This window comes from Trematomus bernacchii, unplaced genomic scaffold (assembly GCF_902827165.1).
Source record: "Trematomus bernacchii unplaced genomic scaffold, fTreBer1.1, whole genome shotgun sequence".
In the NCBI taxonomy this organism is placed as follows: domain Eukaryota; kingdom Metazoa; phylum Chordata; class Actinopteri; order Perciformes; family Nototheniidae; genus Trematomus; species Trematomus bernacchii.
In genome coordinates, this window is record NW_022988050.1 from 1,326,210 (window position 1) to 1,576,209 (window position 250,000).

A 250,000-nucleotide genomic window follows, 5' to 3' on the forward strand; every position below is an offset into this window, starting at 1 on the left:
ATCCACACTGGGTTTCCTTTCTGAAGTTTTGCATTTAGTTTTTAGTTTAAATTTCCCAAAACCAGAGCAAGAATGTCTCAAAACTTTGAATGATAATAGAAAAATAACTTTATTGATGGGAACTTGAACTCTCTCAGGAAGTACATAATGCACAATTTGATATCATGCTGAAATATATGTGCCAACAAAATCCATTCACATCACACCAAGGTTGGATGCCTTGAGCGTACTTTTACGCACACGTTTATTTACGCGTAAATTAAGCATGTGCAAAGAAGAAACTGTCTTTACTGAAAAATCTTCATGTCTGTTTAATATGATGTAAGAAACAGATATCTTTGTTTTGAAATGTCACTCATATGTTGCACTTAACTTGCATGTTGGCTTGAAACGCCACACTGGTGTAAAGTGGGAGAAGTCTCTCACTGGGGAGTAAAGTCACCCTTCGCTGCTCCTCTGCTGTGACCTGAGATGCCCCTCAGAGAGAAACTCTATTCACGAGACTCTTTTGCCATTTCATGCCCAAGTAAATGGTGACATATTGGTGCCAACTGATGCCCAGACTGACCAGCTGATACCGCTGTCCGGCTGGCATCAGGCCACCTGCGGGTCTATCTGTCCGGGAGAAGGCTCCGATATGAGTCAGGCGGGTGGGCTCAGTGTGGGTGTGACCTGATCGAAATTGCATTTAAAAAGGAACTCCAAACCCTCAGAGGTCAGCAAGATAAAGCAAGATGCAAGCTCATCTCTCCGACAAAGACAAGGCTGCAGTCAGGGCTCTGTGGAGCAAGATCGGCAAGTCAGCTGATGCCATTGGAAACGATGCTCTGAGCAGGTGAGTGCGTCCGGTTTATATCGGAATTTGTTTTATTTTATATATTTTACTATACATTAATTATATGTGTGATTCTATCAAATACTATTAAAAACTATTTTTTTATTCGTTGTTGAATCATTTACTAGTGTAAATGTGGGGTCTTTATTTACATTTAAAGACACGCAGTGACAGTAATGGCATTACATTTAAGGACGTTTAAACCGTTAAATTACATTGGATTCATGGCAGCAAAAACACTCTAAATTTAAGAATGATCTATTAAATATTAATACTATTACATTAGTGCTATATATATATACAGAAAAATACATTTAAAGTAAAAACATCATATAGAGTTCGTGAAGTTATTTGTCATTGGTTTGCTTTACGCTCAGTGTTAAGCGCTCCACCACCTAACGCCCTCTCCACCCCCACAGGATGATCGTCGTCTATCCGCAGACCAAGACCTACTTCTCCCACTGGCCAGACGTGACCCCCGGCTCTCCTCACATTAAGGCCCATGGCAAGAAGGTGATGGGTGGAATCGCACTGGCTGTGTCCAAGATCGACGACCTGAAAACTGGTCTGATGGAGCTCAGCGAGCAGCACGCCTACAAGCTGCGAGTGGACCCGGCCAACTTCAAGGTGAGACATTAACATCGTGAAAACAATGACATCATGATATAACATCTGTGCCGAGGTGATCCTTTTAACATCACTGTGAGGTTTGGATTGCTTGTGCGCGCTTTTACGCACATGTAGAGCTTACGTGTTAATTACGAATGTGTGCTGCTGTTGCATTCAGCATGATTTTCAGCGACATGGGAATGAAGTAAAAATAACAACTCTTCTGTTACAGTGAAATTAAATGTGGTTTTATGATTTTTTTTTTAATTTGCTTTTAAATTGTTTCCCTGCAGATCCTGAACCACTGCATCCTGGTGGTGATCAGCACCATGTTCCCGAAGGAATTCACCCCCGAGGCCCACGTCTCCCTGGACAAATTCCTCTCTGGAGTGGCCCTGGCTCTCGCTGAGAGATACCGCTAAACTGCACGCGGAGGGAAATGCCACATGCAAGCCATCCTTTCACTCATTGTGAAGAATTAGAGAATAAACTGCATGCCGCTAAAAACTGGCTTTGTGTCTTTCATGTCTTCTGAAATGTGTCTTTTAATTCATACAATACTTTATTTCTTGCAAGAGAATAAATGAAGAGAGCATCTACATGTTTTGTTCTTTATTTCATAAAATCCACATGGTTTTCAACTCATACAGTTTGACACAGAAGGAAGGGACAGGGTTTACAGGGTTATCATCACCTGCTGCAATACACACACAATAGATGCTGTTATGTTTTCATACCACTCGTAACTTACTGTCACCCAGAATGAGCCTGAAACAGAAGAGAGGCACCATGAGTTATAATATGAATAATACACGTTATAATAACAATACAAATATAATAAAATAAATAGTCAAATGCACGAATAACTAAAGAAAATATATAATATTATTATAATAATAATAAATCATGTTAATAAAATACTAATAACAAATAATGATAATAATAATAATGATTATTATTATTATACAATAAATAAATAGTAAATAATAACATGTAATAATAATTATAGTTTGATTACTTGTTTTATTATTAAATAAATACAAACATAAATACTAATAATATTAATATCTAATTATCATAATTATTAGATGAATACAAATAATAATGCTTTTTTTTTTTACAGTTACATCACCAGTGCTTTAACATAAAAGTGCAACTCCTTGAACACTAATCCAGCAACTAAACACACTTTAAAACATAAGAGACTAACTTATGAAGTATTATTTATTAATGTAATTATGTTATTGCATCAAGCCTCTCTCACCTGAGCAGAGCGGCGGCCACCAGGCCTCCTCCGATGGGTCCCACCCAGTAAACCCAGTGGTAAACCCAGTAGTTTGTCATCACACAAGGCCGGACCGAACGCTCGGGCCGGGTTCAGGACAGAAGCTACGTCCCCGAAAAGCATCGCGCCCCTGCAACCCACAGGACAGAAACAAGTATGTGTTATTAATGCCAGTTGCTTAATTTGTTCAAGACGCTAAAACATTTCTTATGACTGTAGCAGCAGAACTGATATAACGTTTAATCACCATTGTTTAATTTATGATATGTGGTGTATTTAAAAAATGTATTGGTCATATTAGTAATACAGCCAGAGATGGAATGTCATACTTTCAAACCATTGGAGATGTTAAGGCGTTGTACGTCGAGAAATATTACATTCAAAAAAGTGGATAACAACAGTGGAAGCTAAATTAATTTAGCTGCATTGACTTGTATTTAATTCCGATTCTGCCAGTGTAATTAAAATATTTTCAATTGATTGAGAAATGGTCATTATTTTAGTAATTATGTTGAAATAATAATTCAAATTTTGAATTACCCTTATTTTGAAATAACTCGTGAGGGAAATTTGTAAAAACAATACTGATTTAATTATGGAGACAGGTTACTTTTGCAACTTGAGTGCTTAAAAAAACGTATAAATGTCAATGTCTGCCACTTTTAATAATTAAAGTATTTTCATTTTGGGGAGGCTCTTATTTTGAAACTCTTTATCAGTTTGAATTAAATGCCAATTATTATCAGTGGGCTCCTCCCTGCACGCTGCAAAGTTGGATCATAAACCTAGAAAGTGGCAACCGACAAGGAGCTGATAACTGTCACGCATGAATAATTAACAGGGTGTCTGAACTGCTAACACATGTTTTGCTCTTATCTCACCCTGCCAGCACGTTGATGATGACGGTGCAGCCCACCAGGAAGGGGGCCAGCGGGGTTTTGGTCTTCTGGTTGACAGCCACCAGCAGCACCACCATTGTGATCAGGCAGGTCATGGCCCACCTCCCCAAAGATGGCTCCGGACAGCTGGCTCTCCGACTTCAGGATATCAAACGCTGCTCCTGTGGCGTTGAGGTAACGGTCTGTAGTGGGACCATCATCTGGGAGAGAAGATTCACGATTTTCTTTAGTTGGCTTTTCAGTGTGCTCAAACATGCATCCTTTTCAGACAGCCTGGTCTTTTAAAAGTGCATTCTCGTGTTACATTTCCCCTTAAGCTTTTAGGGAAAACACATATGCTGTGTAATCAAAACAGATAAGGAGTAACATCTTTAATATTAACCAGCTAAAAAGCTCTCAGCAGAATATATGGAAGATTTAAATGCCCAAAGTATAAATATAAGGTAAGTCTTGTCTGCATATCTGTGTCACAGTCCAACTTTCATGACATTTTTAAGAGCCCAATATCTTAGAACATTTTAACACCCACATCAAAAATTGCAATTGTCAAATAAGTTGATATTAATAAGCGTAATACCTTCCAGCAAAAGAAATATGGAAGATTTAAGATGACCAAAGTAGAAGAACTTAAGGGAAAGGGTTTGTTTTGCATAACCTGTGTCATTTCAATGAACATTTTTAAAAAGCACACGTATGTAGCTTTTTTCTCTTATGGGACAATCATGCTTATTTTAAAGCGACCATGAGGTTCAACTCAAATGATCAAGTAGTTTTTGTTGTGTTTTGTTTCAATCTATAAGTCATCCTTGCTTAAATAAAAGAAAGCACTTTCCTCGAAGCATTTCGGATGTAAGGGAACATAATTAGGTAGAAGACAGAGTTGTTTCAGAGTATTTCACCTTTATGAAGTTGATTAACTTTCAACTGACCTTGGCCCATTCCCGCTCCCAGCACTCCTCCAATCAGCTGGCTGGCCAGGTACGGCCCCACCATCATCAGCTCCATGCCTCCACACAGGTAGATGGCAATGGTGAAGGGAGGGTTGAAATGGGAGCCACTAGAGAAGGAGAAGCAGCACAGCAATGTTCATTTCCCTCAAAATATATGACTGGTCCAAAAGCATCTGACTTATTGGCCATCTCAAAGCGCTTTCCCCTCGGTGGGACTAATAAAGGTATTCTGATTCTGATTACATAATACACATGTCAGACATGAAACAGTGAATACAGCAACTTAGGGTGAAGTGTTTTGACCAAGGACACAAAGTTATGGGTAGTTTTTACTTAAGTACATTTTAGAGCCCTTACTTCTTTACTTTTACTTGAGTACAGAAATGTAGTCAGTACTTCTACTTTTACCAGAGTCTTTTAAACACGACAGAGTATCTGTACTTCTACTTGAGTAAAGGAGTGTGTACTTTTTGCCATCTCTGGGTTATTACTAGTCTTGACACCTTTACCTGATGTTATCCATGACCGCCACCATCACAGCCACAGCCAGTCCGTGCACGAGGGCCGGCTGCAGGCGTCCAGCCGCCGGAACGTTCTCAATGACGGACACACAGCCCACAAAAACAAAGAACATGGTCCCGATGATCTCGGTCGAGGCAAGGCTGGAACAGAGTCTCATATTTGTTTGGAGGTTTGGGCGCTGTTGGCTTCTTCCCCTTCTCCATCAGAGTGCCGTCTGTGTCCTCCATTTCCATTTCTCTCCCATTGCTTGCTCGTTGTATTTCTAAAAGACTCTTGCACCTGGCCCAGCCTGCAGACTAAGTCGAGGTGTTGGGCTTATTTATATGCAGCTGGCACACACTGGGATTGCATTGCATCATGGGTTATATAACATCAAAGGTGTTAGTAGTTTCAAGATTCGTAGTATTGGTTACAATCCCCGCCCCAAATAAGTCTTTAACACCAGGCCAGGTGATCCAGTCCACAGGTGATAAGGTTCAAAACAAGACACAGCCTGTTTCAAGGTGGACTTGGGCCAGTTCATAAAGGTGGCATCTTTCATCGTCATCATTTTGGATGCAGGTATACAAAGAGTAATAGTGGCCTATATAGATAAGATATAAAGTGTAAATTAGACTTTTACACTAAGCAATATAATCTTGCCTCAAGTATATTCACCAATACATTTAATTTACTTAAAGATCAGAGAAACTTGCATATTTCTCCTACTCTATACAGCATTACAAATCAGAGGGAAATGTTTGGATTTTCCATTCCACTACATTTATCAAAGAGCTATAGCTAGAGACACTTAACAGATTTAATCTTTGTTAAAGATTAAGTTAACTAATCTAAACTAAACAACGCACCGACAGAAGTCTGACTTTTTAGCTTAGCGTTGGTATTGCCCCAGCCATGCAAATGTGATTTAGTTTGCTTGTATTCTAACAGGGGCCTTATACAGTAATGCTCATTTCAGGTTTCAGATTTGTATGTAGGTTGTCTCTACTGTGACATGTCTCCATGCTTTTAAAGGTCACCTATTATGCAAAATCCACTTCTTCATGTCTCTTCTACATCAACATGTGTCCCCTCTTCTTCATGTCTCTTCTACATCAACATGTGTCCCCTCTTCTTCATGTCTCTTCTACATCAACATGTGTCCCCTCTTCTTCCTGTCTCTTCTACATCAACATGTGTCCCCTCTTCTTCATGTCTCTTCTACATCAACATGTCTCCCCTCTTCTTCATGTCTCTTCTACATCAAACATGTGTCCCCTCTTCTTCACGTCTCTTCTACATCAAACATGTGTCCCCTCTTCTTCATGTCTCTTCTACATCAACATGTGTCCCCTCTTCTTCACGTCTCTTCTACATCAACATGTGTCCCCTCTTCTTCATGTCTCTTCTACATCAACATGTGTCCCCTCTGTGTAAAGAGACTCTGAAAGTTTCAGGAAAAAAAGATTCTCTCTCTTTTTGTCCTGATCCATTTATATAAAAACCTGTCTGAAAATGAGCTGATCAGATCACCAACCAAGGTAACCCCCCCCCCCCCTTATCACCTGAATCTCCTCCTAGAGCACCATTGTGTTCTTTTTAACCAAATATCTCTCAGAGGGGCGTGGGGAGGGGCTCCTTATTTTCATCTAAAGTAACAGACAGAGGGTGTTTCTCAATCGCGAGTACGCTTGCTTGGTAGCACATGTCTGCCGAGCATCTTGCTTCAGAAGCGAGTCAAGAATACTTCCTGCCATTCGGAAAACAAAGAGTGGAACACGCTAGCAAGTGTGCAGGTGTGCGTCATTTGAGAGGCCCCGCCTTACATCTTCCGCCACAGATTTGGGGAAATTGGTCCGTGCGCAAAGCATTGTGGGGATTTTAAGGCCGCAAAGTCTACTCATGTGCAGCCTCGATATTTCTCCAAACGGAGTACGCCGGGGCTCGGTAGATTTCCAAGTATACTGGAGATTGGAACAGTACTTCGGCGGCACTCGATGACGTAGTATGCTTGAAATAGTGGCTCGGAAGCAGCTTTACTCGCGATTGAGAAACACCCAGAGAATCAGCACTTTTGAAACAGGGCTGAAACAGAGGGGATTATGGGTAATGCTGCAATGATCTGTTTGGTGTTTGGAGCCAAACACTTCAGAGACATGTTTTGTATATACCTATAATATATATTGATGAAAAACAGAATAATAGGGGACCTTTAATGTTCAAAAAGCTCTTTAAATTTTCTCATACTGCCTGTGCTGCAGCCCAGTCTGCTCTGATTGGTTAGCTGCCCAGCTCTGATGTGATTGGTCTTAGAGATGTGTCGCCCCTTAGCCTATCACGTACAATGTGTTGGAGCGCCAGCCAATAGAGTGCCACAGTGACGCGTCCTAAAACCCGGAAGCAAACTCCTTCCGGTTCCTTCGGGCAAACAAACTTAGAGGAGTGTTTACGTGTTTGGCGTAATGACCAACACGTACAACGTCCTCCACAACTTCTGTAGTCATATTCAGCCACTTGTTAACAACCATCGTTTTTCAGACACGTCAACTCTTCAGAAATCACCAGTGGGGTCACTGCTGATGTATTTAATGTCGTAGAACAAAATGTGATCTGTCTCTTATTTCCAGATATTTTCCAACATCCTATGGAGAAATTGTATTGCTTTTTGGCGAAGGAACCGGAAGTGGTAACATGCTAACTTACTTCCGGGTTTTAGGACGCGTCACTGTGGCACTCTATAGAAGCGCTAATGTTACATAGTGATGACATTACGTTACAGAAGTAAAGGAGTCCAATGGAGGCGTTTCAGGCAGGGTTGGGGGGGAGTGTGGGAGAGAAACTCCCTCTGGAGGAAACACAGGGATTTTAGCCTTTGCAGACCATTTACATGCACACAAACCTATATAACACACTACAGGAGAGGGAAAACCAAAAAAGTATTACTATTTTGATAATAATATGTATTACACCATCTTAGAAGCAACCCGGTATCACGGCAAGACGTGAACATGTGACGATCTACCATGCTGGGAGACGTGAATATGTCACGGTTTCGTCCCTTCAAACGTGACAGTTACACGGTATTGTTAACATGGCCCAACCAGTGGAGAAATACCCGGAAGTGCCAAGCAAATGGTCTACCGCGCCTATTGGTCGGTTTTTATTGTCAAAATGAGATGTTTTTAATTTATTTTTTAATCGTCACACTTGATTTCGCCGATTTTCTTGTTGCCCTAGCTGGTCGACACCTCTTTTAGCAGAAACAAAGGCTATATTAATGTATTAAATCGATGTTAATCCATGTGTGTGGATCATAGACTGGTGTGGATGTGGAATTAACTGACGTGACGTTGTGCGATTGCGTTGCCAGGCAACGCAATTTACAAACTCTTCAACTAAACCCTAATTATATTTTAAAACATTTTAGAAGGCCTCACGAAATACTTTAATGTAAATTAAAATGTAAATGTGAAGGGATGTGTGTAATGTGGTGATTGACATTATTCACCCACGGATCTATGGGTTGGGGGTATTGTTCTGCACGGACATTTTAGTTAACCGGACTTACTGTTGATGTGAAATCCGAAGAAAAAAATACGTTATACACCATAACGGTGCACAGCTGATATAAAAGGACTTGTCGTTTTTAAAGATATTACTGATTTTCTTTGAATATAAGAATGTAAATACTGAGTTGAGAGAATAGTCAGGGGATTTGGGTGATGGGAGACACATCTATGGATTCAGAATTTCAATAGCTTACTGTTAAATGACGGATATACCTTTCTGTCTGTGATGTTTTACAAATCAGATATTATAAGTAAAACATGTGAAATAATATAGCAATATCCTGTACAATTATGTGAAAACATGAATAAAACTACACATCTTCAGATGTTATACATACACAAGTGTCCTACATTAATAATACAAAGTTATTATGGCTGTGTGTACCTTGTGTGCACCGCCTAGTGGTTAAAGCACGTTATTGAATTAGTTGTGTATATGATATGTCAATGAACCTTAGAAAATCTTGAAATCTTGAAAGGGATATGCAAAATAGCCATTATATACAGTCTTTAATTAACTATTAGTAGAGAATAACGAGTAATGAATATACTTTATAGGGATCTGCAGATAAATGTTTAGTCTTCTCAAGCAGCAACTATCAAATATCTCTCCTGATTGTTGGCACTTGACAATCACCTTTCCCTGAATTTTACTCAGGTGTAACTAAAGCCTGATTTAAGGGTTGTTTATATTTCACATCATTAATCAGAATCTGCAAAGTAACTAAAATAAATGTAGTGGAGTAAAAATACCAGGTTAACCTCTGAATTGTAGTGGAGTAGAATTGCTGTTTTGTTTAGTAATGGATATTTTGACAAGGTTTTGACAAGACCTGGTGTAACAATAATCAAAAAGGACATTAAAAGAGCTCCAGATGTCAATGATCTAAACAAAACAGCACACCTGAAATGTATATTTAAATACTTTATTAAGGGCAGTGAATTTGTTTTTTCTGTATGTTTTTCAAATCAGTGTTATACAGTAAGTGTCACGATCTTATGAAGGACCCAAATGCAGCACTCGAGAAACCAAGGAGTATTGGTAATGTACTTTATTGGTAATACTACCAGAGCAGAGGAATACCAGCAGAACAGTATCAGCCGGATGATGTGCAGGCCGACGAACCAGAGGACAGCGGGCAGAAGGTGAGTCAGGGCCGGGCAGAGGGTCAGGGAGCAGGCGAGGCGGTCAACGTAGGTACAGGCAGGGTCAGACAGCAGGCAAGGCAGGATAGTCCAGGGACAGGCAGGATCAGGGAACAGGCAGAGCAGGCAGGTCAGGGACAGGCAGGGTCGGAACCGGGTGGGCAATCTGGTGACAAACGCGTGAAAGACTAGCATGAAGACAAAGTACGATCTGGCAATGGGTGTGTGTCTGGTGAGGGTTTAAATACTGGCAGTAAAGCTAATGGGTGCAGAAGAGAAAGAGAGTGAGCAAAACGTGGGTGTGGTTAACAGGTGAGACAGGTGAATGGAAAACTACTGGTGAATGATGGAGCAGAACTGTGACAGAACCCCCCCCCTTAATGGACGGCTCCTGACGTCCCTAAACACTAATCTACAGAGGAGGGTGGGAGGTGGGGTTAGTACTCATCTGAAAAAGTTCTTTCGGCCTCCTTCTCCTGCCCCCTGTGGGAATCGGCGTCCTCATCAGAAGCAGGCCCCTCACTGTCCTCCTCGGAAGAGCTGACAGTATGTGGAGAGACTCTCCTAGTGTCTCTGCCCGTCGATGTGATGGCCTTAGAAGGTTGCTCGGGATTGCGCTGATGGAACTCTCTGATGAGCCGGGGGTCCAACACATGACGAGCTGGAACCCAAGACCTCTCCTCAGGGCCGTAACCCTCCCAGTCTACCAGGTACTGGACTCCTCTCCCTCTGCGACGGGAACGAAGCAGTCGATGGAAAGTGTACGTAGGTCCGCCGTCAATCATCCGGGGGGGTGGTGGAGGAGGGACCGCAGGAACCAGTGCACTCTCTCGGACAGGTTTGATCCTGGAAACATGAAAGGTGGGATGGACCCGCAGAGTCCGAGGCAGTCTTAGCCTTACTGCTGCGGGATTGATTATCCTTATAATCTCAAATGGTCCAATGAACCTCGGTGCAAGCTTTTTTCGACTCCACCCGTAAAGGAATATCCTGGGTGGACAGCCATACCTTTTGGCCCACCTGGTAGACGGGTGCCTTGGAACGTCGGCGGTTGGCAGAGGAGGCGTACCGGTTGGCCCGAACGAACAAGAGTTATCCGGGCTTGATTCCAGGTCTGGCGACAGCGACGAATGAAAGCCTGAACGGACGGACAGGTAACCTCCCTCTCCAGGGCCGGAAACAGAGGGGGTTGGAACCCGTATGCACACTGAAATGGGGACAGCTTGGTGGCCGAACTGATCAAAGTGTTGTGGGCGTACTCGACCCAGAGCAGTTGTTTAGCCCAGGCCGCTGGGTGCTTGGAGACTATACAACGTAAAGCCGTCTCCATCTCCTGGTTCTTCCTTTCGGTCTGACCGTTGGACTGAGGATGGAAACCGGAAGACAGACTGACCGTGGCCCCAATGAGCGTGCAGAATTCCCTCCAGAACACCGAGGTAAATTGGGGACCACGATCGGAAACCACATCGGTAGGTAAGCCCATGGAGCCGGAACACATGGAGCAGGACCAGCTCCACCGTCTCTTTAGCTGAGGGGAGCTTGGGTATCGGCACAAAATGAGCCATCTTACTGAACCGGTCTACCACCGTCAAAATGGCAGTGTGCCCGTTGGACGGTGGCAGACCAGTAACAAAGTCCAGAGAAATGTGGGACCCAGGGGCGATGAGGGATAGGCAGAGGTTGTAGGAGACCAGCAGGAGCTTGGTGAGAAGACTTGTGTTGATTGCACACAGGGCAGGCATTAACAAATTCCCTGGTGTCCTCCTTAAGTGTTGCCCACCAGAACCTTTGCTGGACTACCTCCCGGGTACGTTGGATACCAGGATGGCAGGTGAGTCTGGAGTTGTGGGCCCACTGGATAACATCAGACCTCAACATCTGCGGAACGAACAGGCGGTTCGGAGGACAGGCACTGGGTCCCGGCTGGTCATCCAGGGCGGCCTTGACCCTCTCCTCCACTTCCCAGGTAAGGGCGGGCGACGAGCTGAGGAGTCGGAAGGATGGTGGTCTGAGCCTCTGGGAATGTTACCTCCCTCCCCAAACTGACGAGACAGAGCGTCAGCCTTAATGTTCCGAGAACCAGGGCGGTAGGAGAGGGAGAAATTGAACCGAGTGAAAAATAGGGCCCATCTAGCCTGTCGGGAATTCAGTCTGCGGGCCGACCGGATGTATTCCAAATTCTTGTGGTCGGTCCACACCAGGAAAGGTTGACTGGTCCCCTCGAGCCAGTGACGCCACTCCTCCAGAGCCAACTTCACTGCTAGCAGCTCCCGGTTTCCAACATCATAGTTTCTTTCCGCTGGTGTCAAACGCCTCGAAAAGAAAGCACAGGGATGGAGTTTTTGGCTGTCTGTTGCTCGCTGAGACAGGATGGCCCCCACCCCCATATCAGAAGCATCCACCTCCAAAACAAATTGTCTTTCAGGATCGGGTACTCGGAGGATGGGGGCGGAGGTAAACCTGGCCTTAAGGTTCTGGAACGCCTCCTCAGCCGAGGAGGACCACTGGAACATAACCTTAGAGGAGGTCAGGGCTGTGAGTGGAACGGCCAAGGTGCTGTATCCACGAATGAACCTCCGGTAGAAGTTGGCGAACCCGAGGAACTGTTGTAGCCGCTTCCGGGAGTCTGGAACCGGCCAGGAAGTGACTGCATCGACCTTGGAGGGATCCATCTCAATGCTCCCCTGTCCCACGATGTATCCCAGAAAAGAGACAGAGGATGTGTGAAACTCACACTTCTCCGTTTTAACAAACAGTGAGTTCTCCAGCAACCTCTTGAGAACCGCCTGGACGTGGTGCACGTGTTCCTTCAGAGTCTTGGAAAATATCAGGATGTCATCCAAGTAAATAAATACGTGTCGGTCCAACATGTCACGGAGCACGTCATTTACCAACGCCTGGAATACTGCAGGGGCGTTGGTAAGTCCAAAAGGCATCACCAGATACTCGTAGTGCCCCGAGGCAGTGTTGAAGGCGGTCTTCCACTCATCCCCCTCGCGAATACGTACCAAGTGGTACGCGTTACGCAAGTCCAGCTTGGTGAATATGGTTGCTCCCTGCAGCAACTCGAATGCAGAGGAGATAAGAGGCAGTGGGTATCGATTTTTTACAGTAATGTCATTAAGACCCCGAAAGTCGATACAGGGCCTTAGGGTCTTGTCCTTCTTCTCCACAAAGAAGAACCCCGCTCCAGCGGGTGATGAGGAAGGGCGAATAATCCCAGCCGCCAGAGAGTTATTGATGTACGTCTCCATGGAAACTCTTTCCGGAGCAGACAGGGAGTACAATCGACCCCTGGGAGGGCTGGTACCGGGATGTAGGTCGATGGCACAGTCGTAAGGCCGGTGTGTGGTGGTAGGGAAGTAGCCCTCGTCTTGCTGAATACTTCCTTAAAGTCCAGATATTCCGGTGGAACCCCTGTAACATCCGGAACTTGGCTGGGGTTCACCGAACGCTGAGGCGCGGCAGCCTGTTTCAGACAGATCTGATGACAAGAGGGGCTCCACCCCAAAATGGCTCCCGTCTCCCAGTCAATGTTAGGGTTGTGGCGGCGGAGCCATGGGTAACCCAGGATAAGCGGGATATGTGGAGACCGGAGAACATGAAACTGAATAGTTTCGTGATGGTTCCCGGACAGGAGCATGTGAACAGGTACAGTCTGATGAGTCACTGTCCCCAGCAGGTGACCGTCTAAGGCGCTGGCTGGAACTGGGCGAGATAAGGGAACCCGGTCTATTCCCAACTGCAGCATAAGCTCTTCGTCCATAATACTCGCGTCCGAACCAGAGTCAATAAAAACTGCAAGAGCCTGAGAGCTATCCGGTAATAGCAACCTGGCGTGGCTCAATGGTCTCTGAGCGGGAACAAATCCAGGGGTTTGGCTCACCAGTATGTTCCCCATTACTGCTGAGCCTTGCCTTTTACCGGGCAGCGAGAAACAAAATGGCCGGCCCGGCCGCAGTAGAGACATAGGTTACCTCGTCTGCGATGTTCACGTTCCTCCAAGGTGAGGCTGGTGCGACCCACCTGCATGGGCTCATCACCCCCTGGTTGCGGCTCTGGAGTGAGGGGAGGAGTCCCAGTCGAACCCGGATGTCGGGGCGCCCATGCATGTTGAACTCCCTCCGATCGTCGCTCCCGTCTCCGTGTCTGGATGCGCCGATCCATGCGGGAAGTCAGCTCAATCAGCCCATCCAGTGAGTTGGGCAGATCAAAAGACACCAGCTCATCTTTAATGTAAGCCGCCAAGCCACGCAGATAGGCGTCACACTGGGCTTCAGAATTCCAGTTGCTGAGGCGGCCCTTGGTGCGAAACCCAATAGCATAATCCACCACAGATCCATTACCCTGGCTCAGGCTCAGTAATCCTCCTGCAGCGTCTGGACCCACAGACACGGGTCCAAACACCTTGCGCAGCTCCGCGGAAAAAAGCGGGGAAAGAAGAGCAGGCGGGTGTCTGCCGCTCCCATTCAGCTGTGCCCCACAGTCGGGCTTTCCCAGTCAGATGATTGACCGTGAACGCCACACGAGCTGCTTCAGAAGCGAAAGTGTGTGGCTGCAGCGCGAACAGGATAGAACAGTTAGTAAGAAACGGGCTGCAGCCCTCCGGTTCCCCGGCGTAACGCTCCGGAGTTCCCACCCGAGGCTCTGGGGTAAATCCCATCGGAGAGAGAATGCAGAAGCGGGTGCCGGCGGCATGGGAAGAGGCGCTGGAGCAGCCCCTACTGCCGCCGCTAGCTGCTGCACAGTAGCCGTTAGCTGCTGTAGCTGCGCAGCTAAATAGGTTAGAGTCTGGTCGTGTGTAGAGTTAGCATGATGAGCCTCGGTGGCCAGGGAGGCTATCGAGGCTCCCTGCCTCTGGAGAGCGTCCTCAACTCTCTCGAAACGGTCTTTAGGTGAAGAGGAGTGCGCTGGGTCCATGTTCTGGCCAGATCGTTCTGTCACGATCTTATGAAGGACCCAAATGCAGCACTCGAGAAACCAAGGAGTATTGGTAATGTACTTTATTGGTAATACTACCAGAGCAGAGGAATACCAGCAGAACAGTATCAGCCGGATGATGTGCAGGCCGACGAACCAGAGGACAGCGGGCAGAAGGTGAGTCAGGGCCGGGCAGAGGGTCAGGGAGCAGGCGAGGCGGTCAACGTAGGTACAGGCAGGGTCAGACAGCAGGCAAGGCAGGATAGTCCAGGGACAGGCAGGATCAGGGAACAGGCAGAGCAGGCAGGTCAGGGACAGGCAGGGTCGGAACCGGGTGGGCAATCTGGTGACAAACGCGTGAAAGACTAGCATGAAGACAAAGTACGATCTGGCAATGGGTGTGTGTCTGGTGAGGGTTTAAATACTGGCAGTAAAGCTAATGGGTGCAGAAGAGAAAGAGAGTGAGCAAAAACGTGGGTGTGGTTAACAGGTGAGACAGGTGAATGGAAAACTACTGGTGAATGATGGAGCAGAACTGTGACAGTAAGTGTCATAGACAGTGTTACATTGCTATTATTATCCTTAAAATATATATAAAACAAAACCACTAATGATCTTTTTTTTTGGGTGTTTTACAGTTAATACTGTTTCTGCTATTGATGGTTTCATTTTTGTGAAAAATAATAAAATAATACAATTCAATAACGTGCTTTAACCACTAGATGTGCCTTTCTATCAGCTGTGCACCGTTATGGTGTAAATACAGCCTATCTACCAATTGGATCAAATATAAAAGTCAGCCGAATTAGTATTGATACTGCAAGGAGACGTATTGTGTGAAAAGAAATGTAAGATGTTGTTTAATTGCTGATATATTTATGATCCACGTCACGTTTTCAGTTTTGGCGGCAGTGCTTCCTGTTTGTCCAGAAGTCTTCTCATCAGGGCTCTATAAATACAGAACTACGGCAGATATGTCATATTTAATGCAGCCGAACCGTGTATTACAATGCCGTTATGTGATGACCTCCAAACAGAAAAGTAAGCAAACTCGGAATAAAGTATTATTTTATTTAAAAAAATGTTTTCGGATTTCACATCAACAGTAAGTCCGGTTCACTAAAATGTCCGTGCGGAACAATAACCCCAACCCATAGATCCGTGGGTGAATAATGTCAATCACCACATTACACACATCCCTTCACATTTACATTTTAATTTACATTAAAGTATTTCGTGAGGCCTTCTAAAATGTTTTAAAATATAATTAGGGTTGTAGTTGAAGAGTTTGTAAATTGCGTTGCCTGGCAACGCAATCGCACAACGTCACGTCCGTTAATTCCACATCCACACCAGTCTATGATCCACACACATGGATTAACATCGATTTAATACATTAATGTAGCCTTTGTTTCTGCTAAAAGAGGTGTCGACCAGCTAGGGCAACAAGAAAATCGGCGAAATCAAGTGTGACGATTAAAAAATAAATTAAAAACATCTCATTTTGACAATAAAAACCGACCAATAGGCGCGGTAGACCATTTGCTCGGCACTTCCGGGTATTTCTCCACTGGTTGGGCCATGTTAACAATACCGTGTAACTGTCACGTTTGAAGGGACGAAACCGTGACATATTCACGTCTCCCAGCATGGTAGATCGTCACATGTTCACGTCTTGCCGTGATACTGGGTTGCTTAGAAGACGTGGTACTTTTGATAGTTAAGTATATTTCTGCTGTTAAAGCTTATGTGCTTTTACTTATCTAGGCTTTTAAATGCATGACTTCTACGTACAACGGAGTGTAATTGGTATGTTACTTTTAATTAAGTTAAATATCCAAATACTTTTTCCACCAGTGACACCAAAAAAGGGTAAATAATTGGTCAAAATAGTGTTAAACATCCTGCAGGCCTGTAGTGTAGTGCCTGTTATGTTATGTTAGTTTGTCCTTTAAAGGTGGGGTAGGTAATTTTGGAGAAACCAGCTAGAGTGCGCTAGAATTTGAAAATACACAACCGGAAAAAATCTGCCACTTCCTTACAGAGCCTTATAAGAGATAGCTAAGATAAGATAACTTTAACAAGATGCCTGTGTGCTTAGTACCAGATTGTAATCATACCAGCAATGGGTCTTGCTCGTTCTTTCGCTTCCCGTCTGATGAAAGGACCAGGAGTGGCTGGATCAAGTTAGCTACCTAGCGAGTAGCATGCACGTTAGTTAGCATTACAGCCTTAGCCTTGTCATTTGTATTCGCCTTAACATGAAGTAACATTAACGGACCGTCCACACAGCAGCGTTAAAAAAATCTTGGAGGTGGGCGTATCTGAAGCTTGGGGATTTTTTGCGAGCAAGGCACCAACAACCAATCACATGAATCTCCCGCCCCCGACATACGAAGCAAAAGAGTTTGAAGTAAACTGGATATAAACTCCCCAAACAGGCGAAAACATACCACTGTCTCTGCCACCTCCCTCCATGCCTGGCTCCTCCGGTTTATATCCCGGTAGGTAAATAGGGACTGGTCATAAAGCACCGGGTGATTCCCTACCGCTAATTTCTCCTCCATTTTTTGGAATATGAGGAAATGAACTGCGGTATGTCACTCCCAGCTTACACGCCGTTTGATTGGCTAGAGCTTGAACTGTCAGATTTGCGTACACAGGATTTGATTGGCTGACGCTTCCACCTCAGCCTCAAAAGTTGAACATTGTTCAACTTTGAATCCTGAAAATCCTGAAAATCTCCGCTCGCCTGCCCACAATGCAGTTCGGCGAAAAGTGAGGGAAAGTGACGTCACCCCATTCAAAGTGAATGGGCAGAAGCGTTTCAAGATTTTTTTAACGCTGCTGTGTGGACGGTCCGTAAAGGTGGGGTAGGTCATTTTGGAGAAACCAGCTCGAGTGCGCTAGAATTTGAAAATACACAACCGGAAAAAATCTGCCACTTCCTTACAGAGCCCCTCCTCCAACACACACGAACGCGCACATGACCAATGAGGGCACGAGATAAGTTTGTGCACAGATGGAAGGCTGACAGGCAGGTAGGCCATCCAGTTATTTTATTACGGCTTCCACAGATGACATTTTTTAATGGATTTTTTGTCAAAGCACTTAAGATATTCATTGCTATCGGGATGTTAAGAGCATTCCATGGAATATAACAAAAAGTGTATCTCGAGCCGGTTTCTCAAACTTACCTACCCCACCTTTAATGTACATACTCATATGTTTGTGTTTATTGCTTTTTCATGCTTTTTTTAATGAAACCTTTGCCGTTTCTATATGTGATTGTTACATCCCTGCACCTACAAATAGATACAAGGGTGTGCATGGTATGCAAAATGTAAATGATACATCTTTATCATAAGTTTTGAAATGTATTGATTTTTAAAAGCTTTTTATTCTAATGTGATTCAGTTGATCTGAGGGCACCAGTTAATGATTATAATCTAGATTTATTACAGTCTACTGTCCTTGTAGGCCTACTGTATTTTCAGTAATCACGCATGGTTTTCCATGGAGGACTCTGACCCAAACCTGAGTCCAGAAGACTGTTAATAGGTAACAGAAAGTGTGATCATTCGTATGAAATTGTATGGAGTTTATTATCAAATATCCCGGGACGTTTTCCAGTTTTCATCGCGCCTGTGAAGTCTGAGTGAGGACAAGCTATCGGATCACAATCACATCATCAAACACTTTATTGAATCTTGAAATACAAAGATGTCTTTCAGTCAGAGCCAACCGTTATGGCCGGTTCAAGGACGAATATATTTGCACACATTTTACTGACAAATTTAAATATATTACAAATCAAATTATTAATTGTGTGTGAAAGTCCAAGTTTAAATAAGATGTTAATAAGGTTGGCCAGAATGTCCTTTGTCTTCCTCTTCAATAAATTACACTTTTACTTCAACCAAACTCGGGTCACCTGGTCACCAAGCAGCAACCTGCAAAAGAGTGATACAAGCAATTATTGGTCATTCACAACAACACTGAGAATTATTTACTATTTTGTTATGAACATGGATCATTTACTGAATGGCCGATCTGGCAGAGAAGAAAGGCCATAAAAAAACACACCAAACCACTATAAGATGCAAAATGACTATAACAAAATGCAAAACAACTCCACAGAGACTTACACAAAGGTACAATATGATTACCAATGGCAAAAATTCCCACAAAATGATCATGAAAGGACTGCAAATGTCCACAGAAGGAAGCAAAACTACTACATAATCATGCAAAAACAACCAAAAAGACACACACAACTAAAGAAACAGGATGTGAAGTGTGTCTATGGGGGCTTTCCCACTACCTATTCCCCCTTGTGGCCCTCTTGCTCGGACCACATCTACAAACGTGGCCTTCATTTTGATCTCAACTACAAAACTACAAAAATGTGTGACGGCATCTTGCTTGATTGCAAAGACAATGAGGTGACAACATCTGTGCAGTGACAATTAGGCAGAAAGCCAAAATATAAAAAACTCAGAAATTATTGAAAAAATACCCACAAAATGACTTAAAACAACCACAAAATGATACGAGTTGCCAACAAAGAGACTTTAAATGCCCTTAAACTGAAGCAAATCAACAAACAAAAAAAAGAAAAGAGGTTACCAGTGCCATAAATTATCCCCTTTTTACCCACGACCTTCATTTTGATCTCTACTACCTGCAGAAATGTGTGACTGCACGGTTGCAAGTTATCCGGCGGACATCATTTGTGCAAATACAGAAAGGCAATAATATAATAATATAAAAAAGTGTCTACAAAGATACTAACATAACCACAAAATGACTGCAATTGTTGCACCAATTTCAGTCTTCAGTCTAGTGTCTTTTACAGTACATGTCTGTGCCCATCGTCTCATCATCCGTCCAGGGTTAAAATGCATATTTAAAAGTTAGTTAAAGCTTGACTACATTTTAAAGGTGAGTAGGTTTAGAAGGTCAGACTGTAGTAAAGCTCTGTGGATCTACAGGAGGCCCGTTTTTGTCTCTGTGTTAGGTGAGACTGAAGTCCAGTGGAAAAGGAGGGATGGTGCTACTGTTATAAACTCCTTACTAAGTGTATTATGTAATCGAATTCAACAATGGGGCTGTCAGGTTTAATCCAGCCTCTTATCTATATACTCCTGTCTATCTGAACAAGATACTATGACCTTTCAGCATCACGTGAAGCATATACATGGAACATAAGACGTCACTATTTATATTTAACTCAACAAAAATGGTGTAATTTGCATTTCACATTAACCTGAATGGATATAGTGTGAGAAAATACCCCCCACTGTCAAACACATGTGAAATACTGCTTGATTTTAAACTATAATTATTAAAGGTGCCACATTGAGTTGTGCCCTTGTTGGCACATTGCTACACTTGTTTTAAATGCGAGTGGATCACTGGAAAAGCAGGATGTTAACCAATGTGCCGCCAAAATGTCACACTCTCATGTACAAACATAGCTCTGTAGCCCCTCTAGTGGCCAAAAACTCCACAGGACACCTTTAAGTAAAATATATTAAGACCCTGTTGAATAGTAACAATATCAAACTACTGTACCAGACGGATATCATGTACTGTTTCTTTACTTAAACCTCCTGTAAGGGAAGCATCATAGTTAGTTTGTAACGTAAATGTCCGATATAAAAATGGATTATGGGGAGGATAGATATGTCAAACAAACTCGGGAAGTTTACCAAGAAGCATTTCATGTTTATGTGAAACCAGAAGTCAATATTGACCTATTTTAATGTCGTTTAGTTGGGTAATATACCTACTAAACGCACGTACGTTAGTTATATAACAAACAAACATTGTCATTTTAAACAACACTATGTCTTTTAACCAGACAGTTTTTTTATGCAGGTGCTTGCCCAGGTCTCATTTGGCTGGACATTTTTGGGTGAACATAGATTAACGATGGGCACAGACATGTAAAAGACACCAAGACTGAAAATGGTACAACAATTGCAGTCATCTTGTTGTTATTTAAGTGTTTTTTTGTGGGCAATTTGAGTATCTTTGTAGTCACTTTTTAATCAAACAAACAGTTGCAGTAGTATTTGTTGGCTATACAAACCTGACTAAGACGACGGTGATCAGCGCTCCACATAAGGGTCCTGCCCAGAAGATCCAGTGAAAGCCCCACTGGCCTGCAACCGCTGCAGGACCGAAGGCTCGGACCGGGTTCATGCAGGCTCCAGACAGCTGGCCACTGAAACAACAGACAATATAGCTCAACAGTATGCTTAAAGGTCCCCTATTATACTGTTTTTCATCAATATATTATAGGTCTCAGATATGTACAAAACATGTCTCTGAAGTGTTTGGCTCCAAACACCAAACAGATCATTGCAGCATTACCCATAATCCCCTCTGTTTCAGCCCTGTTTCCAAAGTGCTGATTCTCTGTCTGTTACTTTAGATGAAAATAAGGAGCCCCTCCCCACGCCCCTCTGAGAGAGATTTGGTTACAAAGAACACAATGGTGCTCTAGGAGGAGATTCAGGGGATAAGGTGGGGGGGGGGGGGGGTTACCTTGGTTGGTGATTGGCTAATGGTTACACAAGACAAAACATCGTTATGACATCATAAAGTGGTCAACATCAGCTCATTTTCAGACAGGTTTTCATATAAATGGATCAGGACAAAAAGAGAGAGAATCTTTTTTCCTGAAACTTTCAGAGTCTCTTTCCACATGTTGATGTAGAAGAGACATGAAGAAGAGGGGACACATGTTGATGAAGAAGAGACATGAAGAAGAGGGGACACATGTTGATGTAGAAGAGACATGAAGAAGAGGGGACACATGTTGATGTAGAAGAGACATGAAGAAGAGGGGACACATGTTGATGTAGAAGAGACATGAAGAAGAGGGGACACATGTTGATGAAGAAGAGACATGAAGAAGAGGGGACACATGTTGATGTAGAAGAGACATGAAGAAGAGGGGACACATGTTGATGTAGAAGAGACATGAAGAAGAGGGGACACATGTTGATGTAGAAGAGACATGAACAAGAGGGGACACATGTTGATGTAGAAGAGACATGAAGAAGAGGGGACACATGTTGATGTAGAAGAGACATGAAGAAGAGGGGACACATGTTGATGTAGAAGAGACATGAAGAAGAGGGGACACATGTTGATGTAGAAGAGACATGAAGAAGAGGGGACACATGTTGATGAAGAAGAGACATGAAGAAGAGGGGACACATGTTGATGTAGAAGAGACATGAAGAAGAGGGGACACATGTTGATGTAGAAGAGACATGAAGAAGAGGGGACACATGTTAATGTAGAAGAGACATGAAGAAGAGGGGACACATGTTGATGTAGAAGAGACATGAAGAAGAGGGGACACATGTTGATGTAGAAGAGACATGAAGAAGAGGGGACACATGTTGATGTAGAAGAGACATGAAGAAGAGGGGACACATGTTGATGTAGAAGAGACATGAAGAAGAGGGGACACATGTTGATGTAGAAGAGACATGAAGAAGAGGGGACACATGTTGATGTAGAAGAGACATGAAGAAGAGGATTTGGCATAATAGGTGACCTTTAACATTTAGAAGTATCAGTGGCAACTCAAATACAAAAATAATGCAATGTGGTTTAATAGAGTTCTTCACAGAGTTTAGCTGCAGAATAAAAATATTTACCACCCGTTTCCCTGGAGAGTTTGTGTTAGGATTGGATTAACCCTCTATGGCATGACTTTTTATTTTGGGAGGAAAAAAATGTTTCACCATGTGTTTTCGGAGCTTAGGGGTCCCTGATATTATATCAATTATAAAATGTGACCCCCCCACACCCCTCAACCAGGGTGCTATCAGGGTATTGAAACACCAAGGATTTCTACAATTCAGAAGAAATAGAAAAAACAACTCTATATGAATTCAAAAGGTTTTCTGTGTGTGTGTGTGTGTGTGTATATGTGTGTGTGTGTTTGTCTGTCTGTGTGTGTATGTGCGTGTGTCTGTGTGTGTGTGTGTGTCTGTGCATGTCTGTGTGTGTCTGTGTATGTGCGTGTGTGTGTGTGTCTGTGTGTATATGTCTTTGTGTATGTGTGTGTGTGTGTGTGTGTGTGTGTGTGTGTGTGTGTGTGTGTGTGTGTGTGTGTGTGTGTGTGTGTGTGTGTGTGTGTGTGTGTGTGTGTGTGTGTGTGTGTGTGTGTGTGTGTGTGTGTGTGTCTATGTGTCTATGTGTCTATGTGTGTGTGTCTATGTGTGTGTGTCTGTGTGCCTAACCCTATCTTGACCTTCACTGTCCTCACTGTCAGACGGAATAGCCCTAACAGCCTGATCGTGTCCCTTCTGCCCATAACATGTGTTGGTGTCCATTTCCTGTAAATATCAGTCGATGGTAAAGTAAAAACATTGACTAGGTTTATCATTTTACAGCTGAGCACACTTGCATGATGTTGCCTGGAAAAAAGTGGTCCAAGTGGCACAGTGTTGGCCTGAGGCAACGAACAAAAGCACATAGTTTTAGCTAATTAATAAATACATAATAAGTCTTTAAACAATCAAATATACTTCTTTACGTATTCATGCACATGAATGTATTTTTTATTTTAAGTTGTGTGCATTTCTAACATGTTAAAAAGTGAAATGTATCTTACCAAGTGGTGGCCCTGAGTCCCCTGCAGCTTTGCTTGCAGAAAGGACTGGCTGCTCCACCCCCAGACAAAATGCCACACCCATATAATTCCCTCATTTTATTGGACACCAGCATGTCAGGTGACATTGTGTATATTTAAAAAAAATAAAAATATTTCGAGGGCCAGTGTGAGGTCAAAAAAAGTGGTTTGCTGCCTGAGGGCAACAGCATGCCATAGAGGGTTAAATATTAAACAGACCTTTCAAGGTAATAAAAAGAGTCAATAACGAACCTTGGCTTCCCTTTTATAACTGATAATAATAATAAATACATGTTTACGGCTGCAGGTGACTTTAAGGACACGGTATTCATGCCTTCTGTATATTATTTATAAGGGGGAGTTTATGTTCGGTATTTTAAATAACAGATATGTTTTTTAATGCTGATTCAAATATTTCTAGACGTTTTTAAATGTATGGTTAGGCCGACTGAAGGCAGGTCTATTATTACTCCACCAGAATCTCATCATGGTAGATTGGAGCATTTAGGAAGAATAAAGATATATATTAAACATGGATATTATTTAAGATTAAAATGTTAAATGTATGAGTTTGTTGAGGTTGATCCAACCAAGTAAAGGAATGTGATTCGATGAACAAAAAGACCACTATTTTTCAAGTTCTTTTCATTTTATTATGTGACTTTAATCGTGAAAATCCAAGTTTTTTTCTTGTACATGGTCTTAAATTTACTGCATCAATCTCAGCAGATGTCTTGGAAATGTACAAATGTAATCTTGGAAATTTGAGCGTTTTTTCCTCCATAATTAAACTTGCAGAAAATCTAACTGGACAGCTAATTAAATGTATTTTTGTCTGTCATGGCCTCAGCATTCAACATACAGTAATTCCCCCTTTCCTCTGGTTGTGATCTGTGGATAGATAATGTTGTGCAGGATTGTGGATGATCTTACCCCGCTAATATGTTTGCGCTCACAGTGAGGCCGATGCAGAACGCAGCCACTGGGGAGCTGGTCTTCTTGTTGACGGCCCCCATGCAGACCGCCAACGTGAGGAACAACGTCATTATCACCTCGGCCAGAGTGATTTTACCCAGATCTGCGGTCGGGCCCACGAGAAAGGATCCTCCGAAGGAAGCATTATAAATGTTATCAGGAAATACGCCCTGAAAGAAGAACAAATTCATATATAATATCCCTGCATGATACAATTATCCATCATACAATTGAATGAAGAGAATAGTTTTCATCTATTTTTCCCTTTTGTTTTTATTCTAAGCTATTAAGGATAGCACAAAATCAAGACCAGGATTAAAGGATGCTAAGGATATCAGTTGTTTCGTGTGTTTTTTTTGTCATAAAATGCCATAATTATCATTATAAGATACATCAAAACGTTTAGCTTAGTAAGTCAAAATTGGAAGATTTTAAGTAAAAAATGTAACTTATTTCGTCAAAATTATGATATTTTAGGACGAAATCTTGAAATACTAGGTCAATATTTTGAGATTTGATTACATACTTTCACGTTACTTAGTTAAAATCATGAGAAACTATTAATTCATCTAATATTTTAATACATTGTGAACCTACTTTGTCCTAATTGAGATACTACGTCAAAAATCTGACTTACTGGTTAAAAATTATGCAATATAAAATCATATAATTATTTTAAAATATAATCTTAAGAGATATTACGTCAATAATGCAATTTAATAAGTTAAAATGACGGAATACTTGCTTATTATCTTGGATATTTTACTAAATATGTTAAATGCTTTTGACTGCAGTAGGTAAGTCAACTTTGTTGCTTACCTTGAGTATTTCTATTTTCATTACAACAAACTTTTTTTGGGCAGAATTGGGCTTCCATAGTGTTCCTCACCCTGGTTAAAGCCGCCCCCAGTAGGCCTCCTAACATCTGGGCGAGGATGTACGGCAGCAGCAGGGCGAGCTTCATCCCTCCACACAGGTACACACTCACAGACACCGCAGGGTTAAAGTGCCCGCCGCTGCAAAAACACAATAAACGTTACTCTGTTATCTCTGGAATAACGTTATGAACTGATAACAATGACCCTTATCTAGCACACAAAGGCAATTCAAGGTCATTTTTTAAATCAAAATTATACTTATGAATAATAATCTATCTATTTATAGAAATGTGTCAGTGTGTGACAAATCATAAAAATCGTAAGTAATCTACTTAATATTATCTGTGGACTACATGTTAAGGCAAATTATCTTTAAATCAGTTAATTGAGATGAAAAATAATGACCCTTATCTATCAGTTGTATAACAGCTTGTAATAACAGCTGCAGGGTTTATTTGTACACAACTTTGTCAGTGAGTGACAGATAACCAACTTTATAAAACGTATTATTTACTGACATTTTAAAGCAAATTAACCATCATGTTAATTAAAGTTGACATTTAAAAGACAATAAATAATCAGTCTGCTGAGAAACCAACACAAAAATGTAACTTAATGAGTTAAAATGACCAGATATTAAGTGAAAAATCGCACTTACTGGTTCAACAATTTGCAATATTAAGTAACTTTTTTGTCATCATCCTTACTTTGTCAATATGTGACAGAAAATCATAAAAAAGGTATTATTATCTCAAATCAATAAGTCAATTTATGTTGTCTCTACACAAGATTTTTTAAAGACAATAAATGATCAGTCCGCTTTAGAAAACACAATATCTTTACCTAATTTTCCCAAACAGCATGATGAGCACAGCCAGTGCCAGACCATGAGCCATCGCAGGCTGCAGGACCCCGAATTGACCAATGTTCCCCATCACAGACGCACACCCCACAAACACAAACAGGGTCGTCCCGTACAGCTCGGCCAGGCACGGCTGCACATACTGCTCGAACATACTCGTCCTCTTGGTTTCCCTTTCAGCTGCAGGTTCCACCATCTCAGTTATTGTGAAAATCTCAGCCTTGTTTTCTGTGCCCGACATACTGAATACAAATGATGTCTTTACCTGTCCTGTGTCACTCACAGCTCACACTCTCTGATGATGGACACTTATAAGCCATTCTGAGGATGATTCATAAAAGACCTACGCACATCCCCATTTTTTCCCCTTCTGATGCCCCACCTTCCTGCAATTGTTTATAATCCCAAGAGCAATCAGGAGAAGCTCATAAAATGATGTATATATGTTTTTGAGAGATAAGGATGAGGGGTGTCAGCACAAAAGCAGCATGTTAAGTTTAAGGGGTACCACATATTTTAGTTCTCTATCAGTACAATCATTTTAATACATAAGGATTGTGTTGTTTTTTATGTTAAACCTATAAAAAACAGATTTTTGTTGCCACTTTTAGGGCAGTGGGAAAAAGCTATAAACTCATAATCAGTTATCACCTTCAAGATGATATGACCAGACTACTAGCTAAGGTTATTCTGAGTTTATACTAGGGTATAAATAGCAATACCTCAGATATCTGATTATAATAAATACTGATCCTATTAACTGATCATCATTTTATTTTTCCTTTATGAATTAGAATTGTAATCTATTCTCTGATTAGTTGTTTTTTATTTAAAATATTATAGTTTTACCGATATTTCATTTCTTGTGTGCCGTTTAACAATACAATAAAATAAAAACAAGTATACAGTATACAAATACTGTGTTACAAAAAGTTAAATAACCCCACAAAAGTATCAGGATAACAGAACTAAAAAGCAAAAGTTCTAATTAGGCAGAAAGTCACATTTCTTAATCATAATTGATGCATTAAAGTGTTCATTTCTTTAATCTTGGTGGCACTAATGTTAAGTACTGCTGTTTAGCTTAAAGTGGACCTATCATGCTATATTTGAATAATATAGTGTAGGACCATACCTATATAAGGCATATTTATACTTTTTTTTTTTCAAAATACCAAACAGATCATGCATTTTAGCCATGCCTCATTTTGCTCAATTTGACATTTTTTTGCTCTGTTTTTGCAAGGGCTGATTCAGTGAGAACAGCACCACTTACAGGCCTGGCATATGTACTACAGCGTCTCCAGCGCTTTCGAACGGCAATGGCCGTGGCTGTCTCCTCCTGATTGGTGGAGTTGGCCCAATAGCTGTAGCGCCACTGTCCTGACGTCAGGACAGTGTTCAAATCTGGATCAGTTTTTATCAGATCCGTTGCAGCCCCTTTTTTAGAGATTTGGGTATGGAGGAAAATAGAGAGGGTTGTGTTTTCTGACACTTGGTGAGTTCCCTGGAACACCGGGGACACATATTCATGTATAAAAGACGTACAAAAGTGCATTTTGCATGATAGGTCCCCTTTAATATAAAAGCATCCTAATTCTTCAGTTAACTCATATTTTACAATGATAATTATGAATAAATGTAGGCAGGGAGCTTTGCATGACATTCTTCTGGACGTGTTTCATTGTGGTGATAGTGAGGGAAGTCAATCCCTTGTTTGGCAAGACAGTAGTGACGGCCATCTTGGTGACGTGTGTTGTTGTGCAAGACCAGAGATGTAGTTCATTGAGCGGTTTCACACAAAAAAAGTCTTACTTCACAGTTTTACGGCAAAACGTTTTTTTTTTACTTGCAAAATTATCTTTTAAATTGACAAACATCATATGTGTAATTCGTGGCACAATTCAAACTGGGTCGAAAGTTAATATTTCTCTCGCCATTGACTTCAATACATAATTTTTCCGAAATAAGGTCCCATGGAGCTCCACCGGAAAGGGAGGGACTTCGCCTCTCTATAGGCTATGTTAGCAAACATATCCGACCGGCTAGCAAAATTAGCACAACAGGCTACTGGAGTTGTGTTTCTTTACCTGTTTTTTTTTCTGCGTTTGGTATTTTCCTCTTCCATATGTAAATTGTTTATTCCTCCATTGTACACCAGCTAGTTGCCTCATTTTCCAGTCGGATCTTCAGTGTCAGGAAAAATCAAATGCTTTCAGTTTTTAGGGAAAACAGCTAGCGATGAGAGCGGTGGGAGTCAACCAAAACAAGTTTCTGTCAGAAAACTAATGCTAATGTTAATTACTGCTGGTTAGCTAAATATAGAAGCTAAACATCCTAATTGATCAGTTAACTCATGTTATATTGATACATTAAGAGTAACATCAAATAACAGCAGTGGAGTTGAGGTATAAATAAGGAAAAAGTCAAGTAAAGTACCAACAATTACATTTCACATGTTAGCAAACACTTTACCCATCGACTTAGCAACATTAGCATAAGCAAATGCAATACATTTGATGAACTAAAACTCGTCTGAATAATGCTACAAAGCTCTTTTGAACTAAAGAAAACTGCAGATTCAGAGGATAATTTTATTATTGCTTCAAAATATGTATTTCTATACCGTTTATCGCATTTCAGCATCATTTCTACGCCGCTATACAGATTTTTTACTTTTTAATTTTGCTATATTGTGGTATATTACAAATGTTTACTTACATGTTTCACATACATTTGACCTACATAGTCATTTCTCTTATCTGTTAACGAATATTTATATTGCAGAGACTGTAATGTTATTGACGTTTTCCACATATATCAATAACGTTTTAGGAGTCTGATTGCAAGCAAACCTTTCCCATATGAGTAACTTAATCTGTTAATATAGACATATCAATTGAGGCGGTTTTGAAATCTGAGCTGAATATAAAGATGGATTCTTCCATGAAGTAATGGCCTTATCATACAATTTAGTTTATTGTTCACACAGTATGACTATAAAGACTTTAACAGCTTTTATAATGACGTCAGCTTGTCCCTCCCACTGCAGATAATCATTAATAATGATTTATAATAATAAATAAATGAACAGACCAAAACAGCATTACACAAAAAGGCTTTTTTTTATTCAACTGCACTTAACCAGCTTTCATCAGAAACTATCACAAACTAATCCCTCATGTCCTTTTTTCTGCTTGAAACAAGGCGCAAGAATAGAACAAATAATGCGGGAAAAATGTCAATTAACTACAGTATTAGCATGCATGTATTGTATTGAAATGATCCTGGAAGTAGAATTGATGAATAAATAAAACTAAAATGGCACATGGAAAAACAGAAAAGGACAAATAAATGACATCTGAAAACATATTTTCATTCATTTTCAACTCATGTGAGCAGGGTTTGAAATCCTATTTCTATATGTGCTCAATCACAGACAAAATCTGCCTGTAAACAAATGAATAAAACAAACCTGACCTATTTTACAGTAGAGACACAAACGTCTTCACGGTTCTCAGGCGGATCCTTCTCTTATTTTCTGACACTTAAAAGGACATTCAACAAATCACATTCTGCTGATGGCGGGAGTTTTTGCACCGGAACAGCTCCAAGGTGAGGGCTTGATCGAGATAAATCGTACTTCCTGTTTCCCAGTGTCAACCACCGTACTTCTTCTCCACTTGTTGATTTTGGCGCACACACATGTAGAGCATGTTCAACAGAGGAGCCGTTTAACACTCAAAATGCCAACTGTGACAGACCTGAGGAAACAGAGCATGACCTGTTCTTGTTAATGACCGCTCCACGCATTCAAACTGGGAGGATGGGTGGGAAAATATAAAACACTTCACACATATTAGTAAGTCTAAGTAAATAAACTAACGGACAGCATGGCGCCGTAGTGGTCGCAGATGACGCTGAGCAGTCATCATTTCATATTTCCAGTTAACATAGTTTCATTTTAATGGAGTGGTAATCTAAAATGTATTTTACCCAGTTTGAGTTTGTCCTTGGTGGCCCAGCAGATGCTGTAGTGTTGAAGAAGTTGTTGCAACAGCTCACGCTCATCCAGGAACTCAAGACGCTCAATTCTGTAAATAAAATATATATTATAAATATGTTAAAGAGACCCCATTATGCTTTTTAAGGTTTGTCCCTTTCCTGTTATATAGGTTTGTGTGCATGTAAATGGTCTATGGACTCATTTGTTTACTTCGTAGACATAGTGAATTCACTACATAACACTTGCACTCCTATTGGCTAGCGCTCCAACACATTGTACGTGATAGGCTAATGGGCGGGACACCTCTAAGCGGTTGACCAATCACAACAGAGCCGGCCAGCTAACCAATCAGAGCAGACTGGGCTCTGGTTTCAGACAGAGGGTGAAAAGAGGTGCTGCAGCACAGGCAGTATGAGGACAATAAAGAGCTTTTTGAACATTAAAGCATGAAGACATGTCCCAGTAGAGACACTACATACTGATATACACCTGAAAAAGAGCAAAATAAGTTGTAAATATTTCATCTGTTCAGAAATGGGATCATTTGTATCAGACTATATACACAGAAAGAGGGAAAATAACTTTAAAGGACTGCAATTATGTAGTGCTTTGTTAGTGCACAGGACAAAGGGCTTTATAAAATCGATTAATTGACGACACACTATACTCTTTAACGTAACCAGAATAGGTTATAAATCCAGAACCCTGCAACACATACTAGTTTATTGATGATCATAATGTTCTTTTCAGTGTTTGTGTCTTTCTTTCAGTTTTATTAATGCATGGTTGGCATACTTGAAGCGTTTGAGGCTTTTCCCCACTGACACATGACATCATTCTGCAACACTCAAACTTTAAATGCACCTTGCCACATCGTCCTGGGGCAGCATACTGTAGACCGTCATCATGTCCAGAGCATCAGACTGCTCCCAGCCGGTCTTAAGAAACCGCTCCCTCTGCAAACAACACAGTAAAATACACATTTAGATAATATTAACCAAATATCCATTAAGTTATCCATGGATAGCCATTGAGTTTTATAATTCTGATTGCACGCCAACCCTTTTCCATATGAGTCATGTGATCTGTTAATGAGTTTAGCTCAATATAAAGATACATTTCTCCATGAATTAATGGCCTTACAATACTAACGTTATCATAGCTCATCAAATGAATCTTACATTTTGGACCTGACTTACTAATAATAATAATACATTTTATTTAAGGCGCCTTTCATGATACCCAAGGACACCGTACAATTTGTTAAATATTCTAAGATGTAAAAGCAACAGAACATGATAAAAACACAAACAGAATGCCTCACTAAAGCCACTCGACTCATAATAATCCTTCAGAAGTTAAACCTCTGAGACTTTTTGTTGTGAAATATTGAGTCTGGAGGTCACCTGGGTGTCCAGAGACTGACAGGCCTCGACTCCTGCGAGGTTGCACTGGCGACGCTGCAGGTTCTCGATCATCACCTGGCCGAATCGATCGCTCATGTTCACCTGGAAACATCAAAAACACACACTTACTACTTTTGTCTATTCAAAGACCATTATATAGAAAACCAAGATACTTCTGTACGGTGAATAACAGAAGCAAACTACATTTTCTTTTGCAGTTTAAAGGTCCCCTAATATGCAAAATCCACTTCTTCATGTCTCTTCTACATCAACATGTGTCCCCTCTGTGTAAAGAGACTCTGAAAGTTTCAGGAAAAAAGATTCTCTCACTTTTTGTCCCGATCCATTTATATAAAAACCTGTCTGAAAATGAGCTGATCAGATTTTGGCCACTTTATGATGTCATAACGATGTTTTGGCTTGTGTAACCATTAGCCAATCAGCAACCAAGGTAACCCCACCCCCCCACCACCACCTGAATCTCCTCCTAGAGCACCATTGTGTTCTTTCTAACCAAATCTCTCTCAGAGGGGCGTGGGGAGGGGCTCCTTATTTTCATCTAAAGTAACAGACAGAGAATCAGCTCTTTTGAAACAGGGCTGAAACAGAGGGGATTATGGGATGCTGCAATGATCTGTTTGGTGTTTGGAGCCAAACACTTCAGAGACATGTTTTGCATATATCTGAGACCTATAACATATTGATGAAAAACAGTATAATAGGGGACCTTTAAAAGACGTTTGTTTTGTTCACCTGTTCGTAGTTGACGAACATGGCGGTGGGGAAGGTCTCTGCAGCCCAGTGAACGACATTGGAGGACTGCGAGGGCGTCATGTAGACGAGCACACACTCCGACAGCAGCAATGTGGGTAATCTGGAAGAGCAGCAACACACTTAATCACTGCAACAATACTAGAAACCACTGTAATTCTGCCAAACAAGCCTCTAAATGTGCTTCAATTTATGTTATCTGGATCCAGATATGCATCAAGGTAAACATAGTGTTAGAACTCTATATTCTCTACTCTATATTTAGCTAAGATAAGAGCCAGTCATAGTAAAACTGTTCATAAATACATTACATTTTGGCTAAGATAAGAGTAAAGCTGTTCATAAATTAATTCAATTGTGGGACAGTGGGATTTTCTTTTAGGGAGTTTTTCCTAGCAATAGTCTTAATGAGTTGTGTGAGGTACAGTGTATAAAAACCTCTGAGACAAATGTGTTAGTTCTGATATTGTTTGATATAAATCATATTTATTTGATGTTGGATTGTTTAAAACATTAATGGCTCAGGAGAGACAGTAAAGCCATTTCCTTTCCACTAAATTTCATTGAAAGATCTTACTGATTAACAGACAAGGAGACCTCTATAACCTATGACCTTAAAACTACTTGCACTAAAATCTATTTGTTTCCCAGAAGTATATAATACCTTCACAACATTAAGTGCGGGAAGGCAAAAAGTGATGACCCGCACTTTAAAACAAAGACTAATAAAACGGCCTAAACTCACACGATCACATCCGGCAGCTTCCTGAAGAAGAGAGCCTCCCTCTCAGTGAAACTTCCAATAGATAGATTAATGTACTACAGTGTGTTAAGGGATAGGACCAAAGAAAACATCAAGAAGGATGTCTCTGTCAATCATCCAAGTACTATAAAAAACAAGTAGCTCTGTCCACTGACAGCCATAAAATGATACTGTACTCCACCTAAAACCTTTATTCTTTTTTTAACTCAATATCAAAACTGTTTAGTTGGTAGCTTTAAAAACGTTGGTGTTTTCTCCATTGCAAATAACTAAATCCATGGCAGTAAAAGTGAATTGAAATAGTTTGTACAATGGTAAAACGATCCCAAACTTGATTAAATACATGGTTTGCAAAACATGCTACCACTCTCCTCAAAGCAGCACATTTAGCAATATTTTAACCGCAGTAGGATGACTTTTTAATACTCAAAACATGCAGTATCTGTGGTGTTTCCTTTCAAATCAAGCTCCTGACGTCAAACATTACATCTGCATTTCAGCCTTGCAGACACTCAGTAGAGTCACTGTGTTATCTAGTGTTACTCAACAAGAGGTAACACAGAGGGTGTTTCTCAATCTCGAGTAAAGCTGCTTCAGAGCCACTATTTCAAGCATACTATGTCATCGAGTGCCGCCGAAGGACTGTTCCAATCTCCAGCATACTTGGAAATCTACCGAGCCCGGCGTACTCCGTTTGGAGAAATATCGAGGCTGCACATGAGTAGACTCCGCGGTCTTAAAATCCCCACAATGCTTTGCGCACGGACCAATTTCCCCAAATCTGTGGCGGAAGATGTAAGGCGGGGCCTCTCATATGACGCACACCTGCACACTTGCTAGCGTGTTCCACTCTTTGTTTTCCAAATGTCAGGAAGTATTCTTGACTCGCTTCTGAAGCAAGATGCTCGGAAGACATGTGCTACCAAGCAAGCGTACTCGCGATTGAGAAACACCCTATGTGTAGACTCCGCGGTCTTAAAATCCCCACAATGCTTTGCGCACGGACCAATTTCCCCAAATCTGTGGCGGAAAATGTAAGACGGGGCCTCTCATATGACGCACACTTGCTCGCCTGTTCCACTCTTTGTTTTCCGAATGCCAGGAAGGATTCTTGCCTCGCTTCTGAAGCAAGTGACTCAGAAGACATGCTACCAAGCAAGCGTACTCGACATTGAGAAACACCCACAGATAAGCTCCAATTCTTGGATTTCTAAAGACACCCTGGGGAAACTAACTGACAGAGAGCAGAGTGAGGGTCTTTTTCCACCAAATAAAATATTCAGGTTTAATTCTTTCTTCAAAAACGTAATAATTGACTCAGTATGAAGCGTGATATTGGGATGAAACTAAGAGAGGAAATATATGAATTCACATACTCTGGATTAAGCTGGAACTTCTTCAGTTTCTCATCCAGACTAGAGATGTCTCTGAGGTCAGCTCCAATGATACAGTACCGGTCTGAGTCCAGGCTGTGGGCGTCTGAAACACAAACACACTGTGAGGAGTATGGAAACAATACGAGACACACACGTATATTTTCTGACCTAAAACACAAAATATTTGTATGGAATGAGTGTAATTTATTGGTCATTACCTAGTAGTAAGGAGTCTGTTGAGTGGGTTTCGATGAGGGGTTTTGACAGGGGTGGCTTCGTCCTAATAAATAAAAGAAACAGCAATATAATTCATAAACTTCGGATCACCAATAAACATTAAGCTGCACTACAATAACACATTTTACAGGATACACTATCTATATAGATAAAAAGCAACAAAAATCACTATATTTATATTCAGATTACTAGTTTATATAATCTATACCTACCTATAAAACACATAGAAGTATTCCTCACTTGGGAGTAAAATTATGCAGTCGAATAAAAATGTTTTGGTTAAATTATGTGAAGCTTATTGTGAATACTGATAGTCATTTTCCACACTAATAATATACTTTTAAATACTATATAATGGAATCGTTGCATTACATGTAATGAGAACACACTGGATTACTCTGAATAGATTTTAACAGTTTTAAATGAAGCTCTGCCGCCCTCTACAGTCTTTGACGCCACATTGCAATACCAAAGCCAGAGAAGGGAATAAAAACATCACACAGTCGTGCTTCCTAATGTTCATCTGCCATACTGACCACCTAAGGACATTGTTCTTATTAATATGCATGTAACATTATATTTTATAACCTTCATAATCTGATCTTCTAATGATAATCATAGCATGGTTGTCTTACTTGATATTGTGTATTTTTCTGGCCACAACTGTTGGAAAGTCAACTTCAAAGAATTTCCGTGGCATGAGGTTTTCATCCTATAACACACAAACACACACACATTAATTAACACACATTAATCTGTATACTAAAGGCACAAATAAATGTTTCCGATACAATAATATACATTCATTTTGACCCTCTAAATGACAGTGTACATAATGCCCCTTTTATCTTTATGAATAAAAAACAATATATATTTTTTGAGCAATGTCAGATTATTAAGAAATCTCCCACTTGTTACCTTTGGATAAATATTTCAAAAGAGAAAGCCTAAAATGTCCCTAAATCCGGGTTAAAGGCTTAAACTAAATAAGTTTGTGTTATACAGAGTTGAAAGCAACACGAGAGCAATGGGGAGTCACATTTAGACCAGAGTTTAGCACTGAGCCAGGATGCAAACCTTGAGTCTCCAGAAGGTGGTGTCCAGCCCGGCTCCCAGGTTGATCACCTGACAGTCGCACTGCGTCTTCCTGAGGAACGCGTCCAGGAGATGGTTCACTCCCTGAACACGGGCATAGTAACCTGTTGAAAAAGAGAGGGGGATGAGCTAATAACAACACATGCCGGGACAACATCACATAAAGAATTTCTCAGACCCTCTCTGGCTTTGAATTGGAGCATGCACCACATCAATCAATCAATCAATGTTTATTTATATAGCCCAATATCACAAATGTTACATTCAGGGAGAGCAACAGAGGAGGGATCCCTCTCCCAGGACGGACAGACGTGCAATAGATGCCGTGTGTAAATCGAAGAGATAATACATTTACAACATAGGTAGTCCAAATGTTTGGAAATGCGTGTGTCTATAATAAGAAGATGAATCCACGAGGATGTCAACAATCCTGTGGGAGCCATCAGTAGTATGATGAGAGTCAGGCAGGACCACAGTGACAGGTTCAGCCACGACTCGAAGTCCAGGACTCAAATCCAGAACTCAGGATAGAGGATCCAGGACACAGGACCGCAGCAACAGGATCAACCACGACTCAGGATCCCGGCGTAACGACATGGCTCCCTTCACTTAGCTAATGAGTTACTTCCAATTAAGAAAACAAGGTGTAAAATGAGAGTTTATCGCTCACCTCTGTTGATTTCAGGTGCCTTCCGCTCCCCTACAGATCTTACAAAATACTGTATATAAGGATCCTTCCAGTAGCTTTTACTGGAAGCAAACCTAGAACACAATTAGACATTTGATTAGTAGATGGCATCGATGATTAGGTATTAAGTACACCATTTAGTATTATTATGTATTCAATGTAGCCCTTTGAATATGAACACCAAGGATCAAGAACTGGCTCTATTGATCTGTCGAATTTTAAACCCCTATTATTATTTTTTGTGCACCATACCAGTGGTGAGTAAGTACATTTACTCAAGTATTTATTTAAGTACAATTCGAGTAAGGTGTACTTTCCATAAGCATTTTCCTTTCATGCAACTTTATGCTTCTGTTCCATTACATAAGATAAGATAAGATAAGATGGACCTTTATTAATCCCTGTGGGGAAATTCAGTTGTTTAGGACATGCAGGACTTTTACCCCACTACACTTATCTGACATTTGTATCCCCTTCCTGTCCAGTGAAAACAATGTACCTCCAGATGTGCTGCTTTTGAATATTCCTGATAAACTGAAAGATAAAGTGTTTATTGAGAAATGTGAAGTTTCCTGAGCTCATGAGAAGATTACTTTTAAGAGACAACAGACATGTGATGATCTTAATTCAGTATGATGCGTTTATGTGATTTAAACTAACATGATTCAAATGTAGCACAACCATACACATCTACAGCAGCACCATTCACATTAATGCATCAACAATATGAATCTAATATTCATATATAATGTTAAAACACTGACAAGGAACATTATACTTCACAATGCATTCCTTTACTGAAGGTTTGAGATGCAGGACTATTACTTATTACATAGTACGTTCAAAGTGTGGTATAAGTACTTTTAGAGGATCTGTATATTTGTTCTACCACTGTTCATACTATGGTCTGATCGACTGATCCATCTGACTGATATATCTCAGACCATTCCCATGATAAACCATGGGCAGCAGACTGTAAGCTATCTGCGCAGTTTCAAAATGTTGAGAGCCAAGGAGAACATTTAGCAATAAGACACGTTAGTTAATATTCGTGCATATACATTATATCCTATACTACTTTAACTTAAGGCACCTATTAAATGGCCATTGATTGCATGTTAAATAATGAAAGCTGCTGCAGCACATGTTACCTTTTGCAGATGGTTGCATCGTCACAGGTCGCCCTCACTGCTTCATCAGAAGTGTCCGAGTCTATGTAAGGCTGCCGAGCTGCCATTAGCGATTCTTGTCCTAAAGTTAACTTTTTAACATTAAAACTGTAAGCGTTCACCAGCTCGTCCACCTGTTTAACAAGGGCTAACTTAGCTACAAGCTAACTGGCTAGCTCTTTTTTGACAGATGGGGCTGTTTAATAAAAACGACGAAGAAGAAGAAAAAAGCTGTGAACGTAGTCGGGTTGCTCAAGTACTTCTGTATGATAAACAATGTATTAGTTGAATAACAATAAGCGATATTTAACGAGGGAGTAATATTTTGCAGGCTAATAACAACTCGCAGCAAGAAATGAATGAGCACTTCCGACCAGATGGTAAACACTTCCGGTTAATATGTTCAGAATAAAAGAAACCCTGCAAAAGTAAACAACAATGAAAATGTATGAAGTAAACCCCAATTTCACTTACAGTAATAAACATTATTTGTAGAATCTTTCACACAAAATGCTTTACTATTTGGGAATATAGAATAAAATGATCATGAAAAGAAGGTATTACTAATGGACAATTACATTACAAACAAGGGTTATAAACGGAATACATTGAAGGCATAACATAAGATAGAAAATAAACAAAAGGAATAATGTTAATAATTCTAAAGTCAGTAGCCATAGTGCCCATATTTGCAGCAGGCGTACATCAACCCTCTCTGCAGCATCAACATGACAGAAAGCCTTATTCATACCACCACTGTACCATCCTTGAAAAACATAATTTCTTGAGTTTTGACAATTTTAAGTCTTTTAAAAGTATGTGCTTTATTTATAAATGTTTACATGGACTAGGGGAATTCATCCACAAAAAAGACACTGGAAGCTGCACTAGGTCAGAAACCAGAGGAGACTGTAAAGTCCACCGTAGACGGACCACTTTTGGACAAAATGTACTTTCAATTACAGGCAGCTCATTGTGGAATAGCCTCCCAACTAAGTTACGGGATTGTCCCACTCTCAATAGCTTCAAAGGTCAACTCAAAGAATGGTTGAGAAACAAACAGACATGCAATCACCGCTAAATGCACTTTAACACAGGGGTATCTCCTCTTGCACTTTAGGTAGCTCTTGTATCTTCTCTTGCACTTTATATGTCGTTGCTGCTACATTGTACTGCCATGTGATAAATACTTGGGTACCACTTTACAATAAGACTACCCTTATAAAGGGTTTACGAATAGTTTGTAATTCATTTATTAATTAGGTTGTGAACACTTTATAAATCATTAATAAGCTTTTATAAGACATGAGATAAACAGGGTGACTGTGACCGGTTGCTTGCCAAATAGTGAGCCCACATTTATCTGTAATGCTAAGCCTTATATTGGCTACCTAGCTTACTTCGTCTTCTTCATCAGCCAGCATCCTTGGTATCTGTTGCTCACTGAGTTGATTCTCGCTAAGCAGCCAATATAAGGCTTAGTCATCTTGCCAAATAGTGAGCCTGTGTTGATGAAACTATGTTAGAAATTGTTTATAAATGGTTCTTAATGATTAATAAAGTGTTTACAACCTAATTCATAACCTAATTATAAACCCTTTATCAATCCTTTATAAGGGTAGTCTCATTGTAAAGTGGTACTGTCATTTTCTTAAATGTTTTATGTGAGGGACTGCGGGTGGAAATGAGCTAAAAGCAAAATCTGGCATATTTACGCTTGACACATTTCATTGTTTTTAGTGTTCATTAATGTGCAATGTCCCGGCTAAATAAACGATTAAATAAAACATAAAACATGTTTCCAGTCCCTTTCACATTGTTGTTGTCTTTTCTGTTTCTACATTAGTGGTTGAGATTTGAATGTGTTAAGTATTTCAGAGTGCACTCTCTGAATTATAGGATTCTTAATCTGATGTTCTGTGTTTTGCACTGAGCCTCATCTTTGGATAGATAGAGGCCCGGTTGATTATTATCCTGGAAATGAGGACAGTAAAAGATGCACCTGAAAAGAGGCACCACAATCAGCCGATCACTTTCATCTGTTTCATTCTGGAGATTAGTGAATACAGCCAGGATGATAAAAGTGAAACAATGTCTCGCTTTGAAGAGTTTTAAAAAGGGGGATTAACAAAGGGGGGAAACAATAAAATGTTGCTTTCATCAATTCCCATGTGAAATATGGAATCTACTGTAAGCCACTGTGCAACATTTCCTCGCATACATTGTTGGGGGGAAATCCTGCTATTATAAAGCCAATGTCACTGAGGATGTCACTCAGATAATTGAGATGTTCTTTGTGGCATCAGTGTGTCTGAATCTGTCAGAAAACCTGGTGCAGCATGTATAAAAAGAGACATGCTAATAAGACATTTTAGCATCTATTTAGATATCAATAAAGGTGAGAAACCATTCAGCTGCAAAGATCTCAGCTCTTCTCTCATGGAGAAACAAAGTGCTATGTGCTTTATGGACTGTTATACATCATGGCTGTACACAAAATGTGTTTTTACAATAATGTCTTAAAGCTGACGTTGCAATATTTAAATTTAGATTGACATCCAGCTGAAAGGCATCATTAACTGTGACTTCGATCTAATAGAACCATAATGCATTTGGCCTCTGAAAGACGCCTGTCTGAGTCATTTGAATGCTATCAGTTACCTAAGTTGAATACCATTAGGAGTCAGTCTAGCCTTATTGCCTTCTCAGCAAAAAGGAAGTGGGGTTTTACTAATGCTGTTTCCAGTCAAATGAATTCCATGGTACTTTACCTTTTAACCATCTGATTTAAAGGAAGACAATTTAGCATCGGTGCAGTACTCCAACATTTGAATTTTTATTAAAAGCACGTTTATTTTTATTGCTTTAAAAGCTGTTTTGAATCAGTGAAGTACTCAAAAGTCTGTTTTTATTAAATAAAAGTTGTTTAATTTGTATTTGTAGTAGAGGCTTTTTAACAGTAGTTTAGATTTTCTTTTTATAATAGTAGTTCTATGTCATTGTAGTACAGGCTTTTTGCATCAGTCCAGAGCTCCAAAGTCAGTATTCTTTTAATAAAAGTCGTTTTGTGGTTGCTGAAGTACAGGTTATTTTCAGGTTATTTTGCATCATTGCACTGCTAAAAAGTCAGTATTTTTTAATAAAGTATTTGTTTATTGTAGTACACTCGTTTTTCATCAGTTAATTACTCAAAAGTATGTTTTTTTAATATAAAAGTTGTTTAATTTGATTGTAGGACAGGCTTTTTTACATTAGTTTAGAGCTCCAAAATCAGTATTTTTATTAAAAGCACTAGTAGGCCTACAGCTTTTTTGCATCAGTGCACTACTACAAAGTCAGCATTTTTCATAAAAGTCGTTTTTTTGTTGTAGTAGTCTTTTTTTGCATCCCTGAAGTACCCAAAAGTGTGTTTTTTTTTTAAATAAAAGTTGTTTAATTGTATTGCAGAACAGGCTTATTTACATTAGTTTAGAGCTCCAACGTAATTTTTCTTCCTAATAGCACTTTTATTTTGTTGCAGTACAGTCTTTTTTTTGCACAGTGCAGGGCTCCATATGTTCTCCAGTCGATGTCCAGGGGGAGGTGGTGCTCCAACGTGACTTCCTGCCGCCCTCCTCCCTCTCTGAGCGGGCAGAGGCAGAGGTGAGCCCCGCTGCTGCTGCACTTCACTCTGGGAAAGAAAAAGCGGCCGACGGACGGATTATCAGCTCAGTACAGTTAGCTCGTCGGCTAACGGGTCAACACCAAAACAAGCCACCGAGGGGGAACCATGAAAACCCTCCAGTGAAAGTTAGGCACGGTTTACCCGAAGACTTTAATGCACGGAAAGGCACAAAAAAGGAGGATCCCGGATCATGCCTTCGGGAACGGGAAGGCTAGTTTAGGGGCTAGCGAGGCTGCAAACTATTTTTAATTGGCTTGAATGGCTCCTGCTTGTGTTCTCCTGTCATAGCGACAGTTTGGGGAATTAAAAAAGAAAGGGAGAGGCCCTTCATGACAAACCAAAAGCCCGGATTTTAAAGCGTAATTTGGGAAGAAAAGCTGCCAAAGGGACCCAAAATGAAGAAGCAGTTCAATCGGATGAAGCAGCTCGCCAATCAAACAGTTGGCAGGCAAGTATTCAAGTCACCGCTGGTTAATGCTTATGGGAAAACTAGTTAGCAAACACACTTTATTCTGCTTTTTCCCCATGCTTTTCGATTATTTTAACCTCATACTATTCCTTAACTTGCTTTCTATCAGTTTATGCAGATGTGGAAGAAGTACTTTCATCATTTACTTGAGTAAAAGTATAAGTACCATAGAGTACGAATACTCAGTGAGTAAAAGTCCTGCAATTAAGATGTTACTCAAGTAAAAGTACAAAAGTATTTGCATATAAATATACTTACAGTACCAAAAGTAAAAATACTCATTCTGCAGATTGACCCAGTTCAGAATCATCTATGATATGTATTGGTTATAATTATTGGTGTGTTTATCAAAGATGGTAAAGATGGAACTAAATGTGATTACTTTATTTACTGTAGGGTAGAATGTGAATTTACCTCAGTTGTAACTAAAGTCTGATTTAAGTGTTGATTATGTTGTTTACCTTTTTAAGTACCTAAATGTAGACAGTGGAGTAAAAGTACAAAGTAACATAACATGAAAATACTCACTGAAAGTACAAGTACATCGAAATTGTACTTAAGTACAGTACTTGAGTACATCTACTTAGTTACATTACACCACTACAGTTATGACAATGCAATGTTGTAACAAGAGAACATTAGTTTTCAGACTGAATGAATCCATTGCTTTGAAAGCCAGACATGCAGGCCTGCAGACAGTTAAACTGGATGTGGGAAAAGCTGTCCTTGATGTGTGCAATCCAACCAGATGTCCTCCTGAAAAGTCTGAATCAGCCATCTGCACATTAGCACTGTCTGCCTGGGAAATAAACAGCAACAGCGAGAAGCCCCATGAGTGTGCATTTTGCTTTCGGTCATTGACCCGCCCTGAGCTGAGTCACTTTCTTTCATTATAAGGTTTTATTCTGCTGTCAACATCTGTGTAAAATAGCATACATGTCTGACATGCTTTGGAAAACATACAGTAAGAAACCAATTCCTACTTTTGGATGATTTTACAGTATCTATACTATCAATACAGTAGTGGTTGAAGAAGTACTCAAATCCTTCACTTAAGTAAAACAACAAATAGTTTGGTCTTAAAATACTACATTACAAGTAAATGTCATGAATTACAATGGTACTTAACTAAAAGTACAAAAGTATCATAGGCTAAATGTACTTAAAGTATCAAAAGTACACTTAACAGTATTACATTTTTGTAGAATATCATTTTGTCCTGTTTGTGGAACCAATTTTAGATACTGGGTTGATAAGTAGCACAGTACTGCATTATATCATATCAGCATATCATGTGTTTTACATTCCTCTCTACAGTTTAGAGCTTTCTTAGAAATACTGATGCAGTAAAGGGTTATCATTTTACCTCTCTACTGTATAGGGATTGAGTTTGCTTTGTAAAATTTGCAAATTTGACTGTCAAATATGCTTAATCTAGATTAAAAGTAGAGATGCAGCAATACTAAGTGAAAAAGCTTGATGTGAAAGTAGGCCAATCTCATATCTGATACCATTATTTGAATAAAAACAATTCAGTACATTTATATTAACATATGTATTTAATACATCCTGTTTTACAAAGGTCAACCCTAATGTTGCCTTACACATAAAAGATCATAGTCTCTTCTACCTAGTGAAGCATACACCTTATGAATTATAAATAACAATGGGGTTGGCCAACATCCTAAACCAGGGATTCAAAAGGTCAAATAGGTGCATCCAAATATTGGCAGGTAAAATGTTTCATTAGTATGGCACTGATGACGTGTTAAAGCAGATATTTAGCTGATAACAGATAAAGGTGTGTTCCTAGTCTTTGCTGCACTGTCCATGTCCGGCCTCACTTGCCCCCTGAGCAGCTGAGGGAGGGGGGAGAAGGATTTACAGGACTCACATCCTGCAGCAGTGGATGTGCACCATAGCGTTCACTCTGTGCTGATAAAGAGGCAGTAAGAGCCTTCTCCATTTGTGAAACTCTAGCCGCTCCGGTTCTACTAGACATCAAACTTAAAACATATAAAATAGATTAATGTGCCTAAGTGATGCACAATTGTCTTTCTGTCTTCAATCCAAACTTCCCTCTCTCAGAACTTCTAACAGACAGCAGTATCTAAGCTATTAAGATAATACATCCCAACAATGAGGAAGCATTCTGCAGCTTATTAAGTAATACCACAGTGTTCCTTTGTGACTGAATATCCACAGCAGCAAAAGCTTCAGCCTGGGCTTGTGTTGACAGGGGGGGGGGGGCGAGTTAAGCCAGAGGATGTTGTGTGTGTGTGTGTGTGTGTGTGTGTGTGTTGTGTGTGTGTTGTGTGTGGGGTGTGGTGTGTGTGTGTGTGTGGTTGTGTGTGTGTGGGTGGTGTGTGGTGTGTGTGTGTGTGTGTGTGGTGTGTGTGTGTGTGTGTGTGGTGTGTGTGTGTGTGTGTGTGTGTGTGGTGTGTGTGTGTGTGTGTGTGTGTGTGTGTGTTGTGTGTGCTGTGTGTGTGTGTGTGTGTGTGTGTGTGTGTGATGGGTGTGGTGGTGTGTGTGTGTGTTGTGTGTGTGTGTGTGTGTGTGTGGGTGTGTCGCAGGGCAGACAACGCAGGTGCACCAAAGTACTGGATGGGTACCAGATAAAGCAAACAACAGGCTGGAACATACTGAATGTCAACGCTGAATAGGCATTGTCACCACATAGAATATAGTTTCTACGTTTAAAAAGCGTGATATATTTTAAATGTTAAAGGTGGGGTAGGTAAGTTTGAGAAACCGGCTCGAGATACACTTTTTGTTATATTCCATGGAATGCTCTTAACATCCCGATAGCAATGAATATCTTACCACTTGTTTTAAAGGGGCCTTTTTATGCTAATTTTCCTGTTCATATTAGTATGTAGTATGCTGCAGCACCTCTTTTCACCCTCTGTCTGAAACCAGAGCCCAGTCTGCTTTGATTGGTTAGCTGGCCGGCTCTGTCCGCCTCTTAGCCTATCACGTACAATGTGTTGGAGTGCTAGCCAATAGAAGCATGAGTGTTACAAAGTGATGACATTATGTGGAGGGAACTTTGGGAGTTTAGCCTTTGCAGACCATTTACATGCACACACACCTATAACAAAGCATAACAGGATATGGAAACCCCTAAAAAGCTTAACAGGGCCTCTTTAAATGACTGATAGTTTACATGATAACACACATTGTTTGTTGGCAGGATATAAGTTTCACTTTTTTGAGCAGTCATTTTTTCTGCTTCACTGAGTTTCGTTTTCCCTCAAATTCCTAGTTTGGCTTGATACTGAAGAAGATTCGCTTGATCGTTTATTTGTTTTATGATTCTTCGCTCACAAACTCATTGCCAGTTATTAAAATGCATATGTTCATTTTCTCGGAAGTCTTATTTTTATTTTATCGTTGCTTTCTCTTTCATCTTTAAGTGAAAACACGAAGGAGCTGCTAGAAAAAACAAATCATCAGCGGATCAAATAAAGCTCTATTTATTGATGATGTCAAGATGGCCCTTCATCAGGGGTGCAAACATTTAAATCTCCTGCTACTTTGCAGCTGGAATACTCATAACCTCCTCATTGCAGTGCACAGCAGTAATTTAGAAGTGGAGAGAGTGTAATGCAGAAAACAGACATTTGTATGTGTGTGTGTGTGTGTGTGTGTGTGTGTTGCATGCAGAAGTGGCTTGCTTTTTTTCGTATGGGTTAAATCCCTCTTGCACTCATACTGTATGCCCTTCTTACCGAGTGTCCTGTCAGCATTTGGCTCGGGGCGAGAGGTGAGCATACTCTGCTTTGGCCATTAACTTTTTGCCCTGTTTGTGTGTGTGCATCTGCAAAATATCTGGAGTTTGGAGGCCCTCTGCGCTGCCCCCCTGGGTTCCTGTGATTGTGCAAAAGGCAGAACAGTGTGTCCAGCAAGCAGCCGCTCGGAGGAAGTCTCTCCTTCTTCTTCTACAAACAGGAAGCTGCCTCCCGGAGACACGCCGGTGGTTTCTAGAGAAATCTGGGGAGAGATTGATGTGCAGAGAGGGTGAAACTGAGGTGCAGGGAGAAAACAGCATGTGACTCGCGCATGCCAGGGATCATGACTGGAAGGTTTTTGTAGAAGCTTTTTTTTAGTTGGCTATCTTTGAACTCTCTGTCCCAATACGTGCATTTTTTCTGCAGGTTAACGATAGATAGGGTATCAGAGGCAATACCTGCGTAAGGTAAACTAACAATCACACTCTAGCCTCCAACAATGAGGTCAATATTCAGCGTACATGGGATGTTTGAGAGTGTGCATTTGTGATCGCCCCTGACTGTCAGGAGAACAGCCTTTGATAAGTTATTTAAGATAAGATTTGATAATCTGTGTTTTCCAATCAAAGAGTGTGGACAGAGGCTGCTTTTAAGGGGGGGGTTCAAAGGTAAAAGGTTCAGTAAAGAGGAGGAGGGGGACTTTAAACCAGACAAACCTGCAACTAGCTACTGAAATGTAGTTGAAGTCACTCTACTGGTTAGTTGAGATGTTTATGTTGCATATACACTTCTGGAGCTGCAATGATTTTTCAGTTTTAGTCAACACTTATAGTTGAAATGTCACATTTTTGTAGAAAATATACATGTTGTGATATTTTGGTTCATGGACTTATAAAACGAGACATTTAAAGACCCGACCTTGGACTGTGAGAAACTTGTTCCAACAAATCTTCTAGTTTCATCATACAATCCTTTTTTGATACCTATCAACAACAACAACCTTCTTACAAGTAGTGTTGTGCAATCTAATGTGCATCTATTGTGTTTTTAAAGTCCTTGATTCAGTCCAGGAGGGAGACGTTTTGAAAGATCGTTTTTCCCCGCAGGGATCCACAACATGTCACTGTTGAATGAACCAGGATAGGTGACTCTGGGCGTTCCCCTGAGTCTCCGGGACAAAGAGGTGCGTCAGCTGGGAGCCTGTGTGGTTCTGCTGGTGTTAGAAGAGACCTGCAGTATGAGGCTAAGCTGCTGTTTGTTTGCTGTCAAGTCATTTGTGCTTTTTATCCAGATAATAAGTTGGTAGGATGGCAAAATGAGGATGTGGCTTATTTTAATTAGGTTAGAGACTATATTTGCCTCAGTCACAGGAAGCTATTTCGTAATCTGGACTTTTTGTTTGACATAATTTAGGTTTAAACTAAAAGAAAACATGGTGACAAATTGTTCCAGTTTTTAGGAAACTTAACACGACTTTCATGTTAAATTCCAGCCATTACATTTCTGTTTTAATGTTAGAATTAGAGAAATTGTCACAACTAGAGCAGGAACAATTGTTGAATTAAGAGAAAAATAATTACAGCTATTTAAAAAGATAATTGGGTCATATATTGAAATATTCGCTCATTTAAGCTTCTTAAATGTGAGGTTTGCTGCTTATTTTCTCTATAATAATACAGTAGACAAAATATATGAGGGTTCTGAACAAAAAAGCTGTTGATGGACTTTTTCCACAATTTCTTTGGACAGCTGCAGTTGTAAACAACATCAGACCTTTAGATATTCCTTAATAACATGTTTATTTACTGTTTCAACATTGCGATATAAATACCCACCAGGAAGGAAGCGTCCTGTTTAGTCACGATGCTTAGCCCTGATTTATCGGTGTCTACCTCCAGCTTTCACCCTCATGTTTTGCTCGTTGTTGCCCAGAGCTAATGTTAGCGTTAGCTCACATAATGATCCACATTACGGACCCTGTACGAGCTGAGTCACTCAATTATTCTCCTTTCATGTGCTTCCAGTATCCATTACCTTCGTCCTCAATCTGCCAACTGTTGCAGCGCTAAAAGGCCGACCCTCCCTTCTTCTTCTCTGATTGTGTTGAGTGTTCTGCTAACAGCCGCTCCATTGTGCTTATGGCTGCAGTATTCACTTACTCCCTTTCCACTTTAGTAGTAGATCTCCATGGTTACCTCCTGATGTAGTGTGCAGGGAGGATCTCACCTTGTTTAGAAGTCACAATGCATTGACAGCTCTTTCTGCTCCGAGGTCAGCTGATACCGGCAAAACAATTGTTGTTCTGTTTGTTGTTGCCTGTCCTCACAGCCTTTTTTTTGTGTGCCTCTGACGCTGCTGCTTTGTGGGGGTTGGTGAACATAAGTGTTGCTTTTATTATGCTCTAAGGGTCTTCACATGTTTTCTGATCATTCAGTTACAACCAGATAAAGGCAATATACCTCACCTGAAAGTCAGTAAGCAGAGCTCAATTAACAGTGTGTGTTAATGAAATGTATTCTGGCTACTATCCAGGATCATTTAAATATACAGTATGTAATTAAGACTCTTATACCCACATTAAACATACCTGTAATTAAAAACACTTTTCCCCAATTTTTTCCCAATCTTCTGATCTTTAAGAGACTAAACAGGGTTTTTTCTAGAAAAATATAGTATGAGGGCGCTGATCTTGTGTATATGATATATACATTTTTGCGGTAACATAACGCTCGTATACAGGATGGCGCCATGGACGTAAACAACAACGTGACGTCGGAGCTCCTTAAAAACAAAGCTGTCTCTGCCGCCTGACGCTCTGTTTGATACCACTCTCCCATCTGTCAGTTGAATATGAAGCTACAGTCGGTTAGCTTAGCTTAGCTTAGCTTAGCATTTTTCAAAGAGGCACCTTTTTATTTGTTAATAAATACATATTTTTATTCCATCAAGAAAGATAAAGGACCACATTTTTAGGGATTACTTTTCTGTGTAGAAAAACCTTCATAGGGTTATAATGTTATATTTTCTAAGCGTCCCTGCATAAATAAAGCACACAAATGTATGTCTAGCAACATTTTGTGAGTTTGTGCTTACATAATATAACTCTGGTTTTGATATTAGTAATTTCAAACACGTTAAACGCAATCAATGCAACCCCCATCATCCCAGGTATTTTCCTATTTGCTTTCATCCTTTTCTCTGTCACGATCTCCCTGGACGGAAGATCAATTAACAGATAATCAATGTGTGTATGATCCATAAGCGTGGATTTATGACAGGCTAATTCTGCTTGATTAATACAACTGGTTTTTAAGATTAGGCTCTTGACAGGACCACATAAAGAGTAGACATGTAGACTACACCAGAACATGGGTTCCATATTGTGGCGACATAATCTCGCTCTGCATGTGTGTGAGCAACTAAAATGTGTGTGTGCTTCACATTTTTCACCGCAGCTAGCTGGAAGTCTTGTCTGGTTTCTGTGGGTTTTGGGTCCACTCACTCACCAGCTCACTATGGCTCTCCTCCAGAGAAAATATTTCCGTTCATCCCCAGACTCTAGATTATTCTGCTTTTGGCACTTTTAAGACTCTTTAAACCCCCTACCCCTCAACATCTCTCTGTATTTATACTTCTTTCCTTAAAAAAAAAACCCCCCAAACTATCATCCCTTCTCCTGTCAGTCGCTCTCTGCCTCTGTGTTGTAATTGAAAGCAGCTGTGACGGGGTTACTATAGTTCATAGAGAGCAGCTTTTGGAGGAAGGCCCAGGCGTCATTTAAAGATCCAGTTACCCAAAATGTAGGAAAGCCACTGAATACATGCGACTTCAGTCAGAAGGCTGAACGTGCACTCTGAAGCGTTCATTAGCTTTGTCGTCACGGTGATAACTATGTCTTTCACGATCATATCAGTTAGATATCACAACTTCTGCTTGACTATGAATTATGTTTACAGCAAATAGGAACTAGCTATTGCTTTGCTGAATCTAAACAGACTTGCAAAAAAGATTTACAGCATATATTTCATTACATTATTTCTGCTTAAATGCTCAATAAGTGATTTGTTACTTTAGGGTTAATCTGCCTTTTATACCGTGTAGCAATAAATATAGAACAAAAACAACACAAATCTCAATTAAACAGAACCAAATGCAAAAAAATAAAACCTATAAGTAAATGAAGTAGCTGGGGAATAGTATCATATTATATCAATACCGACAAATGCAAATCAAAATAGTTATTTAAAAAATAAATGTTTTTTCTATACAATTACTTCTTATATAAAAAGTATTATGATTATGGTGTGATTTGCCAAATGTGTTTTGTTACTGTATGTCTGTAGAATAAGATTGATTGGGTGGGATGTCTTTGCAGCCACAATACTGCATTTAATATGATATTTTAACACATATTTAGCCTATAGCCAAATGTTTTAAGCTTGCAATTTGAATATTGGACTAGTCCATATAGAGAGGTGAAGTCCCTCCCTTTCCGGGGGACCTCCGTGGGACCTTATTTCGGAAAAAGTATGTATTGAAGTCAATGGGGAGAGAAAGATTATCTTTCGATTCCGTTTGAATTGTGCCACGAATTACACATATGATGTTTGTCAATTTAAAAGATAATTTACAAGTCAAAAAAAAATAAAAATGTGTCGTAAAACTGGTGAAGTAACACTTTATTTTGTGTGAAACCGCTCAATGAACTACATCTCCCGTCTCGCACCACACACCAAGACGGCCCGTCACGTTGGCACATTTCACGTCTTTCTTTCAGAATGAGGCGAAAAGTATTAAAAGAGGTGAAAATCACTCCAAGTCTGGGCTGTTGAGAGCTGTACATACACACAAGGGGAGTTAGTCGGTTCCGTAAGAGCCAGCATGCGGGACCGGGATTCTGGGATTTGTAGTCTTTTCTAGTTGCGTATTTTTCATAGTCTTATATTTCAACAGTTTTACGACAAACTGTGGACTTTTTTGACATGGAAATTATTTTTTAAGATTGACAAACATCATATGTGTAATTCTGGCACAATTCAAACGGGATCGAAAGATAATCTTTCTCTCTCCATTGACTTCAATACATACATTTTCCGAAATAAGGTCCCATGGGTCGGAAGATAGATGGGCGGGGACTTCGCCTCTCTATTGCAATATCGATTACATTTTGCAGCCCTACTTGCTTTTTGTGCTGAGTTTGCAAGTAAACCACCTTGTCTCCAGTCTCTGCCCCTGTTGCCTACAGAAGCCCTCGGCCTGTTGAAGGTGTTGATGAGCAGCAGGAGCTCACAGTGTGTTTTCTCAGCCTCTCCCTTTAAGTGAATCTAATCTGTCTGACCTCCTCAAGTCCAGCTATTGGTTCACTATTAATAGGCTCAGGCCGAGCTGCTGTGCACACAGGAGCTGATAGATGTGGCTGAAAGACACCAAAGCGTGTTGAGCATCAGAAACATGCCTTCCTGTTACTTAGAACAACACATTATTTAAAGGTGGGGGTATGTAATGTATTTCAGAAACACTTTTTGTTATATTCCATGGAATGCTCTGAACATCCCGATAGCAATGAATATATTAAATGCTTTGACAATAAATACGTAAAAAATATCCTCTGTGGAAGCCGTGGCCTGTAAAAAGCACGACCAATCATCTGAGCCGGCCCGGCTAAAATAACTGGATGGGCCTACCTGCCTGTCAGCCTTCCATCTGTGCACAAACGTATCTCGTGCCCTCATTGGTCATCGTGGCGCGTTAGTGTGTGTTGGAGGAGGGGCTCTGTAAGGAAGTGGCAGATTTTTTCCGGTTGTGTATTTTCAAATTCTAGCGCACTCGAGCTGGTTTCTCCAAAATTACCTACCCCACCTTTAAGATAAGATAAAGATAAGAAGTACTTTATTGATCCCAATTTGGGAAATGTTTTCGTTGCAGCAGCGTAAAAAGACAAGGCATTATACATTAGGGCAATGAATGACAAATGGAAAACATATCAAAAGTGGCATACAAATGGAAATAAAATAGCATTACAAATATATCATGTTGTGATACAAATGTACAGCAACAACATAAAGCAGGATATTATATGGACATAAATTGTGTAAGGAATGGATTATGACATATTAAATTGAATATAAATGTAAAATACAATAGGAGTTTAAGTCCAGTTATCAAGAGAAACTATGGAGACAGGTGATTTGTTATACAGTGTTATGTTTATTATCAGATATCATTTGAGCTTCATCATAAATCAGACACCCTTCATTCATCTCATACTGTAGGGGAGATATGTTTCAGTGCTACAGCGAAGGGACGGGGCAAGTAAAAGCCAAATGCAATAAATAAACTGTGACTTTAATGTCTGTGACTTTTAGCCTGTGTTTGTAAACTGTGTGATGTTTTTATTTGCAGTTGCTAAAGAGACATTTCCATGTTATGTGGGATTTAATGAACAATAAAGTAATAAGAATTTGAAATAAAGAGGCAAGAAGAACATAATAAAATATGATAAAACTAAATAAGAATACATCCATGGTAAAAAATAAGTAACGCATTATAAGAGAGTAAATTAACATGTACAAATAGTGACGTAGCAGCCAGTAATAACAGTCAAAAATGTGTAATATTGCACACTGACTTGTTGAGGCAACATCCAGAGTAAGAGACATGTTTTGCCTTCATGATGTTTCTTGTTGAGCTTTGGCAACAAACCAATTGAAGCGTTCCCACGTTTATCGAGGGTCAATACACCAGACAACTATTTGAGTGATTACGCTGAGCAGGAACCAGTCCTTTCAGGAGTGATATCATTCATTTATCAGATATTTTCACAGTGACTCTTCTGTGTGTTGAAATACAGCTGCATGACGTATCTGCTCTGGTTTTGCCTGTCAGGTGCTAATCTCTGTTGTCTTTTCTCACCCACAGAGCGGAGAAAACAGAAGTCCTCAGCGATGACCTCCTGCAGGTAAATCATTAATCCTGCAGAGCTCTGAATGGCTGCATCTGTCAGACAGTGGCTGTGTTACATAGTCCCTGTGTTTGTCCCTTTTTGAAGCAAATCAGTCTGGTTAAAAAAAAGCAATTCCCAACACTTTGGTTTCTGTTCTCAATACTTAAAGGGCACCTATTATGCAAAATCCACTTTCTCATGTCTCTCTATACATCAACATGTGTCACCCTCTGTGTAAAGAGACTTATGACCTGAATCTTCTCCTAGAGCACCATTGCGTTCTTTTTAACCAAAATATCTCTCAGAGGGAGCGTGGGGAGGGGCTCCTTATTTCATCTAAGTAACAGACAGAAAATCAGCACTTTGAAACAGGGCTGAAACAGAGGGGATTATGGGATGCTGCAATGATCCTGTTTGGTGTTTGGAGCCAAACAGATCAGAGACATGTTTTGTATATATCTGAGACCTATAACAGATTGATGAAAAACAGTATAATAGGGGACCTTTAAAGGTAGGGTAGGTAGTTTGAGAAACCGGCTCGAGATCGCTAGAATTTTGAAAATACACAACCAGAAGAAATCTGCCACTTCCTTATAGAGCCCCTCCTCCAACACACACAAACGCGCACTATGACCAATGAGGGCACGAGATAAGTTTGTGCACAGATGGAAGGCTGACAGGCATGTAGGGCCATCCAGTTACTTTAGCCGGGCCGGCTCAAGATGATTGGTCGTGCTTTTTACAGTATCTACAGGCTTCCACAGATGATATTTTTTAATGGATTTTTTGTCAAAGCACTTAAGATATTCATTGCTATCGGGATGTTCAGGAGCATTCATGGAATATAACAAAAAGTGTATCTCGAGCCGGTTTCTCAAACTTACCTACCCCACCTTTAAGAGTTCTCTTCTTTACCTGGAAACTCTGGCTACACTTCTACATGGACAGATAAGTTGTAATATTACAACATGAAAGACCAGGATTAGGGTGCAGAACAAACACTAAAACATTGAGATCTTCTGAAAACATCAAGGCTAGAAATAGCACATTTACCAGTGAAATAATGGTTTAAATGTATGGCTAGTAGATTTGCTTCACTTACTGTGGTAATCTATTACGTGCCTGCTTATAATTTGAACATTCACTAGCCCTTTGTTTGTGGACAAAAAAAAAGGTAAATTTTTAACCCTGCATTAGCATCTTCAGAACATTGCACATCCTGGCTGTATTTATTGGACAGGAAGAGTCTGATTGAAGATTAAAGAGCAGATGGACCATGTGTGGGACAAACCCCAAAGTATGCAAGCTTCATGCCAATGTAACAGCAGCTGATAACCAATTATAGATCCATTTCTGTGGTTGAAGCATCATAATCAGTTGGTTGAAGCTCTTGGTGGAAATTAAGACTTTGATACATGGTTCATAAACTCTTTTGCAGATAAACAATAAGGTCTCAACTAGACTGCACGATGTTAGTGAAGCTGTAGATATATGTAATGAGTTGGTGGATAATATTTGAACCCGGGTGACTATAGCTAACAATGCTATTTGGACCCGGTGACTATAGCTAACAATGCTATTTGCACCCTGGTTGCCGTAGACAATGTTTCAAGATTCAGGCTTTATTGTCATTAGCACATTAGCTAAAGTGGTAGATATGGCAATGAAAACGTAGGTCACAGGCTCCTCCAACAGTGCAACATATATATAGGACATAGAACAAATATAACAGATAAAATAGTGCAAGAGAATGTTTTGAGATGTGCAAGTAAATACATGTGGCTATTTACACCCGGGTGTGTAGGACGGCAAAACCGATCATAATTAATTTGCAACTAACATTACTATCCGCTGTTAAAGTTTCCCTAAAAGTAAAATTCAACTTGGCTAAACTAGCTAAGCACATAACAAGTGTTCATTTAGACCATTTCATTTGAATAACAAGCAGTGAGAAGTCATAGTTGTTGTTAAAAGTATTATTTGTGTTTATTTTCTCCGTGTATCCCACCAAAGATGTACAAAGTGACGTTCCACCGTTAGTTTCGGTAGGTCGTAAATGGCCAAATAGCTGCAGTGGGACTTTTTTTCCGCCCGGGTGCAAATAGACCCTCCGTTATTAGTGTTATATAGCTTTATGTCTGCGTGTGAAAGCCGCCGGTACAGGGATTTCCTCAGGGTGAAAATCTCCAGCCTCTGAGACGGCAGGTGGGAAAAAATATTGGCCGCTCAGCAAAGACATTCCTGGGATGAATATCGTCTATTGTGTTTGAGATGAAGGGTTTCATGGATGTTAAAAGCAGCCACGACGTCTGAAGCCATTTTTATCCTCGTGTTTCATCCCCACACCCTGTATTGTAGTCTGTGTATAAACAAACAGAGCTTTGAATACCATCCTCTCTCTCAGGTGTTCACAGCATGTATTTGAGTGACAGCTAGAACATCAGAGTTATACTTAGAGCTGTCATCAGTGGATGAAATGGAAGTAGACAAGAGGACAGTGATGACTAACCGCTCAGGGGGCTTTTCACCAGAGAGAGGACGTTGCTTTATGACTGACAATTGACTTTCTCTGTTCCTCAAAGACACAATTGTTCTGCCTCCGTCTGAAATCAGCCGTTGTCGGCACTGTTTCCTCACTTGCTGTCCGTTAGAGAAAAGGGGAGTACATTCTGAGATTGCTGCTTTGTTTCTTGCCCTATTTATCGTCAGGAAAACAGACTCTGGAATAGTTGGGCAGTGTTTTATATGCAAGCTATTTTAGACTTTTAGTTTAACTTTGGTGTCTGTAGTTTCGCTCAGACTCCCCCTTCTTTTCCCACTTCTTCTTTTCTTTTACTCAACAACAAACCAGGATTTCCCCCATGTCGTATTCCTTTAAATCGTGTTCTTCTGCAAAGTCTTGTTCTGAAATGAAACTGAGAATGCATCTGATATCAACGTTGATCTAATTTGTTATTTTATATTTGATTCTCAGCCCCTGCATTTCAAGACTTCTTTAGTATTTGGTCTTCCTGGCTGCCAAAGAGCCACCCAGCATTCTTGTGCCAGCTGTCCGTTCCTTCATCTCCTCGACATAGCCGCTGATCCACAAGGGGGGGGGGGGGGGGAAGATACCAAAGAAATGCAGCAGACCTACCAAGGAGCCTGCTTGCAAACACCCTGGTAGTTGGGTGTAACCTTTTATAAGGTGGCAGAAAGCTGCTGTTAAATGGAAACGTTGGCATTTTTTAATCTGGACCCTATTTCCCCATGTTTCTATGTCAGGACTGTATTTTCTCGCAAGATATTAAAGAGTCCCATTTATGGTTTTTGGTGTTTTCCATTTCCTCTAGTGTGTTACATAGGTTTTTGTGCAGGTCTGCAAAGGGTACATTCCCTGTGTTCCCTCCATTGGACTCCTTTGTTTACTTCAATAACATAATGACATCACTTTGTAACACTCGTGCTTCTATTGGCTAGCGTTCCAACACATTTTACGTGATTAGGTTTAGGGGCGGGACATCTCTAAGCGGTTGAGCAATCATAACGGGTAAGCAGGTAAGCTGGCCAATCAGAGCAGACTGGGCTCTGGTTTCAGACAGAGGGTGAAAAGAGGTGCTGCAGCACAGGCAAAATTGACTTATTGGAGAGGGAGAGTAATGCTTTGCAATTCCCCCAAATGATGTTATTGCAGCTCATTTAGCCGCTGCAGCTCTCCAGCTCAGTACTAGGCCAATTTCAAAAATGGCATTAGTCACTTTTACACCAAAACGTTGAATAAGCTCCATGTTCAAAAATAACATTTTCCCTTCAACACTGATGTCACGAATCCCTAATGCAAACAAAGAGTATTCTGTGTTTTGAGCACTGCATCATCCCACCCTTAATGCGTCATGTAGGTTTTTTTTAGTTCATTTTGTACTTGTCCAGACATGTTAACATCCTCTCTTAGGAACCAATAAACAAACACCGGCACACAGGCAGACGCCCTCCCTGTCTGTCCCGCTCAGTATTGGGATTCCCTCTGTGACGCATCATGGGATAGACCAAGCGTTAACCTCATCACAAAGCCGGAGGAAAATCACACCCTGCTGCCTGCGGTGCTGTGGACTTCTTGGCTTTATTTAATTTCTTGCGTCCATTTGGTTACAATGAAAGGAAAAGGAGTACTCCCGGTGCCTTGTAACCAAAACATTTCCAGTTCTCCCACATGGGAATTGTGTTCCTCTTGGATCACAGAAAAGGGGAATCCCCTGCTTGTTCTGTGCCAGGTACTTACTGTTCTTCCCAAGCTTATTAAAGTGTGTATGCGTATGTTTTTGACAGGTTTGTATTTGACCCAGCTGTTTTAGGAATGCCAGGGGCCAGCATGGGTCGGGAATGACGTAAGAGCGCGAGAACAGAGGGAGGGGAGGGGAAGGGAAACGGTATCTGCTGCGGAATTCCAGAGATCCCACTGCATTCTGTTTTTGGAAACACAATTGTCTGGTATTTGGTTGAACCTCCCTGTGCGTTTCTGCTCATTTCGCTCTCCAGACCTCAGTGTTCCCGTTTTATATTTGGAACATTGTTTGTGCCAGCGTGTTTTTTCCGTTTGAGACTTTCTGTTGTGCTTTTTAGTTTCACAAAACGCGATGACACACCTGCTCCGATCTCACGAGCGCTGCCAACGCAAACCAGTTCTTTGCATCGTCAGACTTTCAAGTAGACTCGAACAGTAGCGTGCAATCATCTATCAGCTATTCATGGAGCGGTGACAGCCTGCCTAATGTTGACACTGACAGTCGGGCACCTGGCATGACGAGGACAGAGAATAGTCGTCCCGCAGAGCGTCAGTCGGCCTCTTGTCTTTAGGCCAGAATAGCTGTGACTCCCATCAATGACAGTATTATATCTTAAATCTGAAAGCACAGAGTGGAGCTGTTAGTGCAGCAGACAGGAGAAAGCCTGTGTAATCAAAAAGGCCATTAAAAAAAAACCCAGAAAAAGCGAAAGCCCCCCCTCGCTCTCGGTCACAGCCCAGGGCCCGTTGCTATAGAGACACTTCCGATGAGTCATGTGTTTGAAAGATAACATTCCTGCAGGGACGAGCTTGTTTCCATCATGCGTGAACTTTGACTCCCACGTCTCCCTCCAGGCAGCTACAAAGTGTGTGTGTGTGTGTGTGTGTGTGTGTGTGTGTGTGTGTGTGTGTGTGTGTGTGTGTGTGTGTGTGTGTGTGTGTGTGTGTGTGTGTGTGTGTGTGTGTGTGTGTGTGTGTGTGTGTGTGTGTGTGTGTGTGTGTGTGTGTGTGTGTGTGTGTGTGTGTGTGTCTGTGTGTGTGTGTGTGTGTGTGTGTGTGTGTGTGTGTGTGTGTGTGTGTGTGTGTGTGTGTGTGTGTGTGTGTGTGTGTGTGTGTGTGTGTGTGTGTGTGTGTGTGTGTGTGTGTGGAGCTGGGCCCCATCAGAACAGCACACACACTGTTGTGATGGTTTATAGACACAGTGTGTTTGTGGTCATAACGCATGTTAGCCATGTGTGTGTTATTGTGTGTTCTGGTACTGAACCAAACATGGCAGGATGTAGTTCAGGCCAGGATTGAAGGGTTGTACAAGTGAAAAATGTCACTTTGAAATGTAACTTGTTCTTCTGTTAATTAACGCCTTTTTCATTCAGGTTAGTGTTCAATTTATTCAATAAAACAATGTTGGAAATCATTTTTTTTTAAATCGATTTAACGGTCAATTTGTTTTATCTTTAGCAGTATAGGGAAATCACCAGAAAGGCAGGCCTGAGTAATATCTGTTTTATATATCGCAAGTATTATCATAGCAATATTCAACAGATTACCCCTCTACAAAACAAGAAGGAATCAATATAGTATAGTCAGGCTTTGATAAAGATAACAACATATTACAAAAAGAGTGGGACAATAAGTTTGTGGAGTTATTTAATGATAATCCTGTAATATTGTTCTGTTATTTGATGACTTTTATTCAATTCTATCTCATCTTGTGTGTGAATTGCTGAACTTTTAACCAAATGCTGCTGCTACTTGCTCTGGGATGGCATAAAATGAAATCTGACATGTTTACAGAAGGTATTTGCTTAATATGTATCCTTGCGTATCCTTTCTTGTGCCCACAGATTGAACGGCGCATGGAGTTGGTGCGCGTCGTGTCGCACAACACACACAAGAGGATGGTGTCGTGTCTACAGGGACACATCGGAGCAGAGGCAGAAAAGAGACATGTAAGACGTCTGGCTTGTTATAATAAAACACTTGTTACATCTCCAGTTTTTAATAAAGAACCAGGATGTGTAATTTCATTTTTTATATCACCTCGCACACAATTTTAAAGATGTTTTTATTCGAAGTGTCCACAGTAGGCGTACAGTCCATGATTTCTCTTTTGTTTTCTCTACCCCAAACCAAATACGCCCCACAGTCCGTTCCACGCCTCTATACAGGAAACGGTCAGGTAACGACACAGATCACTTCCTCCGCCTCTCTGGTTCTCAGCACCGCTCGCTCCGTTTCCCATTCAGACATCTGTCATCTTTGCTCTTTATGCATGACACTTTTCAGCCTCTGGGATCCTCTGGTTTAAAAACAGGATGTTGAACACTCAGAAATGTTTTGCACAGATGTAAACCATGTCGCCGTTAAGCGAGCGCCGGTGTTGTCGCTTGACAGATGTCTCACTTCCCTAGTTTGCATCTCAAGTCCCATTTAACATCTCTTCCTCTTCCTTTACTGCTCAATGGAAAGTCCTTGATGCATTTCCATTGGTTTCAACATCAAATACTGAAGCTACTGTATAGAAATGGGTTCTTTTAGTGCTTATGCATTGTTTTTATACGTACTTTATGTCTCAATATAAGTCTAATTATTGCCTCTTTCTCACAGAAAAAGCTTCCTCTCACTGCACTAATCCCAGGCCATGGTGGAAGGAGGAAACCAGTTGGGAGAGGACTCCTTGATAGGGTGAGTTTAGGGAATGAGTGACAGGCTGGTTAACCATTGCTCCCTCTTAGCAACTGTTGCTAAAGGGAGCAGATGCACCCTGGAGAGTATGAAATATGAAGCCATGCACCCAGGGCAAGAAATCCACCCAGTTTTCTCTTAAAGGGACTTTTCTTTAGTTCCCTTATTTAGATGTTTCAATCGTGACCGAGAAATAGGTTGAAGCTGAGGATCTAGAAAGTGAATCCAAATCTATAAATCCATCTATACATTTCTATGGGAGAATGAGGAAGAGAAAATGCGTCAGATGGTAAACGTTATGCATTCGTGTGGACTTCAGCGTAGTTAAGTATGCAAAGAGGTCAAGTTACTAAAATGTCCTCCCAACAAAAGCCTCACATTGTTTAAAGTGTGACGTATAGATGACCCATATCAAATGTACATATCAGCACAACATATTAATTGGGGATTTTTGAAGGTAGAATACTTTTAACATATACTGTAGATATATTAAACCTATAAGCCACTTGTTTGGAATACATATAATAAAGAGAATATAATGTATAATGATCAATTATTACTACTTCCCAGACAGTGAAAACTACATGTCGTAGTAAAAGAAACAAGACAAATCTTCTAAATACAAAAATAGTTCAGAGCAAGTCTTTTATATATATATATATATGTTTTTTCAAAAGTAAGAGAAAAGGGACATGTGACTGCACTGCCAGTAGTTTGAATAGTGGCTTGAATGAAGTTTGTGTCAATCTCATGCACCTGTAAGTACTTACAAAGGAGCCTGGATTAATACTTTATTTTATTCATATTAACGGCAAATAATATGACTCACAGCTGTAAGTCGACCCGGACATGGTTTAGTTGTGTAGCGCTACTATGGTGAGACATGGTGAGACATGGTGAGACATGGTGAGACATGGTGAGACTCGGGGTGTTTCTCAATCGCGAGTACGCTTGCTTGGTAGCACATGTCTGCCGAGCATCTTGCTTCAGAAGCGAGTCAAGAATACTTCCTGACATTTGGAAAACAAAGAGTGGAACAGGCTAGCAAGTGTGCAGGTGTGCGTCATATGAGAGGCCCCGCCTTACATCTTCCGCCACAGATTTGGGGAAATTGGTCCGTGCGCAAAGCATTGTGGGGATTTTAAGACCGCGGAGTCTACTCATGTGCAGCCTCGAAATTTCCCCAAACGGAGTACGCCGGGCTCGGTAGATTTCCAAGTATGCTGGAGATTGGAACAGTACTTCGGCGGCACTCGATGACGTAGTATGCTTGAAATAGTGGCTCTGAAGCAGCTTTACTCGCGATTGAGAAACGGCCACGGTGTCTAAACAGAAAGAATCAGGGTCATTTCTTTCTGTCATTCTTCTCTAGTGGACTGTCTATAAACGCTAAACAATCGTTTGATTGGCTAAAGTGAATGATTGCTCTCCTAACTGGATTAGCTGCTTTAGCCGTAACCGTCAAAAAGAACCAAATGCTCTGTGAAAATAATCATTGATTCTCATTCATTTATCATAAACTGATCACAGACCTGTATAGAACCGTCACTCACACAGCAGTGAGTCCACTATGATGCCATATTCTTTGTAATTCAAGGCTTAGGAATCTGATTCCTGCAATAACTGTGACCCGAAACCCCTGATACATGACCGTGTGAGACCTGTCAGTAGGCCACTCTGCGTCCTCAGGCTATAGGCAGATGGAAATGACATCATCACAATAACCTGGTTTAGTTTTCACGTATTGATTTGGAGCGGCGGAAGAGACCGGACAGATTTTCATCCTTCTGTGTTGTTATATTTATCAGCAAATGTGTCACATCCGCTCCGAACAACAGTGCTAAAATGCTAACGAGGCCTGAATATGACGCCGTTGTGACTCTAACACCCTGCTGTGTGTGTGTGCTGACGTGTGTGTTGACAGGAAGATGATGGAAGTGTGCGGCGAGGCGGAGAATCGCCTGGCGTCAGAGCTGATGCTCCACGAGCTGCAGATCGAGAAGGACGTCCTGGATCCTCTCAGCCAGCTCGCAGAGGTCAAATAAAAACTCCTTCTGCACATAACAGCCACTAAACACAAGTGAAATATGTAAAACTCTGTCATGGCTCTTGGTTTGTGTATTTAAGTGCAGTCACACCCTCACTATTTGTGTAATATTGAACATTTAAACATCATTTTTATTCATTTCCTCTTGGAGGACACTGCCCAGTCACACAGTCACATTGGCGTGTTGTGGTCAAAACGAAACTGATTCCAGATCTGTTAGATAAATTAAGGAACTTTACCCTTCGTCACTAATGATTGGGGGTTTTCCAAACATGAGTAACTGTTAGCTATCAGGCTTGTGTATCTTTGTTCCCGTAAACTTGCATTTTTGGTTGTTTCTTGTACAACTTCCCCAAACTCCCACCACATTCACACTGTGCGTGAGAAACTCAGCGTTGCATCTCCTTCCTGTTGTCCGTGCGAGATGGTTTTGATAAAGCAGGATTCATGTGTGCAGGAATTGACTACTGAGATTTGGACTGGAGGCATTTATTATAAATAAAGGGAATACAATAGAAGTAAATTCAATTATTTATCAATGAAAGGGTATACAAATAAAATAGTTTAAATATTTAATAAATATACAGAAATAAATTTTTAATTAATTAATGTTTTTATTTGTCTTAATATTTCATTTTCTTTCTTTTTTCCTTTCTCTTTATATTGCCAAATTATTAATTTACTTATTTATTGTTTTATTTATTTCACTATATAGTAGGAGTACATTTTCCAATAGTTTCAGTCAACCTTTTAGAAATAATTGTAGGTATGTCCAAATGAGAAGAGAAATCTTCGAACAGTCATCCTGGAAGAAGAATCAAAACAGATGTCTCTGCCATTAATGATCCTCAGGCTCATTCAACATGACGTTGTTTTGTATAATTGTATAGGTGGACATTCCCAACATCCTGAAGCAGAGGAAACAGCTGGCCAAACTGGTGCTGGACTACGATTCTGCCAGAGCACGGTTTGTCACGTTTTATGAAAATTTCGTTTTTTTAAAGTATGACAGTAAACAGCTTCAGGTAGTCTAACTCCATATCCCATGTTTCCTTGTTTTTCCAAGATGGTTGCAGGCAACCAAGTCAATAATCTCAGGAACAAACACTCACGCACTGACGGCCAAGGCTGACCTCCTCAAAGAGGAGATGGACGAGGCCATGAACAAAGTGGAGCTCTGCAAGGTAACCAGCATGTTATCACAATCACAAATACTGTATGTATCCCCGTGGGAAATGGATGTTGTGACGGTAGCTCTTTTTTAGAATAAAATTATAACATTTAAATATTTTTTTTATTAAGAGAAGGTAAATTGTACACACATTGTACTTCAATATATAAAAACAAGACATATACAAAAATAAGTAGATTTAGAAACTGGAAATTAGTCTGATCATTAGTTTGAACTGGGGAAAAAATATCCACAGCAACAATCTGGACTTCCCAAGACCCTCGGGACCTCTGACCCAGTTTGCTGACTCACACACTGAAAATGGTGTGTGTTGTGTGTGTGTGTGTGTGTGTGTGTGTGTGTGTGTGTGTGTGTGTGTGTGTGTGTGTGTGTGTGTGTGTGTGTGTGTGTGTGTGTGTGTGTGTGTGTGTGTGTGTGTGTGTGTGTGTGTGGGTGTGTGTGTGTGTGTGTGTGTGTGTGTGTGTGTGTGTGTGTGTGTGTGTGTGTGTGTGTGTGTGTGTGTGTGTGTGTGTGTGTGTGTGTGTGTGTGTGTGTGTGTGGTGTGTGTGTGTGTGTGTGTGTGTGTGTGGTGTGTGTGTGTGTGTGTGTGTGTGTGTGTGTGTGTGTGTGTGTGTGTGTGTGTGTGTGTGTGTGTGTGTGTGTGTGTGTGTGTGTGTGTGTGTGTGTGTGTGTGTGTGTGTGTGTGTGTGTGTGTGTGTGTGTGTGTGTGTGTGTGTGTGTGTGTGTGTGTGTGCGCTGCGCTGCGATGCGTCAGGTTTTCTATCCAGGAAGGTTGGAGCCGTGTGTTTCCCCTCCGTTCTCTCAGAGTCCTGCCCCAGCATTAGCCGGAGGGTTTATGAGTTATTTCGATAACTCATCACTCATTCACCAATGGGTAATGTTTAGATGGATTTTAACTTCCCCTCGATTCTATTGGCTAACCGTTAAAAAGAGATGTCAAGAGATCAGAGATATGGAAAATCCACCCAAATGACCCCAGAAAGTGGGTTTCTTTTTCTAAATCTCTCTAAAAAGGTCAAATGTCACTTGTTTTGCATTCAATCTTGATACAGGGTACTTATTATATGTTATAGTTTGGATTCCTAAAGCTTTTAGTCTACTACCCATCATTCAAGGGTGGTTTTCACTGTAAGTAATGTTGGTTTTTTTTGGACGGAAACTATAATTTACATTTTTTTACTATGTTCAATCTGAATTTACTTTAAAATAAAAACAATCTATATTGATTCTGACTTTTCTACATCCAACTCACAGGTTTATCATTGCTTTGAGAAAACAGATTATTAATGTACCCCTTTTAGAAGTGAAGATATAGTCATATAGCTCGGGGCTTAACAGGTTAACACATCTTGGTTTTTCGGGGGGCGTTGCGACCGGCATCTCCTGAGGTAATACAGTGAATATGGAAATATATTAGCTACAAACCAAAACATCTGAACTAGTCCCTATTCCCTTCCCCCCACTTTAGGGGCCCTACAGAGACTCCTTCTGGAGGGAACTTTGGGAATTTTAGAGTTGCAGACCATTTACATGCCAAAAAACCTATAAACACACTACAGGAAAGGAAACCGCCTAAAGAGCAATCTTTCCCCACTTCGTTTTTGCTCCTTTCTGTCCTCTGGTTTTGCGCCTGGCCGACGCGCTCACACATCACACACACAGAGATATTGTTTGTTTCGGTACATTTATTTCCATGTTATCCTTTACATGTCTTTTCTTCACTGTTCTCTTCTTTTAACACAAATGAAAGTGTCTTACCAGACATTGATGGAGACGGTTACGTCAAAAACATAATAAGCCCTCTTTAATATTACATGAATCAGTGCTCTAACTTTTGTAATCTCTTGTTTTTTATCCACCAGGGACCAACTCGCTGCAGACATGTACAGTTTCTTCTCCAAAGAAGGGGACTATGCCCGCTACTTCTTCGTAACAGTGAGTACAGCATGTCATCAGCAAGCCACAAAAATGTGTGTGTGCATGAGTTTTGTTGTGAGAACACTCCAGCTGCAGAGTAACCGGGGAACACAGACTTGGCAATGCTTTTATTTACTTTCCTGTCTTTTACTGCTTCATCTTAATCGACCCCTAATCTTTTCTCTCTGTGGTTTGGTTTCTGTAGCTCTTAGAAGCTCAAGCTGATTACCACAGAAAGTCTCTCACTGTGCTGGAGAGCGTGCTGCCAACCATCCAGGATCAGCAAGGTGAGATACATGCAAACATGGCTTGATGCACTCCCAGCTATTTAACACAAACACTGCAGACAGAAAGACACTCATGCTCTGTGAGGCTCATTATATGGCACCTCTTACGTATTTCCTTAAGAATGCAACCTTCATCACCGAGGGGAACCGCCAATGTTTTTCTGTGGTTCCTGAGTTGTTTTGGTCTCTTGAAACACATTTTCCTGCGAAGGAGGTGTGAGACAAGTAGCTGCTAGGAGCTGCTATTCACTCCTCAAGCTACTGTACATTTCAATCACATCACTCTACTCTGTTTTCTCCCAGAAGCTTACCCAGTTGCGGTAACTGTCAAACTCTACAACTGAGGCCCAGATCTTAAAGAATAGCCTTTTGTTTTCAGCGCTCTGCCCTCCAAAAATAATCACATTTTCCATTTTTAAAACATCATCTCTCCTCTTAGATTTCCTAGAGTTTCTTGTGCCAATGTTACATGTGTCTCATTGAAGGGAGCTTGTTTTTTTTTCAGTGTTAAACACATGTGGTTTAAACCGGACGAGCCTGGTCTCCCAGCATGTGGCGATGACTCACGAACCACACACACACACACACACACACACACACACACACACACACACACACACACACACACACACACACACACACACACACACACACACACACACACACACCTCACTTCACACCCACCTGGGTTTTGCTAACAGCAACACACACCCCCCTCCCTGTTCACTAGCGTATTAGCTCACACACACACACACACACACACACACACCACACACACACACACACACACACACACACACACACACACACACACACACACATAAGATTGACAGTCACTCCTGTGGTTATTATTTGACGGCTCCCTGCTGGGGGGGAGGAGAGGACTGTTTACCAAAATCTGCAATTCAGATCAGCAAGAGGCCTGGAGCCGGGCCGAAATATAATTAGTCGCTTTGGATGAAAGCGTCTAACAAGTAACATCTAATGTAATGTAATGTAATACATATATTTATATTTCTTTAATGAATACCAGAGTAAAAGATGGATCTTATAAAATGACCAGGGACAGGTTGAATTACTTTAAAATTATTCGGTTACTAGATACCAGTGGCGAGCCGTGAGCTTTATACCTAGGCCCTCTGACCCCCACCAATTCCCTCGAAAAAAAGAAAAAAAAATAGTTATTACGTCACAGCGTATACTTCAGCGGAATATCAAAACAACGGCCCAGGGTGCAAAACGCATCAATGACAGCGACCCTCTACCACACAAAAACACACCTGTGAACCCAATTTGTGTTCTTGACATTGAAAATGATATTGCATTGTGTTTGTTACTTTCGTTGCAGTTGTATGTCTTAAGTGTAATTTGGCATGCTTTTATTTTGAAGGCGAGTTCACGCTGTTGACAGGAAGTTGTTGTTGCTAATGGAAACAAGAACAGTTTCACAGCGGGCGGAACTTGTCATAAAGTCCGCGATAATAAAACCCACCCATTTAGAGGGAAGATATGATTGGTCAATTGTACTGTCATTTGACATTACTCTCTCGTTCAGTTACTATAAGCGGGCCCTCTGTGAATCGCAGAGAGGGCCAGACGAGCTTTTTTCATGTAAACCCTTCACATTCAACAGAGACTGAACAGGCAGATTCGAAGGATTTATTTCTTTGGAAATGTTATTTTAAATACAATTAAATCAAGGTTTTTTTCGGTAAAACTAATGAAAAATATAAGAAAAATAATATTAACCCTTGTGCCCTCCTCGGGCATTTTTGTACATTTTTCCTGACTTTTTTTTTTGATTTGGTGTTCATTTCAGCTGTGTTACAGCTTTTGGCATGGATTTTTGCAAGAAGTCTTCTTTTGAGTCAAATTTTTGAAATCCAATGTCGTTTACTCTTACATGTTTGTATACTCCTCGTGATGCATTTTGCACCCTCTGGACCCCTTCGTGGCAAAAATGTACACGCTCATAGAAACTGCTATTAAATCATCATACATCAATATTTTATTAAACTTTTTTTCCATGAATCACTTGAACAACTTCTAACGTGCTCAAAACTACCAAAACATCCAATAGTTTTTCAGGATGTTAACCCTTTAAATGCCTGTTTCATTATTTGAATTATTTAATTTCTCTTAAAAAAAAACACAAAAATGAATTTCTTTCAATATAATAATTAGTAGAGGGATGGAACTTTGGTGGTTATTAGAGTCTGGGATGTGTCAAGATTAGCAACAAAATTGATTTGACTGCATTATTAATTTTTACGTAGTGTCAGATACTACCTTTGGACCCCTTCGTGGCAAAAATGTACACGCCATAATAACTGCTATTAAATCATCATACATAAATATATTTTTCTACTTTTTTTTCATGAATCACATATACAACTTCTAACTACTCCAAACTACCAACATTCAATCATTGGCAGGATTTTAACCCATTAAATGCCTGTTTCATTATTTTAATTATTTCATTTATCTCAAAAATGCCTCATTGACTTCCATTCAGACCACATTGGTGATCTCACTGCCATTGCAGTATAAAACCAGCATTTTGTAATGTCAGCATTTCATTAGAAGAAAGTAGTGATATTTGATATTTCTACTCTATTCCAACAGATTACACAAGTTTCTGTGTAGCGCCGATGCATTACATTCTTATATTTTTGCCAGTTATATTATGGAGCCGTGTGACTACCAGGGGGCCCCGAGAGTGGTGTGTGTGTGTGTGTGTGTATGTATGTATATGTGTGTGTGTGTGTGTGTGTGTGTGTGTGTGTGTATATGTGCGTGTGTGTATGTGTGTGTGTGTGTGTGTGTGTGTGTGTGTGTGTGTGTGTGTGTGTGTGTGTGTGTCATTTCCAGCAGCAGACTAGCAGGTCCTGCAGCATGTGACCTGGTGGCTCTCAGGTGAATAGAACAACCATTTTTTAGGCCTGTGCACAACCAGCACACACCTCTCCTCCCTCTCCGGTGTGTGTGTGTGTGTGTCTGTGAGAATCTGTAAGCATGCACAGATCATTTCATGGGAAAAAAAGGCCATCTTTTGAGGGATGTGTTTGATGTGTCTTTGAAGAGCTGCTTGATTACTCAAAAACAAAAAACAACTGTTAGTGTGTTTATGCACCTGGCTGCCAAAGATAAACATGCAGTTTGACCAAGGGCTTATTTCATTAGTGAGCAGAGAAGGAGAAAGACCTGGAGCAAAGAGAAGGAACTCAAATGAAGAAGCTTTTCAGTGCAGAAGAGACTTCAGAAATAATCTTGCAGCCTTCTTCTGCCAGCGAGCTGCAGGACTCATCTGAAGAAGACACAAGGTTCGAGGGGGGGTCTGACACTGAATGCTCTCTGGAGTCCAGCATTTCTTTGAGTTCCTCTGACCCTTCATCTGAAAGTGGAGAGGACACTGAGGGTCCGGCCCACCATCCACCACCACGGGGGGCTTTCTTCTCACAATCTGTGAGGACACCCTGGTTTTCCCCAGCTCCTGGGAGAACGACCTCCGTTCTTCTCTGTCCCCTCACTGTGGGCCGGACCCTCAGTGTCCTCTCCACTTTCAGATGAAGGGTCAGAGGAACTCAAAGAAATGCTGGACTCCAGAGAGCATTCAGTGTCAGACCCCCCCTCGAACCTTGTGTCTTCTTCAGATGAGTCCTGCAGCTCGCTGGCAGAAGAAGGCTGCAAGATTATTTCTGAAGCCTCTTCTGCACTGAAAAGCTTCTTCATTTGAGTTCCTTCTCTTTGCTCCAGGTCTTTCTCCTTCTCTGCTCACTAATGAAATAAGCCCTTGGTCAAACTGCATGTTTATCTTTGGCAGCCAGGTGCATAAACACACTAACAGTTGTTTTTTGTTTTTGAGTAATCAAGCAGCTCTTCAAAGACACATCAAACACATCCCTCAAAAGATGGCCTTTTGTTCCCATGAAATGATCTGTGCATGCTTACAGATTCTCACACACACACACACACACACACACACACACACACACACACACACACACACACACACACACACACACACACACACACACACACACACACACGGAGAGGGAGGAGAGGTGTGTGCTGGTTGTGCACAGGCCTAAAAAAATTGTGTTCTATCACCTGAGAGCACCAGGTCACATGCTGCAGGACCTGCTAGTCTGCTGCTGGAAATGACACACACACACGCACATATACACACACACGCACATATACACACACACGCACACGCACACGCATACATATACATACACACACACACACACACCACTCTCGGGGCCCCCTGGTAGTCACACGGCTCCATAATATAACTGGCAAAAATGTAAGAATTGAATGCATCGGCCTACAGTGGGAAAATGGTTTAATCTGTTGGAATAGAGTAGAAATATCAAATATCACTACTTTTCTTCTAAATGAAATGCTGACATTACAAAATGCATGGTTTTATACTGCAATGGCAGTGAGATCAACAAATGTGGTCTGAATGGAAGTCAATGTGGCATTTTTGAGAGAAATGAAATAATGAAAATAATGAAACAGGCGTTTAAAGGGTTAAAATCGAAACCGAAAATGGTAGTTTTGAGTACGTTAGAAGTTGTTTATGTGATTCATGAAAAAAAAGTTGAAAAATATATTGATGTATGATGATTTAATAGAAGTTATTATGGGCGTGTACATTTTTGCCACGAAGGTGTCCAGAGGTAGTATCTGATACTACGTAAAAAATAATAATGCAGTCAAATCAATTTTGTTGCTAATCTTTGACACATCCCAGACTCTAATAACCACCAAAGTTCCATCCCTCTACTAATTATTATATTGAAAAATAATTATGTTTTGTGTTTTTTCGTAAGAAAAAATGAAATAATTCAAATAATTAAACAGGCATTTAAAGGGTTAAAATCCTGCCAATGATTGAATGTTTGGTAGTTTTGAATACGTTAGAAGTTGTATATGTGATTCATGAAAAGAAAAGTAGAAAAATATATTGATGTATGATGATTTAATAGCAGTTATTATGGGCGTGTACATTTTTGCCACGAAGGTGTCCAGAGGTAGTATCTGATACTACGTAAAAAATAATAATGCAGTCAAATCAATTTTGTTGCTAATCTTTGACACATCCAAGACTCTAATAACCACCAAAGTTCCATCCCTCTACTAATTATTATATTGAAAAAAATTCATTTTTTGTGTTTTTTGTCATAAATAATGAAATAATTCAAATAATTAAACAGGCATTTAAAGGGTTAAAATCCAGAACATTATTGAATGTTTGGTAGTTTTGAGTACGTTATAAGTTGTTTAAGTGATTCATGAAAAAAAAAGTAGAAAGAAATGTTGATGTATGATGATTTAATAGCAGTTATTATGGGCGTGTACATTTTTGCCACGAAGGGGTCGAAAGGTTGAAAATTCGAGGAGGGCACAAGGGTTAAAAAAATATATATTTAAAAAAATATATATATTTTTTAAATGTTTTTAAATATTATTTTTTAGAATATCTTAGGCCCTCACAGAGGGCCTAGAGGGCCCTGACGGCTCGCCACTGCTAGATACACATTACATGGGAATTCTTCTCCGTTCCCAAAGTGCAAACTAATAACTGTCCCTGTTATAACCAAAACAAATATATAAAAGTGGTCTAATCTTCAAGATCCAACGTTGGAGATATTGCACCTTACACTAATAAATGGAGGTAGCTTAAAAAAATAAGATCTCCAAATGTATTGTGTATTCTTTCCAAACTCCTTAAAGGATTTTTAATGCAAGGAAATGCATGTTGTGTATCTACAGTTGCTTGCTTCAAATACACTAACAAACTACAGGTGTATTTCTTATCATGGAAAGTTTCATTGTTATAAAATTGCCATATTTTTAAGAAGTCATCAAAACATTTTCAAAATATAATCGAGTATATCATTATTTGTGTTTGTTACGTTACATGTATACGTTACTGCCCAACCCTGCACATATTCCACAACAGCATTAATCTTCTAACTATCACTGCGTCTTATTTCCCCATTCGTCCCTCTTTCTGCCTTCAGACTCGTGGACGGAGAAGCCAGCGTTCGGCACGATGCTGGACGAACACCTGAAGAGGAGCGGACGAGAGATCGCTCTGCCGCTGGAGGCCTGCGTCATGATGCTGCTGGAGACCGGCATGAAGGAGGAGGTGAGGGGGGGGAAGACCTGGAGAGATGGGTTTTTTTTTTTTGTATTGTTGACCCTGGTAGAATGGTCTCTTTAACTCCCTTTATTCAGGGTGTCCGCGGGGTCTTAAAAAGTATTAAAAGTTGATAAATCAATTTAGCGAACATTAAGGCTATTAAAAAGTATTAAACGGCATTTTCCAAGGTATTACATTGTAGCTTGTTGTCAATAAATATAAAATGATATAGTCAATGTGAGGTAAAGTGTGTCGCCAATGTAACCGGTTAAAACTCCAAGTGGCGATGAGGTCTTAAAATGTATGGAAAGGGTCTTAAAGAAGGTCTTAAAAGGTCTTACATTTGACTTCAGGATTCCTGCATATACCCTGTTATTGTACGTGAGGGTCTATGTATGTATGTATGCTTCCTGTGTTTAATAATGTCACAAATAAATCATATATAAAATAAAAAGACGTGGACATGCTTAAAATTAAATGATGTGTATAAATACATACATATCAACAGTAAAAAATATGTATATCTATAGAATATCTATAGGGTATAAAATATACAGGATAAGTTAAGAGCTGTCAACGTTAACTTGATAAAGCTCACTATCATTCCGGGAAAAATTAACGTATTAAGATATTATGCAAAGTAATCACATTACCACATTTGTCCCCAAACTTCCTCCCATAATTGTAGCGCAGATTTTTACCATGAATTACATCAACTTCTGATTAATCAGGATTAAAGGGGCCATATTTTGCACACAGAATCCAGGGATTTAAGCCATTGGAGACCATTTACATGCACTCAAACCTATATAACACTCTGAAGGAAAGGGAAAACCCCAAAATAAAAATCATAATAAGGCTTCTTTAAATAACAGCGAGGACACACATCTTAATGCTAGGCTATTCCCTGCACAGTATTTGATAATGTAGAATGAGTTTCTGTTTGCTTTAACTGACATGACTGCTCGTTTTGTGTTCCTCGCCTCACCATGAAAGTCAAAGAAGTGCTGGCGTAGGTCATTAAAAGTCACATGGAGCCGTGGCTGCCATTAGCGGCTCCGCTGGTCATTGACTTAATTGAAACCAAGCTTCCAACTTGTTTGTTCACATGCACATCTTAAGACTGGGAGATGGGCGGACAGACGAACTATAAACAAGGGAAACTCCAAAGAAAGTGTCACCAGAGACGATTTATGACAAGTTTGAGATGTCCCACCCTGATACAAATATAGAAAACAATAGAATCTACTTGTCTCCTGACCATAAATCCGACTCGTGTGTGTGTGTTTATGCAGAAAAGAGCCTGAGAGAGTGTAAGTGTTAACTACACGGCACATTATTTGTGGAGCCATTCATTCCTCTCTGTGTCATTATGGTGTGAAGACGGCTTTTGTTTGTGTCAGAGTAAAGAGTGGTGGGTGTGTGTTTGTTCGCCTGCTTTAAGGTTTCATTATGTGCAGCTGGCAGGGGACTTTATACAGAGTCTATGTGTAATTGCGTGTGAGGAAAGGGAGTGTGTAAGTTACAGTGAAAAGCACGGGGTCTCGTGTGCTCAGTGAATGCCGGCCTGTGTCAACTCTGTTGTTTGCTGGCAGTGTAACTGTGGTTTATTTATCTGTGTGTGTGTGTGTGTGTGTTTGTGTGTCAGGGTCTATTCAGAATCGCAGCCGGAGCGTCGAAGCTAAAGAAGCTAAAGGCAGCGCTGGACTGTTCCACTTCACAACTGGAGGAGTTCTACTCTGACCCCCATGCTGTCGCTGGTACGTCCCAAACTAGAGTCATTTGTTTATCAATTATTTTTCTTGGTTTGCTTGGACCAATTCTTTGACTCATTTAAATGTACAATTTTAATGAGATTGTTTTACTGACAGTAGAGCAGTTGAAATGTATTGACATGGTCTACAAGCCACTGTCTCAAACCTGCAAATTAAAATGTTTAAATGTTGTAGAAAATTATACGGTAGCTCTCTCCATTCCACGAAAACAGGTCGGTAGTAATCTTCCGACTTGTATGGAAGAAAATAATAATAATTTAGTCATATTTACAAAAAAAGGACTCTCAGGGCTTCCATAGATTTCAATAAAGAATTTAATCTATTTGATGTTTTATGAAATGGTTATAATTTCAGTTTGATATAATGAAATATTACCCCATTTTGTGTGGAAAAGTGGCTCAATAATTCTGTCTGTGTGGTTTCAGGAGCACTGAAGTCCTACCTGAGGGAACTCCCTGAGCCTCTGATGACGTTCCAGCTTTACGATGAATGGATACAGGCATGCAGGTAACAATAACACAGAAACACTGGGGATCAAATGAACCATTGTTGTATTTCTGTACAGCAATATGGATGCAATAGAATGATGGATCCAGCTTTCTCTAGACTCGACTTATAACAAGCTCTGCGTTCACATCTCTCTCTCTCTGCAGCGTGTCAGACCCGGACAAGAGGCTCCAGGCTCTCTGGGTTGTGTGTGATAATCTCCCAAAGAACAACAAAAACAACCTGAAGTGAGTACTTTCAAGCGTTGCCATTATGATCTTTGTCTCCTAGGTTTCATTTGTTGTAGTCCATGCACTGGTTTGAATGCATTTTCAACTTTTGCATGAAGAAAACCTGAAGCGAATTATGATCAAATCTTTAAAGCCAAAAGGTAAATGCTTGTTGAGGAGCAATAGTTGTTAGAAGCAAGAAAAGTTCAATGCAAGCAGATTGAGTGAATAAAAACACGCCATGTATGTGACTTTACCGTCCATGGAAATGACACAATGAGCAGCAGATTCAAATAGTTTCTGATGTAACCACACTCACAATAATACATGACACCCAGGTATTAAACAGATATTTTATATTAAAATAGTTTCTTTTCACCATTTGAGGTTCTTCTGAGCGATTTGACTTGTTGTCCACTCTTTTTCGGGATAATAAAAACCACTTTCTGCTTATCTTGCTGAAACAAATCCTAATAACTGCATATCATCAGTGGATTCAAACAAGCACTCAGTCACATTTTATTTTGCTTATATTCTGGCAATCCAGGTGATATTTGTGATCAATTTTAGAACCTGGTTATTGTTGAAACCTGTGTTGATTACCTCCGTGTTTCCCTTCAGGTATCTGGTGAAGTTTCTCGCCAAACTCGCTCAGGACAGCGATGTGAACAAAATGTCTCCGAGCAACCTCGCCATCGTCCTGGGACCCAATCTGATGTGGGCCAAAACTGAGGGGTGAGAGGGGGAACACTTCAGTTACTGTGAAAAACAAGGAACATGTATTCATCATCATCTCAAGAGGCCTGATTGTAGTACATGTTGGTGGAGAGGATGACCTGTTATTTAAAGGGGACCTATCATGCAAAATGCACTTGTGTACGTCTTTTATACATGAATATGTGTCCCCGGTGTTCCAGGGAACTCACCAAGTGTCAGAAAACACAACCCTCTCTATTTTCCTCCATACCCAAATCTCTAAAAAAGGGGCTGCAACGGATCTGATAAAAACTGATCCAGATTTGAACACTGTCCTGACGTCAGTAAAGTGGCGCTACGGCTATTGGGCCAACTCTCCACCTATCAGGGGAATGTGGGGTTGGGCCACGGCCGGCCATTGCCGCTCGAAAGCGCTGGAGACGCTGTAGTACATATGCCAGGCCTGTAAGTGGCGCTGTAGTCTGCCACAAAAGCAGCGAAGAAGACTTCCCGCCCATAGTTACCATGGTTACCCTTCTGTTTATTCTCCGCTGTGGCTTTTTTTCTCCCTCCCCGAGGCAAGCGTTTGCTCCTGCTGCTTTAATTCAATGCAATCCCTCCCCGTCGAGGCAAGCACTGTAATTCTCTCCGGTTAGTCCACCAGCAGATGACAAACACCCACCTCTCCGCCTCTTCCAAGGAACGAGGGGACCGTGCGGCAGAGTTTCAGTTTCAGTTTCTTTCGCCGGTCAAGATGTCCGTTAAAGTTTAAATCTTCCGGACAAAATTTGAAAAGTGCCGGTCAAAGGTCTTCTTTGTTATTTATTGAGCTTTAAAACAAATGAATAACGACTCTATATAATAAAACACGGAGGACGGAGATCTCTTTTTCTCCCCCTCTTCTGACAGCCCAGCAGCTGATCAGAGCACGTCTCCCCTCTCCTGCAGGGGGGCGTGGTCAGCAGAATCAGACCCGTAGAGATGCGAAATGAGGCATGGCTAAAATGCATGATCTGTTCGGTATTTTGAAAACAGAAACGTATAAATATACCTTATATAGGTATGGCCCTACACTATATCATTTAAATATAGCATGATGGGTCCACTTTAAATCAAAGTTAACTTTATTGTCAACCTTTCAGTTTGTGTGTACAGACAGAGAGATCGAAATACCGTTTCCCATAATCCCGAAAAATACAAAATACAAATATATATAAAAATATGTATAATCAACAGACACATTTATACATATGCACACATTAAAGACATAAATAAAAGCATGACTATCAATATATACAAAATAACAGTCACTTCAAAATCTGTGAAAAATGTGTGTGTGTGTGTGTGTGTGCGCACGCAGGAGTCTGGCTGAGATGGCTGCAGCGACCTCTGTGCACGTGGTGGCCATCATCGAGCCGATCATCCAGCACGCTGACTGGTTCTTCCCTGAGGGTAGGTCCTGTTTTATCTTTGTAGGTAATCACAGCCTATTTTACACCAGAGAGTCACAATGTTTATTTAGGATCCCCATTAGCTTTTGCTCTTGACAATGCGCTACTCTTCCTGGGGTCCGACACTTAAAACAATACAACAATAATACAACAACATTCAAGACATAGCCTTACACATCTTCCGGCGCAGACTGAAAACTCATCTCTTTCGACTCCACTTCGAGCGATAGAATTACTAACAAAGCACTTGTATACTAACAAAGCACTTATATACTAACAAAGGACTGGCTTATCTAAAGCCAGTTGAGTAGCACTTGAAATGTTTTAGCTCATTGGTCGAATGCACTTATTGTAAGTCGCTTTGGATAAAAGCGTCAGCTAAATGAAATGTAATGTCATGTAATAAGTCCTGACATCATTAACAACAATCTCCACCATCATCAACAATGTCATCCACTTTCAACATCAAACTCAGCCAAAGATGAGTGCACAAGACACCCACCAGTACAAAGCAGGAAATACAATTCAATTAGGGTTCACAGTTTACAAGGGGTACATGCTCATTAGTAGATGGCACTTCAATCTCTTCTTGAAAGAGGCTCTGGACTCTATGTCAGCAAAGTAGTTTGGCAATGAGTTCCATTATAGCTCGATAAGTCACAGAAGAGTTCAGAAGATGTGTCCTGGGTTTAGGTGCCTGTAGATGGCCTGATGTAGCTTGTCTAGTCTTAGGGTCATGCTTGTCTTTTGTGTAAACTATTTGATCATAAAGATACTGTGGTGTTTTGCTAAATTGGACATTTCTGAGAAATGAACACAATTAATATTCACTGCCTGGTGAGAAAGGAAATCAAGCAGAAATCAAACTCCAGTAGGCTGGGCAAGACACTTCACCCCAAATTGCTCCTGTGGGGATTGTCCACAGTATTGAGTATGTAAGTCGCTTTGGATAAAAGCGTCTAACAAGTGACATGTAATGTACATGCAGAGGGTGTTTGATACCTACACCTTAATTAAAGCAGATCATGAGCATCTGTCAAAAATCCTGACCTCACTTCCTGTCCAGTTTTCATGTCGTTTTAACTTGCTGTCTCCTCTGTTTTCCTACAGATGTGGAGTTCAATGTGTCCGGCATGTTTGCGATGCCCACGCCTGCATCCAACCACAACAACCACCTGGACTATGACTGTAGCACCATCGAGAGGAAGAGGCCGGGCAGCATGGTGGGACCAGAGAACGACTCGGCACGCAAAGAAAAGTAATCCATCTGGAGTTCTCTTACCTTGAAACCTTCTCGTTTCCAAAGCCTACAACATTAATCTATTCCTCCGATGAATTGCTTTAGAAATGTTGCCATTAATCCAGGGGCTTTTTCTGATCCCTCTCTTTTGCTTCCTGTAGATTTTGGGGTAGACTTAATTGAATCCTTTTAATCCTTAACACTGTTTTTAAAATCTCTGGGGTTTTGGTGATTCTCTCCTCTTTTTGATCAAAGCTTTGGTGTTTTTTGTTTCTCCCTCACTGTCTCCCCCCCCCTCGTGTAGCACTCCTAACAAGTACTCGGACCACACCCTGCGTAGAGGCAGTAACACCTTAGGTAGAAAGCAGCACACCTCACCTGCCTTCCAGCCCCCTTTACCCCCTGTGGAGGCCCCCCCCTCAGCCGAGCCCTCGCCCCCGGCTCCATCAGGGGGTCCGGGGCCCGACACCCAGCAGAGCCTCGCTCAGAGCCTCGCTGCCCTCGCCGCCGCGCAGCAGCTCCTAGCGCAGCACACGGAGGAGCTCAGGTAACACCGAAACACTGTGGAGAACGCATGCTGTTATTACTTTACTCCGGCCGGACATTAGCAATGTTTGCTAAAGCTGCCCCATTTACTGTTTACTGTGACAGTTGCTCAATGGGGACTGTCCACGACACTATAAACAAATCAACTCAACTTCAGTCAGTGGTGGAAGAAGAGCTCAGTTGTTCAACTTAAAGAGACCCCATTCTGCTTTACTTCTGTAACATATTGACATCACTTTGAAACACTCGCGCTTCTACTGGCTAGCGCTCCAACACATTGTACGTGATAGGCTAAGGGGCGGGACATCTCTAAGCGGTTGACCAATCACAACAGAGCCGGCCAGCTAACCAAGCAGAGCAGACTGGGCTCTGGTTTCAGACAGAGGGTGAACAGAGGTGCTGCAGCACAGGTAGTATGAGAAAAATAAAGAGCTTTTTGAACTTTAAAGCATGGAGACATGTCACAGTAGAGCAGGGGTGTCAAACTCGAGGCCCGGGGGCCAAATCCGGCCCGCGACTTCATTTTATGTGGCCCCGCAAGAGCTTGCAAAGAATATAATACGTTTATTATACGGTGACATGCCACTTTACAGAAGCAGGTTGCCCATAAACTACATGTCCCACAATGCATCTCGTTTTGTGACATGCGCACTGAAGAGACGTATTTGCCCTGGACTTCTGCTTTCAGACGTAGTTGGTAGTTAATTACTAAGTTATTATCCTATCCGATAATAATCCAATTCAGAGGCAATAGTGTAATATAATACATTATTTTATATATATATTATATATTTATATATATATATTTATATAGTTACAACCGGCCCTTTGAGTGCAACCATAATGCTAATGTGGCCCGCGATGACATTTAGTTTGACACCCCTGCAGTAGAGGCACTAAATACACATTTTAACCTGAAAATGACCATAAAAAGCTTTTAAAATTAGCTCCAAATGAGTGACTCTCACTGAGAGTATGTGTACAATTAATATCTCTTATTTCTACTTAAGTAACAGACCTGAGTACTTCTTCCACCTCTGATTATGAATGCATGTTTCACTGGTACATTACAGACATGTCCTCCTCTCTGGGTCACTTTGGTTCAGCTTGTTGTTTCTCGTGCAAAGATCTTCACACTCCTCCAGCAGCTTCAGATATGCAGAAGTGTCTGAGTCCATCCCACAGACACAACAATGGCCGCTGTCATTCTGCTAACGGTCACTCCCAGGGCCTCTCCACTTCCCATCCCTCTGCTTTCCCCCCAACTCACTGGAATCAGCAGGAACCTCACACTGACCGGCCCAAACTGCTTTGAAAAGCCTCGCATTTTACTGAAGGGTGTCTTTGATTTAGCTGCTGAAAGGACAAGCTTCATATCCAGACACTTAGCGCCATTCAGCATTCTCCTGGTCCTTAGACTCTGATAGACTTAGATGACACACCCAGATTAGAGCTGGGATGTTTGCCTTAATAAAGCGTTCCAGAGATATTTTTGAAGGCCGACCCGGATGTTAGCATCGCAAAGCCTCCCTCATCCGCAATTTGCTTTTTCCATTATCACATTTTTTATAGTTGCCGGTTTTGTTCAGCAGGATGTTCTCCACATATTAACACCACGTTATGATTTTTGATACGCAGAGTAAAAAGGTAACGTTAGACTATAAACAATCTACATGGGGTCGCACTTGCTAAGCTAATGGCGGCTAATGTTTGTCGTGATGACATTTGAGTTTTTAAGACACATGGAAGCTTTGGACATTCAAAAATGTGTTATTTACTGACTGATGGTATACTCTTTTCAGCTCGTGTTAACCACAGATCTTATTTCAGGCGTCTAACCAAAAACATGTTCAAAAAAAAAACGTTGACTTTGAGACGAGGGAAACAAAATGCTAACTGATTTCCGCTAACTCCATAGCTCTAACCCTCAGTGGGTGCTGTAGTATAGCCCCTACCCAGAATGTCAGACCGCTTTCTAGTTTAAAATACTTTTTATTATTTCTTTTATAGCATTTCAAAGCTGCGTGACCACACCCCGGGCCCGACCCCCCCGCTCCAGAGGAACGGCTCTGGAGCCGGGCAGCTGGGCACTGGGACCCCCGGGGCTGGACCCCTGGGGCCCAGTCCACATCTGATGCGCAGAGGTAAGAGTCTGTGTGATTATCTGCTTCAAATTGGTATATTTCTATTAAGAACGTCACACATCCAGGTTACAAGACGTTTGAAGCAACTGGAACTGAACTTAAGAGATTTGATCTTTTTAAATGTATAACTACTGCTGTTGATGTATTGTGATTTTAAAAAGGTGTCTATTATCATCTGGCCGGGGACAACAGCTGGAAATTAGCAATGTTGGCTAAAGCTGCCCCATTTACTGTTTTTTGTGACAGTTGATTAATGGGGACTGTCCACGACACTATTTTGATTGATTATGCAGCCCTACTATTAATATAAACCTTGATAATGCTAAGCTAACTGGCTAGCGGTCTGTAGCTTCATATTCACTGTTTAAACATGCATGGGGGGGGGGGGGGGGGGGCTGCAGAATATGAGTGTATCTTTCCACCAATAATGACGATCTCCACCTTCACCTCTCAGGTACCAAGAAGCAGGCTCCGCCCCCCCCCAAGCCGCCGAACCCCCCCCCCCTGTCAGCCCTGTAACATGACCAACCACGCCCCCCCCTCCTCCCACTGCCTCAGCCTCTCCCCCAGACCCGTGTCCTGCCTCTCCCCCTCCTCCCCCACCTCCCCCTCCTCACAGCCCTGTGCCACGCCCCGACGCCACTCCAGCAACCAGCCTCCCATCCAGGCGCCCAGCCACCCTCCCCCCGAGCCCCCGTCACCCGCCAGTCCTCAAACGCATCACGGGGGGCGGGGAGACCCTCAGAGCACGGAGCCCTCGCCCCCAGGCAGCCCCACCCCTCCAGACACCCCTCCACCCTCCACCACTGCTGCTGCCCAGGAAGTAGCTCCTCCGTCCCCGTCTCCCTTCCAGTCGGGGTCCCTCCCCCGGCCCAGACCCGTCCCCAAACCCAGGAACCGGCCCAGCATCCCCCCCCCTCCACAGCCTCCCCCCACCCTGACCGGAGACACCAACGGGATCTGTGCCACCGCCTACAAGATGATGGGTGAGTGTGTCTCGTGTGTGGAAACGTTTATAATGATAGTGAGGTGCAGGGATGAGTTTTTGTTGTAGTCTGAAACTGAGTTAGCGTCCCTCCGGGTCCATGGAGAACAAGCCAGCGGGAGTTGGTCATTGGCTTTAGGAATATTGCAGAAAGTAAGCTATGTTTATGATGCTATATGACACTTATGACACCACTTTTATGATAGTTGAACCATAAATGCAATTGCCAAAATGCAAAAGCTAACGTTAAGCTATGAAGGAACTACATCATGTCAATCAATCAATCAATCAATGTTTATTTATATAGCCCAATATCTCAAATGTTACCTTTGTCTCAGTGGACTTCACAGTTTGTACAGAATATCAGTATGACAATACGACACCCTCTGTCCTTAGACCCTCACATCGTACAAGGAAACACTTCCAGAGAGAAACCTCACAGTTTAAAGGGAAACATGGGAGAAACCTCAGGGAGAGCAACAGAGGAGGGATCCCTCTCCCAGGACGGACAGACGTGCAATAGATGCCGTGTGTAAATCAAAGAGATAATACATTTACAACATAGGTAGACCGAATGTTTGGAAATGCATGTGTCTATAATAAGAAGATGAATCCACGAGGATGTCAACAATCCTGTGGGAGCCATCAGGGAAGTAGTATGATGAGAGTCAGGCGGGACCATAGCAACAGGATCAGCCACGACTCAGGATCCCGGCGTAGATAGACACCAAAAAGACATTTGGGGGAAGCTGGGTTATTCGGAACATGAGATTACACAGGTACAGACAGACAGAAGGAAGAAGTAAGGTGTCCCCCGACAGTCTGACCCCTAGTTTCCACCGGGTCCGTCTGCGTCGCGTTACGGCTGCGTCGCGGTTTTGGTCCGACCTCCTCTAGTGTCATAACCCACCGGGCGCGTTTCAGAAGCGGAGCGTCGTGCGTGCAGGCTCGCAGTTTTTGTTGATTTGGGCATATTTCCTGGACAGGCTACTTTGTACAGACAAAGTTAATAATAACTGTAATATTCCAGTTATAAACGACATGAATCAAAGATGTGTTGCTGTATTTTAGTGGTAAAAAAATGCATTCATCATCATAATTATTCTATATATATAATGTACACAGTGCCTGTAAACCGGAGGAGAACGCTGGCATTTCTCCTCCTACTTGAAAGACTACGGAGGGATAGGGTCTGCAAAATTAGTTTAGGGGTAAGCCTACAGTATAGCAGCAAAACTAGGAGCTGAATCTAATCAGCCCTAACTATAAGCTTTATCAAAAAGTGATCTTAACGCTAGCTTTATCCTTTTGGCCTTTGCATTTACGCTTCAACTATCATAAAAGTGGTGTCATAAGTGTCATAGAGCATCATGTACATGTGTTTTCCGTGCTGTAGTTCCTTTACATGACTTCACGTCACCACCGCTAAGCTAAAGGCGGCTAACTTTTAGTGTGATGACCTCAAGTAGTCTCATTTATACACGTGTTTACATCCAACTCTTATTAGACACTTAAAGGCTTCAGAGATGCACAAGTGGGGGATTTACTGACATATTTTCTGTCTGAGAACAAAACCTTAAAAACTCTTGAGCTTGTTTTAAGCACACACCTTATTTCATGCATCGAACAAAGAACATGCTAAAATAGAAATTGACTTTGAGAAGAGGGAACCGAGGTAAAATGCTGACTCATCTCCAGGTTTTAGGACTCATTCCCGCACCACTCTCCTGTCTGCTGAGTAATACTAATGTGCTCTCTTTTCTAATAGTGTTGCATTGTAATACCTCCACAGGTTAAAGAGGCACCTGTTGAGGTTTGTTGTTAATTGAACTTTTCACCAATAGCACCATCACTTTTTGTTTGCCCCTAAAATCACACCCATCATCTTCATTTTGTGCAGCTGCTGCTTCATCCAGATATATCATGAACCTACGTGAAGCCCTGATGCTCGACTGTCACAGTGTATGAATATGTAGGAAGGGACCTACTGTCAACAGATTGTCCAAATAAGGTCATTAAGTCCCAAAAGCAAATATATGGGTGATTGTTGTCTCCCACCGTGGGTTCATCTATTACAGAAGTTCATATTAAATGCGAAAAAGCAACACCTCAGTTAATAATAAAATGCAACTTTATGCACCATGACATGTCTTCCATCAGGGCTAGCCTTCATCATCAGTCACTCGTCATCATTCACAGTCACTACATGTTCATCCGTGACACAGTGGGGGTTTGAAACCGCATTGAATACAAGTTTCACTTTCACAACTGAATTTACAAACTCTGAACTGTCAGCAGGTATCTCCTGATTTTTCATCAGAGGTGTTGTGACAATTATATATATATTTATTTTTAAACCAGTGTCCTTGTATCGCGCATGTTTAACTCTTAACATGCATGTTCTTGTCTTGTCTTGCTGAAGATAATGCACACATTCAGAAAGTATAACCAGCTTTTATCTAACATAACACATTCAAAACTTTAGCATTTTTCTCAAACTAAGTATTAAAATGTCACCTGTGGACTTGAGCACACCTTGTTCTCTACTTCTGATCACACAGCTAATGAATTCCAACCTGTTTTCTTTACATTTCCCATTTAATATCCACTCTGCACAGCTGTTGCCCTGCTTCTCTCAGTGTGTGGCCCCACAGCGCCCCCTGCTGCTCACTGTACGACTGCCTGCTGCTCTCTAAGCTTTGACCCAGCTGCAGTGAGAGGCATTAACGCTCTAAGTGTTTTCCAGCTGCAGAGAAGGAGCTGCACATGTTAGTGATTACGCTCATTGTTCCTGTGATGCAGAGGACCTTTATCTTCTGAGGACGTTTCTGCTGTGTTCTGTGTGAATGCCTGCATGCATCACAAACATATTACTTACTAACACAAACGGTTACTAAAATAAGCATTTTCTTTTTGACTAGTCTTGTTTAGTGCAGCTCAACTTCTGCATCACTTGTTAAATGTTGGACTTTTTGGCTTTTTTTGTGCATAAAGCATACATTTTGGTTCAAGTTACGGTGTTATTATTTTTCAATTTGGAAGTTCAAACTCATGAAAACCACAACATTTGATCAATTATACATTAAGGTATAAAATCATATATCTCAGTTGCTATTTTCCACCAGTTTGTGCTACCTAGTTTTATTGGTCTTATTGGGCAAATTCATCCAATTTTCCTGGTTTCCTGTTAAGTTAAGTCGCTGAATGAAATAAAATTGTTTTCATTTAAATTAACAATAAATTATTTATTTAGATATAAATAATGTAATCTAGAAAATAAGTACACATTAAATATTGATAATGGGGACTGAATTTGGAAAGGAGATTTAATTTAGTGGAAAATAATATAAATAAATAATTGTTTGTCCTCTGGGGATGTTGGAGTAACTTTTTTAAGTTCACAAGGATAACAAAAAAAAGTTTGATGTTATTGTTTTTTTTATTTACTTTCTTATTTTTGACTTATCCCCCCCCCCCCCCTCAGACCCGGCGATGTCTTTCCGAGGCCTGAGTCGAGTGTTGGTCCCTGAGATCGCTGTAGAGCAGCCGCCCCCCCCCCTGCCTGCCAACCAGAGACTGTGAGCTGGACACTGAGAGCACCGTCCTGTAAAGAGGAGAACACACACACACACACACACACACACACACACACACACACACACACACACACACACACACACACACACACCTCCCTCTCATTTAATCTGCTCGTCCCATATCTGGAACCCCAGGACTTTAATGTGACGCAACACTTCTGGAAACCATGACAGAGGTCTGGCTCTCGGTAAATAACGGCTATAAAACCAGTTTCACCAAACTGAAATGGGAATCCAATTTATTTGAAGAACTAAACTTGATTTTCTTGTCACAAGCATATTTCATTTTTATTGTAGCAAATCTAGGGGCTCAGGGCTGCAACTATCTTTTATCTTTGATTAGTCTGCTGGTTATTTTCCCAATGTATAGATTATTCTTTTGGTCTGAAAATAGTTTAAATGTCTTGTTTTGACAGTCCAGAATCCACAGATTAAGTCAAATCCATATTTAAGAGGCTAAAAAGAACATTTTCTGCATGTAAAATGACTATTTATGTTGTATTTTCTGACATTGTCATAGTTGGATCTGAAAGACATTCAATAGATATTTACTTTAACAATTTAATAATCCATAAATCATTTTTAAAGCTAAAAATACCAAAAAACAAGCTACTAGAATATGTAAACTAAGGTTTTTGGGAGCGCATTTCAACTTTTTGGGGACATCTTATTGACCAAATAATTAATTAAGAGACTAACCAGCAGATTCAAAAATAGTTGCAGCCCTTATCATGGGGGATATCATCGTATTAGACCACTCTTTATGACCTCCAGCCACACCACCACCACCACCACCTTCTTCTTCTCTGTTTTTAAATACTTAATTTGGAGTCACAGAATATTTAAATTACATTTTGCTCAGTTGAGTTCAATCTAAGATCTATCTAGTGATCAAAAAACAACAAAACTCCAAAACCAAACCCCTTCTTCTTCAGGTGTCCCAGAGTTGCCGTCACTCGCCGTTATTTACCCAGAGTCCTCGTGACCTCCATCATGGTAGCAGCCGGTGGGGAGCGTTGTGTCACTGAAGCCCCCCCGCTGCCCACGCCCGGCTGTCTCTACTCCGCAGACAATCACCCAGCAGAGGACAAAAAAAGGACTTCTGACTCACCGCTAACACGTCAGAAAACGAGTAAAGAGCGTGGGTACCGACCGCGGGGGGAACGCCAACACATGGACTCGTTTTGGACCTTGGTGTGAGGTTGTGTATGTTTTTTTTATGTTGAAAAAAGGCCTTAGATCAATAAATGAATTAAAGAAGAGGTATTTCTACAGCACAGGGGGATATCAACTAAAACAAAAGGTCAGCAGGTGACGGAGAAACCAAAAACTGTTAAGGTGTGACTGCGGGTTTCCAGTCGTCTCAAACACTTGATTTTTGTATGGCATCCCCTCACTCCTGTATTTATTTACCGATTTAACACGCATTCCCTGTGGCTTGACGTAATTAATGCAGTCTTTAAATGTAAATCATGCCTTAAGGGTTCCTCCCAGAACCAACATATATATATATATACATATATATTTACTGTATCGGCTCCTAGTACTACAGTATTTTCCAAGAAGCTGTCTTGGCATCAGTTTGTTTCAGGGACGTGAGGAAGGTGACCCTCTGCAATAGAAGTCTTGTATTGTTATTTAAATGTGTTTTTTGGTTGATTTCTTTGGGTTTTTATAAGGAGAAGTAGCAACCACCGGCCCAGCCTGAACAGTCAGTATTTGTTTTTGCCTTTTTCTGTTTATTTTCCATCGATCCGTGTGTGTTTTGAGCAGGCTGTGTGTGAGTGAATGTAGTGAAAGGTGTTTCCAGCCTGAACAGAAAGACGCACAAACAGCTGATGTTGCACCCGAGCGCAGGCAAGTGGTTTATGAGTGAAGAACTGGTTTAGAGAGGTTTTTTTTCTGTCTTTCCCACTGAGCTGAGAGCACGCAGCGCTGTGATCTCTCAGTAGTGAAGTGGTGTCAGATTTCGCCAGGTCAAAAAAAAATGCTTTATGAAAAAAAACGTATCTCTGTGTAAGCTTTTGCTCTTCGGCCTCAGATGTTCTGACCCAATACGGTACCAATGAAGAACGTCTTGGATGCTGCACCTTCCCTGAAAATGTTGGTTTTTTTCAGAGAAACTCGAGCGTTATAATCCCCCCCCCCCCCTTTCTTCTCTCTGCTGCCTTATCCTGAAGACGAACAAACGCCATTAAACTAAAAAGTGATAATGCTGCATTTTAAAGCGCCATTGTTTTGTATGTATGCCATCTGGTGAGCTGAAATATGGAATAAAAACATGTAATATGAACGCTCCCCATCAAGGGGTTCAAGAGTTTGTTTTTTACATGTGGGGGGGGGGGCACAATATTACAATATACATACATTTTACAAATATCAAAAAACCTTTTAAGGAGTTGAAGTATAATTATACTGTGGGTGTTTCTCAATGTCGAGGACGCTTCCTTGGTAGGACATGACTTCCGAGTCAGGTCCTTCAGAAGCGAGGCAAGAATCCTTCCTAGCCTCGGAAAATGAAGAATGGTGGAACAGGTGCCTCAAATGCGAGGCCCAGCCTTAAATGGAGCGCGATTTCCGCCAAAGATTTGGGAAATTGGTCCGTGCGCAAAGCATTGTGGGGATTTTAAGACCGCGGAGGATACACATGTGCAGCCTCGAAATTTCCCGCAACGAAGGACGCCGGCCTCGCTAGAATTCCAAGGATCCTGGACATTGGAACAGTCCTTCGGCGGGACTCGATGACGTAGCATCCTTGAAATAGTGGCTCTGGAGCAGCCTTCCTCGACATTGAGATACACCCTGTGACTTTATTCTGACACGTAATACGTTAATATAATATGTTGTTTTTTCGGACACTTTTGAAATACTATGCTCTTTAATTTTTCCCGATGTTTTTAATATACTATACCATGGTTTTTCGATTACATTTTACATTTTTCGACGTCATTTTTTTTCTGATATGTTCGACTATACTATAACTTTATTTCTCTGTTTTGGTATTTTTCAGAATTTTTGGAAATACTTCAATTTTTCCAGATTTTATTTATTCTGAATTATGAAACCATGTTGTTTTCTCTGATAATTTCCACATACTATACCATTTCCCCCGACATACTATACTATGTTGTTTATATTTTACATTTTTCAACATACTATACTATGCCTTTATTTTCTGATATTTTTTCCCTATATTTTATACATATTCACTACACTATGCCTTTATTTCGAAACACTAAACTATTTAGTTTTTTTTCTAGATTTGACACACATTTTTTATCTTATACTTTATTATTATTATATATCCATAATAATAATATAATAATAATAATAATAATAATATACTATGACTTAAAGGTCACCTATCATGCTATTTTTAGGCAATAGCATAGGTCTCAGATATATACAAATATATAAAAAACATGTCTATGAAGTGTTTTGCTCAAAATACCAAACAGATCACCCATTCTAGCCATGCCTCATATCCCTCTGTTTCACTTCCTGTTTCAAAAGTGCTGATTTTATGTATAAAGTTTAAAAAAATGAAAAAATGTATACAAAATCAAAAAGGAGGGGGCTGAGCTCATGCGGGACCCGGCAGCTACTGTCTAAACTAAATACTGCCGTGATGAAACGCCATATCATGGATTATCAAGGATTATTTCTGAAACAGTATGGAGCTCAAAGGCTTTCTCTCTTGCCGGTTATACCACAAGGTGAGTTCCTTTTCATTTCCTGCTTCTTCACACACATGCTCTCCAGTACAGGTTAGCTCTGAGTGTTAGCGATGCTAATGTAAACACCGACCATATTACATCCAAAACAGTCGGGCATTGTTTCTGATAGCAACGTTTCTGATAGTGCCGTGGGTCCACATTTCAGATATTACGTCATATCGGACGCAAATCTGGATCAGCTCCGTTGTAGCCCCGTTTTTAGAGATTTGGGTACGGAGGAAAAGAGAGAGGGTTTTATTTTCTGACGCTGCGTGAGTTCCCTGACACACCGGGGACACATGTTTATGTATAAAAGACATCAAAAAGTGCATTTTGCATGATAGGGCCCCTTTCACATACCTAAATATTTCAAATCTATATGGTTAATATTATTTGTATACAAAAACTACTCAGTCGAAACTAGAGCAACTTTCCATGGAATCAAATCGAAGGATAATAAAAGGCAGCCTGTAGACAAACTGTATTTATTTTAAACTTAAATATCCAGGGGGGGGGGGGATGCTACCAGCCGCACATCTTCACACAACGACTGCACCAACATGCGATCCATTTGGACAAAAAACACTGAGACTGCAGCAGCAGCTGGGGTCGCATTTTACAAGATCAGTCAGCTTGTCTACGACGGCATATTGGGACCACAGAGGTTCAAAAGTAAATAATAACAGAGCCAGAGGGGAGTCATATTTAGAGTTAAAGCATAGGATTATAAATTGAAAATATTCTTGGAATAAGTTAATATTATTAATACATTCATGAGGAAAAAACTAGAATATTGTGATTTTTTTAATTAAAATGTGAGCCTTTGATTTTGGGGTATTTCAGATTTCTTTGCCAATTTATGACTTTTTATTTACAGATTAATAATATGAAAAATGTAATTATAAAAGATGATATAATTACTCTTTCCTACTAGTTTGATCTCAAATAATGTACATGTTTTTTCACGTAAATGTACCTCTTTACTCACAAAATATATCCATGTTTTTTCACGTAAAAGAACCATTTAATCTCTTAAAATACACTTTTTTATGTATTTACAACTTTAGTCTTTGGATATTTCTTTCAGATATTACTCACCTCTCCTGGCTCTGTAATTAATTTATTTTAAAACTACAAATGTCCCTAAGACGCCGTTGTATGAGCCTGACTAAAGCAGCGCATAAAGAATAAATAACAAGAATGTCCTGATGACACACACTAGGTTTTTTAAAACACACATACGGTAAAAAATTAAATGAGCAGTGCATAGCAAAAACTGTAAATGTACAATCTCAACAATATTTCATCGACATAAATACAACACACTGTACTGTAGAGGAGTCACCATGACGACCAGGAAGCAGGAAGGAACCATTTACAGGAGGACGTTTAGATTTTCCTCCACATGCGTTTGACATTCATTCATCAGTTTACCGCACTGAAGAGTCTCTGCCTGAAGCACTCAGCTCTCTCATTTAAACCCAGAGACCCACGCTTTGTCAAACAGAGGATTTGTGAGCCAGGCTTCTCCACATGCTGATGTGTTCAGCATCGCCTCTCTGTGAAAGGTGGTCTGAGGATGTTTCAGGAATAAATATATGTTATTTCATTCAACTTGAAGTCCTTCGCAAGCAGAAAAATCGCAATGCTAATGAGTAGCTGTGTTTTTAAAGGGGCCCTTTAATGTATTTTGGGGTTTTCTCTTTCCTGTAGTGTGTTATAAAGGTTTTGGTGCATGTAAATGGTCTGCAAAGGCAAAAATCCCAAAGTTCCCCACAGAGAGAGTTCCAAAATGTCATCTGTTTTCTATTTTATTCAACTAAGGCCCTTAACAAAAACATATGTTGTTATTAATGGGAAAAAGTCAATTTAAAAAACGTACCCGGTCGTGTTATCGGATTAATCTAGAGTCCTTGCAGGCAATCAATCACAATGCCTATGAGTTGCTGCGGTTTTAACACGTTTTTTGGGGTATTTTCCCTTTTCTGTAGCGTGTTAATACTGTAGGTTTTGGTGCATGTAAATGGTCTGCAAAGGCTAAAATCTCAAAGTTACCTCCAGGGGGGGTTTGAACAATTTCATTTGTTTTCTGTTTCATCCAACTAATGCCCTTAACGAAAAGTTGTTAGAATTAATGTGAAAACCTGAAAAAAGTAGGATGTTTATATTAAAAAACCTTCGGGCGTTGTTTTGCTTCCATAGAGATTATTAACTGAACCAGTGGGTGTGGATGAATTTGACTTAATCTCCCTATATCTTTTTATTGTATTACAATGCCTATAATACAGTAGATGCCCTTTAAACTCACAGTATGATAGGATGATACGGTAACATATGTAACTCTAAATCAGTAATGTGGATACATAATGCTGGAATAAAACATTGATTTTTACCATTAGTAATGAACTCATGCTGTGTGTGAGGCAGTGAACGCACCGCTGTATGAACTCTCTGGCTCTGTACACGCTACCTAAACTACACCTGCTTCTAGATTCATCCGTCTACATCTACGCTTACTCTTTACAATTTTCAAATATGATCTGATAGAAAATATAAACTTTTATATAGTCAGGTATTAAACATCGCTAGTAACCTAAATATCCAGTTCTTTCATCGAGTTGCACCGGAGCTAATAGAGGGTTTAATTATTTGACTACCTGCTTTAAAAAGATAAGTAAATAAAGTAAAGACTAGTGTGCCGTGACTTCCTGTTCACACCTGAAATAACAGTAATGATGCACACAGGGCGCTCATTATCTGTGATTTTCTACAGTTAGATTACACTGTATTTCCTTTCTGTTTGCTATAGATGACGCGCTCTCTGTTCCCGTCGCTATGAGTGTCTCTGTGTGTGATCTTGGCACTTTGGTTGTTGGAGAGCAGAGTGAAAATGAAGCCGACATCTGACCATAATCCTCTTTTTTCTTCTTTTCTTCTACCAGGCCAGAGGGGAGGACAGTCTGGGGCTTCTGGGGTTTTCTGGAGTCTTGGTCTCACTGAGAGCTCTCTGCAAAAAGAAAAAAAAAGAAAATCTCATGTGATTTATTTCACTTTTACCGTGTTATCAGACTTTGAGCAGATTTATTCCACAGACGGCAGCACTTTGCAAAGTAATGATTTGGTAGCTGCAGGCGGCTGTCAGCTGGATCCCTAATTGTTCTGGAGGTTTTGATTATGCATTTATCACAATATGAACGGCTCACCTGCAGGAATAAGCCACATTATTTCTAGCTGCTTCTATCGACACAGCTGAGGAAAACAGCAAGCAAAACTTAATGATATAGTGTAGTTTATTCCAGTTGGAAGCACAATGGGCTGCAGCAACCAACACTACATATAGATATTGTAAAGATACATAAGACACAAGTAAACAATCTTAAAACAGATTAAATTGTAATAATTAAAACCTGAGCACTGGAAAATAACAATAAGGAAAACAAGGTGTTTTCACTTGAAATAAGTACAACAATCTGCCAATAGATAGACCCTCCAGAAAAACGCGATTATGCGATCGCATAATTGACCGCATAATCAGCAAAATGGCGCAGATTTTTAAAAGGGCGCATATTTATTAAAAGGTCGCATAATCCCCGCATTTTTCCACACAAAGTTGAGGGAAAAAAAGTTAACGTGAAGTAGTGATGTCATCAGCTCGCGCAGGTAAACAACACCGTAGAGTGAATGTGTGGAACTCACACGAGAGAGAAAACAACAAGATCAGCGCCATATAGATTATTATATACTATTATACTATTATTATTATATACTATTATACGGCTCTGACCAAGATGAACAAATCGAATCCATCTCATTTGCCTACGAACATTTCTGCTAAAGACCGGGCAAAGCAGTACGCCGATGTCTTGCACGAAAGTGGGGGGAAACTATTCTGCACCCCGTGCAACTGTGTGTTGGAGCATAAGAGAAAATCGACGGTGACGACCCACTTTGATTCATTCAAACATTCTAAAATGCTTTCTGCTGCTGCGGACAAGAAAGTCAAACAACTCACGTTCACCGAGGCATCAACCTCCAAAACCCTTTCGAGGGCTACAAGAAACGAGGTGAGTAGCCTACAAGATTGAAGCTGGTCAGATAACGAACGAGTAAATGAAAACAGAATGAGGCGGAGAAGAGTGTGTGTGTGTGTGTGTGTGTGTGTGAGAGAGAGTGATTAAAATAGCCCATATATAAATACATAAATAACACTTTGTGATGTAGCTTGCTTCTAGTATGCTTGTTTATCATAGGAACTCTTTAAAAGGGCTCACTTTCATTCAGTAGTAGCCTAGTAACAGGGTGTGGGAGAAGAATCACCTTTTTTCCGCCTCCCGCATATTTCGCAACTTTTCGCATATTTAGCATATTTCCGCATATTTCGCAACTTCACCGCATAAAATCACATGAAAACCCCGCATGTTTAATCGCATAATCAAGGATTTTAGCCCGCATAATCAAGGATTTTAGCCCGCGTTTTTCTGGAGGGTCTAAATAGAGAAAGTAGAGCTTGGTAAGATTTCTTGAAATAACATGGGATATTTAGATAAATCTGATCTTGTAATTAGCTGGGAGAACTCATTTTGAACTATGTTTGACCAGAATCAGGAGATGTTGTTACAATATACTGTACAGTAAGCCGCAAATTCTCATAAGTGTTCTGTTTTCTGATGTTAGTTGGTGATTTTTTTATAATTATGTAAAAAAAACATGTGTTTTCATCTGAGATACAACTCAAAATAAGATTTTTTGACTTAACAAGATGATGCATTGTCTAACAAAAAGACCCGATATCTCACTGCAGTGTTACTTCTGACGTTATTATGTCTTATATCAGGTGTAAAGACATATTCTGACTAGATACTAGACAAATATACTTGGCAAGATTTTGAGTTTTTGTGGTGAGCTTACCTCAAACTTGCCGATGAACTCTGCGAAGATGGCGAAGAAGGACTCGGTGTTGGCGGACTTGCTGTCCTCTCCGAAGAACGAGGCCACTTTGGAGAACTCCTCCATGGCTCGGGTCTGCAGAGACTCCAGAGACTGGATCGCAGGGTGGCTGTTCTCCAGGAAGCTCTGTGGGAACAACAAGGTCACACATTCAAGATTCATGACACTCATTATTACACATCAAAGTCAGCTAACTTGTCGTGAGGAATTGTCAGCCAGTAAAACTTTAAAATGTCCTCTTGCGGCTCTGAATGACCTTTCCAAAGTTTGAGAAACAACACTGATTTCTTCTCAGCTTTGCAGTCCAAAACAATTACAACAGACAGCCTGCGTTACCATCTGATTTGTTAGAGATTTAATAAAAGATGGGGCCAGCTAGCTTAGCATAAAGACAAGACAGGTTATATCTTGTTTGATTTATTTGTGAAAATAAAATGATAAATTATATTTTGGTTAGGGGTTTGTGTAACAGGCAAAAGTTGTAATTGAACACAAATTAAACAAACAAGATAATAAGTGTGCTAATAGTTAGTCCGGACAAAGCCAGGCTAGCTATTTAGCCAAGTTTCCAGTCCTAATGCTAAGCTAAGCTAAACTGTTACAGGATCCAGCTTCATGTTATCTATATAGACAAAGGGGGGATTGATATTTTCCTCTTATTGGCAAATAAGTACATTTCCCAAAATATCCAAATGATCCTTTAATTACATAAACTGTCAGTAATCAGTAGCTTCCGTGAACACATATATTTGTAATGCTTAGATGTCTGATGTGTGTGTATTATATATTTAAAGTTTTTGGCGTACACTCATGACGGAGGCGAAGTGGTCCTCGGAGGTGGGCGGGATCTTCAGACACGCCTTCCTGATGTCCAGGATGGTGGAGTGAAGGTCAGTCAGCTCTGCAGTGATGGCCCTCTGGTTCACTGAAGGCATATTCAAATATATGGAGGTTAGTTACAAAAAAACTTTAAAGGGGCCCTGTTATTCTTTTTTGAGTTTTCCCTCTCATGTAGCGCTTTGTTTAGGTTTTTGTGAGTGTAAATCAATTCAATTGGACTCCTTTGTTTACTTCCAAACTGTAGTGACATCACTATGTAACACTTGCGCTTCTATTGGCTAGCGCTTCAACACATTGTACGTGATAGGCTAAGGGGCGGGACATCACTTAGAGGTTGACCAATCACAACAGAGCCAGCCAGCTAACCAATCAGAGCAGACTGGGCTCTGGTTTCAGACAGAGGGTGAAAAGAGGTGCTGCAGCACAGGCAGTATGAGAAAAATAAAGAGCTTTTTGAACATTAAAGCATGGAGACATGTCACAGTAGAGACACTACAAACTGATATGAACCTGAACATTTGCATTATATGTCCTCTTTAAGCAACTGTACATTGTTCAAATATTGTAAAGAGAATCAATCAACTTGCATTAGATGCTTATTAAGTGTTTCATATTCGCAAAATGACTGCATTCTGCTACTAAGTGATACTCGGCTGAAACATCATCGTACCCTTGGCGGCCAGAGGCACCGTTGTGAGGTCTCTGGAAAAGTTGAGCAGCTCGGGGAAGTGTTGGCACAGAGACTTGGCCAGAATGTGGAGGAAGGTGGATTTCCCGTCTACTGTTTTGGTTGTGCTAAGCTGAAATAAATGAGGAAAGAATGAATGCTAAAAGCTAAAAGTGAAGGTAAGTCTATTGTGGTTTTAGCGTAGGAGTTTCCCCCTACCTCAGTGAGGAAGTTGATCTTAAAGCTGGTCGTCCGGTGGCTCTTGGGCTGCCCATTGTTCAGGTAATTCCCCATTGCAAGTACAAACTGTGGAAAGAAGAAACACTTAATGATTGCTTTTGAGGTAAATAATAAGCTAAACTTTCCTCTCCTTTCTCTGGGTGTTTACCTCCAGGATTTTGGCGAGCTTCTTGCTGCTCTTCAGCTCCACTGAAGCCTTGTATATGTAATCGTACGCGACCTTCATCTCCTCCGTCCTCTCCTGCAGGGTGGTCTTGAAGTGGAGGCTCCGCAGACGGGTTTTATACTCGGGAACCATCAGCATCTGAAGAACAAATTTGACTTAGTTCATTTCATCTTTCTTTTTCTAACTTTAGTTGAGTGTTTTTCATGCAAAAACTGAGAAAAAATACGAAAAAGTTTGATCTAAAATACGTTCTCTTCTGTGTTCACGACTTAAGGACATGAATATCTTTCTTGGTTTCTTAAAAATAAAAAATAAAAATATGTTAAGAGTAAAAAATAGGTGTTGCTAGGTGAAAAAAAAGTTTGTCAGGTTCACAGGACCTTTTCTTGCAATTCTACAGTCAATTTGTGAGAAAAAAAGTTGAAAACTTCGGACAAATTGCAACAGAAAATCTGACAAAATGTCAAGAAGTCTCCATTATAACAGAAGTGCCTCCATTGGACTCCTTTGTTCAAGTCATAATGGCTAGCGCTCCAACACATTGTACATGATAGGCTAAGGGGCGGGACTTCTCTAAGTGGTTGACCAATCACAACAGAGCCGGCCAGCTAACCAATCAGAGCAGACTGGGCTCTGGTTTCAGACAGAGGGTGAAAAGAGGTGATGCAGCACAGGCAGTATGAGAAAAATAAAGAGATTTTTGAACATTAAAGCATGGAGACATGTCCCAGTAGAGACACTACATACTGATATACACCTGAACATCAGCAGGAGAGGACTCTTTAAAGTAGAGACACTACATACTGATATACACCTGAACATCAGCAGGAGAGAACTCTTTAAAGTAGAGACACTACATACTGATATACACCTGAACATCAGCAGGAGAGGACTCTTTAAAGTAGAGACACTACATACTGATATACACCTGAACATCAGCAGGAGAGGACTCTTTAAAGTAGAGACACTACATGAAGTAGTCTTGAAACACTTGACAAGAAGTAAAGAGCAGGTGAGCTTCCTAATAGCAGTATAGTAGTTGTTCTGTCACTTTCTTCCATTTGCACATATAATGTGATGCTGAGAATAGCAAGAACACTTTACAGTAATTGCTTGCATGACGTCAATGCTTTTGTGACGTTTCTGTTGCTAGGTGCTCACTGCTGCATACACATGTATACAACTCTTTATTTGGTTTTAAAGAGGCCCTATTATTCTTTTTGGGGTTCTCTTTCAACACTTGCACTTCTATTGGCCAGCGCTTCAACACATTGTACGTGATAGGCTAAGGGACGGGACATCTCTAAGCGGTTGACCAATCACAACAGGTTTCAGACAGAGGCAGCACAGGCAGTATGAGGAAAATAAAGGGCTTTTTGAACATTAAAGCATGGAGACATGTCCCAGGAGAGACACTACATACTGATATACACCTGAACATCAGCAGGAGAGGACTCTTTAAAGTAGAGACACTACATACTGATATACACCTGAACATCAGCAGGAGAGGACTCTTTAAAGTAGAGACACTACATACTGATATACACCTGAACATCAGCAGGAGAGGACTCTTTAAAGTAGAGACACTACATACTGATATACACCTGAACATCAGCAGGAGAGGACTCTTTAAAGTAGAGACACTACATACTGATATACACCTGAACATCAGCAGGAGAGGACTCTTTAAAGTAGAGACACTACATACTGATATGAACCTGAAGACGAGCAGAATAGGGCCCCTTTAAAATGTGTTTATTTAGGCATTGTTAATCTCTGCAAACATAAGAGATCCTTGAGCAAGGCTCCTTAGGCTCCATTTACACGGAGACGAAACGGAGAACGAACCGAATTCGATATCAAAAAAGTCTTCCGTCCACACGGTATCGGCTCAAAAAACATTCACACGAGACCGCTCGACCCGCTGGAGACGCTGTAGTACATATGCCGGGCCTGTAAGTGGCGCTGTACTTCCGCCACAAAATACACCAAAAGCAGCGAAGAAGACCCCCCGAGCATGGTTGCCATGGTTGCCTGGTTGCCCTTCTGTTTATTCTCCGTGGTGGATTTAGCAACATGTAGTTCATGTAGTTCTCCATGTCCACTTGTTGTTGATGGTTGTGGTAGAGGAGCTGTAGATTTTGCACTAGCAGTAGCTACTGACCATGCTACAGCAGTGAGCAGCAGAGGTGGGGAGAGGTAGGGCTCTGGCTGTTTTGGCGGCCTCTGTTTCTCTTTTTCTCCCTCCCCGAGGCGAGCGTGTGCTCCTGCTGTAAAAGGCAGGTGCACCACACCCACTGCCACTAACTCTGAGCCTGGCTCCCGAGCAGGACGTTCTCCCCGGTAGTCCACCAGCAGATGAAAAACACCCACCTCTCCGCCTCTTCCAAGGGACGAGGGAACCGTGCGGGGGGGTATGCTGGAGGCTCCTGCTGGGTGCACTGTCCTGCGAGATACTGGGGACCTGGCTCGAAACACTCGGAACACTATTGTTGTTGTTGGCGAAACACATCAGCAATGACGCGGGTGACGCGGGGGTGAGCAGGAGAGGTGGGGAGAGGCGGGGCTATTGCGTATAGGGCGTACACACGGAGCCGTTTGGCCCCCCAGAGCGTTCCGTCCGCAGATCTACCCACCTTGGGACCCGTTATCGTTTGAGGGCTCCGTTTCCGTGGTTCCGTTACGGCCTCGTGTGAACGAACCGTCCATACGATAGAGAACTGTAGCGGATACAACCCGTTCCGTCTCCGTGTGAACGTGGCCTTAGGCTCTATCAGCGTCCATTACATATAAAAAGAGGTAATCAAACTCAAAACAAGGACCCTTTTCTGAGATGCTGTGAAGAAAAATGATCAGTAATCAAATGATATATCAAATTGTGACGGATGTGACTAAAGTGAAAAATAAAGAGCTTTTTGAACATTGAAGCATGGAGACATGTCACAGTAGAGGAACACAATATGAACCTGAAAATGAGCATTATAGCATCTAACCAGATAAAGTAAATGTAAGTTATTTTTTCTCAGGGTTTTCTTTAGTCTTGTGATTGTTAGTGTTATTTGTACCTGGAAGATGAACTGGTCTGGCTCGCTGAGTTTGGCGGGGTCCTGCTCGAACTGCTCGTACTGCTTGACCTCCTCTTCGTTGGGGGCGTACAGCAGCAGCTGCTTGATGTGAGCGGGCTCCAGACGCTCCGTGGTCATGTTCATCAGAACCTCACGCAGCTCAGAGGTGGAGAGCTTCAGGTGGGCGATGAGGATGGCTGCAGTGAGGAGGAGGATGAGGAGGAGGGAGAGAGGAGAGGAGGGAGAGGAGAGAGGAGAGGAAGATTTAGGTCTGTTTTTACACATCACAAAGATGAGCGCTGTGTTCCTGACTGAGACAGATCCTTTAATCCCACTCTGATGGTGTTTCATTTCTCTCTCTCTTATTCATTTGTGTACGGGTGTATGTAATGTCAGCAGGAACAACCTTGTTACTTTGGAAAGTGAATCCATTATTCATTGTATTAATGAATATATAACAGGGTCACATTTCATTTCATTTGTATTTGACTTTAACAATATATATTTTCCTTTTTAATAAACATGTTATTTGTAATCACTGAATTCAAAGTAATAAATAAGGTTGAAAAAAATCCTAAAATGTAATTATATCAGTATTTTAAAGTTACTTACTTAATTTTAATCTTACTTACAAACATTTTTTTTTCATTATTTTTCACATTTTATAAAACATGGGTCTAACCATAGACTGTATATATAAAGGGTTTTACATATAATGCCTTAAAGGTCACCTATTATGCAAAATCCTCTTCTTCATGTCTCTTCTACATCAACATGTGTCCCCTCTTCTTCATGTCTCTTCTACATCAACATGTGTCCCCTCTTCTTCATGTCTCTTCTACATCAACATGTGTCCCCTCTTGTTCATGTCTTTTCTACATCAACATGTGTCCCCTCTGTGAAAAGAGACTCTGAAAGTTTCAGGAAAAAAGATTCTCTCACTTTTTGTCCTGATCCATTTATATAAAAACCTGTCTGAAAATGAGCTGATCAGATTTTGACCACTTTGTGATGTCATAATGATGTTTTGGCTTGTGTAACCATTAGCCAATCAGCAACCAAGGTAACCCCCCCCCCCCACCTTATCACCTGAATCTCCTCCTAGAGCACCATTGTGTTCTTTGTAACCAAATCTCTCTCAGAGGGGCGTGGGGAGGGGCTCCTTATTTTCATCTAAAGTAACAGACAGAGAATCAGCACTTTTGAAACAGGGCTGAAACAGAGGGGATTATGGGATGCTGCAATGATCTGTTTGGTGTTTGGAGCCAAACACTTCAGAGACATGTTTTGTATATATCTGAGACCTATAACATATTGATGAACAACAGTATAATAGGGGACCTTTAAATGTGTTGCTCTGTCATCAAAACAGTGTCTACGTTGGTTATATCCTCAGAGAGTATGAGACATGACTCCAGTTTTCATACCGATACATTCATGTATAGTTCACAGCAATTTTTGAATGTCATGTTACTTATTATTTAATTTCTGTTAATATTGTGTATAATGTATAATCTTACCACCTTTAAAAAAATAAGGTTTCTTTAGGCTAACATGCTGTAATCCGTCTTAAATAACCCTGTTAATTCTCTCATAATTTGGTTATTTAAGCACAATTGTTTTGTTAATTGTGAATTGTTATCTGGTTTTAAAACAGTGCACTCATACTTAGAATGTTTCTTTTGGCTCTTATTTTGAAATATATATATTTCTTAATGAACCCTGATGAATCCATGAGAAGATTTTATGAGTGCTGGTCATGTGATTGCAGTCACTTGAAGTAGGTGTGATGGGGAGCCTCCCAGAATGCATTGGGGCCATAGATATGACAATCAGGGTTATTTGATCTATTCCCGTGTTGTTACTGAATGTTATTTTATTCCACATTGTGCTCCACAGTGTTTTAACACCTCTACCACAGTTTAACCCTTAAATATTACCTGTTGATACACAAAGGGATGTTGGTGCATGATGTTATGGAGCCTGATACAAGTATTTCATAAGGCTCTTGCTTTGGATCACCAAGTGAAGACACGTTTTTATCAAGAGAAATTAATTTATTCTCTAATAACAAATAGAAGAAGAAGAAGAAGAAGAAGAAGAAGAAGAAGAAGAAGAAGAAAGAGAAGAAGTCAGGGTATCACAGTTATCAATGTGGAATTAAAAAGATAGCAGCAAGAAAGACATTTTACAGTAGAACAAGAAACTACAAGATACAGCAGGTCAATAAGTTTCACAAACAAAATATATTTAAAAAAACAAACAGCTGAAGCATGATAATGTACTGCAGACTGTACATTTATACATTTTCAGATGCACATGGCACTCTTTCTTAGATGTATAATGAAAGAGAGTTGATATTAGGCGCTTTCACACCGGAGTACTTTTCCCAGGAATAGTTCCGATAGTTCCTGGGATTTTGCGTTCACACCAAAAAGATCTGGAACTAGAATTGCGAACCTTTTCACCCATTTTTAGTCCCTGCTAGAGAGGTGGTACTTTCCTGGGGAGAAAAAGTTTCTGATTGGCTGGGCGAATTGCAAACCACGCCCCGTAAAACTCCGAAAAATGTTGTGAAGCCGCCATTTTATTTGCTCGCATTAGCATTAGCATTAGCCCAGCGCACCAACGGAGAGAGACTAACTTATGGCAACACAAAATCAAACGTGATGAGGAGGTGTCGGCGCTTCTGGCGATTTACCCGGGACTTCGGGGGGTGATTTACTGCCACCCGAAGTCCCGGAGTCGGGGGGGCTCCGGGGACTTCGGGCGGTAGTATACGCCGTGAAGTTGTTTGCGGCCTGCCAGTAAACCCAAAGCAGAAGAAGAAGAAGTGACGTCAGCGGCTTCATTTGCATAATCCTCCCTCAGGGACTTATTCCGGTGTGAACGCGATCTACTAGATAGTTCAGGAATTAAAAAGTTCCGGGGAAAAGTACTTGGTGTGAAAGCGCCTTTTATTAGGATTTTAGATGAGAACATGCAGGTTATTGAGAAATAATTATGATCTGTTGCTGTAATATCACAATTGTTTTTCACAATAAGAGTTCTACGGAAGCCCTGAGAGGCAGGTGGGGGAAAAAAATGCCTTCTTGTATTTATTATATTTGTTTAATATATTGTATTAATAATTAACTTGTTTTGACAGATTAGGAAAGTATAACACAATGTTCTTATTAATGCTAAATTAAGCATTTTTTTTTTACTTGCCTCTCAGGGCTTCTTACCTTTAATTATACATGTTTAATTATACAGTAATATCATAAACAATACAAAACAAAGTAAGAAACTGTGAGCAGAAATACATTAAAACAAGTATTGAAAGACTGTCAAAAAGGCCAGCGGAGACAGAATATATGGCATTTAATTTGACATTAAAATGGGAATTTGTACTCCAACTGTGTGTGTAGTGAAGCTGATTCTTAAGAGATTTCAGTAAGGTTTAATATTCATAATATCTTTATAAATATAACCAAAATCATGCTCATTGGGAAGGTTAGCCATGCACCAACATCCCTCATAGTGTGACCACATTCTCAGGTAATATTCAACAGGTAACGGTGAGGAAAGTGGAACATTGTGCAGCACTGTATCACCAAAATAACCCCAGTAACAGTACAGGAAAACAGACCATAAGTCATCTTTTGCCCCAATGCATGCTGGGAGGCTTCCCAACACACCTACCTCATGTAACTGGAATCTCATGATCAGTAGTGATGGGAATTACGGCTCTTTGAAGGGAGCTGGATCTTATGGCTCCGTTCCTTTCCGAGAGCCGTTCAAAAGAGCCGTTTTTTTTTAAAGGGGGCGGGGTTAATAGGTTTATCTGCGAAATAATCACCAGGATAACGATTGACTGTATTGCCAGAAATCTACTTTTACTCACATAAAATGTATAACTTGCTACATCTCTCAGCCAGCCAAACTACTACTCAAGCAGCATGCGTTATACCATCATCTACGGAACATTTGCACTCAGGAAAGCAAGTTCCTTTAAAGGCGAGTGGATTTATGGCAGGCAGTGAACCAACGATAAAAAGAACGGCTCCCACCAAGTACGACTCGGTTCCCTTCGTTCGTACCAAAGAGCCGTTCAAAAGAATCGGATCGTTCGCGAACGTCACATCACTAATGATCAGTAGTCAGCAAATTTAAAAATAAGAGCGCCTTTTCAAGATAATTTCAATTAGGATTAACAAATCAATCGAGCCAAAATAGCTTGATGAGGATTATTTTAAAGATACATTTTTTTATTTACATTTGAAGAACAGGGGTCTACAAAATAATGCAATAAAAAATGCTTCAGTCAAGAAAACAAATGGGTAAACAACCTTCTTTTTTCAGCACAGTGCATTGAGTGAAATTATAGTTAAACACGTGAAATAATTAACAAAATGTGTCTGTTGTTTGCATCAGTTACGTTCTTTACATCAGGTCATAGACTTCATCCACATCATGCCTACGTTTCTGTACAGCCTTCAGTACAAAAGCTGTGTGTGACAAATCCAGTCTGATGATTGCATAGTGTGTGTAAACCCCCGTTGAGAAAGGGAAGCCATTATTGGGTTTGGATTGGCCTTGAGTCTCTTTGTATAGAGAGACCGTGAGCAGAAGTGACACACAGAGAGTTCAGGGTCTGAGTTTGTGTTCAATGTTTTGTAAACTGTGTTTCTTTGAGATTGGTGGTGTGAAAATAAATGACCTGGTTTATGAGAATCAGCGAGGACTAAATAAATAGATTATATAACCTTGGGACCAGTGTCAGGATTAAAAGATGTTTTGAAGAGGTGCATCAGGTCAATGGAGGAAAACTGGTCAGCAGGTAATACACTGACTTATAAATAATAAAATATATATAATAAAAAATAAATAATTAAATCATAAGAAGTAAGAATGTGCAAATAAAATATAATAAGATATTATTATTGCAGTATTATTATTATTTTTATGATTATTATTATTATTATTATTATTACTACAGCATTAATATAATTTTTATTGTTATAATTATAATATTATTTTTATTACATAATTATTATTAAGATTAAATAAATAAAAAAGATATGTATAGATAATAAGATTTTATTATTATTACAGTTTTATTAATTATACATTCATATGTATTCCACCACGTCTTTATATTTAATTTTACTATAACTTTTTATTGCACATTCTTACTTCTTATGTTCATATAAATATATTTGTTTAATTTAATTCTCAAATGCAACAACCGTCACAAAACTCACTTTTCCCCCAAATAAATAAATAATTTCTGATTCCTTTAGTGGACAAGAACCTCACACTTCAAACGACTATCCCTGGTTAAACCTGTCTCCTCGTAAGCCTTCGTTAAACGCTGCAGTTTGTGTTATTTCCCCGTTGTGTCAGAGACCTGACGCCTGAGCCTGCAGGAGTGCCCTGCGGCGGCCATGTTTTTGTGGTACTTACAGGCGTTGTAGGCTTTCTTATGAGACAGAATCTCCACCACGTCTTTCTTTTTAAAGTTCTCCGGCAGGAAGGCTGGCTCTGGAGGAGACACTGATAATATTAACAACAGTGTAAGGATCCGTTCTCCAAGCACCGGGGGGGTCTCCACACACACTCACACACACTCACTCACACTCACACTCACACTCACACTCACACTCACACTCACACTCACACTCACACTCACACTCTCACTCTCACTCTCACTCTCACTCTCACTCACACACACACACACACACACACACACACACACACACACACACACACACACACACACACACACACACACACACACACGCAAACACACACACACACACACACACGCAAACACACAGGTGGCAGGGTGATGGGTTTATAACACAGCTCTGCCATTTCTGTACCGCTACAGGCCATATCGAATGGGAAAGTATAATAAATAACAGTAAATTGCGTGTTTTCTGTAGCAGAGCTGTGTTATTACTAAACCCTTTCTAAGTATGAGAGGAGGGGGGGGGGGTTATGGTGCCTTATGGAGAATGGATTTGAAGAACAGGTGAATGGAGTGGCTCCAAAACAGGTTATGAAGAGCATCACAACTGTGAAGGTACAAACAAAACAGGAGATGTCAACAGATAAATACATTACTTTAAATGTAATTTAAGAACCCTGATGATTATAATGATGGTATATTAATAATGTATGACATGAAGCATGATGGAAATATAGAAGCCCTGAGAGGCAAATAGAAAAGTCTGGTGATCCTTGTTGGAGCTCCTGCCCCCCCCCCTCCCTGTGAGCCCACTGTGCTCTGATTGGTCAGCTCGCCCACTCTGTTCTGATGAGTCCACCACCGTTACAGCGGAACATCAGTGATTATGTGTTACAATGGTGTTTGTTAGCAACCAGAAAATGACACCAGTAATGACAAACAGATGAGACTGCTGCGTGGGGTCTGGGTGCCGTGTTGGCGGGACGTTGCGGGGCTCGCTGCTCCGCCCTTTGAGGATCGAGGAGCGGACAGTGTGAGCTGGATTACTGGTGTCGTTTCCTGGTTGCTGCGTGGGGTCTGCGAGACAGTGAGACACCGCGGAACTCAGCCTGAGCACACACACACACACACAACCTGGCTGTGTGCGGAGATCCGCAGAGCCGCGGCTGAGAAAAGATAAGGCTGAGTGAGTGTGTGTGTGTGAGGAGCTCCGCGGATTGGTCCATTTGGACCTGGGTATCGTTACGTCACGATACTCAGGAAGAAAAAAATGGAAAAAGAGAAATGTCCAACGAGGCGTTCTGGGGCAGCATAGACAGGTCTTTTCTGTGTTAAGAGTTTTACTCGCTACAGGGTGTACTTTGAGGGTTTGTGACTTTGCAGACCGTTTACATGCAGAAAAAGCTACATAACACACAAGGGGACGGGTAATAACCAGAACAGCATGACATGGGACCTTTAAGTGTTTGTGATAGCCAAAGCAAAGACATACGATAAACGATATGATAACACTTTCTATCACAAAATATCCTTACTGATATACTAGGAGAGTACACAGAGAAATAAAATATAATGTGATAGACAATGCATGTATTTATATCTAAGTTAGAAGTTTTATCCTGGCCAGAAAAAACAACTGGTTTAAAATCACAAACACAGGAGAGAAAACTAATTAGATCACCTTGTTTTTTTGTCACTTGCCTCTCATGGCTTCTGTACAATAATGATGCAGTAGGAGAATGAATGACAACAAGCACACAAATACTTACTGGATTGGCGTTGAGTCCCAAAGTGCAGATCAAGATCCAAATACTTCACCATGTCAGTGAGCTTGTCGTAGTCCGAGTCCTCTCCGAGCTAAACACACACACACACAAACACACACAAACACACACGCTTTAACCTCCAGCCACAAAGTCAAGGCTTGATTTTGTATTCAAAGATATCTGATAGGGTTATAAAGCAGGACCAAAACGTCTGATAAAAGATCCACCATGTATTCTATTAACAAAAACAAAATGTGTCCTACATGCTGCTGTGACTCATCAGAGAAACAACAGACTGCATGAGTAGGACTTTCCAAATATGGAAAGAGAAATGTAGGAGTGAGAAACTTCTCAGCCAAGGTGGGAAGATTCACAAGTTATTGTTTACTGTATTCACTGTAATGTAAGATTTCTTCAGACATGATTTTTTAATTGAATCACGTCTCTTCTCAGACTGATGAAGGGGACTCACCTGACCCCATATGGTCCCCTCAGAGTTCTCCACCTGCTCCCAGCGCAGACGCTTCACACTCATGTGGTTTGTGTCCGAGGCGTGGCCCGGTTTGGGAAGAGGAGGCGGCTCACAGGGGGGAGGCAGAGGAGGAGGAGGGGGCGGTGGTGCCTAGGAGATTATAATAATGTATCAGTATATGGTCTTGGATAGCACAAATGCAGCAGCTAGCAGCAGATCAACTACATAAATAGCAGGAAGTGTAGGTGATGCTTTAAAGGTCCCCTATTATACTGTTTTTCAACAATATATTATAGGTCTCAGATATATACAGAACCTGTCTCTGATTGGCTGAAACACCAAACAGATCATTGCAGCATCCCATAATCCCCTCTGTTTCAGCCCTGTTTCCAAAGTGCTGGTTCTCTGTCTGTTACTTTAGATGAAAATAAGGAGCCCCTCCCCACGCCCCTCTGAGAGATATTTGGTTAGAAAGAACTCAATGGTGCTCTAGGAGGAGATTCAGGTGATAAGGTGGGGGGGGGGTTACCTTGGTTGCTGATTGGCTAATGGTTACACAAGACAAAACATCGTTATGACATCATAAAGTGGCCAAAATCTGATCAGCTCATTTTCAGACAGGTTTTTATAGAAATGGATCAGGACAAAAAGAGAGAGAATCTTTGTTCCTGAAACTTTCAGAGTCTCTTTACACAGAGGGGACACATGTTGATGTAGAAGAGACATGAAGAAGAGGGGGCACATGTTGATGTAGAAGAGACATGAAGAAGAGGGGACACATGTTGATGTAGAAGAGACATGAAGAAGAGGGGACACATGTTGATGTAGAAGAGACGTGAAGAAGAGGTGACACATGTTGATGTAGAAGAGACGTGAAGAAGAGGGGACACATGTTGATGTAGAAGAGACATGAAGAAGAGGGGACACATGTTGATGTAGAAGAGACATGAAGAAGAGGGGACACATGTTGATGTAGAAGAGACATGAAGAAGAGGGGACACATGTTGATGTAGAAGAGACATGAAGAAGAGGGGACACATGTTGATGTAGAAGAGACATGAAGAAGAGGGGACACATGTTGATGTAGAAGAGACATGAAGAAGAGGGGACACATGTTGATGTAGAAGAGACATGAAGAAGAGGGGACACATGTTGATGTAGAAGAGACATGAAGAAGAGGGGACACATGTTGATGTAGAAGAGACATGAAGAAGAGGGGACACATGTTGATGTAGAAGAGACATGAAGAAGAGGGGACACATGTTGATGTAGAAGAGACATGAAGAAGAGGGGACACATGTTGATGTAGAAGAGACATGAAGAAGAGGGGACACATGTTGATGTAGAAGAGACATGAAGAAGAGGGGACACATGTTGATGTAGAAGAGACATGAAGAAGAGGGGACACATGTTGATGAAGAAGAGACATGAAGAAGAGGGGACACATGTTTATGTAGAAGAGACATGAAGAAGAGGGGACACATGTTGATGTAGAAGAGACATGAAGAAGAGGGGACACATGTTGATGTAGAAGAGACATGAAGAAGAGGGGACACATGTTGATGAAGAAGAGACATGAAGAAGAGGGGACACATGTTGATGTAGAAGAGACATGAAGAAGAGGGGACACATGTTGATGTAGAAGAGACATGAAGAAGAGGGGACACATGTTGATGTAGAAGAGACGTGAAGAAGAGGGGACACATGTTGATGTAGAAGAGACATGAAGAAGAGGGGACACATGTTGATGTAGAAGAGACATGAAGAAGAGGGGACACATGTTGATGTAGAAGAGACATGAAGAAGTGGATTTTGCATGATAGGTGACCTTTTAAGTTACAGTGAACACAGGTATTAAAGGCGTTACAACTGTGTTACGAACTGTGCTCGCCTGATCGAAAAGGTTGACTGAAAGCAAGGTAAAGCTGTGAGAATATTCTAAATATAGCATACACTTAAACTGATACTGACGTTTTAAAGTGTGTCTTCATACAGTAGGTGACCACAGCAATACATTTCTATACAAATACTGATGTTTGCTTTAGTTGAATCTTGTTTAATGAAGTAGTCTTCAAACACTTAACAAGAAGTAAAGAGCAGGTGAGCTTCCTAATAGCAGTATAGTAGTTGTTCTGTCACTTTCTTCCATTTGCACATATAATGTGATGCTGAGAATAGCAAGAACACTTTACAGTAATTGCTTGCATGACGTCAATGCTTTTGTGACGTTTCTGTTGCTAGGTGCTCACTGCTGCATACACATGTATACAACTCTTTATTTGGTTTTAAAAGAGGCCCTATTATCCTTTTTGGGGTTCTCTTTCAACACTTGCACTTCTATTGGCCAGCGCTTCAACACATTGTACGTGATAGGCTAAGGGACGGGACATCTCTAAGCGGTTGACCAATCACAACAGGTTTCAGACAGAGGCAGCACAGGCAGTATGAGGAAAATAAAGGGCTTTTTGAACATTAAAGCATGGAGACATGTCCCAGGAGAGACACTACATACTGATATACACCTGAACATCAGCAGGAGAGGACTCTTTAAAGTAGAGACACTACATACTGATATACACCTGAACATCAGCAGGAGAGGACTCTTTAAAGTAGAGACACTACATACTGATATACACCTGAACATCAGCAGGAGAGGACTCTTTAAAGTAGAGACACTACATACTGATATACACCTGAACATCAGCAGGAGAGGACTCTTTAAAGTAGAGACACTACATACTGATATACACCTGAACATCAGCAGGAGAGGACTCTTTAAAGTAGAGACACTACATACTGATATACACCTGAACATCAGCAGGAGAGGACTCTTTAAAGTAGAGACACTACATACTGATATACACCTGAACATCAGCAGGAGAGGACTCTTTAAAGTAGAGACACTACATACTGATATACACCTGAACATCAGCAGGAGAGGACTCTTTAAAGTAGAGACACTACATACTGATATACACCTGAACATCAGCAGGAGAGGACTCTTTAAAGTAGAGACACTACATACTGATATACACCTGAACATCAGCAGGAGAGGACTCTTTAAAGTAGAGACACTACATACTGATATGAACCTGAGAATGAGCAGAATATGTGAATGCAGACGTCACCTGTTGCGACTGCTGCTCCTCCTGAGGGGTTTCATAGGTTTTGCTGTGAGTGGGGAGGGTGGAGTGGGAGGCTGGAGGTTTGGAGAGCAGCGAGGATCCGGGGGGGGGGGCCTTGGTTCTGGTTCTGACAGGAGGAACTGTGGTCGTGGAGGGAGGGGGGCAGCGGGCCCTGGTAGCTGTGCTGGTGGTGGAGCTGGTGGTGCCTCTGCAGGACGAGCTGGCTGGGTCTCAGCGGCTGGGGGGATGGCTGGGGGGAGGGAAGGGGGGAGGGCTGGAGGAGGGGCTGGGGTTGGCTGTGCTGCCGGGGGAGGTAGCAGGGGCGGGACTGCTGAGAGGGGCGCAGGGTGGTGTGAGCGTGGGAGAGGCGCGTGGACGTGGTGGTGGTCTGGAAGCGCTGGTGAGATTTCTCCCCTTCGTCTCGGTGGTGGAGAGGGGAGCGGCTGGAGAGGAGGGTCCTGGGAGGGGGAGGAGGGGGAGGGATGATGGGGTGGTGAGGCTGGAAGGGCATCCGGCTGCGGGGGACGTGTTCGGGGGAGAATCGGACTGGAGGAAGGGGGTCGGTGAATTGCACAGGGGGCGGGATGAGACCCTGGAAAGGTGGAGGAGGCGGGGGGCTCTGGGTGGGAGGAGGAGGGATGGGTTCTGACCCGGAGGAGTAGGATGGAGAGGAGGGGGAGGAGCTGCTGTGGTCCTCACTGCTGCCGCTGCTGAGCTGCCGGGGCATGAAGCCCACGTCCTGGTCCTCCTGGAAACTCATCTGGGGGGAGAGGAGCAGCGTCACACTGATGACCATAATGTCCATCTCCTCTAACACAAATAAAAGACTGAAATCTATGCATTATGATTTTTCTTTTTAGTTATACTTTTGCTTATCAGTTTTTTTTAATGGGACAGAAAGTACGGAAGCCCTGAGAGGCAACTGAGATTTTGTTTTTTTTCGGATACAAGTTGTTATCTCTGTGTTTATGATATAATAACCACAAAAGAAAAAAGCTTTTGACAGTCGTGAAAGTGTTTTTGTTACACTCATTTTCAAATAGTTCCTATAGGACTACATCATTCATGTTTTGATCAATATATATATTTTTTTGTGATTCCAAAATAAAAGTTGCCAAAATTAGTAATTTAACAGCCATTTTTTTTAATTATCCATCCTACAATAACCTGTCAAAACCCTTTTCTCTGGTCCACATACAATCAAACTAAATAGGGGGAATTTAAAATGATATTAGTCAACAATGAAAAACAAGTAATTGAGATCAGACTTATAAAATAGATCAACCAACGTTTCTTTTCTCAATTGCTTCTCAAGTATTCTGCAGCAAAGCCATACACAATTAAATGAAATATTTTGATCACATGCTCTTAAATATTATCAGACCGATCTATTAATAGAACTAAATAAATGTGAAGTTTACAGTAAATACTAAAAAGCATAAAATATGTGCAACCCTTTTTTCTTTATCGTCTATTCTGCATCCCACTGAATGATGTACGATAACACGTCCCTGAAAGAGACAAAAGCCTTAATGTTTGTTTGATGATTTAACGTCAGCCAGCATCTTATTATAACCTTAGATAAAATTAGACTCTACTGTATAAACTGAGTATTTACTTACAGACACCCCTCTTCTTCTGAAACCATGACAACCTCCTTCATATATCTGTTCATGTGACACAAGTGTTCATTGTAGCGTACATTAGAGTGGCTCTAATGTCAACATGCAGCACTACAACGTAATTCAAATGCATAAATATGCTCATTTCAGAAGCTATACAAGCAAATGCACAACAGTAACATTTCCGGTAAATGCTGCTATATGTAATATGTTATCATCGCTGAAGTATTACATGTAGCAGCATTGCTTTAGCACATAACAGGAGGAAAATCACACCCAAAGAAATGTCACAATTCCTGGCCATGAAGGGAGAATAGTAGTACTGGCATGAGAGAGAGACTGTTAGTCATTCTGTTCACAATCTCCACGATACTAAGGTTTACTTTGCTAGTTGCTAGAGATATTAATATCCACAATATTCCCAGCCTCCTGATACTTGACATGCAAGGTTTCAAGAAGTTAGGATTGATGAGATATGAACTTTATACCATACAATAAGAATGAAAAATTCATATATTACAGTATTTCCTATTTTATTTAAGCTTTGGTTAGTTTGGATTTACCAACCTGAAACAAAAACAAAACAAACAAACACATCAAGTCAGCAGTAGACCAGCAAATTGGGTATTATACTGTAGGTGCTTAAAATAATAGTTTTGTCGATAGTCTGGTGTAGAAAGCTGTCTGATGCAAAGTCAAATATGAACAAATTCTTAATTTACCTTACACTTAAAGTAGTACAGATTTTCTTTGAGGTGTTTACAATACGTTTGTCTCCTGCCCTGTTCAAAGCAATATATTACTTTGCTTAGTACTTCTGTCTGTTTCTCTCAAATGTGGCGTGTCGATCCTTTGTCTACAGTAAGTCATATTCTGACTTTGGATAAGTACCTCGTACAAACCCAAATTATCCCTTGAATAATTTCTATAACAAGTAACAATGTACTCTATAATCGGGAACGACTACTAATGAGGCAAAGGGTACATTTTCTGCTGTAAATTATTATTCATTTATTTAACACCTCCTACCTCCACTACACAGTGTCATCCATCAAATGAATACATTTCAGCTATGTACTTCATAAACCTGCCCTTAAAACACCTGAACAATCCTGTTAGTCTGTACAACACTCTCTTACATTTTGGCTACATGGTCTGTTTTGGTTATAGTTGTGGTTTAAATATGAATTGTACGCCTTCAAGTGAAGATCAACTATGTATGGCTTGTCAATTGATGTACAATAGTAGAGACTAAGCTGAACACTAGTAGCTTTGAACTGTTCAATCTAACCTATCAATTTACCAAATGTATTTTCTATGTGTCTTCAATAAAAATATAAATAAAGACACCTGAACAATCTCTTTACTATAAAAATCAAAGCATGTCGTCTATGTGTATTTATAACAACAGCTGATAATGCAGTATATCGTTCTTCCTCACCTCTTCGTAGTCGTTCTCCCCGTGTACGAAGTCGTCCACTAGAGTGACTCGGTGTCCCAGCTGCTCGCTCAGAGCGTCCAGGAACTTGTCGGTGTCCCGGCTGCGAGGCGGACGGGAGAACGTGAACAGTTTCTTGCGGCGGGTCAGCGTGTTCGGCCCTCCGTCCGAGTGAGGGGAGGCGGGGGGGCTCTCCAGACACACGTAGGGGTTGGAGTCCACGCTGCTCTGGTGGTGGATCTCATACACCGGAGTGGGGAGAGGCTCCTTCCAGGACAGGGAGAGGCCGGATTTACGGTTACCTGTAGTAATAATAATAATAATAATAACAATAAAGCTTTATTTATATAGCACTTTTCATACAACACATGCAGCTCAAAGTGCTTTACAAAATGATACATCACAAAAATAGTGCTATTGAAGAACATAAAAGAACATTTCAAGTGGGGGGTTGCTAATAAAAAGCTAATCTAAAAAGATGTGTCTTTAGCTGGAGTTTAAAAATGTCCACTGAGTTTGCCTCTCTGATATTTCCTGGTAGACGGGAATCAAAGATGGCATCAAGTCACTAGTGCTTTTGACGCTCAAGCGTTTCAACAAGAGTATAATTAAGTGAACAAATGATATATTGTGCTTCTTCATTCCCTCAAGAAAATGTACGTGTTATATTTTAGGCCATGTTGTCGCCTTGGGGACCCTTGATAGGGAACCATGGAAACACATGGATAAACTGCAGGCTGGTTTGCACATATAGGTGGAGATCACATTCAGTGGTTTTCTCTCATGCCATGTTCGCATCACATTGGGTAAAACCAACTCCGTTAAACATCCACAATCATGTTGTTAATGTTCAAATCATCCATAAACACAAGGCTGGGGATGAGAGGGTACATTTTTTAAAGGGACAGTTCAACAATAAATCCAAAATTACAATCTACAAAACAATCTTGTTGAATCAGAGACTGGGTCAGGATTTCTGAGAGGAGAAGTTGCTGTGGAATTTTTTCAATTATTTTGTAGCTAAGACATTTTCATGGCCGACATCTCCAACATAACTCACACTAAAACCATTCAGATTGATAAAAAGCACTACAGGGAAGAGGGAAAGTATTTCGTTTTTGAGTTTATTAACCATATGTGTGCCATTTTTAGTAGTTCAACAGATCTTATGCCATGTTTGACTTATGTTTTGACTACTGTCCATCAAATTAACATGTATCCCCCATTCAGCAGCTTGTTTTTTTATGGCAAACTTCACAGGATTTGAACATGGCATCAGTAATGTGCCATTGAGGCTCAGAGATATCCATTGTTCAGATATCAATAACTCATTCTGTAATTGCACCAAACCTAAACGGCACATTGTTTATGAACCACTGGTGAAAGCATGTGTCTGAAAGCGTGTGTGTGTGTGTGTAAATGAGTGTGTTTGATGTGTGTGTGTCTGCCCCAGAGTACCTTTGAGAGGGGGGAGTGTGAGGGGGGAGAGAGGGCGCCCGTAGGCCTCGGTCTGTCCCGGGCCCTCGGGCTCTCCTGAGGAGCCCTGCAGCGCCGACACACTCTTGCCTGCGTAAACGTTCTCCAGCTCCGTGTAAACACCTGTCATCTACGGGTGGAGGCATGATCAGCTGTTAGCACACACATCGCCGCGCACATCCCCTTTGAAGGTCTGCTGGATTTTGCACTCACAGCCCGAAATGTGCGTAAAAAACTAGCAGACCTTCAAATGATGTGAGGCCAGAAAGCACAGATAACATGAAAGCTAGCAGGTATACCTACATGGTTGAGGTCAGGGGACTCGGGGAAGGAGGTCCCGTCTCCTGACTGCCTCTCCTCCGGGCTCCCGGATTCATCCACATGTATTCCTAAAGCACAATAAGGCATGAAGAGTGACACATGGACTTCCATCCACCCTCCCAGAGAGGAGAGAGGATGAGGTAAACAAGGTGGTGGAGGAACAATGGCGATTGAAAAGCATGAATGAAATCTGCTGGAGATATCACTACATGTCCTTCAGAGAGCTTGAACATTATAGAAAGCTGAGATATGAGGAGTTATTCTATGAATGTATGGTGGCCATTTTTACTCTCTTGTAGCCTCCATACATCCACAGAGGATTTACTGAACACACTATCTTTCCAACAACAGTTACAGACGTTCACACCTGGGAGCTGACGGGTGCAAACACTGCCTTATTAGTGACTGCGTTTCCGATGCCTTGCCTGAGGGAATACGAGTAGTTCAGTTCCTGCTGAAGGAAGCTCCTTTACTGTCTCAGATTTTCTTAGTTTGTCGAGTAATTCCACTAAAAATACGATTAAATGATACTGAATCCATAGCGAAGATGAGTTTTTATTACAAAACCAAATAACATATTAATTTTACCGTTTTAATTGTTGTTAAACCTTTAAAAACTTTTTGGGGTCACCAGGGTGGAGTGGCAACAAGTTGTAAACACAACGCTGACGAATCATCACCTATAAAGTCAATATCGTAATAATATTCTGTTGCAATTAAAAAATAATTATCCTAATATAAATTATCAACTGGGGAAGCTTCACGGTTATATCAACTAGATGATATTGCTTTCCTCTTAAGAGAAACATATAATAATGTTGTCTCAGTTCAGGTAAACATTTCTTCATTTCCCATTTGGGTGAGAAGTTTTTGATCCAGAATGAAAAGCTATTGAAACCAAACCTGCGGAGATTACACAGATGTTATGTTAAAGTGAGTCCTTCTTCTTGTGATTTGCAGCGTACCCATTCCCAGGTGAGTCCCGATGATGCAGTCGTCAGAGCTCCTCTCTCGGATCGGGTTGCGGAACGACGACCCCGAGATCCTCATGGAGCTGCTCCGCCGGTGGTGCTGCTCCGGGCTGACGCCAGGCTCCAAAACGGCTGCAAAACACACACATTTTTATTTCTTTGTAGTTTATTCTTTTTTTTGTTTCAACTTAATTTAATCAACATTATTATTTTTTTAATGTTTGGGTATTTTTTTTATTAATTTGATTTTTTTTAACATAATTATTTTTATTTTTTTGGTATTTTTTCTATTTAAATCAGCATTTTTTCTATCATTGTATTCTATTTTAAAATGTAGCATCTGTCATGAAACCCAATTTCCCCTGAGAGTAATAAAGTAATCTGATTCTGATGTTCTGATATTCAGCATCGCTTTTCGTTTTTGCAAATTATATGCACCTGCTCCTTTGTGTTAATTATAAAAAACAACCTTACAGTAAATCTAACACCAAGTTGTTGATAAAAAAACACCTTGATTTTCAATTAAATCACACATTTTTAATTATGTTTTTCCACTTCACATGTTAGGAACCATCAACCATATCCAACAAGCATCTTATTGACTGAGTCCTGATACTGTTTCATTATTTCCACGATGTGTTTTTTGTGCCTCACCGCTGCTCTTGAAGCCCAGGAAGCGTGACAGTTTCCCCTGGCAGCGCTCCTGCTCGTCGTACGTCAGGAGCTGGTAGATGAACTGCCAGATCAGCTGTTTGGCCGGAGTGTCCAACACCGGAAACACGTCGACAATCAGAGTGTCCACATTCCTGCAAACACACACGCACCATGACATCAAGTCAAATTCCTCGTATGTGTAAACCTACCTGGTAATAAACCAGTTTCTGATTCTGTTTCTCATTCTGACACACAAGGCCTCCGTTACACATCGTTTTATAACCAAACCCCATGCTTACTGCAGGGTAATTCATTGCCACATGATGTAAGGATTTGGCATCCATAACGACACATAAAGCTGAGAATGTGTAAGAGAATATGAAAAGGTGGGAGGATAACAGGGATGACAGTAATGCCTTCAGAGGTTAGTACTGTATGCACACTGTGTAGTATTGATGCTTTCCTTATAATCCTGCAGAATCACATGTTCGCATCATATGCAAATCTCTATCCATATGTCTTTCTCAACTCTTCACCCTCGAGAAAATGAAATCTAAACCTAATGGGAATCATCAACCCTCTGTTTAGCTTTGTGCATTTTTTTTGTCGTCGCTGCTTCGTGGTTTTGTATTTCTCTCTATTTTGCTGCATTAAGAGCTTTCTGCAGCCTGTTATATATCCAATATGGTAAAAATAGTTTCCCAGGCAACAGCTACATTTCTGTCAATGTCAGCGATCGGGTTAATGGAGTTTGAAAAATGCTGAAAACTTTCAGTTAGATATTTTCCTGCAGCCTCCTTCTTCTATTTGGAGCTTACGTCATAATAAGCTGATGTTTCCAAGTGAAGCTGCTTCGGGCTGTTCCGTCAGGATTCCTGACATCTTTCTTCTCTCTATACAACATCCCTGAGCTCTTTTCCATCTGTTCAATATTGCATTGTTGCGGTCTGCAGATGTTCTTGTTTCCAAATCCTTAAAGAGGCCCTATTATGCTTTTTGGGGTTTTCCCTTTCCTGTTGTGTGTTATATGAGGTTTTTAGTGCATGTAAATGGTCTGCAAAAGAAGTTAGTTTCTCTCCCACACACCCCCCCTCCCCCCTGCCTGAAACTCCTCCATTGGACTCCATTGTTAACTTCTGAAAAATAGTGACATCATTACATAACACTCGTGCTTCTATTGGATAGCGCTCCAACACATTGTGCGTGATAGGTTAAGGGGCGGGACATCCCTAAGCGGTTGACCAATCACAACAGAGCCGGCCAGCTAACCAATCAGAGCAGACTGGGCTCTGGTTTCAGACAGAGGGTGAAAAGAGGTGCAGCAGCACAGGCAGTATGAAACAAATAAAGAGCTTTTTGAACATTAAAGCATGGAGACATGTCCCAGTAGAGACACTACATACTGATATACACCTGAACATCAGCAGGAGAGGACTCTTTAAAGTAGAGACACTACATACTGATATACACCTGAACATCAGCAGGAGAGAACTCTTTAAAGTAGAGGCACTACATACTGATATACACCTGAACATCAGCAGGAGAGGACTCTTTAAAGTAGAGACACTACATACTGATATACACCTGAACATCAGCAGGAGAGGACTCTTTAAAGTAGAGACACTACATACTGATATACACCTGAACATCAGCAGGAGAGGACTCTTTAAAGTAGAGACACTACATACTGATATACACCTGAACATCAGCAGAATAGGGCCCCTTTAAACAGTACATCCTCTGCCCCCCTCCTCCCCTCCTCCCCTCCCTCCCCCTCCTCCCCTATACTGACCTGTGCTGGAAGAAGGTCTCCAGGGACTTGCAGACGGTGTATCTCTCCTGGATGGTGAGCAGGTGCTCCAGCTGCTGGCTGAAGGTCCGCCCGTGGACTTTGATGCTCGGGGGGAGGATCTCTGCGACCCACTGCAGAGAACTGAGGGCTGGAGACCTGCAAGGATTTAGTTATATTTTAATTCCTACATTTATATTCGCCAAATGATTGTTTCTCCTTTGTTCTGAAACACCCAGTGTCATTTAACAGAGGGGTCTGAGGTTTGGTAGCGGATTGATATGCATTTGTGTTTCAATTTAATGTATTATTATGATTTCTGTATACTTCATGTTATATCTTATTTATTATTGACTTTACTTTTCAATTTCTTTCCCTGAGTTTGCAAACCCCCCACACTTTTGTTCTATTTTGTATCCATCCAACCTACACACTCCCCTCCAGACTGTGTGTTTAGATCACACACTGACACACACACAAACAAACAAACACACACACCAAGATCAAATCAACACACCACCTTTCATAACCTTCTCTTATTGCTTGTCTAAATATTGATGACTGGCCTGTATTGACTTGTCTTCCTGTTAGTGTTTGCCTTACAAAAAATAATAGAGACTGAGGTTAGTGTGTGTCCCTGCAGACTAGGGGCTGCTGGGTAATATCAAATCCAAATGTCAGGTGTGTTGTTGGAGTGTATTGACCTGGAGCGAGGCATGGTGGAGGGGGCTCGGCTCGGGGATTCCTCCGGGTCGTTTTGTTCTGAGGAGAACTCAGACGGCCCGTCCTCCACCACCAGAGTGGGCATCGCCCCGCTGCCCTGAAGCATGGACACCACCTTCTCATGGGAGCAGTTCCTGCAAAGAGAGAGAGAATGTGAGAGGGACAGAAGTAAACAAATGGAGAGTCAAAGTCAACTTTAATGTCAATCTTTCAGTTTGTGTGTACAGACAGGTCGATGGACTTTTGGCTTATAGAAGATGGATTGAAGAAATGAAATCTATAAAACTCATGAAACCAAGGAATTGATATATCAAGGAGGTCCTTAACAATTTTGAGAGACGTGAAGAAATAAAATGATCAAATAATACACATTTTTAATATTGTTCTTTTTCCTCTTACGTTGTTTATCATCCTGCAGCCCACAGTTGTTCAATTTCAGAATGAAATACAATAAAATAATGTTAATGTAAGCAAGCCCAGCGACAACATGGCTTCTCTGAAAGTCACTGTAAGGCTCACACTTACTATTCTTAAAGGGGACCTATCATGCAAAATGCACTTTGGTACGTCTTTTATACATGAATATGTGTCCCCGGTGTTCCAGGGAACTCACCAAGTGTCAGAAAACACAACCCTCTCTATTTTCCTCCATACCCAAATCTCTAAAAAAGGGGCTGCAAAGGATCTGATAAAAACTGATCCAGATTTGAACACTGTCCTGACGTCAGGACAGTGGCGCTACGGCTATTGGGCCAACTCCACCAATCAGGAGGAGACAGCCACGGACATTGCTGTTCGAAAGCGCTGGAGACGCTGTAGTACATATGCCAGGCCTGTAGATGGTGCTGTTCTCACAGAATCAGCCCTTGCTAAAAAAGTGCAAATTGAGCAAAATGAGGCATGGCCAAAATGCATGATCTGTTTAGTATTTTGAAAAAAAAAAAGTATAAATATGCCTTATATAGGTATGGACCTACACTATATTATTCAAATATAGCATGATAGGTCCACTTTAAGTCAAATGATGGTTTAATGTAAACACAAGTTATTACATTTGTTGTTATCTTGAGAAAATGTGCTTTGTCAATAATGAGGTGATTAGCTTATGATCTTGAGATAACATGACTAAGAAATGGGATTTACAGGGATGTAAAACACCTGAGATAAGGAGCAAAGAAATCTCTCTGTTCATAGAAACCGTTCACCATCTGCTCTCTTTGTAAACACGACACTGATAGCTCCGACCTGTCTTGTTCTTTATTTTCTTCCTCCCTCTGGTGAACAACTCCCACAGTTTTGCCGATCACCTCCTACTGCTGCAGCACCGTGTTATCAGGCAGAGCAGCAAAATTATACAGCGCCAATCAAACCCGTACATCAGGCAGCCATGGGAACAGATTCTGCTCCCACATGGCGGCTATCAGGCTGGTGCAACGAGCCACACTGCGACTTCACACAGCACTGGCTCATGAATAGCTTCATAAACTGTGTTTTCTGAGTTCGTAAAAGCACAATTCACTCTGATACACCCTGCGATCCCACATACACTAAACAAATCAAAAAGGCAGGAGGTCAACAAGTTTTAAAGTCCACACAAGAACGATGACTACTCCTACAAAACATGGTTTAAATAAAGGCTGTGCTCAAGTGCTTCGGCCCAAACAAGGTTAAAGGTGAAGACAGTGGCTGCATTTCACTTCGGTTAAATGGATTCCTTGCGTCCCTCACTTGAGTCGTTTCCCTGCGACTAGTCCCTCCCACCAGGGAAGCATGGAGAGACGCAAGGAAACCACGAGAAGCAGGGAAATGAGTTTTAAGAGCAATGGGACGTCGTTTCCTCCGGAGTGTCACGTGAAGCGACGTCCGTTTGTGATGACGCCGCACAGCTGATCGTCTGACAGCAGCCAGATCAGTGCATGCGCTGCATCGTCCAATCAGTGAGCGATACACAGTAAGGGGGCGGGGCGAGTGTCTGAGGATTTCACCGGAGGATGGTCTGGTAGTTCCTCGATTATCGCTCCTCCGTTATCGCTCCTCGATCGTCTGGCACAAATAAGGCCACTGGGACGGTACTCAAGATGGCGCAGACAAATCAACTTCCGGTGATACCGAGCCCGAGGAGCAAGGAAATTAAAAATAACCGAAGTGAGACGCACCCAGTGACTTTCAGAATAGTCTGACATATTGGACATTTCTCACATAACTCCTGGCAGAAAAGCACATTTTCCAAAATGTTGAATATTTATCAGCTGTGTTTGATTTTTCCCACAGTATTTGACAATTAGGTTCATGATTTAATTGCATGTTAATGCTAGCACTTTCTATAACGCTCGTGCCTCTAATGTATTAATAACATGTTATATTTGCTGATAGCACTGTAAGACAAAAGCACTGATAAATAATGATAATAATCACAGGTCTTCAAGACAGTAACATATACAGCTACATAAAGTCGAAAGTAGAGATTGTTCCAGGTATTATCTGTAGTTTGAGACGGATTTGTTTAGAATTTTTGGGTAAACAAAACGTGTGTGTTGTTCTTGCAATTATTTAATATTATATTTTATTTATAAAAATACTACGGTATCAGTTTATTTCATTGTACTTGTTTCTACAATTAGTAAAATATCTTGGAGAGGAGGGACAGACAAAATACTACTAAGACTACTGCTTAAATACAAAATAATAATAATAATAATAATAATAATAATAATAATAATAATAAGTATAAAAAAAGCAAGAAAAATAATGGTAGCATGAAAAAAAGATTATAATAATAATATTGCTTTTCATTGAAGACAAACCTCATGTCCAGTCCATTCAGGAAGAGGATGCGGTCGCCTGTTTTCAGTCCACATTCCTCCGCAGGACTGTCTATAAGAGACAGGGAAGATGGCAGAAAATCAAACATCAATCAGGGTTAAAAAAAAAAGAAGGATCCTGGCTAACAAGGTGCGCTGAACAGATGGAAGATGGTGACTAATGTGATTCTGTCAGTCTGACATCCAACATAATGAGATGATCTTCATGCTTAATTGTCATTACATAAGGAAGCAGTGCTGTCAAAACATCCCGCTCCAACTGCACCGTCCTCCTCCATCGTCAACTCACTGCTGGATTTCACTCGCAATGAATCATGTTTGTTTTCTTTACCCCAAACCTGGAAATAACAAGCTGTTTGATTACGCAAAACTCACTTCACTTTGGCAGAATTACTGTATAACAATACATATACAAGTTAAGCTGATGCTTTGATCTAAACCTAGAAGAGATCCTGCGTTAGCTTTCAATAGCAAAACACTTTTAGGTGTTACATAAATCATATATAAATTATTATTTATGTAACATTGTAGGCCAAGGTGCAGCCAAAACAGATGAGTTTGAGTCTGCGATTGAAGATTCATATAATTATAGATATTAAACACGACTGTATATGTTGTAATATTCATGTTTTTATAGATACTAATATATTAAGTTCAATTCAATTTTAAAAGTTTACTTTTAGTTCTCCAAGTTGATTTTAATATATATATTTATTTATTGTATTTTATTCTCAAATAGAACAACCGTTAGAAAATCTAATTTCCACCCAATATATTATTATTATTATATTTTTACAAGTTGAAATTTCTATATTGTTATATATTTAATATTGTTGTTTCTTTTATATAATTTTGGTTTCATTCTAAAATGGAGCACCTGTGATCAAATCTATTTTACCCCTGGGATAAAAACAAAACATGTCTGATTCTGTTTCTGATTCATGTGATAATGTCATGTGTGCACATTCAAAGGCCACGAGACAGATCTTAAATCACAGTGTTTGGTGTTTTCTTGTTCATCAGAAAAGGATCTGTGTTCAGATGAGAGGCTCTGCACCCCCTCCTTCTCCATATCGTCCTCCATAAGGCCCACTGAGTCAGCGCTGCCGCTTCAGCACATGATGGTGGGAGATAAGGGTGGGCGGGAACAGTGCCGTCATCTCACACACACACACACACACACACACACACACACACACACACACACACACACACACACACACACACACACACACACACACACACACACACACACACACCACACACACACACACACACACACACACACACACACACACACACACACACACACACACACACACACACACACACACACACACACACACACACACACACACACACACACACACACACACACACACACACACACACACACCTGAGGAACCTGGTAAACTCCCTCACCAGTAAGTTCACAGCCTCTCATGTCTGGTGCTTTTATTTGGGAGAGCAATAACAGTTAATTAAAAAACATTTTACTGCTGGAAATGAAAGAAAATGGAAGTAATTAATATGCTCACTAGAAGCTCTTTCGCCGAGTTTTATTTTTCTGTGAATAATGTCTCTGGTAAAAGTGGTGTTTTTTCCAAATGCACCGCAGAGGAGATACACCAACACAAATGATTGATCAGATAATAAACTAGAAAATTGAACAACAAAGTGCAGATCTCTTCTAGGTGTATCTCCCAAACCTTAAAGACTTGAATGTCACTTAATTGTCCCTCACCGCATCCCTTAAAGGGGCCCTGTGATTAATCCCAAAGTTCCATCAGGAAGGAGTTTCTGGTGACATCACTGTGTAACACTTGTGCTTCTATTGGCTAGCCGTCCAACAAATTGTATACCAATTGATAACCATGTATATATTAGACATCTCTAAGTGGTTGACCAATCACAACAGAGCCGGCCAACTAACCAATCAGAGCAGACTGGGCTCTGGTTTCAGACAGAGGGTGAAAAGAGGTGCTGCAGCACAGGCAGTATGAGAAAAATAAAGGTTTTTTGTTGAACATTAAAGCATGGAGACATGTCCCAGTGGAGACACTACATACTGATATGAACCTGAAGATGAGCATGATAGGGCCCCTTTAAAATGTGTTTATTTAGGCATTGTTAATCTCTGCAAACATAAGAGATCCTTGAGCAAACAGTCATTTAAGAGCAGCTAATTATAAGAGTCCATATCAGCGTCCATTAAAGATGAAAAGAGGTAATCGGGCTGAAAACAAGGACCCTTTTCTGAGATGCTTGATCAGTAATCAAATGATATATAAAAGTGTGACGGATGTGACTAAAGTGCATGATAAGTATGAACATGAGATCAAATTATGTCATTTCTATTTAAAACACCCCGTTTTTTTTTATACCTCGTTTGTAATATATTGCATCGTGACAACTCAATTTACAACAATGTGTATTGAACATGAAAATAAACATGATGCTCAAAGTGTTTGTTCCTGCACAGAACAGCCTGTGCCGAGTGTTTTCCTATTACCCTTTTGTTGGTGAGTCACGTTTACACACACACACACACACACACACACACACACACACACACACACACACACACACACACACACACACACACACACACACACACACACACACACACACACACACACACACACACACACACACACACACACACACACACACACACACACACACACACACACACACACACACACACACACACACACACACACACACACCACACTCACCCACAGAAAACACACTCTCACACACACAGAGGAGGAATCCATCAGGAGTGTGTGTGTGTGTGTGAGTGTGTGTGTGTGTGTGTGTTTTTAAACCAGAATCAGTACCTGAGATCACGGAGTCGAGGCAGACGGGGGCGTGGCCTCGCAGCGTGAAGCCGAAGTTCTTCTTCCCCCGGTAAACACGAACGATCCTGAGGAAAGAATCAGATTCACAATCAGATTTTTTTTTTTTTTTTATCTTAAATTTTTACGGGCGAAATTGGGTTTTATGGAAGTTCCTCTTATATAAAATAAAGAAATACATTTATACAAGAAACAGGAGATACATTATTACATAAAAACTTTACAGAGAGCATCATGACATCTTTTGTATTTACTTTCGAGATAATGTTGTTTGTTTCTCACAATTTAAGCTTATTTTATGCTAAGAGCTTTTCCTATTTCTTCCGTTTCTGTTTTTTTGTACCTTCTCTGCGGGAGATCAAATTGAATCAAGGATTATTATTATTATAATAAAGGATTAAACACAAGGATTACAAACAGCGTCATGAAAAGTATTCTTGATTTAAGACTTGTTTTATTCTACGTTATTATCAACATTTGACTTCTTTTAACATCCTATTTTTCTCAACCACTTTTAAAGCAAGTGCATTTAATTGGCCCAAAAGGTGCTATATAAATAAAGTTTGATTGAGTGACTAAAATGTCAGCAAAAATCCCAAATGACCAAATATATTTAATTCAGAATGATAGAACAGACAGGTGGGAAAGCCTCACTTTTGAGAGCTTGAGATGAAACAATTAATCCTAACAATAGTTTCCAGCATTCATCGTGAAGTCCTTTCACTTTTCAGATGCTTAACATCCGTTGTGTGTTTGGGAGGATTCACTCTCTGCTGTTTACCAGACTGATTGTGTTTTCATGTGTCTCTTTCTGTAGGTGGGAGTCTGGTCGCGAACAAAACAATAATTTAGGAAAGGACATTCTTGTTATTAAAGCGTTGACATTTTGCTGATGGTGGTGCTTTGCTACGGTCCCCCCCCCCCCCCCCCCCAGTGGAGGAGAACAAGCAGAAACCTCCCGTTAAGATGAGACACTTATGGTTTCTATCCACCAGCGCGTTGCCTTGGAAACCGCGAAAGGGTACACTGCTTCGATATGTAAACAGGGGGAAGACAACAACAAAAAACCGAGGGAAGGAAAACAGACAGAGCCGTCCTTTGATAGACTACTGGCTGTTATGCAAGACCAGCTAAATGCAGATGTGTGTGTGTGTGTGTGTGTGTGTGTGTGTGTGTGTGTGTGTGTGTGTGTGTGTGTGTGTGTGTGTGTGTGTGTGTGTGTGTGTGTGTGTGTGTGTGTGTGTGTGTGTGTGTGTGAACACTCTTGACAAACTGAGAGACTTTCAGGCTGCTCAAGGCCTCTCCTGATTCCCTTCTTTCGACACCAGCTGTATCTACGATTTGACATGATTTCACCCCAGACATTTTGCAAAGGATTTTATTTATAACAACCCAAATTAAACAATCAGTCACTTTATAACAAAACCACTGAGTGTGCACTATGACAAATGAGTACAGCAGCAGGGAATCCATTAAAAAAAATCTTGAGATCACAAGTTAAATATTTAGTTTACTCGAGATAACAAAGATAGTTTTCTCTGGTTAATTTATGTCTATTATTAAGAAATCAAAAGTCAGATTTAAATGAGATAAGTAGTCATTGTAGTTGTATGAGGAGAGAAAGGAAACAGTAGCCTAAATCAGCACCATGAGCCATGGACAGCTCAGCTCAAAGAGGCTCTACTGTGCTCATTTCCAGGTGTATATCAGTATGTAGTGTCTCTACTTTAAAGAGTCCTCTCCTGCTGATGTTCAGGTGTATATCAGTATGTAGTGTCTCTACTTTAAAGAGTCCTCTCCTGCTGATGTTCAGGTGTTATCAGTATGTAGTGTCTCTACTGTGACATGTCTCACAATGCTTTAATGTTCAAAAAGCTCTTTATTGTTCTCATACTGCCTGTGCTGCAGCACCTCTTTTCACCCTCTGTCTGAAACCAGAGCCCAGTCTGCTCTGCTTGGTTAGCTGGCCGCCTCTGTTGTGATTGGTCAACCGCTTAGAGATATCCCGCACCTTAGCATATCACGTACAATGTGTTGGAGCGCTAGCCAATAGTAATGAGTGTTGCATAGTGATGTCACTATGTTACATAAGTAAACAAAGGAGATTTTAGCCTTTGCAGACCATTTACTGTAAGGCTGTTTACAGTGTCAAACATGTAAGGATAGCCATGTATATATAGCTTTGTCTCTAAGTGTCTATCTATCCGGATCTATTCCTCTCTCCATCAATCAATCCCAATCTGTATATTTCTCATTTCTCCTACAAAGACAAAGACTGACCTGAATGTTATCTCCAACATCCATCAATATATCTCTGTTGTATCTCTCTGTATCTCCTTCTATTCCCCTCCGCTACCGGCCTCTTAAACAAGGCCCGGCCCCCCCGCTGATACTTTACCTCTGCCACATCATAGACTATATGCATTACATTAATGCACACAATGTTCCTACTCCTTTCTGCACATATTCTGATTTCACATTTCTTAGTTTATATGCAAAAATCCATTCATAGCATTCTATTTCCCTGCAAACTACTGCTTTATTTATCTTATTGCTATTTAACTGTATTTTATTACGGTGTAAAAAAGATTTTGTGTTTTATATTAGATTTCTTGTTTTTTATATTTTATGTATGCACCATGACATCAAGTCAAATTCCTAGTATGTGTGAACCTACCTGGCAATAAACCTGTTTCTGTTTCTGATTCTGATTCTGATTCTATGTGTCTATCGCTATATTTTACCTTATTTTTTGAATAGCTATTAATCTTCAACTCTGTCTCTATCTCAATCTATTTTCCATCAATTTAAGTCTAGTTTCTTACACTGGAGAGACAGCAGTGTTACACAATACTCTAGAGAGGGGTGTTATTTGAGTTTAACATGCTTTTGTGACGGTGCCTTTTGACCCACATGACGTCAGTTCCTGTCTCATTTCACACAATCGGTCTTGCCTCCTATTGTAATGAGACCTGCCGGTGTTATCACACTTGACATATTCATATATCCTGAGTGAGTGGACGGAGAGACAGATCTCAGGGTTTAGATGGTGTGGGCGTGCACTGCCACCCTGACTGTAATCCTACACTAAGTCCACTGTGGTGTTATTAAGTGGACAGTCGTGTAATCAGTGTGTAAGTGGGTGGAGGATAACATGAGAGGGTGAACGGTCAGTGCAGTGCAGGATTAACACGTTGAATAGATGAAGGGATTTCAGGAGGGGAAGGTAGTTTCAGTTTTTAAAAAGGTCTGGTTATTTGGCTTAATAAAAACTGCGCTTGAGCTCTTTGTAACATGTGTCGTAGGGTTTGAAAACGTCTTCTTTTACACACGGATTTGGGGTTTCATGAGGTCAGCTTGCGAGTAGACGCTGAGGAAAACGTGAGGTAAAAGATGAAAGAATCTGAAGATGACAGGAAAACAGGAAGGATGGAACAGAGACACACTGTTGTCTGTTCTAGTTAGATTTGTAAGACATAATGCTTATGAGTGTCTGCATAATAAAGTGCATTTTTGGCATTAGATCAGAGATTAGGGATTGTTAGATTTGGAAGGGTTTTTCCATATTATCATAACTGTGATCTCTTGTGTGCAGTTCAATATCATGGTAGATGAGTGTAAACCAGAGCCTGGTCTAAGAGAAATACAGGAATTATTATGTAACAAATATGAGACGGTTGCATCCTTTAATTATGCACGGGGACCTTTCGATCCACGATGACCTCATTAAAGATCGTTTGTTTTCCTCTAAAAAAGGATGTTTACTATAAACAAATGTCTCCTATGTGTGAAAAAGATTGTTTTCCATGAAAATTAAAGTGATCCAAGTATGTTTAAGGGTCCATTTGGATTAAGATTGGGATATCACGAATCAGGATAAGCATGACATCCATTTGTTATATGATCCCATTCCCTGTGGAAATGAACCTGTGGATTACCTGATTTCAACACTAATCAGATCCTAACGGCCATAAGACTGTTGAACACCTGAACTCGAACATCCATAACATTCACCTGTTTGCAACTTACAAATGATGTATCTAATATATCATATTCCAATTACTTGTATATAGACTCTTATTGCACTATTTCTATTCTATTTTATTTGTATTCACAATCTGTTTTATTGTGTTGCACTGTTGGAGGAGCCTGTGACCTAAGATTTGCATTGACCATAACTACACTGTAGCTACGTACGAATGATAATAAAAGCCTTGAATCTTGAATTTAACAAAAAGAACATGTGTGCTCACCTCTGATTGGGTCCGAGGGGGGGATGTGGCGGTATCCCCGAGCTGGACTTCCTTACCCCCCGGTCCCTCTCCCTCTCCGTCTCCCCTCTCCCCCCTGGTTCCCCATCTCTTGGCACCGAGCTGGCCCGTTTGGACCCGTGGTGCCGGTCCGAATGATCCTCGCTCCGACTCCTCCGGATCCTTCCCTGCGGCTCGCTGATGCTCTTGCTGCGACAGAGCCGGTTGATCACGTTCTGGGACACGGACTCGTCGAAGCGCTGCCGGTGCTTCTTGGGAATGAAGATTCTGGCAAACATGGTGGCATGTGAGGGGGGGGGAATAAAGAGGGCGACTGTTAGTTTTCTGTCCTCAAGAGTTGAAAAAAAAAAAGGTAAGAGTATGGATCTACATCACAGATCCACCTCAATCCATTTCGGAAAACACAAGACCTCGGATTTTCCCGGTGAAATAAGAGTTTTTAAGTCAGAATATCCAGCTTGAGCAGATTCTAAAAAGTGATTATCTTTGAAGTCCACTCTAATTCAATTCAACAGGCTTGAAGACTCAAAGAAAAAAAGGCTTTTGACGGACAGCTGACGGGTCTCTCTCCCTCTGGACTTGAGTCCCCAGAGACGAGGAAAGAAGAGAAGTGGAACAGGAAGCCAGAGATAAAAGATCTTTCTCTGAGACAGTGAGGAAAGGTTGCCGTCACTCGCTGCCTGCCGGAGTCTCACTGCAGCAGCGTGCGGCACCAGAGCCAGAATACAGCGAGAGGGAAAAGGTGTGGGAGTGGGCGAGCATGGGATTTCTCTCTCTCTCTATCTCCCTCTCTTTCTTTCTCTCACTCTCTCCCACACTTCCGTCCACGCTTCACCTCTGTGTCACTCTGTCAGTGTGAGCAGAAAGCTGTCATCATCGTACTGAACTCACACCTTACCATTCTGACAATGAAACACTCAACGTGCAACAAATCCACATTTCTTTAAGCTTTAAGAGGTAAAAGACTAGGAAGGAATGCCTAATCAAATCAGTGGGTGGATATGTTTCAGTTTGAATAATTATTCTGATTTAAATTGAGAGTCTGGTATATTTCCAACAGCTTCAGCTCTTAATGGAAAAAGCTCAGCTGTTGACATTTTCACAACATACTAACAACAGCGAGGGGAACAAACAACACACTGGAAGCTCCATTTTCTTATATTTCCAACAATGCTGGATCCTACAATTCCCATGATGCAACTGGAATTCTTTAAAGAGGCCCTATAATGCTTTCTGGGGTTTTCCCTTTCCTGTAGTGTGTTATATAAGTTAGTGCATGTAAATGGTCTGCAAAGGTTGAAATCCTAAATCCTCCAGAGGGCGTTTCGAGAATATATGTAACACTAGCACTCCTATTGGCTAACGCTCCAACACATTGAACGCGATAAGGGGCTAAGGGGCGGGACATCTCCAAGCGGTTGACCAATCACAACAGAGCCGGCCAGCTAACCAATCAGAGCAGACTGGGCTCTGGTTTCAGACAGAGGGTGAAAAGAGGTTCTGCAGCACAGGCAGTATGAGAAAAATAAAGAGCCTTTTGATCATAAAAGCCCATAATTTGTGATATTGTACTGTAAAAAATAAGTTTTGAATGATTTATAAGCTAAGCTAAGCGGCTACTGGTGATGGCTGCACAGTTACAGAAGAGACTCTCATCTAACTCTGGGCAAGCAAACAAATAAGTGAATTTTCATTTTCTTCATTAAAGTGCCTTATCTTACAAGTCTACCATCAGTCTGTGATGAATTGCAGATAGTTATTATTATTATTTACTCTGTTAGCTTTACTCAAGAATCACATAATTAATTTGTCTCCATGGCAATCATGTCAATTAGGGTTAGGGACTAAAAAACTAAAGACTCAGAAATGCAGTTACATCACTATTTGTGCCCACATAGAAAAGGTGTTTATGGTAAGGCATTAGAGCAATTTAAGGAGAGTGTGGATATCCTCATGGGTATAATTATAAAACGTGTGAGTGAATGCCTGTGTGGGCGGCTGCCTTGTCTCTTTGCAGCAGTTCTGATCACTGAATGAAATGTTTTCTCTTGTCCTTGTGTGTGGGTGACGACGCATTTTGTTTAGTTCTCATTGTTTGTTTGTTACGCAGCCAGCCCTCAGTATGAAACAGCATGTACAGTACAGTACGCTTACCCCCCTCCCCCCCCCCGTTTGACTTTTTGCTAGTTTATTGTGCCACAAAATCCATGTTTACTGTTCTACTTCTCATTTTGTGTGAACAGAATGAATTGGAAACACAGCGTTTCAGATTCATTTAAGTCAGACATGTAGTGTTGTTAACATATTCTTTCAAAAGATAGTTTACAATTAAATCACCATTTTTCACATTCTTTTATTTTCCGACTTGAGGAAAATGCTATGAATTGCTCTTTTCAAAGTAAGGTATCATAAAATAGGTAATTCTTGTGAATGCTAATAAAGTAAGGTATCATAATTGCACTAATAATAACATTTCTTTACACAGTTTTGGGGGCTTTTTGGCGTTCCATGTATACAGCAGTGGTTTTCAATCAAGTTCCCATCCCCCAGAATTATCAAGTTAGTATTTGCTAATACCAAACATATGAATTGCTCATAAACTGTATGAAGATGAAGCAATAGATGCACAATATGCGGGCCATTGGTCGAATACATTTTGGTGTCTTATAATGTCGGCATTTGATTACTGTAAGCCTGACAGCTTAAAGTGGACGTTTGTGCTGTGAATGGGTTAAATGAGCGTGGCTTAATTAGGGTGCTTGTGTAGGTGTGACGCCATCCATTGTGTTAAAAACTCAGGGGGTGGAGGAGATCGATAGACAAACAGAAAACACCACATCAAGGTTTCAGCTGGGTCTCTCTGTGTGAAAAAGGTCTGCAAAGGCCAATGGTCCAATAGCTAAACTGACCCACTGACAGTTCTTTATTAAATCAACAGTTTGACTTTTTGGCAAATAATCCTTTTTGCTTTCTTTCCAATAGTTAGATAAGAAGATTAATATCCATTTCTGACGGAGTAAAGATGCTATCAATCTTAGCGTTTAACTCTTGGCAGGAAGAATAAATAAGAGTATTCTCAAAAATGTCAAACGAATGCTTTAGTCTCAGTTAAATAGTGTAAAACTGACTAAAATCATCTCATTTTGGAATAACACAAGAGCCTGAATCTAAATGAAGTGTGAACATTTTAGACTGCACTTGTTAATGGGAATGAAAGAGAACCAAACCCCAGCTGACACATGGAGCGAGTCAGAAGTTAATAATTTGATTCCATGTTTGCTGAATCACAGCGGCATTAACATCCAGCTGAGAGCGGAGACCCAACACAAATTTGCACCGAGTGTTTTGATTCCCACATACAGCAGTCTGAAGCTGATGTAGATGAATCAGACATGCTGCGCCGCCAGGGGAAAACATCACCAGTTGAGTAATTAGCAACAAACACGCCACTGAAGTCAAGAGAGAGACAGCAGCTACCACGGCACGTACTGAAGAAGCAAATTAAGAGGTGTAAAAACAACTTTGACAGCTAAATAAAGCAATTAGGACACACTTATTGCACAGAGACACGGATAGAGAGAGGGAACAGCTGCAGAGTGATTGTGATGCACCACCACGGTTCATTTCATTATCTGGAGTTTTATGAAAAGCTGTTCAGGTAAATATAGAGGACCTTAAAGGTCATGCTTTTTAGGTTATTACCCGTCCCCTTGTGTGTTATGAAGGTTTGTATGCATGTAAATGGTCTGCAGAGTCACAAACCCTCAAAGTACACCCTGTAGCGAGTAAAACTCTAACACAGTCTACGCTGCCCCAAAACGCCTCGTTGGAGATTTCTCATTTTCCATTGTTTACGTCCTGGGTACTCTGACGTGTGAATACCCAGAGGCCGCACCCTCTGCCAGCCTTTCAAGAAACAAAGCTTCCCAAACCTTTCAGCGATTCATGCCGGATATGTACAGCACTGAAGAACGATGCTGTTCCTACTTTGTTTGGACCAGCGGAGAGTTCGGGTACACAACCTGTAAGTATTCATTGTTGTTGTATTTATGATGTTTAAAACAAACAAGGTATCTACCACGACTGTTTAAATGGGTAAACGTTTTTCGGGCTACTAAGTTGGGATCGCGGAGAAATGCTCTCCGCAGACCCATGCTCACAGCGTTATAAACCTTTTTCTTACTCAATATCAAGCCACACTTATTGTTTTTACTTCGGCTGTGAGTGTTTGTGTGTGCTCAGGATGAGTTTCGCTTGTTCTCCTGTATCGCCGACACGGAAACCTGTCCGCTCCTCGCAGCAGCTGCGAGCAGCAACGAGCCTCAACGTCCCGACCAATCAGAGCACAGTGGGCTCACAGGGAAGGGGGGGGGGCAGGAGCTCCAACAAGCCGTTTAGGACAGAGAGTGAATACACATACTATACAGAGATGCTGTATGAGAAACCAATGAGATTTTGGAAAATTGCACAATATAAATCTATTCTAGTAGACCTCAACAATGGAAATATGATCAGTAGAAATGGCCATGACATGGGCCCTTTAAGACCTGTGCTGTTATTGCCTAGTGGGGGATAATGAAGTCCCACTTGCATGCGGATATTAAAGGTCACGGCTTCTGTTAACAACGCTGGTGTGAAGAGATCATTGAATAAACAGCACACCTTATCTCCACTCTTTAGTAGCTGAAGACATAGAGGTATTTTAAGATAGGCGTAGTAAGGAGTTCATTAGAGCCGGAACATACTGTCATTTTCATGCTGATAGTAAGAACATTTGATAAAGATGAAACAGAAGAAATTCTGATCCTTACAATTTGAGAGTTGCTTTTTGTACAGATATTAGCATGCTATCTTTCGGTGTCACAACAAATATTATTTTAAACATTGTAGATCAATAAAGGCATGATTCTGTCATGTCACTTCCTTTTGCTCCTCCTAGTTAGTGAGATCTAGGTCTGATTGTATTCTATATAGAAATACTGTTACATGTTCAACGTTTTTTTCCAAATTAAAGGTCCCCTATTACACTGTTTTTCATCAATATGTTATAGGTCTCAAATATATACAGAACATGTCTCTGAAGTGATTGGCTCCAAACACCAAACAGATCATTGCAGCATTACCCATAATCCCCTCTGTTTCAGCCCTGTTTCCAAAGTGCTGATTCTCTGTCTATTACTTTAGATGAAAATAAGGAGCCCCTCCCCACGCCCCTCTGAGAGATATTTGGTTAAAAAGAACACAATGGTGCTCTAGGAGGAGATTCAGGTGATAAGGTGGGGGTGGGGGTTACCTTGGTTGCTGATTGGCTAATGGTTACACAAGACAAAACTTCGTGATGACATCATAAAGTGGCCAAAATCTGATCAGCTCATTTTCAGACAGGTTTTTATAAAAATGGATCAGGACAAAAAGAGAGAGAATCTTTGTTCCTGAAACTTTCAGAGTCTCTTTACACAGAGGGGACACATGTTGATGTAGAAGAGACATGAAGAAGAGGGGACACATGTTGATGTAGAAAAGACGTGAACAAGTGGATTTTGCATAATAGGTGACCTTTAAGGCATTTAAGATATGCTGGCAATAGATCAGAAGTACAGTTCAGTACACTACAGCTGAGCTCAAGCAAGTCTACTATTATTACATACTGAATGCAATCCATCATCACAGGGAGTACAGCACCTTACAGAATGCTGCATTATACATCTATTGACTATAATTGAGACACTGGGCCCCCTAGTGGTAGCATCACAAACTGTGGTAATGGTTTGGCTTCTCCTCTCTTTACATGAGCTCTCCCTTCAGCACCACAACAACGCAACAAAAGAGCAGCAATGCAGCAGCCTATTGCTTCTGACACATTTCCCTCTCCTGCTGCTTGAAATATGTGTTTTTGTGAAGTGCAAAAGGATTAAATGAGCCAATTAAATACGTATAAAGGGGGTTCTTTTCCAGTTCTACACATTTAGATCAGTTTAAATGTCATGAGAAGTAATACTCTTCAAGTGAAATCTCTTTTTTATTTCAAATCTGCCTCTTATGAAACCCATAACTTTGTAGAATTGAATTTTAAATCACTAAAATTACCCATTTAAGAGTTACTTAACACCAAGCCTACAGGCAGCGTTTTCCCTCTCTGATTGCCAAACGGCTCGCTGCACCCGCACTGCGAGGGGGACCCAAGTTCCCATCAGCAAAAACACGTGGGTTTGCTATCCTGGCTCCAAGATGGTGGAATGAGCTCCCCATTGACATCAGGACAGCAGATAGCTTACACATCTTCCGGCGCAGACTGAAAACTCATCTCTTTCGACTCCACTTCAAGCAATAAAATGACTAACAAAGCACTTATATACTAATAAAGGACTGGCTTATCTAAAGCTAGTTGAGTAGCACTTGAAATGTTTTGGCTCGATGAAACCTGATGTACTTATATGATTCTGTTTTCTTCAAGTTTGTATCTTCTTGGTCGAATGCACTTATTGTAAGTCGCTTTGGATAAACGCGTCAGCTAAATGCAATGTAATGTAATGTAATGTAAATATGTTAAGTCTAACACCCAGCAGTGGAAATGGCTTGCTGTAGTTACACCTCACTGTGAAATGATGGCATGCTGTAGTACACATATACCTCACTGCAGCAAAAAAAAAAGTGGAACCACGAGAGGTCAGCAGAAACACGATTTTCTGTCCTTTTGTTGTCTGAAACCAGAGCCCAGTCTGTTCTGATTGGATAGGAGGCCGGCTCTGTTAGATAGAGTAAACCCCCCAAAAAGAACAATAGGGCCCCTTTAATGATATCATCAGCTGTTGAACACATACAGTATAGCCTCCCTCTTGTGAGAAAAAAAGCACAACATATTTTCTCCCTAGGTCTTTTCCCAAGTGGAGCAGCAAAGAAGCATTTTATTTGAGATTAGAATCATTTAAAAAAAATACCAAATGACATCTAAGTACAGAATACACACATAGTGGCCACGTTATAAGCCATCGCTTGAAAAACACACCATCTTTCTAGATGAAACGCTAACACTCGTGTTAAAGTAGCTGCCACTTCAGGGGAATGGCTGCTATCACATTTTGGGAACAAATCTGCTCAGTTGAAAAATAAAGGGCACGTATTTTTAGCCTGCTGTCGCTGTCTCTGCAGGTTTTGATCAGTTGTTGAGGGCTTTGCTGTGTCTCACTGCAGCCTGAGCACAGACTACCGGCTACAATGAGAAGTCTCCTGAGATATAAATAAATGTTCTGTAGTGATGTAGGTGTTGCATCCCACACAGCCTCTCTCTGTTTTCTATCTTAGCCTCCCTGCTTGTTGCCATCTATTCATATCACAGCACTAACATGTCTCTGTCTCTCACACAGGTACCTGTCTGTGAGAGTTTACCTGCTGCTATCAGCATTTTTTTATATTATAAAATCCAGATATTCATTCACCTCAAAATGCACAGGGTAAAACAGCCACATCATCACAAAAAGTTTTCCGCGTCAACTCTCCGAAACTAAATGAGTGCTCGGATTTGACCTCATTTATACAGAAGAGGGATCTATAATTATCTGAGGGAGGGTTGTGGAGGAGGAAGCAAGCAGGGACAGATATCTCAAAGGGAAGAATGACGAGCAGGAAACTACAAAGAGGAGACCTCATTTCATTTCAAGTGACTCCAGGTGAGTGAGGGGGAAATGAATGACATGCCTAGACACATAGTGTGTGATATGGTATCCTGCCAAGAAAGGCACAGTGGTTGGTCACACATGTAAGGATAAAGCCAGTGAGATTAAAATATATTTATCTGATTTCAAATCCTTTACTGTATGAGCCTCATTGGGTCTGTGTCCAGGAACATGTCAAAAGTAAGTATATTAAAAACGGTGCTGTTAAAAAAAGGTCAGCCATGTCTGAGCCACTGAATAAACACACTAATGTGGTTTTAAATGTGATGAAAAAAGAAATCAATAATGAAACTTCCTAGTAAGCATCCTAACATTTGCTATTTAAAACAAAACACAGTTATTATAATTAAACCTGAGGAGGACATGAATGTGTGTCCTACATTGCATTGCAATCTGAAAAGTGGAACCAGTGCAAAAGAGCCTGCATTCTTTCAATTGGCCAGCAGGGGGGAAGATATACTGGTGACAAAACGGAGCTAGATTGAATAGAAGTCTATAAGAAAATCACCCATCTTCTCACTTCATCTATTAACTCTGTAAACATGTTCCTGACAGGTTTATGGATTAAATCGCCAAGTATGGGTCACCTTTAAAAACAGCCTGATGTTCATTTGGTCGATTAAGGGCACAATGTATCACAATCAGAATCGGTTTGATTACCAATAGGTTTACACACACGAGGAATTTGCTTTGGTGTCATTTACTCTAGATGATTAAGCATTGAGTATACTTTGCTACCTTGTGATTGACAAGTTGCTAAAACAACATTCGTCAGCATTTTGTTGTAGAAAAGAGTCTCCAAGCATGTTTTTGCTAGTAAATATTAGCGTCAAAATTAAAGGTGGGGTAGGTAAATTTGAGAAACCAACTCGAGTGCGCTAGAATTTGAAAATACACAACCGGAAGAAATCTGCCACTTCCTTACAGAGCCCCTCCTCCAACACACACGAACGCGCACATGACCAATGAGGGCACGAGATAAGTCTGTGCACAGATGGAAGGCTGACAGGCAGGTAGGCCATCCAGTTATTTTAGCCGGGCCGGCTCAGATGATTGGTCGTGCTTTTTACAGCGCCACAGCTTCCACAGATGATATTTTTTTATGGATTTTTTGTCAAAGCACTTCAGATATTCATTGCTATCGGGATGTTAAGAGCATTCCATGGAATATAACAAAAAGTGTATCTCGAGCCGGTTTCTCAAACTTACCTACCCCACCTTTAAGATATTTATGTGAATTAGAGTTAATACATTTTTTGTTTTTTAATTCTTGTTAAAGTATTTTATTTTATGAATGTTTTAAATGAAGAGGCTGATAACTGGAATGTAAATACCTTCAATAAAGTATTACAAATAAGGCACCTTGCTAACCAAGCTAACCCCGGACAGCATTGCTCTTCCCCAGCTCAACCCTCTCGTCTAAATATGGTCACTTCTGGATAAAATAAAACCAAGATGGCGCTGGCCATAATGCCAAACTTGAGGATTCAAAACGGTAGTCTAGAAAACCAATGGGTGACGTCACAGTGACTACGTCCACTTTTGTTTTTTAAGGATCAATCAAAGTCACTAGAAAGCATCCCCTAGAACATGGTTTACAGTATACTGTCTATATGAACATGATTGTATGTTATACATCAAGTAGTAGTAAAGATATACCATCCGGCATAAGCATCCTTAGAGCCGTGTAGATAAAAAGCTATCTGTTTTTTATTCTTCCTTCATCACGAACAAGCAGCTCACATAAAGCACAGATAATAAATCTACCAACAACGATAAAAAACAAACTTATTCCAGTCTAAATTATGAATGTACTGGCTTTAGTACTGCTTGTGCTCATATTAAAAGCAGTTTGGGAGGCTCTTGTGAACCATGACTGTGTTTTTAAGTGTAGCATCTCAGCAGTAGTTGCAGAACGAGCTCCACTGACTCCTGCAGTTAAGATTAAACACCATCATTATCAACACCATTGGAACGGAAAGCGTTGTGCACAACATGCACTGTGGGGTCAAGACAAAGGAGCTGAGAAAAGCAGATTATGTGGATCATTTAGACGCACCATGATCACCCTCTAATCACTCATTTCTTTTACAATGCATGAATGTAAGTCGATGATTAAATAAGTGCACCTGCTTTGAAACATATCCCAATGACCATAGTGTCAGCGATGTCAAATCAGATCAGATCAAACGTATTCACAGACAAAGGTAACTCAAAGTGCTTCACAAACCAAACATAGACATAGTAGACATGAAAAAACACTTAATCCCAACGCAGCACTGAATAAAACAGGAAGGAAATAATACAAAACATTCTAATCAAATGGAAGCAAATGTGAATAAATACAATTCAGTTCAAAGCCAAATAAAACGGTGGGTCTTGAGTTAATGAGAAGACACACACAACCAGTACTCAGTTTAAAAAGGGAGCAACATTTAGCTCATAAGCAAGCACACACACAGCACACACACACACACACACAGCACACACACAGCACACACACACACACACACACACACACACACACACACACACACACACACACACACACACACACACACACACACACACACACACACACACACACACACACACACACACACACACACACACACACACACACACACACACACACACACACACACACACACACACACACACACACGTGGCGAGAGATTAAATCCTAGAAGCAGAGCATCACTCAACCTAATGACTTTGCTCACGAAAGACGCAAATACACTCACATGCCATTGTATCACTTACTGTGTTACAACCTGCAGTGTCCATTTTAATGTTGGCCACAATCAGCCTGAACAAACTCCTGATTTAAGGCTCGAAATTGCCTTGAAGAAAGCTAGGAAAACAACGAGGGAATAGAGGATTTCGGAGGCAAAAACATCAGCGGCAGCAGCCATCAGATTTCACTTCACATACATAATTACACTGATGGCAAAACCAGTGCAGGTGCAGACCCAAAGAAGCCAATAAAAAATGTACAAATTCTCTCAAAAATACACAAACGCATTTCCTAAAACCTAAGAGTCCAATTGAAAGAGTAAATACTCACCCCAGGCAATTCATCGTTTTAGCTGTCACCCATTGCTCAAAGAAAGAAACTAAGTTACACCGTCAAATAGTGAGCAGCTTCACTATAAGACTGCTTCAGTGCGGGCTCTCTGAGGGGGATCAAATATATGTTGGGACTTTACCAAGTGTCAGGGGAAAACGGCCACCATGCAGAGAGTGAGCAGAATAATGAGAATAAAATCCATCCGGAAAAAACACAGAGAGAGGGAGGGGAGGTAGAAGAGTTCGGGATGGGTGGGGGAATCGTAAAAAAACACAAAGAGATAATAATAATGTTGTTATTGGTGCTCGAGCAAATAGGAGTGTCCTTAAATATAAAAAAAGTTGTCAGTGTTTGAATTATTCATGACCAATTTAGCGCACAGAAATCCTGTCGCCTCATTTGTCATTTCAGGTAAGCACAGCACTCACTGACCTCATACTGCTGGAAAGGCTTTATACTGTATATTAATGCCACTAAAAATAGAACAATGTGGTGTAGTAGTGGATGAGAGCCAGCGTAGTAAGACAATAAAAGGTTTTGATTGGCTCTACTTGTGGAGGAATCTGTGGACAAACTGTCTGGGGATTGAGAGAACGTCTGGTGATTTTGGCGCAAACAAATCCTCTGGCTACCCGAGTGCTTTTTCACGTTTCCACTTCACAGAAACACACAAAACCTGTTGTGTGTTTCTCCAGGGACAGTGGATACAGAGCCACCGGTATTACATTATGTTTCCATGAAGCGAGTACTCAACTAAATCTGTCTGTGGCTCGTCATCACACACACCTCCATGCTGTGAGTTTCGCCTCACGTTGCCAAAACTCATTTACGGCACAAAACCTCTTAGTTCGGGCAGTTAAGTCCGAGTTTCACTAACACTGATGAAGCGACTTGGAGGGGGTCACTGTGGATTTACTGTGGAGTGGCAGATGGAGCCCACCTAAACCTAAAGCGCAGCTCTGAAGCGGCTGGCAGCGGTCGAGACCCCCGCGCTAATCCATCCTGCAGGACGAGCACCGGGAAAAGCCTGTTTACCCGTCATTATGACAAAAAAAACCTGCAGATAATTTTACTTTTCACTACTTGAAATATGACACATTTGGGGTGTGTGTGTGGGATACAGTAGATGGGGAGTAAGGGCTGCACAATTAATCGAATTGTATCGAAATGTCAATGTGGACTGGTGTAATGAACCCAGGAAACACATTAAATGTTTAATACAATATGTTTTAAATACCATCTTGAATGAAGTATTGTGGAGCTGCTGAGACATCCCAGTTTACAACTAGTACATATTCATTTTCAAAGGGCCTTTCATCTCATTTACAATGAAAATGAGAGACATTAAAAATTATTAATCCCTCCAATACTGCGAGTCATATCTCAAATGCCTTAAAAGTCAAAATAATACAAATTAGCACAAAATGATTTGTACCATGGGACCGAGACAGTGGGGGTAACATGGAAGAAGCAATTTTCAGACAACAGATGTCTTAGTCACACATGATGCATCTCTTTTTATGTTTACCAGTAGGCCACTTTGGTACATGTCCCCTCGTCTCAAAGCCTAGACTCAAGACGCATGGCTAGAATCCAGATAGCAGCCTTCTTTAAAGTCACCTCTCTACTTTCTACCAGCAGTTCATTCTGTCCTGTGTTTGGTGACCCATTGTAATGGAAGGTGAAACGCTTTGTCCTTACCGGATGTTGGAGATGAGCTGTCGGTGCTCTTCAGTGTTCAGGATGTCTGGCAGCACCGAGGCCAACCACTCCACTCTCTTCTCCGCTGCGTACTGCTTCAGAGCCGTGAAGAGCTTCTCTTTCACTTCGGGTTCATCACCTAGAATCTGTTCCACCTGATGCAGAACGGACAGTGATGTTAGAGGGGGGAGGCTGTCAACTCAAAGCCTGATTGGTACTGTGACAAACTTCATCTGCAATTAAAAAGACAAATTGCCTTAAAAAGGGCTCTTTAGTTTGGGTTAGATCTTTTTTACGTCCTTCCAAACAGTTTAATCTTCCTCCGTTTGTTTTTATTTCCTCAGTTTAAATGATTCAAAGGATTACACAAGTGAATTGAATGATATTACACATTTACATTTTTTGAATGTGAAAGTATTTAGCATATTAAAAGAAAACATCTGAAGTGTGCAAAAAGATGGTGGATATGAAACACTTGGGGTGTTTCTCAATGTCGAGGAAGGATGCTCCAGAGCCACTATTTCAAGCATACTACGTCATCGAGTGCCGCCGAAGAACTGTTCCAATGTCCGGCATACTTGGAATTCTATCGAGGCCGGCGTACTTCGTAGCGAGAAATTTCGAGGATGCACATGTGTATCCTCCGCGGTCTTAAAATCCCCACAATGCTTTGCGCACGGACCAATTTCCAAATCTTTGGCGGAAATCGCGCTCCATTTAAGGCGGGGCCTCGCATATGACGCACACCTGCACACCTGTTAGCCTGTTCCACCATTCTTTGTTTTCCGAGGCTAGGAAGGATTCTTGCCTCGCTTCTGAAGGACCTGACTCGGAGGTACATGTGCTCCCAAGCAAGCGTCCTCGACATTGAGAAACACCCTTGGTCTCAAAACTGAATTTTTCAGGTCTCATGACTAAATATGCAATTAATCTGGTTAACAAAAGGTTTATAGCAGTGCTACTTTATAATTCTGGTTTTGAGATATGTTGATTAATCCATCAGTAGACAAAATTGAATAAGTATTAGAAGACTACGTACTCTTCAATCTACTGTAGGTAAGCCCTAATGGATCATTTCCAATAGTTGTATCATTCAACCAATTGATTTGTAAGAACAAAGTCAAACCCAACTTGAACAGAAAAAGGAGTTAACCTGCACTGTTCAAGGTTCAAGGCTTTTATTGTCATACAGTATGTACATAGCTACACTGTAGTTATGACAATGAAATTATTAGGTCAGAGGCTCCTCCAACAGAGCAACACAATAAAACTGATAATAGTGCAAGTAAATACAATAAAATAGAAATTGTGCAGAATAGTCTATATACAAGTAATTGGAATATTGATATATATAAGTTGCAGACAGATGAATGTTATGGATGTTCTTTCAAAAGTTCAAAACCTACACTGTTAGCCGTGACTGTGAGTTTGAACGTACCCTCCTGTTGAACTCCAGAGCTTTGTGTTTGCGGTCCAGCCTCGCTCCGTCTCCTCCCACCTGACTGTCCTCTATGCTGATGCTGTGTTTCTGCCGCGGGCCGAGACACAGCACCCCCAGGCGGAGCGTCCGGCCCTGCGAGGCTTTGATCAGCGCCGCGGCCGTCTCGTGCTGCCGGACGGGGATCCCGTTCACCTCCATGACGTAATCCCCCGCCTTCAGACCTGCACGGCCGGCCGGAGAGCAGGGCGAGCAGTCCTCCACCAGCAGGGGGCAGTCTCCCACGATGGTGAACCCAAAACGACCGTCCGGACCCGGTATGATGTCCATCTGTGACGCAGGGGGAAAAAAAATTGTAAATGTATTGAAATTAAAAGGAATTGAACTCCCCAAAAGACCCTTATTGAATAATGATTTACCCCGTTATCTTGAACAAAATGTTAGCTTGTCCCACATGCCACTATGATAAATAATGAATCCAAAAAATAATAAGAGTCTCGATGTATTGAAGTAAATGTGGGGCCTTATTTAAAAAGCAGCAAAATCATATCACATCATGCATCTAAAGACTCTCACAAGAAACGTGCAGCTGAGATTGTTCGTGCAGAAGTGTATTAAATGTTAAGATTTTAGCAAATATGCACTTCGTTTGGAAATACAGAGCATACGATAAGACAAATAATAATTGGATTATACTGCACGATTTCTGTGACAGTGTGAAAAGGGATGTTTTATATATATAGTATTTCTGTTGTCAAATATGGCCACGACGTACTTAAATTCGTCAAACCTTTTCCACATTTTTTGTTCACCATAGAGGCATGCGGGGTTCAAGGATTCAAGGTCACACAGAGCGAGTGACGGACATACAATTAATCATATTGCGTGTGAAGAACACCTTTAGGAACAAACCCCTAAAGACTTAGGATCAATCTAGATGCACTGTTACATATTGCGGTATCTCCACAGGCATTAACCTACTTATGCATTATTGCTGTGATAGATTCAGGAGCTGTCAGACCTGCTGTATGCGGGACACCACTCCGATGCTCGGAGGGATGTTCTTCTGAGTCTGGGCGATGGCCACGACAGCTTGGGGGCCTAGCGTTGACACATTGTGGCCCTCGATCTCCAGGACCTGGTCCCCCGCCTGCAGCCCGGCCAGGTGAGCGCTGCTGCCCTCCTCCACCGACAGGATGTAGCTGGGGCCATTGCCGCCCAGCAGGAAGCCGAACTCCTCAGGCCAGCCCTGGTTGGACGACGGCATGCTGAGGACTTAAAGGGGGGGAGAAAATATGTAAGATAGGAGAGTCCTCACTCATGATCCAAGGACTTTCCAAGGGTCTTGCACTGGCTATACTGCGGACAAAAGCTATGAAATGAAGAAAACCCACGCATAGACATTCAAACACAAGCACTTACCCACTTTGGCCAAAATATTCAAGTCAAATGACATTTTTTGATCAAATAATCCTTTGCTTGCATTCAAAGTGACTACGTTTTTGTCCCCGGTCTCTTCTCCCTCCTGCTGTCTTTCGCATCTCAAGATGTACTCATGAGTGCGGCTCTGTAACCCTCTACCCTGAACCATGACACACTCAGCGGTCCCTGACCTGGTTCACAAACTCCAAAGCAGCCAATCAAATTAAGTCATTGCAGGGATTGTGACCTTAATTAGCTTTAGAGACAAAAGTTCCCGCAGCAATTCCATTTTTTTTAACTCCCTGCAAGTCAATCCTGTTGAATGACAATTATATAATAGAGCACACAACTGACAGCATGGATTTCAGAGCAGGTAAAAGGTAAAAAGTGGAATCAATAACATCAAATTGGCTTATATAGAGGCATTCTGAAATGTCAAAATGAGACATGGACAGTTCTCAAAAACATATCTAATATGACAAATACAGAATTACAGATATACACATGTTGGATTTTGTTAAATATGATTCAATATAAACCCCTCTGGCTCAGCTAATGTTGCTCCACAGCCATCACACAAAGCTGATAAAAGACTTACAGAAATCTTTAGATGGATACCGAGAACCCCGTCGGATAGAGTATCTGCCTTTTTTGTTTTGCAAAAACTTCTTCATCTTGAATGTCAAACAGCGGGCGGCCTGCTGGCAGCCAATCTGTCTCCTTAAATGTTATATCTTTAGAAAAAACCCAAGGACAAGTCAAACGGAAAGGGTGACAAACTCAAAACAATACCCCATTCTTCCACCCTGAAAACCACAGCAGTGTCCTCATAAGCAAAAGGTGAGTGTGCACGGGCAGCGAGTGCAATCTCTGTGCGAGTGTGTCAACGAATTAGTCCTGTTCCCTGATTCATCCTCGGGCCAGCCCGCCTGCACAGTGTTAATCAGAAAACTGGGACGCGTGCACCCAGGCACCTCGGTTCCTTCATAATTCTCTCTCCCAAACAGGGTATTGTGCGAGGCCTCATTTTTCTATAAATACACCAACATGTCTTTTTCCTCCTCCTGCTCTCTCGGCTAGGTGGCTCTCCGAGGGACCGCCCGTGGCCCAGAATCACTCTGAGTCGCTGCAGCCCAGCCTGATGAGGACTAATTGGAGCGTCTGCATGCCTGGGAATCTGTGCGTCCGTCCGTGTGTGAGCACAACGAAATGTGCCGTCCATTGAGAAGGAGGGGGGGCAATTTAAGACTTCAGCCTGTGGGATTAGTTGGATTATGAACTGAATCTTCAGTGCTCCTCCACCCCCCTGTCATTAATACTGAAGGAACACATGCTCCCCTCAAATAAAGAATGCAGACACTGACTAAAGTGGAAGCACACATTGTGAATATGACATTTATGACAAGTGACAGAAAGTACATAAAGTCTTTGAATCAGAACTATCTTTTTAAAGGGGCCCTAATATGGTTGTTGGGGTTGTGCCTTTCCTGTAGTGTGTTATATAGGTTTTTGTGCATGTTAATGGTCTGCAAGGGCTAAAATCCAATACCAATAACAGTACCCAATAATAAAGAGAACGGGTAAAGGCTGTAGACAATTAAAAAAATGGTGTGGCTGTAAAATCAACAATAGAAAAAATAATCATATAGTGAAAATACACAAAAGCTTGTCAATTACAATAAGAAGATGTCAATGTAATTTGTTAGCTTCACCCTTCAATATGAGAAACTACTGTATATAGTGCAGGATATTTGAAAAAAACATATTATTATGTATTTGATTGTATTTATGATTGATTGGGCACCTCAGATAAACTAATTGTATGACATATTATTTGTAGAGGGTGTGTCAATAAGAGCGGGTAACATGTTGCAGTCAGTAATACATTTATATGAGAAGTCATTACAGCTGATGAGAAAGTAGTGACTAAGTTATTGGAGTTCAAACTGTCATTAGTTGTAAAGCGTGCAATAAAGAACAGACAGTCCGGCTTCAACTGAATAATTCAACACAGATGCTGCTCGCTACAATCAAACTCCTCTTACATTACAGCGAAGACGTTTACTCACGTGTGACAAGACAGAAACTGACATATCACAGACAATCAACCCTGATAAACCCCCCTGTAATCAATTATTCTTCAGAGAAATCGTGAAGGGGTTTCAACGTATATACATTGTCCAATTATTGTTTGAAACATGAACATGACATTGATATAGCCTGATGTGTTTGCACGCGCGTTTGTTTACATGAGAATGTTAGCAACGTTTTAGCCAACGTGATGCTTTTAAGGAATTAATGAGTGTCATTTTGAGCCCAAAATATGTTTTTTATATAGTTTCCATTGTGTGGTTTTACTTTATTTATTCAAGATAGTATGTTATTTTGCTTGCACCAATTCGCAGGTCAAATGATCATTTTTCTTTTAAAATGTGTACTTGCTAAATGAATTTATGACAATAGTTGTAGTGATAATAGTAGTTATCATGACAGGCCTAATCATGTATACATTTAAGAATGTATCGGTTATCCTTTAGTCATGTTTTTAAATATTATAAACAAGGGACTTTAAATAAAATACATCTTCATTCGTCATAATTAAGGTGGAAAGCATTTAGAAAAAATGCATTGTGACCAAAAACACATCAAAATAAGAAACATATAATATTGTCCACACCTCACTACGGCCCACCAACACACCCTGTACCTTTTTAAACAGCATCCATAGATGTCCATGCAGAGCTCCAGAGTAAAGCTTTCCTGTCCGGCACCAAGAACTGTAATATGAGTGTTGTGCCATGTCAGCAACCAGACCCAACAGGTGTCCTGTGATGCCGTGTTGCATTGTGTGGAGCTCTGGAAGGCAATGACAGAGAAAAACAAGCCAAAGTAACTAATAGTCGGGAATTCAAGCATGCACTATAGCCAAAATGTTATAAAGGTATTCAAAAGGGTTAGATTTCAAGTCAAAATGGAAGGAAGTGTGTGCATTAAATAACCTTTAGCCTGTTTTTCATGTTTGAACTTTGTAGCAAATACATGCGTCAAAGTCAATGTTTCTCCTAATCATTGTCATTTGTCATTTTTGACTAAGATAGTGAATAAGTAATAGCTATAGTTTTAAAGTGTGGAAAAATAAGAGTCTTCAGGGAAAAGGCATATACAGTAAGATACCCTGAAATAAGTGACAGTGACAGTCTATTAATTATATAAATTACTTTTGAGCTTTAAAAAGTAATAGGAGGTTAAAGTAAGCATAGAACGTGTTAGGAATATGAATTAAGAAACCCCTTAATACAGGTGAAAGAAGTACTCTTCTTATTATTCACTTAAGTACAAGTAGCAATATACCACAGACTAAAAATACTGTTACAAGTAAAATTATTGCATTTAAAATTGTACTCAAGTAGAAGTAAAAAGTAGCATAGTACCAAAAGTACTCATTATGCAGAATGGCACATTTAAGATTTAACGTTTTAAATAATCACTCAAGGAAAGTACAAGTACCTTCATTTTTTACTTGAGTAAGTGTAGTTAGTTAAATTCCACCACTGCCCTTTAATATTTAGACAAACTTTACATTCATATCGAAATGGAGTTACAGTAGATACTCCCCCTCCTCCTGCAGCAGGTAAACCCAGCCAGCCCCTCAAACGTTAGCTTGGAATTTAGCTACATCGATGCTAAGGAAGTAGCATTGTTTACAGAGCACCAAAGGGGATGCTAGTGTCCATAGCGCTAACAAAAGAAGCTATGTTATCGTGAGATAAAACACTTACAGACAGCTATGTGTGACCAAGACTAAAAGGTGAAGGAAGAAGGTGAGTAAAGGACTTTAAGAGGTGAAGAAAGTGGGAATATCTATGCTAACGTTAGGTACTGATTTAGGTTAGCATGCTAACGTCAACTTGTCCATGTGGGTATTTTTAGGAGTGGTACATCATTTTGTTAAAAGTCGTGTTTACACAAGCAGATACACTGAATAGTAACACAACTTTTTGGTGAGTTTGCTACCTGTTCGTGTTGACTTTGCACCATTAACACCTGTTGTATTGTCTCTCTGAAGCCCCCAGGTGAGATGGATTTCCTCACCCTGTTCGCTGTCTACGTCACGGTGGTGCTGACATGTATAGTGTTAGTTTGCAAATACTCAGGCCAGCAGCAAACTCCATTTAGTATCCTCCTCAACTTTGTAGGAAAGGTAAGAGAAGATGCAGGTTGACTGTATTCCCATAAACTGACACTGTGTGGCACTGTTTGACTAATTTATAACAATATTAAAACATGATATTCACTGCAATTAAAGCTGACAAATATTCTCTGCACAGGTGTTTGCACCGATTACACCAAGATGGCTCCAGAAGTTTTCACAGAGGACCTTACACAGGCTGTTTCATCAAAGGTTTGTAGTTCAATTCCTTCGTTTTTTTTAAATAGATATCTTTTTGATTTAACTTTATATCACTTTTTTTATTTCCCTGTACAATACTACACACAATGTGTCTATGAAAAGTATAGATACATTTTATTTTCTCAATGTTTATCCAGTTTGGATCATCTCTGAATAAATCAAAAGGTGTTTATTGTGTATATAGTTTTTCATTTTCCTTTCATCCTTTGACTCTTGAGCTGCTCTGTGTAGAATAGTAGGCCTACATGCCCCCAATGTGGAATGAATAAAGGCTTTTTATTTAATCTTATATACCTGTAATATCATAGACAACAGTGTATATTTAGTTCCAGTTATACTCCTGCATATCTGCCTTCAATCTTTGTCATTTGCTTCTATTTGCAGGAACAACATGTTCATCTATCTGCACATCCTGATAGAGGCCGCTGTGTTTGCAGAGTTCACCTACGAGGTGTTTGGCTTCTGCAGGGATATGGACACCAGTCTGATCAGCCTGTCCGTGCCTTATATCCTGCTGGTTATCAAGAGTCTCTGCTTCTACCTCTGCATCAGGAGAGATCCAGGTTAATATTATACTAGCTTTCAAAGTAATTTGTTATTTGCTGCAATATTAGGAAATATTATACGAGACAGACGAGGGAGGTTAACCCTGGTGTGTTGAGGTGTGATATATTAATAACTCATATACTGTAAGCAATACGTTTGTGGTCTACATAGCATCAATCATTTTGCACTAAAACAGGCCTCATGTGAGTCCAAGTCTTGGGAATAACGGATCCGGCTAATGTGCCCTTTCCACTCTGGTTTGTTTGTAGCCTTTATTTAACCAGGTAAAATCCCATTGAGATCAACGATCTCTTTTTCAAGGGAGACCTGCAGCACATTGGTTACACATAAAAACAACAGAAAACAAAAAGGACATCATACAACATAATTACAGGGGTACAAATTACAACCTATTCACAATGACAGGTATCAAATAACATTTCATCCAGCCGCGCTTTAAAATGATGCAGGGGAACCAAAATGCTCAGTTTAAATTTGTTTGCATAGTGTTCCAAGCTAGAGGAGCAGCGCACATAAAAGCTTTAGTACCTAAAACAGTCCTAGCACTTGGCACATGTAATAAAAACACATCCTGGGATCTCAGGCAATAGCTACTTGCCACTCTCTTTGAGATCAAAGAGCATATATAAGTTGGTAGTTTACCCAACATGGCTTTATAGATAAACATGTACCAATGACTAAGCCTCCGTACAGTTAGTGAAGGCAGACCTGCCTTGGCATACAGGGTACAGTGATGAGTAAGTACTTTACAGTTAGTAACAAATCTCAGCGCACTGTGATAGGCGGCATCTAACTTGAGCAGGTAATGGGCAGGTGCATTCATATAGATCAGATCACCATAGTCCAGCACTGGTAAAAAGGTCACAGAGACTAGCCTTTTCCTGGCCTCAAGTGAGAAACAGGACTTGTTTCTGAAAAAGAAACTTAGCTTCACCCTCAGCTTTCTAAGCAGATTATTGACATGAAGTTTAAAAGAGAGGCAATCATCAAGCCAGATACCAAGGTATTTGTAACAGGCAACCACTTGTAGTACTTGTCCTTGCGTTAGTAACAATATCCAAAGTGGTCTCCGGTGTCTTTTTGGCTTTTGAAAATAGCATTACCTTAGTTTTATCAACATTTAAAAGACGCTTAAGCTCAGCGAGCTGAGTCTGAATAATATTAAAAACAGCCTGTAATTTAACAACAGCCTCCTTAATGGAGGGACCTGCACAATACATCACGGTATCGTCCGCATTAAAATGTAAAGTTGCTTCATCCACATTTTGACCTAAGCTGTTGATGTAGATGGAGAATAAAAGTGGACCTAAAACATTTGAAATGTTTACTCATAAGACAGCCCATCAAAATGAACACATTGCGCCCTTTCAGAGAGGTAGTTCACAAACCACCCCACTGCATGGCTGGATATGCCAATACTGGCCAGCCTCTGCTTTAAGATGCGATGATCGACGGTATCAAACGCTTTAGAAAGATCAATAAACAGAGCTGCATAACTCTGCTTTTTGTCTAAGATACCCGCAATATCATTCACCACTTTCATTGTCGCAGTGATGGTGCTATGTTGCTTTCTGAAGCCTGACTGATGTTTACATAGGATGTCATTTTTACATAAAAACACCTGTACCTGCTCAGACACTAGGCGTTCAAGAACCTTGGCCAGAACTGATCATTTAGAGATGGGCCTATAATTATTTAATAAAGTGGCCTCCCCACCTTTTGGTAGAGGAAGGACATAAGCTGACTTCCATATTCTTTGGAATTGTGTTTGTGCTGAGGGAGAGGTTAAAAAGAGAAGTAAGAGGTGGTGCAATAAAATCTGCAGCTATCTTTAAAAAGAAAGGTTCTACGTTGTCCGGACCGGCCGGTTTCTTAGGATCTAACTTGGTTAAGGCTTCATGAACGGCTTCAATAGAAAAAGGGAGAAAAACTGAAGGGGTTTTCCAAAACACGTTTTTCAGAGTCACAGACTGTGGTGTTCACAGCAGCAGAGTTAGTAGCTGAACAGTAACTGAACAGTGTCTGTTTTGTTCTTGGCACCAACCTAAAGCATCTGTCTTTTCATATGAGAAATGTTGTGTTGTTTGCATGCGTACTCCTGTTACATTTGCTGCTCAATTCCCTACAACGATCATTTAGTCTAAAAAAAAGCAATATTAGTCCATATTACTACTGGTTATACAGCCATGTGGATTGAGGGTGTGCATGAAATTAAGTATTAATTGGTAATTATTCATTTATATGACTCCAGTTAATTCAAAGTAGATACTTTCAGCCGTTTTGCAATAATGTGCAGAGATATCAATTTGTTCGTTTTGGAGAGATTTTTTGCCTTTTATTTTGCAGTTATATTTTTCTCTCCTCTCAACCTTGGCAGGCACAGTGACGAAGAAGAAAATCGCCAGCCAGCTGCACATCTATCCGTATGACAGGAGGCTGTTTCACCCGGGCGTCTCCTGTGAAACCTGCAAGCTCGTCAAACCGGCTCGCTCCAAACACTGCAGTGAGAACAGAAATATGAACAGGCAGCATAGTTAACATTGTAATGCATTATATTTGCAAAGCTTAGAATACAGAATCATACTCACTGTCTGTGTTTCAGGGGTCTGCAACAGGTGTGTTCAACGCTTTGACCACCACTGCGTCTGGGTGAACAACTGCATCGGTGCTCAGAACACACGCTACTTCCTGCTTTACCTCTTCAGCGTGTGCGTCGCGGCGGGCGATATGGCCGTTCTAACAGGAGACATGCTGCTTCACGCCGTCCTGAGGTCAGGGCTCCTGAGGGCCAGTTATATAGACGAGGAAGGCCAGCAGCAGTCAGCAGGGCCTCTGTTTGTTGTGCAGGTGAGACTCCATACTGCTGACATACTGCATGTCGCGGCTACCTTTCTTTAACCTCAAGACACGTAATACCTTTTGTCAGGGAATCATTTCGCCCTACATGTTTACCTTTCGCCCTCTGACGCAGCTGACCAACCTTGAGCAGCCGTTATCTCCCATAAGGAGGGGCTGCCCTAGCAAGTTGTTGTTCTTACCAGTTTATGACCGGGCAACTCTCTGTCAGAGATAGTTATTGTTGTGGGACACCTGGAACACATCCTTCTCGGGGTGTAGATGACCCCGAGCCATAAGCGACAACAAATGTGATTCAGTGTCCTCGGCTGTTTAGTCTATCTATTGAAGAATGTTGATTATTACTCTGAACTAGTTAAAACCTCGAGCTACAGGAAGGCTCTTCAGAATTAATTGTGGCATCTCAACCGTGTGAAGCTCCAAATAAACCGTCAGTGTTTGCCATCAAAGCTCCAGCTCTCCTCGTGTCTCTCTGAGTCCTGACTCCCATTGCTTCAGAAGTTTCCCCCACACCTTTCAGAATCAGAATACCTTTATTAGATCCACAGAGGCGAAATTTACATTGTTACAGCCGAAAAGAGCCAAAGACAGCTTAATGTTACCTAAAGCATACATAAAAAAGTATTAAAGATTTTTTTTTTTTAAAGAAATTAGAATCAAAAAAGTTACACATTTTACAAAATACACATCTCTCTTTCTGCAGCATCTGTTCCTGACCTTCCCCCGAATCGTCTTCATGTTGGGATTTCTGGTCTTTGTCTTCTTCCTCCTCGCTGGTTATGCTCTTTTCCATTCCTACCTGGCTCTCGTGAACCAGACCTCCAACGAGTGGTACAAAAGTCGAGGTTACGTGTGTCAGCACTGCCACCCGACTGCAACCGCTGACCATCTCTGCAGCCCGGCACCAGACCACTCTAAAAGAAACTACTACAGCAGAGGAATACTCCGAAACCTGGGAGAAATCTTCTTCCCTCCACATCCTGTTCACAAAAAAGACAACTAAAAGAAATTACTAGTCTGTGTTGTTATGCTGCATTTTTTGTACACCCCCTGGGGTCACTGTGCCTAAGAACTACTGCTGAATGAAAGAATAAAGTTTACGGTAGCAATTTCTTTACGAGCTCTGGTGTCTACCTCCCACACAATGTATTGTATTAATAAGCTCTGGCAACATTTACAGCAAACACAAAAGTAATTAGATATTTTGACTGCCAATTTAGAACATATTTTGTCATTCTTGTTCTGCCATTGACTAAAGTGTGAATGCTTCAAAAGCTGGAGCATATGTCCTGCCATTGTAATTGTTCAATATTTGTTAAAGGCATTACGAATCTGATTTTTAATGTTGTGTACTTATTGTGAACTTTATATATTTTGCATCCAAGTGGGATTTGAACACTTTTCCTAAAGACTAATGGGAGCTGTAGTTTGATGCTAAGAAGGGACAGTGTGCTTGGCTTTTTTGTTGAAGCACTTTTGTAGTTTTGAATACGCAGTTATTATGTAACATATTTCATTAATTGTGTTATTATTTTGAAAAGACACATATGTGTTGTGGGCAGGGCATTAGCTTGACCGGAAGTGCAGTTGTTTGGGTGTTGTTCTGTACCTGGCTTCTTTTTTTAATTCTTTGTAGCCTAGAATCAAAGCTTAGAATACGACGTGATTATGATATAATGTATTTAATGTATTTAATATTTGTTCTTGCATATTTAAAAAAAAAAAGCATGTTGTAAACAGTAAATGAGCTTAACCGGAAGGGAACTGTATGTGTTCCTTTCCCTTTAAGCCGGTGCGGAAGTAACCTCAGAATTGCTTCAACACTTTTACACCGAAGTGGAAGGTCAGGATTGTGTCAGCGACGTATCTCAACAAACTTATTTAAACAACAAAACTACCATTAACACAAAACTGGACGTAACTACAAACAGTAGTGCTGACATTAGCGACAAACCGTGACGTTGCGCGGTAGGGAACACGAAGTGTTGTAACGGCTATATAACGATTAAACAGTTATTGTATTTGTTTAGGCTGACAACACGTTACGGCTATTTAACTGTCGAACAGTTATTCATATTTGAACCTGAAATCACGTCTCTTGTTTACCCTAATGTCTGGGTCAAAATGTACCCGGTTAACCGGAGCTCTGGTGAAGCCGGTGCTGGACTCGGTGGACAGCGTCCTGTTTGACTGCGACGGGGTCATCTGGCGGGGGGACCAGGCTATCCCGGGAGCCTCTCAGGTCATAAACCTGCTGAAGGAAAGCGGCAAGAAGGTGTTCTTCGTCACCAACAACAGCACCAAGACCAGGAAGATGTACGCGGAGAAAATGACCACAATGGGGTTTAATGCGACCGAAGAGGAGGTGTTCGGGACGGCGTACTGTTCAGCTATGTACCTGAAGAATGAGTGCAAACTGGAGGGTAAAAAGGTGTACCTGATCGGAAGTAACGCGATGAGAGACGAGCTGCAGGCGGTGGGGATCCAGCAGACCGGGGTGGGAGAGGACCATATATCCGGGAAGCAGATAGACTGGGCCAACGTGGACCTGAACCCCGAGGTGAAGGCGGTGGTGGTCGGGTTCGATGAGCACTTCAGCTACACGAAGCTGAACAGAGCCCTGCAGTACCTGATCCAGCAGCCTGGGTGTCTGTTTGTGGGGACCAACAGGGACTCCAGGCTGCCCCTGGAGGGAGGCAAGGCCGTGCCAGGTAGGGATCTTCTGCACAGAAACTTATGGTGAAATATAAGGCCTCAATTGTGTGTCAGGTCATGAAAAAAAATCTGATAGTAGGCTACTAGCACTAGGCACTGGATACACACACACATATTATAGGGGGTTAAAGCAGGTTAAATCACTGCAGCACACATTAACAATAGTTAGTGGATCTTCTGCACACATCACTTAAACTGTTGGGGAAATATAAAGCTTACATTTTAGGCCAGGTCATGAAAAAAATCTGATAGTTCTTGTTTACAAGTACAAGCATGCCCAACTATTACATCTGCAGGGCCAGAGACCTGAGGCTATAACAACAACAAAAAGCATGCACTAAATTGTGCATAACATGCTCAATACAAAGTCAGACTTTAACTGTATAACATGTGACAGATAATAAGTATTAGGTCTACTTCCTGGAAAGACATGTCTTAAACTCACGTGCATCTCACCTGTCTGGATTTCTAAGCTCCACCCATCCAAAATGCTATGAGGGATCATTATAATTTAAAGCGAGGGGGAGTGTGTGGGAGAGAAACTCTTACATGCACAAAACCCATATAGGGGAACATCCCAAAGTGCATAGTAGGGCCCCTTTTAATCTAACTTGCCTAAAGCTGTAGGAGCTAGATTGAGTTAAAGTGTCCTCACTACTCCTCTTCCTCTCAGGTACCGGCTGCCTCCTGCAGGCCGTGGAGACCGCCGCCCAGCGCCAGGCCCAGACGGTGGGCAAACCCAACCGGTACATGTTCGACTGCGTGGCCTCCCAGTTCGGAGTGGACCCCGGCCGCTGCCTGATGGTGGGCGACCGCCTCGACACGGACATCATGCTGGGCTCCAACTGCGGCCTGAAGACCCTCCTCACCCTCACGGGGGTCAGCACGGTGGAGGACGCCGAGGCCCATCAGAAGAGCGGCTGTGCGGAGAGGCAAGGGATGGTGCCGGATTATTACGTGGAGAGCATCGCTGACCTGCTGCCCGCTCTGCAGGGATGAACCTGGACTGAAAGACTCCATTACTCACCAAAAGGGAATCTTTTTCCTTAAGATATATATGATTAAAATCTAGTACAAAGTTTATTAAGATATACATAATTTATCTATTTTGGAAATGTCAAAGCCTGCCAATTTAACATGGTATTAATGATTGTTTATAACATAAGAACAAGGATTCACAGTGTTGTGTATATCTTCCGTTCCTGGGGAAAAGGGGAAGAGAAAGTGTACTTTAAAGACTGTCTGTGATGCAAGTCAAGCTCGAGGAGGATGAGCACATAATATAATGTGTTGTAACATGTTTTGTTCAGGTTTACAGCTGTTTTAACGTCTATAAATAACAAGCACTGAGTCTACGTGTCTGACTTGAACCTTCTGTGTATTATAACCTTTATTTTCACACCTCAGCAGAAAATAAAAAAAGCACTGCAGATACATTAATGGGAGTAAGTCACAGTGTTTCATTCATGTTTTAAAGTGAACCAGGTCTTCCTTTTTACTTCTTGTGCTCTCTAACTTGTCCCTGAATAGCTGCTCAAATCCGTAATAAAGCTGAAATTATATTGACTAAATAAACGTCTGCTCGCTGTGGCTTTTTACCTCAAAGTGAACACCGAAAACCTCCCGTGCTTAAAGTCACCTTGGCCTGTCGTCGTCTGGATGCAGCAGCGATATCGCCTCTCACCTGATGAGAGAGGATTTCAACCTGCACCTGCCTCACCCCTTTGTCCATTGTCTGAGCCGGGGAGGGCGGCCAACTCCTCTCCTGTAAGTGTGTGTTTGAGTGAGGGGGGGACAGGATCATGTTAGAGAGGCATATTAAGTCATATTAGATATATAGAAAGGGAGGAAATAGCAGGAAGACAAGACTCCAAATGTGAGTTTGGCAGGTTCAGAGTTTTGTGTGAAGTGGGATTTGGGAGTGTGACTGGAGGAGGAGGAGGAGGAGGAGGAAGGGGGAGGTCTGCAGGGACAAAGAGAAGCTGGCCAGGTGTACTGAGTCTCAGTCATGACCACAGCTGCATGCCGGTAGCTAAGAGAAGGGAGCTGACCCAGTGAGGAGCCGTCAAGGGACTCAGGATGTTGAGGTGTTGGAAACATTCGGAAAACCGTTTGGAAGATGCAGAGTGCACGGTAAGGAATATACTTTCATTTAAAAAGCAACCACCACCGACTGTGGAAAGATGGTGATGGCGAGGCATGTTTGGATTTTGCGTACCTGCACATTTAGCTAATTTTGCCACAGGTAAAAGATACATGACAGGATGAGACTTACAGATATAGCTTTACAGACAGTTCATGTTGTTCTCCTACCTGTTGTGCAATATATACATTTATATATCTAGACTATTTTGTGAGAGTAAGTTAAGTGGGATTTCTGCTTTCTCTCAAATATAATGCAGGGGACACTCTGTTGTGCAGAACAACTCAAAAGAAATAATCATGACCACGTTAACTCAAAGAATACCTTCTACCTATTTTCTGTATTTTCTTGGAGGAAAAGTGCATCTACTCATGAAACACGAGTGTCGTTCTCACTCTTTGGTATGTGTTGTACAGTGAAAATCAAAATAAGTCCAATATGGTTTTAGGATCTTCTTGAGAATCCTGGTCATGATTTTTAGAAAGATATCTTCTAACGCCTTAAGCATCGAAAGCCAAGTGCCATCAAGAGCTATTATATTGGAGAGAAGGCAGACATGTACAACCTGTATTTCCAACTAAGCAACAAAACAATCTAGTTTGACGAATAACATTTTAGGTAAGAGATTTGAGTGAACTGTCCCTTTAAGTAGAAATCTCAACAGCAGCAGTGTTCCCACCCTGCTGCAGTTTGTTTACATCCAATAATGAGATTTGAAGTACTGTGTAAATAGCTTCTCCTTGTGTGTGTAAACCTGTCTTCAGGATGAGGGCTCTGCTGCGTCCCCTCAGTCCCACTTCCCACACAAGGCCTTCTGGGTAAGCTTCTCAGCGTCCCTGCTCCTGGTCATCATCGCCCTCGCTCTGACGGGGCACCTGGGGCTGTCGCAGCCTCCTGCAGAGGTAACATGACGATCGATAAACCCTCAGGCATCATTTCTAGACCTTATTGTCTTTCATGAATCAGTGTGTGTTTGTAAGTCTTTACAGTTGGTCCGGATCACAGCTTCAGATCAGACCGGACTTCTGATCAACCAATCGGCCGTCGTTGACTTGCAAAATGACCTGGTGACCTTTTCCATCACCTCACCTGCAAATCAGACGTCCACTGTGCTCTTTGATATCAAACATGTAGGGGATATGCATGAGATTTGGTTGGTTTTAATGGTAGTTTTGATAGAAAGCGCGCCTGAGTTTTCTGACTAATGGGAAGATGTCTTGCCATTGTGTTTCAGGGTTTGATATGTTACAAACCCATGGACCAGGAGAGCTGCTTCCTGCGAAAGATGGAGGAATCTGACTATAAAAACGTGCACTCCCTCCTCCAGGAGTCTACACACAAGGTATTTCTACATGTGAGAGCTGAACGCCGATTTGAAACAATAGGGTTTGTCCTTCAGTGCCTTCAGGACACATGAAACCACACAACTTGGGATGAAAAATGCACCTTTTAGTTCTGCCGTTTGTGAAGTCGCCGCCTCACTAATGTGTGAACTGACCTTTCTGTCAGTGACTCACAGTTGTATCTGAGCCAGGACCTGCTGGGTTTCATAGCTCCGTGCCGCTCTGAAGCTTTAAGGTTGCATATGAACAGCCGTATAGTCTCCCTCTCTCACCTCCACGGCTGAATTCCTCGGCACATCTGATCCCTGCAGGCACATCTGATCCCTGCAGGTCCCCTCGGCTGCTCGGGATCTTCTTACAGGCGGCTCCAGCAGATAGCCTGAGCCGTGGAGAGGGCACAATGGCAGCTCTGTGTGAGGGCTTTTTAGCTTTTAAGACTGTTCTGTTGGATTCAAATACAGAGTGATGCATGGTTAGTGAGGGACCGGCCTGAGTGCGTCTGCTCTGTGGCAAATACCTGGTTCTCTAATAGGTATTTGGTTCTGAATTTAAGGGAGCGATGCAGGAAAGTAGGGAAATATTTTAACTTATAGATGCCACCATGAAGCTTTACCAAAAGAGCACTTAAAATATATTTACAACACGTAAATATAGGCTGCATATGAGGCCATTTCTTATTAAGTATGTGCATACTTGATTTTGTTTACATATTTAAGCCAAAGGTTTTAACAACGGCAACGTTAGATACTTATAAAAACAACTCCTAAATCAGAAAATATAACAACAGCTTTAGAACAAATCTATTGTCGCCACGTTTTAAGGATTTAAATGTTACATAATCAAGATAATAGACATACAAAGTACTCGTTTAAATTCAGTTTGTATGGCTAGAAATGAAATTGGACGTTTGTTGTAATGTAAGTGTTACTGAAGTGAAGATTTCTGGAGCAAAAAAAATTTTTTTTGAGAAAAATGATTTCTTACATTAACACAATCATTTTTTGTGTTACAAGTTTCATGAAATGTTATCTTCAAATATGTAAATGATGCTTTTTTTTAAATTTGTTTAGGAGAAATCTACAATAGCAAATAGACAGTATAGTTAAATATCAACACCTTGAAATGTGTTTTTGAGGTTTTCTTTCCACAAGTCAAAAACAATTTGACCTTGCAGGTAATCCAAGATGACTGAGTTCATCCTCTTTTTGCACAATAGCATAATTTCCACCTTTAGTTGAGTCTCCGAGCATCTTTTCTGATCCCCTCTCATGGTGTCACGTATCTCATACAGCTCCTCACTGCTGTCATTCAATCTATGATGGGAGGGGGCCCCTTATGGATGGAGAGTAAACGCTCTCTGTCTCTATTCTGCAGCACAAAGGTCTTTTTCAGCAGAGGAGAGCTGGAGGTTACGTGACCCACTCGAGCATAAGAGCACTTTAAGTGGTTCGCTATCAGAGCTTATCAAAGGTGTAAGTGTTGCAATTACACACTGCCTTTGTGACTAATAAGAACGCAAATGTGTGTGTTGACCTCATCAGAGCAGATATCAGGCTAATAGCAACTCCAGTTTCAATCTTATTTATTCATTCTTACTTTGTCACTGTGAGTTGAATATGATTTCTCACCCTTATTAAATGACCCTGCAGCTCCAGACAGACACTCCTGGGTCTTCTGTTGAGATGTTGTGATTTGTCCTCAGCAGGGTCAGATCCAGCTGTCCAGGAATGAGACCCAGAGGCAGAGGGAGTTCCTAGGGGTGTTGGCAGGCAGTCCGGTGGACGTGTCCACGCTGGAGGGGCCTCTGCAGACTCTGTGTCAGCACAGCTCCGTCCACTGGACCAGGAGGGTCGACGGTGAGGACGGCAACACTTTATCTAGAGAGGAATGCTTTGACGTAAAACTCAAATGGTTAAATAAAAAATTGTAAACACTCTTGAATCACCAGCCTGGTTATAAAGTATCTGGGAGCCACACCATAGCACTGGGTGGCCTTTAGTGGCATGAATATTGACACTGTATGCAAAGAACCCTCTTCTGTTCATTTTCAGGTGTATATCAGTATGTAGTGTCTCTACTGGGACATGTCTCCATGCTTTAAGGTTAAAAAAGCTCTTTATTGTTCTCATACTGCCTGTGCTGCAGCACCTCTTTTCACCCTCTGTCTGAAACCAGAGCCCAGTCTGCTCTGATTGGTTAGCTGGCCGGCTCTGTTGTGATTGCTCAACCGCTTAGAGATGTCCCGCCGCTTAGCCTATCACTTACAATGTGTTGGAGCGTTAGCCAATAGAAGCGCGAGTTTTACAGAGTGATGTCACTATGTTACAGAAGTAAACAAATGAGTCGGGGGGGGAAGTGTGTGAGAGAAACTCCCTCTGGAGGGAACACAGGGATTTTAGCCTTTGCAGACCATTTACATGCACAAAATCCTATTTAACACACTACAGGAAAGGGACAACTCCAACAATAAGGCCCCTTTAAAGTAAGGCTCAAGAGTTAAACATCACTAAAGAAGGAATGGTCATATCAGCAGAGGTTCTGGATGTGTTTGTCAGAACCACAGAAGCAGCATGAAGGGAGCTTTTAAAAAGCGCCAGCTGGCAGCTCCATAGAGACCTCCTGAAAACTGAGACATCCAGTGACCTTTCCACTGTGGCAGTCAGTGATAGGCTGAAAAATCTTCACTCAACCAACATATGTTCTGCTAACAGAAGTACAACTATTATTCAGGCTGCTTTTAAACAATATTTGGTCTCTACATTTGTAAAAAAAAAAAAAATGCTTTTTATCTCTTTTTAGTGTTTAATTATCTGATGTAGATATTGTTTAATTTGTTTTGATTTGTTATGGCTAAAAAACGGAGAATACATTGTGCTTTACCCAGAACAAAAACCCCCTTTTTTTATATTTAAGTTCCTTATTCATGCCTTTAAGTTGTGACAGATCATTAGTCAATGCATGTGTTTTCTGCATTACAATTTGGGTAATTGTTACAGTTTAAGAGGTTAATAATCTTCATTTAGGAATTTTTAGGGCTGGCTTTTGGATCCTTTACATCACATGTGTCAAACTCAAGGCCCGGGGGCCAAATCAGGCCATTGGTGGATTTAATTTCGGCCCGCAGGATAATTTCTAATTACTATTAGATCTAGCCCGCCGGTATATTGCACGCACACCTTCACTCAATCCTGAGGGTCTCCTCAGCTCAGAGCCTGACCCCAAACATTGATGAACTTGCACCCAAGATGAGATGCCAAGTATCTGGCTTGAGCTAGCATCACAGAGCAGCACACTGAGTTTACATGGATGTTTCCTTCTGCACTTTTTCTCTCACGACAACAGGGCATGTTTGGTTTTTTCTTTGAGGGAAATAGTTTTGTTGAAGCTGTTGTTGGCCTGTGGAAAAATGTGATCATAAGAAATGACTCTGGAAAAGCTGCAGATAGAGCCATAAGAAATGAATGCAACTGATTATTTAATGTTTAATGTTGTTTTTATAGGCAATCATTGAAGCTTTGTTAGTTCCAGGTTTAATATGTGCAATAAGTTCATTTCAATAAGTTTTGCAATAAACATTGAACCAGTCCGGCCCTCGACTAGTACCCATTTTTTTAATGTTGGCCCACTGTGTATTTGAGTTTGACTACTATTCAACAGTAATGCCATGTTGTCTCCTTAATGATGACCTGTATCTTCTGTAGTCACCAATGTCTCTGTCTGGTTTTAGGCCCGGGGAATCAGAGGCTGGTCTACTTCTGCATCGACATCTGCTTCCCCAGCAACATCTGCGTGTCTGTGTGCTTCTACTACCTGCCAGAGTGAAGATCGGGGAGACAAAGTTGTCTTTTTAGCTCCTTCTACAAGAAAAAAAAAAAAAAAATACAGAACAAAAGCCAGCTTTGACTGTTTCCTCTGTGCCATAGACGCTAGAAACCCAGTGAAGCAGCCCAACCCGACAGAGCCTTCCCGACAGAGAGAAGATGGAGACAGGCTGTCAGGTAATCGCCAAAGCCCCGTCGTCACTCTCTTCATGAGTAATACCGTCTCTGCTGGGACACTTTGGAGATTACAGAAGAAAGATCCCCCTTTTTTTGCCTCCAATTGTATTTCCTGTAATCCACTGCTGCAGTATAATTATGCGTAACCGTTCCAGAGTGTTTTCACCTGTTCAATAAAAGACTGTTGTGTATTTGCGGCCAATTCTGTCTTCATTTGACTAAAGAAATAAGACTTTGAACAACTTTGAACAACTTCTTTACTGCAGAATCATTTCCTGTACATTTGATATCTCCCTAATCCACATTAAGAATGGTACAAGTCGTCTTTGAGTTAAGAGTATCAATGGAATTCACATGTGAGGAATACATCTATTCCAAGTTGCTGTAAAACTTGGTCCTTTTTATAACATAAATATGGTGCACCATTATAACAACTCAGAGTAATGAGGTTAAAAACATAGAGTGCTGCTGATTAATGCTAACATAGTGTATTTTAATCAGACTTACCACTTTCTACACGGTACAGAAGTGCTCCCGTGCATAATCTTTGAACTCCTGCAAAATGGTGTGCTTGATGGATTTGGACTCTATGAATGGACTTCTTAAAAAGACTTACGGGCATTTGGCAAGAAAGAGCAGTGTGGAAAACTTGGAACACAGCTGAGATTCATCGTAATGTTCAAACACAAGCCTCCACTTTCTCAAGGTGATCATCTCTGGGAACATTTGGTAATAATTCCCAATTGAGTCCATTGCTTTTTCTGTTATTCTTCCCTATTGTGCTAGCTCCTCCTCCTCCTCCTCTTCTTCATCTTCTTCATCAGCCCAGCACGCTGTCATTAAAGGCCAGACACGTCACGGCCTTCTGGTGTCCGCTGTACTCCCTCTTGATCTCCCCGGTCTCTACGCACCACAGACGAGCCAGGTTATCTGAAGAGGCTGTGGATGCAAACAGAAACAAGATGGAAACTACATTCGTAGAAATTGTAAATACACATTTTAATATTATCACTTTTTTCTGAAAAGGCTATAAAAGTCACTTCCTCTGTGCTTTAATAAGATAAAGATCAAATGTACGTTATTAATCCCAATCTGTGATTTGTGTTGTTGTTGTTGCAGCAGCATAAAACAAAACAAGGCTTTGCACGTAATAACAAATTAGGGTCGTAATAAACAATTCTAAAATATAAACATCTCAAAATAGAAATAGAAATAAAGCAGCATTAGAGAGTAAGAACATTATACAGATGACCGTGAAGATAACAAATCTATAAACTGACTGACAAATAAAAACACTATTGAAGGTAATATATAATTAAACAGTGTTTAAAGATGTGTTGGATCAAATGTGGCAAGACAAGGGGAGAATAGAAATGAGGAGACGTGTGGGATGTCATCAAAGTGCCCAAATGGCTCTAGGACTGCGGGAGTGTCCTGATTTGATTTTCACAAGGCTAAGGTTCTTTCAAAAGTGGCATTAGTCAAGTTTTTTGATAAAAGGTACTGACCAGTGACGATATACTGGGAGTCTCCGGAGAAGGCGCAGTCCCACATCCAGCCTCGGGACGTCTCCCCGGGGTTGTTGCTCTTGATGCTCAGCTCTGTCATCAGAGAGAAGTTAGACGTCCTCCAGATCTTACAGGTCTGGTCCGCTGAGCAGGTGGCTAACAGACTGGAGGGGATTAAAAAATATACAAATATGTGTTTGATCAGCAGGGACAATCAGAGAAAGATGTACAGTGTGTAAAGTAAGGAGGAGGGCACTCACGTGGAATCAGGGCTGAACTTGCAGCGCAGGGCGTAGCGTTTGTGTGCCGGGATCTTGGTTTTGGGGATGAGCTGCGTCACCTCGTCTCCTGCCCCTCCAGCCAGGTTCCACACATAACAGTTTCCCTGTTAGAGAAAATAAGAGACCTTTAATATACAGTATCCTCAAGGAGCTTCAAGGGGGCAGAAGCAAAACACAATATAGCCAACACCAAAAAGAAGTGCTATATTTTGAATATTTCCTATTTTCTTTGAAGACAGCATAGGTGGATATAAAGGCTTGCAAATGCATGACTGACAGCAAGGTAAGGTGCTGAAAACATGTAGCAAATATAGCAAACATTTCATACTGATATTGACTTTTTTTTTCTTTTAATTGGCTTCTGTGCCAGTACTCCCGTCTGCTTTTCAGAACTAGGGGCGTACCAATGGCGATGAACTGTAGGTGGCCTATCCTTTTAACATACCAATGTATCAAAACACAGCGCCATTTGCTGACTTTCTGAGTACTGACCGAGCTGTTGACCGCTGCCATGTAACTGGCATCCGGGTCGATGTGAACGGAGTTAATGGAGACCTCTGGCTCAGGAATCAGCTGTTCGTTGTGGTCCGTCTTCAGATCCCAGATATGAATCACTCCACTCTGATCGCCAACAATCAACTCTGCCTGAAAAATGTAACAACTCATGGTTTAATGCAAGTCTTTTCAGCATAAACTCTTAACTGTCTTACAATAATATATAAACAAATGCATATCCTAGACTGTAATTGATGTCTCACCTGGTTGGGATGCAGGCACACACAGTTGATTGGAGCGTTGACCTGGAATATCCTCTGACACTGCAGATTTCTTGACCTGGAGGGAGCATAAGGGATTAAAGTAAGGTTTTTTTAACACAGAGTGAATTTCCTTTAGCACAATGAGCTTCCTCTATAGTACCTAAGGTCCCATATGCGAGCCATGCAGTCCTCTCCTCCCGTGTACATCCAGCGTCCGTCCTCATGGAAACCCACAGACGTGATGTTCTTGCTCACGCCGTCGTAGTTTATCACAGGGTTTGGGTTGTTGGAGTTCAGGTCGTACATGCGGATGTGCTGATAACCTATTAACACAGAGTGGAATTTACTTATTAAAGGAGATATTCACTTAAATATATAATGCAGAAGACAGTTTGAGAATAATGTTGACCAACCTGCTGCTGCAATCATACTCCTGTCAGGTGTCACCTCAAGGGAATTTACTTGCTGGGAGCAATCGTTAAGAAAAGGTGCACTTTGAATTGCCTTGTGTTGGAAGGTGCTATATAAATAAACTTGACTTGACTTGCCTTGCCTTGCCTTGCCTTGCCTTGCCTTGCCTTGCCTTGCCTTGCCTTGCCTTGCCTTACAACCCAATCCAGTGATAAAGGCAAGAATACACAAACATTACAATTAAAAATATTTGGAGTAGATCTATACGATTCGAGATAATAAAACTTGTTATGGAATGACCCACATGTGTTTGTGTAATATGCATTCTGTACACAATCACCCTCATGTCACAGTAAAAGCACACTGTTGCTCTCAGTCACGGTAAGGATACAGAGTCCTGGTGCTGGACCGTCCTGGTGCAGATGCCGCTGTGCGCCTGCCAGAAGCGGACGGTGTGGTCGTATCCAGCCGTGGCCAGAATGACCGGGTCGCTGCCCACCGTGCCCGCGTTCACATTCATCTCTTCTGCTGCTGCTGCTGCCTGTCACTGCTCACAGAGGGAGGTAAGATTCAAGAGTTCAAAGGTTATATTGTAATATGCACAGCAGCTATAGTGTAGTTGTTGGGAAAATACTGAATGTACTCTTTCAATATCAGAGTAGCACATGATAACAAAAGCCCTACGTAGCTGTGTACATAACAGGATGTATGATTACCTAGAAGAGCGTCAGGACTGTTTTAGGCATATGATAGCTATGTGATTAACATGATGATTCAGCCTCTATGGAGATAGACATATGACAAGCATGATCATTTCTGACATGGAGCTAATCTGAACTAAACATTGAATACTGCTTTATATTCCTCCATCTTGGGACTGTGTAACTCCCTCTCTTGTATATCAGCATGTGAAGGACACTGTTCAGGAACTAGTTGTACCAAATGCTCTGTATGTGATGACTACTTCCATTCTTGAGAGGATCATAAATACATGGATCCTGAGATTGAAGACCAAGCCGGTGATGAGTGATATTTTTCTAACACTAGTTATGGCAATGAAAGTCCCAGGCTCCTCCAACAATGAATTGTAAATATATATAAAAGACGTACAATTGTGCAAAAAGAAACCAAATGGAAATAAAATACTGCAAGAGAATGTTGCAGGAGAAGTACACGATAAACATTTATTAATAGAATAAGATGAGCTCCAAACAGAATGTAAAATGTAATACTGTACAGGAATAAAACTGTTTGGATGGTAAATTGTAGTTTGGCAATTAACACCTTCAGACCCAGACTCCTCCAATTGTGCAACATGCAATATACTTAAGACATAAAAACAAGTAATACAATACTTTACTGTAATATAAATGAATATGTGAAATGCAAACAGAGGCATGAATAAAACTGCGTGGAGATATAAGACACAGTCAGCTGCTGCAGATTTCTGTCTCTTTAATGGTTACTTTAAACAGAAAGGTAGTTTAATGAAGTGCAATACTGTGGGAATAATACATTTAACTTGTGACATGCATGCTAACGTTAGCATAGCTAGTTGTTAAGGGTCATTGCAATGAAGGCAGTTAGGTAACAGCTATATTTCAACAGCTAAAACATTGTGACCTATTTCACTGTGTGATATTATTTGTGATAATTTATACTATCTTACAGAATAAAATGTAAGTTTTTATTACCTTCAGTTGTTGTTGGTGTTGACGTGAAAAATAGGAACGTCCCCGGCCCGTAATGTGTCCGGTAGGAACACACACTGATGATTCAAACGTTCCGCTTTGATAACCGTCGCTTTGCCGCCATCTTGTGACGTGTTGTATCATAGCAGGATAAATGGACCACAGTCGAGTAATGAATACCTGTGGCTTTTAAATTATCAATTATTTAACACAGACTCATCCAACCACTTAGAATAGTGTGTGAAGGCCTTTGTAAATTACATATTAAGATTTTCCTTTTGGTGAAATCAATTCCAGTACCAATACTAAAATATCCAGTTAATTAAATGTAGTTAACAAAAATAACAGCATGTTATGTGTACTTTAATCAGGATATTATTAGGAATTCAGAAAGATAGATGGTTGAAGTAATACTTAGTTCACAACATAAATGGGTAAGTAATTAAAATTATATTATGGTGGTCCTGTTATTTATGAGTGCGGCTGCTCATCAAACCATCTTTACACCATCTCTTGGAATAAAATCACTGTACATTTTACATTTATATATTCAGTTTAATATTTAATATTCCATCTGTCACATACTTATGCATATATAATACCTTGCTTTATATCTTGTTATTGTTCATTTGTAAATTCAACATGTAAACTTTCTACTTACTTGTTTATTTCTTGACTTTTAATTTGTATTGTACAATGCCATGTATTTTATGCTGCAACACAAACATTTCCCAAATTGGGATCAATAAAGTACTATCTTAACTTATCTTATCATACATGGAACAATAAAGGCTGATGGATCCATGAGATATTGACATATAACTTTATTTTAATGTATAACATATAAGTTAGTTCATTCAACAGTTTCAAGCAGTCATGCAAACAGTATATCCTTTAATACATATTTAAATAAATAAGTTAAATAAATAAATATATTATGCAAAGAATGTTATGTTCTCAAAACACAAATTCCACATGTATATAAATTACCATCTATTACATTTAAATCAAAATAGTACTGTAACTATGTGTTCTGGTCATGGCTGCTGCAGCAGGGCGGACATGTGCTGCTTCACCTCTCCTGGGTCGGCCACAGAACAGTCCAGAACCACCGCCCTCATCCCACTCTTCATCTTAATGGAGGGGAGGATCTGAAACGTTTCATTACAATATTTAAATATATAATAAAGCTTTATTTATATAGCACTTTTCATACAACACATGCAGGTCAAAGTGCTTTACAAAATCACACATCACAAGTTAAAAGTAAACAACAAGAAATTCCCTTCAGATTATTTGTTAAGAACTTTAAAAGGTACATGCAGCAAAATATAACATGTTATCAGGTTAATAGACACAAGGAGGTCAAATGTATGATAATAACAATTAAATAAATAATGGTTTCTCTGACAGATAAGACACAAGAGTCGATGCAACAATGTAAAATATAAAACCCCATAAAACAAAGTGAACATATAGGTACAACAGAAATACAAATAAAAAGATTAAGACCTATGAATAATAAAGACTAAAAGAACATTTAAAGTGGGGGGTTGCTAATTAAAAGCTAATATGATTTTCTTTTATAGGTAACACACATTATTTAATCAAAGAGCTACAGTACCTTCACGTATATCTTGCATCTCTCCAAAAGTAATTTCCACTTCATTGCCGTCCGCTCGTCATCAGTCAGATTGGTAAACTCCTCTGTCTGATGGAAGAAATTAAAATGTGGTTTATCCCACTTGAAGCATAGCTGCTTAAGATACCAGTTCATAAGAGAAAGGTATAACATATGACATGGATTTATTATATTTACACAGCAGCAAATTCTACTTTCCAGCGTAGATGTAAACACAAACGTAACACAGGACTCAAAGGCTTTATTGTCATATTCACAGTAGCTAAAGGTTAGTTTGGCAATTCAAATCTTAAGTCCCAGGATCCTCCAACAGTGTATTGTAACATAAAATATACTTAAGACTGAAAACTAGGTAAAAGAAATAGAAATAAAACGGTGCAAGAGAAGGGAGCAAGTGGCGCAACAGTGCACGTGAATGCAGAAAGAAGTACACCATATACATGTTAAATAGAATAAGATGAAACAGAATTTAAAGGGGACCTATCATGCAAAATGCACTTTTTGATGTCTTTTATACATAAATATGTGTCCCCGGTGTGTCGGGGAACTCACGCAGCGTCAGAAAATAAAACCCTCTCTCTTTTCCTCCGTACCCAAATCTCTAAAAACGGGGCTACAACGGAGCTGATCCAGATTTGCATCCGATATGACGTAATATCTGAAATGTGGACCCACGGCACTATCAGAAACGTTGCTATCAGAAACAATGCCCGACTGTTTTGGACGTAATATGGTCGGTGTTAACATTAGCATCGCTAACACTCAGAGCTAACCTGTACTGGAGAGCATGTGTGTGAAGAAGCAGGAAATAAAAAGGAACTCACCTTGTGGTATAACCGGCAAGAGAGAAAGCCTTTGAGCTCCATACTGTTTCAGAGAGAATCCTTGATAATCCATGATATGGCGTTTCATCACGGCAGTATTTAGTTTAGACAGTAGCTGCCGGGTCCCGCATGAGCTCAGCCCCCTCCTTTTTTTTTAATCAATTATTTTTCTTTTTAAAGCTTTAAATCAGCACTTTTGAAACAGGAAGTGAAATAGAGGGATATGAGGCATGGCTAGAATGGGTGATCTGTTTGGTATTTTGAGCAAAACACTTCATAGACATGTTTTTTATATATTTCTATATATCTGAGACCTATGCTATTGCCTACAAATAGCATGATAGGTGACCTTTAAACTTAAATACTGTCCAGTGGAAGAAAATACTGCATATTGTAGTTGTATTCAAGCATGGTAGAGTTGCTCGTGTTATACTCGAAATTCACCAGCATTACATATATGCTACGATTACAGAGGCAAACTTTTAAAGAAAGATGGACACCATTGGTGGAGGTAATAGGAGGAAACTAAAGGCTGCATACAAAAAGGAACTGGACTGTGTGACACCCCAAAATAATATAATATGGCTTCTTTAAAATGAGGAGAATATGTAGGATGACCTTATACTGTATATAACCTATCTTTTAATTCATTTTTGTTATAACTAGGTTATTTACGTTCTCAGTGTTGATTTGATTTCTATACGTTTTGTTTTTCATATTCTCATGTTGAATGTCTTGGATTTGAGACGTTCTACATGTTGTGGCCCCTTGTTAAAGAAACTGTTCATCTAAATTGGAATACTAATGGATGTAAAGGGGAATGTGAGAAAATAACTAATAAAGAATAAGTCAAATTCACCAGTATTTATCCCATTGCTCTCACGTTCTTTAACTCCCAGATGAAACCGCATATGATTGATGATCCTGCGAGGCGTTACTGACCGTGCAGCCGAGAGCCTTCTCTGCCAGCGGGCTCCTCAGAGAGCAGGCCTGCAGCGTGCCGGTGTGGTCCGTGAAGTCCATCAGCATGTCGAAGCCTGTGGTGCTGGAGAACATCTGATCCCTGCCCGGACACATCAGGTTGCTGCAGCTCACCTCCTCCTCAGTCACCATGAACTTACACCTGGTGCTGAGGAGGGTCAGGGAACAGATGATCAGAGGTGGCAAAAGTACACACATCCTTTACTCAAGTAGAAGTACAGATACTCGCGTTTAAAAATACTCTGGTAAAAGTAGAAGTACTGACTAAAGTTCTTTACTCAAGTCAAAGTAAAGAAGTATGCGCTTCGAAATGTACTTAAGTAACAAGTACCCATAACTACCATCTGTTTTAAAGAGTACCTGACCTTCCTTTATATTAATAGAACAATAATGTAATTGTTAGCTAATGAATGTTTCCATGCTGAACAATTTACCAGCGAGTCTTGATGAGTTTAGAAACAGAAGAGTTCAGGTCGAGTTTGGAGATGAAGCTGTATGTGATCCCGAAGAACATTTCAGAAATCTCCTGGGCCTTCTGCTTCAGCTGGCTCACGGTGTACACGTCAGTGATGGACTCCACTGCACACACAGAGGCAAACACACACAAACGTGAGTGCAGTCTTTTTGTTTATAGGTTGCTGATAGACTGTATATCTTATTCTTATTGATAACTCATTCCATAAAAATAGTGCGTTCGTACTCGAGTTGAAGTGCTTTCAGAACAAGCCTAAAAAAAACTTCTCTGAAGATGAATCTTTTTTAATTTACTCATAAACTAAAGTGTTAGTATTTCCCTAAATAGAGATTGATGGGCATTGTAGTTAATGATGTAGTTTGACAGGGACTACTTTCAGCCCGATATTTGGGTTGCGGTCGAATAGTCCATTTAGCTTAGGAACCTTCCTAACGGAGTGAAATGACCCGGAAGTCCCTCAGTGGCAGCCATGACAAGTGCCGTTCGAATTCTCTAGATGAAAGGAAAGGAGGTTTCAAACTTCCTTTATAACCTCCTTTACCTTAGGAACCACTGGACCTCCCTAACCTAAAGGAGAGGAGAAAATGCTGCCCCACAATGCCTTGCGGCCGCAGCATTTGCCGTCACGCAACAGTCGGCCGTTCACGGAAACAACCGATTATGACCGAGAAATGATATCATGAAAGTTACGGTGCTTATTAAGCATTTTAAAACGTATGTGGTAACTTGCCAAAGTGCTTTGTTTTGAACGTTCATCAGTATTATAATCAAAAAGAGAAATATGAACAGTCGGATTCTCTAAAGTACCGCAGTCTCTTCTCCTAAGTCCTTTTGAATTCTCCTATCCACTATCCCTTGACCCCGTGACGTTTCACTCAGAGGTCAAGGGATAGACGATAGGGATAGACGTTAGGAGCTGATTTTTGGACCATTCGACCGCAACCTTGGTGTATTTTTTACAGCACAAAGATGATTATTATGTGGGAATGCTTATTTTTTTAAATATATATTTGGACAATGATCTAGGTCTAAGGCAGGCTATACAGGCTATACAGGCTATATATATATATACACGTAGGATCAATTCATTGTGATTTTTGTTTCCTTACATTTTGCTATCAGAATATCACAAGGGAAAATTTGATTTTTAGCCATTTAGCGCAAATGAGAATATGTTACATGTATCAGGGAGTAGGATAACAGTTAGAAGTGCATTGCCAATTAACACTGTGACTTTAAAGGAAATGTAAAAGACAGAAAGTAAATGATAACATAGGGATTTAAAACACAAAGAAGGCTTTACACCAACATACAGCCAGACTTCTGCTCATTCTAATACTACAGTAACAGTATGAGAATGAGGGGGGTTCTTCCCAGTAACCCACCAGGCACGTCTTCTGGCTTCTCGTCCTGATCCAGAGCTCCAGACTCTGCCACCTCTTTGGCGTAGCTGAACAGCAGACTGGCCTCTCTGGTGTCTGAGAGCAAATTATGATTGACTTACAGTACACAGCAGGATCACAATGGAAATCGTGTTTTTGATTAATTCCACATTTAAAAGTTATATATCAGATGTTGTGTTTTTATAAACTGTTGCTGTAAAGCACATGTGTCAAACTCAAGGCCCGGGGGCCAAATCAGGCCCTTGGTGGATTTAATTTCGGCCCGCAGGATAATTTCTAATTCCTATTAGATCTGGCCCGCCGGTATATTGCACGCACACCTTCACCCCATCCTGAGGGTCTCCTCAGCTCAGAGCCTGAGCCCAAACATTGATGAACTTGCACCCAAGATGAGATGCCAAGTATCTGGCTTGAGCTAGCATCACAGAGCAGCACACTGAGTTTACATGGATGTTTCCTTCTGCACTTTCTTTCTTGAGACAACAGGGCATGTTTGTTTGTTTCTTTGAGGGAAATAGTTTTGTTGAAGCTGTTGTTGGCCTGTGGAGAAATGTAATCATAAGAAATGACTCTGGAAAAGCTGCAGATAGAGCCATAAGAAATGAATGCAACTGATTATTTAATGTTTCATGTTGTTTTTATAGGCAATCATTTAAGCTTTGTTAGTTCCAGGTTTAATATGTGCAATAAGTTCATTTTAATAAGTTTTGCAATAAACATTGAACCAGTCCGGCCCTCGACTAGTACCCATTTTTTATTTTGGCCCACTGTGTATTTGAGTTTGACACCCCTGCTGTAAAGCCTCACCAGGGTTGAGAGTGATAATAGTTTTTGCGTTAACCGTTGCTGTCATGCCGCTGCGAAAGCTGTCAAAGCCAATCTTTGCATCGGCTATGAAGAGCACTGTGAATGAAGAATACAAGTTAAAACAACAGAAAGCTATTTCAAACATAAACACAGAGTAACATCTCAGATATCCGCCTCCATGTTTCTCTCCACTACAGTATGCTAACGGGACGTGACAGGCGGGACAACAGTTAAATACAGATTCATTTTGTGGCTGGAAGTGAGCAGCAGCTGCTAACCTACCCGTCTCCTTGGGTATCAAAGTTTGCACGAGCTGAATGGCTTCTCTGTCCCAGCTGTGGGTAAAACAGAGGTCAGGGAGTTACTCGGTGGAAATCAAACGCACATGGAGTTCAGCAGGTTAATCTAAAGCTGCATCTCATCAAAGTAAATGTGCGGTTAACCTAAAGATACTCAGCGGTGATGCGAGGGGGGCCAAGGAGATGGAATATGGAACGAATGTAACACAAGTTATTCACTTTTCCAAACAGATAAAAGACGCACCAGACGAGAGGGAAGGAAGACACGGAGTCATCAAAGAGTTTCACTTCCAGCCTCTGCCCTTTGCGTTGGTCTGAAGTGATGAACTGCTTCATCTCTCCAATCTGAACATGTAAACAGGATCATCAGAAGTTCATTTCACAGTATCTTTCCTTTCTGTGAACAGGCGCAGTGATATTAAGAGAAGGGTTTGGCCTCTCTCTGAACTTCTTAAAATGATGGTGAATCAATGAGAACACTCCAAAGTAACCACACAGACAAAACAGACACAATGTAGTCAATTAGGCAATTTAAAAGATGTATATTTAGTTAAATTAGAAAACCCAGGGTATATGCAGGAACCCTGAAGTCAAATTGAAGACCTTTTAAGACCTTTTTTAAGACCCTTTCCATACATTTTAAGACTTCATCGCCACTTTGAGTTTTAACCGGTTACACACTTTACCTCACATTGACTATATACAGTATTGATTGTCCTTCCTCCTTATCTTCCAACCATTTGGACGCAGACTTGCATTTCCCCATAACGATGTTGTTTAACAACCGGCGTAAACGGACCTTCGCGCGCTATCAAGCAGTGAGCGTGCGATGTCCTGTTCAGATGACGTCAAACCCAACGGGATGCCATAAATAAACTACACAGAATCACACTACACACCTACGCAATGATTACATTCAGGCAGACTGTAGAATACAACCTCTTTGGACAATTTATATACTTATTGAAAACAAGCTACAAAATGTAATACCTTGGAAAATGCCGTTTAATACTTTTTAATAGCCTTCATTTTCACTAAATTGATTTATCAACTTTTAATACTTTTTAAGACCCCACGGACACCCTGAAACCATATATATATTTGCTTAGCATTCAGGCTCGTTGGAAAAAAGGTTCCTGTCATCACATTATTTAATACGATGTGTCACTGTTGTTTCTTTTGATGTGAAATATTATTTATTTAATTTATTTTGTTTAGTTAATTTACCTTTTTTTTTTTTTAAAAGAACCGATAATAATACCGTTAAAGGACCGGATCGATAAGCGGTATCGATAAAAGTAGTAGTACCGTTAAAACCTTAACGATACCCATCCCTACATCTAATGCAATCAATGTGTGAAAATACATTTTGGTTTTTCAATTTCTCTCGTTCTCTGTTGGAAAGAACACCTTCCCTAAATCAATGAAATCTCAAAAATGTCATCACCTGTTTTAAACATGACAGATTTGACATGCAACACTTGTTCAATTGCATATTCAGACACATAGAAAAGACTTCTGGGAAATGTAGGAAACAACATACAAAAGTAAAAGTAGAAGCAGCAGCTTGACAGAAATGTAGGATCATCAAAAAAGCAAATAACTAATATAGCAAAGCTTGAATGTATTAAAAAGTATATTATTATATCGCTTCTTCAATGCTATTCAATACTGACAGCCTGTGATGTTAAGGCGTCTTACCGATCTCACTGCAGCCAGTATATTTATCACCGTGCCCTCCAGCCTCTGCCCGTTGGCCACGATGTCTCCCAGAGAGTAGAAATCCCCGGGGTCTTTCACTGGGAGGTGGATCAGAGGCAGCAGCCGCTCGATGGAGCCCGTATCGGCACACAGAGACACCTGGGAGTGAACTTCCGTCACCATCAGCCTGTAGAAGCTAACAGAGCAGACACAGGCCTTTGAACATCATCATCACACAGTTACATCATGTTTTACACAGCATTACACTGGGTTATATATTAACATTATTACCCTCCGGCTGTTAAAAGCTCCAGAGAGTGACCATGAAGGAATCCTGTATGAAATCTGTATTAAAAAGTGATAATTACCTAGGTGTTGTGGGACAGAATTTGTCCCCTTTCTCCGGGTCTTTGCTGGAAACTAAAGGATTTTCAACAATGACTGAAAAAAATGATGAGAAAAAAGTCATTCACATTAGTTTTATGTTTTTGTATTAGATTTAAAGTTTTTAGGCATTTTTATCTTATTGATAGTATCTTATTGCTACATTTTGTATTATATCAAGACGTTTTTGTGTAGCTTAATTTGTATTCTACAAGTAAAGACATATCAAAAGCTGGCATGACCAAAGCTTAATTTGTACTATGACTAAATAAAAGAAAAACAAGATGTAAGCACTTGTGTTGCATCCCATAAAATACATTTCTATTTGCCCAAATCCAGTAATTTTGAGGAACTTTTCAAGCTTCTGGGTCTTTGACAGTGACTTCCTCACCACAGTCTCCAGTGCTGAAGCTGTTGGAGAGCCCGTTGACGTATAAGTCGTTCCCCCATGCCGTGACATTAACGAAGAAGTCAGGCGAGTCCTTGATAGTGAAGCCAAACGTGAATCTGTCCACACCGATATCTGAAATTCAGATGCATAGCTTCAGTTAGTGTTCAATCCTGAGTTGAATGGGAAAGAAATAGAGGGAAAAAAGCTCTATTTTCCAGAAGAGGGGGCTGGTGTACAACACAATGAGGTGCAGTGATGTTAGGAGAGTGTGACATTGAAATTAACAACTTTATGTAAACTAATATGACAAAAAATACTAACTTTTTCTGTCAGGGAAGCTTTTGACATCAGATTTCCCAATGACGATGCCTGCCACTTTCTGAAAAATATTTAAAAGACAATGAAAATTACAATATTGGACATTTTAATCAGTGATCAGTTAAAAAAACAAACTCAGAAAAACAGGCCACAATTATCCATGATTTAAGAACAATTTTCATGGCTTTTATACACTTGTTTTGTTTAAAGGGAGATTGTAGAAACACATAGATATGAAATAGCTGTATATCTAAACTCACCGGATGAGAGAGGTTGGGATGCAGCTCAGAGATGGCAATGAACGTCTGAGCAGCCATTTTATCAAATCATCCAGTCCAGTTTTTAATACATTTACAGTCACTGTAATGAGGTAAAACAAATAAAACAATAAAAGGTGAAAGTTGTGGTTTAATTCCAACTAGAACAAAGTTATTAAAGCATTTCTCAATTTCTAACATGGACAGCAGTTACTTGCTAAGTTTAGTTAAGTAGTTAGCTAGCTAAACAAGGCTAAAGTTAGTGTTAACACAGTGACTTGTTCACTCTTATCACACCTCTAAATGACCTGAGGGTTTTAACTATGTCTGAATTCACTATTTAGAATATTTTTAGCTTAGTTTCAGTTATACCTAAGACCTTTTTTTTTTTAATTCGTGTTTTCTCTTTGACTTTACCTGCTTTGTTTTCCCAAATGGTTATTTGTGTATCGCGGCAAAACTGTTGCACGGCACGCGACGGAATCTGTAGATGCTGCGTTCAAATGCAGTCGGTAGAAAATCGTAATTTCACGTTGTGTTCATCTAGGAAAAATGTACTGTTCAGTTTTTTTTTTCACTGTTTGTACATATTGGCTGTTTATGTTTATTTTGTATCTAATTGTATTTTCAATTCATCTGCAATTGTTTATGTGCTGCTGTGACAAAAATCATCATCAATCTTTTATTAGGAGCTACTAGTAAATGTTGCAAAAAGTCTGAAATTAACACTTCATAACAAAAGATGAAGTCACTTCCATCTCCACTTTATTACCATTATTTACTATTATTTACTGATTAACCACCTATAACTACTGTATGAAGCTTATGCAATCTCTTTTGTGATGAAAAGAGACCTGCATTCATCCAATGTTTTGTTAGACGTTAGGTGATGTTGCCTAGGATCAAATCCACAATTTCAACACACATTCAGTACAGTAAACATTATGAACAGCTGCGCAAACATGCAGGAAATGAGATTGAACAATACAACTGCCATCACTAGATTGGAAGCTGTCACTTACACACATTCACATCACGACACACATCATATATGTGAGTCATCTTTTTAAAAGTCTCTTCTTTGATAGGTTTCACTGCACCTAAGACTAAGATATCATGCACCTTTATAATCCACCCCTGTCACCATCCACAGCATGGGATTTATTCTCAGACGGATTTGCTGAGCTGAATTTGACAGTTTCCTGGTTTGTTTTGATGACACAAAGCTGTATTTGACATGTGATACTGTCTCACACACCTAAGCAGGAATCAAAAGGTGTAACAGTAAACCCTTATTTAGCTTCGCTTAGCCTTGTTCCTCTTCCCTGGTGACTAATCCCTGTGGTTTGGATATCTCATCCCTGTGACTAATGTTGTTTTTCAGGCAGTAATATGTCTGGTGATATAATTCTACGGTCAATGTGTTTTTAATCGCTGAGAGGAAAAAGTGCAGTAGCAGCTATAAAGGCTTTTTCAGCACAATAACAGAACAGATGAATCCCCAGCAGACAGTCTGGTGTGTTACGTTTCATCGATGTATTGACAGACTTTGAATAATGTTGTATAATGTGAACTGATTAAGTACATGGTAGCTAGGCAGAGGCATCGATTTGCTATTTGCACCGGTGCATGGCTATTCAAATGATACCAAATTTCAAATTCTAATTTCATTAGGTTTTTCTCACTACAGTTTGTGAGTCCATTAATCACAGCAGCACTGTAAAGCATCATCAGATAAATCAAGTTACTTTTGCTTCAGTGATTCATCCATAATGAATTCATGGCCTCGGTTTATCTGTCATCAATCATGCCTTTTCTTCCGATATTTGGTTGGGTTTTTCCAAACGATTTGAATAAACCGTTTGAATTTCTTTATGATAAGCAGACATCAGCATTGCTTGTCGCTTCTGATGGTGTGACTTTATTCAGGGCCTATACAGGAAGTAACTGCGCGGCTTCAAACATAGGCACTGAAGGAATCTGTTGTGATTGGATGGCCTTTTTTCTAGTGCAGGTCGACTCCCTGGAGGGCCTGCAGCTGTCTGACCATTGCCCGGCTATTAATCTATCATTTGACTGTGTGTGTGTGTGTGTGTGTGTGTGTGTGTGTGTGTGTGTGTGTGTGTGTGTGTGTGTGTGTGTGTGTGTGTGTGTGTGTGTGTGTGTGTGTGTGCGTGCGTGCGTGTGTGTGTGTGTGTGTGTGTGTTCTGTCCTTATGCATACCAGTGCATACAGTGTGTACTGTAGATCTACCATGTTCATTAACACATGTATTATAAACACAGTGCTGTTTTTTCAGTCTCAACCGTAAATGAGGCTAGTATAATGACTGCAATCAGAACTGACTTTTTGCAGGTGTAACGCTCAAATACCAGGTAATTAAAGTGTACAATAACACACCTTGTTAAGCTGACTGTGTTAAACAATATGCAACCTGTCCATCTTGACTAAACTAAGCAGTTTACTGGGCTGTTCTTTTCTGGGAATTCATTATTTTGCTGCTGATACATCAATCAATGTCTTGTTATACATGTTCTGCTTCTTAAGAAAACTGCAATTCAGCACTATACACACTGGGAATAATAACACAAACTTCATCTGGAGTACAGGGGCTCATACCAGACATTGAAACGCAACATTCGTAACATTTTTCATTAAGAATGTGACCATTTTAATTGCTTGTAGAAACCCTATTATGCTTTTTGGGGTTCTCCCTTTCTCGCAGTGTGTGGTTTTGGTAAACATGTCACAGTAGAGGCACAAAATACAATAATGAAACCTTAAAAAAATTGCATAATAGGGCCCCTTTAAGCTCTCTTTTGACATGTGCTATATGCTAATTGTGATTTTTCCACAATAGCAATTTAGCACATAATGCACTGATATACAGTAAATTAAACTACCATGTCATACCGGAACAGTTAAATTAGCCCCACCTCAACATTTAAAGCATATTCATGTATCAGTAGTAAAACCCTTCCCTATAATCTAAAAAAAGATCATAAAATACTGACCGAAGCCATCCTGTATCATCCTTTTAAGACTTTAAGAGAACTATGCTCATGGTACCTATATTCTTTTACTTTTACTCATACTCATAAAGGAGTATTTTTATATTGTGGTTTTACTAATAAAAAAGATGAATACTTCCTCCACTGCTGTTCATATTTAGCGACTGTCCACCGGACCTCCATGAGGGCACCAGACAGGATATCTGTGGTTCAGCTGCACTTCCCTGTGTAAAACAAGAGTGGAGAAGAGGAAGCAGAGACGTTGGCGACTGCTCAGATGCATGGCAACACAGAGCTAAGTCTTTTTACATCTGCAGGGATGACAAGGAAGTGACAGCTACATATTTCCGCCAAAATTTACTTTCTGTGTGTCCTTCTTTGTCTAAAAAAACTACGCCAGAGACTCATGTTTTGATCTAAATGACCATTTCTGATCCGGAACTGGTGTTTACACTATATCCACATGTGATGTCCCAAATAAACTCAAACAGGAAGTGGGTATTTAGTCGTAGTATTTCGCTTGGTGAACCAAAGGGATTCAGTTTGCACACACACATAGACAAAAGAGCTATTGTTGATAATGAAACACGTTTTTTTTAAATGGTACCAATCATCATTATTTGATTGAAACCCAACCATTAAAACAAATCATTCTGAACGGTGAGCAATATCTTGGCACGGTCTACATCCAAGTATAGCTTTAACAGTGGTTGGCAGCAGTTTGGCAGTCTTTATTGGCTTCCAGAAGTGGAAGACGTCCAAGTATGTACACTGTAATTTCCCTGCCACCTGTGTGACTAACTGCACTGTAAAGCTGTCGCACCGCGGAGTCTGCACACAGCCATTGAATCCAGCTGGGCTCCGGTCGAACAATGCCGTCGGTTTTCTCATCTCCGTGTCCAGAAAGAGGAGGGTGGGTGCATGACTGTGGAGGGAAACCTTTAATGATGTTAATAACGTGCTGTTGAAAAGCTGCACCAGGACAGAAATCAGTGGCATGCATGATGTCAGCTCCCATTATTACTGTATGCCACCATATTGAGGTAATGGGAGGAATACTGAGGCCAAGTTGTTGCCATGATTCTCTGTAAGCGAGGCAGGAAACATTACATTACATGACATAAAATTAAATGAGGGGAAAGTGACGTTTCTGTTGCAAAACATGACTAAAATGAAACAACTCTTTTCAGTTTGTTTCACAGTGAACATTCCCACACTGTTACTGAATGTAAAAAGGAATTATGTTTTAGTGCAGCTTGTGGTTTAAGCGCTTTTACTTCATTGTCTACACAAAACAGGTACCACCACTTACACGCCCTACTGAGGGATGATTTTTATCTTCCTGTTGTCTGGCTTGTACAGTTTTGGACTTCATCCAAATGTGTGGTGTCCTTGTATCGGTAAGAATGAAAGGGGGGATGGGCGGGCGGATAAGTTCAGTATGTGGCACTGCTTCTCAAACCCAACAAAGGAGATGGAGGAGCTGCTCATAGCTGGGAAACAATCAATTGTAGATGTGTTGAAAAAGCTCCAGAAAGACAGTATTATTGCTATTTGATGTAAGTGTAATGGGCAAATTATTTTTAAATGATTTAATAGCTGTCAAAATGTTTACCCTGGACAAAATTGATTGACTGTGGATCTTTTTTTTTTCCAATCTATGTTGTTTTTAAAATATTTTACTTTCTACACGTACACGCAAACCAATCAGCTTCCAATGTTTTATGTTCTGATCTGAATATGGAACATGTTGTATGTTATGGGATGTTTTTTGACAACAGCATATAAGATTGTTTGTGTGAAAATGAGCGTGCAATGCATTTTCTGATCCACGCTATGTGTTTTTACATATGTGTATACGTAGTTTCCAGTATTTAGTCACAGGAAACCACACAATTAAAACGTATTATCCACTCAAAATCCGGCCTGATAAACAGCAGCTGTCAATGTGAAGTTACCCAGAGACGTTTGTTTTCAACCATTCATCATTTCACCTACATCAAAGCCTCACAAACGTCTTCACACATTCACTGTTTAGGTAGTTCCCCTGAAAACCTCAGATAGAAACTCTCATTTTCTTCAAAATAAAAATAAATCCATCTTTGAAGTGATTTTTTTTTCCTCAAATTGAGGCGAGAAACATATTTCTTCAATTATTACCGAGTGATATATGAAACAGAAGCGTTCATTTCTTTGCAGCATTTGTTCCACTGAACAATGAAATCATTATACTCTGGAGCTTCGCCCTAAATGTGCTACAAAGCAGGACACAGTTTCACGCTATAATGGTGTTTATGAGTTAATTGTTAAATTACTTCAGCGTTGCTTTGTTTAGGTTCAGATTTTACGGCATGTGGCACTGATGTTCTGCATCATCTGTATGGCCTCCACATATGCACACAAGTGGCTTTTCTATTAATGTGATATTGTCACGGGAGAGTTTCATTACAGAGTGAAATATGCAATGTTTGAATAACAGTGACATCAACTATAGTCGAGTGCTTACTGTTTGGCATATAAAACTCATTATGTCGTATTATTGGACTTATCGTAAGACTTGGACTTTTAAAAGAAATCCAGATTAAGGCATGAATCATTCATAGGCTCCTTTTCTTTCCAAAAGTGGATAAAACACTTGATTGATTTCTTCATATAAGCTACTTCCATACATAGAAATGTTCAGTGAGAAGTTCAAGGATTAGGATTATAATATAAAACTGAATATGATTGATCAGTTTTGTAGGCCTTATCCATAGTTTACGATCATGATGTGGTTCTGTGTTTTAATGTTCTCTGTTTTTCACTTCCATCTTTCCTTTATACTTATTCTAGTCATGATCGGTTTCATAGGGATGAATAACAAATTATACATCCAGATCTATGGATGTTAGACTTCCTAAGATATCAAGGTTATTATGCACATTAACAAGAGATCTGTCTGTGCTTTATGTGCTGCAATCAATAGCCATATCTGTTTCTTAGTTATGAAGCTACATCGAGTAGCCAGTTAGCTAACAGTTAGCACCAAACTCCTCGTGGCACCACAACTTGACGTTTTTACACATCATTTTTTGTATAAAACCATTTTAAACCATACAGTCTTTGGTTTGAACACATGGCCTCTACAGGTGCCTTTAGGAAGACTTGTTTTCGCTTCTAGCAAAGCAAGGATAGCTGTTTCTCCCTGTTCTTAGTCTTTGCGCGAAGCTATGCTAACCATGTCCTTGCTGTGGCTTTGTTGTCTTGTCCATCATAGAGCTAGCAACAGGTTAGCATTTAGCACCTATTCAAAGTAGAGCAGTCTCCTTGCAAAAGGGAAACAGAAAAATATGGTATTTATTTTTATTTTGACTTCAAGCTGAGTTAGACAAACTTCTCCTTGTACATTTTTCCACCGCAGAAGTAAAACAAAACTTTTCTCTATTTCAAATACCTTAAAGGTGGGGTAGGTAAGTTTGAGAAACCGGCTCGAGATCGCTAGAATTTGAAAATACACAACCGGAGAAAATCTGCCACTCTTGATTTAGTATCCAATAATAGTAATGTCATTGTAAAGGCAATTCTATTGAGCCCAAAAGTGACAGATTGCAGAATAAGGCAAGACATCACTAAATCATATTTGTTGTTAAAGGTGGGGTAGGTAATTTTTGAGAAACCGGCTCGAGATCGCTAGAATTTGAAAATGCACAGCCGGAAAAAATCTGCCACCTCCTTACAGGGCCCCTCCTCCAACACACACGAACGCGCACATGACCAATGAGGGCATGAGATAAATTTGTGCCCCGATGGAAGGCTGACAGGCAGGTAGGCCATCCAGTTATTTTAGCCGGGCCGGCTCAGATGATTGGTCGTGCTTTTTACAGTATTACGGCTTCCACAGATGACATTTTTTTATGGATTTTTTGTCAAAGCACTTAAGATATTCATTGCTATCGGGATGTTAAGAGCATTCCATGGAATATAACAAAAAGTGTATCTCGAGCCGGTTTCTCAAACTTACCTACCCCACCTTTAACAAATTCGATAATAGTGAGTTATCTGAGAAGCAATGCTGCTCTTTGCAAGTACAAATTGAACGTGATTGTAAGATGGGTGCATCATGACGAATGCATTAAAGGAAGAATTCTGCAATGCCACTGCAGATTATGCAAAGATAATGAGTCTTGCATTGCATTGCTGCAGCGAGTCAATGGACGTAAGAGGGAGCCATGCCGCTCTGTGCCCTGTTGGATGTTTGGAGGCCTTCTTCAAACCAACTCTGCCATTAGAGGGAAAGGCCTATGTCTCATCTGTCTCTCTCTTTGGGATGGTAGCCTACTAACATCACATATGGAAGACATCATGCTGTTCCAGCTCTCTTCACCGAGCACTAATAACAGTGTGGCTATGGGTTTAATAAAAAGGAATGGAACGAATTATGGCCTCGTCCCAGCCATCATGTACTGCAGCGCTTTAGCAGCAGCCAGTCCAGACTAGCAAAGAGTAGGAGGGATGACAGAGGGGGGGATGTCACTGGGAAGAGCCAAGCTTCCCAGCAATAACCAGTCAGGCTCTAGGGTTCGATGTTGTGGTGGAGAGGAGGAACAGAGAGAGATATAGAGAGACAAGGCCTTTGGGCAGCACAGACTCTGCCAGGGGTAATGAAACGTCAACAGCAGTTTCACAAAGGACGTTAAGCCGAGTCTTGATTAAAATGGAAGTAAGAGTATGTCATGCTCAGCGTAATAAGTGAACAAATGGGAACGCAGGGAGTCTCTGGGGATTTAGCAGTGAAGAACCCACTGAGAATGAGAGGAAGATGTAGAGCTGCAGGAATGAAAAACCGGAGACATGAGTATTTAACTTTCACTGAAAGAGTGATTGATGAAGTTGGTGACTGAATATAATAGTCAGAAAGAAGAAAAATAATGGTCTCTACTTGTTGCTTTTATTATGTCTAAAAGTCTCCAGGAGTTCTTTAGTGCAGTGGTTTCAATCTTAGGGATTGGGACCCCATAGGGGGGGAACAAAATGAAAAAACGTCACAAGAGAAGGATGGGAAAGAAACAAAAACATATTTAAAAGATTTAGAGTCTTGTATAATCCTTGTTATTGTTTACAAATAGGTAGTTTTGCATCACTAAATCAAAAACGTACACACATGCATGAGGCATAAATACACATGTAAGGAGAAATATATTATATTATGAATAGGGGGAAAAGGACAAGCACTCACAAATGTTCTTAGCAGTCCACCTACACACACAGATGTGTCATGCTCCGTCGTCTTTAGTGTTTTTCTGTCGGACTGTTGCTATAATTTAAAACAGTGCAGGTTGTAAATCCTTTCGTGCACGCCGCTTCTTATTTGTAAATCAAAAATTATATTCTAGGAGATCTGAAAATAAATTCTGTAAATGTAATTGTTGCATCTCAAAAGTGAGGTAGACAAAAAAACACCTCATGGTCTAAAAACAGTTTTGGTTGTTAAAACTTTGTTCGATTTTCATTCATTTAATTATTTGGTGAAGGCAAAATGATCATTGTATATTATTTCATTTGACATAGTTGTCTTTGCCTCTAATAGGGAGCGAATTCACACTGACATTTCACCCTTTATGGGGGTCAGCCGCAACATTATCACCACTTTAATTGCCTCTTTTTGTAAATGTGAAAAGTCAATCTAGCTTGATTAAGAGAAAGTCAGAGCGGATGAAGACACCAGTGGAGCAGTTGGAAGTGAAAGTGGGTGCCGGCTCTTCCTGGGTGGGCAGATAAGACCCTAATCCTGGACTCAGTATGCAGTGACATGTCCGTCCTTAAATCAGCTGCCAGCGCAGGAGATGACAGGTTAGTTCAGACCTACAGCAATGCAGGGAATCCTAATGGCTCCATCAGGACTTTGCACTGTCTGTCATGTTGTGTTTCCTCAGAATTTTGACCTGTATGTCACCGTTTCAGCGCCTGCCTGAGATTGAGTCTGTGGAGGAAGCAGAATTATATTTGACCGGTGAGTGTCTGGGCTATTTTGGAGCTTAATCCAACCATTTTACAACCGTCTCCTTCATCCTTTTACTGCGTTTGGACACTTAAATGGACTCTAGTGGTCATTTTGTTGACATAAAATGACTAAGCTAAGTGTTGAGACAATGATGAGACGGGACCGACATCATTAAACGTTAAATGTCTGTGACTTTATTAACATGACATATTCTAGACAAAAAAGACAAGATTGAAATTAAGTTTAAATAAAAACTATACCAAACTCTGGCTGAATTTTCTAGCAGGTTTATTTTTAGCCGGGGACTGTCTGGGCTATACTGGAACTTTAATTCAACTATTTTGCTACCGTCTCTTCCTCCCGTTACTGTGTTTGGTCATATGATATGGACCTCCATGCCAGCGCACCGTCTCTTTCTGTCTTTATGACAGGGGTCTGTTACATTGAACCTACACAGACGTCTGTTATATTTGGATTAGAAGACCCCAGCTCGCCTGATTTGCTCTCCCGCTCTCTTTTTGGGACATTTACTTTGACCTCTAAGTCGTTTTCCCCTTCACTGTCAGTGACGTTATACCCCGGACCACCAGAGTTAGGCTTCTGGTATTTCACTCTGGCTTTGGGACTACATACCTACCGTATACTTTATGTAGGAATAATTACATGTTAAAGGATTTTTATTGAAAGCGCTTAATGCTGCTCTGTCTAGATTCTGCACACTGTCTCAATATCATGTCGCCAAATACGGCAGCTTGTACAGTGGCCGTACGTTTTAACATTTGACATGGCATTAATTATGGCGGGATTTAAGGAAAAACCATTAGAAGCGATAGAGTTCATGATGGAAAAAGGTTTAGAGGGATGTATCACAAGCCTTTTACCCATAGTTTGAAGCGTTGGGTCACTTGCCAAGCAGCCATATTGAAGGATTTGGAAAAACGTGTTGAAAGTGTTTTGATAATGAAAGGACAGATAATATACAGGAGTCGTCGTGAAGATGGTCGAATAAAACTGAATATTGATGGGCTTGAAAGCTAATTCATCTTTAAAAGATCATTTGGGAAATGTCCCTGCTTGTTTATATCAATACAAACAGATATATGTGTAAATGTGGACTCATTCAGGAGTAAGTGCCAATGCAGTGCTGATATTAACAACATAGTCCCTGTGTAATTGATTTCCTTTAGACCATGACTCCTCAGTGTGTCAGACTGGAGAGTAGCTGCTCTGAATGCAATGGCATGTCAAGTCGGCCAGAGATACATTTGTGTAGTAAAAAGATATATTAACTCAGACACACATGCATGCATGGACGGTTACATCCTTGTAATTGTGGCTCCATCAATATCATATTACCTGTTCCTTTAGCTGCCTATTGATCAGGCCTGCAGCGGCTGTTCGTGTGCTGGTTACGATGTGCTCTATTATCTGTGTGTAAGTGTCAGCCTCTCAGATCGGGGGGTGGGATTGACTTTGCATCATGGGAGGGCTCAGAGTGGGGGGAGTATGGTGTGTCCAGGCTTCACATTCATCTCTGGGAAGTCTTCGGTACAGATGGACACCAGTATGGCATATGGAGCATGCTATGGTGGCCTGCAAAGCAAAGTATGGATTAGGTTTTGACTGGTATGGATTTATCACACTAAAAAGGATGGTTTTGTATTGAAGGTGACATTCAATTCCAACAATTATTTTATTTGACTGACCATTACAATACCCAAAACAATAAGCGCAGCTATTTTGCATCATCCCTGACATGTTCAGTCTTGCATGATATTGATATAAGATTAATTCATAAGTAAACTATAGGGCAATACCTCACAGAGATGCAAGTGGCTTTGTAATGCTACTTAGGCAAAGCAGTGCTTTGAGCTAAATGCTAACATCAGCTTGCTTACCATAGAAATTTCCGTTTACCATCTAAATTAAGAGTGTTAGCATGATAGCATTTGTGAATGTTTACACAAAGTAGAGCGAGAGTCAAAGTAAGGAGATCCCAAAAGCCATCAAAGTCGTTAGGAATCGTATGAGGGCCTTGAATGTGTGTATGAAATTTGCTAGCAATGCGTCAGACGATCGCTTACATATTTACCAACTTTCTGACATTAGCATCCCAAGAGCTATGATGCTAGCATGGCTTGAAAACTACTACATTTGTGATAGTTTCAGGGCAGTATACATATGAAAATAAGTATTCCAGCACCCAAATGAAATTGTTAAAAGTACTAATGGTGCATTATATAGCAAGGGAGTGACCATGGTCATAGTTTGGAAACACAAGAACATTATGTTTGAACAATGAAGCTAAACTCCATCGATTAAAATTCCTATTTTAGATCCCATCCTGGCAGAGTAAGGACTCCCTGACTGCTTTCACGAGACAAAACAAGGAGCATAAATTCATATCCACCATCATTATTTGTGAAGAATGATAGTGAATTGCCAATATCAGGTTCGTATTAAAAGGTTTGAGTCTGGTATTTCATTCTGTCTTTATATTGCCAATTTGGGTATTTTTCTAGTCCAGACATTAGATTTATAACATATCTTTTAGTATAAAAATTCACCTTTATTATGGAACATGTGCAGCTGTAATGCTTGGTGTTTTGGTCCGTCTGACGAATAAGATGCCTGAGTTGACCATCAGTAACATCATAGCAGTCATTTCATATAATTAAAGTATATATAGAATAATGATCATAATTTATGGTGGTCTTTCCAACCTCTCATCATCTGCTAAGTGTTACGTAAGGTCATTTGGATTAATGGCAGAAATAATGGCTATGTAATTTTTCTCTATGTTAATTTCTGGTTTGTTTTACCCCTCAAACCAAAGGATGTCCGTCTGACAGAGCGACAAAAATAACAAAAACTTTAGCCTACAGCCATAATGGCAAGAAAACAAGATGATAAATAAGTCTATTAAAGAGAAATTATGACTTTATTTTCAGTGCATTCATATTTTATATTTGTAATGTGAATGATAACCACATCTGTGTGTAGTTATTGGTGGTCTTCTCGTCTTGTGTGTTTTGTTATTGTGAAGGGAAAGGAAAAGAAAGACGGAAAGTGTGTGTGGCCAACGATTTCTATTTTTCTTGGGTCTTCTCGTCTCATTTCTCTCTCTGGTGATGAAGGCCTGACCTGGACATTCCCCCTTTCTCCATTCCCGTCAAATGGCCCTTATCCATTCTTTCTTATTCACCCTTTACTTAACTGTGCTGTCTCTTTATATCTCTATATCTCCCTCTCCTCTACAGAGACACTAGTCTGTAAATCGTATGCTGGTGTGTGTCTGCGTTCGTGTTTTTTCTCGTGTGTGTGACAAGCCTCTTATTGAACGCTGACAATAAATCTCTGACCTCCTTGCAGCCTCTGAGTAAAGCGCTCTGATATTAAATAATGAGACTTGGGGAGGTGATCTGGTCCCCTGTCAGGCCCCCGAGGGCATGAGATGCGATATTGTTCCCATCTCTGGCTCCAAAGTTGGAATTAACTGCAGCCTGGCTCCCAGCAGTACACAGGAAGAGGACACTGCCCCCAATGTGCTCGGGTAATCGCTGGAGATAATAAAGCTTGATGATCTTTTCTCATACCGACGGATAATATTTGCTCAGAGAGCTACTGACATTCTCTGTGAACAAAGTGAGTCAGCACAAGTTCGCCTACGCTACGATAGAACATGTTTGGTTTTTTTAAAGGAAGATAAAACTAACAGGCTATGGTTTTGTAAGATATTTTCATTGTGGTCTTGCATGCACTGGAAAAATTGATATAATGTGGAGATGTAAAGAGTGTAAGTGAACAACGTAATGTAATTTAATTTTACATTATTAACAACAAATATGATTTAGTGATGTCTTGCCTTATTCTGCAATCTGTCACTTTTGGGCTCAATATAATTGCCTTTACAATGACATTACTATTATTGGATACTAAATCAATCATCTAAAACAAAAAATACAATTTTAATAGAAATAATTGACTATTACAAAACCCAAAGAGTAAAATCAAATTGTAAATTACTGAATAAATAAGAAAATCCAAGTACAAATAATTATAGTTTCTCCTACTTCACTATTGCAAGGTGTGAGCTTTTAATAATCTATAATATAGGTTAAAACCTTTAATAAACACTATTATTATTATTACTATTATTATTAATGTATTTAATATGAATAAATATCATAAAATAGGGCTTAAATGTTGTTAAATGACTGCTTCATAATAAGAAAAATTTACAAATAATTGATTACTTTTATTAAAAAAGGAAAAAGCTTTTAGCAACATACTTTCCTTGGAGCAAGAATTTCAACTTTTCCTCTCAGAAGCGTTCTTCGAGCTGCTGAAAGACGATCGGGTCCTTGAGGACATTCTCCGTATCCTCAGTGGGAATGAGAGGAAACTCCATCTGACCGGAGAGAGCCTTCAGAGCGGAGACCTGACTCCCCAGACATCTGTTACGTGGAGCGGCATCTAATTTACCTTTTGGTGCAGAGGGGAACACAAAGGACAGGAGGTGAAGGGAAGTATAGGGTTGGGAAATGGGAAATAGAGATGTGTGTGTGTGTGTGTGCGTGCGTGCGTGCGTGCGTGCGTGCGTGCGTGCGTGCGTGCGTGCGTGCGTGCGTGCGTGCGTGCGTGCGTGCTTGTGTGTGTGTGTGTGTGTGTGCGCGTGCGTGCGTCCGTGCGTGCGTGCGTGTGCGTGTGCGTGTGCTGTATTTAAGACATGTAAAAGATTCAGAAGAATTCCATTGAAGTATTTTATGACTTGAAAAAAAGCGAAAAAATATCTCAAGTTTGTGCTAACCAAAGACCTTATTTGAAGGCCTCTAACCAAAAACACGTAAAGAAAGACAGTTGGCTCGAAACAAAGGAAGCATAAGTGGTAAAATGCTGACTCATTTTGGGGATTCAGGACTCATTCCTGTACATTTCTCTTCAGATGATGCTGTAAGTTTGCATAGAAAGAAAAGAAAAACCTTTGGTAACAGAAAATCCAAAGCAGAGCACACGAACTTCTAATTACAGTAAGGAGTGTGTGTGTGTGTGTGTGTGTGTGTGTGTGTGTGTGTGTGTGTGTGTGTGTGTGTGTGTGTGTGTGTGTGTGTGTGTGTGTGTGTGTGTGTGTGTGTGTGTGTGTGTGTGTGTGTGTGTGTGTGTGTGTGTGTGTGTGTGTGTGTGTGTGTGTACTGACTAAAACACAGTCGCCCATGTGAAGTAAACTACAGTGAGCTGTAATGGCACGTCCTTCACCTGGATGACACAGCAGGCTAATGAACACTGAAGCAACTAAAGGGTGAGAGAAAAGTGAGCAGGCGAGGAGCTAAAGGTTAAAAATGTTAATGGCATGTTTCAAATGTAATTACATAAGCCAACAATTAAATACAAATAAATGTTTCTGAATAAACAAAAAAATAATTGATAACATTTAAAAATTTGATTCAAATAAAACTAAATTAAACAAAAATATTTCTATATTAACTCTAGCATTAAAATCGATTAATATATTTCGGTGGATTGACTTAAAGGTGGGGTAGGTAAGTTTGAGAAACCGGCTCGAGATACACTTTTTGTTATATTCCATGGAATGCTCTTAACATCCCGATAGCAATGAATATTTTAAGTGCTTTGACAAAAAATCCATAACAAAATGTCATCTGTGGAAGCTGTAGTACTGTAAAAAGCACGACCAATCATCTGAGCCGGCCCGGCTAAAATAACTGAATGGCCTACCTGCCTGTCAGCCTTCCATCTGTGCACAAACTTATCTCGTGCCCTCATTGGTCATGTGCGCGTTCGTGTGTGTTGGAGGAGGGGCTCTGTAAGGAAGTGGCAGATTTTTTCCGGCTGTGTATTTTCAAATTCTAGCGATCTCGAGCTGGTTTCTCCAAAATTACCTACCCCACCTTTAATTAAAGCTCTAGTATATTTCAAATGTCATTCATTTTCACAGTTTTGTTTTAAGGTATTCAAATGTAAATACCATGTACTGTAAAGCTGAATATGTAGGGTTAGGGTTAGGGTTTGGGTTATGGAAAAAAACAAATTATGTTTTTCCATGCTCCATTTTAATTCTGGCTTCTAGAGAAAAGGCTAACAGTACAATAAGAATATTTTTGTTCACATTCACTACAGCAAAAATGTGTCAAAATGTGAGAAAGTTGTGTTGCTTGAATTCCTTTAAAGTCCTTTTATGGACACAATAAATCCAGAACAAATCATTAATAATTAATAGCAGTAGATCATTATCAAGAATAACTGCATATTCCCAGTAGGACCAATATCCCTCCCCTTAGAATTTGACTGTTGCATGCACTTTAAGGGTCAAAGGTCATCCATAGATACTCACTGTGGGTCAGCTTCATTAGGTGTTAATGACCCTCCCTGAGGACCAGTTGTCAGCTGTGCTTTTCTACCTATATTTTAAAACCTCAGCTTCTCTTTCATAATAAAAACCTGTTCCCTGAGATCTTTTCATCTGGCTCTTTCTCCTCCTTCTCTGTCTCCTTCGCTTCCCAAGACGTTTAAATGACTGAACCACCAAACATCTTGGATCCGAAACAACACGAAACCTCATTGAACTGGCTCTGCTGAACATATGGTGGAATCAATGAGAGGGCCCATTCATTAACCAAACTGTCAACAGGAGGCCGTTAAAGTGGAAAAATTGCATAAAGGAGCATGTTACACAGACCTTTGAGATGTACTCTCCGTGATTTTGTAATTAATGTATGTTGCATGTCTTTGTTCCTCCCTTGATCTGCTAATTAGAGAGGAAACACGGGTGCAAATGCTCTCCACTGCAGGAATGCGTCTCTTGCAGCCAGGAACCGAGTGTTTTCTCCTAATTTGAAGGTTGCTTGTCAAAGTGGAGAAGGCCTCATATTAAACCAATCACAGGCTGTTTGATTTGGCATCCATTCAGGCAGTTCTGATACACAGACAACTTCCAGACTGAGAGTTTTAAGGACACCTTTTTGATGTTTAAGACTTTTGAGTTGACCGAGTTCTTGTTAGCAGGGAATGGGGTTCAAAAGTCCTCTTTTCTCTGAAGAACCTTCAGTTCAATACATTTTCTGCCAGTTCAATCCCCATGTGTTTAACATTTTTTGAATAGAACACATTTAAAAAAAGAGGGAATATGTTAAGACCTACATTTATATCCTTGGTTCTTCGAAGAGTAATAATCGAAGAGCTGTTGTTCGTCTCCAAACAGCCTACATGCAAGCACAGCTTAGGAGACAATGGGAATCTGTAGATACATTGAAGAAGATTGAAGAAGAAGATTCAACTTATTGTCATTACGTAGTACAGGTACTATGTAATGAAATGGTTTCTCTGCATTTAACCCATCCTAGTGTTAGGAGCAGTGGGCTGCCATTATGTACGGCGCCAGACATAAGGTCTACACCCCTCCAAAATACTGAAGGACACGACATCCAGAATGAAAATGACTCAAACTTGCTTTGTGCATCTTTGTAGTCATGTTGCATCTCTCTGTGATTCTTTTGCACCTCTGTGAAGTTCATGTCTGTCTCTTTGTGGTTGTTTTGCATTTCTTTGTTGTAGTTTTGTGTCTCTTTTTGGTCGTTTGGCATCTCTGGTATTTTTCTGACGCATTTTGCACCCTTTTGTGGTCGTTATGAAGTTGCTTTTGGTTTCTCTCTGGTTGTTTTGGGTCTCTGTGGTCTTTTCGCATTAATTCAAAGTATTATGTGTGTCTTCTTGGTCATTTTGGGTGTCTTTGCGGTGGATTTGCGTACCGTTCTCATCATTTTGCATTGTATGAAGTCCCTTTGTAGTCATTGTTAGTCTCTTTGCAGTCATTTGAGGTCTTTTGACAGACTTTTGAACTGGAACTGTTCTCACTTCATGCATAGGTTCTGGTCCAGGCCCATTCACTGTAAGTAATCTATCCGTAACATTAACACGCCAACTGCCTATCAACTCCTGGATCCTTCTGCATATTTTGATGTTAGCTTCTTAGCCAAGAGTCCCTCCTGAGACAGAGACTTAATAATTATCTCAGAATTGTTTCAGCCTGTGGTCAGTCCAGAACATCCAGTGTCCGATGGTGTATGCTGAGAAACTAAATATTGGAACTGGATATTTAGCGCTTAGCTATGAAGATTTTGCCAACATTTAGAAAAGTGTCAAACAAAAATGTGTGGTACGAGTTAATAAAGGATCTTTGCGTTAAGGTTTTTAGAGTTAAGGTGTCAGAATCAGGTATGTGTGGCTGACGGCAGACTTTCGCCCTCTCACACTTCCAGACTTTGAGGTCAAAGGGCAACAGATGACTCCTCTATCAAATGACCACCAGGCACACCCCACCCACAAAGAATTCCCTCTGGTAAGCAGTTGTTTCATAAAATATGTGCTTCTTTGCAAGATATGTTACATTGAGTTGTGTTATTTCCAAGCTGATTGAAATCCCACCGTAGTCAAACTCAGCCGCAATTTGGCAAAACGTAAGGGGATCATTCATAATAATGTCAAACAAAGGGTTCCTCCCTGAGCAATTTTCCCAATAATGACCAATATAGCTCATTCACAGTAAATGAGTCCATTAAATGGCGACGTTAAGAGATCGTAATCACTTTCCCCTTATTGGTCTGAGAATAACCCTGTGCATATGAGGGTCAAATGACCATAGATGACCCTGGTGGGTGAAGGCACTTTGAACTCTGACCTCTGGGCCACACGGCTGATCCTGACCTCCAGAGAGAAGAGACAGAGTCCTGGAGCAGAGACCAGTTGCTCGAGTCACTTCAGGGGAGAGAAAGTGGAATATGGACAGTAGTAGGCCTTGTGTGGATTTTGATTTGATTTAATAAACCGTTCATTTTAAAATAAACACCAGAAAAGCCAGGACATTAAGTGCTCTGCTGTGGGACTAAAACACGCCTGAATTTAAGTGCTAGTTCACTTTGATTTTGAGTACAACAGTGGCAGGATGTGGCTAATTACACTAGTAATTATTTATTTAAATGTATGTTTACATACCTAATTTGATCTGGTCCTTGAAATTGTTCCGTACTAACTAGTAGCAAACCAGTCCGTATTCTCACCAGTTTTGAGCAGAAACATTGTATTCAGATTAATGAGGCCATTGCACAAGGTATATTGCAAAAAAAGATTTTTAGCAAGATGTCAATAAGCAGATGTTGCAATCTCCATCAACACTTTCCAACCTATGACACACAGAGGGATGTCGTCACATATTGCACTTTAAGTAAAGGAAAACCTGGTATTTTTGGCAAGCAACTTTTTGCATTTTATACCAATACATTTTTGCCTAAAATGCTCTGAATTATACATTGGCTGGACCAAGGAAAAGGGGTTTCTGTTTAAGATTCAATATTGCCTTAATGCAACATATCATAAATATGTTTGTGAGTGGGAAAGACAGTCCTTCACTTTGGTACACAAACTTACGTACATCTTATCATTTATCCAATGAATTACCATGACATTTGGTAGGGACAACGATGGTTTCTGCATAATGTTTCTTTTGACTATTGTGATTGGTTTTTCAGAACTGATGGTCAGATTTGACCAAATTCAACAAAGCTTATCCTGTCCGTACATGCACAAGGCAGTGCTGTAGGCTGTTTGTCTGATGGGCAAGTGTTTTTCACTTCCCCCTGTCCTCCAGCTGTTCCATGCCTGATTGCACCCATGCAGTGCCCTTAAAGCAGGCTGGCAAATGGTCGGGCAATCCTCAAGCAGCCATTCCTCGCCCGCCCGACTGAGGACACTTGACCTCCTCCACAGGGGTCACTAGTCACTTTCATTATGGGTGTAAAGATCTGAAGGGGTGACATTCGCCCATCCATCCCAATATCCGGGTTTGGTTTAATCCGTGCGGGTTTGGGTCCTATGCAGTGAAGCCAGACGCTCACATGCACCATTGACAGGGAGGTCATTGTGTGAGCAGCACAGAAATGTATCAGGAATGGAGACTTTCTGGATAAAGGCCTGTTCTGCAGACCTGCAGCTGAACCAGCCTGTTTGCATATCAATACCTTCAGGCCTGAATAACTTCAGTCAGCTGATGAATGAGAGATTTGCTGCTATCTCAAGTCCCAGGGCTCTTTGGTGCAGAGAGAGACATAAAGGAAACTTTTCACCAGCGGGAAACTCGACGACATAGCTGGCTGGTTCCCTTTACGCACTCCTCACACATGAATGGGGTTGTGTGACTCGAGGGTATTTTATAACTGGAGAGTATGCTGGGTGGAAAATCAACACCACCCACCTGTTTAATGCTAGACATTTTAGTAAATATGAATGGAGATAACGTATCATTGTCTAAACTATATTCTGAAAATGTCGTTGGCTGTTTAAGTGGCTTTTTTTACATTAAACTATTTGATATTGTAGGTTTTCTTATCCGGTTTTCAGTTATTTTGCTCTTTGGAAAAACAACAAACTACATATAAGATACAAAGCAACATTAATTTGGAGCGATATTGGCAATTATTCAATTCAAATGTTGGTCCTATGCAACAAAACAGCTTTGACTGCAAAAACATGAGAGATAAATCAAATAAAACATGATATTAAAACTGCAATAAGCATGCTATAAAGTTTGTAGTTCAAATGGGAATGGACGAGTTGGGTAGTAATTATTATAATCAACTCAACCTAAAATTGATTCCATTACTGATTTGTCCTTAAATGAAATATCAACTTCAACATCTGCATGAATAAGAAAGTAGATGAACATGGAAGGATTAAAGTAATTTACTGGTCCAGCATGTGTGCTCCCTTGTGTAAAGGTCCTGCATCGATTGCAGATGTATGGAGTAATATATCAGGTGTTAAATAATATTTTACAAATGTGTGATAGCGGCCCATGCTCGACCTCTGAGTTAAATCAAAGTGACAGTGGGACATGTAGGTATAAGCACATATCCCTGCAGCCTATAAACTAAACAGGCAGTTATTGATCCGGACCACCTCCCTTCAGTGGAGGTCCCAGAGGTTGAGAATGCAATATTAATGGATCGGGGGGGGGGGAATTGTTGTATACCCGTGTGTGTGTTTATTTGTGTGTGTGCACGTGTGTGAGGGCATGCTCATAGCTCATGCAGGGTGACTCCATTAACCAGCGTGTTGGTAGCGGTCAGCAGTTTATGGCGGGCAGGCTCACAGGTCAAGGGGGAGCGAAAGAGGTCAAAGATGGTCCATTCCCAAAAGGTCTCCAATCACCCCAGTGAATTGATTGCTTACACCAGAAAAGCCACTGTCCTGCGTTAACTTCAAATTTAGCCCCTGCAGCCATATGACCCCTCATAACCCCCCTGATCAGTCACTACAAACACCAACCTTTGCAACTTGAAGGTGTTTTTTAAAGACTGACTGACCACTCGTTGATGCTAAAGGAATAGCTCAACATTTTGGGGAAATGCATAGTGCTATACTGTAGCTAGCAGCCTGTTAGCTTAGCTCAGGGTTAAGACTGACAACAGGGGGGAAGCTATCTTAGCTCTGATGAATGTAACCCAAGTGTGAATGAAATAATCATGAGTTTTAGAGGTGATGATAGGCATATGTGATGTCGTTTGTATAAAAGTCATAAAGTCAAAATAGCTTGCTCACCCTGTTTCCATTCCTAAGCTAAATTGCTGCTAGCTGTAGCTTCATATTTAGCATACAGACGTGACAATGGCTATAGGCTACTCTTATCTATCTCTTAGCAAAGAAGTGCAAACATGTATTTCTCAAATCAGTACTCGTTGGCGTATTTTATCACCTTTGAACAGTGCCAGGTAAACCGTTTCCCCAGTTTTCAGTCTTTATGCTAAGCAAAGCTAATTGGTTGCTGACTCTAGCTTCAACTGTTGATGTAAATAAATATCTTTATTCATTAAAACACTACATTTCAAAATGATTTAGTCATCATTATAAGACTTACTTTATAATGAACAATGGCTAAACTAGAGGATTTTTCATTTTTATGTAAATAAATGTCTGCTTTCCTACAAGTCATCACACAACACAGTGATTATTTGCATTTTCCTCTTAATGATCTGCCTGTGTCTGGTAAAGAATCATCTGCTCAGCAGATGTATTTTAGATTCCCGGCAGCAGCAACATTAGTTTGTTTGGATCAAATACAAAGAGGATGGACAGAGTGCTTCTCAGAAAAATGAGCCCCAAAACACATGTTTTAGAATAAGAAAAGTTTTAGTCAGAATTTAAAATACAAAAGTCTCAGAGAAAAACATCAGAACAATATTTTGTCTTCTTATAAATTAATCTTTTAGAAATATACAGTTGCAAGTACTGTTTGTGGAGGTGAGTGTTGGTTAAATGAAGTAGAAAACAATCACAGATGCTGGTTTTGTCTGGAGAACATTTTATACAAGCATTGAAATGGCAACATAAATATCAGCAAATTTACAGCACATAACGGATTGCATTTTATATTTCTGGTACTGTTCCCACCATACTTAAGCTTTCATTTTTAAATCAAAGACAGCCCAGAAAAAGAGTTTGAATTGAAAGAACTAAAGAAAAAACACAACTTCCTAAAACTGCAACCACTGCTGTGACAGAGGTGAACTGAACAATGCTGATGTGATTCAATAATTCTGAAGACTTATTTATTTTTGATTGTGCTTAAATCAAAACCATTTGCTTCTTTCTTTACTACTATGGTTGTAGTTTTTTAGCAGAGCTCCCATGCTTCTCTGGAAGCTCCAACATGTCATTTTGTTCATCGTAGCTTTGCCAGGCTGTTAAGGCTCGTTACTCTTTTGCCATTTATATATATTAGGCACATCTCGTGTTGGCACATTTCCGGAGTTATTTTCAATATTGAGGCTGTTAAGTTTTTTGGAGAGCAATAAGAGCTTATCACACTCCTGCTTCTAGGGGGTGCCAAGTGCAAATATGACTTCCATCTGGCTTGTGCTTGTCATTTTGGGTCAGCAACCACCACTTCCAAAAAGCTTTGCTGAAGTAGCCTAAGGGATTGAGGCTCTCACAACCTTTGTTAGCATTGCTGTTGTAAATCGTGATGAAAAAAATGGAGTCTTCATAGCTTAAAAAATAAAGAAATGGCATATTTTGCACAGTAAAAGCTTTGGTAACACACAGTCTTCAAGATATCCCTGTCTGGTTTTTGGGTAGTTGGCTGAACAAGAACGCTACTAACAGTTTTTAAGAGCTTTGGTGAGTAGGCGTTCAGTCCCAGCCAAAACTGTGGCCGGTCATTTGGTAAAACTTGAGATTGAAGGGTCTGTAGAAGTCTCTGAGCCTATGCAGGACCTCAGAGGGGATTTGGGGATGAGGCCGACCCTTCGACTTCCCCAAGCAGCGAGGTCTGCTGCTCCCCTCTGGCTTCTTTAAGCACGGGAAACCTTTGGTCTGGTTGAAGTAGAAGTGCTTGTCCGTCACCACCCGTTTGAGCCCCAGGAAGTCCTGGACCCGGCCCATTTCGCCCGCTGGGTCCGTCACGAGGCGTTCTCCGCTAACAAAGAGGAGGCGTGAGAGCGGGAAGAAGCGCAGCCAGTTCTCGAGGTGCTTTGCGTAGATGCCGATGCGCACGGCACTCCAAGTTGTGTCGATGAGGCCTGTGGTGGCGTTGCGAAAAGCCAGGTTCTGAAAGGACGGGAGCCCGGGAGATTTGGTCAGAGTCTGGGTGTAATCAGAGACAGCCCGGGTCACGGGGTCACGAACCACCACGATGAGTTTTGTGTGGCGGCTCATGGAGAAAACACGGCGAGGGGCTTCTTTGGTGATGAAGTAACTGGGGGTCTTCTCCATGGTGATCTGGCCCTCCAGAGTGCGAGGCATCAGATTCCTGCATGACAGAAAAAAAGACTTACATTAATAAAACTGTTTAAATACTACATGAGTGTACACTTGAAAAAAAAAGCCAACACACAGCTTGTTCTATAGTACAAAAATACATCTATATATTATTTAATTGATTTTTCTTATTATTCCCAAAGCATTCCTTTGATGATGCCTCACTTGCCTTGAAGGCTTTTTGATTTTGCTTTGTAAATAGTGGGATAATTCTGAGATTAGAGGAAGATAAACTTGACATTAGCTGCTGGCATTGATGGAGAGACCATGTCAGCGGCGACTACGAGTGAGTCTGTGAACGGCTACAAGGAAAACCACAAGGCTATATTAACCTCAGGAAAGTAATTTCCTCTCATCCACTACTTCCTCTTAAACAGGCTCCCCCCAGCGCTCGGTCTTTAAAGCTGGGAGACTGTCCCACAGGACTGAAAAAATAGCCATACCACGGGAACAGAGAAAAGTAATTAAAGTTAGCTACATTATTTTAAACCTGAGGTAGCTTTAAAACTCTCCAAATGTTCAATACCAATCAATAAATTCAGTTTTAAATTGGTGTAGAAACAAAACAAATGAGACATTATGGTTTAACAAGCAACACGCCTTGTTTGGATATATTTACCGAACAGTTAGCTTAACGGGAGCCACAATGACTGTAGCTTAAGCTATGGAGTTAGGGCTGTGCAATTAATCGTATTTTAATCGCAATTACTATTACCTGCCACAATTACGAAAACAACATAATCGAAAAAAACAATTATTTTGCTTTGCTAGGTTGTGACAGTGCACTGCAACATATTTGATCAAATTAATTTCGGTCTCATTTATTTGTATTTATCATATTTATATATGTTTAGTAGCTTGTGGAAGTGCGCTCCAAAATATTTGTTGATCTTGTTTATTGGTATTTATTATTTTGATATTATTTATTTAAATGTATCATTTATTAGATTTATTTTTGTATTGGTTTTTCAGTTGAATTATACGTTCAGGGTAATCAAAAGTTAAAAAGATACTGTTCAAATTATTATTTGTATTTGTTTTAAAGTTCAATAAATGGATTTTTTCAAAGTCAATGAATAATCGTGATATCAATTATTGACCCAAATAATCGTGATTATGATTTTTGCCATAATCGCACAGCCCTATATGGAGTTGACAATAAGAAACACATTCACAATCAATGTTTATTTATTATCCGTGGCAGTAACGTATTACAGTTATGTCATCACTTGTTTTCAGTAATATGTAATGTAAGGAATAGCAATTGGAAATTCAATAACTACACTACTGTCACTTATCCCAATAACACTCTGTAAGCTTGGCGCTGGAGATGCAGTTTACCAAAGGAGTATAAATGTCCCTCTCAGTAACTCCAATTTATTTTCAAGTAGTGTGTTCTTGGCTGGCTTGCTAAAGATCGCCAATGTTACATTCATTACTACATTTAGCAGTAATAGACAGCAGTTGTAATTGTGATGTTGTTGATGCACTTGTTTTTTGCCATGTCTTATTTTGTTGCAGCAAACTACTGTATGCTCCCAAGTCTCATTAATGCATTTTAGTCCACAATTATCCAAAGAGGTCAGTGAAGTATTGTCTATTGGTAACCGTGTGTTTGCATCCAATCCTGGTTATTGCTTTTGGCCCTTTGTTTGTTATTATCATCAGTGGTTGGGGTATTCTAAGCACACTCTGGCTCTTAATAGACTGCACTGCCCTCTTCCTCTTGATCTTTACCCCTACTTAGATGACTCAGAGGCTGAGAGGACATATAAGTGCCTGAAAAATTACAACAAACCCTGACCAAAGACTGCTTTTGACTGAGAGTCCTTATAAAGTGCCTGAGCAGATTGTATATAAAACAAGGCAAATGGAAGTGTCCTTTATTTAAATCAAATGCTATTGTAACACTAAAATGGAACGTAATATCCTCCATTTCAACTAAAAAGAAAGCCCCTTTTGTTGGGTTGAAAAAGATTCAGATCTGAGGCTCAGTTTGTTATAGAAATCTAAGTATTGAGGAAGACCAGTATTGCAACTGTGAGAGATCCCTCAGCTAATTTCCATGCTTCCCCCTCTTTCTTTAGCAGGCATGTGGTGACGGTTGGGTCGTAGTCTTCGTGGTTGGTCTGTAAGTGAAGGGCTTATGGGGCTCTGAGCTCTGTTTTGTGGTGATGGAGCCGACTCCATTCCTCTCTTTCACTTTGATCCAACACACACAGTCAGCTCCAAGTCCAGCGTGTCCCTGGCATGAAGCTCCGAGGGTAACACCAAATACACAACTCATGGTATTCATAAGAAACCCTTGAAATGTGTAACAGGGCTGGGCCTAAACAATAACACCAAACAGTTTGGAAAAACAAAACTGTTTCTATGGGTAGTCTCAACATTGGGATGTACTACAATGAGCGTTTTCGGTCAAAACCCTTGAGTTACAACCTATTGCTCTGAAGCCAAGTTTCTGAAGCTGCGGGTGCAGGCTTATTTCTGGTCACCACATGACGTGAGTGGCAAGGAAGCTTTTATGAATCTAAAAAGCTAGATTTCTCATTTGAAGCCAAGAGCAGTTAAGCAGCTCTGGCTCTGAGGGGCCATTTGGATGCTGTTATCCTGACGTGTCATTAATCTGGGAGGTTATTTTTTGCAGGAATTAGATGTTGGTTCGATCCATCTACTGCTATTTTACCTGCCTGTGCTTCCTTAATGTCGCAGACTGACTCGCAAACAACCCCCGAGAGAACATGCCTGATCAATTAAGTGTTTAGAGTACAGAAAAAGGGAGCATTGCATCCTTTAATCAAAATATTTCTGGCTGCAAGCACTCCTTCAATATAACTGTCAGTGGAGGCTTATTTTATGATGAATTTCTCCCAGTATAACATGTGAGGTGCAAAACAGTGGCTGCATAACAAAACGCTCTTATTTGACGGTTACTGTTGATGTGTCAGAATAATTGCCTCCTACTCTGTCATGTGCATCTTTTGTATCCAAAGAAAAGCAAACTACAGAACAACAATGTGCCCAGATATGCAGGATATTTTTAACATTTCTTTTTCTGTGGTTGCAGGCAGTGCATCCCATGCCCACAACGACATCTGAAAGCAACCGAGGTGCCCGTGTGTTTGCAATGTTTGGTGTTTTTTTGTGAGCGTGTCTATGGCACTAAATGGATGTTTTGATTTCATCCAATCAGTCTAATGAAAGCCACGGTGTTCCCTTGGTGGTGGAGTGGGGCTTCCTTTGACATCATGTTTACATTTTGAACCACTAGCCTGTAATCACAGCACAGCTTGAATACAACAGAAAAGCCCTGGAGGAGGCCACACAGTGGTGGAGAAAAACACCATTTTAGAGCACAGATGTAGAGAAGAAAATGAGCAGCGACGTAATCCTCTCATTAACCTGGATTTACTTCTGAGAAACTTCTTATCTCATTTCTCTCGTGAGGTTAAAACATAGCGTTTGTTCTTCTTATCTGATATCAGCCTCTGTATGGTTTCCAAAGAGTCTTTACAGAAAACTAGCAACCTGTTTGTTTTTTATCACACCTTTAGCGTTACCATCTGGAGCAGGAATGCAGTCGGCTTTTAAAAGTGTGCAGATGTGCGTTTATCGGTGTATACAAAAGTATCCAGACGCTCACGTTCTAGCTGTGCTCTTTGTAGGTGGCCTGAGGTTTATTAGGGCCTGTTTAAAGCACTGCAGGCTAATAGGCTACTGTTTATGACTAAGATATGAGGAGTGAGCTGTGTATACTGACCTCCTCAAAAAGCTGCTCGGAGAAAGGCGAGCCTAGTTTATGTTGTAGATTGATTGTTTGAATAACATTTTCTATTTCAGCCCAGCAAGCCATGTGGAGATAACTACATATTTGGTCAAACTTGAGGTAATACCAGAATCTATTGACAGATTTTACAACATAAAAGGTTACAGATGGATTGTTTAAATAACATTTTCTATTATTGGCATGCAGGCCAAGCTGAGATAACTACATATTTGGTCACTACCAAGATCTGTTGACATATTTACTACATAAAAAGTTATTATGCCAAAGAAATGTAACTTTTCCATGAAAACACTAAGCAGTATTTGCAGTATAACAAGCAAAGCCAAACCACACTGGCTCGGTAAACTCTGCCACTCGGAGACAGCTATATCAAGTCAAAGCTATATAGCCTCAGCTAAAGGTATATTTAGTTGCTTTGCCTACCAATATCTGTAATTGAAATATATGAACTTAAATGAACTGACTTCTTGGTGCACTGAAACGATGCAGGCACTAAATCCAATCATGAGCGAGAACAAAACAGCTTAAAGGCACGATGAGTCGAATATTTATTTAAAAACAATGTATACACGGGTAGAAAAGAATCCCTCTCAATCATCACTTATGACCCAGAAGTGTGAGTTGGTGTGTGTATATTTAGAGACCCTGAACTATGCCTGGATTTCCTCTTTTCCTTTTAATGAAATACACAGTTTTTGACAATTATGGGAGTTCCTATGCCTCTGACTCCAGCTGTCAGTTTGATCAATCGCCTGTGAAGCTTGGGAAGCTCCTTTAAATTCTCCTGTCTGGAAACAAATGCAAAAAGATGTAGCTCTAGGTTTGTAGAATCTGCATATTCACTGTTTTCCTGTTTCATCCGAGTTCAATATTAGGTATTTTTCATGTGTTATATGTTGTAAATGCCAGATATTTTGTTGGTAAAATCATCTAAAAGTGCATAAAACATATGCATTCAACCTAAATCTAAATGTTGTGCAACATGAAAATCCCTTTTTTTTACTGACTTCACTGTTAATTTAGTTATTTCTCTATGACTTTGTAGGGAATGAAAGGGTTCCCTTACTACTAAAGTGCTTCTCAAGTTTAAAAGGCACCTGCAGGTCCTGTAAACACGGTGGCTATTATCGCATTTTTATTTGGAAGCACAGGCTATTTCTATTCCCGTTTGTACAACACGCATGTCTTTTTCTGCACTTTCTACTGACACACACACACACACACACACACACACACACACACACACACACACACACACACACACACACACACACACACACACACACACACACACACACACACACACACACACACACACACACACACACACACACACACACACACACACACACACACACACACACACACACACACACACACACACAACCACACACACACACACACACACACACACACCACACACACACACACACACACACACACACACACACACCACACACACACACACACACACCACACACACACACACACACACACACACACACACATGCCTTCCACATCTGGGAGCAATATAGCCCTCAGTGTGTGTATATGTGTGTCTCTGTGTGTGTGTCTCTGTGTGTGTGTGTGTGTGTGTGTGTGTGTGTGTGTGTGTGTGGTGTGTGTGTGTGTGTGTGTGTGTGTGTGTGTGGCAGATGAGGGAAGTGTTTCTGGGTTAGGAAGTTTCCCTCTGGTTCTGGGGTTCAGAGCTTCGTGAAGCTGCGATCCAAACGGGCTCTGCTGGGCCGCCGGCCAGACCCCCGGACCCTCTTAATCCGTGCCAGCCCGCGCAGCATGGAAATGGACTCTTCCACCCTGAAGGTCAGCGGCAGATGGTTGTGATTCAGAGGGGCGAGACCACCAGGGATCGTGTAATGCAACATGTCATCATGTGCAGATTTCTCCCTCTACATGCGATGTTACCCCCCTCTTTTCCTCCATTCACTTCCTCTATTTATTCCACTTTTCCCCGACTGCTTCTGACAACTTCAAAGCCTCCACTTGGCCTCTACTGTATCCTTCAGGGTGAGATTGTTATGAATACATTTGACACGTGCGAAGGAATTTTGAAACACATCCTGAACCACTACAGAGGGACGTATGAAGACGGATACTGTGTGTGTGTTCAAAGATCTGCAGCGTAGAGGGAGAGGTTTGTCATTACTGACGGCAAATACAAGGCCGAGCAGCTCCTGTGGGCTGATTAGAAGTCAGCGGGGATTGTAAGCAACTCAATAAAAGGGGAAGTAAAGTAGTGCTTCTCTTTGTGTCTGTTGGAGGTGGGCCATTACATTAGTTGGATGCTGTTTCTGGCCAAAATGTGATTTTTTTTGCTAAATGAAAGCAAATTCATTGCTAAGTAAAAATAGAGAACACTTCATCTTGGAACGTTTTCCTTACTGTTTCAAGCCAAAAGGAGATTTTAAAGGCTAGAGTAATTAATGATAAGTCATTTCATCTGGTTTTCATTGCATAGTTGTTGAAATGCAGATTTTTCCTTGATGGAAGATTCAGGTAGAAACGGTCCATACGTATATAGTTTTAGTAATAAATAGTCATGTTTTGCAGTTTCTGCAGAGCTAACAACATTAAATTCAGGTCTTCGTAAGACCTTTTAGAGATATTTTAAATTGCAATGTAATACGCCTTTTCATGTTGAAAGAATAACAGAAATGTAAAAATCAAACTGAATTTGTTCTACAAAGAAAATAAGCGCTATTAGTTTTTTCAACACAACACGACAATAATGCCTACATTCATGTATTAAGTGAATACATTTGTGACATGTAATTCCTAGGTTTATGTATTTATGTTGAGGTATTTATCAAATCACGTAACTTGGACCCAGACAAGTGGCAGAATTATTTAGATTTCAATGCTTTTAGGAGCTTTTTTTTCAGAAGCTGCAGATACCCTGTTCTACATCACATCATCTTTCAGCCCCCTTACGTCATGTTTGTACTACATAAACCCATTTTGCCCACACCTGATGTTACTGTGTGTGTGGCGGGCCGTTACACACTCCCAAGGTTACTGTCTGGCTGACGCACCGTGGTGGTGAGGAGGGTTTTAACGGAGGAGGTTTGCATCACACTTGTAGGTCGGTAGGAAAGAGCTGAAGAATGTGTCTATCTGAGGGGAAAATGGAGGCGTAACGGTTAATAGAGACATCACAGGGCCTGAGAGCGGTGAGTGAGAAGTGGTCAGTCAGAGTTTCCTCTGAGGAACCGGCCCCAATGACAGAGGAAGATCTGTGAGTGTCTGTGTCTGTGTCTGTGTCTGTGTGTGTGTGTGTGTGTGTGTGTGTGTGTGTGTGTGTGTGTGTGTGTGTGTGTGTGTGTGTGTGTGTGTGTGTGTGTGTGTGTGTGTGTGTTTGTTTGTTTGTTTGTTTTTCTGTGTGACTCTCAGCAAAGCTAATAATTCTACACAGTTTGAAGCTTACGTATTAGCTTGCCACTTTGCAACACAATCCCTGTCTTAATGATAGTTTGAAAATGTGCTAATTTGCTTTTCTTGGTGAGATTTTTGACTTGGATGAAAAGATCGATACAGTACAAACCTAAGTAGCTGGAGCCCGCAGCAGATTAGTTTAGCTTAGCATCTTGTTTGTTTAATTTGTACACAAACCAAAGTAAACAGCAGCGTATGGTTTCACACGCGAGCCTTATACTCTTTCTCTGGATAATTTGTGTATATGGACGAATATTCAAATAGACTTCTTTCCCTTTGTCACTAGATGCTAAGCTAACTATCTGCTGGCTGTAGCTTCATATTGATATCAAGCGCTTTGAGTACCAGGAAAAGCGCTACATAAATCAAATGTATTATTATTATTATTATTATTATATTCACCATGCAGACATAACAGTGGTATCAATTCTCACATCTAACTCTTTGCAGGAAAACCAATAAGCTTATTACTTAACCGAATAAAAATGATGGTCAAGTGACAAATCATCTTTAAGAAGTAAAGTGCAAAAATGTCACAGCAATGATAATGATCAGCCAGGACTCAACATATCACCAAAGTACTTAAAAGTAACTGCAGCAAGGAAACAAGTAGAGAGGATGAAGAACAGGAAGACGGGATGCAGTGATTTTATCTTTCTGATAGCGTAACAACCTGTAATGATTATGGTTATGTGTGTTTGAATGTTTATGTTCGAGTCTACTGTATGTGTCCATATGAGCAGTGTGTGTGTGTGTGTGTGTGTGTGTGTGTGTGTGTGTGTGTGTGTGTGTGTGTGTGTGTGTGTGTGTGTGTGTGTGTGTGTGTGTGTGCTGATTGCTCCCACCCCTCCTGACTTATCAACTGGGAAAATCTGCAGTTGTGTTCCTGTCGAGTCCGCAGTGGCCTACTTGTGTGGCTTTATCTCCTCCCTGCCTTCCTCTGATCCCCTGAACACAGGATGGACAGATCCAGAAGATCCTGAACCGGTGAAGTCATGAATGATGTCCTCGTCACAGTTACATAATTAGGCTGATGAATCAATATGGATATCTACAGTTAAAGTTAATCAGGAATAAAAATGTTGAAATGTACCTTAAAGTCAGCACATTAAAGCTGAAGCAATCAAGACAGAAAATAAGTGGGAACTACTTTGATTATTATCTAATTTCTTGAGTATTTTAATGAGTAAAGGAACATATTTTTCGAACTTGCTTTATTTTCTATAATAATACGCTAAGCTATCTTTGATTTTCAATTTTCTGGAAAGGTTCAGTGAACTTATAATGGGCATTTATTTGTTATACTACACTAAACGCAGCAAAAAGTCGTCAGAAAATATAATAAAATAATGAAAATATATTGTATTAGCTATTATAATGAGCGTATCTTTAAATATATATTTAAAGGTGTCAAAAAACTACAAAGTTTTCACTATTAAACAGCTTGATCCTAAATGGGACTTTAGCACATCTGGCAACAACCCAACTCCTGACCAATGAGAACACTCGATGCTAAAAACCCACTTCCGAGCAGTTTAATTCTGACACTCCTTGTGGTTTCTCCGCTCATTGTTCGCAGCGTCTTCAGCAGAAATAAAGGAAATCACTTCTGGCAGCTGCTCAGCTTTTACAACTGGAGTCGCTCCAGTCAGCGCTCTGCCATCAGTGGCATCTATCAAGCTCATCAGAGAGGACTTGGCTACGTTCACACACATCAAACACACAGGACGCAGTTTGGAAGCAGCATGAACTCGTGTTGCTTTCCAGATTTCCTCCCAAAACCAGCGTCTTGTTTGATTTTGAGCTTGTCCTCAAACTCAGCTCCCTGCTCTCTGTGCCAGGGTTTCAGGCCTAATTAATCTCATTTCCTCCCGAAAGCCAGCGCAGACATCAGCGACAATTAAGCAGTTCAGGTCGGGTAAGTCCAACAGACGGTTTTTTCTAGGAAGGTTTTATAGCACACAAAGAAAGGTGTGTTTCTCTGGGTGGCTGCAGGTTCTCACGACCCCACACCCACCCAGGCAGTCAGACATTAAACAGAGATAGACACCAGTGAGGGGTTCACTGCTGCCACACACACACATAAGCATACACACATACATAAACACACACACGGTCAATAATTACCTGCCTCTCCAGACAGAGCAGTGATGTTTAACAGGGTTTGTTTCATGCCCATCAAACCAAGCAGCATGTGTGAATGTAATGTGTCAGTGTGTGTCTCTCTTTATGAGAGGATATTAAAATATGGGCAACAAAAAAAATACAATTCTAGTGTTTAAGGAGCATCAGGAATAACATTGATATGCAGGCTAGCATAGTTAAGGGTAAACACAAGGACAAAAATGAATATAAGATTCGTAAAGGTATACAGAATATCCACAATATAATTGGGTGAAGCTGATTAATACAAATATGAAAAAGTATGAACATTTAAATATATATATGTCTGTGTGCAAATGCAAGTCCAAAATAGGTACATAAGGTGAAAATCATATGTATCTACGGTGCAGGTTGTTACTTTTTAGCTGATTTAGTTAAATTGGGGTCAATTATTTTCTAGTAGAAGGGATCTAGCTGTTGATGTAAAAGGGAAAGCAGATTGATATTGCATTGAGATTCTTTCTTTACTGTCATGTGAAACAGTAGCAGAAGACAGTCGAATTACAATGTTTTAAAATCCATAACTTTCCCTAAAATCATCATTTTTAATGCCTTGTATTGTAAAGCTGAAACTTATATTACTGACTGCTGGTTTGATATCCTTAAATGTTTACTTACTTTTAAAAATGCGCCAAGTTATTTATTTATGTTTACTATGGACTTGCTGAAACTATTAATTGATATGCTGCATATTTGATTTCAATGCAAGTGATTCATTGCAAGCTAAAATGGCGCCACAGGAATTTGAATTGGACAAATCAAGTTAGTATCTTGTAAAATCCTTCCTTGTGTCACTATCACTCAACTCTGTTCAAACTAAATAAGGACGTTCTTACATTCAGGGAATTGCATTAAGAAGGAATTCCTTAACTGCTGACCATTGAATGAATGATATGTACAATTAGTGACCAAAAGAACCTCTCTTCATGTAAATATGAGTTTGGTTTTAAAAGAGGAAACATGTGAACGTATCCATTAAGAAGAATACTATTGTGTCGTTTAATCAGATCCCTATATTATGTAATCAGATTAGTATTGCAAATATTTGATAATTGACTATACATCACACAATGTTACTGTTGCCAGCATTGTTATTCTTCCATTTTCCTCCTCAACTTCCCCTTATTTTATGACTAAGCAATTACTTTGAATGTCTTTCTCATCCTTTTCTCATTTCCTTTACGCACGCTAACCTAAAACGAAAGGCTGATGACACAAAGCAAAGAGAAAAGACACTCAAAATAAGAAATAAAAGCAATTGACGTAGACAAGAGAAGGTAGGGTTAGATAATTATTTTGTTGTTGTCCAATAAACAAGGAAAGACATCAAGACTTTGACGAGTTTGTGGTAGGGTTAGGTAATACAAATCTAATATTACGACATAAAACATGACTAAAAACCCAATACTGATATTGAAAGGATGTTATAGGATGAACTATTGGTGCTTTAACAATATATTAACATAATGACATTGTTTATAAATCATAAAAAGTGATGTGAATATAATGACTAAGTGGGTAAAAGCAAATAATAGATCAGCTAGAACAGTCCAGTACATTCAGAAAGAATTATTTATTTTAGAGAAAAACTGCCTTTAAAACCAGAAAACGACACCTATGATATTAAAGGGCCCATGTCATGCTTTTCCGGTTATTACCCGTCCCCTTGTGTGTTATGAAGGTTTTTATGCATGTAAACGGTCTGCAGAGTCACAAACCCTCAAAGTACACCCTGTAGCGAGTAAAACTCTAACACAGAAAATACCTGTCTATGCTGCCCCAGAACGCCTCGTTGGAGATTTCTCATTTTCCTTTGTTTGCTTCCTGGGTTCTGTGACGTGTGAACACCCAAATCAACAACAAATGGACCAATCCTTGGAGCACCTCACACACCAGGATCCCTTGGCTAACTAACAGGGAGTCCCCATTGACTTGCATAGAGCTCCCTGAACGCTGGTAATAGACGAGTTGGGATGGCGGAGAAATGCTCTCCGCAGACCCATTCTCACAGCGTTATAAACCTTTTTCTTACTCAATATCAAGCCACACTTATTGTTTTTACTTCGGCTGTGAGTGTTTGTGTGTGCTCAGGATGAGTTTTGCTTGTTCTCGCTGTATCGCCGACCCGGAAGCCTGTCCGCTCCTCACAGCAGCGAGCCTCGCAACGTCCCGACCAATCAGAGCACACTGGGCTCACAGGGAGGGGGGGGGCAGGAGCTCCAACAAGCCGTTTAGGACAGAGAGTGAATACACATACTATACAGAGATGCTGTATGAGAAACCAATGTGAGTTTGGAAAATTGCACAATATAAATCTATTCTAGTACATTACATTACATGTTACTTGTTAGATGCTTTTATCCAAAGCGACTGACATACTCAATACTGTGGGCAATCCCCACAGGAGCAATTTGGGGTGAAGTGTCTTGCCCAGGGACACAATGACATGCTGACTGCAGTGGGGTTTGAACCTGTGACCCCCTGATCCCAACACCAAGGCTCTATTCACTGCGCCACACGCCTCCCTATATTAGACCTCAACAATGGAAATATGATCAGTAGAAATTGGCCATGACATGGGACCTTTAAGATATCCAAAATCAGACACCATATCTGGCCTCATATCATTATCATATCGATATATTGCCCAGCCATAGAGGGTTTTACTTCAATCGCACACTTAGTCTGGAATTAAAAGCCAGACAATTGAAATGAAAGATCAGTCAGTGTGATAAATGACACAAGCTGTCCGTTACATCGCTCTATAACTGTGATTGAAGAGAAGCGAGGTTCACATTTTCCCCGTCTATCCTCTCATCGTGCCTCTGATCCATTATTTCTGATTGGACGAGACAAGGCAGGCTGGGAGTCGAAAGGTCGACCAATGACGAGCTGTCAAAATATTGATGACTGAGTTGGATCAGGCCATTTTTTTTCAAACGAGTAAAAAATCCATACCTGTCCAACACCAATTTATCAAGTCATGTTTGATTATATCCTTATACTCTTTCCAGGTGCATTTACATATTAATTCTGCCAAAAATCCCTTTACATGTAAATAGCAGCGGGTGTCATGTTATGTTTATTAGCTCTGACAGACGTGCCGGATAGTGTTGCTCATTTTCATGCATATATTCCTCAAATACTCGCAAAGCATTCAACCCTGTCTCATGCACAAAGGCTTCTTTCTTCCAACAAGATCTATACATTTCCTATCTTTCCATATTCTTAAGAAAACCCTTTGTCAGTCTGCACTCTTTGCAACATGCAGCTTCCAAGAATGCAAGCAGAGAGGAATTTAACTGGAGAATCCTCTAGTGATTGGTCGAAAGGTCTGACAGGAAATAAAACCTGCATGGAACTGGTAGGTCTGCTCGATTTTAGATTTTTCCAGTCGACCAGTAAACAGGCGTTGCACGTTTATGCTATATTATGATTATTAACATTATGATTATTATTTAGTTTTTCATAAAATGGTTTTTGTTTTAGGGCTGAGAGACAAATATGAGTAATATCATGCTACCTTTTGCTACATATAAAAGATACAATACAATCTGTAATAATGAGCCCTGGAAATATTAATACAATTTTACACGTGGAAAGGGCACGAGGAAAGTGCACGTGAGTCACAGTGCACGGACGAAGCGGTCCACTCGTCAATAACAGCACAAAATAAATACATATTACACAGCAAACGGAAACACGTGAAAATATGTTCATTGGCAAAAATTCCTCTGCGAATTACACTCATCATGGAATGAAAACTTGAATTAATTTTGTTCTGAGATCAGAATTATTATATCATTAAATAGGTCTCTATATGTATATTTATATAAGGCTAAGCTGCTGCCTGACTCACTGGGTGTGTTTCACTTCTCTTATTTTTCATTTCCTCGCTCCTCAGTCTCGGTATCACCGGAAGTTGATTTGTCTGCGCCATCTTGAGTAGCGTCCCAGTGGCCTTATTTTTGCCGGAGGACCGAGGATCGAGGAGCGATAACAGAGGAGCGATAATCGAGGAACTACCAGACCATCCTCCGGTGAAATCCTCATACACTCGCCCCACCCCCTTACTGTGTATCGCTCACTGATTGGACGATGCAGCGCATGCACTGATCTGGCTGCTGTCAGACGATCAGCTGAGCGGCGTCATCACAAACGGACGTCGCTTCACGTGACGCTCCGGAGGAAACGACGTCCCATTGCTCTTAAAACTCATTTCCCTGCTTCTCGTGGTTTCCTTGCGTCTCTCCATGCTTCCCTGGTGGGAGGGACTAGTCGCAGGGAAACGACGCAAGTGAGGGACGCAAGGAATCCATTTAATTTAACCGAAGTGAAACGCACCCACTGTCACTCACTGCTGCTTTTTTTCCTGCGAATATGAAAAATAAACTAACGTAGGGGATAATTAAGCTCTGTGTTTTGCAATGAGTCGGCTTTCGAGAAGATGCGCTCCGATGGCGTGGATATGGAAGGACATTATTGTCTGCAGAGTTTGCATGTCACCTTCTTAGGGTCCGTCCTTTACACGCTCAATATAATCCCAGGCTTTTGATTTCCTAACCATTGGGGAGCTGCGCCTGGTCATTAAGGTTATTTCTGTGAAGTTTCAGGGGTTTTCCGGTTTAATTATTGTTTTTCCTGCAACTAATAGACTAATGAGAAATTGCTTCACTAAGACTTCTTTTAGCCGGATAGTCGAACGAGACGACTATTTGAGGGCAGCCGTAGTAACTGGAATATAGTACATAGAGAGGAGACTATGAGATGAATACATGAGTCGATAAAGACAGAGATTTAGAGACAGAGAGAAAACACATTGAGGACACGTCTGCTGGCTTTACATTTCACAGTTTGACTGACCCGAACAAGCCGATAAATCCACCGCAGCAACACTCAAGACTGTGGGGTATAAATGTCAGCAGTAACAGCTCCTTGTCAACAAGATTGAATATTCAGAAGTTAATTCATTTCTGCTGCAACAGCGTGATAAAGCCGGCCAGAGAGAGAGATCGATAGAAGGGGACCTATTGTAGGTGATCGATATCGGGAAATGACATTTATTTACACTGGATATTTACAGTGTCAAGAAAAAAGGTGGAGAGATGCCGAGGATAACAGGATGGATTTTCAGGTAGAGCAGTGTGAATGAATCCGACCTCACACACACACACACACACACACACACTTCGCACACCATGGCTGTCTAAGCCCTCGTTCTCCACCACGAAACCACCGAATCGTTTCCAGTGGAGGTCAGAGCCAAGGCTTTTCCACATGTAAGCATTTTTTCGAAAACAATTTGCCAAATGCTTCCTTTAAGGATGTCCATGTGTTTTACTTGGTTACGATCTAAAGACAGGGGCCAAGGCTCGCTCTCTCTCTGAGCTCAGAGACACTGATTTTAAAATTAAGAGCTCTGTCAGAGAATAAAAGTTGAAGTGATACTTTGCAGCCCGGTTTCAGATGATTTTGTTGGCTTCACATATGACGGTTCTGTTTCAAATTGATATATGTGGATCACGGGGTACTTAACATGTAATTTCACATAATATTTATATAACTACATATGATATCTGGAAGAGATTAAGACAGTAGAAAGGACAGTATGAGTTTACTGATCCTTCAGAAGTTATATTGGGTCAATGCTTAGATGTCAATTGATACGTCAAAGATTGTAACATTAAATATATAATATTTTCAGAAATATATGTGATGATGGAACTGATGTATGGGAGACAAAAGAAAGGCAAGAAATGAAAAACGTATCCATTACTTGTAGCTTTCTATTTCAAGCATTTATACAAAAAAATGTAGCTAGCTGCTAGCTTTTTTAGCTTCGTTGCTAACTTCGTCCTTCGTTGCTAACTTCCTCCTTCGTTGCTAACTAGTTTTAGATGGCAAGCAAGCTAATGTAGTGTATTACTGCCCTGTAGAACAACACATAGGTGCTTTTCTGACAATATAATATTTCTATGCTTTCCAGTTACTGTTGAAAAATACCGAAATACTTTCTTTTTAATCTGCCATTACGTCACGTTAATATTAAGACCAACGCAACCAACGGTCGAGAAGGACGCAGGAAAACATGTCGTTCAAACCAAGTATAATTCAGCCTCAGGGAAATATTGTGGGTTATAATTGCTCCTTTGATAAGGTTACGGGACCTTCGGAGTCATGGCTACAGTAATAAACATGTGGCTAAGGACAGGGAACGGTCCTTGTCATGGTTAAAAGGAATTAAAAAAGTTGCCAGTCCGAAATAAACGGTACAAAATAACGATGCTGCATATGAAGACGTTTCGTCGAGCCGTTGATCCAACTTGACTTCATACGAGGGTCACAATACCTTCACAGCTCGAGGTCTTTGGCACCTGAACGTGAACATGTGTCGTTTTACAGCTCTTGCTAAAATGGCCAGTCTGTGTTACATTTCATATTACATCACAATTTCTTTTTGTTCAAATAAGTTGAGCGTCGCCCAATTCTTCCTGGTGAAGTGCATGTGCAGAAGAAGTGCCTCCTGGACGATAGATTAGTTGCTTTGAACATTTACATCTGTCTCGTATAAAAATAAAAAGTCCCAGTAAGTCTTATTGCTTGTCTGTAGGCCAGAGAAACTACACAGCCCCTGGGCACAATAACCTTCTCCTACAGCAGTAAAGATGGAGGTGTAGGAACACTGAAGCGTTCATCATGCTCCAGTGTTACGAGGTGAGGGGGTGGCGGGGCGGGGGTGTTGACTAATGCTTCATAAGGCCTTGTTTAACTGCGACCGGGGGCCTAATCCCTCTCAGCCACTCCGCCTGTCCCTGAGCTGTCCATGTTAATGCCTGACCTGTCATTACACCGGTCCAATTCACACGGTGTTGAAACGAGCTGTCAGTGGATTAGGACGGAGCAGAAACACATTTCATTAAGATAAAAGGAGAGGAAGGGAAAACAGAAAGGTGATCACGTCATGTCTGAGTCAAAACAAAAAAAAGAGTTAGAAGTATAAGGTCAGTTTACCATCAACAGAAGCAGTGAAAGAAACCAGGAAAGGTCGCTGTTTCCCGCACCGTTAACCCTTTCTAGTGTTATGTTCAGCTTTGTCACCACTTAGATAAGTTGCTTGCTTCAGATGAAAATTAATGCCATCAAACATTAAGTTTTACCTGCACTTTTCTCACCAAATATCATATGTTTTTTCTATTTAAAGGGGACTTATCATGCAAAATGCACTTTTGTACGTCTTTTATACATGAATATGTGTCCCCGGTGTTCCAGGGAACTCACCAAGTGTCAGAAAACACAACCCTCTCTATTTTCCTCCATACCCAAATCTCTAAAAAAGGGGCTGCAACGGATCTGATAAAAACTGATCCAGATTTGAACACTGTCCTGACGTAAGGACGGTTGCGCTACGGCTATTGGGCCAACTCCACCAATCAGGAGGAGACAGCCACGGCCATTGCCGTTCGAAAGCGCTGGAGACGCTGTAGTACATATGCCAGGCCAGTAGATGGTGCTGTTCTCACAGAATCAGCCCTTGCACAAACAGAGCTAGAAATTGTCAAATTGAGCAAAATGAGGCATGGCTAAAATGCATGATCTGTTTGGTATTTTGAAAAAAAAAAAAGTATAAATATGCCTTATATAGGTATGGTCCTACACTATATTATTCAAATATAGCATGATAGGAACTGTTTCTTTAAAGTGGACCTATGTAGTTAAACACCAAAAGTACTATTAACAAATTCTGCAGTGTTATTTCCGATGTAGAGTGGAAAAGCAAGCCATCATGATTTTCCGCTAGTATAACTAAATTGACTTACAGGTGCTGACAAGATTCAGAGGTTATGACTGGAATGATTTTTACTGAAGAGCGTTTGGTGAAAGAGTTAATTTGTGCATCTCTGAATGCACAGAGTTCTGTAAATGACCTGTCAGATTAAAATGTAAGTAAAAATAACGTAATACTAATAGCCTGACAGTTAACCTATAACAGTTGAAACAACCTGTAAAATATTTGATTAGTTGCTCCACAGAAAATGTATTACTTTGAAAATCTATGAATCATTTTCCTTATTCTACCAACAAAATGCCAAACATACTCCAGTTTTGATGTCTCAAATGTAAGGATTTACTGATTGCTTGATATTAACTGGATCATTTGGGGTTATGGGGTAATGTTGGGATAAAGAAAATACATTTGGAGACGTCATCTTGGATTCTGGGAAATGATAATGGGCATTTTTCCACAATTTTGTGGACAGAAACAGCTAAAATTCCAATTGCTTCATCCTGTACTTGCATTTTGTCTGAATACAGATTGCAAACAGTTGTTTAACTTGCACAATGTGCATATCTGTGTTGAAACTATTGCAGGGGTTTCAGTTTTAGTCATGTGTAAAGTCAAAATGAATTTGAGACTCATAACTGTATCATCCCACATACATCAGACATGTTGAAATAGCTTGCATGCAGCAGGAAAACCCCGACCTCTTCCTCTGAAACAGCTACTGAGTATTGCACACACACACACACACACACACACACACACACACACACACACACACACACACACACACACACACACACACACACACACACACACACACACACACACACACACACACCACACACACACACACACACACACACACACACACACACACACACACACACACACACACACACACACACACACACACACACACACACACACACACACACACACACACACACACACACACACACACACACACACACACACACACACACACACACACACACACACACACACACACACACACACACACACACACACACACACACACACACACACACACACACACACACACACACACACACACACACACACACACACACACACACACACACACACACCCTTTGATGTCTGGTGTCACTTAGTGCTGTTCCACCTGAGCCAGAGCACCGATCATTACACGGCTGTATTGATCTCTCCTGCGTCTCTCCGTCTTCTCTCACGCCACATTTCTCCGCCACACCTCCATGTTCCTCCACTCTCTTCTACTTGTCTCTTTATCAAACCGTCATTTACTCCACACATCAGTCTTCCTGTGTAATGGTTTCTCGTTGTCCCTCCGTCTCTGTCTCTCTTTCTCTCATCTCTGGGCTATCAGATATCAGGCACACACAATATAAAGGTTCCTAAAAAACACTTCTTCCCATAGAAAAATATGTTACAGCCTTTTTATCTGTCTGTTTATGGAATACAAATATAGGTTATTTTTGACAATAGAAAAAAAGAAAGCCTATTTTGGCTTAACATCAATTGGACCCATAACATTAAAACAAGTCTTTGAATTTGTTTTAGCTTTCAAGGAACAAGCTTAAGACTAAGACTAGAAAACATATTTTAAACCGTTTTTATTTGTCTTTTTATGTTTATGTACTGTAAACAACGATGGATGCATGCTGATATCCCAAGATTGATATCATGTGTATGGGTTTCATTTGAGAAAATTAAATAAACGCTATATTGAAGTTGCTGTCAGTCTTCAAAAGCCACTTTTGGCTAACAACGATTACAGTGTCTCTCTGCAATCCCGAGGAAGATATGGGAAAATTTAAAATATTGGCTTATTTTTGACGAGACAGATATTGCTGTCAATCTTCAGCTGATCCTCGAGCTAACACCTGACTGAGGGGGTCATCCTCACTGCCTCCATCCACAACAACCCCACCCTCCTCCGGCCCTCAGGGGACCAGCAGGGACACTTAGGGAGGCAGCGTGTCAGCTCAATAAACAGCAATTTATTGGCAGGGGACTGAACACGCTGCCATCCTTGGAAGCTATCAGCAGAGCCTCTTATTGGTGCTGAGGGATATTCATGAAGAGAGGAGAGGGACTGATCACAGCACGCATGAGAAGATGTGTTTGCATGCACAAAAAAACAAGCCGTACATCGACTAATAAGTGGAAAGTGTTTTTGAAACTGCTCTGTTGATGTTGCATCATACTCAGTCACTAATAAGAGAAAGTACACGATTATCAGACGGCAGCCCATGTGAATGCCATGATAGTAAACTCTATATGTTTGAGGTGATGTTCTGATAAAGAAAATACATTTGGAGACTTTATCTTGGATTCTGGGAAATGGTAATGCGCATTTTACCACCATTTTGTGACGATTCGAGAACAAAACTACAAAAAAACCCAGCTCAAAATGTTGTTTCTTAATGTTTCATTCTGGGTTTTTTGCCTCAAAATGTATAAAGTGATTTGTAAAGTCAAAATAAAAATGAGACTTGATTGTAAAGTCCCACATGTTGAGCTTGCATGCAGCAGGAAAACCCCCATAAGACAAAATACATGATGATAATCTGATGACAGCACACTCAAATGCCACGTAAAGCATTTATTTAATACTGTTTAGTGATTAGTGACAAAAGCATGAAAAAAACTGGCAGTAAAAAGTCCATAAATGTACAACTTTCAAAGTCCTTATAATGTATCACTTATTAAAATATTGTTTATAACTGACTTTAAAGCTTAAGGCTCAGACAGATTCCAAAGATACAAAATCAAATTGAGCTTAGTGAACATCAGCCGGATCACACATCCCATCAAACTAAGATTTCTTTCATCGATATGTCAATTTTTAGGCTTTTTTAATATTCAACTACTTAATTACAATGTTTCCATTTATAGTAAACAAACACAAGTGCTTTTACAAGATTCTTTACAGAGAAACACATTTTTTGTACAGATCTGTCTGTACAGATTAGTCGACAAAATCATATGAGTGTTAAGTGTACTGAAAACACTTAATGTGCAACTATATAGAGAGAGATATAGAGCAAATGTACAGTATTATACATTGGAAGAATCCGGAGAAAAACAGGGACTTTTTTTGCCACCTGTGGTTGTATAACTTGATTCAACTAGGGCATATTTACACGTTAGGTATAATGCAATGTAGCCTTATATATCACAGGAATAATATACATGTTTTATTCTTTTATATTAAATCAACACCTCTTTTTATTCTTTAAACCCTTCAAGGAAGCTGCTCAACACATAGATAAATGAGCTCTACGTTTTCACATGTGTTCTAACGAAATACAAATCAATTCTCTGACTTAAATAACCAGACGTTTTCCTTCTTGTGAAAGTGATAGTAAACAGCTCCAACTCTAATCAGTCTGTAATGACTTCTGCCCTGAACTTTGACCCTTGCAGTCCCTTTCTATTCCGGTCATTTCCTCGTTTGAAAACACCAAATAACCTCATTATTTCACCATAACATGTAATCAAACTCTGTATCATTAAGTTAAAAAACCTGCTCACCTGTACCAGTCCAGTCCCTTATCGTAGAAGCGGTCGAAGAAGTGCGGCTCGGATCCCACGGCTCTCACATCCGGATGAATCCGCAGAAACTCCAGCAGAGCCCGGGTGCCACCTTTCTTCACTCCGATGATGATGGCCTGGGGGAACTTTTTGCTCCCAAAGGTATTAGCTATAGAGATATTATCAGAGGAACCATCGCTGAAGTCCGACATCTGCTCGCGGAAAACCTGAGACGCGTTGTGCGTAATTTTCTCCTGCTGGGACGCTCCATCGTTTAAAGTGATTTTATTCTGATGATTACTTTGTTGGTCATATACAGGCCTGGGTAAGGAGTCACAGTATCCATTGAGGCAGTAAAAAAGGTAAGTGAAGAGGATGATCATGGTAAAGAACACGGACAGCTTGGACTGCACCCTCAGGTGTCCGAGGTTGAGCGCGGCTCTCCATTTACTACATCCCATGAGTCGCAATCCTGGGCATGAGGACACAACGCAGGAAACATGCCTCATCAAAGGACGTCATACTTTAAAAAGTCACTCAAACTGAGGACGTTTTTTAATTTAAAGAAATTACCGCGTTGGTGCCACAGTCAAATCTTGCCCCCAGCGCGTAAAAAAGCTCCACATATTCCTCCGCTTATCTCTCGTACCTTGACTTCCTCTCTCATCGTCTGTTCATCATCGGAGTTTCTTTTTCAACAACTTGAGCAAAGTCCCGGTGAGTGTCAGCTGAAAGTGTCTCTGGGTGTATTTGTGCCTCCTGTGCGCTCCTTGGCAGCTGCTCGACAGGAAAACACTCAACACTCCTGTTAGTGCGTAAAATCCACGCCCTGTTTATAAAGCACACGCCCCTTCCATCCTCAGCCCAATTAGCACCGTCTTCAGACTGACAGAAACTCATACAAATCACATTATAATTATTTTAGGGACATTTAGACAGAGGTGGAAGAAGTATTGATATATTTTACTTGAGTGTCAAAATACTTCATTGCAAGTAAAAGTCCTGCATTCAAAATCTTATAGGTAAAAGTACAAAAATATTATCAGCAAAATGTACTTATAGTATAAAAGTCACATTGTGAAGAAAATGTGCCTTTATTTGTGTATATAACTATATTTATATATGTGACATTTCTAAATAACATTGTTACATCAAGTATTCAAAGTTCTGATGGACGTTTTGTAAAATATTTAAATAATTTGACTTTTTTGTCACTTAAAGAGTTCTCCCACTAGTTTAATTTATGGACGCATTTCTTAATTATGAGCTAAAGCAGTTAAATAATTGTCCTGGAGTTAAATTACATTACTTCCCTTTTAAATGTATAGTGTAGCAGAAGTAAGTGCCTCAAATTCGTACTAACGTTTAGTTAAGTACTAGTACTTAAGTAAATGTACTTAAGTTACATTTCACCACTGAATAAAGCCATTACTTTAATATACTGGAAAATATCTGGAGCAAAACAAAATAAAGAGGGGATATGAGTTTTTGATTGCGGACAGAGGATGCAATTTCCTCTAATTTCCCGTTTAAATCACCTCATCCACTGCCTCTCTGAGCTCCAGGTTATTTTACAGTTCTCTGTTGTGGCCACCTGCTGTCTGTGAGCCCTCCTGACCACACACCCCCACGGAGACGGCTTTAACACACACATTTAACACACACATTTAACCTTTACACTGCTGCCCAACAGGGACAGACAGGTGTCATCAGCTCCAGTGAATGTGAGACCAGTTAACTGTGGTTATAAACATGCAGTAATCCAGACCACCTCCAGTAAAACCAAAACAAAAGATTCACAACATTTTAGTTAATAAATATATTTAGCTGTCGTATGAGACATTAGCTGATTTAACATGTGTAAGAAAATCCTTTATATATCCTTGAAATCTACCCATTTGTTCCTGAGTTTTTGCCAACAAAGCCTAAGGACACATATTGTATTTTCAGAAATGCAATGACGCAGGCAGATAAAATGTCCGGATACCTCCCTCCTCGTGACACTACTGTACCAGAGGTGCAAATGAAAACCCAAATGCAACCCTGTTTTATGAATGTGCAACAGTCTGTGCTTTTTTCATTTAATAATGAGCCATAACATCCCAATATGTCGGATAAAATACCCCCTCAAGTGGCCCTAATGGTATAGTAACACAGTAGACCTATAGAAAAGCTCAAATGAAACATCAAATAAGATACTAGATGTCATATGTCATGGCTGCAATGTTGCCTTAATCCCATTGTTTGAACATTGTGCCCTTTTTGGGGTCTTTGCAAACTTTAGGGTTTCATTGAGTTTGAAAAATAAATTGTTATTAGGGGTTGGTCCTAATTGGCAGATTATTAAAAATGTAGGCATTACATTTATTGGTTCCCCATTTTGATACACACAAATATAATCATATATGAAGCCTCTCTGCAGCAGCAAAACAAACAAAGAAATAGACCGTTAAATCAACAGAGCTGTAGTTGAGAAGATAACAAAAACTAGTCGGAGATATGCTAAATATGTGTTTTGTGCGTGGGTTGCCTTTAAATAACATATTTTAATTAATTAATATCGAGTAGGCTTACTATGGACGGACTAGCTGGTGAAACCTAGATTTTGTTTGTATCCCGCGGAGGCTTATATCAAAAAGTTTGGATCATATGGTGGTTTATTTGGTTAAATCATTGATACAACCATATAACCTGACATTGTGCTTGATGTACTGAATTTCAGGTAAGATTCATAGCGCCATGTTGGTGTTATCCCATAATGAGCCTTCAGTGTCAGACTCTTCTGAAATGGATGCTTCTGGATGCCAAACCCCATTTTCCCAAAATAGTTTTTTGACAATAAATGTGTGACAGTATAAATCACACTTTTATTGGCACTTTCCCCCTATATGCTCGAATATAAGAGAGCTTGCTACATGGCAGCACATCCATACTGATGATCAATCTGAAGGGGAAGACAATATCTATCGACACAGGCCTCCTCCAACCTGGCAGTATGTCAATTTCCCCGAGTCTCTAAACAGAGAAGGCATCATTTACCCTTCTGTACTCGCCGAGCACTCCTCCGTATTGATCCGCTGTGATGTTGAAAAACAATCGGAGACGTGCCACTCCGTAGTCTAAGTGATCAATAATGTGTGGCTTGCTTTGTTTTTGTTTAATGTGTGACATGCAGAGCTGTGTTCTCTTTGCTTTAAGTGCAGGGTTCAAAAGATTTAGCTTTTTGAAGGCAGTTTCACACCAAGGTGGCTCTTATGTGTTTGTCTGCATTTTTTTATTTCGAGCATGCAAGCGGATATCAATACCTAGAAACTGTCACCATATTCTCCATTTTAACTTGTTTTTATATGTACTTTAATAACTTAACAAACATTTATCAATTATATATTACATTTACAAATGTGACAGTTATATATGTTACACCAAATTACATGAATTCCACTTGAGTCAAAAGCTGAGATGTTTCTCATTTAAACCATTAGCTTTAGCCAGAGTTTAGCATTAGCTGGAACATTTTTGTTCATCGTGATTGTATTTAGCTTCTGGGTCATTTAATTTTTGTTACTTACTTAATTACTAATTTAACCTAGATATAATTCCCTTAAAATGTATATATTTTTACAGTTATAGATAAAAAAGGTAAAAATCAATAGGTAAGTAGTAGCTTAAGCTAAGGGTAGAAGTGGCTATGCTAGCAGCTAGCGTACAGTAATGCTAACTTGCCTAAGCAGTTTCTTTAGTTATCTTATTTAGAGGCTACAGAAGCATAAATACAGTTTGTGGTTCAGAGATTACCAAGACAGAGTGCACTTACTTTGGTTCGGCATGGTTTTCTGGAATTTAAAAGGCGTTCAGAGAATTATACATTTAATTTACATATGTTTTGATTCAGTAGGCCTAAAACAACCGTCAAAAACTGATATTAAGCCTTAGTTTTGGACCATACAGCATCATATTATGTTTTTTAAGACAAATACTGTAACTGCTTGTGTTTTATTTCATTGCTTTTTGTTTGGCTATACTTTCCATGGTCGGACAAAACACTAAATGAATTCCTTATTGAACACTCAAACTTTAATTTGACACGTCACATAAAATGATATTTAAGTCATAATAACTTTGCAAAGTAAGTTCCTTTTATACTATATTGTTGAGAAATAAAGATATGAAATAATAATAATGTATATTATACATTTAAACCAATAACAGCCATCATGTACAGTCCTTCCTAAATGACAGACTCATGTATGGGAACTTCTCTTTCTCTGACACTTTGCTGGGAAACACCTGAAGTACGGCATTCACACACACACCCTCACACACACACCTGTGTCTGTAAGTGACATCCTCGGTGTTGAATTCCTCCCCACCTGTGTAAGGTCTGAGGCTGTGGGATCGCAGCAGCTGTACAAAGCTCAGCGTGACTGTTGTGCTCTGTAATCCTCCGTAAAGTCCCTGTGACGCTTCAAAGACAGTGTTCTCAAAACTGAACACCCTGCATTTAGACTGTTGTTCCTAGGAGTTTGAAAACAACACAAATTCAACTCAGGAGTCAGAAACAAATGTCCCTTACTATATTCGTATATAAGTAGAGTCAAAATATCTCACTTGGGTTATGTTAGGTGTCCTATGTTTATATATGTGTTGTAGTAAGTTGGTCTATTACAGTGATATGTATATACTATTGATATATTCACCATATTTGTCTATTTTGTATTTATTATATTTCTCTCTCAAGTTACTCCTTTGTCAAAACATGTAAACGATTTCGGATCAAAAAAGGATTTCTATTCTAAGCTAATGAAAAGGTCCACAAACTGACTTTTGAGAAATGTAAAAATATAAATAAGATGACAGATGTTGACATGTCCAATAAAAAACCTGTTCACCTTACAGTTCTAAAAAAAAAGAAGCCATTATTGGATACCTCATATTCGAATTTTAAACGATAACTTTTTCCCTTAATGACATTATAGTAGTCCTAGGATGAAAGACGTTTTCAATTTAAATCTCATTTGTGTAGCAGAGTTTTCACTTAAAGGAATCTACTTTATTTTAAGTATTTTCACAGGCTTCCCTACTTAGTGTCTCTTTTAAAAAGGGTTCCTGTTTATTCTCTTTCTCACAATAGCTAACCCCCTCACTGTTTCAGGTCAGAGTGAATACACCAGACTTCTCAAGTTGTCCAGAAGGGCGGTGCAGTCTTTGTCCCACAGGATAAAACACAGCATTGTCCCGGTGTTTCCCTGGATCACTGAGGACACAATACATGAGACCTGCTACTGAAGAGCTGCCCTTCAAACGGCCTGTTAACTCACCTGGATGGAATGCACACACACACACACACACACACACACACACACACACACACACACACACACACACACACACACACACACACACACACACACACACACACACACACACACACACACACACACACACACACACACACACACACACACACACACACACACACACACACACACACACACACACACACAGTAACCTGTCACCAAACCCCACCAGACAGCATGTCACTAAAGGCCTGCACGGATTAAAGGATGAGTTACAAGCAGGGGGTTTTCAGTCCAAGTCCAACATTTTGAAACATATGTTACACTTTTCAGGTTTAAATCCGGATTACAGATTGTAGAAACAGATTAAAAAAAAAACTGTTTTCACTCCCAAGGTGTCAAATAGGGCAGCTTTGTGACCCAACACCTCAACCTCAGGTACTAACTTTAGGCTAAACTACAGTCCTTTCTTAAAGATAACCAGAATGTGTAGCCTAATCATAACCCAGGCCAGCTGTTACTAATTATAGTCATAGGGACAACATAGACCTTGAACACATCACAATTGTCATGATCTTAGTTTTGGTTTCCTGTTTAACTTTGAAATGCCTTTTCCTCTTGTGTCTTGTCTTGTTTTGCTTTCTGTTTACTATTTTTGAATTGGGCAACAGTGCTCGTTTTCCAGTTTGGTTTAGCTCTCCTTAAACATCTGATATTGATCACTGTGTTGCTACAGTGTGATGCTGGGACATCTGGGATATAAGCTGGTCTGGACATAAATCTTCCTCCAACAACAAAACAAGCGGGGGAAAACATGTTGCAGAAATGACTGGACAAACTTTCTGATAAGCAGGAACTGTAATTGAACACTGACAACATGCAGGAACGTTTGCACCACACCTCCAGATCTCAACTAGAAAACAAAGCCTTGTGGAAAACTTGACACGCAAACACAGCAGAGAGTTTACACTAAGTGGCAACCCTTCTTAACCTTCTTCAAATCTCTCTCATTTTTGTCTACTGATTAATGGACATCCCCCCCCCCCTTTCCCTCTTTATTATATATTTAGTTTTTGTCTTTGCACGGTTTTATTATTATGTATTTATTATTTTGTTTTGTCCTGTTAGTCTGTACAACACTCTCTTACATGTTGGCTACATGGTCTGTTTTGGTTATAATTGTGGTTCAAATATAGTACGCCTTCAAGTGAAGATCAACTATGTATGGCTTGTCAATTGATGTACAATAGTAGAGACTAAGCTGAACACTAGCAGCCTTTGAACTGTTGAACCTTTGTAACTGTGGTTCCTAATTTATACATATTTTTATGCATATCTGTATAATTGTATTTTTGTATTCGGGATTGTTGGAAACGTCATTTCGATTTCTCTGTCAGTACACACAAACTGAAAGATTGACATTAAAGTTGACTTTGACTATCAATGTACCAAATGTTTTATCTATGTGTCTTCAATACAAATATATAACAACATTTAAAACAAATTAAAAAGACAGCACAGAGGCAAACCAATGAGTGTCCGTACAGTCCGAGCATCTGTGTGTTGCGTGAAAGCCGGTGGCAGCCATATCCTCAGCTGTAACTGCAGGGCAGCTCTGTGGCCAGCTGGTAAGTACAGGGCACGGCAGCACTGTACATTACACATGGGTGTGGCTTACGAGCTCGAAAAATGTTTTCAATTGAGGAGTGAAGAAAGCACGTAAAGTTCCAGGCATGCCTGCACATGATCCTCTCTTCATTGTGTGACAAGTGGGAAGGTTGAGGGTTATAATAAAAAACTGTTTACTACTTAAAGCTGAGTCATTACAGAATGAATCTTATCACACTGCAAATGTTACTGCAGGTCATTTGCGGTTAAACAGTGGCCACCGCCTCTAATAAACCCTCAGTTATTTCACAATGGCAGTTTACAAGAAACCACAGCAGCCTTCTACTTGTGTTTATTTCTGCCTTTTTGGGTTATTTTATAGTTGTTTGAACTGTGAAGCAAGTACTGTCTTGGGTGAGAGAAAAACTGGAAGCGAACAAATGAATACAGATGGTTCATACTCAATGGAAACAACCTGGTTTTGCACTAAAACAACTATAAACGTAATCTCTGTGTAATGTTATTCCGAGAATTGTATAAATGTTTGTTGATATGTGTTTACAGCATGCTGACCAATCACATATCTCCATGTTTATTAGTCGCATTTACAGTACCACCTTGCAGAGTAACAGCACAGGAGCAGATAAGGCCTCAGGTGTGTCATGCTGTGTAGAGATGCAGTCAAAACAACATGGAGAAAAAAATCTGCTTATCTCTGCACATCTGACATCTCTGTCACTACAAGATCGAGAGGATAAAGTAGCAAAATGTTACATTTAGAGAGAGGACGAATGAGTTTCTACAACAGTTTAAAACCATATTATATGCATGCATTTTGCTAATATAGGGTTATTTCTTTTCAAACAACCATCTTAAACATTTCCTTTCACAAGATGATTTGTCAAAAATGTGTCTTTTTGAGGAGGTTTGAAAAGGTTGCATAGACCCAGAGTTTGTATTTCCGTGAACAAATAAAAACCCAACAAATATTACCAAACGGGAGTTGCAAGGTCTTTTTAACGGGAATTGATACCTATCTCAAGTAGCAGACGTTACATTTTAAAAGTGTCTTTCACTCAATCTGACTTGAAAAAACCTGATGCTTATATATCGTCAAGAGTAAGATGGAAAGATTAAGAACAGGGGTATGGGAGCACCTTGCGTTACTCTATTCCAAGCAGAGGTGGGGACTCGAGTCACATGACTTGACTCGAGTCAGACTCGAGTCGCATATTTTTTGACTTGAGACTTGCTTGACTAACATTGATAAAAGACTTGACTTGACTTTGACTTGGTATTCATGACTTGAGACTTGACTTAAGCTTGAGACAGATGACTTGAAAGGACTTGACTGTTTAAAATTAAATATTTGCGTTTGTTTTTGTAGTGAGATATTACGTTTAGTTTTTTCGAAACGTGATTGGGTGATTATAGCGCCATGCGCGCAAACCTGGCAACCCACTAGACGGCAGGAGCGTCAGTTAACATGGCAGCGGCTAGCGTTACTCCACAAATAGTGAAGTTTGGATTCAAGGATTATGTTGTCGATGACGCTAATAAGAAGAGAACAGCGGTATGCAGGGTCTGCAGCATAAAGATCAGTGACACGACCACCACAACATCCAACTTCATTCGTCACTACAAAAAAAAACTCAGAGAAAGGTGCGTGGATGTGTTGTGTTAGCTAGAAAGCTAACAGTTTAAGTTTAAGCTACGTTAGACTTGGTTTCAAATCGATTAAGCATTACAAAGAGAAGACAAAACGGTAAATGAACACTAGAACCGCCAAGGGATTCATTTGTACTAACCCTGATACTGACGGGCTGTCAGGAGAGGGAGAGAGAGAGAGGAAAAGAGATGCCTCGTTTATTTCCCCTGTGTTATCAGAAGTTACTGTAAACTGTTGAATAATGTAGTTCATCTACTTTTAGTAGTTTGTTTAAATGTTTTAATTATGATGTTTTTGTTTGTAGAAGTGCATCATTCCTTGATTTATTGTAAAATGAATCTGAACTTTTTGATCTGTTATGATGATAAACTGAAGCAATTTCTAAATTAACCCAATTAAGTGAGTTTTAAATCGTCCTACTTTAGTTTATAAGGAAATTATGAAGAGGAACAAATTAAATGATTTGAAAATGATATCTATGTAGGTGCTGACGCTGTTGGCGGTTCTAGTGTTAACAGACATTTAAATTAAATATGTGTAATGGCAAATGCCATATATGATTTTCTTACCTGGAATTCTGCCTTTTTGAACAGACTTTTTGATTGAGTCCTAGCTATATTGTCTGCAGTTCTAGGGTTAATATTGATCTAATATGATTGTCATCGGTCTAAATTAGATTTCAAATGATTAACTGTGTATGTAATGAAGATCATGGTGTGGGTTAAATCCATTTTTATAACCACTGTCTTTTAACTGATTTAAATGTGGAAACTGGGCTTATTCATCAGAATTTCGTATGACTTGACTTGACTTGACTTGACCTGAGCAATGACTTGACTTGACTTGCTTGACTCTCACCACAGTGACTTGGGACTTGCTTGATACTTGTAGGTCAAGACTTGAGACTTGCTCATGACTTGCACATGTAGGACTTACTCCCACCTCTGATTCCAAGTAAAACCAACAAAAGAAATCACCCCATGAACCCATAAAATTGTGCTTTTTAGAGTTTTTTTTACAGATTAGAGATTAGACAGGCAAGATCCAGCCTGTTAATGGATGTCAGTCAGCTTTGAATATTTGTACATGAGGACTAAAGAAAACATCAACTGTTTCCAACCATGCTCTGTTCCTTTAACTGAAAATCTTCATGTGAAGGTCCACAAAAACAGGTTATAAAAGAGATCTAAACACAGTAATAGAGCACAGGTGACGTCAGGCTGTTTTAACGACAGCAGCTGATCTGTGAGCCAGCAGTGAGCAATCAGCCTCTCTGATAAGCTATCGGACCGCAGGTGTAACTCAGGGTAATAAGGCCACCCTGGAAAATGTGATGATTAGCACAGGATTTGCATGCAGGCGTTCCCTCGTTGACCTTCCATTTTCCCTTTGCATCAAACTCCAACGTTAAGCCAGGAATCTTGGCCTGCACGCTACAGCTACCGTGCGATTTACTGCGCCGTGCACAGAGGGATTTCCAAAACCATGATCTACGGTCATGATGTCATTCATGCAACAAAAGCTGGCCTATAATCATTCTGCTCACTTCTTCTCTGCTATGAAGCTCCACGGTGGACGATAATATATATCAGGACGCGGCTGTAAATATAGACACACACCGCGCTGGTACACCATCTGATAGGTACTTGCTGAAGCCAAGGAAGAAATGAAAGAATTACTAATGCCAGCAAGGAGTACGTGTGGATCAGTAGTGGAAAGGACATTTACTCAAGTACTGAACTTAAAACACAATAATGAAACCTGAAGATGAGCATAATACATGCGATAAAATGTTAAAGGTCCCATGACATGCTTTTCCGGTTATTACCCGTCCCCTTGTGTAGCTTTTTCTGCATGTAAACGGTCTGCAAAGTCGCAAACCCTCAAAGTACACCCTGTAGCGAGTAGAACTCTAACACAGAAAATACCTGTCTATGCTGCCCCAGAACGCCTCGTTGGAGATTTTTATTTTTCCATTTTTATTTTTCCATTTTTTTCTTCCTGAGTATAGTGACGTAACGGCTGTGTGTGCTCAGGCTCAGTTCCGCGGTGTCTCGCTGTCTCGCAGACCCCACGCAGCAACCCGGAAATGACACCGGTAATACAGCTCACACTGTCCGCTCCTTGAGCCTCAAAGGGCGGAGCAGCGAGCCCCGCAACGTCCCGTCAACACGGCACCCAGACCCCACGCAGCATTCTCATCGCAGTTTGTCCTTACTGGTGTCATTTTCTGGTTGCTAACAAACGCCATTGTAACACATAAACACTGATGTTCCGCTGTAACGGTGGTGGACTCATCAGAACAGAGTGGGCGAGCTGACCAATCAGAGCACAGTAGGCTCATAGGGAGGGGGGGGGGGGGGGGGGGCAGGAGCTCCAACAAGCCGTTTAGGACAGAGAGTGAATACACATACTATACAGAGATGCTGTATGAGAAACCAATGTGATTTTGGAACATTGAACAATGTAAATCTATTCTAGTAGACCTCAACAATGGAATTATGATCAGTAGAAATGGCCATGACATGGGACCTTTAAGATAATGCATAGATTAAACTAGCGTAACTGTTTTTAACCGTTTGAGGCACTTAAAATTGAAATAAATTCAATTTAGTACAACAAAAGGTTTTCAAAGATAGTCGTAAACTTGATTGATCTGTTGTTTGTTTACAACAGTAACATGCTTGACAATATGATAATGTCATATACAGATTTATTACATATGGAGGCATCTTTGCAGTACTTTTGATACATTAAGTATACTGTGCTGACGACTATACTTCTGTACATTCACTTTTACTTGTTACAAAGTATTTCAACTTGAACAAATTGGTACTTTTACCCAAGTAAAGGGAATAGATACTTCTTCCACCACTGGTGTGCATGCCAAGGATTTTGAAAAGTTATAACTTCATTCTCCATTTGATTATCTGACGATTTAAGCTGCGGGAATAAATGGACTGTGGAGCAGGAGAAGCCTCAGGAAAGAAAAATGTGAAAACTAGAAAGATCTTCAGCATGTCTCGCCACAGAATTATACCTCCATGAGTCTGAGCCACTGAAAGAGACAGGCAGCCTAAACAAACATGACCCCCGTTACCACACACACACACACACACACACACACACACACACACACACACACACACACACACACACACACACACACACACACACACACACACACACACACACACACACACACACACACACACACACACACACACACACACACACACACACACACACACACACACACACACACACACACACTAAGGTCTGCTTCCAAGTGTATCAGAGTTCCAGGTCTGCAGAGAAAAGCTCCTGATTAAATAGTTTCAGAGCATGCGTAGCTTTGCAGCGGGTCACCGTGTGGCTGTTATCTGCTCTGAGGACTGAAGATAACGCAGTCCGACAGCGCTCAGACTCCATGTTTACTAACAGTCCGCCTGCTGTCAGGGAGATGCCGAGAAGAAGGCGAGCAGAAGGCCAGAGCAGACGGAGATGATTGGGCAGATGTAGTTTGAAACCTGCTGCTGTCAGACATGCCAGAAAGCACTTAGTGTAAACTTTGAATCGCCTCATAAATCTTTTGTTGTTCATTTGAGGCCAGTTTAAGGGTCAGTTCAAGTGGAAACATGTTGTTTTCACTGTAGCTGTGCAGATAGAAATGTGGTTTTATTTGCCAGGAATCTGTATTTGTATATATTATTTAAGAAGGGACAATGCACATTAATTAACATGAGCACTTGAGTCCATCAAGTCAATGTGCAAGATTGAGAGGTTGATGGCATTAAAAGGAAAAATACAAGAGCACATAAACACAGGAAGCACATGAGCAGAATTGAAATACATTTAAGAAAATGAGAAAAATACTTTTACTTTTGGTACAGTAAGTACTATTGCAACCCCTGCATGTGGGCCTGTATCAAATGCAAAAGCCCAATATCAGAAATTACACATTGAAATTACACATTGTCTCATTTGCAGTTTGTACATACCAACAACACATGAAGTGAAGTTAGAAAACCTATAATAAACGAATACCATAGCACTGCAATCAGGTCCATTGTGAGACATTTAGGAAGAAATGCAATAAGTCAGTAAAGTCCCTTATGCTTTCTAACTGAAATCCCATGTGAAGCTGAAAGGTGTCGATACCTCTGACTTATTGAGAGGCGGCTCAATGCTCTGCATCTCAGAGTATGATGCATGGAGATGTGTGTGTGGGGTCCGCTGGGAGCTGAGGGACATCAAGATGGATGGAGGAGACTCGCTCCGTGTCCAGAGGAGGGGGCATAATGTAGCCCACATGCTGAGTGACTCTGTGATGGACTTACTGTCTGGATTATGATGGTGGCTGCAGTTTGTAAATTAAACTTCTTGAGTTGTATGACAGAATAGACTTTTAACAGGTATTTCAAGCCTTTGATAAAATAGTTGCTCTTCTAAATCTGAGTTTAGCACTGCCTGAACACTGTTAATAAAAGTCACACGTGAGAAGTATTGAGGGCCCAAATATGCTTTTTGGGGTTTCCCCTTTCCTGTAGTGTGTTATTTTTGTGCATGTAAATGGTCGGCAAATGCTAAAATCCCAAAGTTCCCTTCAGAGGAAGTTTCCATCTCACATACAATTGAACATTAAAGCATGTAATCATGTCACAGTAGAGACATAAAATATAATTAAGACACCTGAAAATGAGCATGATAGGGCCCCTTTAAGAGGTTGCGTTAAAAATGTGAAAAACCTTTAACACAGCGCATCTCTAAAGATTAAACAGGTCGAATTATAGTCAGAGTAGAGGCACAAAATACAAATATGAACCTGAAAATGAGCATAATATATCCGTCTTTAAGCAGGGGCTTTTTTTTTCAAATGTTACACAAACATCTACAGTGAATCATTACCTATATAAGTCGATATACTGATCATGTAAAATGCAAAAGGCACAAACACGGTGAGAGAAAGAGAAGTATGACATGCTTCTATCAAATTATATAATCAGGCACCACTGTTCGTCAATCATACTGAAAATGACTGACTTCATAAACACACCCTGCTTCTTACAGTAAACAGTAGCTGGCTGCCAACAGCAGTTAAGTGGAATATAATTGCTTTTGTGTAAAATGACATCACACACTTTTTAATTGAAAGCAAGTTGAGGCCTGGGTAGGTAGGACATAACTGGTTGTGGGACATACTTTGAAAATGTCAATCAAACATTGTGATGTGATCTAATCTGATTTGTATCCCCAGGGTTGATTGCACTTTTTGTAATACAAGCATCAGCTCAATGAAATGTAATGTAATATCTACCAGCATAAGACAGTTTTCCTGTACTATGTGACCACTTTAACAGGTGCTGTGTGTAAGGGAGAGGGTGGCCTTTCACAAAGACACTTACCCTTCAGTAAAGGTTCACCAGATTCTTTATAATATTCGTTACAAAGGAGATAAGAGTGTCTTCCTGTCGGGCAGGATACTATTAACATGCCCTGATGCTGGTGTAGCAGTTGCCCCTATGAGTGAAGGCATTTACATTAAGGTTTAATGGTTAAATCTTAATCTAGATCGAAGGAATCACTGTCCCATATACAGTAAAACGTTTGTGTGTGTGTGTGTGTGTGTGTGTGTGTGTGTGTGTGTGTGTGTGTGTGTGTGTGTGTGTGTGTGTGTGTGTGTGTGTGTGTGTGTGTGTGTGTGTGTGTGTGTGTGTGTGTGTGTGTGTGTGTGTGTGTGTGTGTGTGTGTGTGTGTGTGTGTGTGTGTGTGTGTGTGTGTGTGTGGGTGTGTTTTGGCACGACATCCTGCTCTAATATGCCTTATTACGCATGATGTCATCCACCTGTTTTGTGGGCTCGGGGGCAGCGATGACTGATGAGACAATTTCTGAATAATCATCTTATCTGATCTGGAGCTCGTGAGCTGAAACCCGGAGAAACTACAGACCGTGAATGTGAAAAGTCGTTTATTCTGAAATACCCCTGAGCTTTATCCACTTACTGTAGGGGGAAAATGGTCCACCCTAAAGTCATGTTGATGAAGTCTGAAAGAGTGTTTGTTTTGTAGAGAAAAATGTCCCTTCATAAATTACACTAATTTGGTTTCATTTACCTTTTCAATCATTTGGTGGTAGGGGATTTTTACCTGGATGTTTCACCTATGAAGAACAATTCTGTGGTCCTTGAATGCAACAGTGCAATGGAAACGACTGATGCAGCTGTCCTGGAATAACTTTTCTTTTATAACATGGTGTATAGGTAGGACTTTCATGCCTTAACAAACATTTACCCCATTGAATCAAACATTAACCCTTGTTTAAAACGTCTGAGGGCAGTCGGGTTAATGCAGTGCCCGTGTGACCTGACAGAAAACCGTCTGAGATTCACCATTAACCTCCAGATCAGTGGTGGAAAAAGGTGTGTTAAACTTCTACTCCATTTAGAAAGGACTTTGCTTTTACAGATTCTTCCATGTCTTCAATGGAAAACAAAAAGTCCTATAAACATCATTGTCAAACTTTTATCTAAATCTAAATATGTAAGTGTTCAAAATTGTCTTTATATAGTATAAATATATATATCTATGTATATTACATGTTTTTATAACTATCATTATTTATTTATTTTGGCTATATGGGTGTAAATGTATAAATATACGAAATAATTGTTATAATTGTTGTTATAATTATTTGTATTATTATCAGTATAAATAGTTTTCACATTAATGTATTATGTACATTATTGAATTATTATTTAAAATTAAACTGTATTGTTAGTTGTAGTATTATTATTTATTTTATTATTTATTTGTATTATTTATACTTTTGTATTCACATAAAAAAAGGCAAAAATGTTTAGCATTCAAAGCACAGGATAGGGCATGTGTCTTTGGTTTGTTTGACTTACTACTGTCTGTAAAGAAATGTGTTTGTATATTGAGCAATATACATGTAAGGACAAACTGAGTCAATAACTAGAGAGTGAAACAAAAAGCAGAACAAACTTTAACCGCTGCATGGGTCTGATTATACATGAGTCACTCAGCAGGTAGCGTCAGTGATGGGATGATAAATTGTTGCTGATCTTTTGTTGTTGAGCACAAAATGCCCGGAGGAAGCTCTTCATGAGCCGCATCTCTGTTCAAACCAGTTCAGTACCACCAACGTATTTGTGGTTCAGACACACGGAGCTTTGCTGTTGCCAAAACACTCCTTTGAATTCCAGAGAAAGAGGATTGTAAAGCACTGATGGGAAGGTTACTATAATTTACCTGCATCACGTCAACCTGGAATAAGAACAAATTATGTATAATGGCGTATTTTATTTTCCCCGAGGATAACATTATGTCATTTTTAAATATAGTGAGGTGTCTATTGAGAAGAACGTTTTAAAGTAAGACAAATAAAATCACAACGACAGGTTTTAATCATAGTGACGTAAAGGGGGAGAGACTGGCGGAAAAAACATGCTCAGAAATGCTTAGTGTAAAATCGTTGTTTTTTTTGCACGTTGTTGGCATATACAGTACGTTTAGTGTTTTGCTGTCGTGCCACATGTAATTGTTGACATTTATGTTTAGTGTTTATTTTTGTTTTTCTTGGCGGATGGCTTTGGCAATACTATGTTTAAAATGTGGTCGTGCCAATAAAGCTTGTATTGTATTGTATTGTATTGTAAGTATACACAACGAAAGCAGTTAAAGAAAAGGAGAAAGGGGAAAGATAAGGTAATCTAGCACCAATGACATTGTTACATTTCCCAAAACTCCTCTCCAAAATAGTCCTTCTTCTTCCACGTAAATTAAAATGACGGCAACACTGATCCATGGTGTTGTCTGAGAAAACTAACATGTTTTAACATGCGGGAGAAATATGACCCCGGGAGGAAACCGGGAGAGGGCTATGAAATCGGGAGTCTCCCGCGAAAATCGGGAGGGTTGGCAAGTATGCTAATGAGTGATTGGGTTCAGAGGCAGACAGGTTAAAGGTCACCTATTATGCAAAATCCACTTGTTCATGTCTCTTCTTCATCAACATGTGTCCCCTCTGTGTAAAGAGACTCTGAAAGTTTCAGGAACAAAGATTCTCTCACTTTTTGTCCTGATCCATTTTTATAAAAACCTGTCTGAAAATGAGCTGATCAGATTTTGACCACTTTATGATGTCATAACGATGTTTTGGCTTGTGTAACCATTAGCTAATCAGCAACCAAGGTAACCCCCCCCCACCTTATCACCTGAATCTCCTCCTAGAGCACCATTGTGTTCTTTTTAACCAAATATCTCTCAGAGGGGCGTGGGGAGGGGCTCCTTATTTTCATCTAAAGTAACAGACAGAGAATCAGCACTTTTGAAACAGGGCTGAAACAGAGGGGATTATGGGATGCTGCAATGATCTGTTTGGTGTTTGGAGCCAAACACTTCAGAGACATGTTTTGTATATATCTGAGACCTATAATATATTGATGAAAAACAGTATAATAGGGGACCTTTAAAGTACTGTAAATCCATCAAAAAAAGTTAGTCACAGTATGGTAGCAACAAATCTTGCAGATTAATTTAACAACAGCTCAAGATGATCCTAGGATTCTTGCTTTAATTAGACTTCCCCTCATTTATCTGACATAGCAATCTCATCTCCTTGTTTTTGCTTTTTGCTTATCATACATCCTCCTCCTGTAGAGTTTTGACGGGCAGAGCAGAAACCAAGGCTGTGGGTTTGATTACCAGCGGGACCACCTATGTTTAAAATGCAACCGCTCACAGCACAGTAAAAACATCCACAAATCGGACTACACTGTGTTAAAAGAATAAACTGTGGAGCGTTTCTCTGCCAAGACAACACAAGAGGAAATGTACTCAGCCGTAACAACCTCAATGCAAGGTCAGGCTCCAGGGCTTTATTTGAATACCTCTGGCATCGTGCTCAAGTGCCTTTAGATGGATGTGTAGTGGCTCTCCAGAATATTTAAATTGTTGATGCTTAGAGTGCAACCACTTTTACGAATGTTATGATGACCCCTCGTAATTGCACACTACAAGAAGTCAATGTTTGGAGAGAAAATACGCTGCGAACTCTGTGGCCAGACTAATGAAATAGAGGACTTGTTTGTCTCACAGTGTGTGTGTTTTGGCGCGTGTTAGGGTGTAGTAAGTGAACGCATGTCATAATATAGGAGGAAAATTGATGAGAGAAATGTGTGTGACCTTAAAAAGGAGTATTGTGTTGATTTGCACACACTGTTTTCTGGGATTGTGTGTGTAAAGGTGCATTTTAAAGGTGGGGTAGGTAATTCACTTCAGAAACACTTTTCGTTATATTCCATGGAATGCTCTTAACATCCCGATAGCAATGAATATATTAAATGCTTTGACAATAAATACATTAAAAAATGTCATCTGTGGAAGCCGTGGCGCTGTAAAAAGCACGACCAATCATCTGAGCCGGTCCGGCTAAAATAACTGGATGGCCTACCTGCCTGTCAGCCTTCCATCTGTGCACAAACTTATCTCGTGCCCTCATTGGTCATGTGCGCGTTTGTGTGTGTTGGAGGAGGGGCTCTGTAAGGAAGTCTGAAGGAAGGGGCAGATTTTTTTCGGCTGCATACTTTCAAATTCTAGCGCACTCGAGCTGGTTTCTCCATTCTTACCTACCCTACCTTTAAGTTTCTTATGTGGTATTTCCTTGTTTCATTTATCCTTGCATGGTTTAATTACTGGCGTGTTGTTTCCTTACTTGTGTGTAAGGGTGCATCACAAGTCCCTTAATTGATATTTCTTTGTTTCCTGTCTCCTTGCATGGTTCCTTACTGGTGTGTAAAGGTGAATCACAAGTCTCTTTTTTGATAATTCCTTGTTCCCTGTCTGCTCGAATGGTTTCCTTACTTGTGTGGATAGGTGCATTACAAGACTCCTTAATATTTCCTTTTTTCCTCTCTCCTTGTTCCTTACAGGTGTGTAAAAGGTGTGGCCCAAGTCTCTTATTTTATAAGTCTTTGTTTCCTCTACTTGCATGATTTCTTACTTGTGTGTAAGGGTGCATTACAAGTCTTTTTTTAGATGTTTAATTTCTCCTTGCATGGTTTCCTAACTGATGACAAGTCCAATTCTTTATATTTCCTTGTTACCTCTTTCCTTGCATGGTTTCTTTATGGATGTGCAAATGTACATCAAAAGTGTCTTAATTGATATTTCCTTGTATCCTCTTTCCTTGCATGGTTTCCTTACTGGTGTGTAAAGGTGCATCACATATCTTTTTTTAATATTTCCTTGTTTCATTCTGGTCTTGCATGGTTGCCTTCCTGGAAAAGATGCAAAAGAGGGAAACGTATGTTCATTTGAAGTGGATTGGGATGCACCCTGTGTTGTGCGTGTGAGTGCTTCCCCTGTAATGATAGCTCTCAGTCCCTCACCAGGATCTCCTCTTAACCTCACAGTCTTTACCCAGAGAGGACGGCCTCCAGCTGGAGAGCCACAAGCAGCATTCATAATTAATGCATGGAAACAAACACGCACAACTTGTGTTCATATCAAGCAAGCTTCCACATGTGCAGAGTCAGAACAGATGCATATGTTTTGCATCAGACTTTCACATCGGCAGAGGAGTTGATGTGATTTAGCAGGATGTTAGCTCCATCTAGAGGTCAGAAAACCTAGTCCCCTGTATGTGGTTACTATTACTAACAATGTTCAAGGATAGTATTATTTATTCATTTTCATTATAATAACATGAATGAAAAAGGACAAGACAAAAATCTATCAAACTATAATTTATTGTTTGTTTCTTCATATGTGAATTATTGTCACATCCTGTAACAGTTGAAGACAAATCAAAATGTAGAGCTTATTAAGTCCAATAAATATTGACTTTAAGGTGAGATTTTAAAAGTAAAACGCACAAACCAAAAATCTGTTCAAGTCTTAAAGTGCATAAAATAAAAAAAGGACATAATGTCGCAGACAAAAACAGTTCAGTTTCTTTGCTAAAAAACAGACACCCAAACTGACCAGAAATGTGGACTTGTTCAGTGCATAGATAGTATGGCCACATTAAAGTGAAATAGAGTCAATAGTACCAGCAATATAAAGCAGATTCTGCAGCAGAAAAGTCAATTCTTGCTCAAAATTATCTACTGATAAAATCTTAATCATGGAGTTCAATGTATTTAAAAGGGGACCTATAATGCAAAATGCACTTTTGTACGTCTTTTATACATGAATATGTGTCCCCGGTGTTCCAGGGAACTCACCAAGTCTCAGAAAACACAACCCTCTCTATTTTCCTCCATACCCAAATCTCTAAAAAAGGGGCTGCAACGGATCTGATAAAAACTGATCCAGATTTGAACACTGTCCTGACGTCAGGACGGTGGCGCTACGGCTATTGGGCCAACTCCACCAATCAGGAGGAGACAGCCACGGCCATTGCCGTTCGAAAGCGCTGGAGACGCTGTAGTACATATGCCAGGCCTGTAGATGGTGCTGTTGCTCACAGAATCAACCCTTGCAAAAACAGAGCTAACATTTTTCAAATTGAGCGAAATGAGGCATGGCTAAAATGCATGATCTGTTTGGTATTTTGAAAAAAAAAAAAGTATAAATATGCCTTACATAGGTATGGTCCTATACTATATTATTCAAATATAGCATGATGGGTCCACTTTAAATATGAGGTAACATTTTAGTTGTTAAGGAGTATTTTCAGAGGTCACAGGTTGGTCAAAGATCCTTCAGTGGACAGGACGTCCCTCTCGGGTTTTATCCCGTCCACGTCACACACTGACCGACCCGTTCACTGATCCTGGAGCAGCAGCTGGAGAGACACCCACGCCTCGCTCTTTACTGCTTGTCCTTACCTGGAACAGAGATAAAAGAGAAATTAACTTACTCACTGGAAGTCAGAAATATGTTGATTCACAATAACACCAAAGCTAAAAACTCAAGTAAACATGTACATTATTATATTAAGGCTTGTTATTGATATACAGGTGATGCTAAGAGAGACACAGCACTGTGCCAGTAAGAAGGAAGCAATGCAAGTTCGAAAGTATTTTATAAGAAAGCAACATTAGCTCGTGAGAAAATGTCAGTTTAACCAATCACACAAAACCCTTCCCCCCCCCCCAACTTTCTCAGTCATAATTAGCCACGTATATACTGGCTGTTTGCTTCGAGGTCTCTCTTGCTACAAAGCTAAATGAATGGAGATAAATCACTCATCATCATTCATGCTTTGTACAGAAAGAATGAAGGATTTTCATTATTTTTAACTCTAGGCTAAAAATACAGCCTCACTCATATCTGTGATCATCTTACCTTTGTTCGGGACAAACTTGAGCGAGGTACTGAATATTCAAAATCGTGACACTCCTTCCTCCGGGCCGTCATTTACAAACTCATGGCCCAGCCCGTTGCCACACTTGCCACACAGAACCTATGAGATAAAACACACATGTTGACATTTAGACAACTGGATTAAATATTTGGGGTATTTCATTGGGTATGTTTAAGCGTGCATTATCACCTCACTTTCAGCTGGTCTGCCTTTGTTATTGATGGAACTGATCTATTAGACACTACTGTCTATCAAATTGTAATGATTGTAACGATTGTATGTATTACTTCATGAATTGTACTTAACATACGTGGTCCAGGTCCAGCTTGTTTGTCATGCTTTGCTTTCTGTTATTTTGTCCATGTATGTCTGTAAAACGTTGCTTTTGTCGGGACCCCCATGAAGACGAAATGGTGCATCTCACGGGGTTTATCCTAATAAATATATGTCTATACATTTGATCTGTGTGCATGGTGCAGTAACACAGAGCGGGTGGAGGAGACTCTGACCTTGAAGGCAGTGAGGCTCTCCATCATCTTGGTGACACTGTCCTCTCGGATGGTGTCGGTGAACGTCGGCCACGGAGACGAGTGGGCGAACTTTGATCGACTGGAGAACAGCGGGTGGTTACACTGGGAGCACACATACATCCCTGCAGGAACAGATACTTATTAAAGATATTGTTTCATTTTCTACCTGAGACACTTACTCATTTAATCTGTGTGCCTGACTGGGGACATGTGTAGCATATGAAGAATTTGTGTTAAAGCATAAGACCATTCATTTTATTATATCAGGCTTTTAATGTATAGCCTTGGCTTAAACATTGCAGTTATAATTATTAAATGTTTCCTTGCGTATAAAGAAAATAAACATTAAGTAAACAAACGTTCATATGACATAATAACTATTATTATTAGTAGTAGTAGTAGTAGTAGTAGTAGTAGTAGTAGTAGCAGCCTAGTAGTAGTAGTAGTAGTCATAGTAGAAACTGCAGATACATATTTCAAATAATAATGAATAAATATCCCCAATTGTTGACACCATGTGCACTTCCAATCCACTCAACACTCTGACATTACACAATAATCCAATGATATTTTTCCATCAAAATGAGTTAATTTGAAACCAAAAATAGTCTAAACATGAGCTCTAAATGTGAGTGTTATCCTGTATAATCCAGACTGAAGGAGGTTACATCACATCACTGTTACAGCCTGCTCACCTGGTTTGAAATGATCCTTGTAGACCTCACCTCCAAAAAATTTGCAGAAAGACATGCTGTGTGTATGAAGTGTGTATGTGTGTGTCAGCACGGATCAGCATAAGGCGAAATAAATCTCAGTTTAGTATTTCTTCCAGCCTCAGTGACAGACGACCGGAAGCTCTCCCGTGTTTCTTCCTCTCGTGTGAAGAAGACAGATCCCGGCTGCAGATTTAACGAGAGCTCCGCCCCTTGCAGTTCCCTCCACCACCACCAGGGGGCGGTGTCGAGCTGCAGGTGGAGGTGTTGCATTGAACTGCATGGAGGCATTTCACTGGCTCTAAACCATGGATGTATAATAAGAGCTCTAAGCACACTGACAGGTGAGTGTCATAGACTGTATTATGGTGAGTGTACCCTGAAACAGATTTACTATGGCTGAATTACCTCAGTCACTGAAGCAACAGAGAAGTTGAACAAAAACAATCAAAAAGAGTGTGGAAAATATAAAGAAATTGGAAACTACATTTTGAGGAATTACTAAATTATGGATGGATTACTGAAATGAGTCTACGGTCCAGACCATATGTATAAAAGTTAATATTTGTTGTCACATTTGTAGAAAATCTTTATAACTTTTCGACATCAACCATAATCTAATCTCTAAAAATTGGTACTTGCTTTTTGACACACCATTTTGTAACCAAAACAACAGTAGACATAGATAGATCACAAAGAAGAAGAAAAAACACCTTGGACTATAGCGAGGCCACATTTTGAACTATTAACTATTCTTAAATCTCAATCCGAGTAGAAAATACATTGCTTACATTTTAGGGTTGATTATATTCAAATCAACATCACTTTTTCTCATTATCATGTAACTTTAAACAAAATGCTTCTTCAGAATATGAACCGTTTGATCTGTAACAAAGAAAGTAGCAGACTCAGACAGACAGCCTAGCAAAAACTGTGAGTTTATTAGTTAACAGTTCATGAAACCGAGCAAAATCACTGTCTGGCAGGTATTAACATGACACTTGTGGCTTAATTTTATAGATTAAACACAGACTTCCATGATCAAAATAAACATAATTTTCTAGGTAGAAAGTGTGAAAGATCTCTGAGGTGATATTTGTGTCCATTTCAGGTGAGTCTCCTTCATTCATACTTGCAGTAGTGCTTCATGGCCTCTGGCAGCTCCAGCCAGTCGATGGCCATCCGGTGGACGATGTGCTTCTGGATGGCCTTCCTGCACAACGTCTGCAACGATGAGACTGGAGCAACCGAGAGAGAAACAAAAAAACACGAAAAGACAGTGGATTAGCAGAATAAAAGTAAAGAAGAATGAAGAATTTAAGCATGGATTCATTACTGAAATGGGTCCCTAGACGAGAGTCAAATAAAACAACCACAACGAGACGCAAAACCAACACAAAAACGACCAACCAGATGGTGCAAAACTCCTACAAACTGACAGTTACCAAAAGATTAAGACACAAAGCAAGAAAAGAAAGGGAAAAATTACGACAAAGAGATTTAAAATGACCATATTCAAAGCAACTAGAAAGAGACTCCAAACGACTCCAAATAGATGCAGTGCAACTTCAAATGGACCCAAAGTGACGTCAAATAAACACAAAAAGGCCACAAAGAAATGCAAATTAACTAGAAAATGACACACAGTGATCACAATAGAGAGGCGAAGTCCCTCCCTTTCCGGGGGACCTCCATGGGACCTTATTTCGGAAAAGTTATGCATTGAAGTCAATGGCGAGAGAAAGATTATCTTCTGATCCCGTTTGAATTGTGCCACGAATTACGCATATGATGTTTGTCAATTTAAAAGATAATTTTGCAAGTCAAAAAAATAAAACTGTGTCGTAAAACTGTGAAGTAACACTTTTTTTTGTGTGAAACCACTCAATGAACTACATCTCCCGTCTCGCACCACACACCAAGATGGCCGTCACGTTGGCACATTTCACTTCTTTCTTTCAGAATGAGGCGGAAAGTATTAAAAGAGGTGAAAATCACTCCAAGTCTGGGCATGTTGAGAGCTGTGCATACACACAAGGGGAGTTAGTCGGTTCATAAGAGCCAGCATGCGGGACCGGGATTCTGGGATTTGTAGTCTTTCTAGTTGCATATTTTTCATAGTCTTGTATTTCAACAGTTTTACGACAAACTGTGACTTTTTTGACATGGAAATTATTTTTTAAGATTGACAAACATCATGTGTAATTCGTGGCACAATTCAAACGGGATCGAAAGATAATCTTTCTCTCCCCATTGACTTCAATACATACTTTTTCCGAAATAAGGTCCCATGGGGCGGAAGTAGAAGGGCGGGACTTCGCCTCTCTATGAGACACAACACAACTACAAAGAGATGTAAAGAAACTAAAGAGACACAAGAAGACTGCAAAGAGTCACACAGTGTCCAGGATGAGACACAAAGCGACTTAAAGAAGACCAGAGAGACTAAACAGGATGCAAAAAGACTTAAAATACATGCAGGGCATCTACAAAGAGAAGAAAGACAATCGCATTGACATTTGACATGCAACGCAGCTTCAAAGACACTCAAACCGACCACAATAAGTACAAAAAACATCCCTGAGTCCTTTTTCTGTCTCTGAGACACATTACCATGTAAACCATGGTTCCACTGTGACACTCACATCCATACTCCACCTGGACGATTCGGACACACTTGGTAGCAGCGAACACGTCCACCACAGCGTGGAGCGGCTGGATGGAGGGGATCCCCTTAGCAGAAGCTCCCATATCCTCCCCATTGATCACAACGTGCATATCAGCCAGGCCTGGTCCTCTCTGCGTGTACAGCACTCCTATCCGGCTGCGTCTGGCCGTGGGGGGAAGAGCGTTCGTCTTATACAAGTCGTCTAAAATGTGGCTGTAGCGTCCAGGCCTGCTCCGTCCCACCAGCTTGTCTCTGGGGATCCGAACATTGTCAACGTACAAGTGAGAGTCCGTGAAGAAGGTCTGTGGTTTCAGGTTGTGATATCCTTCAGCTGCTTCTTCTCCAGGCTCTCCACGACCGAGCCTTTGACCTCCATCTCCAGGATCTTCTACCACTTTGTTGTGGTTTCGAGTGATGGCGAACACCCAGCTGTCCCCCGAATCAGTCAGGTCTGGGATGGAGTATTCAGGAACCACGTCTAAGTTTCCAGGGTCTCTAGAAGTCAGGCCGACTCGTAGGTTGCCACACCAGCCCACCTCCTTTTCCTCGATCTCTATGAGAAAAATCTCCCCGGGCTTCAGAGGGTGTTTGCTGAAACACACTCCATTTGCAAAGCTCTCCACGCGAGTAGCCCGTGTTCCCGAGAGGTCCAGACTCACGTTCACACCGTGGATCGGGTGGAACTCCATGAACTGGTCGGGAATGGCCTCCATTGTTTAGTTGAATAGCTTCTAAAAAAAACACAACAAATGGAGACTTGCCAATCAAAAGGTCTTGTAGAGGTTTCGGACTAATGCCGGCCAACACATGGTCTTCATAGAAACACAACAATGTGCACACACACACGCGATACAATCTGTGCTTATCTGTGGGCCACTCAGGGTAGCTTCTAGAGGGCTATTTTTGAACAGCTGCATGTCAACAGATGGCAAGGTATGTGTGTGTTGAAGGGGGGTGGCCAACATGCACATGCCCACAGCCACTCACACCAGACATGCACAAAGACTGAGGTGAGTGGGATTATATCATAATGATAATAATTGTTATAGCACTTTTCATACACCAGGTGCAGCTCAAAGTAACAACAACATAGTGTTACAATTCAAAGGGAAAGGAGGAGGTATAAGGTAATAAAAAGAAAATGCCATAAAATAAATAATGATCCCTCTGGGTGAAATAAAGGAATACAATACAATAAAAAGACCTATAAAATAAAATAAAAACTATTAAAAGAATAACAATAAAATATGAATAAATGTTCATAAAGATTAAATTACCAATTCAAAAGAGGATGTCGCTATAAAACTATAAAATAACTAATATAAATAAAAACCTATAAAATAAATGAATAATTAAAACAATATAAAAAGAAATAAATAATACAAATTAAAGTACCAATTAAAGGGGATGTCGCTAGTAAAAAGCCAATCTAAAAATATATATAAATATATTAATTAAATCCCCCCGGGTCCCGACGTTCATTCATTTCCCCCATCCCCATGTCCTGAGGTAATAGCTGCGTAGTTTTCATAACACCATATGCCAGGGAGCACTAAATATAGTCTTGCCACGCAAATACAGTCTGGATTTCTTTCTTATGTAAAGCTGCAAGTAAAGTAATATACCAGATAGAGAGCACAGTGGAGATGTATTATGATAATGGAGTTATAGCTCAAGAGTATGAGGAGGAATTATGATTTAAAAAGATATTTTTATACTCATTATATGAGTGGGAGTAAAGGCTTCTGCACACTGACACTCATTGTTACTGTGCTCATATTATTTCAGTCTAAAGGTGTTAATTACTTTTATCACGTCCTATTCATTATACAGTATGCTAATGGGAAGCTACCCCATGCTTGTTATAGCCCTCATAGTAACGTAAAAATGTGAAATAAATTAAATAATTTGCTGTGTGAAGATAATGAATGCATGGTTTTGTTGCAGGGTGTGGTACAGAGATCAAGATTTGGTGAGACAAAAGTGATGCAAAAAAATCTAAAATAAAACATCCTTTCCCTTACAAATGAAAAGGTTGTTTAGTGAGAAATAAAATACTTCCTACTCACTTTATGCATTCAGTGGTTTTGCTGCTTACATTGTGCTTTATTTTTTCTCATACTACCTGCACCTCTTTTCACCCTCTGTCTGAAACCAGAGCCCAGTCATTACATTACATTACATGTCATTTGTTAGATGCTTTTATCCAAAGCGACTTACATACATTCAGTACTGTGGACAATCCCCACAGGAGCAATTTGCGGTGTCTTGCCCAGGGACACAACGACATGCTGACTGCAGTGGGACTCAAACTTGCTACCCCCTGATTCCAAGTCCAGCACACTACCCACTGAGCCACAGCCTCCCGCTCTGATTGGTTAGCTGGCCGGCTCTGTTGTGATTGGTCAACCGCTTAGAGATGTCCCGCCCCTTAACCTATCACGTACAATGGGTTGGAGCGTTAGCCAATAGAAGCGTATCACTATGCTACGGACTTAAACAAAGGAGTCCAATGGAGGCGTTTTTTTGGGGAGGGGAGTGTGTGGGAAACCCCCAAAAAGCATAAAAGGGCCTCTTTCACTCCAGGTTTTATGAGCGTCTTGCCCATGCTGGGGCCACTTGGTACAATAACCATGGTTAGAATCAAATAAATTAAACCATTGCAACCAATAAAAAAAGCAGGAAAAACCTTACATTTCATTTAACTTAACCTTTTGTCCAAAGCGTCTTACAATAACTGCAATACACGATAGAAAGACAAACCATTGTAAGTGCTGGTGTATTAGTTTCAAATGAGTAGTACTACATGTTATTATAGGTTTAATGGCCAAGGTGCATGTGAAACAGATTGATCTTTATTCTAGGACAGGGTGTTTGCTTACAAGTAGAGTTAAGGTCTACCAATCCAGCAGTTGTGCTTGTTGCAGGATTGTATAAACATTGTTCGTAAATGTTGCATTGGAGGCTCAGGTCCGGGTAAAATTTGAATAATTCCAATTATAATTATTAATAATAATATATAATAATAATTAAAAGGGGATTTTCAAAGTGTGAGACCGTCTGCTCTACTCAGACAAATCTTAGGAAAAGGTGTCCACCCACTCAATCACTTCAGACGTCATTATTTACATAAAACAGTATTTCCCAAGGGGTTCTTCATTCCTTTTTGACTTTGGGAAAGTAGGAAAAACCTACCTTTACCTGCCTTTGCTAATGTAAATGAAATACATTCCACATGTCTATTTATATATAGAAATATGTACATACTGTATGCATTGAAATCTTTATAAATCTGTGGATGTAAATGTTTGGATGTGACCAGTTTGCAGTGTTTATCATTCTTATCTAAGATCACAACACATACATGGTTTCTGCCTCAGTGTGTCACTCTGTCCAACATAATGCTTCCTCAGGCTGATATCAGTTCCAACATGATGAGCTTTATTTTCACATCTGTGGAGAGCCCAGGGAATCTGCATGTTTGCTGCCGACCTTGAATCTCTAAATTAGCCCTACAATTACCTTCATTTGTTTTTATTATTTTGCATGCAATATGAAGCAGAATTACATTGAAGTGCTGTCTGCATAGGATTATCAGTAACAGTACTTTAAGTGTTGTTCTCCTGGTGTATGAAGTTGTATCTGCTGAATATTTCTGTTTATTCTGTTTTCACTGCTGCTACTGCAAAGGTTTCTTTCCCCCATTTGTTAATAACACATTTTAAATCATAAAACCACGCCTTGTGGGGGGGAACAGGACAGGTGCACAGCTGACACCAGGAACATGAAAACTTGACACACAAAAGCCCGCTGGCAGGTTTTCACTCAGAACCTTGTTGTGAGACCACAGTGCTTTACTGCATTTGTTCATAATTGTTAGTTGTTCAATTATTGTAAAGGTTTTAAATAACATAGACAACTTTTCATGTGCTGAGTTCTTGAAGAAGACAGTATTTGGTTCTTCCCTTTTCATTTCGCTGCCAGGTTAGCTCAGGTATAAAGCTTTACCCCGCCCTGCCGCCAGTGGCGCTGTTTGTGTAGAATCAAAGTGAGACTTAAAATCCACGAAGAAGAATTACTACATATTCTGAGCACGCGCAGTGTCTGGTCTTTCTAGTACAGCACCGCGAGGAGAACATGGTGAGCAGCCTTCACTCGTTCATTCACATCCACTTTTTTAATTTATAACATGAATGCTACACGTACACACACGCTTCTCGGGTAGCCGTTCTTGCGTGTGTTGATTAGCACGCTGCTGAAACCTAATGTTATTTTGTGAAGCCTTGCTACTACCAACCATAGACTGTATAGCTACCAACGTGTCAAGCTAAGCTACTAGCAGTTAACACGTGGAAGCATTGCTGAATAGGATTTGCTCATGTATAGCCATGGGTATTCGTTAATGCTGGTAACCTATTTAGCCCTTCTGTCGTGTTTACTACTTTGATCAATCATAAATATTGTGTTTTACATATCCTCCACGGTAGGCATTTGAACATATAACTTTGCTGATCCCCCCCCCCCCCCCCCCCCCCCCCCCCCCCACTTTCAATGAATTGCCAACTTTGTAACGCCTATGTAGTTCCCGGTCTGAAATGGCCGCCATAGAAATTGAAAGAGTAGGCCTATCCCTAGATTATTTTCACCCCCTATGGTTCATCATCAGAACAAACCCAAACCGAGAACCATGTTCATTTTGGAATACATTTTCAGTGTTAATTCACTGCAGTTATTCCTGTTATCGAGTCGTTTGAGATATTGTTTTCAGCTTAAAAGGGTGTAAAATAAAATGTGATTAACAGATCAGGTAACAAACGGTACATTGCTGTTAACCAAACTAGTGGAGAATTTTACTTGCCATTTCCCTCTGAGGTGGTGCGAGTCCGATGTGCCACTGTCTCATATATAAATGTCATTTTCCAGGCCAAGATCAAGGCAAGAGATCTGCGGGGCAAGAAGAAGGAAGAGCTGCTCAAGCAGCTGGACGACCTGAAGAACGAGCTCTCCCAGCTCCGTGTGGCGAAGGTTACCGGAGGAGCCGCGTCCAAGATCTCCAAGATGTAAGTAACGTTACTCACGGTATGAAATGGTTTAACCAGGGAGGCAGTGAATGAAGATACTTTTATAAATGGTAGAATTTCAAAAAAAGTCCTGCGTGGATCTCTAGTCAAAGATGATATATGTTGTGCTGATGATCTGCTGATGCATTCACAACTGCTTACCAAAAGACTGAGACTTGAGATGACGGAGGTAACTTTTATTCTTTCAGGGTAAGAAGAATCTACCTAGACATGTACCAGTGTACTGCTTTGACATTAGTCACATTTAACAAACCATTGTTTTGTTTGCATTATCTGAATTGACAGCATTTTAAAAAGTGAAGTCCTTTGATTGAATGGAGTTATAAATGTGCAATCCTCTTAGAACTGTGTTCTCTCATGGGGATCCAACATGATTTATGTTTTGCTAAAAGTAATCTGAAATCTGCTGTGCTAATCCACTTTGTCTTCTCTGCAGCCGTGTTGTCCGCAAGGCCGTCGCCAGAGTTCTGACTGTAATAAACCAGACGCAGAAGGAGAACCTGAGGAAGTTCTACAAGGTAAGAGCGAGAAGCTTCCTGTTAGCAGTAAACCCCCCCCCCCCCTTCGTTGTGTGGATCTCAAGTCAAAGATGATACATGTTGAGCTGATGATCTGCTGATGTATTCTCAACTGCTTACCAAAAGACTGAGACTTGAGATGACCTGAGTGTTCCTAAATAATTCTTATGAAGACATTACTTTAAAGTATAAAATGTCAAACTTTTCGACATCTTAAGCTGTTCACATTTTATTTTCCTGTCCTTCACTATTGTCTCTTTGCATTTGGACCAAATATGTTTTCAGCGCCACTGAAAGTTAATGTCCTTTCTTTCAGGGCAAGAAGTACAAGCCCCTGGATCTGAGACCCAAGAAGACCAGAGCTCTGCGCCGCCGGCTCAACAAGCATGAGGAGGGTCTGCGGACCAAGAAACAGCAGAGGAAAGACCTCCTCTACTCCGTCCGCAAATTTGCAGTCAAAGCTTAGATGTGTTTTGACTTTGTCCAATAACAATGACCAATAACAAGATGGCTGAGCCTTAGAGATCCTGTGTGCCACCACCTCTGGAGAGCCATAGCAGCCCACTTTGAGCCGACGCATGATTCCTGGTCTGATGAGATGGATGAACTGTTAAGCCTCAGTTCTAAGAGAGATGCCTGGAGGAAACCTGACTGTTCATCACCTGTACCATGCAGGAGGTTCCAGCTGCAGAGACTGATTTAAGGGGGGGGGGGACTAAATTGTGCACATAAAGTACAGAGCTCTTGGAAACCTGGTTAAGAGTGCTCTGGATCTCAGACACGCATGAACCTGATATTGATATTTTAACATTCTAAACGTCCTGAGTTGCCCAGCCAGGACCTGGACTTAAACCAAGTCGAACATCTGAGATGTGAGAATGGTCGTCCACTGATCACCATTAGCCCATCCCACCTGACTGAGGCTCTGCACAGAGAAAGAAAATCAAATGCAGGCTTGCAAAGTGCCCAGCAAGACTCAAGGCTGTGCTGCAAACATGTAGTACAGGGTGAACTATTCATGTCAATGTGATATTTTCCACATAATAAATTTGTAAAGATTCTGAA

General features: G+C 40.5%; 14 protein-coding genes and 1 pseudogene across 14 annotated transcripts in view; 6 read left to right on the forward strand and 9 right to left on the reverse strand.

Moving 5' to 3' along the window:
* Positions 1-745: 745 nt before the first annotated feature.
* Positions 746-1,954, forward strand: LOC117473830 (hemoglobin subunit alpha; the record flags this gene model as incomplete). The annotated part of the gene is given in 3 exon segments (XM_034119733.1): positions 746-835; positions 1,255-1,462; positions 1,738-1,954. Coding segments are annotated over 3 exon segments (427 nt in total), but the record flags the coding sequence as incomplete, so codon positions are not given.
* LOC117473831 lies at positions 1,853-5,406 on the reverse strand (annotated as a pseudogene).
* Positions 5,407-18,349: 12,943 nt separating this feature from the next.
* aqp8a.1 (aquaporin 8a, tandem duplicate 1) lies at positions 18,350-26,370 on the reverse strand. Its single transcript, XM_034119875.1, has 5 exons — positions 26,073-26,370; positions 25,241-25,367; positions 24,310-24,521; positions 20,812-20,946; positions 18,350-18,667 (listed from the first exon to the last, which is right to left on the reverse strand). Exons 1-5 carry the CDS (start codon positions 26,330-26,332, stop codon positions 18,625-18,627), a joined length of 777 nt encoding a protein of 258 aa, XP_033975766.1. The 5' UTR covers positions 26,333-26,370; the 3' UTR covers positions 18,350-18,624.
* A 2,827-nt stretch (positions 26,371-29,197) lies between these two features.
* lcmt1 (leucine carboxyl methyltransferase 1) lies at positions 29,198-37,970 on the reverse strand. Its single transcript, XM_034118800.1, has 11 exons — positions 37,585-37,970; positions 36,416-36,507; positions 35,728-35,849; positions 35,286-35,362; positions 34,632-34,693; positions 34,414-34,516; positions 32,257-32,377; positions 31,504-31,605; positions 30,962-31,053; positions 30,088-30,185; positions 29,198-29,855 (listed from the first exon to the last, which is right to left on the reverse strand). The coding sequence occupies exons 1-11, from the start codon at positions 37,668-37,670 to the stop codon at positions 29,833-29,835; spliced, it is 978 nt and encodes a 325-aa protein (XP_033974691.1). The 5' UTR covers positions 37,671-37,970; the 3' UTR covers positions 29,198-29,832.
* A 3,193-nt stretch (positions 37,971-41,163) lies between these two features.
* arhgap17a (Rho GTPase activating protein 17a) lies at positions 41,164-86,397 on the forward strand. The gene is given in 24 exon segments (XM_034119427.1): positions 41,164-41,714; positions 52,385-52,424; positions 58,515-58,619; positions 58,817-58,849; positions 59,278-59,301; positions 59,303-59,355; positions 61,280-61,391; positions 62,293-62,369; positions 62,469-62,586; positions 64,458-64,529; positions 64,717-64,798; positions 70,834-70,961; positions 72,604-72,715; positions 73,156-73,237; positions 73,384-73,464; positions 74,068-74,181; positions 75,503-75,594; positions 76,704-76,851; positions 77,138-77,380; positions 79,390-79,523; positions 79,978-80,030; positions 80,032-80,509; positions 83,993-84,069; positions 84,071-86,397. Coding segments are annotated over 24 exon segments (2,559 nt in total). The 5' UTR covers positions 41,164-41,661; the 3' UTR covers positions 84,119-86,397.
* A 1,917-nt stretch (positions 86,398-88,314) lies between these two features.
* On the reverse strand, positions 88,315-146,898 carry grid2ipb (glutamate receptor, ionotropic, delta 2 (Grid2) interacting protein, b). Its single transcript, XM_034119422.1, is given in 28 exon segments — positions 88,315-90,827; positions 92,729-92,893; positions 93,574-93,692; positions 94,278-94,407; positions 94,494-94,580; positions 94,663-94,818; positions 97,746-97,942; positions 103,194-103,283; positions 104,970-105,057; positions 105,439-105,588; positions 108,567-108,665; positions 108,667-109,323; positions 110,186-110,230; positions 111,627-111,925; positions 113,082-113,229; positions 113,403-113,488; positions 114,386-114,523; positions 115,046-115,197; positions 116,838-116,993; positions 117,539-117,691; positions 120,362-120,431; positions 123,223-123,308; positions 127,494-127,778; positions 139,956-140,110; positions 141,394-141,723; positions 142,415-142,668; positions 145,523-145,671; positions 146,830-146,898. Coding segments are annotated over 26 exon segments (4,359 nt in total). The 5' UTR covers positions 142,661-142,668; positions 145,523-145,671; positions 146,830-146,898; the 3' UTR covers positions 88,315-90,755.
* Positions 146,473-151,985, forward strand: zdhhc4 (zinc finger DHHC-type palmitoyltransferase 4). Its single transcript, XM_034119420.1, has 7 exons — positions 146,473-146,636; positions 146,882-147,016; positions 147,144-147,217; positions 147,611-147,789; positions 150,171-150,296; positions 150,396-150,640; positions 151,353-151,985. The coding sequence occupies exons 2-7, from the start codon at positions 146,894-146,896 to the stop codon at positions 151,650-151,652; spliced, it is 1,047 nt and encodes a 348-aa protein (XP_033975311.1). The 5' UTR covers positions 146,473-146,636; positions 146,882-146,893; the 3' UTR covers positions 151,653-151,985.
* Positions 151,986-152,438: 453 nt separating this feature from the next.
* On the forward strand, positions 152,439-154,804 carry pgp (phosphoglycolate phosphatase). The gene is made up of 2 exons (XM_034119421.1): positions 152,439-153,360; positions 154,038-154,804. Exons 1-2 carry the CDS (start codon positions 152,760-152,762, stop codon positions 154,361-154,363), a joined length of 927 nt encoding a protein of 308 aa, XP_033975312.1. The 5' UTR covers positions 152,439-152,759; the 3' UTR covers positions 154,364-154,804.
* A 635-nt stretch (positions 154,805-155,439) lies between these two features.
* Positions 155,440-160,995, forward strand: bricd5 (BRICHOS domain containing 5). The gene is made up of 6 exons (XM_034120105.1): positions 155,440-155,497; positions 156,272-156,409; positions 156,488-156,637; positions 156,742-156,849; positions 158,553-158,706; positions 160,578-160,995. The coding sequence occupies exons 1-6, from the start codon at positions 155,444-155,446 to the stop codon at positions 160,670-160,672; spliced, it is 699 nt and encodes a 232-aa protein (XP_033975996.1). The 5' UTR covers positions 155,440-155,443; the 3' UTR covers positions 160,673-160,995.
* A 93-nt stretch (positions 160,996-161,088) lies between these two features.
* On the reverse strand, positions 161,089-165,632 carry mlst8 (MTOR associated protein, LST8 homolog (S. cerevisiae)). The gene is made up of 9 exons (XM_034120104.1): positions 165,501-165,632; positions 164,198-164,353; positions 163,809-163,860; positions 163,556-163,718; positions 163,396-163,471; positions 163,130-163,282; positions 162,617-162,741; positions 162,357-162,520; positions 161,089-161,787 (listed from the first exon to the last, which is right to left on the reverse strand). Exons 2-9 carry the CDS (start codon positions 164,324-164,326, stop codon positions 161,669-161,671), a joined length of 981 nt encoding a protein of 326 aa, XP_033975995.1. The 5' UTR covers positions 164,327-164,353; positions 165,501-165,632; the 3' UTR covers positions 161,089-161,668.
* Positions 165,633-166,401: 769 nt separating this feature from the next.
* meiob (meiosis specific with OB-fold) lies at positions 166,402-175,456 on the reverse strand. Its single transcript, XM_034119915.1, has 14 exons — positions 175,397-175,456; positions 174,983-175,082; positions 174,726-174,783; positions 174,405-174,536; positions 173,998-174,070; positions 173,630-173,825; positions 172,173-172,273; positions 171,912-171,964; positions 171,630-171,725; positions 170,805-170,897; positions 169,379-169,523; positions 168,906-169,092; positions 167,122-167,208; positions 166,402-166,648 (listed from the first exon to the last, which is right to left on the reverse strand). Exons 2-14 carry the CDS (start codon positions 175,037-175,039, stop codon positions 166,535-166,537), a joined length of 1,392 nt encoding a protein of 463 aa, XP_033975806.1. The 5' UTR covers positions 175,040-175,082; positions 175,397-175,456; the 3' UTR covers positions 166,402-166,534.
* Positions 175,457-196,319: 20,863 nt separating this feature from the next.
* Positions 196,320-219,302, reverse strand: si:dkey-121b10.7 (heparan sulfate glucosamine 3-O-sulfotransferase 6). Its single transcript, XM_034120005.1, has 2 exons — positions 218,518-219,302; positions 196,320-197,789 (listed from the first exon to the last, which is right to left on the reverse strand). The coding sequence occupies exons 1-2, from the start codon at positions 219,024-219,026 to the stop codon at positions 197,171-197,173; spliced, it is 1,128 nt and encodes a 375-aa protein (XP_033975896.1). The 5' UTR covers positions 219,027-219,302; the 3' UTR covers positions 196,320-197,170.
* Positions 219,303-238,708: 19,406 nt separating this feature from the next.
* On the reverse strand, positions 238,709-240,814 carry msrb1b (methionine sulfoxide reductase B1b). Its single transcript, XM_034119905.1, has 4 exons — positions 240,651-240,814; positions 239,935-240,077; positions 239,407-239,524; positions 238,709-238,946 (listed from the first exon to the last, which is right to left on the reverse strand). The coding sequence occupies exons 1-4, from the start codon at positions 240,703-240,705 to the stop codon at positions 238,930-238,932; spliced, it is 333 nt and encodes a 110-aa protein (XP_033975796.1). The 5' UTR covers positions 240,706-240,814; the 3' UTR covers positions 238,709-238,929.
* An 806-nt stretch (positions 240,815-241,620) lies between these two features.
* On the reverse strand, positions 241,621-244,216 carry neurl2 (neuralized E3 ubiquitin protein ligase 2). The gene is made up of 2 exons (XM_034119957.1): positions 243,314-244,216; positions 241,621-241,906 (listed from the first exon to the last, which is right to left on the reverse strand). The coding sequence occupies exons 1-2, from the start codon at positions 244,047-244,049 to the stop codon at positions 241,791-241,793; spliced, it is 852 nt and encodes a 283-aa protein (XP_033975848.1). The 5' UTR covers positions 244,050-244,216; the 3' UTR covers positions 241,621-241,790.
* Positions 244,217-247,365: 3,149 nt separating this feature from the next.
* LOC117473922 (60S ribosomal protein L35-like) overlaps positions 247,366-250,000 on the forward strand; it is a 2,636-nt gene continuing 1 nt past the window's right edge. The window contains exons 1-4 of the mRNA XM_034119890.1: positions 247,366-247,476; positions 248,260-248,396; positions 248,854-248,935; positions 249,252-250,000. The exon at positions 249,252-250,000 is cut by the window's right edge and continues 1 nt beyond it. Coding sequence (XP_033975781.1) covers positions 247,474-247,476; positions 248,260-248,396; positions 248,854-248,935; positions 249,252-249,401 — 372 coding nt within the window. The 5' untranslated portion in view covers positions 247,366-247,473 and the 3' untranslated portion in view covers positions 249,402-250,000. The remainder of the gene's footprint in view (positions 247,477-248,259; positions 248,397-248,853; positions 248,936-249,251) is intronic.

Bases quoted from the DNA above. Each gene is read 5' to 3' on its own strand.
- aqp8a.1 (XM_034119875.1), bottom strand. From the start codon at position 26,332: ATGTCGGGCACAGAAAACAAGGCTGAGATTTTCACAATAACTGAGATG. The intron at 25,368-26,072 runs GTAAAGATATTG...GTGTTTTTGCAG, and splicing joins ATGCTGTTTGGGAAAATTAG to CGGCGGGCACTTTAACCCTG. The intron at 20,947-24,309 runs GTAAGATCATCC...CTGTTGTTTCAG, and splicing joins AGCGCAAACATATTAGCGGG to TGGCCAGCTGTCTGGAGCCT.
- lcmt1 (XM_034118800.1), bottom strand. From the start codon at position 37,670: ATGGCAGCTCGGCAGCCTTACATAGACTCGGACACTTCTGATGAAGCA. The intron at 36,508-37,584 runs GTAACATGTGCT...ATTGTGTTCTAG, and splicing joins GATGCAACCATCTGCAAAAG to GTTTGCTTCCAGTAAAAGCT. The intron at 30,186-30,961 runs GTGCATTTAAAG...TTTTATTTACAG, and splicing joins CCCCAGGACGATGTGGCAAG to AATTGAGCGTCTTGAGTTCC.
- zdhhc4 (XM_034119420.1), top strand. From the start codon at position 146,894: ATGGATTTCCTCACCCTGTTCGCTGTCTACGTCACGGTGGTGCTGACA. The intron at 147,218-147,610 runs GTTTGTAGTTCA...TTCTATTTGCAG, and splicing joins CACAGGCTGTTTCATCAAAG to GAACAACATGTTCATCTATC. The intron at 150,297-150,395 runs GTGAGAACAGAA...TCTGTGTTTCAG, and splicing joins GGCTCGCTCCAAACACTGCA to GGGTCTGCAACAGGTGTGTT.
- pgp (XM_034119421.1), top strand. From the start codon at position 152,760: ATGTCTGGGTCAAAATGTACCCGGTTAACCGGAGCTCTGGTGAAGCCG. The intron at 153,361-154,037 runs GTAGGGATCTTC...TCTTCCTCTCAG, and splicing joins GGGAGGCAAGGCCGTGCCAG to GTACCGGCTGCCTCCTGCAG.
- bricd5 (XM_034120105.1), top strand. From the start codon at position 155,444: ATGTTGAGGTGTTGGAAACATTCGGAAAACCGTTTGGAAGATGCAGAG. The intron at 156,638-156,741 runs GTAGGGGATATG...ATTGTGTTTCAG, and splicing joins TGCTCTTTGATATCAAACAT to GGTTTGATATGTTACAAACC. The intron at 158,707-160,577 runs GTGAGGACGGCA...GTCTGGTTTTAG, and splicing joins CTGGACCAGGAGGGTCGACG to GCCCGGGGAATCAGAGGCTG.
- mlst8 (XM_034120104.1), bottom strand. From the start codon at position 164,326: ATGAATGTGAACGCGGGCACGGTGGGCAGCGACCCGGTCATTCTGGCC. The intron at 162,742-163,129 runs GTCAGTACTCAG...TTTCTCTAACAG, and splicing joins TGGCAGCGGTCAACAGCTCG to GGAAACTGTTATGTGTGGAA. The intron at 161,788-162,356 runs GTCAGTACCTTT...TTGCATCCACAG, and splicing joins CTCCCAGTATATCGTCACTG to CCTCTTCAGATAACCTGGCT.
- meiob (XM_034119915.1), bottom strand. From the start codon at position 175,039: ATGGCTGCTCAGACGTTCATTGCCATCTCTGAGCTGCATCCCAACCTC. The intron at 174,071-174,404 runs GTGAGGAAGTCA...CATTTTTTTCAG, and splicing joins CTTCAGCACTGGAGACTGTG to TCATTGTTGAAAATCCTTTA. The intron at 169,093-169,378 runs GTAAATTGTTCA...GACCCTCCTCAG, and splicing joins AAACTCATCAAGACTCGCTG to CACCAGGTGTAAGTTCATGG.
- si:dkey-121b10.7 (XM_034120005.1), bottom strand. From the start codon at position 219,026: ATGAGGCATGTTTCCTGCGTTGTGTCCTCATGCCCAGGATTGCGACTC. The intron at 197,790-218,517 runs GTGAGCAGGTTT...TCTGTCATGCAG, and splicing joins AAGGGACTGGACTGGTACAG to GAATCTGATGCCTCGCACTC.
- neurl2 (XM_034119957.1), bottom strand. From the start codon at position 244,049: ATGGAGGCCATTCCCGACCAGTTCATGGAGTTCCACCCGATCCACGGT. The intron at 241,907-243,313 runs GTGAGTGTCACA...CGGTTGCTCCAG, and splicing joins CGTCCAGGTGGAGTATGGAT to TCTCATCGTTGCAGACGTTG.